Here is a 272,168-nt window from a genome sequence, read left to right as displayed (position 1 = left end):
ATTGTTTTCTCCATAATTTCACTTTCAGGACTCTAGGAAAGCTAAATGCATTGAAGTAATGAATTCCTGGGTAGTTATCTAAGTCAACAAAGTTTTTAAACTCCTACTTTGTGTCAGACACAATATGTCTAAAATACAACTTGTAGGACTTCTAGGAACTGATGGATTGTTTGGCTCTAAATGGCTATGTGCTACAAAGTAGATAAGATGGCTACTGACTTTGACCCTTATGCTTATTAATATTTAGTAGTCTACTCTCTTAGAGAATGAAGTTCATTTAAGAATCCCTACATATTGTTTACACAGAAATGACACCTGTCAACAAAAATTGATGTTTCAAAGTCATTCATGAATAGATAATTTTAAGGACCAAGATAGGGAAGTTGGGAAAGGGATAAAAGAAAAGGAAAGATCCTTTAACTCCTGCACTCCCATTTGACCTTGATAAGAATTCTATAACCATAACAGAAGCTTTGAGAATGACCAAAACTAGAATAAAAGAACCATTATTTGAGAGTCCTCTATTTATCTTTGATGTCATTGAATTAAAAACTGATCACAGTTTACTGCAAACTCCATCACCCTGTTTGACAGGTGTATAATTGAAAATCTATACCCTAAAAAAAAAAAAAGCCTGCATTTCCCAGGAGCCCACTGACTTCCTGTCATTATGTACTTCCTGTAGATAGAGGATAAATTCAGTAGGCTCGCCTGCTCTGGCCCTTTTTGGCTTCCTTGCAAGGATGGTGGTGGGGAGGAGGGTTTTGAACAGACTGATGCTAGTCATGGGCACGTGTTTTTTATTTTGTATCCCTTTTATTCCTAATGATCATTTAATAAATTTCTTAAAATATATTTCTGTTATTGCACATTAATTTTAATTTTTACGTTTGTTAATATTCTTCCATAGTTCCATCATGAATTTACCTGATATGCTGGAAAGCCCTTCTCTTGGGCCTGAGTTCTTAACTTCCAGTCTGTAAATTTTTTCAAAACTTTATTTTGATAGCAACTTCAATATAATTGGTTTCCTTTGTAATTGTATGCATTTTATGTATTTAAAAATATTATCCTGGAAAGGGGACCATAAACTTCACCAGATTGCTAGAGGGAGACCATGACAGACAAAAAGATTAAAAACCTTTGCTCTAGGTATTTTTACAAATTGTAATGTATTACTTGATCTGTTATCCCTTGCTACCTCCTTTTCTGATCAGCCCACCTCCTTTTCTGAGCTTACATTTCTGGAATAACATTTCTTATAGAGCAAAGAACCCTGGATTCATGTTCAAAGGACTTAGATTCAAAGTCCAGCTCTGTTACTTGCTATGTGACCTTTTGCAAGTTAATCTCTTTGAACTTAGTTTCTTCATCTCTAAAATGAGAGATCTGACTTCTACAGTCCTTTCTGGCTCTAAATTATAGTTTTGCATTCTATGATTTTATACATAAGGCACCATAAGTCAAAAAAGATGAGGATGGTATCATTAACATAGCAAAATGTTGACCCTTATGAAAGTATTTTATCTTCTCTCCAAAAGCAAAATTCCAAAAAATATACCAACATTGTAGTTTTGGTAAAAACATAACTGTTGCCAATTTTGAGCTTTTTATATGTAAGAAATCATTAAAAGGAATTAGTATCTCCATTGCACTAAATCTTAAACAGATTACCAATACTTTGAAGTTAGGGTTTTAGGGAATAAATAATATCAATAGCAGCAGTCATTATATTATATAGTTTTAAAGGTAGTTTTTTCATTAGAGCATGCGAGTTAGTTAGGTAGCATGTCATCATCACCATGTTGCTTCCCTGCTCCATAACTTACAGTACTTTCTATATCCATGATGGTGAGCCTATGGTACACATGCCAAAAAGGGCATGTAGAGGTCTCTCTGTGGGTATGCCTACAGTTGCCCACCAGAGTTTGTTGCTAGAAAGCCAAAGGGACTTGGGATGGAGCTATTCCCCTCCCCCTCTCCATGCACCTGAGGACATTTCTCACTTCACCTGCCCCTCTGCCCAGCAACTCAATGGGAGTGCTTCTTCCCTCCTCTGTCTGGGGTAAGGTACTGGAAGAGGGTGTGTCATATGCTACATGAGGGTACAGGGCAGACAGCAGCCTGTTGAGTCTGTGGTAAAGGTGATTCCCATGATGGGGTTGGAGAGGAGCTAGGTTTGAGAGGAGCATAGCTCACAGTATGGCACAGAGCTGACTGCTCTGTCCAGCAGCCCAATGGGAATGCTTCTTCCCTCACCTGCCTGGGGTAAGGGAAGAAGTAGGGAGGCGGGGGTAAGGGGGGAGTGGTGGCAAGGCATAGCACTACATATCTAAAAGGTTTGCCACCACTGCCCTATATTCCCTAGAATAAATGCAGACTCCTCAAGCTAGTTTTTAAAGGTCTTCAATCCAGTGTCAGCCTACATCTTGGGTTATAGTTCACATTATTTCCCTTCATGTACATTAAAATCTTAAGAAACAGAACTGCTAGCTGTTCCTTGAATTCAACTTTCTACTTTATGCTTTAATGCATTTGCCCAAGCTTTATCTCATACTTGGAATGAATTCCTCTTCACCACTGCTTCTCAGACTCTTCTATTTTTCTTCATAGCTTAGCTTGAGTGCTACTTAGTCTGTGAAGTCTTCTTCAAGTCTACCATTGTTAGTGGTTTCTCCCTCCTCAAACTACTCCTTGTTATTAACCGTGTATATTATATCTATGAAGTAGAATATAAACCATTTGAGGATGAGGCTTTCAATTTTACCTTTACACCTTCATCAACTCTCACAGTGCTCTTTGCAAATAGTAGACAGTCAATTACGTGTTGAATTGATTTTTCCAGTAGGGAAATTGAGACTTAAAGTGACTTACCTAAAACAAGTGGCAGAATTGTGACACACTTAGGTTTTCTGCATATTATGTCCATTGTACTCAGTTGCCTCCAATGTGACTAACAAATGTATTGGGTTGCAAGCAACAGTATATACTTAGCATGGTCTATTTTTAGAGGGTCAAACAATTAACATTAGTCCCAGTAGCATCTTTTACTCAGTCGGTACAAAATTGCCATATAGTTGTTGGATACATAGTTTACCCTGAAGATGAAAGAATTACTTTCCTCCAAAGGCTAAGTATTGATAAGTGTGTTAAAAAACAAAAGTATATCATGAAAATCAAAGCAAGAAACTAAATGTTTATATCATTGCTTTAGTTGATGTTATATTTTCTTTTTTTTTTAATAATATATTTTATTTGATCATTTCCAGTTGATGTTATATTTTCAAATGGAATTTGTATTTCTTATTTCAATAACTGCTGATTCACATTTTTTGAGCATTTTATCTAATGGGGAATAGATCTCATAAACTTGAGTCAATTCTTTACTGGTTTTAGAGGTCAGATTTCTATCAGAAATGTTTATTGCAAAGATTCCTTCAAACCAAATCTGTTTACTTACTTTTATTCTATAATTTTCATTGAATTCTAAATGCATAGTTTTTGTTTTCAGTGTTTCCCCCACCCACCCCACTATATCAGAGTTATTTATTTTATTAAGAACTTCATCTATTTTTGTTTCTTATAATTTCTTCTACTTGAAGTGGCTTAGATGCTTTTCTATCCATTGTGGCCAAAGCTTATGTTTAAAAAACTATACTGATATCCAATTTTCCAGCAGATTTTTGTTGAATAATGTTGAATAACTAATTTTCATGGATTTGTCAAACAGTAATCTAGTCTTTTGCCATACATTTAGAGGTACTTCCTTGTTAGCTATTCATTTTTATTGATAGTTTTGGTAATTACTACTTTATAATTTGAAATCTGGTAACAGAAGTCTCCCTTTCTGTTTTTTGCCCTCCATAATTTCTTTGGCAATTCTTGACTTTGTGTTCCACACTAATTATGTTATTTTCCCTTTTTCTATTAACTATTCTAAGGGTTTTTAAATGAGTATTATATTAAACTTATATTAAATTTGAATAATGCCATCACTATATTGTCTTAGACTAGCTATATACTTTGACTCTTTCCAATGAGTTGATTCTTCCTCCTTTTCTGTAAAAATGACTTTATAGGTTAATACCAAATATTTGATACATTTTATCATTGTTTTAAACAGAATTTCTCTATCAGTTATTTATGATTTTGTTAGTAATAAGTAGAAATTCTGATTTTTTTTTTGCTTCCTGAACACTTTTTTGAAGAAAAGAAAATGTCAGAAATCACTGATCTTAGAGAACACTGAACATTACTACACTGAAATTCCTGCTGTAATTCCAGCTACCATCACCTAAGGGGCAAATAGTCTTGGGAATAGAAAAGCTCACCAATATTGTCACTCTTTCTTGCCTTAGGGATCCCACAGTTATCATCCAGGGAAATAATCCCTATAGAAAAGAAATTTGCCACCCCAACAACACCAGATGTCCTAAATTCATCCCTCACCTCTTTTGTTAGTCATAGCTTTTGAAGAATCTGAAAACAAAATTTTCATGAAAGTCCTTAGTTCTGCCAAATGGAACAACAAATGGTTGTGCTTCTAACAGAAATGACACTAAAGAAAATGCATTAGCATGTGTTTTTTCACTATATCCTCAAAATCATTAGGCCTTTCCTTCTAACTTGCAGCTGAAAATTCCTATATATGTTGTCTCCTATTAGAATGGAAGTTTCTGAGAATAGAGACTGTCTTTTCTGCTTGAATCCTCAGCATTTAGCTCTCTATTTTGCACATAGAAAGCACTTAATTTTTTTTTCCTATTCATTTATTCATTCATGTAACCTAACTGACAGGAAACATGTTGTTGATGCTAGAATGGCTCCCATATCATGTAAAAATGGAGATTTGAACCCCAGACTTCTATCCCCAGAAGTCCTTGGTACATCCCAGAATTCCCTATAATCTCACCTGAGTCCCCACCTGGGTGAGAACACAATTTGTATTTAAACTGGCTGCAACACCTACTTTGGCTCTCTCTTCCTCTACTCAGAGATTACAACATGTTGTAAGTAGGCTGTGAATGGGCTAATAATGCCCTGGGCAGTGGCTTATTATTTTGTATTCTTGATTTCTAATAATCGTTAATAAACCTGCAACCATCTGTTTCGGACCTTCTTGACCAAGATAGCTCACCTGGTCCCGACCTTGCCCACCCCGGCTCTGACTCTGGCTCCTGGCCTCCAGCCATCTCGCTCACCTGGCCCAGCCCCGGCCCAGTCTCAGAAACTCTGACCTCTGACCCAGATTGATGCTGGTAGCTGCCTCAATTTCTTCAGGACTCACAAAACAATTGGTAAAAACAGGATGTGTTCTTTCTTTAGGCTACAATTAGCCTCCACATGGACTGGGAGCAGGGGATGGGGGGGGGGGGGGGAGAATGAAGAGAAGGAAGAGACTTTTCCAAACAGGAACTTACAAGCATGGCTTTAAAAGGATATATTTTGAGTTCACTGGTCCTTTTATTTATCTCCCCAGATGGTTCCTTATCTTTGGAAGTACCTGAGGAATCTTTAAATTTAGTCCATGTAATTCTCTCAGAGAGTCGGGAGAGAATTTCAACTCCCTGCAATTCTTTGGCCCGATTTAAGATTCCTAAAACCCACCCTCACTATGGGGGAGCAGCTCAGTGGCTCAGTGGCTCAGTGGCTCGAGAGCCAGGCCTGGAGATGGGAGGTCCTGGGTTCTAATCTGGCCTTGTACATTTCCTGGTTGTATGACCCTGGGCAAACCACTTGACCCCCATTGCCTATCCCTTACCAACCTTTTGCCTTCTGACATTAGGTATCTAAATGGATAAAAAACCAAGGAATTTTAAAGAGACTAGAGATTCTATTTTTAAGGCATTTCAGACTCCAATGTTTTATAAAAATCTCTGTATTCTGTTGCATTTTGCTGATTGTTTAAGATTTAATTTTGTTGGTTTTAAGTTCATATATCAATGTATTCAATACTATTCTGTTACACTGAATCATTTTAATGTACTGGGTTTTAACTACTGTTATATTCTGTTGCTTTTCCACTATATCTATAATGAACAAATATTATCAAGTAAGCCCATATGTAAAAACAGATTTTTTTCTATTTTTGAATTTGTAAATTGTCACATATACGACAGATAGACTTTATAAAGACTAGTTAAAATTGTATAACAACCTTTGGAAAATTTAATTAGCTAAATATCTCCAATTGATTTTAAAGGGTCTTTAGACGTGATTTTTAGAATTTTTTTTAACAATCTCTGGTCATTTTGCTTGCCCCTAATAGGAGGTAAGGTTCATTTTAGTAGCTGAAATACAAATATAATCCCCACCTCCCACATTTATAAAAATGGGAATAGATACGACATCACAGTCTTGTACCAAGGAGATGGGAAATTAATCCCAGGGCATATAGTACCCCTGGAGCACTTCAAAAGAGGAGCATCTCTCTTTTATAACTCTTCAGCTCTCTTTACCCAACATCAACAGTACAGAGGTTTGAGTTTTTTCTAGACTCCTCTGCCACCTTTTTGTAATGACATCTAGGTTTCTTGATGATGTTCTAGACCCAAAATACGTTTTACTTTGTTTAAAAATATGTTTGCCAAGGTTGAAACATTGCTACACCTGAAAAACTTGTGACAAATATCCATTTCTTTAAATGCCATAAAGCAACTCATGTGAAATATGATAGTGGGTTTGTTTGCTATTGTAATTAATTGGCCTGTTGAGAATTTTGGGGATATTGATACCTACATATTTGTACTACTGTTGTTTATTAAAAAAAAAAACTATTACTTTGTAAAATTCATTTGCTTGTACTCACAGTGGATCTCTTGGCCAGATATGAAGAGGAAATGGATCTCATTTTTGGTGAGAAAACCTTGTATTCTATATTTTCTTATATGACACAGTGTGTCAATGATTACAAGTTATATTTTTGAATTTAAAACTCTTTCATTATTATATTTTTCTTGCATGTGCAATATCCTATTTGTTTTTTAATGTTTCTAGTTTTTTATATTTGAAGCACGTGTCACTAGTATTAAGATTTTCTTTAACTTTTTTGATTTAGCAGTAATATATGTTTAAAATACATTTGCTATAATGTCAATGCATGCCCCAAAAGCTTGAGACTATAAAAATGATGCCACTAATTGTTTAAAAAAATTATGGAAGGAAAGTAATGAATGCTGAAGGAGATGTGGCAAAGTTGGATCATTAATTCATTGCAGGTGGAGTTATGAATTGATCCAACCATTCTGCATAGCAATTTGGAACTATGCCCAAAGGGCGATAAAAGACTGTCTGCCCTTTGATCCAGCCATAGCACTGCTGGGTTTGTACCCCAAAGAGATAATAAGGAAAAAGACTTGTACAAGAATATTCATAGTGATGCTCTTTGTGGTGGCCAAAAGTTTGAAAATGAGGGGATGCCCTTCAATTGGGGAATGGCTAAACAAATTGTGGTATATGTTGGTGATGGAATACTACTGTGCTCAAAGGAATAACAAAGTGGAGGAATTCCATGGAGACTGGAACAACGTCCAGGAAGTGATGCAGAGCGAAAGGAGCAGAACCAGGAGAACATTGTACACAGAGACTGATACACTGTGGTTCAATCAAACATAATGGATTCCTCCATTAGTGGCAATGCAATATCCCTGAACAATTTGCAGGGATCTAGGAGAAAAAACACTACCCACAAGCAGAGGACAAACAGTGGGAGTAAAAACAACAAGGAAAGGCAACTGCTTGACTACAGGGGTTGAGGGGATATGATTGAGGAGAGACTCTAAATGAACACCCTAATGCAAATACCAACAACATGGAAATGGGTTCAGATCAAGGACACATGTGATACCAAGAAGAATCATGTGCTGGCTAAGAGAGGGGGGGCAGGGGAGGGAAAAAATGATCTTTGTTTCCAATGAATAATGTTTGAAAGCGACCTAATAAAATAATATTTAAAAGGGGGGAAAATTTTGGGACTTTGCTTAATGATTCTGTCTGATTCCAAAACAAGATATACAAAAGAGCCATTGCACAGGGCCAAAGAAGCACAAAGCTGAACCTGAATAGTGCCAAAAAGAGTACACAGGAAATATTAATGTGGACTTGAGGTTGCGATGCTTGACAAATGTTAAGTCTTAGGCCTTCCTTGTATCCACACTCTTCTTAAAAATACTTACAGACAAGTATCTCAAATTTGGCTCCTACCTGGGTCCTATAATCTGGTCCCTATTCTGTCTTTCATAATGTTGCAACTTTCTGTAGTCCTGGCTACTGACTGGGTAAATGCTTAATTGCTTATATCATTTTAATTGGGACCTGTTATAGATTTATTTTTCCTTTACTTAGAATTTTTACACATAAGACTTGGATGGTCTATATTTTCATCCAGAAATTATCTTTTTTATTTGGATTTTTCTGATGTCTTTTTAATTTCTCTTGCCAATTGATTCACATACCTCGTAACTCAGCCATGCATCCCTAAATGATCCCTGTGTTTTTTCAATCACAACTTATACGAATTCTAGATATGCTTTTTGCATTTGTCACTTAGTCGGAATGCTATGGCTCCAGAGAGGATTTTTAACCTCAGCTGGAAAATCTATAGCTAATGCAAAAATTATTAATGAAGTTCTTTCTGCTCTCCAGTTGCCTGAAGCCCTAGCTGTAGTTCATTGCTCTGCTCATACAGGTGGCACTGACCCTGTCTCTAGGGGAAATGATCGAGCAGATGCCGCTGCAAAGCTAGCAGCTATAGAAGGGCCTGAATTAATTTTAACATTAACAACCACTGGTGATTTAAATTTATCACTTTCCTATAATGAGAAGGAAGTGGAAAAATGGAAACAAAAATTCAAAGCAAAACAGATTAATGGAGTATGGGTGTCATCTGAAGGAAAACCCCTGCTCCCTAGAAGTTTCTATCACCAAATTTGCCATTCTGTTCATAAAAATGGTCACTTTGGCACTGAAGGCATCATGGACTCTGTAAGAGAGTATGGATAGCCCCTGGTATAACTACTATAGCCTCTAAAGTGTATTCAGCCTGCTCTACCTGCCAAGCATATAACCAACATGCCATATCATCCCCAGAGTTCAGACCAAGTTGAGAGGATGAACAAAGAACTTAAAACGATGATTGGAAAGTTATGCACTGAGACACATTTAAAATGGCCTGAAATCCTCGCTCTGGCCCTATTTTATCTTAGAAGCAGGCCTAAAGGAGACCTACATATCTCACCATTTGAGATGCTTTTTGGACATCCACCTATACAGGCTAAACCTTTTTCCCCTGCATATACATCACTATTAGGGGGAGATACTACTATTGCATCCTATATACAGGAATTACAGCACAAACTACGTGAACTTCATGAATCCGGAGCTGCAGTACAAGCTGGACCACTAGACTTTTCTCTTCATGACCTGAACCCAGGAGACAAACGTATATTAAGAATTTCAAGCATACTGGAGCAACTCAGCCTTCTAGGGAAGGACCATTCCAAATATTGTTAACTACTCCAACATCTATAAAGGTTGGAGAGAAGGACTCTTGGATTCATTGCTCACATGTGAAGAAAGCATCTTCTGTTGAGACTGATTGACTGTATCCTATCACATGAATTGGAGATAATAATCCATAGATAAGTGGATGTTTTTTTGAGAACACATTGAATTAATGATTTTTTCCCCTTGTTTTTATTGCTTTTCTTTTATTTTGATTAGCATATTTGATTTTTTCCCTTTTTTCTCATTTCTTGTACTAAAGATACATACAATCAATATTATTTTTCTGCAGTAATATAAGTTAATATATATATATATATATATATATATATATTCTTGCTATAATATCAATGTATTCCCAATGCTTTAAACTATGGGAATCTGCCATTTATTGATAAAATGTTATGGGACTGTGATTAATGTTTGTGTCTGATTCTAGAAAATGGGATATTAACAAGGAGCACAGACTTAACCTGAATAGTGCCAAAAAGAGCACACAGGAAATACTAGTGTAGACTCAATTTTGTGACGCTTGACATATGTTAAGTCGTAGGACTTCCTTGTATCTATACTTTTTGTGAAGTACTCATACAAGTACCAAAGTTTGACTATCATGCTGGCTCCCTTGGTCCCTAAGAATTAAAAAAAAAATCAGACCAGGGAATGATGCTTCCCTATCAAAATAGAATTCTAGTTCTTTTCCTTTCGTATAGTATGGCAACTTCCTGTAGTCTTGGCTGCAAATGGGTAAGTGAAATATTACTTCATTCTGTCCTATAGACTTGTGGGATAGAAATTACTTTAAATTGGACCTATACAAAGGCCTATTTTGAATTTTTTTATTCCTTATGTTTTTGTTTGTTTTTTCTCTTCTTTTTGATAATTGACTCATACACCCCCATAACTCAACATTGCATCCTGAGCTGAACTGGATATTTTTTAACACCCACTTCAGGAGGGATTGTATTTTAATAAAAATCCAAGATTTTGAATTTTTTTGTTTGAGAAAGATCTTCATGGAAGAAGTTTGCTAACTCCTAAATCCAGAGAATGAACTGTTGCAGAAAGATGCCAGAAAATCCACACTACATCAAGATCAAGAATGAACTTTGGATATGGTTGATCGAACTGAAGTTTGATTGAACATGTATTGTAAATGTACACATTTATGCCAAAAGGGACTGCCCCTAATTTGGCTTTCTGTCAATACGCCTAGCAAAACATTGGTTTTGCTTCCTTTCTTTTCTATTCCTCCCTCATTACTGTAATTTCTTCTTAGGAAATTGAATGTTGTATACATCTGTAGTTAGAAGTGCTTTAGGACTAAAAGATGATTATGTTAAATGATCAATGGGGAGACTAGTCTCCCAATGATCATCAGGGGGGATTGTGAATCTTAAAACTGCTCAGACTCTACTTCAGAAGAGTTGATTAAGCTATTCCCCATTTTCTACAATGGAGGTACTTGGTCAGGAATGTATTGAGAACTTTAAAATTACTCCACCCTGCTCAGACAATGCCTAAGGGGAAGATAAAGTTGAAAATTCCTGATTGAACAATGAAAAGTCCCCAACTCATACTTATAGTGAAGCAAAAATCCTAAGCTAGGTGGTCTATTTTTAGATCTAATACAAAAGAGTGCTAAGTACCTATAAAGGTTAAATTAATCCCTAAAACGTTAAGCAACTTATAAAAGGCAAGCTTCACAATAGAGGTGTGAAGTTTTAGTCTACCCAGAGAAGGTGAGAACTAAAGGGTGGTGAGAAGTAAGAATGGGCAGTCCTGGGAAAAAGCGTCTACTGTGATTGGTAGATTTGAAAATTTAGGGGAGGTGACACAAGAGAAAATTTCTTTAAAAGGAGAATTCAGTTCATTTTGAAAGCTGAATTGGAGGAGTTCAGGAGTTAAGAGGAGGGTCTCTGAACTCAATTCAGGAGTTGAGGATTTCAGTGAAGGACTGGAGATTGCTTGAGACAATCTTGTGTTGAGTGATAAAGATTGCCTCTCTCTCCCTTAAGGCTCAGGCCTAGGTCATTTGGCCTAGGCCCTTTCTACTATTTTCTCTCTCTCTCTCTCCCCTTAATTACTTCATTTGTATTCATTAAAATCCCCATAAAACCCAGCTGACTTGGGTATTTTCATATTTGGTAATTTTCCCATGGCGACCACTTATTTTTAATATAAATCAAGACACTAAAAATTATCTTTACAGTTTGGCCATAACCTTTACAGTTTTGACAATTCACAGTCTTGGAAACTCATATTTTTGCGGTTATAGGGGGAATGTAAAAATATTATTATTTTAAATTGCAAAGTTTAAATTCCTTTTGAGAAGAATTTTAGGTTAAGAAACATGATACCTCTCCAAATCCAGAAAACTGAATTGTTTGGAGAAGACACCATGAAGATGCCTCCAGACCACAAGCTGCATGAGAAGATCAAGAATGAACTTTGGGTGTGGTTGATTGAACATTGATTTGTATGTATACTTTCATACAAAAGGGGACTTCCCCCAACTGATTTTTTGTCAATACATCTAGCAATTATTGGTTTTGTTCTTTTTTCCTCTTAACCTCAAATTATTGCAATCCTTAAGTTGATTATGTTTTCATGATCCTTTTGGGGAAACTGGTTTCCCAACAATAATCAAAGGGAGAAATGTAAAAATGGAGATTTGAACCCCAGACTTCAATCCCCAGAAGTCCTTGGTAATTCCCAGAATTCCCTTTAATCTCACCTGAGTCCCCACCTGGGCGAGAACACAATTTGTATTTAAACTGGCTGCAATGCCTACTTTGGCTCTCTCTTCCTCTACTCAGAGATTGACATGTTGTAAGTAGGCTGTAAATGGGCTAATAATGCCCTGGGCAGTGGCTTATTATTTTGTATCCTTGATTTCTAATAATCGTTAATAAACCTCATAAAATATAATACTTTTATCTGTATAGGCTAAATTTAACTTTTACAATCACCTATCTGTGTTGTGAAACCAACTGACTATTTTTTTAAAAAGTTAAACAACTGAAAATTAGAAGAAAGGATTGTGATGAATAAACAAAGCATACAACTACAACAGATCCAATCTGACAATTTAAACAAAAGTTTTTACTTTAAAAATAGGAAAAGGAGGGGGCAGCTGGGTAGCTCAGAGGATTGAGAGTCAGGCCTAGAGGTGGGAGGTCCTAGGTTCAAATCTGACCTCAAACATTTCCCAGCTCTGTGACCCTGGGCAAGTCACTTAACCCCCATTGCCTAGCCCTTACCACTCTTCTGCCTTGGAATCAATACACAATACTGATTCCAAGACAGAAGGTAAGGGTTAAAAAAATCGGAAAGGGACAATTAAAGACTGAATTTGATCACCATATCCTAGAGAAAACATTTAGCCAATGTAAAATAAGGACTATAGGAAGAAAGTCACAAGAAACCAGAAACTGCCTTAATTAACAAAAAAAAATTTTTGTCGAGCAGACACACATGGGAGTCAAGGACATTATGGGTTCAATAGCACAATTCATTTTCAAAAGTGAAAGATAACTGAAGGTTAAAAAGTGGTATTGACCTTACAAAATAGGGAAGTACTGAAGGAAAATAAACCAAGCTAAAGCATAAGCCCTATTAACATAAAATTACAAACTCCTGGTTCTTCGTTTCCATAGAGTTTGTTAATTTTTACTTGAAATAGAGAAAGTAGATAGAGGGAGATTAAAGCCTATTTCTAATCTAACCATGTGTCTGTCCACATGGCTATCTCTCTCAGCCATGGTCCTTCACTGCTGTTGTCCAAGGGAATAGAGAGATGGCATGTGACTGGACCTGCCAAAGTTAATCTGTATTGAAGGCAATGATTTTGAAGGGATCAGGAATCTATCTTTTAATAGGTCTCAGAGGGAAAGATGCATTTTTTCTAAAAAATGTATTCATATCTTCAGTAATTAAATAGACTGATGATAGGCAGTTAGGTAGTGTAACAGATAAAGACTTCAGGAATATCTAAATTCAAATTCTTCCCTAGACCCTAGCTGCATGACCCTGAGCAAGTGCCTTAATTTCTCAACCTCAGTTTTTTCATTTGTAAAATGAGGATGAATAGTACTTTCCTTATAGTGTCACGAGGATTCAGATAATATAAAATTCTCTGGAAACCTTTAAAAATGATATGCTAACCATTATTATTATCTCATTGATGTGAATTTTTTCATCCATCTGGTACAGCTCAAAACCTATCCATGTCTTCCTATCCCATGTAATTCTTGGCCATGTTCTTTTACAAATCCTTCATTGAAAATCCACTTAGCAAGGTAGAACTGTTTCCCTAGGCATTTTAGAATTTTGTAGGTATTAGTTCACCACTGAAGCTATCTCCTTGCTACCCTTTTCTCTTAATACATAACTAGCACACCTCTTTTTAATTGTACATTACTTCTATGATATCCCTTATACCACATCTTGAGAGTAGATTGTGGAGGCCAGTAGAAAAAGGAGCCTTGTGTTTTCCCTCTCTTGACATGAGTGACTTCATATTTAAACCACTTCCATTTAGTGTAACCATCTACTTTCCTTTGTTTATCCCAGGTTAAATACAAATTTCTATAAGGCTGACCACAGAGAGGAAGATTGCCTTGTTCCTTACCTCTGAGGCCACTCACTGTTCTCTCCTTGATATAAATAAGACTTTGTTGGCCCATTTCCAAAGCCAACTATAAACTATTTGCAATCGAGCATAATTTCTCTTTCTTCTTTCTTTTCACTTTATTCTGCATATACTGGAAGGGGAAATGCCTTGTAATCAGAGTTCATTTGGTGTACAAAGGAAACTGTGAGTCAGCTGACCTCTCCTTGCCAGAGCTTCCAATAATATGAATCAAACTTCTATCTGATTTGACCCTAAAGTTTGAGTTCCCTCATGACAATGTCATCATTGGAAATTTACTATAGCCATGAAAAAGCATTCTTTGAAAGACAAAAAAGAAAGAAAGAAAGAAAGAAAGAAAGAAAGAAAGAAAGAAAGAAAGAAAGAAAGAAAGAAAGAAAGAAACAAACAAACAAACAAACAAACAAAGAAACAAAGAAACAAAGAAAGAAACAAAGAAACAAAGAAAGAAACAAAGAAAGAAACAAAGAAAGAAACAAAGAAAGAAACAAAGAAATAAATGATAGATATAATTAATTATTATCTTTTTGGTTGCTTTTTTCCAGCAGAAACAAATAAAAAATGATATTACTACTCAAAAAAGGCAACCAAGAATACATTAAAACTCCTAACATGTTTTCCTCCTCATTTCAATAAAAATCTTCCTAAGAATGATATATTTAGGTAGGTTTTCTTTAAAAATATATGAGAAAGGAGCAGTTAGATGACTTATTTTAGCAGACCACATCTTTAGTCATAAAATTTAGTGAGATATATAATGTATCCCATTGTTTACTGATTACAAAAAGCATTTGTAAAAACAAATGTAGGTCTACTGGGTTTCCTCTAACAAGATTTCTCCTAAAAATGCATTAAGCTCATATAAGATCTTCTGATAGATGCAGCCACAAAAATAATCAGAGGATCACTGAATAAAATTACCAATAGTAAAATTAGGGAATAAGACATACTTACTAAAGAAGTTTATTACTTTCATGGAGGAGGTTCTGTACAAAATCCAAATAGAGGAAAGTTTTCCTACAGATGTTAACATCCCCTGTTTGAAGATTATGTGGATTTCATGAAGCCCATGAATACTACTGCACCTCCTAAATGGGATCCAGTCTAAATAGTCTACTCTATCTCTTTGGTTTTGTACATGCTATTTTCCATTTCTAGAATGAACATCATCTTTGTCTCTGAAAATCTTTGCCTTCAGTTAATGCTCCTTTCTTTGTGAATTTTCCTAGATCCCATCAATTGTTGGTGTAATCTTCCCTTGTCTTATATTTACTTAGGCATACATATTGTAAATCCTCTTTGTTTGTAAGCTTTGTAAAAGTTCTTTGAGGGCAGGCACTATTTCATTTTTGTCTTTATATAACCAGTGCCTTTCAGCATATTATATGCTTAATAAAAAGCTATTAAAGTGAATCTTTACATATAAAGAACAACACATTATTGTTTTTAGCAAATGTTTCTATTACTTCTGCTCCTTTTTAACAATTAAATTCCAAAGGTATTTACATTAAGAGAATCAGTGTTAAAATTGACTTTGGAGTTCATCAGATTAGTCCATCTTCCAAACCAATGATAGAACTTACTGATCTTAATTTTCTGTTCCCAAACTCCAAGACCAGTACAGAACCAAGCCTAGCCCTTTTCTTATGTAAAAAAAAATTGATATATTATCTTGAAATTTATTGAACACTTCCTTCTACTCTACCTTTCAAGAGAATTAAGCAAAACAATCTAACATTATTTCAACTAATATCACCTTAAAATTTATAGTTCACATATTAAAAGAAAAATCAGACATGTTTTGATTGTGTTAGTGTACCACCAATGTCCCTAGTACTTGATTTTGTTGCTGAATTTGTTGCTTTAACATTTATTGTATACTATTTTGATTTTCTTTTCCTTTTTCCATGCAATTACCTTACATATGTTTCTTCAAATGATTCATTATAAGTCTTTCCTTATGACTTAATAATATTCCATTTATGTATATATCAGGTATTGTTCTGTTCATCTAATTGTTGGTCACATTGTTTCTAGCTTTCTGATATTGTGAACTTTAGATTACTACACCCTACTTAGTCTAACAAAAATAGGAATGTCTACACCCATACTTAAGGATTAAGTACTTAGGAGGATGGCCTATGACAGACATGTGCTAGCAAATGACGAATCAGAAACAACTGACAGACCCCTGGGCTGTCCTAAGTCAAGCTTAAGCTACCATTGGTACATGTGAGATGCAGGAAAGTGATGTAAAAACCATCTATATATTTTGCGTCACTTCCTCTCTCCACTCTTTTTCTGCGGAGAGGTGGCTCTGGCTGGCAGCATGCTGAGCATTTTGGCATCTTGGCATGGCGGCAGCTATTGTCCAGTTTGACAGTGAGTTTTCCTTGATACTATACTGGGAGAAACTGAGAAGCCTACTGAGCTCTCTCAGAGTTTAGGCTGATTCCTTTCTCCTTTACCTTCTAAACATTTTCCTCTTAGAAAATCTCTAATCTTCAGAGACTTCATGGCAGAGGTCTTTGAACTTCCCCTGGCACAAGCCAGGCGGGAGAAATCCTATACCCTCCTTCTCTCTCTTCTCCTTAATTCCTTCCCTCTATGTTAATTTAAATCACCATAAATTTCCAACTGACTTGGGTATTTTATTTGGGATTTCCTCTGGTGATTAAAATTAATTTAGATTTGAGTCACAACCCTAAAATTACCTTTACAATATAAGAAAATGTTATGATTATTTTTGCTACATGTAGGGGTTATGGGATATATGTGTGAAAAATGTTTTGTTCATACAGGTTATATGTATTCATATGAGTTTGTCTAGATGTGTTTCAAAGAAAGGCAAGAATAAGTATCTCTAGAATCTCTTTCCCCAACCTTTCCTCAAGGAAGACTTTAATTCCTGCCAAGAGAAGAAGGAGAGTTTAGGGCCAGAGACTGGCCAGTCTGTCCTCAGAGAAGTGTTATTAGGATAGGATTATATCTATCTGTTGCTTTTGAAATTATTTGGCTAGGGCAAATAGTTTTTAGATTCAAGCTACATTCCTGATCTCTATCCCCTTATGGAGAAAATGTGTCCCAAGCTATATAACCAAGGCTTGACAACCTTACCACCAGATGCCATTTCTACAATGAACACACAGAGCTATTTGTCTAAACAAATAATAAACAGAAATCAGAGAAAGTATGTATAAGATAATATATACTATATCATACATAGTGAGGTAACTCAAATAAACCAAGAATATCCCAGATCTCACCCAACAGGAAAATTTCTGAAGTCTTTACTGTAGTAAGCTAGGAATAGAAATATAATCAAAGTGCTGCCTCCTCTGCTTGTCATCTTTTGCCAAGTCTTTCTTTCCCTTTAGGGATATAAAGGGAATTTAGAGCCATGTGACTTCTTTCTTAAAGCTAAAATCTAAAAAATAAGAATCTCTCCTTTAATTCTTCCCAATTTTGCTCTTCATACAGGCAAGGAACATTGAATAATCAATCTCTACCAATGAAGAGAGTCCAATACAAATGAGTTCTGAGGCCTGAGTTATATACATATGGGTTTTTTATTTTTATCATTAAACCCCTTAAGACATAAACCCAGTTGGGGAATCTCTATACCAAAAAGTATGAACAATTTAGGTGAACCTTTTCTTATATAATTCCAACTATACCCCTTTTCTATATGAAACTCCATTAAATATGTGAAGACCTAAGTCACCCTTTAATTTTCTTCTCTAGGCTAAACATTCCTATTTCCTTTAGTTGTTCCTTCTCCACACTAAATATTCCTACTTCTTTTAGCTGATTCTTCTGTTGAGTTGGTTTCCAAGCCCTTGCACTTTTGGTTGTCCTCTGGAAAACACTAATATTTTAACATTTCTCCTTACACAAACCAGAAAATATATCAGAGTCTATCTAGTAAAGAGTACAGCAGGCCTGTTACTTTTATTATCTAAATACTATCCTATTATTGCAATATAAGATCATTTTAGGATTTTTAAGCAGCCATACTGCATTGTTGGCCCAGTGTCTAGTACTTAACAAAAGTATAATTAGCTTATTAGAGAACTTATTCAAATTGTTTTATGTACAGAATACTTACACTTACTACCAGAAATTGGTTCCTTAAATCTGTGGTCTCTGAAGTCAGAACCATGGTATAACCCCAAAGATACCTCATCTACCAAATGGAGAGTATTAAAATGGGTTAGAACTCACTCTCATCATAATAGCTGATACTGGGGCTTCTTTCCAACATAACCACATAAACCCCTTCAGGCATTACCTCTGAATACTCTCATTCAGCCCTTCTTCCACAACTGTTCAAAGCTCTTAACATCTTCCCTTTTCCCTGGTATGGTCCCCATAAAGGCTATAATAACAAAACCTCCACCAGATTACCCATAGGAGTAGCTGCAAAGATGCCATTAGGAAAATTTCTACCCTGCTCCCCACGCACATACTTTCATTCTGCCCCCATGTGAACTGTTAATTTTGTTAAGTTCTGAGGTGGTTCTTCATATAAAAACAAAACAAAACAAAACAAAAACTCCCCTCTCTCAACATCTACATCCTTTTGGTTTTCAGTCAGTCAAGTTCATCACAAGATGAACAAGCATAGATGAGTAATAATCTGTATTATATGTATCATTGCATCAATTTTTCCTTCAAACCTACTCCTCTTCCAAACTTCCCTGTTATTATTAATTTGAGAAAAACCCTTATCTTCCATCTTGGAATCAATACTATGTATCAATTCTCAGGAAGAAGAGTGGTAAGAGCTAGGCAATGGGAATTAAGTGACTTGCCCAGGATCACATAATGGGAAGTGTCTGAGGCCAAATTTAAACCCTGGGCTTCCCATCTTTCAGGCTGGCTTTCTAGCCACCAATCCACCTACCTGTCCCCATTTCCTTATTTTTGAGGGAATTTTTTCATCCTTCTAGACACCCAACTTCAAAACCTCATTGTCACCCTTGACTCCTTGATCATCCCACATATCCATTTGGTTATCTCCCATACCATCTCCATCTTTTTCCTCTCTCTCCTCCAAGAACCATAACAGCAGTTCAGGATGTCATCACTCCTTCCCTTGACTACTGCAATGACTTAAAAAAATTTTTTTTTAATATTATTCCTGGGTTAAATGATTCATGATTTCCAATCCTCTTCCCTCACCCCTCCTGGAGCTGACAAGCAATTCCACTGGGTTATGCATGTATCATTATTCAAAACCTATTTCCATGTTATTCATATTTTACTGCAATGACTTTTTAATGATTTTCCCTTTCTAGTTTCTCCCCTTTCCTTCTCCATCCTTCATACAGTTGCCAATGATTTTCTTGAAGTCAAGGTCTGACCATGTAAGTCCCCTATTCAATAAATTCCAATGATTCCTTATTGCTTCTAGGACCAATTGTTATTTCATCTTTATCTTATCCTTTTTCGTTTCTATTTTTTGCATATTTTATTATATATATATATGATTATTGTTGGTAGGAGCATTCGATAAAAAATTTAGAAACCACTACTTTACAAAACGCTGACCAACAACTGTGGAGAATGTGCTCTCCTACATAAGACAGAAAATGTTGAGGGAAATAAAAAATGACTACTAAGTAGATCAGCTAGGTTCAGTCTTCCTTGGTTTTTATGTAATATTAATAAAATAATTTACAGAGATATGAGAGAACCTCAACATCTTCCTCTGTTCCTCCCCAAACCCTCCTTTTTTTACTCTGGATCTATAATTTTATTGGCATGGAGAACTTCTGATGAGTAACTCCCTTTACTAATGAAGTTAAGCAACTATTCTTCAAATTTCAATCTTAAAAGAATTCCTTAATTTAGGGAAAAATAAAGAAGGCATATTGTGTTTTTGTTTTTTAGGTTGTAGTAGTGGAAACTGGATAAAGGGATACACTTCAGCTGTCTGGCTAAAGATTCTCTCTTAAAAACTGGGTGAAAAAATAGACCTGTGAAAAGTTGGTACACTACCTATTAGGTAGGATAAAGAAATGCCTATGTGGTATAAACTGAGAGATGTCAGAGGTGTGCCGGTAAATGTTTAACAACTGTCTCCTCAGGAAAAAATCCAAGTACAGCACACTTTTAAGTTCAATCTTCATCATGTAAATCTAGACAATCAACACAACAGCAAATCAAGCATTTGCCAAACAATCCATCTTTTGGAGCCAGTCCCTGATGGTTTCAGAATACCACCTGAATGCACTCATTATGTATGTTTTCCTAGTGTCAGCTCAAGGAGCCATAGCCAGTGTATTCTACACAAACATCTACTAATTTGTAATTAATGAAACTATCATCCAAAAGAGATTGGTTGATAGAATTAATGAATATTTTTAAAAAGTGAAGGTAGTACCAGATCAACGTTAGGAGTTGAGAGACAGCAGATTTAATCAAAGAAGAGATAGAACAAGAAACAAGTGAGTTATCAGACTTCTCTACACTAGTCTCTGAATTGTTCAGAACAGATTCAAAGAGACAACTAGGATATAATTTAGACTAAACCCAAAGGAGCAAGGAACTAACAGAGAACCTGGCTTCTTTGGATTAATAAGAGAGTGGAAAGACGTCTGGCATGGTTAAGGTAGAACCAAAGAGAGAAGACTATCATTTCAGATAGAAATTAATTTTCGTATTGAACTAGATGAGTGGGAGGGTCATGCCCAATCCCTGCCCCCACCCCACCCCCATTTTAGACACCTTCATCTAAGTAAAACTTCTGTCTTAAGCTGTATTCAATAGCTTCTTGTTATACCTATACAATTATTAATATTTACCAAAGATCCAAGCAAAAACTAGTGAGCATATTTGTACTTAAGATATATAGGCTTTTAGAATTCACATTGTATATAAAACTAAGGGTGTATTGGAGTCACTTCATATTTTCAAGAATTTATATTTAAATATTTAATGCAAGCATTTACACCTCAGAAATTGGCAACTGCTACAGACCTCAGCTTGATTTATTACTTTGTTAATTGTCTTGACTTAAGAAAACGATATTAATATTGTAGATTCAACTTAACAAAGGGTCAATTGTTAAATATTTACTAGCACATTCCTGTATAAATCCTTTATATTCTATCCTTTCTCTTAAACTCTAGCCCAGGGTCCCCAAACTTTTTGCACAGGGAGCCAGTTCACTATCCTTCAGACTGTTGGAGGACTGGACTATTAAAAAAAAACTATGAATAAATCCCTATGTACACTGCATATATCTTATTTTAAAGTAAAAAAACCAAACAGGAACAAATACAATATTTAAAATAAAGAATAAGTAAATTTAAATCAACAAACTGACCACTATTTCAATGGGAGCTATGGTCATCCTGTGCTCCTCTCACTGACCACCAATGAAAGAGGTGCCCATTCCAGAAGTGCAGTGGGGGCCGGATAAATGGCTTCAGGGGACCGCATGTGGTGTGGGCCGTAGTTTGGGGACCCCTGCTCTAGCCTCATATTACCTACTGTCTGTTGGACATCTCAAACTCAACATTTCCAAAATAGAACTCATTATCTTTCTATACTCACAGAATCCTCTCATTTCAATTTCCCTTTTATAGTTAAAGGCACCATTATCATCCCAAGTCATCTAGGCTCAGAACTTGGGTGTAATCTTTATCTTTTGTGAATTTTAGATTTTCTCCACCCTGATTAGTCTTTAAAATCCTAGTAACCAGGAATGTATACACCCCTACTTAAGGATTAAGTGTTGAGGATGATGACCTATGACAGACATGTGCTAGCATGTGACAAATAAGAAACAACTGACAGACCCCCTGGGCTGTCCTAAGTCAAGCTTAAGTACATTAGTACATGTGAGGCACAGGAAGTGATGTAAAAAACGGTCTATATATTTTGCATCACTTCCTCTCTCTGGCCTCTCTCATGAAGACATGGCTTTCTCTCTGTTTTGTGTGGCTTGTGGCAGCGTGCTGGACATCTTGGTGGTTTGAGGTTTATGGCTTGCTGGTGAGGTGACTGCAGAAGTTCTGTAGCATGGGTTAGGTGAGGCATCTTCCCTGAGCGACCTGGGTGAGAGGTTAGGCTGATTCCTCCTTTCCTTTACCTCCTAAAGCACTATCCTCTTAGGAGACCCCTCATCTCAGAGTAGACCTCGTGGCTGGAAGCCGAGCTAGTTTTAATCTTTTTTTTTCTCTAAAAAGGAGCTTTATTCATTGCATTTCAATTTATGCAGTTTAAAGACCATGCAGCAGAGGAGATGAGCACAATTATTAATTTGCTTCTTGAGGGGAAAAAATAGGGGGTGGGCAGTGGGAGGGAGGGAAGGAAGGAAAAAGCAAGCCCCAGTTTCCTTGGGACAGAGGGGGTTCCAGAAGAAATGAGACACTGTGCCTGGAGGCAAGTTCATCTTTGAACATGAGGACTGTTTCTGCAGCTTCCAGAGGCAGATGCTTAGCTCTGAATAGGGGCAGGGAAGAACAGACCAGCCATCTGGTGACCTAGGGGAGTGGGTACATTGGCCAGAGGTGGCAAGTAAAGGTTAAGGCAGCCTGTTGGCTACTCCCATACCTGGAGAGCTACTCTTGGAAGGAAAGGGCATGAGGCTGGCAGACTTTGGCAGCCACATTCCTCAGGAAATGCTATAAATATGTTATCATGGAATATTTTCCCATTTCAATAGCATTGGACATATAGCTCAACATATTGAAATATTGATTCCTTTAAAAAACAAAAACAAAAAGGCAAAAAGGAAATGAAAAAATATTGCATCTTTCAGTTGGCGATTTGCTAGCCCTCAGTGCAGGCTATGTGCACCAGTGTCTTTAAGTGGTCAAATTTTGTAATCACCATGACAATGTCATTTCTCTGGAGCGCCCGTCGTTTGTTGTCTTCTGTGTGGATCCAGGCCCGTAATGTCAGCTCAGTGATGAATATCTGGGCAGCCTTGGAGAAAAGCACAGGGGCTTCAGCACTTATCATCTTTACATCTTCATCCAGTTTCATGATCTTATACGAGCTAGTGGAAGCTCCTGCACACGGAAATCTTTCACTGTCAAATTTTGGATTTCTTCCATGACACGAGGCCAGAAGGACTGTAGGCTCTGCTGAGCATCACTGCTGCTGGTACTGCCAAACCCTCCATCAGTGGACATTCTGGTAACCAAAGTTTTGGGCCCCCGCAGGCTGCTTTGTCTAGGCCTCTCCGATGTTCCCTCTTTCACCTTCAACTTCCCCATAAAGTCCTGTACTTCTGGTCGAAGGAGTTAGAATAGACCCCACAACTCCCAGGCTCTCTTGCTTGTCAAGTTAACATCACACTTGCCAGAATCCGCAACCGCCACACCTCTGGCTGCTCCGGAAGAGGGCTCAGACTGCTGCCAATTCCCGGCGCCTTGTTGGAGGAGTCCAGTTTGGGGTTGGGGGGGTTGTGTGTGAGTGACGAAGAACGGAGAGAGCGCAGAGAGGGGGCACAAACAAGATGGCGGCTGCACCATTTGTACCATCTTCCCCCCCTCTAGTTTTTTTTTTTTAATAATCCCTTACCTTCCGTCTTGGAGTCAATACTGTGGATTGGCTCCAAGGCAGAAGAGTGGTAAGGGCTAGGCAATGGGGGTCAAGTGACTTGCCCAGAGTCACACAACTGGGAAGTGTCTGAGGCCAGATTTGAACCTAGGACCTCCCGTCTCTAGGACTGGCTCTCAATCCACTGAGCTACCCAGCTGCCCCCCCCCCCCTAGTTTTAATCTTCTGAGGAGGTCTTGTGGCTGAGTTCTCTGAACTTCCCTTGGCTTAGGCTAGGCCAGAGAAATCTTACTTCTCTCTCTCTCTCTCTCTCTCTCTCTCTCTCTCTCTCTCTCTCTCTCTCTCTCTCTCTTCTTAATTTCTTCCTCTATTGTAATTAAACCACCATAAAAATCCCAAACTGACTTGAGTATTTTATTGGGATTGAATTAATCCCTGGTGACCACTAGTATAATATATTCAGTCAATAACCCCTAATTTTACCCCTTACCCTTTATGCTCCCCAGATATCCAATTTGTTGCCAGATCTTCCTATATATAACTCCTTCTCTCCTTATATAGCTGCCACCCTTGATACAAACCCTTATCACTTTGAGAGGAACAGCCATTCTCATGAGAATGGGCTCTCAGAGGTCAGTGTTACAGCCAAGAGCAAGTGTAAAACTCTAGCTTACAGTCCTTTCTTTTATCCTGGTCCCTGAAACAGGAATGGCCATCCTCTCATTCACCATTGACTGGCTAATTGATGAAAGCTAGCCAATAAAAATGCATAATTCCTGCACCCAGTTATCCTAATTATTCAAGTGAGTTGTCCAATCAAAATAGGGACTTTTTCAATCCTATCTATCCACATTCACCCTATAGCACTTTAACCAATCAGAGTAAGAACTGTCACAGTCCTAGTTCAGTCATATCTTTCTAAATATCCTGTAGCCCTTCAAGCAATCAGAGGATATAAAGATTCTATACTGCCTTAATAGGGAAACAAAAGCCTGGCTTGCTTATCTCTGTTATCCAGGTATATTATTACCCTGAAGGGAGTCTATGTTATCTTTATTCCTCACAAACTCAAGGTTCAATAGTCTGCTATTGTATCTCTTTTTCAAGACTCGTATATCTCCAATTTAACCTTTCTTTCCCTCCTAAAGTGATTTTCTTTTTTTTTTTTTAAATTCTATTTAATTAGTCAATTTAGAACATTTTCCCTTGGTTACAAGAATCATATTCTTTCTCTCCCCTCCCACCACCTCTTCTCATAGCCAACATGCAATTCCACTGGGTTTTATATGTGTCCTTGATCAAAACCTATTCCCATGTTGTTTATCTTTGCACTAGGGCAATCATTTAGACTCTAAATTTTAGAGTTTACATCCTCAATTATATCCCCATTGACCTATATAATCAAGCAATTGTTTTTCTTCCGTGTTTCTACTCTCACAGTTTTTCCTCTGAATGTGGGTAGTGTTCTTTCTCATAGATCCCTCAGAGTTGTTCAGGATCACTGCATTGCCACTAATGGAGAAGTCCATTACATTCTATTGTACCACAGTGTATCAGTCTCTGTGTACAATGTTCTCCTGGTTCTGCTCCTTTCACTCTGCATCACTTCCTGGAGGTTGTTCCAGTCTCCATGGAATTCCTCCACTTTATTATTCCTTTGAGCACAATAGTATTCCATCACCAACATATACCACAATTTGTTCAGCCATTCCCCAATTGAAGGGCATCCCCTCATTTTCAAACTTTTGGCCACCACAAAGAGCATCGCTATGAATATTCTTGTACAGGTCTTTTCCCTTATTATCTCTTTGGGGTATAAACCCAGCAGTGCTATGGCTGGATCAAAGGGCAGACAGTCTTTTAGTGCCCTTTGGGCATAGTTCCAAATTGCTATCCAGAATGGTTGGATCAATTCACAACTCCACCAGCAATGCATTAATGTCCCAACTTTGCCACATCCTTTCCAGAATTTATTACTTTCCATTGCTGTCAATGTTAGCCAATCTGCTAGGTGTGAGGTTACACCTCAGAGTTGTTTTGATTTGCATCTCTCTGATTATAATAGATTTAGAATACTTTTTTCATGTGCTTATTAATAGTTTTGATTTCTTTATCTGAAAATTGTCTATTTATGTCCCTTGCCCATTTATCAATTGATTTTTTTGTACATTTGATTTAGCTCCTTGTAAATTTGAGTAATTAGACCTTTGTCAGAGGTTTTTGTTATGAAGATCTTTTCCCAATTTGTTGCTTCCTGTCTAATTTTGGTTGCATTGGTTTGGTTTGTACAAAACCTTTTTAATTTAATGTAATCAAAATTTTTCATTTTACATTTTTTAATTTTTTCTGACACTTGCTTGTTCTTAAAATCTAAAGTGATTTTCTTAAAGCACAGATCTGAGCATGTTGCACTCCCCACCCCAACTCAAAAAAACTCCAAGGGCTCCCTAGTACCTCCAGCACCAAATATAAAATCCTCTGTTTGCCCTCTTTATAATTTGACCCCTTCCTGCCTTTCCATTTTTCTCAAACTTTAAAATCCCCCATATACACTACAATCTAGTACACTGGCCAGCTTGCTGTTTCTTATATAAAAATCCATCTCCATGCCTTTGCCCTATTTGTTCCCTTTGCCTAGAATTATCTCCCTCCTAATTTCTTTGACTGAACTCTAACTCTATCTTCTATGACCATAATTCAAATCCTACCTTTTGTCAAAGGCCTTTGCCAGTCTCCTTCCCTTGCTCCCAGTTACCTACAATTTATACTATCTGCTGTCCATTGTATGTACATAGTTATTTGCATATTATCACCCCCATTTTAATGTAAGCTCTTTGTGAGAGGGAGAATATTTTTTGCACTTTTTTTTTGTATCCCTAGTGCTTATCATAATTTCTGGCACATAGTAAGTGCTTAATACATGCTTGTTGACTCTGTTTTGGACCTCAGTTTCTCTATCTATAAAACTAAAAGGGTTGCACCAAATCTTTAATGCCCCTCTGTGATTTCTTCTCCTCTAGCAAATATAATTTTCAGCCTCACCTCTAAGATACCATGAATTCCCATTTTAAGCTCTATGCATTAGAGCAGTAATGCCAAATCTTTTAGAGACAGAATGCTGGGACCCACCCCTACCCCCCCAGAATGAGTGCCATGCCCCCCCCCCATATGCTGGCCCTTTCCAATGCTGGGTACATCCAGCTCCACCCTCCCTTTCCCCCCACAGAGGAGGGAGAAAACTTCCATTGGGCTCCTAGGTAGAGGAGTGGGTGATGTGAAAAAAAAATGTCATCAGGCACGGTGGAGAAGGGAAGGGGAGCAGCTCTGCCTGAGTCCCTCTGCTTTTCTAGTAAGGAACTCAGGGAGTTGGGGTGGGAAGGGCAAATGTGTGCTCACAGAGAGTACTCAGTATACAATCTTTGGCATCCATACTGCTTACCATCACTGTTATAGAAGTGTGTTACGTTCTTCTCACTTTTCCTGCAAAATACTTTTCTTAGGAAGATATCTAAAAGTGTTGATTGTAAGGGTTTCAGAGATGCCTGGTAATTGTTTCACTATCTCCTTCCAGTGTATGCTCCTTTTAAAAAATATATTTATATCTGTTTATGATTTACAAAGTACTCCACTTTTGTATTTTCTCATTTTATTTCTATTTAGCAGAATAGGTTCAGAAAGAAGTGGCTTTCCAGAAGCACAAGTACATGATATTTCTTATCCTTTCCCAGGCATGACTATGCCTTTTGAGGATTAAAACAACAACAACAACAAAAAAAAAACCACCATAAAATCCTGGCCTATGTCTTCTTTGTAGATTAACAAAAGTGTTGGTTTTTTATTCAGAACAGACTTTCAATTTTTTGTTCTCACATTTTTAACTTAACATTGTTCTTTTGTTAAAATATATGTATTTAAATTAAGGAAATCCCAGTAATAGTTCCACTGTGAATATTTTAGAGATTCTCGTTATTACAGTTTTATATTATTTGATTTGAGAACTTATTTTTTTTCATGTTTCCTGTTGAATTAGATAATTTACCATAAAAATTTTAGGGAAATTTAATTCTCTGTAAACTAATTTCCACGTGTTTTTCAAAATTGGCTTATTCATTTCTAGTTCAGTAATTTAAGAACATTCCCATTAAATTATTTCATTCTAATTCAGTTCAGCCCTAGATGTTTACTTCTAGCATTTTCATAACTGATGAAAAAATAGGAACAGTCATTTAGTATATCCATTGCATAATTTACACATCAGTGATATTTGTTGTTTCTGAACCTCCCGTAGTTGAAATAAGGGGCTATATTATTTACTGTCCCCTCATGTCACACCAGGAATCCTTGCAACCAGGTGAAACCTTCCTATATGATCAAATGTAGAGGAGTTTATGGGATCTGAGTCTTCCTAATGAACCCTGGAGGTCCTTCTTCTCTCTTCCCATCTCTACTCCCTTGTCCCTCACCAAGTGGCAAGAGGTCTGAGTAAAAAAAAATACTTCAAATTCTACCAATGAAGCAAACTATAAAAACTAGTTATAGAACAAGTTAAGATAGATGATTCTATATTATATAGGCACATAGGACTCTATACCAGAATATTCACAGATAGAGCTCATGGACTCTTAGTGCAATTAATAGTATTTAATAATTTAATTTCAACATCTCCAATGGCATCTCAAATGGCGTGAAACAAGGCTGTGTCCTCGCTCCGGTACTATTCAACCTATTTTTCACCCAGGTATTACGAAATGCTGTGATGGATCTAGACCTGGGCATCTACATCAAATACCGACTGGATGGCTCACTATTTGACCTTCACCACCTGACTGCAAAAACAAAGACAACAGAGAGACTCATCCTGGAAGCTCTCTTTGCAGATGACTGTGCTCTCATGGCCCACCAAGAAAATCATCTCCAAACCATTGTGGACAGGTTCTCCACCGCAACAAAACTGTTTGGCCTGACTATTAGCCTCAGCAAAACAGAGGTGCTGTTCCAACCTGCACCAGAGAGGCCAACTAACCAGCCGTGCATTACAATCGACAGCACGCAGCTTTCTAACGTCAACACTTTCAAGTACCTGGGCAGCACCATCGCCAACGACGGATCCCTAGACCACGAGATCAATGCCAGGATCCAAAAGGCCAGCCAGGCACTTGGGCGGCTGAGCTTCAAAGTCCTCCAACACAGCGGTGTAAGCACTGTGACGAAGCTCAAAGTGTACAACGCAGTGGTCCTCAGCTCGCTCCTGTATGGTTGCGAGACATGGACACTGTACTGGAAGCACATGAAACAGCTGGAGCAATTTCACCAATGCTCTCTCCTGTCAATCATGAGGATCTGATGGCAGGACCGAATCACCAACCAGGAAGTCCTCAACAGAGCCAACTCCACCAGCATCGAAGTCATGGTCCTCAAAACCCAGCTACAAGGGTCTGGACACGTCATCCGCATGGACCCACAGCGAATACCAAGACAGGTATTCTATGGCGAACTGTCAGCTGGACTCAGGAAACAAGGCCGACCAAAGAAAAGATTCAAGGATCAGCTAAAGTCCAACTTGAAGTGGGCTGGCATTACACCAAAGCAACTAGAACTCGCTGCCTCTGACAGAAGCAGCTGGCGAACCCACATTAACCATGCCGCCACCGCCTTTGAAGATGAGCGACGTCGACGTCTTGCCATTGCGCGTGAACGCTGACACCAGGCCACAACCGCACCTCCCATAACAACTGGAGTCCCATGCCCCATGTGCCACAAACTTTGCACCTCAGTCTTTGGACTTCAAAGCCACATGAGGGTACATCAATAGATGATAATGCACAAAGACAATCGTCATTCTCGGTCACCGAGAGACTACCACTAATAATTTAATTTAATAATCAACAAGAATATTTATGGTATGAATAAAGGTAATAGTAAAAGATAAGCATCATTCCAAATATCCCTTCCACCATGAAATAAAGGAAAAATCTAAGAATTAGTCTAATTTCTCTTTCTTACCTTTTTTGAAATGTATCAATAAAAATGAAAATAATTTATCAAAGTAAACCTACTAAATTAGATTAAAACTACACTAAGACTTTTGAGATACCCTGTACATTTCAATAGAATCATAACTTGCTATTGTTGATTAATTAATTTCTGACCTTGTGACTCCATTTGTTTGTTTGTTTGTTTGTTTGTTTGTTTGTTTTGGCAAAGATACTATAGTTCTCCAATGCTTTCTCCAGCTCATTTTACAGATGAGGAAACTGAGACAAACAGGGTTAAGTGACTTTCCCAGGGTCATATAGCTAATAAGTGTCTAGAGCCATGATGGTAACCTATGGTACATGTGCCCAAAAGAGCACACAGAGCCCTATCTGTGGTTATGCCTGCAGTCATCTACCAGAGTTACTAGAAGGCTAGAGGGACTCAGGGTGGAGCTGTTCCCCTCTTCCTCTCCATGCACCTGAGGACATTCCTCACTTCACTTGCCATCATCCACCCTTTTGCCCAGCAGCCCAATGGAAGTGCTTCCTCCTTCCCCTGTCTGGGGTAAGGGGGAGGGAGGATGAGATGGGGGTACTCTGGGGGTGGGTGGGGCACTTGATCTGGGAACTGGGTGGACATGGCACTCTGACTCTAAAAGGTTTGCCATCACTGGTCTATAGGCTAGAGCTGAACTCAGATCTTCATGACTCCAGGCCTAATGCTCTATCCTCTATATCAACTAGATACCCTATAGAACCATAACTACATTAGGCACTATTTAAAATTGTGAAGAGGCTTTATCTGTGTTATCCCAAGCTTGCTCTTTCTACATTTTACCCTGACATTTTGGGCTGCTTACTACACGCATATACAAGGCTGATACTGGCCATGATTCAAATTCTTTACATTTGGTACACAAACACTAAAAGAGCCCCACAGAACTGTCTTCTGGGTCTACTGTTTAATGTTTTCTTTAAAAAAATAGAAAATAGGGGTAGAAAAATATATGTGGTAAGTGGAAATAGCCTTGTATTTGGAGTAAGAAGACCCAGAATCAAACTTGGCTCTGTCATTTAGTGTCTCATGACCTTGAACAAATCACTATTCCTCTGGGATTGGTTACAATAAGGGATTTGAATTATATGACTTCAAAGGTCCCTTCTACCTCTAAAATTATGATCCTATGACTAGATGTGAGGATTTTATTGATATTTTTATAGGCACAATTAGAAGTCTTTAAGCAAAAAGGGGAATAATGCAGAGGGCATTGTTCGATAACTAATTTCTCTACTATATGGTCTTAGAGGATCTTCAAACTCAGAGCCTGTGATTCTGATTCAAAATAAAAATGATCTTGAATGTTTAGAAATGTGGTCTAGATAAAAGAGAGTTGAGATATGAAAAGGAAAAAAACAAGTATACCTTGGGGACAAAATTTAAAATATGCATATTAGTATGAAAAGAAGTGAAGATAGGCTGGTCTCATGGCATGGGATGACAGGTAGATAATAAAAGTACTCCACTGACATTCTTACAAGTGAAAAGTTGAGAAAGACCTCTAGCATGTTGGGTAGATCCCTTGTAGTGAACTTTTGGGAAGACCTGGATAAAAGTTAAATAGAATGAATGGAAATCTGTACCCTGAAGGGGCCACGTATAGCAATGAGTTTAAATGCTTATTTGATTGTCTTCATTGAATACCACAGTGTCAGAAACTACAAGTTTCTGTTTTGGGGGTTGGTTGATTGTTTGTAATATCACATTCACCCTGTCCAGAAAGAATTGACTATTTTTTTGAAGAAAAACTAAATTGGAATTCAGAAAAGGGCAAGATCAGCATAGACTATGGCCGTCAAAGGAGGAAATACATAAGCGAGACCTATAGAGTATATAGAGACTTCTGTCTCTGCTTTCTTTGGTTATGTCCCCCTCTTTTCATAGAGGTATCCCTTCTGCATTGCAACTTTCCCCATCACAGTTTCCATATATCATGGACTGGCATAAGAAATTAAATGAGAATTTTGGGAGAGTTTTGCAGAAGCTGCAGATGATTTACAAATGCCGGCAGATGACATAGGAAGAATTTAAAAACTCAGAAATGTATTATGTACAGTATTATATAATATCAACATATTTTATCTTTTAATACCTTAAATATACACAGTAAACACCCCATGAAAGAAAAAGAAGAAAGTTCAAACTTTTCTGGTACAAAGGGAGTAAAAAAATTTAAGTAGATTTTGCATATCGAGGGAACTCTATGCCCCTAACTTCCTAATACCTCCCCCCCAATATGGAAGGGGATACTTATACATCATTGCTGGTGATTACATTCTATGTCTACAACAACTAAGGGAGTGGGAGAGAGGGAGGAGTGTCACTTCTTACAGAAGATTAGTCTGATAGAATATGAACGGTGAAAAAACAGAATGTGAAAGATGAAATGGCAATGGAGGGGAGAAAAATGTTATGGCAGAAGGATAAAGAAACCATAGAAATTTTGGCTTAAGTGTATGTAGCAAACAATAACAGGGGCACAGAAAGCCAGGAGAGGTTTCTGGGTAGAAATGATAAGAAAAATCTATGGCCACAGAAAACAAAATATCAATTTTTGCAAAGCTGACCTAAAATTAGACTGTCAAAACCTTTTCTAATACTATTATTATTAGTAGGATCAAAACTATGATTTAATAAAGAATATAAGGAAGATCAGAAAGAAGCAGGGACAAGTATAATATTGAAAGTTACAAGTTGAAGTTAAATGTTTAAAAAGAAGAGTAAGCTCTTTATAATAGATTTTAAATAGAGTTCCTATGTACAATGATTCTTTGTTCCACTGGTTGCAATTATATGTAAATGCTGATTTTATTTGCTATATATTGATGGGCAAAATTTTCATTCACTAAGAAAGTGATAATACTATTCTATATTATCATATTCATATATGATAAAGATAATAGCTTAAATATAAAAATGCTGTGAAATTTTCTTCTTGGCAGATTTATTTTCAGCTTGTTAATTGATTGATTAGCTCCTGCAACATGTATTTATTTTATAGTTTAATCAATTTATACTTCAATTTGTATTAGTTCTAATATTAATATATGATCTGTATAACAAACTGTGCCTGAAATTTCTTTGCATATTTCTTGGAGCCTAGGACAGTGATTTGCTTACTCTAGGCTCTTAGTATGTACTTACTGATTTAGTTTGATCACAATTTACAATATTTCTGGGTAAATATGAAAAGTTCAGTAGAGTTTCCATTACCTAGAACATCAGAAGAAGAGGGAAGTGATAAAGTGCTCTTAGCTTTTCCAAAGAGCCCAAAGCTTGATTTTTTTTTTTTACCAGTTTCTACTGCTGGTGCTTGACACCCACAAAACCTACTATATATTTGCATTTTATGTGGATACCTTATCAAGAAAACCTTCATTGTGACTTAATATCTTCACTTTTAAATGCTGGAATATGGTAGGACAAATACAATGCGGCTGCCTCTTTCACTAGGAATAGTCTGCCTAATGCTGAGCTTTCTTTCTTATTCTAGCAGTTGGAATAGAATTTTTTTCCCTTCTATTTAAAATAGGCAACTCTTCTTACACAAGAAACTCTTACCCCCAAGTTCTAAGACTTTGAGCAACTGGAAAAAGAAATGTTTTTCATTGCAAAGACATAGAAAAACTTATACAGACAATATATATATATATATTTTTTTTCCTGTCAAAATTGAGGGAATTGAAGGAATTAGAACAGCAAGTGGTTAACTGTGGCAATTAAGTGAACTACATTGACTTATCTTGTCACTCAATTCTGGAGCTAGCTCAGTTCCCTTTCTATTCAATTATGGGTCTAGTCCAATTTCTGTCATGTGAGAAAACTATTCAATTGTGGAAATTGTTAGGCAATCTTATTATATTGTTTGGACCCAGCTCTGTATGCCTGGGAAATAGGACCACCTCTACCCTTAACTAAGAACTTAGGTCATATTGAATAGAAATTCAGTCAGATCCAAAGGCTGATGCAAGAAGTTCACAACTATGTCCTAAGCAAACCATAAGTCTCATTGGAAAACTGGCCCTATCATGATCAATCAGTTATTGTTCCCAATGTTTATTTGATTGTTTATAGTCAACTCGGGAATAGTATACCTCTTTTTCTGATTTCAGGGAATTGTACTTGTTTGTTCTTCCCTTTCCAAAGTCTCTAATCTTTCCTCCAATTAGAAATCAAATTACCTAATTTTGTATCTTAGCTGGTTATTTTGTTTTTTAATTAATTGGCTTAATTTAATTGTTTTAATGCATAAAAGTCCATCCCTCCCCCCCTCCATTTGGTGGCCAGCCCTAAACTGAGTAAAGGGACTGGTCTAGATTTATTAGTCAATTGGCATGCATTGCTTAAAAAATCAAAATGTCCAGAAACATGAATCTTTGCTTCCTCAGCCATTTCATCTTTTACCATCCACAAGGATCTAGACTGCAGAAGTTACCTGAAGGGAGATTGTCAGGAACAGAGTAAGCTTTCTTGCCATAAGAACAGACAGCTCTATTTTTATTTTTAATTTCCTTTTTTTTTACTTATATGATATCTATTTTAGAATCAAAAGTAGGTATAAAATACTGATGCAATCAAATGAATTTGATTTTGGAAGGATGAACTTTTTTGATTTCAGAGAAAGGAAAGGCAGATACCCATTACCTAAATTTTTACAGAGGAAGTTAAGTCAAATGAAATGAAAAAAATTAAAGAATATCTAATTACATTGAGAAATTAAATTCTGAGAACAAACAGAAATAATTTTGATGAGGTGGAAAGATTTTACCTGTTTAAATAGACTTGTATGGTTGTGTAAAAATTTGACCAGCTAAGATTAAGTGACATGTACAGTTGATAGAAGAAAGGAAAGCTAAGAATGAATTAAAAAGAATGGCATGGTCCAGTAGGGATAGTATAAGGAAAACTTTAAAGCTTACAATAGACCACAACTGGTGGTGAATGCTAAGGATAATGAAAAGGGCTTTTTAGTTCTGTTGGGGAGTAAGATAAAGTTCAAAGAAGGAAAATGTCTATATCTCAGAGTGGATGTGTCAATGACAGTGGTGAGCAAGAAGGACTATTCAGCTATTTTGCTTCTGTTTTCTCTAGAAAGGAAAAATATCTTCAGATTGAAGAGAATGGAACAAAAAATGGTTAATGGGGAATTGAAACTCAAGATAAGTGAGGAGATGGTAGGAGAGCACTTAACTGACTTCTGTGAGTTAAGGTCACTACATCCCAGGGTTCTGAAAGAACCAGGAGATATGATTGCTGGACCATTTTCTGTGATCTTTTGAAAAAATCTTGGACAGGAGGAGTGATGTTGTAACCTTGGATATGGGGAAATGTCCAACTTTTTTTTTTAAAGGAAGAATTTGTAGACCTCATACTATGGAGAGATCAAGAATCTTGATTTTAATTATTCTCAAAAATCATTAATATAATTTCAAAATATTTGGTTAACTTTTTTTGTTTTTACACATTGCCTTCATTTCCAAATATTTCCAACCCTAATCCAAAGAGCCATCCTTTAGAGAGAGAGAGAGAGACAGAGACAGAGAGGAAAGGGAGGGAGGGAGAGAGAGGGAAGGAAGGCGGACAAGCAGTTTAGCCAAACTAGCCAACACAATGGGATCTGACAAAAGATACAGCAATACATACTCATATTCAACCTCTGCAAAAAGGGGAAGATTATACATTCAAGAATATTTTATTAAAGAGATGATTTATAAACATTTAGAAAAAGAAATGGTGATCATTCCATTTTTTTTTGGTCAGATTTGCTAGATCAGAAAGACTACCAAAAATCTAGTTTAATCGAGATTTGAAAAAAGTATTTTACAAAGTCTCTTGTATTTTAGTGGATCAATGCAGGCTAAATTGGGATAGGATTCTAAGAGTAACCTAATAATGCTATTTATATTCACCTGAAGGAAGATCTGTAATAGAATAATCCAGGGATCTTATCCTTGAATTTGGACTTAATAGTTTTCATTAATGATTTAGATGAAAGCATAGATACTTATCAGATTTTAAAAAAATCAATTTGGATATAAAATCCCAAAGTCATTATACGTCGCATTTTCCTTGATCGAGCAAAATCACTATTAGGTTACTACCCCAAGCAGATTAAAGAAAAAAGAAAAAGACTCACAATAACAACAATTTTTTTTTTGTAGTGGCAAAGAGCCAGAAAATAAGTGTACTGATCAGTTGAGGAATAGATGAACAAATTATGAAATTATGATGTATGAATATGTAACACATTGGCTTTGGTCTGCTACCACCCTGATGAATTGATAGACTGTTAATTAGTAGTATACTTAAAACTAGAGTACATTCAAAAGGCACTAGTTAGGCAAGGTGAGTCACTTTGTTCAAGATCTTTTGGCCAGCTTGGCATTGGATATAAAAGACAAGATGCTGGCAGACTGGGGAGGGTCCTCCTTTACCTGGAGCTTGCATGAGGTTGGTGCTTCTGTATCTCTTGGGTCTATTCTTTTCTGCTTTTAAATAAAGAAGATTGGGCATAGCTATTACTTTTTGAATTAGGAAAGGTCAGGAGAGTGGAGTCATCAGAAATATAGGAGCTGGAATCCATTCTTGAATTTGCCAGAAGCCAGATATTGAGGCACTAAGTTCTGAGCTAAGCAGTTCATCAGTAGCAGAGATATGAACTCATTCATCCATTGGGTATGCTACATTTAGTTAAATGGAACTGGGATACTAATTACTGGTAGCTACAGTGGGGAAAATATACTGGAACTGGGGTTCAAACTTACAGCATTAGAGAAAGACACATCCTGACCCCTCAGGGGGTAACCCTAGGACCTTGAGGGAATGATATAACCAGGCTTGCTTGGGGAGAATAAATCTATATGCTACAAATGTAATAGAATAAAAATGTGCTATGAGAAATGATAAAATAAATGTTTTCAGAGAAACCTGGAAAGATTTATGTAACCTGACAAAGTAAAGTCAACAAAACTAAGAGAACAATTTATATAGTAACAGCAATGTTATAAAAAAAAAACTTTGAAAGACTTAAGGACTCTTATCAACTTGACAAACTATGATTCCAGAGGGCTGATTAAAAAAAAAGGGAGTAAGCTCTTCTATTGGGCTGCTGGGCAGAGGGGAGGGGAGCAGCTCCACCTGAGTCCCCCTGCCTTTCTAGTAACTAACTGTGGTGGGCAATGGAGACTGTTCCATCTCTAGCACTCATGCCATAGGTTCACCATAATGGGATTATAGCATATAATGTGATGAAAGTAACTGGGATAAATGTAAGAATCCTAGAGACTTAGATTAAACAAACCAACTGCACAAATACAAGATGAGGTTTGAGGGGGAAAAGAGTTCATTTGAAAAAGTCTTGGATTTTTACTGAGCTATAAGTTTCGTGAGTCAGTAGTGTGAAATGGCAAGTAGAGGAAAATAAATATTCACCATGGAAGGAACCTCAAAGGCCATCTAGTCCAATCTCATTTTACAGATGAAGAAATTTAGGTCCAGAGAAGTTGTGACTTCTTCCAGGTCACACAGATAATGAGAGATATCCCTCAGGGACCCTATCCTGGACCCTCTTCTTTCCCCCCTCTATACTATTGTATTTGGTGATCTTATCAGCTCCCATGCATTTAATTATCTATTCTTTGCTGATGATTCTCAAATCTACCTATCCTGACCCAAACTTTCTGCTGGCATTTATTCTTGAATTTCCAAGTGCCTTTCAGATATCTTAAACTGGATGTCTGGTAGACATGTTAAAAATGTCCAGAATGGAACTTAGTATCTTTCACCTTAAACCCTCCCCACTTCCTACCTTCCCTTTATCTTCCTTGTCCCTCAGGCTCAGAACCTAGGAGTCATCCTAGATCCTTCACTATCCCCACCCCCCCCCCAACTCCCTTTTAATCTATTGCTAAGGCTAAAGTTCACCTTTGCATCATCTCTCATATATTTTCCTTTCTCCCCTCTGACACTACAGCAATTCTAGTACAGGCCTTCATCACTTCATGCCTGGACAATTGCAATAGAATGCTGGTGGGTCTGTCTACCTCAAGTCTCTGCCTCCTCCAATCTATCTTCTATTAAGCTTCTAAAGTGATTTTCCAATGCACTGGTTCAATTCTGTCACATACACACCCATACCCCAAATGAATAAATTTGAATAGTTCTCTATTGGCTTCAGAATCAAATACAAAACTTTCTGTTGGGCATTCAAAGTCCTTTAAACCTAATTCCCTCCTACCTTTTTAGTCTTCTTACACCTTAGTACCAAAGGGAACTCTAATCCAACAACATATAACTATAATATTATTATTAATATCTTAACTATTCCAAGAACAAGATATTCCATCTCAGCCCCTGGCATTCTCTCTGGCTATCTTTTATGTCTGGAATGCTCTCCCTCTGCCACTCTGACCATTCACCTCTTTAGCTTCTTCTAAATCCAAACTAAAATCCTACCTTCTATAAGAATTCTTCCCCAACCCCTCTTAATTCTAATGCCTTCCCACTGGTAATTGTTTCTAATAACAGTGAATGTTTATTGATTAGTTGATTGATAGTAATTATCAGAGGCAGAATTTGAACCCTTAGTCTTCTGATTCCATATTATCTGCCCTGAGTTCTCTAAATAGAGGCACAGTATCAAGCACGAGGGTGGTGAATGTTCTATTGTCCCTGATCAGATTATATTTGGAACAGACTAGTTACTGACACCAGATAATTAAAATTTTAACAATATTACCAATATTGTTGAGCTAGAAGATTTCCAGAAGAGGATGACTAAAATGGTGAAAGCATTGAAGGTCATGACATATGAAAATTAGTTAAAGAAACAAGAGATTGTTAGTCTAGAGAATTATAATAAAATAATTAGTATTTATGTAGCACTTTGTAGTTTACAAAAATACATCATCTACTTGATCCTCACAACAACTCCATTAGCTATTAGGGATATTATTGTGTCCATTTTACAAATGAAAAAACTGAGAAAAAATTTGCCCATAATCCCATATGCAAAGGTCTGAGGCAGGAAAAGTGAAGCTGAAGGCAGGAAAAGAGGGAGGGCAGTCCCTTAATTCTATTGTCTTCATGTATTTGAAGAGTTGACATACCACGAGATTTGAGATACATTCTGCTTAGTCTCAGAATTCAGGATTAGTAGTAATGAGTAGAAGTTGTAAAGAGGCAGAGTTTAATTCAAGAAGAAAACTTCCTAACAGTTTGAGCTTTCCAAAAGTGGAATGATCATCTTCAGAAGACAGAGATTTCCTTATCCTGAGAGATTTTCTAATAGAGTTTGAATGATTGACTGCCTGTCAGGAATATTGTAGACAACATAGAAAGTACTCCTGTTTAGGTAGAAGTTGGACCAGATGGCCTGTGATCTTCCTTTCTACTTTGTAATTTTTTTATTTCATAAAGCTGCAGTAATCTTCAGGTAATTAAAGGCATGTTTACATATGGTTCCGGTATGGCAGGGTTGTGGGGGCGGGGGAGGAATAGAAATTTTCCAAGCTACAAAGAGCCAAAGAAAAATCTTAATTTAATAAAAATCGAGGAGCTGAAGATAAAAAGGAATACACATTTCTGTTTCCCAGGTTGTATGGGAAATGGAGTTTGAAGTTACTTCTACACACCGGGCGAAGTCCCGGAAAGTTGGGGTGGAGGGGGGATGTTGGTAATAGGACTTTATGATGGTAAAAGGTTCAAGAAAGAACTAGATTTTCAATGAGAAACCCTACCCAGTCAGAAAAACATTCAAATCTTTTTATCTTGCTAACAAATCCTTCCCAATGAAAATATTACTGAATCTTTATCACTATTATTTATCATTTTTATGTATTGTGTTATTACTGGCAATAATAATCATAGGTAGTGTTCTGCAATCTTTGGGAATCTGGCCCAGTGTGGGTACAAAACGACTCGGAGGTTGGAGCCCAAGCCTGGCCCGAGACAGTGTGCAAAACCACACCCACAAAGAGGCCCAAGGAGACCCGGAGCTTTCTCTTCGGTGGTGGCGGCTGCCTCTGGGCCCCTAAGCAGCAAATTCAGGCCAGCTAGTAGTACGCGACTCTCCGGCTTAGGTTTCTCCGCCCGAAGCGCTCCCAGCCTAGCCTACCGACCTGACACCAGGGCTGCAGCCCCCTGCCCAGCGGGGTCTTGGTCCTAGTCCTCCCAGGGCTCATTTGCATAGGGGCGCGCGCGCCTTGGGCCAGGGAGGCGGCGCGCGCGCTCCCTGACAGCTCTACTCGCTGACTCGTTCACTCGCTCGCTCCCGGCTTCCGAGCACAGCATGGCGGTCAAGGTGACTCCAACTATCTGCTGCTGCTTATGGCATAGGAAACGTTACCGGGGCTTTTTTTTTTTTAATTCCTTCTCTTTCGCATTTCCCTTTTTCCTTCTCTTGGATAAACGCATTTCGGGTCTTCAGCTCCTGGGTCGGGGGTGGGGAAGCTGTGCATGGGCAAGAAGATGCCTGCCTGGGGGAGGGGAGGAAGAGAGACAGGGAGTTTGAGGGTCTTGCCTGGACCACGAATCCGGTTCAGGCACCCTGCCAAAGGGGGTGTATTCGTGGGTATAAACCCGAGAGCCGGGGCTTGTATTGTGGCGGAAAGAGGGTGGGAGGAAGTTGCATGTCAGGCAAAGGTGGGGGGGGAGAAAGAGAGAGAGAGAGAGAAAGAAAGAGAGAGAAGAGAAAGAGAGAGAGAGAGAGAGAGAGAGAGAGAGAGAGAGAGAGAGAGAGAGAGAGAGACTTGTAGTGGGGGAGGGGAGGGGATATTTTGTGATTAGGGGATCAGTGCAATAATCAGGGACCAACGTTGGTATTAGCAATGCAGGTGGTAGTGACTGTAGAGAGCTTTTACGAATGTTGTTGCAACAATCTTAAATGGAAGTAGAAAGAAGACTTCATTTTTATTTCATTTCACCGGCATCATGTTTTGAGGAGGATTGTTTTCCACTGGGATGGGCTACTAGGCCATGAGTCTAACTTGGGCATTTATGACTTCCTTGTTGTTGACCCCTTACTGGCCTCTTGGTGTGGAGGTGGGCGTTTGCTACTGTGTTGCTGTCAGAATGGGGAGAAAATTAACTATTTAATCTTAGCGATCCTTCTCTGTTACAGAAGCACTGTATGTTCAATTTGCAGTTTCCTCCAGATTTTCACACTACTAGCTTTCTGCCCTTCAGGTCACAGCCATCCCATGTGACAGCTGTAATCAGCAGCTGGTGTCTTTATTTTGTTTTGAAACTAAATTAAATACACTTATTAAAGAGATAAGGGCATTGATTGTCAGGATGTGAATTCTTATCTGTTTAGATTGTAATAAATTTCTCTAGTGAAGCATTAACTAGCTTTTTTTTTTTTGGCCTTACAGGTGCAGACAACCAAGCGGGGTGATCCTCATGAGTTAAGAAACATATTCCTGCAGGTAATCTTGTTTATGCATCATAGTTTTAGTTGGGATTCACATGGAGCTATAGTTAGGCCTTAACTTTCAAAAATGGCCTGTTCTTTTTCAAAGCAGACCTGAACCCATGAAAGCATCCCATGAATCTGCTTCTCAGGAATTCTAGAGAAATTTCATTAAACATTTTCTACCAAATGTCTTTTTTCAGAAATGTATATATAGAGATATGGGAAGGTTAGTAAAAGAATTTCCAGTTTTCCTCAAAAACTACTACCTAAAGTAGTTATAGAATTATTTGTGTTCATTTTTTTGTATGTTCATTTTTAAAAAAAGCATAATTAATAGATTAAAGAACCTAAAATTCTTTCTTTGTTGGAAGTCTGTAGAATTTTCTTGATCCATAAGTAATCCTTGCTTTTGTGTATAAATAAAAGATGCAGCTTGTTACCAAGATGATAACTTGTAACCTTTTTTATTTACTATTCATAGGTATTTGAATATGCTTTTAAAAAACAATTTAATAGTTATCTTTGTATCAAAGTATCATTATAGAATTCTTTCAAGGATATCACACAATATGTAATAACTTGAAGTTGGCTCAGTCTTCAGGATTAATGACCTTGGCTCTGACCTTTTTTCCACTTAGGGTGTGTGTGTGTGTGTGTGTGTGTGTGTGTGTGTGTGTGTGTGTGTGTGTATGTTTGTTTTGAATTACTTTCTTATGTTCAGAAGTTCTTTGAACAGGAGGGTGTTCTTTAGAAATAGAATCGAAAGTAAGATAATCCATGTTTGTATTTTTTACTGTGAAATCTCATTTTCATTTTCATTTTTGTATCTAAAGCACTTAAAACAGTGCCTTCTGCTGGCACATAGTAGGCAATTGATTAAAGCTTATTGAATGAATGTTGTAAGAGTTTTCTTTGAACTCTTGTGATCTCTAGGTGTTGTGGTGGGAGTCAAGAAAACAGGGTTCTAGTTTCAACTTTGGCTAACTTGCTCTTAGGCATGTTACTTAAACTTTCTCTGTCTCAGTTTGTCGGGACAATGAAATGGTCCCTTTAAGCCCTATAGATGGCATGATTTGGTTAATAGGTTCATATATATCTTGTAGTTAAAGGAATGAATTTTTTTAAATTGGAGACATGATTGTACTTATGTTTAAGTATATTGTAAACTAATTTTAAAAATATATGTATTAAAATTGAGATTTTATAGATAGTTTGAGATTAAATAAACTAGACATATTTAGTGGAATTATGGAAACATCTGACAATAGATGTAATCTTCCAGCTATATGATAATAATGGATGCAACAGAAATGTTGCATTAGACTTTATTTCTGGTTTAAAATATTAGTTGATAATAAATTTTAAAACTAATGAACATTTTCTGGGCATTGACAATTAGCCACATTACTATATATATTTTTTGCCTGATGAAGTAAACACATATATTTTATGGATCTTCATATAGCTGAGAAATTAAATGAAGCCTTTCTGATTAGTGACTTTTTTCCCCTCCATGTAACTTTTATCAACATTAAATTGAATATTTTAGATGCAATATTTTGGCACCTTAACTTCTTTCAGGTTAAAATTTTATAGTAGACAAACTTCTGAAGACACTCTTCACTTCCTGCCTCACCAAAAAATATTAAGACGGGTAGAATTAATGAAATCCTTTTGAACATTTACTATTTACAGAACCAATACCTGAGGCATTCTTAGAGGCCAGGCTTTCTAACTACAAGGAAATTACAATATAGGAAATTTCAGAATGTTTACTCAGATGAACTTGAGGATACCTAAAAGTAACATGTCAATAAGTGAAAAATAAAAATACATGCTAAGTGTGTATTGTTCTATCCTTTTTGCATATAATGGTGAATCAGAGTGGGGTAGGACAGGGATGTGCTTTGAATACTATCAGAGTAACATAGATTTTTGAGCTGGATAGAATATTCAAGGTCATCTAGTCCAACTCTTTATTTTACAGCAGAGGAAATTGAGTCTCAGAGAGGTTAAATAATTTCCTCACTTCACAGGGAGTAAGTTTCAAAATTAGGAACTGAAACCAGATCCCCAAACTCTAAATCTAACATTTTCTGTGTGTAGGATGTGAGTTTATAACCACATCTTGAAGGACAATAGTTGTGTGCAAGTCAAGAGAAAGAGTGTTGCCAAGGACAAAGGCATAAAGTTGAATGTAAAGGACAACAAACAGATTGGTTTGGCTAGAGAACAATAGCCATGTTGTAGAATGCTGAGATGAAGTTGGGAATGTATGGGATGGAGGATTGTTGTCAAAATATAAAGATGATCCTTGTTACAAAGCTATTATAACATCTTGATATAAAAAATTAATATAAACAAGCAGTGTTCCACTGTATAATAACCTTGAATTCTAATCTAAGGACTTTGTATATGAAAAAGCAAAGATCAATTATAGGTTCTTAAATATGAGATAAATAAAATTGGGTTTATAGAAGACTTCATAATAATGTCAGCTGTGTATATGATGGATTAATGTGGGAAGAACTTGGAGAGGGAGAAGGATGACCACATACTAGACTCTCCATTACAATAATGTAGGTGTCTGGTAACAGATCATTTGAATTCTGAGGAACAGTTTCCTTATCTGTAAAAGGAAAAGAATGGACTAGACATATATATAATTATATTGCACATATATATGTAAAGTTTCAAATGTAGAGCTTTCAGAAAGATAAGAAGACAAGAGGAAGTCCTGAAGCAGATGTATTGTAGTAGAAAGAACATTGGCTCTAAACTTAGATCTGGCTTGAGTACCCAGTTGCTTATTCTCTTTGATCTCAGATAAATCACTTCTCTCTCTTCATTTGTAAGATGTATTGCTTGCTTCCCAGGATAGTCATTGGAAGAGGTATCACAGAAATGTGAAGTGTTATTGCCATTATTAATTCCTTTTTAATATTTTTAGTTTCAGTTGTCAAATGTGTCACTCAAGTCATGGAAACTTGAAACTAAGGGGGTGAGGTTAGAAGTATAGGTTTGTGTAGGTGAGAAATGAATTCATGAAGCTGAAGGGAAAGAGTACAGAATGAGAAGACTAGAAGATCAGGAACTGAGCTATAGGTGATTACTAGAGGTCAAGGGGTAAAATAATAAAGAAAAACAGGCATGATGGCATGAAAGCCAAGAGTGGAATTTTCAGGAAGAGGAGGAGAATAAAAAATGTTATATATGTAGATTATCCTATTATATCCTGGCTTGACTTCAGGAGGATTTTTGGTATTTGGGTAGGTTTAGAATCACATGTTTGACTTTATGCAGAATAAATGCTTCATTTTAAACAATTCTTATTTGTACTATTTTACCTAATTCTGGATCATACCTGCATGAATTCTTATCTGGATAAGATATAATGTTTTATTTGGGTAGATAATTATTAGTCTTTTAAGGCTATTGGTGCACATTGTTGGTGGAATTGTGTAAAATCACTTTCCTAAAAGGCAACTGAGGAAGAGTGGTAAGTTGTTGGAAAATCATGAGATTTGAGTTCCAGGCTTTTTCTGTCATTAAGTAGCAAGCTGTGTAATCTTGGATGAGTTACTTGACCTCCCTGAGCTTTGGTTTTCTCATCTGTGGGGCTCTGTGTCTGAGGTCCCTTTCATTCATTGTTGTATAAAATACTATTTCAATGTGAATTATTATGTAATAATACTAACTCATATTCATTTAGTGCATATCAGAAAAATACTGTGAGGTAGTATTATTTTCTCCATTTTTAGATTAGAAATGAAAATGAAGCTCCGAAAGGTAGATGATCTGTAGGACTTGGGAGCATGTCAATGGACAGCACTCAAATTTGAAACTGGGTTTCCTAATGCAAAGCCCAGTGTGCTTTCCACTATATCATTCTGCCGTGTATTTCATCAGTTTTTAGAATCTGAAGGGACCAAATTCTCTCTCTTTACACATATCATTAATGGTATCTGCTAGCATTTTTCCTTCCTGTCCCCAGTCTCTCTCTTACATATTTGGCTCAAGAGAGCAATAAATAAATTCATGTCTATCCATGTCACCTGTGCAATAATTTCTAAGTTAATTGTTAAGTTAAAGTGAACTGTTGTAACCCTTAGGTCATTTCTTGGTTTATTACCTCTTTCTTATCCATAACTCTCCCTGACTTGCTTTTGCTTTACTTATAATATATGATAGCAAAAGGAAGAGGGACTCAGAAGCAGAGAAGAAGGAGGTCAGCTAAGATTAGAGAACTTTTAGAACCCTCATAGATTATGTGTGGATTGTAGGTTGTAGAACTATGCTGTTCTTAATTGCAAAAGTTATGAGAAACTATTTTTGACCAAATAAATAAAAATTTTAGAAATTATAATTTTCTGTTTTATGTGATTGCACATATAAAATTTATATGAGATTGTGTACTATCTCAGCAAGGGGTGGAGGGAGGGAAGGAGAGAACTTGATACTCAAAATTCTTTTTAAAATGTTGGGAACTCTTTACATATGTAATTGGGAAAAAAGAAATTTAAATAAAATTTTAAAAAGAAATTATATTTTTCATCACTTTCTAACTGAAAGACTTCCTACTATCAAAAGAAACAAGAAGAAGCTAGATGGCTCAGTGAAGAGGTCAAGGCCTAGAGATGGGAAGTTTTGGGTTTAAGTCTGGCCTCAAATAATTCCTAGCTGTGAGACCACAAGGAAGTTACTTAATCCCAATTGCCTAGCCCTTATTGCTCATCTGTCTTGGAACCATTACTCACTGTCAATTCTAGGACAGAAGATAAAAGTTTAAAAAAAAGAAAAAGAAGTGAGCATTGTGTGGTAAGTGCCCGTTATTCCAAGCCTACCTATTTCTATATGCTATAACATAAAGAGAGTGAAAAATGATAATAGAGCTAAATAAATAGCCTGAATGTATTTTATTCTGATAGCTCAGTCCCTATTACCAGTGTAACATGTAAAGAAAATAATTTCAACATAACACTAAATAGAGGTAAAGTGGGCATTTCTAGGGAAGTATTCATTAGAAAATGCCTCATTTTTAAAGTTGGGATCTTTCCTGCCCTTTGGTATTTGAGCTAATTATTGGGCATTTATATTAGTGATTCTTCATGATTCTTGTTGAGTGCCTAATTTGAATCCGCCAGAATACTTCTGTTTCATTGGGTTTTCCTCACTGGACATTTTTGATCTGGTTCCAGATTAGCATCCTTAAGAATCTTCTACTGTTGAACTACCCACTGATTCTCTCTAAAACAAGGGAACTTTGTCCTCTCAATTGGATTAGTCTGTTATTTCCCTAATAAATATATGTGTATGTATATGACTGTGTATGTCAACATGCCTTTTATATATATGTGGTTATACTATAATGATTCATTGTAGAAGCAAGGTGTTGGTCTCCTAAAGGCTGGGTTCTTGGAGACTGTGCCAGCAGAGGGTGAATTTTGACTGATCTTAACAAGCTAAAAAGATATCAAGTATGAGTGTGGTAATGGATTGAGATCCATCTTCCTTTCCATTCTACAGAACTGCCTCCTTGCCCTTTTATCTGTGTCAGAGTCTCTATCAGCATTAGTTGATCATTCAAGGATGTAGCTACTGCTATCTGAGCTGGAGAACAATTCGATTTTAATATACTTCAAAGAACATCAACTCATGGGCCCTAAGGAAGACTCCTTGAGTTAGAGGAGTATTTTATTTATTTATTTATTTATTTGAAATTTTTATTTAATTAGTTAATTTAGAATATTTTCCCATGGTTACAAGATTCATGTTCCCTCCTCCCCTCTTCCCTCCCCCCTTCTGTAGCCGACATGCAATTCCACTAGATTTTACACGTGCCATTGATCAAGACCTATTTCTATATTATTGATATTTGTACTAGGGTGATCATTTAGAGTCTACATCCCCAGTCATATCCCCATTGACTCATGTGATCAAGCACTTGTTTTTCTTCTGTGTTTCTACTCCCATTCTTCCTCTGAATGTGGATAGCACTCTTTCTCATAAGTCCCTATGAATTGTTCTGGATCATTGCATTGCTGCCAGTAGAGAAGCTGGAGGAGTATTTTAAAAACTGAACTAAAATAAAATGGAAGTCTGCATACCGTCTTCCTTCCTACCAAGAAAAGACTTCAGAAATGTTGACTGCTATTTAGGCTGATCTCTTTCTTACCAAAGTAAGCTTCACAGGTCCCTATGAACTATACCTTGATTGTCAAGAGTCAGGAACTGGCCAGGCTTATAAATATATATTCTTCTTGTATGTTCCCATGGTTACCTAGGCTGAGAAATTGGATGTTTATTTTGGGAACAATGCAGATTAATTATTCAACTTAATCTGCCCTGGAAACTGTTCTATCCCTAGTTATTCTGCTTTCCATAGTCATCATTTTCTTTCCAAGGATTTTAACCATTTTATGAGAAAAAAATTTCTGTATATTATATATGCTAGCAGCTAATTTCATTGATTAACAGTGAAATTAACAACTTCTCTCCCACTTTTTTCATATGCAGAAATTTGTCAGCAAGCTTCCACAAAGAAATAATAAAAAAATGTATTTCAAAACAAAATGAATGAATGAAGCAAGTGGCAATTTATTAAGTGCCTTCTATGTTCTAGGCACTCAGATTGGTGCTGAGGATAGACATACAAACTTTAAAAAGTCCCTGTCCTTAAGGAACATTTATTCTATCAAGGGACACAGAAATACATATTTACATATTTTTTTTTACATATAAGTAAATACAAAATATATATTGAATTTGATATTAGGTGATTTTTTTGTGGGGGGAAGGAAGGGAGGAAATAGCTAGAGGGAAAGAGCCATATAGGAGTTAGCTTTTAAGGAGAGCTTTAAGGATAGCAAAGGATTCTAAGAGGCCAGTGTAGGGAAAGAGCACATTTTTGGCATAGACAAAGCCTGCTCAAACACAGAGATGGGAGATGGAATGAATTTGCAGAATAGTTAGTAGGTCAGCTTGTTTAGAGATATAAGTTTCTCTGTGGCGTTAATACAAAACAAGGTTGTGGTATAATAGTCTTAATTTTATGTGTATGCACATATGTGTACATATGTATGTGTTTATGTATGATAAAAGTATGAAAAGTACAACAAATCTATAGAAGTTTTATATATAAAACTACATTAGTATTAATACACATTTGTGAGGATCTTTGCATAATTTTTAAAATTCTGCTATCAAATATGACTTTTGATCAGTGTGGTTGAATAGGTTTGGCATTTGCTCCTTCTAATTTGAATTTTTTTTACATTGTAACTTGTGTTTTCATGTTATAAAGAAGAAACAAGAAAGTTGAAATAAGATGACTTATTTGTTTTAGCTGTAGAAAAGTTTTATAGGCATGCTTTGCTCACTACCGTTGTGCAAAGAGCATGCAATGCATTTAAAAGTCATACATTCCTGCCTAAATTTGGCTTCTGTTAGAAATAGGGCCCAGGGAAGGGAGAAAGACCATCAGGAGGGAATAGCTTTGTGGGTTCAGTTCTTGACTCAGTACATGCTGTATATATTTTTGGTGTCTGGTCATGTATATAGTGCTTCATCTGAAATGCACAGCAGTTATATTTTGTTACCACACCCTGTGACATTGTCATCTTTTCATTGTTGAAACTGGAATGATGTTAAGAAGCAGATGTTATGTAAGATCTCAGGTGAAACAAAGTCATACAACAGTTTGTGCTCATGTTACAGTTGCAGACTGGAAAAGCAAGGGAGTTTACTCTACCTAGGCCAGTCAGGACTGATCTCCCTGGTGAGCAGAGTGAAAGTAGATACCAAACCCAAAAACACTTTTTTTTGAAGTCAAAGAAAAATATTGGAACAGCTTTTCTTGGTTAGGTGAAAGCAAGTAAGCCCAATGAGAAAAGAAAGAGAGAGAGAGACAGATACAATAGAGAGTTATTGGGTGTCTTGCCTGTTTATGCACTTTAACCCTTATATTGGTTTGGCACTGTGGAGCTTCCAAATTGCCTTCATGTACATTATTTCATTTACTCCTGACAAATCTGTTGGGTAAGCAGAGAATGTTGTAGTGTCCCCAGTTTCAGATGAGGAAATAGGACAGAGAAATTAAGTAGCCTTTTTAGTCTTACAGCTAATTAGAAGTAGTCTTTTTTTTTTTAAACACTTACTTGCCTTAGAAATATCTCTGAAGACAGAAGGGCAAGGACTTGGCAAATGGGGTTAAATGACTTGCTTAGTATCATACAGCTAGGAAATATCTGAGGTGAGTTTTGACCCCAGGACTTCTTGACTCCAGGCCTGGCACTATTCATTGTGCCTCCCATCTTAGTTTTCTGACTTAATGTCCATTGATCCATACATTGGACAATGTTTCATTCTAATGAATGGGAGAAATCTTGTTTTCACAATATATATTTTATGTTTCCAGTGAGCAGGCCTTTCTTTTGGAAATTTTAATAAATATTAATCTCTGGGAGAATTTTTCAAGGTTTTCCCAGAAGTATTATTTTTGTATGCAAGAAGTAATTACTGTATGCATTTAAAATTTTTTTTAAATTTAAAATTAAAAATTTTTTTCTTTTTTTAAATTTAAGTGTTTTCCCATAGTTACATGATTCATATTCTTTCCTTTCCCTTTTCACCTCCCCATTCCCAGAGCCAACAAGCAATTCCACTGGGTTATACGTGTATTATCACTAAATACTTATTTCCATATTATTCATTTTTGTAATAGTTTTTTAAAAACCAAAACCCCACAACCAATACCCCCATAAAAAAGTGAAAAATCAAATGGTTTCCTTCTCCATTTCTATTTCTACAGTTCTTTCTTTCCATGTGGAAGAGCATTCCTTCTCATAAGACCCTTGGAATTATCCTGGATCATCGCATTGTTATCTGTAGCAAAGTTGATTACATATGATTGTCCCACAATGTTTCAGTTTCTGTGTACAATGTTCTCCCGGCTCTGCTCATTTAATTCTGCATCAGTTTGTGGAGGTTTTCCAGCTTGTATGGAAATCAAGAAATTTATCATTCCTTATTTGTATGCATATTTTTAAAGAAAGTTCTTTGGCTTGACATGTTAGGAAAAAATGATGAAATGAATCAGTCATATATATGTCCAGATTTGAATTCTACTCTTTAGGCATTTGCAATTACTTTTTTATTTTAAAAAATTTCCCCATAAATCTGAGGGAACGCCTGTAGTTTGTTTATACCACTTGGTATAAAGACAAAGATACTATGACTTGTATTTTGAATCCTAAATATTCATATTATTTGGACTTAATTTTCATTTTGTTTCTTATACAAACGTGATTTAAGTATAGATGGATTCAGTTAGGTTCAATCTTTAAGCTTAGCTTGTGATAATTGTTTTGTAAATCCCACAGTCACTTAAGACTAGATCAGTAACTGATAAAATTAGACAATTTGCCATATCAGTTTACTTGGATAATCAATGTCTTGAGGTTTTGGATTGTTGCCAACTATCATGACCTCACTGAAACAGGAAGTAACTCGATCTAATAATCACATATTCGCATTTGCTACTCGCCTTTTTATTTTTATTTTTACAAGAAATTGCTTTGATTTAATGTTTTTAAATTTAATGATTTAATTTAATTTAATATATGTTTTAAGGAAGTCAGTCTAATTTTCAAGCTTCAGAATATTAGATTTTTCTGTTACCTATAAAACTATATCTTATTTTTTAAAGTTTTAAAATGTTAATCAGAGTAAATACTCTTATGCTTGGAAAATAATTGAGTTGCATTTGAAAGTTTGACCAAGAAATAGCTTCTCTACTATTTTTATACCAGTGCTGCCTTTACACTGGGGTTGTCTTTCACATGTCCTTGACTTGGTGCCCATTTAGGATTCCTAGCTGTTAAGGAGGCATCTTTGAAATAGCAAGTGATTAACTTTGAAATTAAAGTACACTTAAGTTTAATTGTCTCTATAAGTCATTTGAGTTCATTATCACTGCACTCTTTAGAAGTTGGTTGGAATAGAACTGAATATTATTACTATGCTATCATTTGCATAATCATTAAAACTCTTTGTTGACATGAATCGGGTCCCCAAACACCATTTTTCACCCCTTTGTATCCCATTCCATTTGAAGTATTTAAATCATTTTGATTCACTTAAGGCAGTCAGTGAAAGATCCATATGTTTACCTAAAGTTAAACCATGTTCTATTTTCCTATAAAAAGTTGTTTTGACAAATATTCATATTGGAAATAGAGTCACATTAAGAGTATTTAAGTTTGATAGCTTATTCTCCTAATGTTTGATTACTTACATTACAGTAGAAAGTAAGCTCCGTGATGGCAAGAACTATTTGGATTTTTTTTATTTTTGTCTTTGTATGCCCAGTACTAGGAACATGATAGCTTAACAAATGTTTGTGGAATTAAAATGAATTTAATGATTAAATATCATCAATGATTTTCTTCAGTGTTTCATTTATTTTTCTAACCTAATGTTTCTCCAAAGTTACCAATGATTTCTTCTTCTTCTTTTTAAACTTTTACCTTTTAACTTAGAGTTAATATTATGCCCAGGGTCATATCACTAGAAAGTGTCTGATGGCAGATTTGAATCCAGTACCGTCCATCTCCAGGATTTGCTTTCTTCATGGAATCACTAGTTGTCCCTACCAATGATTTCTGAATTGCCAAAATCTAATGGATTTTTCTCAACTGTCAGTCTCTCCTAAGGATGTACTCTCTTTTAATTTTATGCCTATGTGATCATTCCTTAGTCTCCTTTGCTATATTTTCATCCACGTCAGATCTACGAACTGGATATTTGCCAGGTCCTTGTTTTGAATCCCTTCCCCACCCTTTTCCCCTCTGTACTATCTGGCTTGATGCTTTCATAAGTTCTCATGGATTCAATTATTTCATGCAGATGATTTCTAGCTCTATGTATCTATTTCTCATCCTTTTCCAGACCTCCAGTTCTCCATCACCAACTACATCATGGACCTTTCTCTAACTGAATTTGTCAAAAATTGAATTCATTATCTCCTGAATCTATGCCTCTTCTCAACATTCCTGTTAGTGTTGTGGGTACCATCTTGGTAATCTTAACTTCATCCTCAATTCCTCTTATACTCAATCAACATATCCAGTCTGTGACCAAATTTTGTCATTTCTACCATCACAATTTCTTTCATAATTCTTCTGTCTAATCATACAGCTACACTCTTGTGTAAGACCTTATCAGCTCTTGCCTGGATTATTGCAAGAGCCTTTTTATAGTCATCACATCCATTGCTCGTAAACTCCTCCTTTCTTTGGATTGAGGGCAGACATTGGAGAGCTCTTCCCAGATCTTTGGGAGGGCCTCAGGTCAGCCATATCATAATTTCCCACCTGACTGTGCTCCTCTGGACTTTATTGAGCTCTAGTGTCGGATACCCTTCTATAGTCCTTCCTTCTGTCCCCCATCTTTTTATGTATTGTCTTCCTTCATTAGATTGTGAGCTCCTTGAAGGCAGAGATTGTGTTTCACCTTTCTTGATATCTAAAGCACTTCATTCCATGTCTCCCACAAAGTAGTTTCTAAATAAAGGTTTATTTAAAAAAAAAAAACAAACCTTTATCTTCCATATTAGAATCAATGCTGTGTATTGGTTCCAAGGCAGAACAGTGGTAAGAGCTAGGCAATGGTGGTTAAGTGACTTGCCCAGGGTCACACAGCTAGGAAGTTGTCTAAGGCCAGATTTGAACCCAGGACCTTCTATCTCTAGGTCTGACTCTCAATCCACTGAGTGACCTTGCTGGCCCCCAAATAAAGGTTTATTGACTATTGACTTTTTTTTTAAAACCCATACCATCTGTCTTGGAATCAATACTGTGTATTGGTTCTAAGGCAGAAGAGTGGTAAGGGCTAGGCAATGGGTGTTAAGTGACTTGCCCAGTGTCACAGAGCTGGAAAGTGTTTGAGGTGAGATTTGAACCTAGGACCTCTCATCTCCAGGCCTAGCACTCAATCCACTGAGCTACTCAGCTGCCTCCAGGCTATTGACTTTTGAAATCCATAAGTCAACTAAAAGCTGTGAGCCTTAGTAAAATAAGGTTGAGGATGAATCTTTCGCTACTTGCTCATAGGCTTATTGTGGTATTAAAAATATGTAATGTTTGTAAATGTTAGTTGTGAGTATTGTTTAAGGACCATGCTAATGTCCAAGAACATGCATGGATTTTTCAGCTTTTTACTTACTAGTCTTAGACTGCCATTCTTCAGACAAAACACCCACTGAATTTGCCAAGTAATTGCTTTTAATTTAATGAGTTAATTAGTCAACTGCCTCCTGTAGAAGTCAAGCACTGTACTCCTTGTGAATGAGAAGACTTTTTCACCCCTCTGAGCTATATCTAGGACTGTCTACACTTTATCTTTCTGTTAAAATCAAATTAAAATAGATTGGGAGGGTAAGGGAAAAGCTCTTAAGGGAAAAAGGAAAAAAAAACTCAAGGAAAGTGATTCTCTCTAGCATCATTTGTAATTCCCTGGCTTTAGTAGGACTTAGCTTCAATGAGTAGCAACAAAGAAAGTGATTATTTTCTAGGTCATTAGCTGTGGCCTTGGTAGTTTATGGGAATGTAGCCTCACTTCTTGGCACACTGCAGGTCACTGATTCCCTGACTCCAGAAAACTATGAAATGCTGATCCTTCAACAAGTGCAAATATGTGTCCACCCTGTGTGTGTTTTGGTCACAATGTTAGCAGTCAAACTTAGAAATAAGAAGACAGATACCCTCTGGTGAATCAAATTGATTCTTAGACTCTGAATAGTAAACCAGTAGAGTTTTGACAACTGCTAAAAGTAGAAAAAACACACCCAACAGGAATCAAGATAATCACAGAGCCATATTCTTTCATCACCCTCATTTTGAGTGCTTTCTATGATCATGATATCTTTCTTTGAACTATAGTCTTAAATTGAACAAATATTAAGAGCCTATATGCAATAAAGATGAAAAATTCCTTGATTTCTGCTTTTAAGGAGCACACATAATCTATATAGACAAAAAATAGTACAAAACAGAATTTGTGAGAGAATTCCAGAAAATGCACTCTCAGAAAGTTTGAGGTTAGAGAATATTTTCAGCTGAGAAAATCGAGGAAGGTTTCATGGAGGAGATGGCACTCAAGCTGTCTCAGAAAAAAAGAAATTCAGTAGGCGTTGAGAAGGGTGAGTGCTTTCTAGCCTTGCATTTCAGTAAGACAAAATAAGGGGAAAATATGTTCAGTTTGACTGGAATGTAAGAATACATGATGGTGAGTAATAAGGTTGGAGAGATAGTTTGGAGGGCAAATTGTGGAGAGCCTTAAATGCTCATATTACAACACTTCCTTGGAATGGCTCTCACTATTCAAAATGCTAAATGTGTTATTTTGTCCTATGAGCAATAGGGAGTCAATGAAGGTTTTTGAGCCTGGAAGTGACACATAACTGCCTGTGAATTAGGAAGGTTATTTCAATAGTTATAAGAGTGTTGGACTGGAAAGGGAGAGAGTTTGGGAGACCAGTTTGGGAGGTTATTAAAAGTTCAAGAGACAGGTAACCAGATTTGAACTAGGATAGTAGATGTGTGAATAGAAATTTTACTGTTAGATTTGACATTTTACTTGCCCTTAAGTGATATTCATTTAAGTGCTTATCTTCTAGTAAAACTATTCTGAGGGGTTGGCTATTTGAGGTTATCAAGTTCAAAACCTGTCTCAGCTATTTTTTAGATATATGACCAGGAGCAAGTCCCTTAGTTTTCTAAGCATCATTTTTCTCATCTATAAAGCAGAAATAATAAAAGTTGTACCTGCTTCATAGGATTGTTTTGAGACATTCATGAGATCGTGTACATAAAGTATTTTGCCACTTTAAAAGTGTGATAAAAATATCTGTTGATATAATCAAAGGGCATTGTTTATGGAGGCTATGAGTAGGAACCATTTTAAATGGGGATCTTAGGTGATATCTTAGATTCTAGTCATTTGTTAAGTGCTTGTTATGTATGCCACAAAGTAGTCTATCATACCTGAGGGAAAACAGGAAATGTAAAACCAAGATAGAATTCCTGCCTCAAGTCTTTAAGAAAATAACTCTTAAGCTTCCAAAGCTGAATTTAAACCTTTTTCTAGTTTGACAGTTGGAACTGCTGAGGATTTTTTTGAGCAGGATAATGATACATTCAAAAGTACTCATTAAGATTGATTTACAAAGATTGGTTCAGGATTGGTAGTAATAGTTTACATAAGAGGAAATGGAGCCAAGAAAATGTAGACTTAAGAGGAGTGTACTGGTAAATGTTTAATAAACAGCTCTGGAAAAATTTAATCTGTGTTATTAACATTTTTCCATCACTTTCTTAGGTCTAGATAATCAACAAAATAATAAATTAAGCTCTGATTTGTAAAGTATGCTTATTTCTGGGGTATGAATGCTGACACTGGAAATTTAGCATCCAGACCCAGTTTTAACTGATTCTAGCATCACCCATGACTACACTGTGAAGGGGAATAAAGAAGATGGTATGGTTGCTTTATGTGGTAGTTATAAGGGAAGGATTTTTATTTGAGTTTCAGGATACAAGCATGTTTAAACATATTTGTAAGTAGAAGTGAAGTGGCCAGTGGAGGAGAGTGGAGGTGCTGAAGAGAAGCAGAGTGATTGATTAAACTCTTCTGGAAACTAGAAGGAATGTAATCAAGGTCTTTGGATATATTCATCTTGGCAAGAAGGATGATTTCTTTCTCTAAGACAGTTGGGAAAGAAGAAAGAGTATATAAATATAAAAGGATTTTGAGATAATGAGTAGGGTAGTTGAGAGTTAAGCTACTTCTGAAGGCTTTGTTTAGGTTGAACTATGAAAATAATGACATCCTTGAATATTTGTTACACTGTGGGATTATAAAGATTGAAACTGTTGGTTGAATGAGTATACTCTGCAGAATTATAAGTAATATATTAATTCTTACCTGGAAAAAGGGATTCAAATTTTAATGAGAAAGAAAAGTAAACTTTCTTATAAAAGTGCATAGAAAATGTTTTTTGCTATTAGTGTCTTTTTATGGCATTTTCAGGTAGATAACTTGACAAGTCATCTTAGAAACAAGAAATTACAGAAGTTGGGGCTCCTGTGATCAACATTTAGGTGCACTATACTTATTTATTTGTTGACATTGTTGGATTTAGCAAAAGGATTTCCAGAACATGTTTGTCTACTCAAGATTGATTTGAGTGATATCTGCAGATATTCATTTAATAAGATATTTCCCACAGAGTAGAGGTTTTGGTTGGTCACTTTGGTTATCCTTATTAATACCATCCTTGATATAATTTTCTTTCTTTTCTTTTCTTTTTAAAAACCTTTACCTTCCTTCTTAGAATCAATACTGTGTATTGGATCTAAGGCAGAAGAGCAGTAAGGGCTAGGCAATGGTGTTAAGTGACTTGTGCCCAGAGTCACACAGCTAGGAAGTGTTTTAGGCCAGATTTGAATCTAGAACCTCCCATCTCTAGGCCTGGCTCTCAATCCACTCAGCCACCTAGCTTTCCTCCACCCCCATCCCCAATATAATTTTCAAGGAGTTTCTTAGAAAAGCATCTCCTCTAATTTTTTGTTAAATGCTGGAAATCGGAACCAATAAGAAAAAATGGAGTTTCCTAAGCAATATTTTTCTATTATGGTTTGCATCTTGACCTCTTTTATGGGTAAGAAAGTTTCTAGAACCTTGAAGATTTTTTTAGCTTCTCATGTTCGGGCTCACTACCATCTTAGCTGCCCTTGCAACTTCCTTATACTCTGAAATCTTTTGTCTTTTTTAACATTTTAAAATCCATCAGTGGAATATTCCCTCTTCATTTTCTTTCTTACAAAAAGAAAAGATTGTTAATTTTCCTTCAATTTTTGCTGAATTTTAACTTATCATTTCATGGGTTGCTTGGTAGTTACAAAATAACATTCAATATATTCCTCTCCTTATAATGTTTGTTTTTTTTCCTTCTGCAGTATGCCAGTACTGAAGTTGATGGAGAACATTACATGACCCCAGAGGACTTTGTTCAGCGTTATCTTGGATTATATACTGATCCACGTTATAATCCATGGACTGTGCAGCTCTTGGCAGGAGTAGCTGATCAAACCAAGGATGGGTGAGAAATTGAAACCACTTTCTGGGGGAAAAATGCTATTTTGAACAATCTTTTAAAAAAGGGGGGCAGAAACTAATAGCCACCTAGAACGTTTAAATAAGGTATAACCAAATATTTATTGAAATGTTTTTGTTTACTCCAGGTAAGAATTCTAGCATGGGAATTATAAATTTTTTTAATATATTGATTTTTTTTAGGATTGTACATACAATTAAACATATGCATATGGAATGATAGAGGTTCTAGCATAGAGGGGTACTGAATTTTGTTTACTGCTATGTACATAAGGATGAGCCTGAAGTAAGTAAAACATCTGTGGTTGAATCATATGTATATCTTTCATGATTACAAGAGAGAATATCAATTATTAAAACGGAAGGCTGTGAGCAGCTTTTTGGTCTATAGAAATATACAGATGTTAGAGTGGAAATGTGTGACTATTTTTATATAAAATAAGGATGCTCTAGTGGAAATATGCAATATATAATTAGTGGGGCACTTTTATATCGAATTTATAGTATATGTGGTTTGAGAATGGTTATATAGTTGGTAGAGAATATGAACTATGTAGTAAAACAAATCTACCAGTCCAAAGATAGGCCTTTGAGAACTAATTAAATCCAAGACAGATTTCTACCTTTAAAAAAAATCCTTTTAAAGAGCTTATCATCCTGGTAGCTTCTGGAGCATTTACTCTTAATCGTTAATTTTAAAAACTGTTTTCCAAGTCTAGTCTACACAGTATCCACGTCTTTTCACATACTTCCTTTTGACTGCTTCTATTCCAATGAAGCTTTACTTGTTTGCTTTTCAAAGCTGCTTAAGCTCAGTTCTGGAGGAAAAATCCTTGATACAGTCAAGTAGAGCTAAAATTTAGTTACTAGAGTAGAGCAGGTCAAAAATATTATCAGAGGAGTGGGTATTGACTGAAGAAGAGGTGGTAAGAGTCTGTTAAAAATAGGGAATGTCCACCTTTTTAAAAGACAGATTTTATTCATTTCAAATTGAAAGACTTTTAATTCTCTAGTTTCTTTTGGTTGCAGATCTGACCCATAGGAATATTTCAATGTTACAAATTGTAACATGGTTTAGAAAGATATAAATAACTTCTAAACCGAGAGAGAAAGAATTTTCTTTTATCATTAATATGAGAGGATCTTTTTTAGTCATCTAAAGAGTATTTTTTTAAATGGAGGCTTCTTTTTTGCTTTGCTATAACTTGTGTGATACTTATGATCATTCAGACAACAGATTAGAGCAAAATATAACTTTCAGAATTTATTTGCACATTATATTACATAATCTCCTGTGCTACAGTATTCATGGTTAATGAAGAAATAATGATTATTTGATTTTTAGAGTATTATATTTTTAAAAATATTGACATTTAGCTCAATGTGTTTTGTGATCAAAAGACAACTGAAATCAGGACATGGATAACCCTTTGTTGCTTTTTCTGATTTCTGTCAGATAACTGCAACTATCCTTAAAAGATCCAAGAAACAAAATCTACATTAAAAAAGGACTTTAAAATGTTAGGGGTCAAATTTGATATAATAATTTGACCTCGTATTGGGTTAGGGATGGAAACAGTTCTTTTTTATATTATAAAATTTCAAATTGTATATGGTTTTTAAAATGACCAATAATGATTAAGATTTCCATGGTTTATTAGCATTATTTAATTACAATCACAAATTTTCCCTGAGACAGCTTGCATGTAATCTATTCATAGTGGAATTTTTAGTGTCTTGAGCATTAAATCATAATGGAACCATGTGTTTTGACAATGTGTTGTTTGATTAATCTCTATACTCAAAGGGGGGAAATGGCAATACCTCTTTTTATAGTAAAATATTCACACTGATATGATTATATGTCACTTGGATACTCTTTTCTGGATATTCCCCTTTCCTTCCATTTTCTTCCTTCACTTTACATATGAAGGAGTAGCTTTCCCTCTTTCATTTTTTACTCTTGGCAATTGATAGAGGAATTGCTAGTATAATTCACTGAATGTGTTTACCCAAATCCAAGGTGTTTCTTACTTTCATTTTAATTATTAGTGGAAAAATATCACAAGTAATTCTTCTACATAGCATTTCATAATTCTATTTGTACACACAAGGGTACATAAATGAAACAATACATTTAGCCTACAGGTCTCTTAAGTTTTTAGATGAGTAAGGGATAGGGTAGTTTAGATAAATTAGTCCAGGAGTTCCTTGTACCATTCACAGATCTTTATTGTACATATTTCCTTCTATTCTCAACATTGGCAAACCCTCAACTTTACCCCCTAAATGGGCCGAAAAGTAAAAGCAGCAGGAATAATATTGTATGGGTGTTTGCTATGTGTGGAATATTATAAAAGAGCAGTTTGGTGTGTTATAAATAGTTTGATTTGTTGTCTAAAAATGGAAGCCATTAGCCAAATTTGTCTCTTTTTTAGTGAGTTTTAACTAAAACCTTGAAGTCTTTCTTATAAGCAGAAAGTAAAATTATTTTATGCATCATATGCAGGTCTTTGGGAGACTATTATTGTATAATTCAGATTTGAATCTAAAATGTTTAGACAATTGCTGCAACATCCAGAATTGTAGGTTCTATATTTGTCGCTAATCAGTATTTCATGCGAAGGCTATGCTCTCTCTTGTAATACTGAGCAAGAATCTAAGCTTTCCCCATTTTCAGAAACTTATTTCTTCAGTCTTTAGGATGTAAATAGCAAAATGCCTTAAGTATATAAAAAATTGGACCCTCGCTTAACAACTATCGAATTTATATACCAGTTCTTTTTGGGGGGCAGTTTTTTTCTTCTTTCTTAAATTGAATCTGGGAGACCTGGGAAAAATAAAGTGATTCCCTTATTGAAATGTGAGCTTAGCCCTGTGATTTGTATACATTTGTAGAATTATAGATCTGTTAGATTCCTTCCAGTGATATCAGAAGAGAATTCATAACAAGTTAAAGGGGAAAAATTAAATAAAGAAAAAATTGTCCCAGGAAAGTGTTCCACTTTCATAAGCAGACTGCTTTTTTGCTTTCTTAAAAATGAATGATGGGGGCAGCTGGGTGACTCAGTGGATTGAGAGCCAGACCTAGAGATGGGAGGGCTTAGGTTCAAATCTGGCCTCAGAGACTTCCCAGCTGTGTGACTCTGGGCAAGTCACTTAACTCCCATTGCCTATCCCTTACCACTCTTCTGCCTTGGAGCCAATATACAGTATTGACTCCAAGACAGAAGGTAAGGGTTTAAAAAAAAATGAATGATATTGGTTATATTGTAACATTATAAAAGGTATATGGAATTAGAGGTACAAAAATATTTTAAAGTCACAAATGCTTCTCTATGTTATTTTTTGACTCACTTTGGATGTCTTTTGTTTCTCTATTACAGTCATTTCTAAATATTTTTATTTCCCTAATAATAATAGTTATCACGATAATAATAGCTTACATTTATATAAAGCTTACTATATGCCAGACACTGATTTAAACACTTTATGATTATCTCATTTGTTCCTCACTTCAACCTGGGAGGTAGGTGCTATTTTTATCCCCATTTTACCAATGAGGAAACTGAGGCAAACAGCGGTCAAGTGATTTACTCTGGGTTACACAACCAGTGTTTGAACAAGCCCTCCTATGTAATAAAGGAAAAACATTAAGTATAACCAACAGGAAGTGACTAGTGACCATGTCAGAGTATGTAGCATTCCACAGTCATAGGCTCCCCTGCTCCCTACTTCTCTATCCAAGGAAGAGATATGCTTTTCTTTCTTCTCTATGACTAAGATTAATCATAGTTAGTTAGAATTTAGTTTCATTTTATCCTTCTTTTGACCACATTTTGTAGTTATTGTGTATACTCTCCTTGTTCTGCTTACTTCACTTTTATATCTGTTCATACATTTCTTCCTTCTAAATTCCTTATATTTCTCACAACACAAAAAAATTCTATGAAATTCATGTGCTAAAATTTGTTAAGCTATATCTTAGTCAATGAATTTTTTTCTACCACACAAAAAGTTGCTCAGAATATTTTGCTATATTGAGCCCTTTCTTTCTGCCTTTGACTTTCTTAGGGTATATGACCTCTAATGAGATCTCTACATCAAAGGCATGAATGTTTTATTCAGTTTTATAGTATGATTCAGAATTATTTTCAAGAATGGCTAGACCCATTTTCAGTTTCCCCAACAATGTAATTAATGTGACTATCTTCCTTTAGCTGGCTCTAGCATTGAATATTTTAATCTTTAGTCATTTTTACCAATTCATTGTATTAACATGAAATTTCCATTTTCTCTTCGAGATTTGGAGCAAACTTGCATTTGATTGTGAATAACTGATAATTTTTAAAAAAACTTTCTCTGGTTATTTGTTTTTTAGGAGACTCCTTTACTTTTTAACTGGGCATCCTAAATAGCAAAGGTCATTTGAACATTGATATTTTCTGACATCTTTGATATAATCCTCCACCTTGCATGTTTGAGTCAATATATTTCTCCCTTCAGCAGGATATCTCTGGGATTTAGAATTCTTAGGGAAAAATAATAGTAATTATAATAAATAGTTATTTATGTAGTACTTTCAGATTAGCAAAATGCTTTACATGTTATCATATTTGATTATCACACCAACTCCATCTTAGGAATGAGGAAATTAAGGTTGATAGGGGGTAGATGGCTTATCTAATATAACACAACCAGTAAGTGTCAAGGGCACCAATTAAATTCAGATCCAGCATCACTGTACCACCTATGTTTTTGGACATTCAAATTAGGAAAATATAGACATCTCAAAGAGATTGATTGGTCACCTAATTTCTGATGAAAATAAACTTATCTTTGCTGTTCTTACTGCTAAATTTAGGCTATTAGATTGGTAGTTCTAAGTACTATGACTGGCAGAGTTATAGACTGGGTTATGCTTATTCATTTTGCCATATGAGGAGAGAAAAAGATTCTCCCAGATTCCCATTGATTAATTTGAGAGCACTTCAAGAAGGATATGTCAATGAATCTGGTCATATTTTCTGGCCACTTGGACAAGGCAGCAGTGGGTGACATATAGAGTCCAAGGACCTGTGTTCTAATTTCAGCTCTGCTATTTTGTTCCTGTGTTATTTTGAGCAAATCACATGACCTTTCTGGGCCTCTGTTTTATCATCTGTAAAATGTAGGGATTGGATTAGATAGTTTTTAAGGTCTTTTCTAGCTTTAAATCAATGAATTCTATGTGTTCAATAGCTGAGTATAATAGTTAACCACTGACAGGCCAAATTGATATAAAGGATATGAGAGACTGAAATATAAGAATTTAAAAATTCAACAATTGAATAAACTGCTTAGTATCTTTCCTGTTATTCATTAGTATTCTATTAGGAAAAAAAACTTGTGGAAACATCTTTTATTTTTCCAAATTTTCAAGGTCTTAGATACTTTTTAGTTGTGTGATCTCAGGTAAATAACTTTATCTTTGTTTGCTTTAGTTTCCTCAACTGTAAAATGGAGATAACAGCTCCTAATTCATAGGATTGTTGTGAGAATTGAATGAGATATTTGTTAAGTCCTTAGCACAGTGCCTGGAATGTAGTATTTAAAAAGAAAAGTATTCTGCACCTAATGCAGATTTGTAATTTCATGTACTTGTTTCTTTTTTCTGGTCTGTGGAAAAATGTTATCTGGTCTTAAGTTTAGAACCAACCCCTCCCCCCCAACCCCAAACAAAAACAAACAAATGACATACCAAACCCAATATCAAAAAGTGAAAGGCATACCAGTAGGCAGATACTGATATATCTTCACTCACTTTTATTTTTCTTCAGTAAAAACATCATCTTTGATCTTTTCATTCTTTTAAAATTATCTCTTTTTTGAAAGATCTTGAGAATCAGTTTAATAATTCATACATTTAAATTGTTTCCTAAGCAGGAAATGTGATGATGTAGTAGGTATAAAATCCTTTTGAATGCTATTTTATCTGTATCACAGAGTAGTTGTACCCATAACTGCCACTTTTAAAGGTTGTCATTTCTGAAGAAATGCGATTTTGGTATGTCAATAATCTTTTCGTCCTCTATTTGTTTTAAAATAACATGTTTATATATATATATATACAGATGTATATATATATATATAGATAGATAGATAGATAGATATAGATTGTATATACTATAACCTTGATTTTTATGTGCACATTAATTCATTCATTAAAACCTTGTCACTGGAGGGCAGCTAGGCTCAGTGGACAGAGAGCCAGGTTTAGAGATGGCAGGTCCTGGGCTCAAATATGGCCTCATCCACTTCCTTTGTGACCAGGACAAGTCACTTAACCCCCATTGTCATTGATGGAGTTCAGTGACTTGCTAGGAAGTATCTGAGGATAGAGATTCACTGTGCTACCTAGCTGCCCTTCTGATGGAATTTTTAATTGCTTATTTGACAGAGAGTTAGGTAGCATGGGGAAGTAGGCCCTGTATAGAAGAATTGGGTCATTTTCATTAATTTATAGTGCAACACTTTCATAGAGCTGTTTGCTGAGCAAGCACCAAAGAAGTGCTGTTTAGTACTTATGTTATATGATGGAACACTATTTTATGCACGCTATAGATTCAAGGAAGCCTTTATATTTTAGTTTATTCTGATAAATTTAGAACATTATTACTTTTTTAAACAAATAAAATGAATTTAATAGTCTCTTAAAATACTTTATGCCAGAAACAAATGGGAATGTTGCCAAGTTTTTAGGTCAGAAACCACATATATAGCAATTTTTATATAATAATACACATTATGTGTATACTTATTTTAAAAAATGCCTTATTTGGTGTCAATGTCACAAAATTTATTTTTAAAATTAAATTTATTTTATTTTAAAATCCTTTAATTAATTAATTTAGAATATTTTTCCATGTTTACATGATTCATGTTCTTCCTCTCCCCTCCTCCTTCCCTTCTCCCTTGGCCAACGAGCAATTACACTGTGTTTTACATGTATCATTGTTCAGAACTTATTTTCATATTATTAATATTTGCAATAGAGTGATCATTTAAAGTCAACATCCTCAATCATATCTTCATCGAACCATGTGATCAATCATGTTTTTCTTCTGTGTTTCTGCTCCCACAGTTCTTTTTTTGGATGTAGATAGCGTTCTTTCTCATAAATCTCTCAGGATTGTTCTGGATCATTGCATTGCTGCTAGTAGAAGTCCATCACATTCAATTGTGTCACAGTGTATACAATGTTCTCCTGGTTCTGCTCCTTTTGCTCTGCATTAATTCCTGGAGGTCATTCCAGTTCACATGGAATTACACCTGTTCATCATTCCTTTTAGCACAATAATATTCCATTACCATCATATATGACAACTTGTTCAGCCATTTCCCAATTGATGGACATCCCCTCATTTTCCAATTTTTTGCCACCACAGAGGTCGAGGCTATGAATATTTTTGTACATGTATTTTTCCCTATGATCTCTTTGGGGTACAAACCCAGCAGTCGTATGGGTGGATCAAAGGGCAGGCAGTCTTTTGAAGCCCTTTGGGCATAATTCCAAATGAATCTTATGACTTTTTAAAAAACCTAAATTGGGTTTGGAATGAATAAAAAATATAAAACCTTAAAGTAATTTTTTTACTAACATCTCATGGCACTTTTTCGCTTATATCCCTTTGACTTTCTCTCTCCTACCTTCCCTTCTAGTAATCCTTTGAATTATATATTTTATTTTATATTCCTGTCTAGGAATTGATTATAGCTAATTCAGTGTTCATATCATATGGGGGGATTTGTTATTTAATATTTTTACATTCCTAAAGGTACTATTTACAAAATTGCCTTTATTTTTCTTTTTCAGGAAACTTTTTTCCTTCATCCAGGCAGAGATTTTTCCTAAGCAGTTTAGCTTATATATTTATCAAAAAAGTATTGATGACTCATAGTCCATATCAAATTGTGGACATTGCTACCAACTTTTGAATAATACAGCTTCTAAGAGATGATAATTTGAAGAAGAAAAATCAGAAGCATATCAATAAAGGTGCAAACTCAATATGTGGGTATATGCACATTATGCCTTTTGCTACTATAATGCCACTTGTTAGGTATTTCAAATGAATGTGTATCCATTCAACCTCTGTAGCAAACAAGTTAGGGAGAATAATTATGCTTTTTGTGCTTTATCAGCTCCATGAGGGTAGTTTCAGAGCAGTTGTGTCCCAACCTTAAGCACTGATTCCCTTACTAAACTCCTAGAAATCTGACAGCTCTTTTATATTTTATTTTAGGTTGATCTCCTATCAAGAGTTTTTGGCATTTGAGTCTGTTTTGTGTGCCCCAGATGCTATGTTCGTAGTAGCCTTCCAATTGTTTGACAAGAGTGGAAGTGGAGAGGTGACATTTGGTAAGAATATTTAAAGACCAAAAAGAGAAAGAAAGAAGGAAGGAAGGAAAGAAAGAAGGAAAGAAACAGAACATGAAAAAAAAATGTCTCTTAAGAGCTAGGTAGTAAGGTTGGTCCAGTCTTTAATACTTAACAGTGGATATAGATTACTGTGTATTTAGGATCTCAAGTCATTAAATATAGTGCTAATTTCCTAAAAGGATTTATCCAGATAAAATAGAAAATCTGTTTTCTTTTCTTCAAAGCATTGCACTGTTGCAAAAGATTAAGGAATCTAGGAATGTAATTACTTCAGCTCATTGAATCACTGATACTTTCACATTCCTAAAATAAGTGCTCCAAAATTTTCTTATTCTGGGCCAGCCTGGGCAAAATTCTTTATGAAATAGAGCATGAACTGCATGGAATAATCCTTTCCATTCTTTAAGGGATTTCTGGGTAAGAAGTTCAGGACTTTTCTGAAGCATCACTCAAGAATTTTTACTTTGCCATTGGGAAAGAGAAGAATGGGGTATGAAGTGAGAGAGTGAGTTAAGGTCTAATTAGCTCTCTGTGAACCCTAAATTTAACTTTTTGTTTTAAAAGTAAGACCAACATAAAATAATTGTTATTCTGTGTTGGATATAGAAATTGACTTTATTTCCTCAGTAGGATTACATGGTTTCTCAGCATACAATCCAGGATAAAGACTTGTAGCAATGTTTCAGCATTTGAAAATTTTTAATATCTGTATAGTTACAAAGATTGGCATATGTATAGGATAAAGAGTTGTTTTTTTAAAAAAGAGATTTTTATTAATGATCTGTGAAGTATGGCACCTCAGTGGTTTCATTCAACAGAATGAAGCTATTCAATAAAGATTTATTTATTTTCTTGAATTTGTAGCACCTTATTTGTTGTGGCTTTGGCACTATTTAAAAAAAAAGAATAATGAGGCCATTCCTGAGCCACAAATGTAAAATATTCACTGTGGTGTTTTGTTAGTGAAAAAAATCAATCTCATCACAATACACACAAAGTTGAATTTGTCCCTGATTCTGGAGGTTTATCATCACCGTAAGAATGAAAAGCAATATGGTGGAGAGCCACTGAGCCTAGTTAGTGAGCCTATAATTAATTATACTTTTTGCCTTGTCCCTAGATGTTCTTTCCCTTAATCCAGGTGGATTTTGTATATGTCAAAGATCTTTCAAAAAAAGTAAATCTGAAGATACTAAGGTCAGTCCTTGAGGACTCTTCAAATTTGCGAAAATCCCTTGCCTCTTAGAGGCACATTTTTTCTTTTGCTTTGTAGCAGTCTCTGGCCTTTCTGTCTCATGAAAAATATTAACTTGCTTTAAGAACACCTTTCTCCTGGAGCTAGTAAAAAGCATAAACACAGTTTCTGTCCACTGTCCATTCAGTCCTAAACCTGCATGCATTAATAATGCTGCATTTTCTCTCTTCTCCTCTCTAGCTTTCACATACATTCGAGCAAGTCCAGAACAATAACGTCTCAAAAATAGTTGGAACAATATTTCAGAATTAGTCAGATGAGGCCTTGTAACCCTATTTATACCATTTGCCTCTTGTTTAGATATTATAGTTCCTGGAAACCTGTGCAGAGTCCTCTTCTTTCAGCCTTCCTATTCTGGCATTGTAATTCTCTGTTTCTTTTACCTCCCATCTCATTGTTTCTCTCAACCTTCCATTTGAAAAACAAAGCACTTGAGTCAGTAGATCCCAGCAGGCTCTTAACACAGGCCCAAGAAAATTGCCACAGCTCAAATGATTAGATTTATAACCAGTGGAGGAAACAGCTGAGCAGTTTCTTCATGCCAATCCAGTTTCACAAATATTTATTGAGTGGTTACTAGGTGTGAGACACTATTTTAGGGGCTTGTGATTTATAACTACAATTCTTGCATCTTCCCGCAAAGGGCCTCATTTTAAAATTTAATACATCCCCTCAAACTATAATACAGCACAGTATGCCTAGCTATTCTTTCCTGTGCTTCTAATTTTAACAGAGTAAGATTTAAAAGTAAGGATTAAAATTAAATTGAATCCAAATGTAGTATCTATAGCTCCTTGCAGAGAGAGAAAGTACTTGAACATTTTGGATTGCTCAGTGCATACTGTTGCCCTTATGGCATCTTGAAATTCTCTTTTCACTTTTAGAGCTCATACAATACAGAGTGAGGATAGTTGTATTTTTCTTTATTGTGACCCTGGTTCCAACACAATTGTCTGATCTTACTGATCAAAACTTTTGATATCTTTTGAGTAGTACAATTTCCTTGTCTCATTAGGTGTTTCCCTGCTTAATACTATGCAAAACAAAAAAAAAATTATTTTGATGGTCTTATGCACATGAAAATCTCAACTTAAAAGCTTTCTAAAATGAGGTATTGTAAGAGTGAGGGAATTTTAAATATGATATCTTAAAGCAGCTTTATTCTTATCACAAATTCAAAGTTCAATATTACAAATCATGACAAATCTACAAATATTTTCATTGAGATGGTAACAGGTTTTCTGAGAACTGATTATTTCTAATAATGGTCAATATTACCAAGTTCATAAACAACAGAATAATCTGGATCACTCATTCTCAAAGTGTGATCTGTGTACTCTTAGGAGTCTCAGAGACCTTTTCAGGGGGTCTGCAAGACCAAAACTATTTTCCTAATTCTAAGTCATTTTAATTTCTAATATGGTAGATATCACTAGACTTAACCTATGTAAAAGCTCTTTGGGAAGGGAGTGGATTCTTACTGATTTTTAAGTATAAAGGGATCCTAAGACCAAAAAAGTTTGAGATCTCCTGATTTAGATATTTGCTTGTATTTGGTTGTAATGAGATTTTTTTTTATCTGTTTCACATTTATTTTACTGAAGGAATAACAGTCAGACAGTCAGGAAACAGTTTTGAGCACCTATTATGTGCCAGGCATTGTGGTAAGTGCTGAGGAATACAATAAAGGTAAAAGATAGTATTGTGCTCATTCATCATGCACATATTTTATATCAAAGAAAATTTTAAACCCAACTAAATCATTGATGCTGCCAGTGCTATAGGTTGGCACTTGTTCATGCAGTTTATTTCCTTTCCCTCATTTTTTATTTGAGGGAGAATTAGAGAGTGTGGATCAGGGGTAGAGAGGGAGAGTGAATAGTGAAATGGAGAAATATGGTCCTTGGTACCTCACCTCAATAATGATTGCATTACATAAATGTACTTGAGTCCCTCGTTTTCATCTATTTGTATTTAAAAAAAGAGATCTGCCTTATACATGCATCTGATTATTGTACATGTAAGACATATGTACTTTTGTTGAGATACATATGAAGTCATGTGTGTATATATCTAAAGATGGCTAAGCTGTAATAGCTTTTTATAGCCTTTGTTCTCAGTTGATAAAGTATGATTTTGAGCCAAAATATTGTGTTATTATTTAAAAATGAAAAAAAATGCAACCCATACTTTTATCATTGCCCATTTAATGGGGTCTGGCTTTGTATAGTACTTGGTGGGGCGAGAGGTATACTTGCTTTGCTAGAGGTGCTCACCTTTGGGGGAGAGGCCTTTCAAAGAAGTCTTTGTAGTCTATTTCTGACTATTTTCTAGAGTAGCACAAGACTCCATGGACTTCTTAAGTGTGAATGTGATGTTTGAATGTGGTAATGATTTAATTGTTTCTCCTTGATATGTTCCTTCAGCAAAACTTCTAACATTGCAAGCTGTGGATAACTGCTTGATGGCTTTTATAACTTCTATCCTTCTAGTAGCCTGAGCGCTTGCCCACTGAGTTTGCTAGGCAATGCATGACAGTTTCTTGTAATATAACTCACATCAAAACTATCCAATTCTGCTCAATGGAATTGATTGACATTTCCTGGATTAGCCATTATGCTATATGGTGCAATAGTTATCAATAATGGATTTAGCCAGAATGTATATTGCCTCGACAGTGAAGCATTCATAACTGAAGGCCTACCTATTTACTAATAAGATGAATGTAAGACATTTTGAAAGTGCTAAGTTCTCTCTAAATTCTCATGCACAGAAATTCTTTTAATTCCAAAAAGCTGGGGGTTTTGCCCAGGAAATTTTGAGAATTTTAGTTATTTTAAAATATTCTTTTTTGAGACAAGTCTTCAAATGATTTTTTTTTTGATGAAAACATCCTCTCCCCTGAAAGTAGTGCTCTCTAAAAAGAGGAGTTCAATTTCGTTGATCATTTTATGGCTTAGGGTACTGTAGTAAAAATATAATTTGGGGTTTTCTTTTCCACTTTTGCTTAGGTAGACAACTTTTTCTCCAATGAGAACACCTGAGTAAGACAGATTAGACAGATAACTATTATATCTGTAGTTTTTTACAAAGGACCTGGTAGGAGGCAGCATATATCTTATAACCCAGAAGCTAAGCTCTAATGACTAGAACCAGAAAATCTAACCTGGAAGAATACATTGTTCTGACAGGAATTGAAAAACTGATTTAACATGATTAAAAGAAAAGAGTGTGATATGATGGAATATCGTTCTTTTGAAGTTCCAGCTGAGCATACCCTTGACACCATTCGAGGAGAGATTTAGAATTTCTTCATGATGGCCTTCAGCCATTTTTGAATGGGTTATATATAATCCTCAAATCTCAGTCCTATAGTATAGTAACTTGAAATATGAGGCAAAGAGAGATCTGGTATTATTTTCTTCTGATGGTGTTTTATGATAAAACATGTGTATTTGTTGAAGCACCTCATTTCTACAGTGACAGATGCTATTTAAATGAAGCATCATCTTATCGTAGAAGTAAAATTGCACATAGATTGGGTAGAATTTAGAATGTTTTACTGTTATTGATGAATCCACATCCTTTCCTCCTTAAGGTAGGTAATGGGCAATTTAAAAATGTCTCTTCTGCTTCCCTTACCCATGGAGATACAGAAGATTATTGTGATCTGTTGTAGTTGAACTAATGATGTCCTTGGGAATAGATCTCAGTTATGTGATCCCTCAGGCTAGTGCTATGTCTTTCTGCCTCTGTAAGTTTTAGTTGTTTTTTTTTCCCTTTAGCCTCTTTTTTGCCTCAACCATTCAGTTTCTGAAAATCTAGGTTCCACAAGCCTCATCATTTCTCCTTCCTAGTTGTATGTAAGGATATTCAATATATTCATAATATGTGGGAGTTCTCAAAAGGCCTTTTTAAGATGCTCAAGGTGGGACTCATATATATACATATACACGTGTGTGTATATATGTATGTATATATTTTTTTTCTGAAAATAAAAAAAAAAGTTTGGTCTCTAGCCTATAATTTGGAAGCCATGGCTCCTGGGCTGGAATCCTTGGAATAAGTATGACCTCGGACATCTCGTTCTTTGGGCTGATGGTAGGTGGGTTGTGTCACAGGGCTGATGGCTTGTATACCTACAGGAGGAGTTCTCTGGCCACAGCGTTGGTACAGCAGCTCCTTCCAGGCTCATTCATGGAGCAGGCATGGTGGCAGTCTTGGAGAAGAGTGCCAGCCCCGGTCAGAGGTAATTTTGTACTGCAGAAAGGTGAACAAGATTAGTAGGAAGCTCCTGTAAGGAAAAAGGGGTGGGATGAGGGTGGATGATATGGGGGATAGCAGCTTGGGCTGTTGGGGAAATTAGAAAGCGCCATTAAAACATATTTACATCATATATGCTATAATATACTTTATCATGTAATCAAATATTACATTAGTCATGTGACTAACACAGCTCAAATCACTAATGCTCTGCCTGTGGAAATTTCCTCCAAAACACAGTTTTTCCCAGTCTCTGCCCCTTTTCCCCTCCTGCCAATTCAATGTGCTGCCTCTCATACCATCAGAGAGAGCATTGTTCCATCTCTTGTTTGTGTTTGGCTTGATTGTCCAAATCAAAGGAAATGATAAATAGTATTTCTTAAGCCAAATTCTGCAGGAAGTGAGAGGTGGGTTTATTGAAAGTGATGTCAGAAAGTTTTAGCATTTCTCTTTCCTGCTTATTTATATTGATTCCTGGTCCTATTCACAGTGTCTGCCTATTGTTTTTAAAAAAAGAAAAGAAAACAAACAAAAAAACTCCTATGTCAACCCATAGTCTTCATGACTTCCTCGATCACTGTATCACTTTGCATTCAGTCCAGAACTATGGTCACTTAAAAGAGCACTACAGGTAGTGATCACTTAGATTCTTGTTTGCCCCTGGAAAGACGGGATTCTCTCTTGGAAAACCTTTGCTGTGCTCTTGTAGTCAGTTGCATTGGGTGTATTTGAGATTATTGGTGTTCCCTTTCATGTCACACAGGACCTAATAAAACTGGATAAGATAAGAAGAAAGCCAGCTGCTTGAGATAATGCATCACAGGAGTATAATCCAGTCAAGAAAAGAAAGGGGGGAGAGAGACACACACGAGAGCTGCCTCCTGTGAATTACTCCCCAATTCTGGAGCCTTTGTATGGTTTTTATAAGAGGATCCTGGTAATGGTTAAATGATGAATGAGTTGGACTTTTAAGCCACCAATCAGATAAATAATTCACAATACACTAATTCTATAGTGTACCTTTAATCAACCTTGTATTAAGCATGTATTATAAAATCTGCAGGAGGGAAATATAGGTTAGAAAAAAAAGAGAACTATCTAAACTGCCCAAGTAAGTAAAAAAAATTGTCATCCACTCCCCCTCATCCAGCAAGAATAATTGAATACCATTAGCAGGTTAAAGATGGCCATTTGAAAGATTTTGAAGATAGTTTATAGTCTACTCTAATGAGCATAGTCAAGCCTTATACTAAGTACCTAAAGCTATAAGCAGAGTTCAGAGAAAGTAGGAAGTAGCCAAACAGAATCTCTGATAAATTACATTCCTATATTTGGAAACACGTAACTATGAGCTCTCCAAAAGTGAGTGTTAACCTGGGTTTTTTTGTGGTATCAAAGCCATCACTTTATAATACATTTGGCATTTTCTATTTCAAAGACATTTTAAGAATTTGCTAGCAGTAATATATTTAGTATATTCTATTTTAAAGACATTTTAAGAATTTTCTAGCAATAGCTAGAGAGTTTGTAAAAAATAATCTCTAATTTTCTAGCACTTTCTAATTAGCTTTCTCTTGCCAACAATTTTTAAGTCTCCATTGAAATTGAAATTATAAATTATATCCTATAAATTATATCTTTGGGAGGGAATAAATAAAATTTGTTTTACTGGGTAATTTTAATTTCTTGAATTGAGAGCTTTTTGTATCCATAACTGGCAATTTACCTCTTTGATATCTAGTTTCTCTTTTGAGAGTCTGAAATGTTATAGTTACATAAAAAAGTCTGCTTTCTTCAACAGTTAAATAGAAATGAAGTATAAGTAGCAAATGTACACTTTTTTTTTATTATCCAGTAACTGATATTTCTGGGAATTGCTTCTTTAAATATTCTCCATTCAAATTCTTTGGCTATGTGATAATTCATCGTAATATTTTGTCGCTTAGTCATTTAGCAGCAATCTTTTTTTTTGTTCCCTATCAATTCCTTCATGTTCTTTACTCTAGAACATTTGTTTTCAGACATCAAAATGAATTAATAATGAGATGGAACTAGATCACTGAAAAGTTCCACAAGCCCTGATAGGCTTTCCTTCTGGTTTGCTAAGGTATTTCTCACCCTAATGGTTTGTAAGAGACCTTTTAATTTTATTTGATTTCACTAGTTGACTCTTGATGCACTTTGAAGTAGAAATTTAATAGATTTTTAGATATAAGGATAATCCTTTTATGTTAGAGGCCAGTCTTCCAAGTTACTCTTGGGTATAAACTTTGCTTTTGAAGGTGAGAATACTTTTCATGATTAAGGGAGATGAAAATCCATGGATTATGATGTTAGGAATCAGTCTTGCAAATTGGTGGGACAAGAAATAAATGTTGCTTTCCATTAGAAAAGGATAGAAAGAGAAAATCCCATCTCCCCAGTGACATCCAATGCTTTCCTCTAATCTTGGTAATTATTGTGACTTAGTTCAGGATTGGTTATATTAAGTCAGTTCTGAGAGGATTTCCAGTTCAGGATTCTTCTAGTAACTGTTCTGCTTCAATCAGGAAAGAGGAGGTGTACAAGGTAAACATTGAAGGCAGCCATTGACAAACCTGAAGATCATCTTAGTCAAGTCAGCAGAGGTTATTGGTGGGAATTAGAAACAGTATAAGTTGGCTAAGGAAATAAAATAAGTCTGTATTTGATGATTCTTCATTACAATAGGTAGTTATTGGTGGTACCAGCCTTTCATAATAAAATTGACTTAAATTTGGAAATAATTTTGGTTCTTATAAGAGATGTCAGTAAAACAGGCTTCCTGCTTTCTAAGCCTTGTTAATGATCGTTTTTTTGGGGGGGGCGCATTAGTTTCTAAATTAGGATACTCAATATATTCTCATTAAAGTATCAGTCAATTTTGAATTAACTTTTATTGAAAGTGTTGAACTGTGTAAGAAAGTTAATGACATTTTTTAGTACACGAAGACAGGCTATCAGAGTAGAACTTAAGGTTTTCCTTGTATAGTACACAGCTTGACTGGTTCCTGTCTAAGAGTAACTGTTCTGTGTTTAGTCCTTCTTTATTTAAAAGTGAATCACTAATTTCACTTATCTTAAAACATTTTAATAATTGAGACTAATAATCATGGCTTTTTATGGGAGTTTTGAAGCTTTGTGTCAAGGCCATATATTTTTTTTTTTGACAATATCAGAAGCTTTTAATAAGGTGCTTGCTGCTGAGCTAATGATATGCTTTTGGTGGCATTCCTTATACCTATCTTCAATAGACATATTCAGGCTAGTGTGAATGTAATAATCAAGCCTCAATCAAACCATACTTAGTATGACAAATATTGCATTATACTGTAATTTAGGTATTCATGCCTCTGATAAAGGGCTTAATTCGACTCCTTGAGGAACGGGGAAAACACTATTGATTTTATACCTGAATGCAAAGTAGCAACCATTTACTATGCAAGATATAAATCTCTTCCTAATTAAAATTAAATCAAGAGAAATTAAGAATCTTGTGGCCTTACATGTAATAGTACACAATCTTAAGTGTAAAATTATATTCTGTAGCAAATGTATTCCTGTGCATGTTTCTGAGAGGACCCCCCCCCGCCCCCAAATTTGCAGTTAATCTTAATAGAAGCGGATGATATTGACTTTTAAAACTTCTCTGATTTTCTTGTAGGAAAAATATGGTGTATTGAACTATTTATCCTCAATGTAATTGACTTTTTTTTTTCCCTCCCAAGAAAATGTCAAAGAAATTTTTGGACAGACAATTGTTCATCATCATATACCTTTTAACTGGGACTGTGAATTTATTCGTCTGCATTTTGGGCATAACAGGAAGAAACATCTTAACTACACAGAATTTACTCAGTTCCTCCAGGTGAGTTATTTCTTTTTATAACTAGAGTTAATCAAATATTTCATATGCTGAACCAAGATCATTGCAGGTCTCACTTTCATGATGCCATAAGAATAAATGCATATTGAAGCATAGATAGGCTTTAAATTTTGCTTTGGTTCTATTTTTTTTTTAAATAAATGAATGGTTTGTATATCCTTTCTTTTACTTGTTCTCACTCTCCTAATCAACATGTGTAAACTCAACTGTTGTTTTTTTTTTGTTTTCTTTCTCAAATTTGAGGGAAGCAACTTTTGGAATAGTGCTTTTTTTGTTGGAAAGATCAAATTGAAATAATGTATTTAAAGAGTTTTATAAGACTCAAAATGTTATCTCTATATGTCTGCTACTATTTAAAAAAATCAAATGAGTCTGGAAATTGAGGGGCTGCCTATCAACTTGGGAATAGCTGGACAAATTGTGCCATAAGAAATGATGAGCAGGCTAATTTAAAAAAAAATAGAAAGATCTGCTTGGAATTATGAAAAGCAAAATGAGTAGAATTAAGGGATCATTATGTATAGCAATAATGTTTGAAGGATAGCTTTTGAATGGATATTTCCAAAGAAAGAATAGATAATTAGAAATATACAAGACATCATTTTATATATACATTTTTTTGTTGTTTAAATGAACCCTTCTCACACAGAAGAAAAACAACTCCTTGATCACATGGGTAGATGGAGATATGATTGGGGATATAGACTCTAAATGATCAAGCTAGTGCAAATATCAATAATATGGAAATAGTTCTTGATCAATGACACATGTAAAACCTAGTGGAATTGTGCTTTGACTATGGGAAGGAGGTAAGGGGAGGGGAGGGAAAGAACAAGAATTTTGTAACCATGGAAAAATATTCTAAATTAATTAATTAAACACAGTTTTCCAAAAAATAAAAAAAATGAACAATAAGTAAATAGCTGAAAATAAATAAATAAATGATCCCTTCTCTAGTGTAGGAAGAAGGTGAGTGAGGGAAGGAGATACATGGTAATTTTAGTTTTTATTTTTAGATTTTTAAAAAATCAAATGAGGGCCACTGTAATATAGTGGCAAGAGTATAAGAATTGAAATAAGATCTGATTTACAGTCCTGACACAGGTACTTACTAGGTGTGTAACCATAGACAAGTTAATTGATCTCTCTGACCTTCAGTTTTCATATATGTAGAGAAAATCACATTTGTTCAACTTGTCTTATTTTGAGGAAAGCACATTGTAAATTTTAAAGTGTAAAATAATGACATTGTTAATAATATTAACATGAGTAACTACTAGTGAACACTTAAAAATGTGAAGACACTAAATAAAAATAAAGTGATGTTATTTACAGAGTGGGGTGGTGGATATTGTTCCATTCTGTTATTGATCATGTTTTCAACAAGGATAAAGTCTTCATTGTTTATTGTATTTATTGAAAAATTATATCTTGGGGTAGTGGGTGTTTTTGTTTTCTTTTCTGGCAATTAACTTAGCTTAAATGTTCTTGATCTCTTAGACCAGAAGTGTCAAACACAAAGCACCCAGTATTTTCTAGTTCATCCTGAACTAGATTAAAACAGAATTTTGAAATATTTAACAAATGTTCTTTTTTTTCTTTTTTTAATTTTTATTTGGTCATTTCCAAACATTATGCATTGGAAACAAAGATAATTTTCTTTTCTTCTCTCCCCACCCTCCCACCACCTCTCCCTTAGCCCAGGGGCGATTCCACTGGGTATCACAACAAATTTTCTAAGTCAATATGTGGCCCATAGGAATTAGTGTTTCTTAATTATAGTTTGAGTTTGATACCATGGTATTAGGTCACAAATATGGGTAATTAATACTTTAGGAATGACATGGGGCCAGCCAGGTGACACAATAGATAGAGTTTCAGGTCTGGAGTCAAGAAGACTCATTTTTCTAAGTTCAAATCTAGCTTCAGATACTTCCTCTATATGTGACCATGGGCTTTTCATTTAATCCTATTCACCTCAATCTCCTCATTTGTAAAGTGAGTTGGAGAAGGAAGTAACACCACTATAGTATCTTTGTCATGAAAATTCCAAATGGTGTCCCAAAGAGTCAGACAAAACTGAACAACAACAAAGGAATGATATAGCCATTGTTTTTTGTTTGTTTGTTTTTTAAATAAGTTTTAACACCTTGACTTTCTTTCTTCCTGAGCTTGTGGACTCCTTGAGAGCAGACAGCAGATAGCCTTTCATTTTGCCTCTGAGGTGGCAGTGAATCTCTATGGCTCTGATGCTATCTGTGAGGCTAAACCATTCCTAGAAGTCAAAGCTAAAGGAATACTGGTTACCAGACTGCCGTGACAAAATCTGTGTGACTACAGGCAATTCACTTAACCTCTCTGAGGATTCTCTGCTGCTTTTGCTAAAGCCTGAGTATTGGTAAAAGACTGGAGGAGGTGATGAAATTGAGTGGCTTATACTAGCCTCCCCTTTTGCCCCTCTAACATTGCCATTAGAAGATATCTCAGCTTCTAGACTAATATACATCAGATGCTCCTTATACTGCAGAACTGATTATTTTAACATCAGGGAGAATTAACTCAGGCAAGTGAAACCTTTGTAGCAAAGCAGCAGACTTGGAAGTCTGGTTACGTGTATAGTGTTACTGATGTAGTTGTTTTGCTCTTATGTTGTATTTATTCCTGAGAAGTCTTATATAGTAGGGATATTAATACAAAGAGAAAGGGGGTTGGGCTGTGATCTTTTAAAAATATTACTTTATTTATTACCAATTGAAGTCATAAATTTTCAAAAGTTATGTGATCCAAATTGTCTCCCTCCAACAGTGGAAATAGAAACACAGAAGAAAAACAACTCCTTGATCACATGAGTTGATGGGGATATGATTGGGGATGTAGATTCCAAGCGATCACCCTAGTGCATATAGCTATAATATGGAAATAGGTCTTGATCAATGACACATGTAAAACCCAGTGGAATTGTGCTTTGGCTATGGGAGGAAGGTGGGAGGAGGAGAGAGAAAGAATATGAATCATGTAACCATGGAAAAAATTTCTTAATTAATCAATTAAATAAAATTAAAAAAAATTTAAAAAGATTCTTAAAATTGTATTGATATATAATCTGGGTTTTAAAAAAATAATCATTTAATCTAGGATCTATATAGCAATTTAATAAGGGTATCTAATAAAAAAAATTGTTTCCCTCCTTCTTTCCCTCCTCCCTCATCAACTGACAAGGAATTCAGTCTGGGTTATACATGTATTATCATGCAAAACATATTTCCATATTGTTCATTTTTGTGAGTCAGCTGTGATCTTAGTAGTGTCTTTTCAGCTCTTTTCTATTCTCTTGGGTCTATCTGTGTAAGAAGTTATGTATGTTGGCAATAAAGGACCATGATGGGGCAACGAGGTGGTTCAGTGGATTGAGAGCCAGGCACAGAAATGGGAGGTCCTGGGATCAAATCTGGCCTCAAACACTTCCTAGCTGTGTGACTCTGGCCAAGTCATTTAACCCCCATCACCTAGCCCTTACCACTCTTCTGCTTCAGAACCAATATACAGTATTGATTTTAAGAAAGAAGATAAGGGTTTAAAAAAAAAGATCATGGATCTTGATATGCCATCAAGACTAAACATTATTCCAAGTGAGTATCCTCCTATCCTCTCCACCCCCATGACTACTAAAATTTACCTATAGCAGTAATCTTATTTTTTCCTATGCTTTTAATTTTCCTTCTTTCCCCTGTAGTAGCCATTACCTGAACTTCCAGTATTATTTTCAATGTTAGTAAGGTTCTCTGCCATTGATCTCTTTTCCAGTCCACTTCCTCAAAAAAGGAGGTGGGGGAACACCCCAGTCTATGATGTTCACTTTCTCCTTCCTGCAAGTTTGGATGGGGAACATTTTTGTCCTTTGTGAGGTTAGATTTTGGGGAATGATTGTAATATAGTCTAGAAGCTTCCTATTCTCTCACCTATATACTCTTCCCATTTCTCAGTATTCACCAAAGAAATGGATCCAAACAGTTTTGTTTTTAATGTGATCGATGTCTAATAAATTTATCTAACTCTGAAGTCTGACATACTTGCCACTGACTCTCTCTTGAAGTCCTAAAGCATAGGCAAGTGAGAAATTGGGGACAGCACACATGTAGAATTTTTTAAAAGGAGAGAAAAAAAGATAGGGTAGAAGGTATATGTGGCCAGGAATTGTCAAGTGCCACTCATACTCTCCCTATGGGATAGTTATAAATTTATCCCCTGCATTTTAAAGTGTTAGGTATGGGTTTTACCTTGATTTGGAACAAAGGAGATGAAATTTCTCCCACTGCCTATTCCTTCTCTTTGAGGTTTCCAAAATGTCCTCATAGCAAATATTTTATAAAATGTTATGTTGATGACTTTTTTATTGTTCAGTTTCCTAATATAACCACTCCAACAGATCTGGTTAAGCTAGATCAACTAACAAAGCATCCATGTTAAAAGGTGTATGTAATATTCTGAACCTGTAGTCTTCCACCTTTTCATGAGAGGAGAGATGTGGTTTTTATTTCTCTTTTCTGAAATCAAGATTGTTCATTTCAATTCATCTGAGTTCAGCTGCCTTTTAGTGTTATTTTCATTTACATAATTGTAGTCATTGTGTACATTGTTCTCTTGCTTCTAGCAAATGCTTTCTTTCAACCCTCCAGTAGAACCAAGTGCTGGCTAAGACTCCTTCATTTTCTAGAGGCTGTTGGGGGGAAATGATTGGAGTAGAGTGGGGGGAAGTAGACTGAAAATGCATGCAGGTGGTTTATTCTGTACTGTCATTTGCAATGAGTCCATATGGCTTATTGTTTGGGTTTTCAGTTTCCTGCACTAAATGCTGTTTTGCAGATGACAAGCAAATCCAAACATGCCTTAATGTTGAATTTTTTTCTCAGTTTTTACAAATAGATCAGATCATTTTTTAAAAGGGATGTCTGGGGACAAATATCAGTATTCTGAACTATTACTCCACTAATTTAATGGCTTGAGTAGCTAGGAGGATGGCAAATTCTTGGGAGTAGTAGAAAGAAAATAAGAAATAAATGAATAACAAGAGTAAGGTTTCTGTCGAGATCTACTCAAGTGCTTCCCTCTATCTAGGATAGGTGATGGTTGTTATTATGGTTTTTTTTTTTAACCCTTACCTTCTGTCTTAGTACCAATTCTAAGGCAGAAGAGCAACAAGGGCTAGGCAAAGCAGAGTTAAGTGACTTGCCTAGAGTCACACAGCTAGGAAATATCAGATTTGAAGCTAGGTCCTCTTGACTCCAGGCCTTGGTGCTCTATGCACTATGCAACCTAGTTATCCTGGTTGTTATTATCGTTAAGAATAATGATGATAACTTATATTCACCTGATATGGACTCTTCTGAAAGTAACCATTTGCTAGTCTTGTATTTATAGAGAACCTACTAATAAAAAATGCAGTGCTATATTCTTATATTTAATGCAATGCTTAAGTATTTAGATTTTGGTGACTATTTCCACATAATTGCACGAAAACAATACATAAGCATTATTATTGTATTGTCCCAACTAGTTGCCAGACTGACAAGGAAGGAACCATCTAAGTTAGTGTTTTCTATAATACCTAGGGCATTATTGATGACCATATCTTTATTTGTACTCCTACTGATTAATTATAAAGTTTGGGTATAGAAAAGTCCAGAAAAAGTACTGATTATAACACTATTTGTTATTGATTATGACTCAGGCAAAATAAGATTACAACTAAAAATAAGAGATGAAAATTTTTTAAACAGTTTTTAAGTCTGAAGTTCTAAAGATTAAAATAACTAGTTGTTGGCTTTTCTCATTGAGTTAATTTGAAAAAAAATGTTTGAGAAATTATCTCTAATTCATTTAGTGAGAGGGAGAGAAGATTTGATTGCAACATTTAGCATTGGAAAACCACAAATGAACTTAAACCATTATTTCAAGAAGTACTTATAGATGACAAGAATACTTCCAAGCAGGAGAGAATAAATTGCAACATAATTTTAAAGCTGAAATAAAGAGCTGAAAACATACTCAGTTTATTTTCAGTGAGGAATACTTTTCAAGTAAAATCTGAAGGTTCTTCTAATTTTTTTCCTCCTTTTTTTCTGTATTGCCTTACTCTAATTCATCATTTCTACTCTGGAATAATATGTAGTACATATGCAAGAAAGCATGCCTCTTAGGAAGAAAAAAATCAAAAGCTTTGTTGTAAATACAGTGCTATTCATTGTTCATTTCTGTTGTCGGCTTGTGTCTGGAAAGAAACTCCCTTTTCTTCTGCAACATATGCTAATGACGTGTACTTTAAGGCCAATTTAATGCTCTGTTTCTAATTATTTCTTATAGGAGCTGCAGCTGGAACATGCAAGGCAAGCCTTTGCCCTGAAAGATAAAAGCAAAAGTGGAGTGATCACTGGACTAGATTTCAGTGACATTATGGTTACTATTCGGTCCCACATGCTCACTCCTTTTGTGGAGGAAAACTTGGTTTCGGTAAGTAAAAAGCTAGGACTTTGATTTTCTCCGGATGGAAATGTAGTTCAAGGGAATGTTTCCTCATCTACAGCCTCAATTCTTTGCATCTATGCCAGGTATTCTGATGAATAATCTAGTCTGATTTCCAAATGTAGCCTAGATCTGCTAAGCCCCTTAGGTCCAGATTTCCTTACATGGGAGTTAAGACTTGTTTGTATAGAGTGATGGATAATCCATAAATAATGGATTATGTGTTAATTTCATGGATATAGTGGAAAGAATTGTTTTAGGGAAGCATGTGATTCCAATGTTGATAAACATACCCTTTAGTTGGGAATTAAAAGATGAGTTGCTAGAGTATCAGCCCTTTTGCTACTGGACTCTTCTTTCTTTACATTTGTAAGCTCCCTAAAGGCAGAGACTTCCTTCCTTCCTTCCTTCCTTCCTTCCTTCCTTCCTTCCTTCCTTCCTTCCTTCCTTCCTTCCTTCCTTCCTTCCTTCCTTCCTTCCTTCCTTCCTTCCTTCCTTCCTTCCTTCCTTCCTTCCTTCCTTCCTTCCTTCCTTCCTTCCTTCCTTCCTTCCTTCCTTCCTTCCTTCCTTCCTTCCTTCCTTCCTTCCTTCCTTCCTTCCTTCCTTCCTTCCTTCCTTCCTTCCTTCCTTCCTTCCTTCCTTCCTTCCTTCCTTCCTTCCTTCCTTCCTTCCTTCCTTCCTTCCTTCCTTCCTTCTCAGTGTTGAGCACAGTGCCTGGCACATAGTAGATATTTATTAATGTTTTATTGGGTTGGATTGGATGAAGTACTTTGAATATTCTTTCTTCCCAAATAAATTTATTTATAAGCATTAACTGACACTGATTAACACTTATTCCTGGTACAGCTAGATGACACAGTGGAGAGAGTACCAGGCCTAGAGTTAGGAAGACTCCTCTGAATCTGACTGAATCTGACCTCAGATTCTTACTAGTTGTTTGACCCTGGGCAAGTCACTTAATCCTATTTGCCTCAGTTTCCTCATCTGTAAAATGAGCTGAAGAAGGAAATGAATGGCAAGCTGCTCTGGTATCTTTGTCAAGAAAACTCCAAATGGGGCCATGAAGATATGGATACAACCAAAACAACCAAACAACAACTGGTTCTTTAAGTTTCTCATAAAGACCTTTGGGCCTTGCATTCTCCCTCAAGCCACCTAACTCCTATTCAGTTCTGCTTGCAAGGCATATCTTGCAACAAGAGTGCGCTTTCTTCATTGCCAGTAAAGTTATTTCAATTACAGGACTTTGTTTAAAGCTCTTAATTTGCTCTTACTCTTGTCTCTTTTTTTCTTTCATTCAATCAAAAATATCTATTAAGTGCTTATTGAGGGCAAGGTCCTGTTGTGTTTTTTATTTTTAATTACATATTTACAAAGGCAAATAAAATGTGGTCCCTTGTCCCTAGCGAGCTTATCCAGTAGGAGAGAGATAAGGTAGATAAACGAATAACAAAATAAAATATTTTTAAAAATCAAGAGGATAAGTGAATTCTCAGGATAGGGAAGAGTGGGGGAAAAGTGAGGTGATATTAGGCATTTGAGCCAAGCCTTAAATGGGGAGTAGAGTTGAGGCAATGATAGGAATAAAGACTTCAGAGTAGGAAAGTTTGGGGGATGCAAATAGTTCACTTTGGCCTTTGTGGTGTACAGAGGAGAAACACTGATGGTTTTTGAATAGTGAATGATTGAGCAAAGAAAAGCATCAAAATTTGTTCTGGCAATGCTGTGTAGAATGAATTAGAAGGGGAGAGATTGGTTAGTTAGGCTATTATAAGAATCTATGTAAGAAAAGACAGCAGTGGATTGGGAACCAGGCTTAGAGATGGGAATTCCTGGGTTCAAATCTAACCTCAGATACTTCCTAGCTGTGTGTTCCTGGGCAAGTCACTTAACTCCAATTGCCTAACCCTTACTGTTCTTCTGCCTTAGAACCAATATGTAATATTGATTCTAAGAGGGAAGGTAAAGGTTAAAAAAAAACAACACCTATGTAAGAGGTAATAAGATAATTTGAACTTCTAAAACATTATTTCCTCTTCCAGCTCTTGGATTAGGAGAAGCAAAAATGGCTGTAGATTAGGGAGTCAAATTATTATTCTCAGTGGACCATATTCCTTAATTCTGCCCTTACTTTGTCTGCCTCTACTTTACTAGAATTAATTGAGGCCCAAAAGTTGGAGCTCAGTTTCCAATGTTTGTTAGGGTGGGAATAGTTTTTCTCCTATTTACCTTCATATCAATCTCTGTAGTCACAGAAAAAGATATATTGTTAGGAAAGCCTACATTCATATAAGGCAGCAGCTTGAAATTGACCCATTCCTCTCACCCTTGCCCCTTCTCTGTATGTGACATTTGGCTATTTGATTTGCCAGAAATGGCACCTGATGCCCATCTATGGTCTAGACATTGCTCATTATTCTGTTAAATAAGCTACCAAGCTCTGAAAAATAACCAGTTGAATTATTCATGGATCAAGTTTTCCCCAAGTCTGGCTTTAAATGTGGGACTAGATTTAGACAATTTTCACATAAATTGCAAGTAGCTGAACATGTTAAATTTTCAGGCACTTCCTCCAGAGTGACCCTCCCTCATTTGTCTATTTTCTTGAGCATGCCCTATACATATGTGTACGTTTTTGATCACTGCTTGTTTTACAAGGAGAGAGGCCAGTGAGTTCTTTTGTTGTTTCAGCTGAAGGTCATTATCTTTGCTTTACACTGGGGTAGAAAGATCAACTTCTGTTCTTTTTCTCCAGTGAATTTGAACAGGATACATGTCACTTCTTACATATTCTACACCCACCCCTCTCCTGTCCCCCAAAACAAAGAAAAGAGGGGGAGGGAAGGACCCCCAAGGGAAGAGTTTGATTCTTTGGGGCAAAGAAACACTTTTCAGTAAGCAGTTCATTTAACTTCTAACTTGGTTGTAAATTAGAATTCTCAGAGAGTCAAAACTTGGAAACTGCTGGAACCTGTCATGCAGTCCCTCTTGGATCAAAGTCAACCTCAATTTAAGTTGGAGAGCTGGCCTCCAGTTTGAGTATAGATGCACTTAAGTTTTTTTTTTTTTAATTTTAATTTTTAAAAATGCTTATTTTCCATTTTATAATCAATATTATGTGTTATTTACAAGGCAAGAAAAGCATTAAAGGTGAGGCAGTGGGGGTTAAGTGACTTGCTCAGAGTCACACAGCTAGGAAGAGGCCAAATTTGAATCCAGGACCTCCGATTTCTAGACCTGGCTCTCAATCTACTGAGTCACATAGCTGCCCCTCCAGGTTTGCTTTTGGGTCAAGTGGAAATTAAATGTTGCTATTATCTGTGTTTTTTCTTTACACCTATAATTTCTGGGATCAAGGTAATCATCCTAATGTAGCAACTCTTTGAATTTTGAATATTTGTTCCTAAAACAGAGTCTGTTTTGACTTACATCCATTTCATAATTTAGTCTTTTATAAACCTCAAATGGGTTTATGTAAGTAGGCAGAGAGGTGAAGTCATCTCCTCCTCATCCGCAAGAACAGTGAAGGTCTTTTCTTTTCTGAGTCCAGAGGGCATATTATGATTCTTCTCTATAAAGTGAGGAAGAAAATTTGACTGTTTCCTCCCTTCCAATTAAATTTTTTTTGTAATTATAATTAGAACACTTATTAATGTACTTATCATGGTAGAAAGAACATTGAATTTGAAGACAAAGGATCTGAGTTTGAGAGTTGGAGAGAACATGAGGTTTGAATCAGGAAGACTCATCATGAATTCAAATCTGGTCTCAGATATTTAGTAGCTGTGAGGCTCTAGGCAAATCACGTAAACTTGTTTGCCTCAGTTTCTTCATTTATAAAATGAGCTGGAGAAGGGAATGGCAAATTACAACTCTAGTATCTGGGGCAGCTAGCCTGAAGTCAGGAAGACTCATCTTCCTGAATTCAAATCTGACCTCAGACACTTACTAGCTATATTACCCTGGGTAAGTCACTTTTTTGCCTCAATTTCTTCATGTGTAAAATGAGCTGGAGAAGGAGATGGCTAACCATTTCATTATCTTTGCCAAGAAAATCCCAAATGGGGTCTATAAAAAGTCAGGCATAACTGAGAAAGACTGAAATATGCTTATTACTTACCTGTGTGTGATCTGAGGCAAGTCATTTAATCTCTCTTTTGCTTATCCATAAAATTAGGAGGCTTACCCTAGAAGAGATACAAATAAACATAATACAAACAAGCTGTGATACATAAATTCTGAGGAGAGAGAAGGATGAGGAACAAGGCAAGTAATGTTGGGCTTTTGAGCTAAGCCTCGAACGTTGGTTAAAATGTCAGATAAAGAAACTATTTCCTCCACTTCAGAGTGGGAAAGTGTGCCATATGTTTGGGATTCTTCCAGATCTAAATCCTATGCTATATTTCAGTACCTAAGTGTAGAATTAAAATGCTAAGGTAAAATTGTTGTAATAGTCTAAAAAAGGTAGAATAAGATAATATTGTTAAAAAAATGTAAAACCTTGAAAAAATATTAATGTGAAGAAAAGCATTTTATAAGATGTTTCTTAGATTGTTCCCTGATAGTCAATAGTCTGGGGTGTAGCTGGATCAGAGAAGACAAGTAGTTCTGTAGCTGAGTGCTATCCAAGAAATGTTTTAACAAATGATTTTCCCATATTGGGAATTATATTTGCTAGTTCTGACCTTACAGGTGAACCATGAAGTCCAGCTGCCTAATGTTGCTTTTTTTCCTTAAAGCTTAAAATGCAAAAGCTCCCCCTTAGGGTAGAAAGAGCAGGCCCCTTCCCAGAACTCCCCTTAGTGTAGGAAGAACACCCCTCACCCCCAACCACTTTTTTTTAAAGCATGTCACATTCTTTGTACTTATGGATCAGTTTGTTGTTGTTTTTTTCCCGGTACAATGATGAGTACTTTGGATCAGTTTCAAGGAAAGTCTAAAATGCATTTTTTTCCCCCATGTCATTTTGTTTCTAGGCGGCTGGTGGAAGTATCGCCCACCAGGTTAGCTTCTCCTACTTCAATGCATTTAATTCCTTACTGAATAACATGGAACTTGTTCGTAAGATATATAGCACTCTAGCTGGAACAAGGAAAGATGTTGAAGTCACAAAGGGTAAGTTTTGTTTGCTTTTTTGTTGTTATTGTGAATGTCTTTATATTTTCCATCTAGTCTTCCATGGGAAATGGCTTAAGTTTACTAACCCTAATATTAGCTTTGGGAAAGTCTGCTATTCCAGGTGAACTAGCATGTCCCATCTAGCCCACATGTATCCCTAGAAATTCAGTGGGATTTAATAAGATGGTAAGAGTGAGAAATGGAGGAAAGGAGCTGACAGGGTTCCAGCAGGGAACTTGGGCTACATTGTGAAGCAGGGTGGTGATGCTATAAGAGCAAAATGTTTAGGCTGGGGTGTCAGATCTGTCGATGGAACTAAGAATTTGGTAGTTATGATAGCATGGTGGGTGACTGTGGCTATTGCCTTGTTTCACTGTTATTGTGTCTTAGGAAAGTAATTCCTTTTTAGTGAGTTCTGTCAGACAGACTTAGCTGAGTGGAAAAGAGCTGGTCATTTTCACCTGTGACTTGAAACCAAAGAGAGAATTTTAGCTTGATGCTGTTCACCTTTGATAATCCATCATAGTAACATTTTTGACTTTTGTGGTAATTTGGTAATGCACAAATAATTCTTTAATAGATGTTTGGGTCTTTCAGTACTGCAGATATTTATGGGTTAGCATTTGGGAAACAAAGATGAAAGGAAATAGTTCCAACCCTTATGGAACTTACATTCTCCTAGGGAGGAAATTGGGGATATGACAAATATAATTCAGTATGTATTTATTAAGTGTTCTTGAGGCTAGGCACAGAGGATATAAAGACAAAAATGAAAGTCTTTGCTCTTAGGAAGCTGTCATTCTCCTGGGGGAATACAATGTCTACATAGATAAGTGAATACAAGATTATTTCATGGTGGAGGGAGAGTATTGACAATGGTAGACTGAAGTGAGAAAAGCCTATTGAGTGTTACCTGAGCTGGGCCTTGAAGGAAGCTAGGGATTTGAAGAAGAATCCATCCACATATATGTATAATAAAAAGGTAAGAAGTCATGGAAATGCAAAGGAGGCATCCAAAATGCACTGGGAATATTTGAGGAAGGAAAGAATACATTTCTGTGTGTATGTGTAATGTGCTCAGTAAATGTTTAAATTCAGGAATAATGTTGGTGGTGGTATTTTTGCTATTACTGTCTAAAGCCCTGTATAACATTAGCTTCCAGACCGCATTAATTTAAAGTAGGACCTTGGTATCTATGTTCTGCAAATTAAAAAAAATACTTATATTGTTCCCCTCACAGAGGAATTTGCCCAAAATGCAATAAGATATGGACAAGTTACACCATTGGAAATTGACATCCTGTACCAGCTTGCAGACCTGTACAATGCTACTGGGTAAATAGTCTAATGATAGGAGATGAAGTTTATAAAGCAGTATTTAAGAAAATTCGGTAATATGACTTTATGTTGAAAGCAAAAAATTGTCTGTAGAACCTGGTCTGGGGTGAGTTCAGTTAAGGATTCAGTTAATCTGCTTCTCTTAAGTAATTAAGTTGTTGTTCAAGAGTCCATAAAGACAGAGAAGAGCGAGAGCTCTATTTTGATGGTTTGACTCTTCATTTCTAAGACTTTGTACATCCCTTAGGGGATGAGAACAAGAAGTGGAGTTGGGACTGAATCATCAGGGGTCTAGTCATGTATTGAAGAAAAGAAGAGAGTATTATTGATTTACTCTCAGGAGGTGTTATTAGAATAAGAAGGTATCTGGAAGTTGACCCTTATTCAAAGAAGAGTGAGTCTTCTGTGATAAGTGGTCATGTGACAGAAGCCAAACTACAGTAAGATTTTATGACTCAGTAAGGCACCAAGAGATTCAAAAGTAAAATGTTTTCAACCACCAGCTCTGTATTTGGGATAAAGGAATTATGTCCTATTAAAAGTTTCTAACTTTTCTAAGTGGACCTCTATCACTTATTCCTAGTAGCTCTTTTATAAAACAAATATAATTCTTGTAAGAAGAATCACTAGAAATAAGTCAGTGGGAAATCTTTTATTCAGTCAGAATTTCTGTACCCTAAAGATAATCTAATGGGTTTTATTTTTAGATATTCTGTATAACGAGTAGTTCCTAATGTTAGGATATATTACTGAATAACATGAATTCTCTCCTTCTAAGATTTGCATATACATGTAATTTGTTGCCTTAGAAGTACAAAATGGTCAGGCAGGAGATTGTTGTTTTTTTTTTTTATTTATTACCATGCAATGGAAAGAGCCCTGTCCTGGAAGTTAGGAGACTTGGGTTTTAAACCAAACTTTGTCATCATCTATTATTGTGACCCTGAGCAAATCACTTAAGGATTCTGAATCTAAAATTCTTATCTATAAAATGGGCTAGAATATTTTTAAAGTCTTTTCCAGTTCAGTAATTCTCAGTCTTCTTCATGACCTGCTCAAATGTAATCAGTCTTTCTGCTCTGCAGGTGGCATAGCCTCTGCAAACTTGTTTTTGTGGGTCTAATTTTTTTTTAAACTTTTACCTTCTGTCCTAGAATCAATGCTCAATACCAGTTCTAAGGCAGAAGGGTTGTAAGGGCTAGACAATTGGGATGAGGCGACTTACTCAGTAGTGTGGGTATAATGTTTTAAGATAACTTGAGGGGGCAGCTGGGTGACTCAGTGGATTGAGAGCCAGGCCCAGAGATGGGAGATCTTGGGTTCAAATTTGGCCTCAGACACTTCCTAGCTGTGTGACCCTGAACAAGTCACTTTGCCTAGCCCTTACCACTCTTCTGCCTTAGAATCAATACATTGATTCTAAGATGGATGGTAAGGGTTAAACAAACAAACAAACAAACACAAATTAGCATTACTTATATTGTATTTTTATTTCTTTTATTAAGCATTTCCACAATTAGATTTTAGACAAAACTCAAGAGTTTGGGACTACATGGGCTAAGAGCTATATGTTTGACACCTCTGCTTTAAGTGATTGGCAAAATAGGTTCTTGCAATAATAGTATATGTATAATGTCTCATGTTGGTTTCTACCATAAATTCAGCTTGATTTTAGCACCCTTCAATTACCTACTATATGCAAAACTTGGTAACTTATGATATACTTCATTAGGGTCTCTTCTAAAGTAAGCCCTATATGATATATAATATGTTTTTGTGCATTTCTTTTAACTGTGATAAGCCAAGATCCCCAGCACCCCCCAACCCCAGTGGTTTATATTTGTTGTTTAATCTAACAATTATTTCTCGCCTATGTTCTTACCCGAAGGCGTTTGACTTTGGCAGATATTGAGAGAATAGCACCGCTGGCCGAAGGTGCCTTACCTTACAACCTGGCAGAACTTCAGAGGCAGGTAGGAGGAATCCCATAAACTTAATGACTTTTTAAAATGCTAAAATAGCAAGTTAATGAGGGTATAAAGCTTCTGAATGTTTGTTGTGAAAATTTACATTCCGCTTCCCATAAAGAGACTTACTCAAAGTATCAGATTAAAAAAAAATCCCATTTTCTTCTTCTCCCCACAAATCCACACATCTAGAAAAAAATTCCAGTAAAGGGACCCAGCTTATGTTTTTGTTTTCCCCCCCTTAACTTATTAAAATAAGGAAAATAACAGCATAAACACATAGGATTGATTTCTCTGGGATTAGCAATCTTTTTTCTTTCAGCTGTCTAGTCATGTTTAAAGGTTAGTGTTATTAAGTTCACTTTGTATAATTAAGTTGACATTTATATGCTATTTTAAAAAAATACAACACAACCCCAAACATTACTGCATGAAATATGTTATTCAATGGGTGTGTTTTATAAGACTGCTTGTGAGCAGATATATGTGTGTATGCACTTACATACACAGAAACCAAATGATGTATATATTCATGAATTGTAGGTACAGTCTTGACTGTGATTAAAGAACATGAAACCCTTCTTCAATTTTTTTTCTATTTTAAAAAGGATTGATTTAATATTTTTTAATTCTCATAAATATAACCTAATTTCAGTTTATTTCACAAGTATTTAAAGTACTGACTTGAATTAATTAAAAAACTTCACCATTACATCATAATTCATTCTTATCTATATTTCTTCTTTTTGTAGCATCTGAGATTTTACTATAGAGGAATAAACTAAAATTTAAGATGTAAAAAGATACCCAGAAAGGGAAGACTTTGTTGGGAGATGGACAGTCTTTTTCTAATTGGTTTTCAAACTCAAGTAGAGACTCTCAGCAGTAGAGTCTTTCAGAATACTCTGGGAGTTAGTGCTGTTTCAAGTGGGCAGTTGAAATCATAGGAGTGAAGAGCAGACAGCAGAAATTATGACAAAATGGAACTTAATAGATGAAAATACTTGTCCCTTTTGAGAATAGAAAATGGGGATTTGCTCAGAATTTGTCTTCATTTGCCATAGGAAAACTACTAGTATATATTGTCAGTGAACATATTTGATAGTTTTTGAAAACAACATGAACCAGATTTTTTAAAAGTTCCTAATGCTGCTCTGCCCCCACTGCGTCTCTTACACATAGCACAGTGCAGAGTTTCCTTGGAGGTCTGAGAAATGTTGCAATTTCTGGCGCCTCTTGTCTAGATATGTCCTATCTCATTTGTATTGGAAGGGTGATGTAATTACTTTTCCTGGTGTGAACTGGCTTCTGAAGACAGGTTCAGAGATGAATTACTAGCATTTTCTGGCAACCCTGATGCCTTCTAAGCCGATGGGGATCTCCACAAAGAGTCTGGCCCATTTGGAGTAGAGCCCTGTTGGGATATCCAGTGAGAAGCCTAAGCGCTTTTCTATTCTCCTCATCATTCAACTAGTATCAATGACCCCATTTATCTATCTAAGATAAAGTTACCCCTTCCAGTACAGCATTTCCTTAGCATCAAAAACGCTGGCAAATTTATTTAGAAGAATAGCCAATAACATTTTGATTCATGATGTAGCTTAATTTTTTTTTGCAACAAGTTGCAAAAATAATTGGACTTATCTGTTCAAATTCAAATTCAAATTCCACATCTTCAAATGCCTGCTGTATTAATCTGCCTAGGAGTCTCATGGGCATCTCAAACTCAGATATCATAGGAGAAGATTTAGAGTGAATGCATTAGATACCATCTTGAAGCTGCTATCTTTCTCTCCTTCATTTCCGTATGGCATTTGTATTTACAAACTCTTTAAGAGCATAGATATTAATTTTTGTGTTTTTTTCCCCGGTGCCAGCAGCTAGGTGGCATGGTGGATAGCATGCTAGGCCTGAGGTCAGGAAGCCCAAGACACTTAGTAGCTGTGTGATTCTGGGAAAGTCATTTAACCCTCTTTGCCTCAGTTTCCTCAATGGCAATTCATGCCAGGATTTTTGCAAAGAAAACATTAAATGGAATCATGAAAAGTTGGACATAACTGAAACAACTGAGCATCCTTAGTGCCTCTAATGCTCCTTTGCATAGACTAGTTGCAGGTGAAAAAATATGCAGATAGTTGGAAATGATTTTACCAAACAAAAACCAATCTAGTGTTTACAACCAAGAATCTTCAGTTTGGATAGTTCACATTCATATAGCCTTCTTAATTGAATAAATATCAAATTTATGTTAAACAAATGTTAATTAAGCATCTACAGTATACATTGTACTATGGGCCAGACTCTTGGAATAACAAAGACAGAAAATGAAAGTTTTTACCCTCCAAGAAACTTACATTCTTCCTGGCTCCTACTGAAAGAAAAGCAAGAGAAAAGTTATAGATTTGAAGAGAATGCTGAAGAAATTGTATTTAATAGACAAACTGGGAAAATTGAATGGAAAATGTAGGGAATGACATCCTTGTCTCCCTCCTGCAAATATACATAAAATAGTCATACTTTTGACTCTGGGCCTCCTCCACTCTCTATAACCCTTTGTGATCTTATCAGCACTCATCTCATCATGGACTGTCATCTCTTTTAAAATGACTAACAAATCTACACATTTAGCCTTGTATCTCTTTTCTAAGTTCAAATTCCACATCTTCAAATGCCTGCTGTATTAATCTGCCTAGGAGTCTCATGGGCATCTCAAACTCAGCATATTAAAACAAAAAAGAACCTATTCTCTTTCTCTCTAAATCCATTTCCCTTCCTCCATTTTCCAACACCACCTTCCCTCCACATCCTCCCCACCACCATTAGAATATAAGATCCTTACTAGTGAGTGCCATTTTTGTTGAAGACAAACCCCAGAGACGTCTTGAGACTTATAAACCTGTCATTTAAAAAGGTAGAAAATATGAAATAGCATGGCATATTAGAAAGGAAAGGAAAGGGGCAGCTAGGTGACTCAGTCGATAGAGAGCCAGGCCTAGAAACAGGATGTCCTGGATTCAGATCTGGTCTCTGACACTTTTTAGCTTCATGACCCTGGGTAATTCACTTAAACCCAGTTGCCTAGCCCTTACCTCTCTTCTGCCTTGGAACCAATTAGTATCTTAGTTGTAGTATTAGTAATTTAGTATTGACTTCAAGACAGAAGACAAGGGTTTAAATAAAATTAAAGGATCTTGCTTAAATTCAAATTCTATAATTTTTTTAGCCTAGTGACAGCAGTCAAATAGTAAGAGGATCTGGCTAAATAATATCTGACTCACTTGAAACTCTAAATTCAGTGACATTTGTGGAGTTGCAGAAAGAGCATCAGATTTAGAGTCAGAGGACCTGGGTTCAAATCTTAACTTCAATATTTATTACATATATGACCTTCATCAAATCACTTAACCTTATTAAGCCTCAGTTTCCTTATTTGTAAAATGAAAGGAATGGACAGCCTTGAAGATAATTTTCCAAAACCATTTGTTTATTTGACTCACAAAAATTACAATGAACATGTGTCATTCTCCCTTTTTGGTAATCATTTTAATTTCCTTATAATTTCTCCTGTATTACCAGTCTAATAAAATATAATCCTTTACCACTAATTAATTGTGGTAGCTAGTTATTACCATTTTTACCTTTAAAGCAATAAGAATGAACATCCCAACAAATCCCTACTTGCTGTTTGATGGACTTGCTAGGAATGATGATTATTTATTTGACTTTTGTGGGGATAATTAATTAATTTGTTAAACATTATTGAATCTTGTGTGAAGGTTGGTCTGTAGTGGGAATACCAGTTAGGAGATTTCCTCTAGTAGTCTGAGAGGCAAATAAAGACTTCAAGTAGGCTGGTGGTAGATTGGACAGAAGGGGATGGATTCAACAGTTAAGTTTTTGGAATCAACAGGTCTTAGCAAGTGGATGTAGAGAGAGAGGAAGAGGGAAGAAGATTACAGATAACTCTGAGTTTTGATCCTGAGTGACTGCAAGGAAGGGCACATTTACGTGGAAGGTGAGGAGTTTTTTGAACATTATGGACATGGACAAACCACTTGATAGCCCTGTGAGGGATACTAAGAAAATCAGGATTTGGGCTTAGCTCTCTTAATGTTTATCAGCTAACAGTATAGTATATAATTTCTCAAAAATTGTTGTCCATGAAAACCAACCGTGGAATAATAGCGGGAGCCACAAGATATGTCTAAAATATAGATATGCACCATATGGAAATCATTAAATCTGGATTTTCTTTGGCTTAGATGAATCTAGGCAAAGAAATTCCCCTTCACTGACAGAGTAGCAACTCCCTTGTGATTTTGATTTTAGAGATTTTTGCCTATCTCCCTGGGGCACAGAAAGAATAAGGACCTGTACATAGTCACATAGGCAGGATGTGTTAGAGACTTTAATGGAGTCAGGTTATCTTAACTCCAAGACCAGCTCTCTGATCTCTAACAGTGACAGCTAACATTTGTATAGTGCTTGCAGGTTTTCAAAAAGCTTTACATGTTATCTCAATATGGTCCTAAAATATTGAGGGCTGTCATCTGATTTCATTGGGCTCACATTGATTTTATTGACTATTATGAGGCTATTGACCTAATAAAACTTTTTAAAAGCCACGTAGTTATCTGATAAATAAGGGATAGGTACTGTTATTATGGTATTCTTTAAGGGAAAGAGACTAGAGGGAAACATCTAAATATTTTAAGTTTATTGATGGGAATAGGAGAGAAAGGACGGTAACAAAGGAGAAGGAAAAGTTCTTAATCTTATCCCCAAACCTAAATTCCCTTAATACAATCCTAATGGCTAACTGAGCTAGGCTAAATAAGTTAAGTTCCCCCCAAACAGAACCTCACAAAACAGAGTCCAGTAAATGAGCCAGGATCCCAGAGACAAAGTCCAAAATAGGTCCAGCAGAGAAGGGATGGTTCTTCTTTGGTCACCTGTCTAGCTGTGTGCAACCAGTTCAAGCAGTATCCTCTCAAGCTGGTATCTCAAAAAGGGCCATAAAACTTGTAGAAAGATGGAATTCATAGCTATTCCAAAAGCTTCACCCAGAAGTCTGCTTTCAGATGGGACCTTAGAATCCAGGCTCTTATGTAATTCTGTGTCACATGCTCCCTGTCAATCATTTTGCCAGTCATTTTGCAGAATCATTTTGTAGCAAGGAGTCTTTGCTTACTACAGTACTAGGATGTGGCTGTGTTCTTCTTTGTCCTTGATGTCCTTTGAGTGTTTTCTATCATCCTGTCCTTCTCTTCAACCTTTTTTCCCCCCTCCAATTCTGCATACTTATAAGCTCTTCTGCCACTCCTTAGCCTTGAAATGCCACAGTCATTGTATCCATTCCCTGAACCCTGGCAAAAGGAACTGTCCCTTCATTTAGACTGTGACAGACATAGTAGTGTCCTAAAGAGATTTCTTTTCTAAAATACAAATACATATTTACACTGATAAGCCTCTTTTCTATATCCTATTATCTTGTATCCAAATTGTCATGAGGAAAAAAGATTTTAGAATATCTTTTTGGGGTTATGAAGAAGGGAAAGAGCTATCATGGGGTGGGGGAGGATTGTTTTGTGATTAGAATTTGGATCAACAGGTAAAAGTTATAGGAAAGTGCTTCTATTTTGTCCTAAAGGCTGCTAATGAGTGAAAGACCAGTGGTGCATCAGTTATAAATACATGAACCTGGAGCAGCAGACTGAACATTTCCATAGTGTTCTCAATAGGCTGTCATCAATCAGTGCTGAAGTCACTGACCATATAACTCAGGTTGAAGTCAATCCCTCTTTAGCCAAACTTTCAATTGAAGAAGTTTTCCATGTTCTTAGACACTTCTCGTGTGGCAAAGCACCTGCTCCTTATCCCCTTCCAGCAGAGATTTACAAGGCAGGAGGTCCCTTGCTATTATAAAAACTGACTGAAAACATCCAGGTTATATGACAAGAGGAGGTTATTCCCTAGGAGATTAAGGATGCAACCATTGTCCATCTCTATTAAAGGAAAAGAAAATAGTTGTCCTCTGATAATCACCAGAGTGGGGAGTGAGGACTTTCTTAGTCATTGCTGGCAAGGTTTCTGCTAGAGTCCTTTTTAATAGCTGATTCATTCACCTGGAAGATGGCCTTCTACTCAAGAGCCAGTGTGACTTCAGAATGAACTAAGGAGTAGTCCATAGGGTGTTTGCTACCTGACAATGCCAGAAGCAGAAGAGAAGTCTATATATAACATTCTTCTGTTTGACTAAGGTCTTTGATTTTGCCTTTTGTGAGGGCTTGTGGAAGATCATGGCAAAATTTGGTTTCTTGGAGAAGTTCATTAATATTGTATGTCAGTTGCTTGATAGCATGTGTATATAAGTTCTGGATAATGGATGATGCTCTCACACTTTCCTAATCACCAATGGAGTGAAGCAGGGCTATGTGCTTGCCATCATGCTTTTTAGCATATTTTCAGCAATGTTTTCTGACACCTTCTTTGAGGGAGGAAATGGCATTAAAATCAATTCCCACACAGTAAATCATTTAAATTGAAAAGGCTGTAAGCCAAGACTAAAGTGGAGGGAGATTTAGTATACAACTTTGTGTTCACAGATGATTGTGCACTCTGAGCCTGAAATACAACAGAGTATGAATCAATTCTCTGCCACTTGTGCTAATTCTGGCCTGACAATTAACACCAAAAAGATAGGGTCTACTCTAGCCAGGACCACACCATCTATCTGTGGAATCATTGGTAACAGCAAATGGAGAAATTTTGAAAGTTGTTGATAAGTTCATTTACCTTGGCAGTATACTTTCCAGGGATGTCCACATTAAGTAATGAGGTTGATGCATGCATTACCAGAAGTAGCTCAATGTTTGAGAGGCTCTGAAGGCAAGCGTAAGAAAGAAAAAGATATCAGACTGAAGGTCTACAGAGTTATTCATTGTGTTTTATTCATATGAAGCCTGGATAGTATACCAGTGCCATGCCAGGAAATTGAATCACTTCCATCTGAATATTCTTAGGAAGATTCTGGAGATCACTTGGTAAAATAAAGTACGGGTCATTAGGACCCTTTCTTGAACTGAACCTTCAAACATTCAAATTCTACTGCTACAGAAAGCTCAACTGTGATGGACTAGTTACATTTTTCAAATTCCAAAGCCAATATGACTGTTTTTACAGAGAACTCACACAAGGCAAGTGCTCACATGGAGACCAGAAGTGTTGCAAGGACATTCTAAAAGTCTCTCTGAAGGACTTTAATATTGATTATGAGACATAAAAGACACTTGCATAGGACTCTCCAGCATGACATGCTGGCTCCATGCTATATGAGCAAAGCAAAATTACAGTAGCTCAAAAGAAATGTGATTTGTACAAATTCAGAGACATCTCCATCCCAAATGTCCATGTGGACTATTTGTGTAGACCTGGGGTAGAGTCTTCTGTGTTTATATTGGTCTGATCAGCCACAGTTAGACACAAATTGACCCCAACATAATGATGTTATTTTGGTCCCCTTTGAATATGAATGACAACAACCAACTATACCACAGTTTGTTCAACCGTGCCCTAATTGATGAGCATTTTTCCCTATTTCCAATTCTTTGCCACCACAAGAAGAGCTACTATAAATATTTTTGTACAAAAAAGCTCCTTTCCTTTTTTTTTTATCTTTCCTTGAGCTATAGACCTAGTAGCAGTATTGCTGTGTCAAAGTGTATGCTTAATTTTATAGCTCTTTGGGCATAGTTCCAAATTATTCTCCAGAATGGTTAGACCAGTTCAAATTCCACCATTAGTCTCCCTATTTTTCTATGTCACCTCCACCTTTCATGATTTTCTTTTCTGTTATGTTAGCCAGTTTGACAGAGTGTATGTGGTGTGAGGGAAGCTCAGAGTTGCTCTAATTTGAATTTCTTTAATCAATAGTGATTCAGAGCATTTTTTTTAATGTGGCTGTTGGGATAGCTTTGATTTCTTCTGAAAATTGGGAAATGACTTTTATAAGTTTGACTCAGTTCCATCATATATTTGAATATATATTATTTATCAGCCTTTTTTGGAGAAACTTGTTCTAAAAGATTCCCCCACCATTGTTTTCTGCTTTCCTTTTTATTTTGGTTGCATTTTTTTTATTTGTGTAAAACCTTTTTAATTTTATGTAATTAAAATTATCCATTGTTTTTTCTATGATCCTCTCTGTCTTTTGTTTGGTCATAAATTCTTCCCTTATCCATAGATATCAAGGGTAAAAATTTCTATACTTTCCTAATTTGCTTATAATTTCGCCCTTTATGTATAAATGATGTACCCATTTTGACCTTACCTTGACATACATTGTGATATTTGAGTTTATGTCTAGTTTCTGCCAAAGTGATTTCTATTTTTCCCAGCAACTTTTGTCACACACCCCAAAATCTTGGATCTTTGGGCACAAGATTATTATGGTCATTTACTACTGTGTATAGTGTATCTACTCTATTTCACTGATCTACTGCTCTATTTTTTAGCCAGTGCCAGATTGTTTTGACAATTATCGCTTTGTAATATAGATTGAATTCTGATATTGGTAGGCCACCTTCCTTGATTTTTTTTTATTCCATTGCTATTCTCGACCTTTTATTTTCCCAGATGAATTTTTTTACTATTTTTTTTCTAGCTCTACAAAATAATTGGTAATTTGATTGATATAGCACTGAAAAGTAAATTAATTTATCTGGAATTGTCATTTTCATTATATTGTCCTTTTCTACCCAGGAGCAATTAATGCTTCTTCATTTGTTGAGATTTGTCTTTATTTGTATGAAAAGTGTTCTGTAATTATGTTCATGTAGTATCTGGGTTTGTCCTTGCTGATACATTCCATAGAATTTTACAGTGTCTGCAGTCATTTTAAATGGGATTTTTCCTTCTGTCTCTTCCTCCTGGCTTTTGTTTGTAATATATAAAAATACTTTTTTTCTTTTTTATTTAATTTGGTCAATTTCAAACATTATTACTTGGTTACAAAATTATATTCTATTCCTCCCTCCTCTCTCTCTGCCCTTCCTGTTGCCGACGCGCAATTCCACTGGGTATTACATGTGTCCTTGATCAGAACCTTTCCAAAAAAAAAAGAACTTATTTCCATGCTGTTGATGTTTGTACTAGGATGTTCATTTAGGGTCTATATCCCCAATCATATTCCCCTCGACCCATGTAATCAAGCAGTTGTTTTTCTTTGGTGTTTCTACTCCCACAGTTTTTCCTCTGAATGTGGATAGTGTTCTTTCTCATAGATCCCTCCGGGTTGTTCATGATCACTGCATTGCCACTAATGGAGAAGTCCATTACATTCGATTGTGCCACAGTGTATCACTCTCTGTGTCACTTCCTCGAGGTTGTTCCAGTCTCCATGGAATTCTTCCAGTTCATTATTCCTTTGAGCATAATAGTATTCCATCACCAACATGTACCACAACTTGTTCAGCCATTCCCCAATTGAAGGGCATCCCCTCATTTTCCAATTTTTTGCCACCACAAAGAGCACAGCTATGAATATTATTGTACATGTATTTTTCCTTATTCTCTCTTTGGGGTACAAACCCAGCAGTGCTATGTTGCATCAAAGTGCAGACAGTCTTTTAGCACCCTTTGGGAATAGTATAGAAATACTTTTGATTTGTGTGGATTTATTTTTACATCCTGCAACTTTACTAACATTGTTAATTATTTCTAGTTTTTTAGTTGATTCTCTAGGATTCTGTAATTATGACATCATGTCATCTTCAAGGAATGATAGTTTTGTTTCCTTGTTGCCTATTTTTATTCCTCTAATTTCCTTTTTTTTGTCTTATTGCACTAGCTAGCACTTCTAATACAATATTGAATAATAGTGGTGAAAATAGACATCCTTGTTTCATCTTGTTCTTATAGAGAATGCTTATAGCTTAATCTTGTTTCAGATAATGCTTGCTGTTGGTTTTAGGTAGCTATTAGGTATCATTTTAAGAAATATTTCATTGCTTCTTTTGCTTTCTAGTGTTTTTTAGTAGGATTAGTTATATTTTGTCAAAAGCTTTTTCTAACTCTTAAGATAATCATGTGATTTTTGTTGGTTTTGTTATTGATATGATCAATTATGCTTATGGTTTTCCCAATATTGAGCCAGCCCTGCATTTCTGATTTAAATTTCACCTGGTCATAACATTATCTTTGTGATATATTGCTATAATTTCCTTGCTAGAATTTTATTTAAAAATCTTTTATATCACATTCACTAGGCAAATTTGCTGATAGTTTTCTTTCTCTGGTTTTGTTCTCCTTGGCTTAGGTGTCAAAACCATATTTGTGTCATAAAAGGAATTTGGTAGGAATCCTTTACCTACTTTTTAAAATAGTTTATATAGTATTGGGATTAAATAGTCCACAAATGTTTAATAGAATTCACTTGTAAATCTATCTGGTTCTGGGAATATTTTCTGAAGGAACTCATTTATGGTTTGTTCAATTTTTCCCCCTGATCTAGGGTTATTTGAATATCTTAATTCTTGTTCTGTTAATGTGAACAGTTCATGTTTTTGTAAATATTCATCTATTTTGCTTAGATTGACAGTTTTGCTGGCATATAGTTGGACAAAATAACTCCTGATTTTATCTTTGTGGATGGTACATTCCCCTTTTCATTTCTGATATTGGTAATTTGGTTTTATTTTTTAAAAATCAAATTAAGCAGTGGCTTATCTATTTTATTGTTTTCCCCCATAATACTAGCTCTTGGTTTTGTTTATTAGTTCAGTTTTTTTACTTTCAATTTTTTTCATCTCTCCTTTGATTTTTAGTATTTTTGTATCAGCATTTAATTAGAGAGTTTTTATTTGTCCGTTTTCTGTTGTTTTTTGTTTGTTTGTTTTTAGCTGCATGTTCAATTTATTGATTGTTCCTTCTCTCTTTTATTGTTTTTATGCATTTAAAGATATAAATTTTCCCCCAAGTAATGCTTTGGCTGCATCTCACAAGTTTTGGTATGCTATCTCATTGTTGTCATTCCCTTTAATAAAATTATTGATTGTTTCTATGGTTTAGGATTAGATTATTTAGTTTCTAATTAATTTTTAATCTATGCTTCTTTGGCCTGTTATTGAATGTAACTTTTATATTCAATTCAATTATATACAATTACACTACTTAATGTAACTTTTATTCCATTATGATCTGAAAGTGATGCATTTAACATTTTTTATGTAAGGTTTTTATGCCCTAATACATTGTCAGTTTCTGTGAATGTACCATATACAGGTGAGAAAAAGGTAGATTCCTTGCCTCCCATTTAGTTTTCTTCAGAAATCTATCATATCTAACTTTTCTAGAATTCTATTCATCTCCATAACTTGACTTCTTGTTTACTTTATAGTTAGACTTATCTAGCTCTGAGAGGGGAAAATTAAGGTCCCTTACTATTATTTCTTCCTGTAACTTATTTAACTTTTCCCTTAAGAATTTGGATATTATGCCATTTAGTGCATATATATTTACTGTTCAGTGCTTTACATATATTCCTCCTCTTAAAGATAATATATAAAGAATTGGATGTTGGGGAGGGAGAACAATGAGAACTATGGACTTTTGCAGTGTTATGGTATGAATATGGCCAAGAAATGTTGTGGGGGACCTATGAGACAAGCTAAGGTGAAGGCTCCCTTATCAGAGTCCTACATCCCAAGTGTGCCGAGTCCAAAGTTTTCTTGGGGGAAAGTGGAAGATAATTTACAGAGTATGGACAACATTGTGTGGAGATGGTGGGGAAGTAATATGAGACCTGGATCTAGACAACAGAATGTGAAGATTTTGCAATCAGAGCCTGATCTCCCAGGGGTAGAATACAAAGTTCAGGTAAGGTCAAGATAAGCTTGATGACTCATATGTTTTCTCTTCTTTCTCTGGCCATCATTTTTGATTGCATAGATTTCTGTACTTTTTTGAGCTAGGCAAATGGTTCATCTTTTTTCTTCAGCCTTGGTTTCTGCTATCCTGTACTCAGTGAAAAAATAGTTGTTTCTGTTTATTTTTAAATTTTATTGATATCTTTTATTTTTTGGACTAATGTTTATTTCTCTCCCTAGTCCCCTAAAAAACTCCTTTTAGTAACAAAGAAAAAAGTTAAGCAAAGATGAAAAATTGCATTTTAGGAAGATTCTTTTTGGAGAAGAGCCACATGTTTTTAACCAACTGTTTCTATGACCAAGATTGCCCATTACTTTGTGTTTGGCCACCCTTTCATGTCATTTTAATTTATTCTCCATCCCCCATTTGAGGAAACAAGGAAATAATTAAAATGAGGAAGTCACAAGAATTAAGTAGTTTTGAAAGGTTTCTTGTAAAAGATGAGATTTTAGCTGAATCTTAAAGGAAGCCAGGGACATCAGTAGGTAGAGTTGAGAAGGGATCATTCTAGGCATGGAGGACAGCCTGAGAAAAAGTCTGGAGTTAAGAGATGGGAGTATTTGGTTTGTGGAACTGCCAAGGGGCCAATGCTACTGAATGGAAGTGTATATGGTTGTGTAAAAAGGAATTCTTTATTCCTTTTTTAATTTAACGGGGGACCTGGAGGTCCTCTTACCATAGAGATATGTAGGGATTAACCAGCCCACAGTAAAAGGAAGGAGAAACCTTAGAGTCAGGGAGGAGAAACCATAGAGACAGGAAGGAGGAACCATAGAGACAGGAAGTGAGGTAGGAAAAGGTTATAAAAGGAGTCAGTTACTAACAGTTGGGGGTCAATTGCTGACAGTTGGGGCTGGCAGTTGTGGGGAAGTTGGCTGCTGGGAATGTGTTGGTTTGGTGGTTGGCATTTAATTGTTGGAATATAAAGAAGGGCCTGAGTTTACTGAGAGGGCTTTTGGCTTTAGCCTTTAGAGAGTTTTTTGGCTTTTGAGTTTGGGGCTTTTGGTTTGGGCTGTTAGGTTTTTTTCCTTTCTTGAACTTTTTAGAAGGTGGCTAGCCTTCACTGACAGACCTAATTAGGGTTGGATTAAACACTGATTGGGTTGGTTTTGATTTGACTGGATTAGGTTTGGAACTTTGTGGGTTGGTTGTTATTAGCAGTAGTTATAGGCAGTTATAGGTAGATATAGGCTGTTTTAGGTAGTAATTATAGGTAGTTATAGGATAACTAGTATAGACATTAGGAAATTTTCTTTCTCTACCTCTTTCCTATATTTCTCTCCTTTATTATTTTCATTTTACTATATTCTTTTACTATCTCTATTTTTAATTAAACTAAATTATTAATTATTAAAAGCTGCTAGAAGTTTTTTTCCTTTGGCTTAAAAGGATAATATTAATTTACAACTCTACTATATTCTCATTAAAACTTAAATTATTAAAAACTACTCTCTTATTTTTTCAAAACTCCTAATTTAACCCTTATGATGGAGAGCAAAGTTTCCAAAGATGGGAAAGGTAAGAGAGGGCTAAGTTATGAAGGGCTTGGAATGCTGGAGTATTTTGTACTTGATCTTTGAGATGACAGGGAGCCAATTGAGTTTATTGAATAGAGGAGTGACATGGTGGGATTTATGCTTTTAGGAAAATTCCTTCATGGGCCAAATGAAGGGTGGATTGGAATGGGTAGAGATTTGAAGCAGGCTGACTCGCCAGCAAGCTATTGCATTAATTTAGGTGTGCGGTGATAAGAGGGCTATTGGAGGAAGGGAGGAGGGATAGTGAGGAATCAGGGATGACTCCTCAATTGCAAGCCTGAAGGACTGGGAAGGATAGCATTGCCATCTTCAGTAATAGGCAAGATAAGAAGATAAAGAAGCAGGTGGAAAGATAATGAGTTCTGTTTTTGGTGTGTTGAGTTTAAGATGTCTACTAAATAATCAATTTGAGATGTATGAAAGGCAGTTTGGAAATATGATATTGGAGGTTGATAGAGAAGTTGGAGTAGAGTCATCTCTATTTGAGAATCCTCAATATAGAGAGACAGTAATTAAATCCATGAACACTGATAAGATCAACAAAAGAAATAGTATGTGGGAGAAGAGGCCCTAAGACAGGATCCTGAAGCACACCTATAGTTAGAGGGTATGACAGAGCAGTCAGACAGAGAGGTGAAGAGCCAGGGGAGAGTGGTATCTCAAAAACCCAGAGAGAAGAAAGTATTGAGGATAGGGTGATCATCATTGTGAAAGGCTGCATGGAAGTCAAGGAGAAGCTTGAGAAAAGGCAATTAAGAAATCACTAGTAAATTTGGGCAGAGCAGTATTAGTGGAATGATGAGGATATAAGCCAGATTCTAAGGAGTTAAGAAGAGAGTGAGAAGAGAGATAGTGGAGGCATCTATTGTAGATAATCCTTTCAAGGAGTTTAGCCACAAAAGGCAAAATTGATATAGAATCATAGTTTTCAGGAATGGAAGAATTAAGAGTTTTTTTGTTTGTTTATTTGTTTTTTTAGGATGAGGTAGTCTTAGACATATTTGTAGGTAGTAAGGAAGGAGCCTGTAGATAGGAAGGAATTGAAAATAAATTATACCAAGCAAGACTTGGAAAGAGTCACAAAATGCAAAATAAATAATCTGGAATACATCAAATTAAAAAAATTTTGTACAAACAAAACCAATGTACCTAAAAATCAGAAGGGAAGCAACAAATTGGGAAACAATCTTCATATAAACCTCTGACAAAAGTTTAATTACTCAAATTTATAAAGAGCTAAATCAATTGTACAAAAAATCAAGCCATTCTCCAATTGATAAATGGGCAAGGGACATGAACAGGCAGTTCTCAGCCAAAGAAATCAAAACTATTAATAAGCACATGAAAAAGTGCTCTACATCTCTTATAATCGGAGAGATGCAAATCAAAACAACTCTGAGGTATCACCTCACACCTAGCAGACTGGCTAACATGTCAGCAAAGGAAAGTAATGAATGCTGGAGGGGATGTGGCAAAGTTGGGACATTAATTCATTGCTGGTGGAGTTGTGAACTGATCCAACCATTCTGGAGGGCAATTTGGAACTATGCCCAAAGGGTGATAAAAGACTGTCTGCCCTTTGATCCAGCTATAGTACTGCTGGGTTTGTACCCCAAAGAGATAATAAGGAAAAAGACTTGTAGAAGAATATTCATAGCTGCACTCTTTGTGGTGGCCAAAAATTGGAAAACGAGGGGATGCCCATCAATTGGGGAATGGCTGAGCAAATTGTGGTATATGTTGGTGATGGAATATTATTGTGCAAAAAGGAATAATAAAGCAGAGGAATTCCATGGAGACTGGAACAACCTCCAAGAAGTGATACAGAGCGAAAGGAGCAGAACCAGGAAATCATTATACACAGAGACTGATACACTGTGGTACAATCAAATGTAATGGACTTCTCCATTAGTGGCAATGCAGTGTCCCTGAACAATCTGCAGGGATCTAAAAAACACTATCCCCAAGCAGAGGATAAACTGTGGGAGTAAAAACACCAAGGAAAAGCAACTGCTTGACTACAGGGGTGGAGGTGATATGACTGAGGAGAGACTCTAAATGAACACTCTAATACAAATACCAACAACATGGAAATGGGTTCGAAATAAGTATACATGTGATACCCAGTGGAATCGTGTGTCGGCTATGGGGGGGGGGGAAGAAAATGATCTTTGTTTCCAGTGAATAATGTTTGGAAATGACCAAATAAAATATTGTTTAAAGCGGGAAAAAAAAGAAAAGAAATTATAGAGTCAGGGTTATTTGTGACAGAGAGTTGGAAGAGGCAGAGTGGAATGGATTTTCTTCAGAAGGTAGAAGGGTTAGCCTTGGTAGGAAGGAAGGTCACCTCATCTAGTGAGACTAGGGTAGAGATAATGGCAGAGGGCATCTCAGTGACAGGAATTAAAAAAAGAGGGGAGAAGAGGTGAACCAGTTATTTTTTTTTCTGTAAACTGAGACAAAGGTCTCAGTTGGGGGAGGGGGGCGAGTAGTGGTGAAACTATGGAAGGTTTGAGGAGGGATGAAAACATTTGGAAGAGCCACTTTGGAGAGAAGGATAATGAGTTGATAAAGCTGGTATAGAAGGATTACCTAGTAGTAGTGAAGACTCAGTTGAGGTTGTGTAACACAAATTTTTAGGGGACATAGTCACAATGTATGATTTTCTCTACCTTTGTTCAGCAGCACAGGTAAAGGAATAAAGGCAGCAAATGGAGTGATCCAAGGCTAAGGCTTGGTAGGGTATGATTTTTTTTTTGTAGGGAGATCTCTTGTTTATTTTTCTTTAGAAGGCAAGAAATAAGGTACAGGAGAGAATTTCATACAATCAAAAAATCCAATAATGGCCTTGTTTTATTAAAGAAACCAAGTTCCAGAAAGGTTAATAGAATGTCTATGTGTTTTTCACAGAAACCCAGGAAAGTCTTCAAAATGATATTATTGTGATTCTAGAAGATTAAACTCCTCAAATGTTAAAAACAATAGACACACTTATATGACTAGTTAAAATTTATAAATCTTTTACAAAAATAACTTTATTATACAGATCAAAGAGAATAAAAAGGCAAAATACTTTGTGTTATGGAGAAAGATTTGCTTCCTGAAAATGTAAAGGATATAAATGTAAACAAGAAAAGCACCACAGATTCAGAAAAAGGGCAAATCCCTTGCTAGTTAAGGCTGCCCTTTGACCACCAGCTACAGGGAAAGTGATTCATCCTCAGGGTTGGTGGTAAGCCACAGAGTCAAATTTATGTCAACCAAGAGACTGTCTTTTTTTTTTTATATATTTTATTTGATCATTTCCAAGCATTATTCATTAAAGACATAGATCATTTTCTTTTCCTCCCCCCCACCCCCCATAGCCGACGCATAAATCCACTGGGCATTACATGTTTTTTTGATTTGAACCCATTACTATGTTGATAATATTTGCATTAGAGTGTTCATTTAGAGTCTCTCCTCTGTCATGTCGGTAGGGTATGATTTTTGAAATGATGAAGAATTAGTAATTTAAGAGAAGAGGACAGTATAGAGTTGAGTTAGTTCACCAGTATGTCAGGATGGGAAAAAGAAGAGAAAGTGACTAGTGAAGGGCAGATGGCCTGGGAAAAAATTGAAGTGTCAATGAATTGGAGGTCATAGAAATTTGTTAGGGAAGACCAAGGGATAAGTCAAACAACAATAGATTATGGTCAGATAAGGGAATTTCAGAATTCTTGAATATGAATGTACTACATTTATAGGCCATGGTGAGATCAAAGATATGGCCATTTTGATGTGTGGCTGTGGTAGGGTGAAGAAGTAGCTTATAGAGAGTGTGTAGGTTGAGAAACAAAGTAATTACGGTTTTTGAGAGAGAGTCAGTATGTATGTTGAAAATCCCTAGGGTTGAGGGCAAGAGTTGGGGAAGAGAGAAATATTGTGAAAAATGAACTGGAGGTCTGTAGAGGACAGTTACCAGGTGGTAGATATGGTTAGCATGAACCAGAAAAGAGAAATTCCTGAGGAATGGAGTAAGGGGGAAAACCTGGATGTAACAATGGGAATCAATTTCAACTCTCCTGCCTCAACTAGTGTGCTAAGGAGAAATGAGTAAAAGCACAGCTTGTACTACAATATTTTATCATTAGTCCTCTAGAATCCTGTTTGGTCATTATGCTAAGAGTGCAGCACAATAGTATTCCATCACATCTCCATACCAAATTTATTCATCTATTCTCCCAATTTATGGGTACCCCCTGAGATTACTATTCTTTACCACATCAAAAAGAGCTGTAAATAGTTTTGTACACTCAGGGTTTGTTCTGCCTAAGGCTAAACCCTGTCTTAATTTACTTTTCAATTCCCTCTCTCCTTTTCCACCCTTTCCCTCCTATTTTATTGTTGAGTGAAATGTATTTCTGGCCACCACTGTGTATATATGCATATATTCTTTCTTCTTTTGATGACTTCAGATAAGAGTTAGGTTCAAATGTTGGCTATTCCCCTCTACCCCATCCTCCTGCTTTGTATAGATGTCTACTTGTATACCCTGATTATATGAGATAATTTTCCCTGGCCTTTTCTTTTTTCACCTCCTCCTTAATATTCTTCTTCTCTTCTCATTCTTTTTAAAATATCATCAAGACATAATAAAACCACTCCCAGGACTTGTTCAATTGGACTCCTACCACTCTCAATGATGATAGAATTCCAAGGCAACACATATACCATCTTCCCAAATTTGAATAGATTCAATTTATTCTTGTTTAGTCCTTTAACGTCATTTATAGTTTTATCTTCTTATGTTTCTTTTCATACCCATGATTGAACTTCAGAGTTTCTCCACAGCTCTGGTCTTTTCACTGGGAATGCATAAAGATCATTTTTTTCCCCCTCTGTAATATAGCAATTAAAATTATTTTGAGAGAATGATTTTTCTTAATTTAAAAACGGACAGCAACTTCTGACCTACCTACCTATATTCATTTTGGGGAGTTCATTCACCCCCTGTCTTGAACATCCCAAGACATCTCTAATTGGTGATAGCTAATTAAGAGCTGACCCATCAGACCCTCAGCCCTTCCCCAAACTGACAGGTGAAGTTTTGCATGTAAGCCAGAAAAATGTTTCTTTCCTTTATTTATTAACCAAATACTGTTAAAAAGGAAGGCATTTCTTGAGATTCCCAAGGATAAAGAAAATGCAAAAAGCAGTAGCCTGTATGGTATCTCTGACCCAGAACACAGACACAAGAACAGATAGTAATTCTCTCTACTATATAGGAATTAATATAGTATATGAAAAATAAATTCTAATGGTTGCATTATATCCAGGCTTTTTTTAAACCCTTATTTCCTGTCTTAGTAATAACTCTTAAGAGAGGAAGGGAAGGGTTAGGCAAATGATGTTGAGTGATTTGCCAAGGGTCACACAGTTAGTAAGTATCTGAGACCAAATCTGAAGCCAGGTCCTCCTTTTTCCAAGCCTGGCCATTATCTTCATTATTACTGGGCATGTCATTCTTGGCTATAAGCCCATATCCTTTGTGTTCTGTAATATTACACTTCAAGTTCTCTGTTCCTTTATAGTGGTGGTTGCTAAATCGTGTGTTTTCTTGATTATGGCTCTTTGGGACTTAATTCTTGTTTTCTGACTGCTTGCAGTATTTTTTTTTTCTTTGACATAGAAGCTCTGGTTATGATACTACTGGGAGTTTTCAATTCGTGGTTTCTTTCAGGAGCTTACTGATAGATAAATTCTTTCTATTTCCACTTTGACCTCTGATTCTAAAAGATTTTTTTTTTAATATGATGTCTAGGCTCTTTTTTTTTTATCATGGCATTCAGATAGTCCAGTAATTTATAATTTTTTCTCTCTTCAATCTGTTTTCCAGGTCAGTTGCTTTTGATATGATATCTTATATTTTTTTCTATTTTTTTAGCTTCTTAATTTTTAAAAAATATCTCTCATTGCCTTGTGAAGTTATTGGCTTCTTTTTAGTCTATTCTAATTTTCAGGGATTTTATTGCTTGGATAAGGTTTTGTACCTCATGTGCCAAACTTTTAATTCCCTTTCCTATAATTAATTCTTCTTTTCTATAACTCTCATTTTTCCCCAAATTTTTCCTCAAGCACTCCTATTCCTTTTACAAAAAACATTTTTAACCTTCTAAAAAAAGAACCCAAAAAACTTGCTTCATCTCTTCCAGGAATTCTAGTTGAATTATAGCCCATGTTCAGCTTATAGATGTTTTGGAGCCATTCTTTTCTGCATTTGTGTCTTGAGCATCCCTGACACCACAATAATTTATTATGATAGGTTTTTTTTTTTTTTAAATAAACCCTTACCTTCCGTCTTGGAGTCAATACTGTGTATTGGCTCCAAGACAGAAGAGTGGTAAGGGCTAGGCAATGGGGGTCAAGTGACTTGCCCAGGGTCACACAGCCAGGAAGTGTCTGAGGCCAGATTTGAACCTAGGACCTCCCATCTCTAGGACTGGCTCTCAATCCACTGAGCTACCCCACTGCCCCCATTAGGGTTCTTTTTTATTGTCTATTTTTTTCTTGACTTCAGACTTGATGTTAGGGCTAGACTCTGCTACACTTATGAAGGGAATTTTTGGTCTGGTTTTTACTGCTTTCTTGGAATATTGTGTGTTATGTTATTCAGGGATCTTAGGGACAAGTTTTTTCCCCTCAACTGAGTATATATCTCTTTGTTTTTTATTTGGTAACCAGAGCAACATACAATTGCTTATTCTTTACTAGAACATGTTCTTAAAATGTGTTTTTTTCCTGATAAGAAGAATATTCTTTTACATGAATCTTTAGTTTTTATTTTTGCAACTGAAGAGGAAATACAATGTCACTTGAATGGATAAACCAGTATCAATGGAGCAAAATGTTGACCCTTAGGATAAATTTTTATTATTTTCTTCCATCATGATACACATCACAATGTGTATTTTCTCTTCCAAATACAAACATCTATCTCTATAATTTCAGTTAAATAAAGCTATATTCATTTTTAATATCATGAACTGAAAGCTTTTAGTGTTCTCAGAGTGGTGTGATCCAGGGCAGAGTCTAAATATTGGTCTCCTGGTCTGAGCTCTGCAAGTTTCTGACTTGGGTTTGGGTCTGGGCAACAGTGGATTGTGTCTGAACTTTGTTTATCAGATAGCTAGAAAGCTGGGTTGGCTCAGAGTGGCAGAATTGTAGTCTTCTTTAATCTGGGATTCTTGCTTCAGTTGTTTCTTTAAAGGCTGGGCTAGATGCTGGAAGTGAGATCATGATCTAAATTGGGGGATCCAAACGACATCACTGCTGCAAGTTTATGAGCCTGGGGCCACCCTATCTGGAAATAGAATTCGCCACCATGGGCCTTTTTCTCAACCGGCCCTCGTTCTCTAACTTGTAACAGGATAGTAGGCAAGCTAAGCTGCTAGTTCACACTTTTTCTTCTCACACTGACTTAATATGTTTCTGATCCTGCCCTTTATGTATCTAGGACTTCCTTTTGCCCTGGTGCACAGTCCCACCTTGGCCTCTGGAGTTCTCTGTAAGCATAAATATTCTCAGTGCACACTGACTTCCCTCTCTGTCTCTTTATGTCATACTGGGTTTGACAAATGACTCAGAGTGACTTTTTCTGGATTTTCCCATTAAGAATCAGCCAGGTACATTTTCTTTATCTGTTTAGATGGGTTGCTGGAGAGAAGCTCACTGCATTACTTCCCATCACTCCACCATTTTAGTTCTTCTTTCTATAAATATTGTTTTCCAGGTTCTATGCTGTCTTTAAATATTACCTTCATTTATACTTTTATTAAATCTATTGTTTTGTTTATTTTTCCAGACTAAGGTGCTGAGTTAATTCAGCATCATTGTTGCCCCGAAAGTCCTTAGAAACATTAAATTCCTTCTTTATTTTCATCTTCAATTTTGTTTCTGTGCTTCTGTTGATGACATTTGAAAATATTTTTCTTCTGGAATTTTTTTCCTCTTTCAATCTATGATATTGTTTATTGCCTTGTGACATTTTAATTCATTTCCTTGAGTACTGGGTGTGTTTTCCCACCATAAAACTAATTTCCTCTTGAGAATTCTTTGTATTTTTGTTTCTTTTTTGGCTATTTCTATTGTGTTTTTTGAGGAGGATATTGAAGAACTAGACTCTTGTGATCTCTCATTCTTCTATATTTCTTGAAAATTTTCATATTCTCTCTCTTATAATATTTAGTGGGCTTTTAAACTTTTATTTTTGAATAATCTCCTATTGCTATGACTATGTCTATGGGTCTTTTCTTGCTGCTATATACTTGTAGTGGGATCTCCAGCTTTAAGGGCTCAAATGATTTAGTAACTTTTGAAAGAAGAGTTTAAAATTGTTTTCCAAAATTATTGAATCAATTTCTAGCTCTCACAAATATAAATTAGCCTTTCACTCCACAAAATTTTACCTGCTTTTGTTAATTTAATGGGTGTGAGATGTGCTTCAGCATTTTATTTTTGCATTTCTTTGATTAGTACTAATTTTGGACATAAAATTTTTTTATTAATAAATTTTGTCTCAACACATCATAAAAAACTTCAGTACACTTCCAAAAAAAAAAAAACCACTACAATATCTGGCCCCCAAAACAGTTATATAAAAGAAAATGTGCCCCTTTAAAGTACCTTATGATTTCTTAGTAGCTTCCTGTTTGTTCCTATAGGAAAAGACAGGTATATATATATATTTTTTAATAAATCTCTACCAGTATTGTCTAGTGATTTTTATCTGAATGTTATTGATATTTAAAAGTTCTATTATTTGGATAATTATCAAAATTGGGTACACTCTTGTTTTAGTTTTTGCTTTGTTCATTCTGTATTACTTCAAGTTTTTCAATTTCTTTAAAATTTTCATGTTTGTCTTTCATTGGATGATAGATATAGAGCTGAATGAGACCTCAGACGCTATCTAGTAGAGCTTTCATTTTATTGATTCCTTATGTTCTAGTAATATGCTATTACATTCATATACTACAGTTTGTTTGGACATTCCTCAATTATTTAATACGCAAGTGTTTCTCATTTTTTTTACTATAACAAATAGCGTTGACATAAATGACAATAGATTGTGATTAAACAAAGCAGTTTTAGAGTTCATGAACATGGAAATAGAATATCTGTGGATGTGGCAAGATCAAGGGTAAAACTATCTCTTAATGCATCTGAGGTGCCTATTGGGTACTAGCATAAGGTTATTTAGAATCACTGGGTAGTGAGAGTATGAGAGAGAGGAGCAAAGTTTGCTGACCAATGACCAGTGAATCCAGCAGAGTGTCAGTGCATGGAGAGAGGTCCACTGAGGAAGACAGATACTTATAGTGTGCAAGACTAACCTCATGGTAGGTGGTGTTATGTTCTGGGGCCTGAACCACATATGTCCTCTATTACTCAGGTTAGTAATATTGATTTTGTAGTTCAGCTACCTTATGGGTAAAATAAAGAGGTTTTTGTGGGCTATTCTATGAGCCTAATTGTGAGAGTTCTCCCTTCCCTATTCCCTTTTCCTTTAGAGTGGGTTGTTCTTCCTGCCTGGAAATCTACTACAACAATGTAGCTCCATTTCGTTTCTCATCTCAGGACTTCCCTTATCTTTTTTTATTCTTCCAAACCCAAAGCCAAAGAAGTCATTGTTTTTGGTTATGAGGTACATGGAACAGAACTAACAATATAACATGTTGATTAAGTTATTCTGTAAATCCTATACTATTTTAAGGAAATAAAAATGCATAGAAATTTCATTCATCATTCTGACAAAACATTTTCTCTTAAGAAAGAAATGAACTTATATGACTTGAATGTCCTTCCTCTCAAATTTTGTTTTTCAATGAAATGATGGAAGTAATCTTGTTAACAAAAAACAACCTCCTTGAGAATAATGTAGCTTTACGAAAAGATGGATTTTTCCTTTGGCTCATTTGCTGATGGTTGGTTTTCTTCTTAGTTTCAAGTATTTTCTTTAAGCCTAAGTGCAAAAAAATCCAGCACACAGTAGTTAATGGGGATGACAGCTACAGTATCATTCTGTTTATGAATATTCATGAAATGAAATCTATAGCATTAATTATATTAATTTACATACTTGAATACAAGTGAACCATAAGCTATAGTGATAACTAGGCTTTTTAAAAAACACATCTTAGTAACGATATATTGTACATTATCTTATAAATGCTATTTAATAGCATGGAGGTGACATTTCTCTCAAAAGGCATTTAAGTATTTATAGCTAAAGACATTTTAAGCTAAGAACTAAAGTACAATGTAGTCCTACAGTTTTTGTGGGGTTTTATAAAACTTATGAAGAAGAGAAATGCTTCAAAAGAGGGAAAGAATGAATGTGACTGAGAATGGGCAAATCTGTATAGGAATTGGTAAATATGTGGTCAAATTAGAGTTCTATTTAAATTTTTTTACACTTTTTCCATTTTTATTTAAAATTTTTTGTATTGTAAGAAAAAATACAGAGTAAGACGAATGATATAGGTTCAAGTTCCAATTTTGTTATTTCAACACTTCTGTGATTTTGGAAAAATATGTATTTGGAAAATCATTGAAGAACTTATATGTTTAAAGGATAGCATATCAGCTATATAATTAAATAGCATTGTAAATTTAAGCTTTTTCTGACTAGTGCTATCTGTATCTGGTTTTGCAGATTTTGTTAAGCCAAAGTGAACACTGGAATGATTTTTTAAAGTGCCTAAACATTTAGTTTGTTTGGCCATTCACATCTGGATTTTTTGACTCTCTAAAGTAAACATGTAAAATCTTGGGTTTGTGCGTATGGATGTTGTCATCCCTCACATGCCTCAGTGGTGTTAATAGCCTATATTCACCTCATTCACAGAATGTTTTTCTAACTTACTGTAATTTCTTTTCCTCCTGTGACTTTTCAGTTTTGTTCAGATGCACAGCTAAATATAATTAGTTGACTATGGAGTTAGGGCCTCAGATTACAAACTATCTAGATGTGACCCAAATGATTTCCAAAAAAAAGAGCTGAATTCTGAGAAATAGAAAAAAAGAAATCATCAGAAATAGAAAAAAGAAATCATCAGACAACAAAAAAATTTGTTAATTTGCAAAGCAGAAAAGATGGAAACACCAGCCTCCCTCCCATATTTCTGTCTCATACTTATGGTTCATTTCTGGAATGGGACATTGTATGGGGGCATCTGATCAGCATAGTTATTTATGTATTTTTTAAAGATAAAAAAATCAGTCATGGATTTTAAACCAAAAGATTATTTTGAATAGATTAAATTCTTAAATATATTACAAGGATTTTTGTGGCAATGGTCTATTGATTCAATTACATTTGTAATTTCATTATACTTCCCCTTTCCACCCACCTTCCACCCTGTAGAACTGTTAGTCACCCAAAGCTGTTGTTTCTTTCCCCCACTTCTCGTCATGATTGCCAGTTATATTATTTTCTAACACCAACTCTTACTTCTGATCTCATTCCTTGTCCTCAAACTCCTTCTCATGTGTTATTCTTTGATAGTAGAGACCCCCTACCCAGGCTGAGCTAGAGCAAGTTTAGGTATTTAAATCCAGAGCTTTTAAAACATGTATCCTCATGTAACTTGTATTCCAGTTCCAATTCAAAAAGCATTTATTAAGTGTTATCTCTGTGCAAGGTTACTGTACTAGGCCCTAGGGGAGATTTAAAAAAAAGATAAATTATCCCTTCCCTCAATTGTAGTAGTAATTACATACATAGCCATTATACAAAATTGAACATGAATAACACATGAAAGAGTTGCAGAGAAAGCATTATACAAGGTTTTAAGGAAGGAGAGAACATCTTTGATGGGGACAATCAAGGAAAGCTTCATGGAGGAAGTGGGCCTTAAAAAGATAGATAGGATTAAAATGTAGATTTACATTATTTTTTGAAGTATAGATAGGATTTTATTTGGTAGAGATGTAAGGCAAGGGCATATCATTTGTAGGCAATAGAATGAGCCAAGGTGTGGAGGCAGAGTATAATAGTTATTATCTCTTTTAATTCTTACAATAGGGTAGCTAGGTGGCATAGTAGATAGGGTGCTGGACCTTGAGTCAGGAAGACCCGATTTCAAGTCTAATCTTAGACACTTACTGGCTATGTGACCCTGGGCAAGTCACTTTCATTATTTGCTCAGTTTCTTCATCTATAAAATGAATTGGAGAAGGAAATGACAAACCACTCCAATATCTTTGCAAGAAAACCCCATGTGGTGTCACAAAGAGTTGGAGACAACTGAATTGACTGAGCAATAATTCTCATAATACCTCTTTGAGAGGTAGGTGCTATTATTATCCCAATTTTACAGATCAGAAAATTGAGACTGATAGAGGTAAAATGACTCGCCCAAGGTCACACAGCTTGTAGGTATCTGAGGCTACATATTTTCAGCTCTTCTTGTTCCAAGGTCTCCAGCATTCTAACTACTGGGCTACCTAGAAGCATAGCACATATGCAGAAGGCAGTTGGAAATCTAGATTGGCTGGTACATCAAGTATAAGTGTGAGATGAGGCTAGTACAGTAGATCAGATAGTGGAGGACTTGATTCATAGGTACAGCCCTTCCTTTGCTATTGCTTTATGGTTTCAACTAATCTTAGGTTCTGCATCAACTTTATAAATAAATTTTATTTTGGGGATTGCTGCAAAGGAAAATCCAAATTTCAGTATGCCACCATTAGGAGATCTCAGGGATACCCAATAGATTTACAGTTTTCACATTTCAGAAGAATTAGGATTCTGTCCTATGTTTCTAAACTGCATTTGTATTAGCATAGCATGCTTTCTGCCACCATCTTTGGTGCAGATAGAGATGAATTTGGTGAAATCAGATTTTCTCCACAGAAGTCTTTTGATCAGCTAGCTTTAGCATACCTATAGGTCCACTCACCTCTTACTACCCGACATTATCAAAAAATCAGACTAGTCCTTAAAAAAAAGAAATTCATAGGTGTCTTTGTGGAGCCAGTCAATTTCTTTTATATATAGAATGGTTTGATGACTAGAGTTCTAAAAGAGAAACCAAAACCCCTTTTCTCAGATTATAGGTATTATTCTTTAATAGGGACCCCTCACTGTGGTGTAAGGATCTTATCTAAGGGAAGTGGTATAGTAGATAGAACATTGTGCCTGGAGTCAAGAAGACTCGAGTTCAAATCCAGCCTTAAACAATTACTACCTGTATGACCTTGGGCAAGGTACTGAAACCCTCTTTGCCTTGGTTTCCTTAACTGTAAATTGGTCTAATAAATGTACCTACCTCTGAGGGTGGTTTTGAGGATCAAATGAGATAATAATTATAAAGCACTTAACATAGTGCTTGGCACATAGTAAGTGCTATAAGATGTTAGCTATTATTATTATCATCCAAGGGAACTTGCTTAATATTCTTTGAAGAGGCTCCATGGTTTTTCACCTTTTTTTTTTGGCTTTGTATACTTTGCCTAGAACTGCCAAAGCCCGGCTCAGGTGTCATCTTCTCTCTGAATCCTTCCCTGATTTCTTCCTTCGACTCTCTAAGCCACTCTAACCCTTTCTACTTCCCAATATAGGTTCACATTCTACCTTGTATTGTGGTGCCTTATCTTCCTTATTAGTAGACATAGCTCCTGGAGGGTGGGGACTGTGGCACTCCTTTTTGTGTGTCCATAGTACCTATCTTAGTGTATTACTCAAAGCAAGACAGCAAGGCTCAAGGAATTGGAAATTTGTAGTTTTAATATCTCAGAGAACCTAAATCACTAGACAGGTATATTATGATATGTGCTGTTGTTGAGTCACTGTCCAACCCTTCATGACCACGTCTGGGGTTTTCTTGGCAAAGATAATGGAGTGGTTTGCCATTTCCTTCTCCATTTCATTTTACAGATGAGGAAACTGAGGCAAACATGTTGATGGGACTCACCCAGAGTGACACAACTAGTGTCTGAGGCCAGGTTTGAACTTGGGAAGATGAGTCTTCCTGACTCCAAGCCTTGTACTCTATCCATTATGCCACCTACCTGTCCCAACCATTGTAGCATGCAGACTGCCAGTCTGATGTTTCTTTCTCCCAGCATGACTGGATTTTATCCTTTTCTGGTTTCTCTGATGGCCTTTTTTTTTTAAACCTTCACCTTCCCTCTTGGAATCAATACTGTGTATTGGCTCCAAGGCAGAAGAGTGGTAAGGGCTAGGCAATGGGGGTCAAGGGACTTGCCCAGGGTCCCACAGCAAGTGTCTGAGGTTAGATTTGAACCCAGGACCTCCCATCTCTAGGCCCGACTCTCAATCCACTGAGCTACCCAGCTGCCCCCGCTGATGGCCTTTTTTATGTAACTTCTCCAGTGCTATTCTTTGCGAATAACATTCTGCAGCCTGATGATGCCTACTCTGCCCTACTCTGTAGCCTACAATTTTAATTCTTCTAAGACTAATATTTCATAACTTGCATAGTATTAGTATAAAAATAATGATAATAGGGGGAAGCTGGGTGGCTCAGTGGATTAAGAGCCAGGCCTAGAGATGGGGGGGGTTCCTGGGTTCAAATCTAGCCTCAGACACTTCCTAACTGTGTGACCCTGGGCAAGTCACTTGACCCCCATTGCCTAGCCTTTACCACTCTTCTGCCTTGGAATCAATACATAGTATTGATTCCAAGGCAGAAGATAAGGATTAAAAAATATATTGATAATAAAAGATGAACCTTTACTTCAAGGAGAAAACAGATGTAATCTGTTGCTCTATAGCAATGTTGCTGAATCCATGGCATGTGTGCCAGAGGGGGCTGCTCCCTTCCCCCTCTCCATGTGCTCCTGAGGACACTTCTCACATAACTCACTCCTCTGCCCATCAGCCCAATGGGAGCACTTCCTCTCTCCCCTGTCTTGGGTAAGGGGGTGGCTTACATGAAGCAGGAATGTTGCACTTTGGACACTCCATCTCTAAAAGATTCACCATCATTGTTCTATAGCCTCTGAGAACCATGTCACCTTCAAGCCATTATGAAGCATCAGAGTAGGATTTTTCTTAATGATTACTCTGTTTGAATCTGGTTATTTTATTTTATCTCAATGGGGTTATATTTGAAATTTTAACTTTGTATATATTTTCATCATATTTAAAATAAAAAGTGATAATGATTCCTAACAGTGGTCTCAATTGACTTTCCTTTTTTTTTTGTAAAATCAGCATTTAAAAAATCATCTTCAGCATTCATTAATAAAGTTCATTGAATAATAAGACTACAATGAACACAATATGGAATTTATTTTAACTTAATTTTTTAAATTATTAAAATACCTTTTCTCCCTCCTGTTCCTCTCCCATAGTGGAAAAAGGAAAACAAAACCCTTATAACAAATATGAATAATCCAGCAAACCTAATTGCCACATCATTGATATTCAGAAGAGTGTTGGTCTTAGTCTCTATCCTGAGTCCATCTCTTCGTCTTCTTTTTTTTTTTTAAACCCTTTTTTTTAAACCCTTACCTTCTGCCTTGGAACCAATATTGGTTCCAAGGCAGAAGAGTAGTAAGGGCTAGGCAATGGGGTTAAGTGACTTGCCCAGGGTCACACAGCTAGGAAGTGTCTGAGGCCAGATTTGAAACCAGGACCTCCTATCTCTGGGCCTGGCTCTCAATCCACTGAGCCACCCAGGTGCTCCCCCATCGCTTCTTTGTCAGCAAGTGGTTAGCATGTTTCCTACCAAGTACTTTGGAACTTTTATTGTTCTTTGCTCTAAGCAGATTTAAGTCTTTCAAAGTGTTTTGTCTTATTATTATAATATAATTATTGTTATATAAATTGTTGCTTTTTTTTTTTACTTCACTTTGCATCTGTTTACCTGAGTCTTTTTTATGTTTCTCTGATGTGTTCCCCTTCATTGTTTCTTACAGCATCATAAGTATCCTGTCACTCCTATAATAGGGAATTTGTTTTGATCTTTGCATAGAGCTACAATTGGATATTCTTCTTTGCAAGACTCATGTTTTCCTTATCCAATATAGAATGCAAACTATGCATAATAATGTTGTGAGTTCTGGACCAAAGCATGCATTACCTAAAGTTGTGAGCCTCTCAGAGCTTGCTTAGACAGTCTCCAGGCCTTTACCAGAAACCTCTCCACCTTGACAGGACCTGCCAGAGCCTGTATTTTACTGGTATAAGTCTTTGAGTACTCAGGGTCACCATTTCTTCTGATCTAACAGTTCTTTTCCTGCTGCCTGTAAATATGCCAAAATTACTCTAACCTTAAAAAGCACTCACTTGATCCCACCAACCCTTTACTATTTATACCTATCCTTCCTATTCACAGCCAAATTTTTAGAAAAAGCTGTGTACATTCATTGTCTCCACTGCCTCTTCTCTCATTTCTGAACCCCTTGCAATCTAACTTTTAGCCTCATCACTTAACTGAAATTGCTTTCTCGAAAGTTACCATTGATCTTTTGATTGCTAAATTCTATGGCTTTTTCTCAGTCCTTTTTCTCAGACCTATTCTTCTCGATCTCTCTGCAGCATTACATTAAGGACCACCCCTTCCTTTTAGGCAAACTCTCAACTATTTCTCATTTGTCCCCTCTCCTCTCACATTGCCACCATGAAGTATTTCAATAGTCTTGTCTTCATTCTTTCCACTCTGCAGTCAAACCTCTACATAACTCCTGATGTGATATTTCTAAAGCATGGATCTGACCATGTAACTCCCTTTCTCAAGAAGCTACTCTTACTCCCTCTTAATTCTAACATAAAATGCAAACTTCTCAGCTTTCCATTCAAAGCTTTTCACAAGATGGCTCTATCTCCTTTCAAAAAACCTCTCTCTTCACCCATAGATAAATATATTAGTGGAACCCACTCTCTCCACCAAAACAAGGCCTTCTTCCTTTTTATCTCCTTTTCAATCCATACTCTCATCCTCATCACTCCCTTCCTCATAGGCTTTTCTCTTACTTCTCTTAACCTGGGCAAATCATACATTCTCCTGTATTTCTCCTATCTTTTATGTACCCTCTCACATCATAATGTATTTATGCAAGAATACATTGATTCAGGAGCAGCTAGGTAGCACAGCAGGTAGAGCACCAAAGTGGAATCAGGAGGACCTGGCTTTCAAATCTGATCTCAGTTACTTTCTAGTTGTATGAAAAAAAAGTCCTTTAACCTGATTACCTGGCCCATGCCACTCTTGTGTCTTAGAATTGATATTAAGGCAGGAGGTAAGGATTAAAAATATGAATTAATTGATTCACCTATAGACAGGGTGTTGTCAAGTTCTGACAGTAATACCTCTACACTGTCAGACCTGTCACCTTGAATATATTTAGAAAGAAGTTACTTTGTGGTCTTTCTGCTTTCATTCTGTTATCTATGATTGTCCTTGGTTGCTTTATTTACTTACCCCTCCTGCATTTCTGTTGTCTGAGATGATCAAGAAGTAAATCTTTTCAGTTTTGGTTTTCTTTATTAAGGATGTTCCAAATGCTTCTTTGTTAAATGACCATCTTTTTTTCATTCATGGTTAAGCTTACATTTGCTGGGAAGATCATACTAGGTTGCATTCAGATCTCCATTCTCTTTGGAATATCCTTTTCCATTCCTTTTTTCATTTTCTATTGGTTGCAGAATAGTCTTGCATTATTTGCATTTATTTTCCTTTGTATTTGAAGGTCTTTCTCCTGATCATTTTTAAGAACTTCTTATTTCTGAATTGAATTGTTAAATTTAACTTGAATTTTGTGGTCTTTTTTATTGATATTTCATATTCTGTGTTCAGATGTTCTGGGCAGCTTTTTTGTTTTATTTCTTGTGCTATTCCTGTTTTTTGTCTTGTTTTCTTCTGGGAGACTTATGGTGTCTCTACACAGCCTGTCTTCAAGATCAATATGTTTTGTCTGCACAGTAAGCATATTTCCTTTTATTGTTACTGACTTTTTGCTTCTTTTCTTCTCCATTGCCCTTTACTTCTTTGTAGTTGCATTCCCAATCAATCCTTTTCCCAATCAATTCTTTTGTTTCCTTGTTGAGACTTGCCATCACAGATTCCAGTTTTTCTCATCTACCCATTATTTTTGCTGTTCAGATCATGAATTTTGCTTGAACAATTCTCATTTCTCTTTTGACCAACTCAGGAATAGTATATTGTACTTATATGTTCTCACATTCCATATTTTATTGGATTGTTTTCCTTCATTTTGCAGAATTTATTCATAGATGCCCAAGTTTACTAGATGTGGAGGCCCTAATTCCATTTTTTGTTAATGTTTCCCCCTGTTGTTTTATCTACTTGTATTTATGGTCTTTGAGTTTTCTTATTCCTGAGATCTTTAATAATCTCTATCTTTTCTTACCCCCTAATGCTCACTTTTTGACTCCTAGTTTCCTTGGGGGATGAATTGCAAAGCATCTCAGCCTTTTCCTACATGGGGCAATTCATAGTTTAGCAGCCTAGGTTTCTGTACCAAGCAACTTTTTTGTATGGACAGAACTGGCCCCAGCTGGTTACTGAGCCCTTTCTCTCAGGCTTAATAGAGGTCACACAGTCTCCCCTCCCCCTTTAACACACACACACACACACACACACACACACACACACACACACACACACACATACTGACCTTACATAGCTCCTCTCAAGCAAACATACAGTGACCTGTTCTGGAATTCTTTCCCACTCCCTCTATTCCTCAGTTCTTTACCCCTTCATTGGCAGTTTAGTGTGTTGCAGCACTGGTGCTATGGGGTTGATTTCTGTATTTTGGAAAGCTCTAGAAAGAGATGGAGAGTGTGGTGTGGCATCGAGTTCTATTTTGAGGTCCGACATGTGTCATACCCTGGAGGAAAGAATAGGTGAGAAGTTGTTCTCTATCCGTATAGGTCAACAACTAATCTTAGAGAGTTGACTGGAGACTTCAGTCAGTCATTTCCCCCTCTGTTCCTCTGTTCCCCTGTAGAGATCTTTGGCAGGACAGACTACTGCCTGCTATGATGCTGGCTATCTATTGTAAAGCTGTGTATCTCCAGCAAGCTTCTGCCCCTGGATCATCACTGCAGAACTATCTTTTTGCCTCAGTCCAAGCTCTGCAGCTTGTAGCTGGTTTCTTGAGGATCCTGGAAAGTGGAAGATGGGATTGGAATGTGGGGTTGAGTTTTGTTGAAAGCGCTTTTCTCAGGTCCTTGGGAAAGATAGTGGAGCCTTGTTAATAATGTAGGAAGTAAGAGAGCAGAGCCCAGTGAGTTCAAGTTAGGTATCATTTCATGGTTTTGTTTTTATCCTTCTTTTGGATTCCAAGGATCCTTGCTTTTGAAGACAGTTAACATTGCTTTATCTTTGGCACTTAATTTCTGTTTTGAAGATGTTTTGGAGGTCATGGGGTTTGGAGAAAATGTTGAGTCTTTCATCTTGTTCTCTTCTATCTGCATATTCCCAAGTTTATTTCATGAATAAACCTTTTGTACATATTTTAGACAAATTGCCTACCTGTATTTGACATTCTATCTCTGTACCTTTGTTTGGGGTTTTTGCTTTCTATAATATCTATAGGGCTTCTTATATGACTCAGCTCAAGAACTTCCTCCTTTAAAAGATTTTCCTGATCCTTTCAGTTGCTAGTGCTCCCTCCCACCAAAATTACTCTGTTTTGAAGGTAGAGAGTTGGCTTCAGGAAGATCTGAGTTCAAGTTTTGTCTCTGATGCATACCGGTTGTGTGACTCTAGTCAAATTACTTAACTTCTCAATATGGTACAATGGTTAGAGTGCCAGGCCTGTAGTCAGGATGTAGTCCAGTCATGCTGTGAGAGAGGGACATCAGATTGACAATCCTTTTGAACCAATGGTTGGAGCAGCTAGGTGGTGCAGTAGATAGAATGTCAGGCTTGGAATCAATATGACTCATCTTTGTGAATTCAGATTTGGTCTCATTCACTAGCTCTGTGACCTTGGACAAGTAACTTAACTCTGTTGGCCTCAGTTTTCTTGTCTATAAAATGAACTAGAGAAGGAAATGACAAACCACTCCAGTATCTTTGCCAAGAAAACCTTGAAAGGGGTCATGAAGAGTCAGACTGACTGAAAAGTTACTGATTGAAGTCTCCAATCAACTCTTAAGATTAGTTATTGATTCATATTGGTAGAGAGCAATTTTTCAACTTTGTTTTGTCCAGGGAAGGGAAGGAAAAGAGAATAAGCATTTATTAAGCATCAACTATGTGCTAGGCACTTTGCTAAACATTTTACAAATATTTTCTCATCTCATCCTTATAACCCTGTGAGGTAGGGGCTGTTACTTACATTTTACAGTTGAGGAAACTGAGTCTATAGAGGGTAAGTAATTTGTCCAGCATCACAGTGAGTGTGACTGAAGCCAGATTTGACCTCAAGTCTTCCTTACTACAAGTTCAGCACACTACCCACTGCCTTAGCTAGCTATAGTAATGAAATCTCAGGTTTAAATAATAATAACAAAAAAGAAACTCAACTCAGTACTGGTACATAGTAAGTTCTTGAAGTCAATTATTGAATGCATTTTAAATGAATAAATGAAAAAGTATTTGAGTAGGACTTGAGTGAAAAAAATCACATGATAATTAAACTCCAGATAATTGCTGGCAAAGTGTTACTACTATCAGAAATAAAAATCCGTACAATAAAAAGGTGGAGATAAGATCCTTATGTGCACTGTTGACCTCATTTATATCACTTATAAACAATTTTTTTAAAGTAAATGTCTAGATCTTGAAGTTATAAGTTGGCCAATGCAGGTCTGGAAATATTGTGATTGAATCAGGAACCCAAAACAATAATAGCCAACCAAATGCTTAGTCCCTAAGTGTCTCTCATCTTGCTTTCACTTATCTTTTTCCTTTTAAATTTAGCATATCATCTTTCGTGTAGATGATGTGATAAACATGAATAAAATTTTATAAGCAATTTGGCGGGGGTTTTTTTGTATTTTTGAAGATAATTGAAAGTTTATAGTCCTATAAAGGCTTTAATATCCTCTTAGCCATCCAGATTTATAAACTTAGTGTCATTCTGTAATCATCCCTCGCTTTTATTACTCATGTGGCCAAGTTTCTGTTGTTTTTAACATTCCCATCTGTTACCTCTTCATTCATATGACCACTGCTCTAGTGATGTAGTTTGCTAATTGATCTCCCTGCCTTTAATCTCTTCCCTCTCAAATAATTTTTCTGCACAGCAGGCAAAAGAACTGTCCTAAATAGAATTGTCCTAAAAGAGCAGGTCTGGCTATATAAGTCCCCTGTTTAAAAAAAAAAATCTTCAGTAGTATTCCATTGCCTCTAGGCTGAAATACTCTCGAGTCTTAAATTTGAGATCCTCTACAATCTGGTTCCAACCTACCTTTCAAGATATACAGCAACCATTTATTTCCTATTATTTACCTCCAAGCATTCTATGTTCCAGCCAAACTGGAATGAATGCTAGTTGTTTCTCGACTATCAGCATTCCACCTTTGGCCTCTGTGTTCTTGCCCAGGCTGACCTAGAATACATTCCCTTTTTGATTTCATCTCCTAGAATTCTTATCTCCCTTCAAGGCTTCGTTCTGGTATCATTGCCTCTAGGATGCCTTCTCTGATCTCACCACTCTTTGTTGCTGTCTCCCTCTTCACATCATATTTTTGTATTGTTACTTTGTATTCCCCAAGAATGCTAGAGAGAGGGACTGTTTTTTAGACTGTAACTATTGCACTTAAGGACTTATCACAGACCCTCACAGAAAATAGATGCTTAGTCAATGCTTTGGAATTTGATTTATATATTTGATAGCTTCTTTAAGATATGGCAGATCAGAGCAGCTAGCTATTGCAGTGGATAGAGCACCAGGCTTAGAGTTGGGAGAATCTAGGTTCAAATGTAGCCTCAGGTACTTCCTAACTATGTGACCCTGGGCAAGTCATTTAACCCCTATTGCCTCACCCTTGCCACTCTTCTGTTTTAGAATTGCTACTAGGACAGATGATAAGGGTAAAGCAAAACAAAGAAAAATAGTATGACTTACTGGATAGATTGCTGACCTCCATTGATTTGCAATGACAATTAATAATGATGATACCAATAATAATGTCACGTTTATATTGCACTTACTCTGTGCCATGCATTGTATTAAGCACTTCATAAATATGTCATTTGGTCTTCATAATAACCTTGGGAGGTAGATGCTATTGTCAGGATCGAATGAAAAAAAATCAATGAAGACAGAATTAGAAACAATGGGGTGAAAAAAAGTATTTACATCAAATATCACCAATTTTGTCTCATATCCCAGATATACAGGAAATTGGCAATTTAAAATACTGGCACCTCTCCTCTATAGATAACTGGTCAGAGGTTGTGATTAAGCAGTTTTTAGGAAAGAGAACTGAAAACTATAAATAAAAGCATGCTCCAGATCACTTATGGTAAGGAAAATGTACATTAAACCTCCTCTGAGGTTTCCCCTCACACCATGTAAATTGGCAAAAATGAAAAAAGATGGAAAAATTCCTTGTTGGTGTGCTGTGGGAAGATGGGAATGTTAATGCACTGTTGGTGTGGTTCTCAGGTGGTTTAGCTATTGTGTATCTCAGTTTGGAGTTACAAAAGAAAATAGCTAAATCGTTCACACACGCACCTCAAGAAAGCTGACTAAACTAAGGACTAATATATATTAAAATATTCATAGTAACAATTTATGGCAGCAAGACTAAAAACAAAATAGTACCCATTGATTGAAGAATAGCCAAAAGAAAACCAAAAGCCCCAAATCTGATGTTTCAATTGATCAAATAGAATTGTACAAGCAAGATATGATAAATATGTGGAATTGAAAAAAATGTGGGAAGGCTCTGTGAACCAAGATATGAAGTAAGCAGGGTCTAGAGAACAACATACATACTTAATGATGATGAAAATGAAATAGACTGATTACTAAAAGGAAATTGAATGCTTATTAATGGAAAAATCAATCAAGGTCTTTGAGCTCTCATGAAACATATCTCCTGCTTCATGGTAGGAGACGGAAGGGAAACTATATATATACATATGTGTGTGTATATATATATATATGTATATATATATATATATATATATATATATATATATATATATATATATATATATATAGAGAGAGAGAGAGAGAGAGAGAGAGAGAGAGAGAGAGAAGGGAGGGAGAGATAAGATATGGACTTCTTTTCTAAATCCCAGAATTTCATTAAAACAAAATGGTTTTAGGACAAAAAGAAATTTTGCTTCATACTAGAGTTCATAAACTTGTAAAACTTTTAGTTCAAGAGGTGGCATGAGTTAAAAATGTAAATTAGGTTTAAGAAAAAATTTCATGACTTCACTGCATATAAATTCATAGTGGGTATTTTTTTCTTTTTGAAAAATTTATTTAGTTTTTAATTTTTAAGTTTACAAGCATTTATTGCAATTGAAAAAAAAAAAAAGAAAACCATTGTAACAAGTATATATAGTAAAGCAAAATAAATTCCCTCACTGGCTGTGTCTAAAAATAATTCATAGCAGATCATTAAAGGAATTTATAGATGTTGGAAAAATCTAGCCTTTTAAGAATCTCATAAAATGTCCCTTGAGGCCTCAAATCATATGCCACATTATAATACTTAGCACTATATAAGATAACCTTAGCTGGCCAGTTTCGTACATTTTATACTTTTTCAACATTTTTTCATTTCTATTGTCTTCCAGGCCATGTGGCTGATCTGACATGAAATTATTTATATTCTTATACTTATTCTAACTGGGATTCCAATAGATTTGCAAATAAAGCAGTAAACACAGATCCCAGCCAGCTATAGGATATAATGTCATCCCCATACAGTTATTAGTTAAAATGATGTCCAGTGGAAATTTCTTTTTTTGTAATTTGTTCAAGAAACTGGGAAAGGAGTAGTTTTGTTTTTTTAAGAAAGGCTTCTATCTAAAATTGTCTTAAAATATTTACATCTTTTTCCCTTAACATTTTAAGCTTTAGTTATTGGGAAACTTCATACATGTGGATTTCACCCCTTTTATAATATTAAGATAAATGAAGCATTACTATATTCTTAATATAATGAAAATATGAAGAGTCAGAAACTTAAGTTTAAAAAATATAAAAATTACTTGTTTTTTAACACAAGCAAAAACTGAAGTACTATAAAAGAACCTGAAAGATAGACATATTTAAAATGCACAATGTTATAGTAACATAAAAAATGGGAGAGGTATTTGTTTCAGAAGTGAAGGGATAAGCCTTATCAAATACCTTGTTCACATGCCTTTTTTTCCCCTTCTAATGTTATAAAAACTGGCTCACAGCTGCTTTTATTTCCCACATGCTTTTCTAAATTTTTTACATTTTTTTTCTCTCCTCCTTTTCCCAACAGCAATCTCCTGGGTTAGGCAGGTCTGTCTGGCTCCAGATCGCTGAGTCTGCTTATAGATTCACTTTGGGCTCAATTGCTGGAGGTGAGTGACATGTCTATGTGCTGTTTCAAGCCTGGGTTAATGTAACATTATCTCCTCAGTGCAGGGCAGATCACCAAAGGTGCAGTTCATTGTTCCGGTGGGCAAAGATGGAAGGCTTTCTGAAATGCCCTTTATTTTTACCGATGATCAGAGGAATTGACCTAGCACTGCTCTGGCATTTCTGGCTCCAAAAAGTCTTCAGGCCAAAACCTTGATAACGACTTGGAGCTCCCAGATACAGTGCCCGGTTCACATTAATGATACAAGGTGGGGCCCAAACCAAGAGTGGGAACTCAGAACTAAGAAAGAAATGTCAAAGATTCAAAGACATGTCCTAGAAGCTACAGGAAATACAACATCTTTCTGAAACAATTTTTCTATCATTCTCCACCTTGGTTTGAGAGATTGTGGTTTAACAAAATAAAAAACACCTCTGCTGAAATATCTGAGTTTTTTTAATTAAATACTCATCGTATAGGAGGTAAAATAATCTAAGGAAGCTTAGTTAAGAAAGAAAGGAGCCAGGTATAATTCAAATATTTGTGTGTGCATGTTTTTTTTTCCTTGAAACAAGCCTACAATAATGACTGATTTTCCTGTTCCTGTTTTCAAAAAGATGATTCCAACTATGGTTGTTCCCCCCCCCCCCCCATCTAAAGTATATTATTGTAAGTTAAAGTAAGAAATTTATGTTAGACATTAGAGGTTATTTCTAATTTTTCAACATTTGATGAGTTCTTATGACTCAAATATGTCCTTGTTCTCATATAAGACCATTGCATATGCAGAGAAGAAGGTTTTAACCTCTTTCTTCTCTCCCTTTTCTTTGATGTTGTTTTCTTGATATGAAATTCCACTAGCTGGCACTTCTTCCTGTGACTGCAACTTAATGTAGTCTGTGCTAAAATCCTTCAGTAAACTAAATTTAAGAATCATAGTGGTATATACATATAATAATTTTTAAAAAGCAAAACCAACATGGTATTTTAAGTGCCTTGTGAAGAATTGTTGTAAATAATAGTCTTATTGTTACAGGAAACTTAGTGTTGATTATCTGATGTTGATTGATAATCCGTTTCTTAAATTAAATGCCTAAAATATCAAAGAGCATTCTTGGCAATTATCCCCTGAAGCAGCTCATAAAGAGCTTGTATTTATGGATCCCAAAGGTAGCCTGTCATCCTTTAGCTGTGTATAGGAGGAGAAAAGTAACATGTGTTCTTCTCTGCAAGAACAAATATTGCAGAGTTTTCTGGTCCTTTTGCGATTGGATTTATTTTCATCTTGTTTTCTCCATTTAGTTGTGCTGTTCTTTAAGTCTAAAAATTGTTCTATTTGTAGCTGTGGGAGCCACTGCAGTATATCCTATAGACCTGGTAAAGACACGCATGCAAAATCAGCGTGGCACTGGCTCTGTCGTTGGGGAGCTGATGTATAAAAACAGCTTTGACTGTTTTAAGAAAGTCTTACGTTATGAGGGCTTCTTTGGACTCTATAGAGGTAAGTAAATGAATTTTAGCTGCTCAAGTCAAATGATTGTAAAATCACTAGCAGCAGCATCTCACAGCCTGGAAATAAATGAATGCCTAGTTCAATCTAAGCAGACTATTCCCGTTTCCTTTTTTCCTTCAATCTCTTTCTCTCTGTGTGTATGTGAGTCTTAATAGTTAAAAATAATAATAGCTAGCATTCATATAGTGCCTACTATGTGCCAGGCATTGTGTTAAATGCTTTACAAATATTATCTCATTTGATCCTCACAACAACCCTGGGAGGTAGGTGCTGTTATGATCTCCATTTTGCAGTTGCTTTTTTCTTGTTGTTCCCCATCATTCTTTCTACCTACCGCTAGCAACATTAGTCAGGAAATGAAAGCTTCATTTTTTTCTTCATGCTACTTATTTCTCTTGAACTCCTAATCATACATTTCTAATAACATAGGTCTGGAGGACACCATGAATCTTAAAAAGACCCAGGTCTACAGGTGGGAGACAAAGATAAGCATCTTTTTTATAAAAGGGTTCTTTTCATGAAGAATTAGAGAAAGGAAAAATGTATTACATTTTTACATCAGGAAAGCTAAATTCCTTGAAACTAAGTTTTTATTTTAGTCACTTATTTTCATCCAGCAAAGATTTATTTTTGTTTTTGGTTAGGTATTTTTCTCCTTTGTCCTGAGGGAGATGTTTATATGTATTTTCTTCAGTCTTTTCATCTAACAGCCCCATGGCTCCAAGTATCATGTCCTTTTTTTCCCCTCCTGGGACTGACTCCATTTTGATTTGATTTGATTTTCTGTTGCTTTCTGAGGTTGGGAAAGTTGCAGCATGAGTTCCTGTCGGTGGGGAGGCATCAGAGCAAACCACAGGTGAACAGAATCAGAGCCGGGAGATTTTCTTTTCTAGGGGAAACTTTCAGGTCCAGACTGTAGTCCTGCCTGAGTTCAGCATTCTCAGCATCAGAAGCAGCAGTCCAGCCTGCATTCATTTTCCCTGTCTCTGCAGGAACTTGTTTCTCTTTTGGAGTGAGAATGACTTTCATGTAAATGTTTTCACATTAGAATTTTGTGTTTCCTTCTGGAGGGAGATTAATTTTATAATCCCCTTGGGCGCCACTTGGGATTCTTTGAAAACATTCTCTGCCTGCTCAGGTCTTGGGTATTTAGATGGTTTACAGTACTTGTTTGTTTGCAGAAACATTCTAGGCAATCCCGAACTCATTATTTGAGTGCCTTGTTGAACTGCTTCCCTCCAAACCTTCTCACAAAAAGATGCTCTGGACCTTATTTGTGGTTTAGGCTTAAACATGTGAGGAAAAAATGTTCTTGTTGAAGTTTGGTATGGTGAAGGGAGTCTTGGATTTTCAAGTCCAAGGACTTGAAGTCTACATAAAAGATTGAGCTCTAACAGATTTGTGTTGGAAGGAGAGAATGGTAATTGTTAGCTATGGTTACAAGTTAAGAGAAAAGCATATCTTTCTGAAATAAAATGTTATGTCGTGCATTCCTAATTCTGAAGAGTCAAGCTGATTCTCCTTGCTATATGGTCCAGAACCTAGATTTTCTTAAAGTTTATCTTTTTGGAAAAGTGAGTCATCAGTATTTATTCATCAAGAAAATAGTGGTAGTATACGTGTGTGCATTTGTGTGTGCATGTGTGTATGCATGTATGTGTGTGTGATATTTTCCTTCATTATTTTCCTAATAATAGGCTTCTTTCCTTTCGCATTACCTTCTTTACCCTTTCCCTTTTTATTATGTGTCTTCCTTTGTAAACTTTTAAATTATAGATAGGAATAAAGGACTCTGCTGAAGATTCTCAAATCTATCTATCTATCCCTGATCCCTCACCTGCACTCTAGCCCCATATAACCAGCTCCCTCTTTAACATATTCTCTTGGATGTCCCATAATTATCTTAAACTCAACATATCTAATTTAAAATTCGATTCTCTTTCCCCTTAAACATGCCCCTCCTCCAATCTTCCCTTTTTCTATTGAGGTCACCCCTATCCTTGGAGTCATCCAGGTGGGTAACTTCACCATTATCCTCAACTCTTCATTCTCCCACACCTTCTATAGCCAATCGGTTAACACATCTCATTTTAAATCTACATCCATATCATCTCTTGAATCTCTCCTCTTCCTTTCACTTTTACAACTACCACCCTCTAATGCTGACTTTTATCACCTTTTAACAGAACTATTCAATAACCTCCTACCTGGTCACTGTTATTCAAGTTTCTCCCCTGTCCAGTCCATTCTCTATAAGTGCCAAAATAATCTTAAAGTATAGATCTGTGTTATATTCCTGCCATAGTAGAATATATAGTATAGTGTCGTTAGAGACTCCTTACTGTCTTTAGGATAAAATGAAAACTTTTATTTAAGAATTTTACAACTTGATCTCATTCTCCAGACTCTCTTCACATTAAACCTCTTTTTACACTCTTTGTTGCAACTAGCCTTGTCTATTTGTCATTTTTTAGACTCAGCCTTCCATCTTCCACGTCCATGTCTTTGTATAGGCTGATTCCAACATTTGGAATACTTCTCATCTGCAACTCTTAGAATCATTAGCTTTCTTCAAGGTTCAGCTCAGGTGGTACCTCCAATAATTGAACCCATCTTCCTGATTGCAAATTCTGCATTCTGTCTACTGTGCCATATTTGCCTCTCTGCCTTATATATAATAGATGCTTGATAATTGTGGAATTGAACCAAAGAAATCTAGGTACTCAATATATTAATCACTTTTCTAGGGGGGATGTTTAGTGGTGGTTCCTTTGAGGGAAGATGTCAGTGCTCATAAAAATGATCTTGATCTGGGAAAGGGGTGGACCTTTGGTCTTACTCAGGATGTAAGCTGATAAAATCAGTTCTTTTAGATGAGAGACTGTAGTATTAGGAAAAAAAGACAGTGTAAATTGTGTACACATATACACTGATTGTTGAGATTGTCATATATTACATAGAACTGGCCCATTATTCTGTCAGATAATTGACAAAATTGTTGACAGATTAGCTCAAGATTCTTTACAAGCAACAATGAGATAAGAGAATGACACAAATCAGTACTTTATTAAAATTCTATGAGCCTTTATTTAGGGAAGTTGGACAACAAAGTCACATGCTGACATAGCTGTAAGGGAGAGTTAGATTAAAAGTAATAGGTGCTGATAATCATGAATGTTAGGAAGTTAAGACTGCCATCTACTGATTTAGTCTTTTAAATCAGTCTGCTCCATTAAAGGTATGTGAAGATTATGCATTTGTCACTGATAATTCAGTTTGACTGACAGTAGCCTGTGTGCACGATTACTTGCTGGCTCCCAGCTCACGGAAAATCACTCAGCAGTGTCTTCAAAGTAGGCTTAAGATCAGCAGTGAATGTGCAAATACACACAGTTCTCCCGTTCTTCTTTCCCTCACCTCAAAGGTGTTTTAAAGAGTAGAGAGGAGTTACTGGTGGCATCTCTAAAAATCCATGCCAACAATTTGGATAAGCCACAGTTTTTAGAGAGCTGAGCCCTTTGAATATCTGCAGATGTTAAATTGTGGATTTTCATATTCTAATCTCTTACCAGTACACGGAAATTCAACCTTCCCAAGAATAGAGCATTCCTTGTAATTTTATTAAAGACTTAATTTTGATGTGTCTTAGTGAATAAGTGTCCTTATACATAGGAGAGATTCAAGGAATGTTACTCAAAACTACATTTTCTCCCTTTGATGTTTGGCTTCCTTTTAAATGAATCCTATGATTTGATTTTATATCTCTTTTAATTTATTTATTATTAAAAGTGAACCTTGTGAGTTAGAGATGTAACCATTCCCTTCTATCCTACAAAAAAGGAAATTCCCAAAGCAGCAAGGATCTACTTAACAAGTAACTTTTAGCTATTTTTCAAAACCTATGACTTTAGATTAAAAAGGAATTTTTCTTGATTTGTTTAGTTATATAAATTGATTGATATTATTTTACTTTTTATTAATGTTGGCCCATCTTTTTCATTCTTTTCTTATGTATTTTTGGAGAGGTGCTAGATAAGAAAAATTGTTGATAAGTTCATAAAAATAGAAAATTTATTTTTGGCACAAGCAGTTACTTTACATTCACATATGAACATTTCTGAAATGATCTATTCTTGTTATCAGTTTTAAGGGTAAAACTAAAGGATTTGCTGGATAAATGATATTAGTGATAATGATGATAACAGTAATAATGATAATAGAATTTACATAGCATTTAAAGTTCCATTGTGATTTTACATATTTTATTTCATGTGATCCTCACAACCTTGCAGGTAAGTACTATTATTATCCTAATTTTAAATATGAGAAAACTGGGGATGAGAGACTCCTACAGAGAATCATAAATAATTGAGTCTTAGGTAGAATTCACAATCTGGTCTTCCTGACTTCAAGTTCATTATTTTATCTACTGGGCCATCTAGGTGCCTTCTTGTTTTGAAAAGTAGATTCTTATTGGTGTAATCTACACAAGTCTTTTGCCCCTGATACTTTTCTTTGCTTACCTAGGTCTGGTGCCACAGCTCATAGGGGTTGCTCCAGAAAAGGCCATTAAACTGACCGTGAGTAATGTTCTTTCTTTTATATTTGGAGTAATTCACTTTGCTTTGTGTCATTCGTTCAAATATTCATTAAGAAAAAAAGTGGGATTTGGGTTATTGACAGCAGTATAGTCCTGAAAGAGCTTTGAACAATGTAAAGTTATAAATAGCTATGTACTAGTTTTGGATTATGACATATATAATGCACTCTTGATTGGAGAAGGAAAACCGTCATGTGTCTGTAGAAGGGAAAGGATATGGGAGCTGTTGGGAAGAGTTTTTCTTACTATTTTTATCTTTATTAATCAGGTTAATGACTTTGTTCGAGACAAATTCACCCGAAGAGATGGCTCCATTCCAATATTAGCAGAAATCCTTGCTGGAGGTTGTGTAAGTGTTAATAAGTATGGACTATTTACTCATATGAAAAGAAACAAACTCTCTTTAGTCTTTCTTGCCAGGAAAGAAATGTCCAGTTGCTATTTTATGTGCTCCCAGGTGAGTCTAAGCAATTTCTTCTTATCCTGGGCTGCCCTCCTGTGCAATGGCCCTTGGATGGTTTGAGCAGCCTTAACTGGCTTTGAATGGGGAAAGATGTTAATGGGGAATTGTTATCAGCCCTTTTTCTTAGAATCTTCTGAAAAAGCCTCATAGGACTTCCCCACCCCCTCTTCTTTTAAAGTTCCTGTTCTAAATCCCCATAAATATTGCAGAATGGAGAGAAGAGAAACTTAGTTGGTCTGCGGTAGTATTTACCCTGACTAGAACTTAAAATCAATGCGAGGTGACTGATTAATTGGGCCATTATTACCTTTTAGGTAATGGGTCTGAGAACCCCTTGTGGTGTAATTTTCATTCCTTTTAGGGGAATAAATTCCTTTTTGGTTCTAGTTGCACTGAGGCTATTGACACCAATCTCAAAGCCAGTGATACAGTTCTGGCATTTACTTAAATTAGAGCAAGCAGGGCAAGGACCAGAATCTCTGTCTTCATCGGTTTTTGTGAGCACACTCTGGGGTTTATACATAATCACAAAGGTAGATTTTCAGCTCAGCTAATTTTGCTTGTGGGATTGGCCTCACATTTGGTAACATTATGGTGTATTTAAGGCTAGTTTAGCCCATTTTGTCTCTGAGAACTCTAATAACTTCCAGTTGAGTTGGCTGACAGGCCAGAATAAACCCTCCTCAGCTGGTTGTGGAACCTGAGGTGACGAGGTTGATGACCTCTGCAGTTTTTAATTCAGGGAAGATGCCCTGGAGGGCCAGAGAGAGAGGCTGCTTCTGGTTCTCCCTGATTAGATTTGGCAGCATGGCACATACCTGAGTCCTCACCTGTCAGCAATATATGTTCTTATGGAAAAAGCAGCTGTGTGTGTGTTGTGAGAAAGGAAAACCACCTTTCACTGCCAAAAGCAGCTTCTTTTTTCTGGAGGACAAGTGGTATGCACAGAATGCAACATATGCCCAAGTAGTCCTCAATTCTGGTTCCTTAGGTCCTCCAACCCTACCCACATTAGAAATTATTGTGTTTTCTCTGCACCATTTTTAACTATTCACCACCCCTTTCTCCATATTCTTTCTCTCCTTCATGATACTTCTTTTCATCTAACCATTCCATAGTCCTCTTTGTTGGCATCATTAATGTGTTGCAATGGTTAGAGGTTGAAGCTAGGAAGATCCAAAATTGGCCAGAGACACTTAATCCATGTGTGAGCCTGGAAAAGTCACTTAAGCACTACATGCCTCCATTTTTGCATCTTCAAAATGAGGGGAACTGGACTCAGTGACTTCTTAAGTCTCAATCAGCTCTAAATCTGTGGTCCTATGTCCACTATTTTGCCCCCTATGGATGGCCAAAATATGTTTATATTTTGTTCCATTTGCCTGGGTGTCCCTTAGGCTTTGTCCCAAGTCGTCTACTTTTTCTGCACTCAGAATCACAGTTCCAGAGCTTGAATGGATCATAGAGGCCACTGAACCTCTCGGTGGGCAACTGCCCTCCCAAACTGATATAGTCAGCCTTAATACCTCTCCTAAGCTCCAGGCCCTGTCCTGGGGGGCGGTATTCCCTAGATATTCAAACAAAATCTCAAATTCATCTTAATGTAAAATGGAAATCATTACCATTCAACCACTAAATCGGAGGGTTTTAACATTTTTTGTATCATGGACCCAGACTTCTGTTGGTCTTCTTAACCCTATTTCATACTGTTCTTTTTGAAGAATTGTATTTTCCAAAGGAACTTGACCATTAGCTGCTTCTCAAACTTGACACAGCACATCATCTCAATTGCCTTTTTGCATTTATACAAGATATCCCTATTACCTAAAATGTACTCTCTCCTCTCTGTGCCTTTAAGAATCTTGGGGCTTCCTGAAAAGGCTCAATTTGTGGTCTGCCATTTCTGTGAATCCTTCCCACAACCTCTCATAGCTGATAGTGATCTAACTTTCCTCAACTTGTATTTTAGTTATTTATGTCCTGCATCTCTCTCCTGGAGAATGGAAGTTTGTTGAAGCGAAGGGCAGTGTGCTTTTTCTCTTGGTGCCCTTAGAACCTTGCATGTTTGTTGAGTTTATGAGAGAATATTTTCATAACTTTAGAATATTGGTTTTGCTTTTGCTTCTCAAGTTTTCCTTCTGAGATCAGCAAAATAAATAAATGTATAGTTAGATGGATAATACATAGAATTTGCCTGAAGGTCTGTAGGACAGATGAGGAGGAGGAAAGAACGCTGAATTGCCTTCAGGAAAACAGCAAAGTTCTTTTAATGATCTCCATACACCTACTAGAAACTAAGGTCTTTTTTTTTTAGTGCCAGTCATTGTATATTGGCTGTGGGTCTTGGAATGATACATTACCCATCTCTGCAGAATTAAAAATGAATGAGGCACAGAGGGCAATGGAGATTGGTGGTTGTGAGCAGGTAGCATCTTATGATGAATTAGGGACTTCAAAGAAGAGGTGGAGTAAAGAACGTTATCAGGTCCATGAATAAGTGAAAAAGAATATAGATTAATCAATTGGCTAGACTGAGGAATAACTGGTGAGATAGCCCCAGTTCTTCACTGGTATATTCTCAGTGATAAGAGAACAATGAAAACCTCCAACACATTGGGTGGCCCCTTGTGGCAAGTTTTGGGATGACAGACAAGACTTTCACAGGATAGACAGGCTTGGACAGGTTAAGACCACAGCTACATTTGAGTTTAAATATTTGGAAAAAAAATAAAAAGAAAGTGTGAGAAATATTTGGGTTGGGGGTTTTAGTAGTTACTTCTATTGCTGCCATCTTAGTTTTCATCTCTTTAGAAATCTCACTTGCTCATTTCACAGCAAGTGATTTTCTTTCTCTGCTATGAAAGAAAGAAAGGAACAATGAATAAATGAATGAATTTTCTGTTTTGTGTTGCCAATTACCATTCTGTTTACGTTTGTGGAATTTCTAAAGGTTCGAGTCCAGGTGACTAAGCCATTCATATGAGATGAGAAACTGAGCCACAGGAATGAGGTGGTTAAAACCTAACCAGCTTATTTTCTCATTAGTTGCCTTGTTCTTCATAGGATACATCTTTTCTTTAGAGAGCTTATTTAGAGATTGGGGCTTTAGCTAGGCTGGGCTGATAATCCCCTCTGAAGCTTGGAAAGTGTTGAGGGTTATTTTGATACTCTAAATCTCTTCTTTAACTATGATTCATTTCTAGAAGACCTAGTATCCTTAATAGACTTGGATTGACTGTAACTAAAAAATGGATAGCTCAAGGAGAAGGGTCAGAGTGGACCTTAGATAACTATAAAGTTGGGTACAGTGATCTTCCCATCCTTCCTACTCTCTGTCCTTTCTCTTTTCAATCTCCTCTCTTATTGCCCTCCTCAGAGACCCAATAATCTCATCACGCTCTGCCTTTACTGCTCTCTCCCAGATCAGGCTCATTGACACCAAGTTATCAAAAGATGAATGGGGCTTAATATGTGACCTCTTGCACAGGATTTGTATTTTAACTAGAAGAAAACCTTTTGCCAAAGGGAGTCCTTTTCAATTGTGGATTTTTCAGGCATCATTTGGATGGTGAGGAAAGTACTTTTTCTATGAGGATACTTCCCCCCCCCCCCCCTTTGAAATCATCCCCCTGAGAATTCTTTATCTTGAGATTTTGCTGGTAAAGGTATAGTTTTACAAGTCCCTGGAGCTGTAGGGCTGGCTGTTGTTGGCACAGCCAGCACCCTGCCTCCAAGGATCAAGGGCACAGCATCTTCACAGTTAGAGAAAAATGCTGCCATTCTTCCTTAAATAACCTAATTACAGTTTTTAAAATGTTGCTAATGCAAGTTAATCAGGAAGAGACGACCTAAGCTTTGGCATGGTGGAGACTGGCTCCTCCTGGAGTTGGTCTTTTGCAGCAAGGCACTGTTCCTAGATCTGGGACTTGGGGGTTTTGTGTGTGGGAGAGAAAATCCAGGGCCCCAACTCTGATCTCAGGGGAGGTAATTTTTTTTTTCCATGTCTGTAAGAGTTGGGATAAGACTTTCTTCCCTTAGTACCTTTCAGTGGATGGTTGTCAGGTCTATAGCTTTTGCTTTGCTCTGTTCTAATCTCAGCCAATAATAATGAACATTTTAGAAATCTTTCTCTTTATATACTGAAAAAAAGAAATAAGAAGAGACTTGTACTAAAGTTAGGCACAACTCATTTCAAATATCTATGATTTCATAGGTGTGGCTCTTCTCCCCACTGCTATAGTTTGTAAGGTCTCTGTCCCTTAGTCCTTTAAAAAAAAAATAAATCCTTACCTTCTCTCTTAGACTGAATACCATATATTGGTTCTAAGACAGAAGAATGGTGAGGGCTAGGCAGCGGGGATTAAGTAACTTGCCCAGGGTCACACAGCTAGGAAGTGCCTGAGGCTGTGCCACCTAGCTGCCCCCCTCACCTTAGTCTTAATGTGTTTCTGAGAACCCAAGACACCCTTTTGCAGACAACTCTTTAGCAAAGAGCCTTTTTGAATTAACCTAAGTTAGTCTTAGGAGAACAGACACAGTTTCCTGGGCTTGTTCTCTGAGCTTTTTTAGCTTGGTAAAACCTATATAGTTTTGGTTTTGATTTGAAAAACTTAAATTAATTAATTAATTAATTGAGAATATTTTTTCATGGTTACATGATTCATGTTCTTTCCCTCCCACCTCCCTCCCATAGCCAATGTGCAATTCCACTGGGTTTTATATGTGTCCTTGATCAGAACCCATTTCCTTGCTGTTGATGTTTGCACTGGGATGTTCATTTAGAGTCTACATCCCCAGTCATATCCCCCTCGACCCATGTGATCAAGCAGTTGAAACCTATATAGTTTTTAAGAACTACGTATCAGGATGGATGATTTGGGCAGTCAGGCAACAAGCATTTAAGTACTTACTTTACATGTACTAGAAATTTTGCTAAGCAATAGGAATAAAAAAAGCAAATAAAAAACATCATCCCTATCCTCAAGGAACTCACATTCTAATGTGGCAGACAACATGTAAATCAATAACTGTACATTCAGGATAAAAACACACACACAGAGTTAGGACTAGGTGGCTCAGTGATTTAGGAGCCATACCTGGAGACAAGAAGTCCTGGATTTGAATGTGGCCTCAGGCACTTCCTAGCTGTGTGACCCTGGGCACATCACTTAACCCCCATTGCCTATTCCTTACCACTCTTCTACCTTGGAACCAATACTCAGTATTGATTCTAAGACAGAAGGTAAGAGTTTAAAAAAATTATACATATACATACACACACACACACACACACACACACACACACACACATAGAGTAGAGGATTTTTAGTGATGGTCACAATTAGTTTAAAAGCTAGAATTGCAATTTTTCAGCATCTGCCACAATTCTAAACACAAGAGGTGCTGAATAGGTGCCTAACACGTTAATGACTTGTTCCATTGGAACCAGCCCTCTTACTCATTTTTCCATTCATCTTGCCTCTTGTCTTAGACACAGACAGGCTCAGAGCTTGTAGTTAAGGGCAGTTTGCCAGGCTGAGATTAGAACAGCTTGACCTTCTTGACCTCCTCTCCCCAAGTAGAGGGTCTTTGTTCCATGAGTCCCGTCAGAGATGGGAAAAAAGAGGGGAGGTTCCCTCTAGGAAGAGAACCCTGAATGATGGCGATGGTTATCTCAGCCTTGGAATATCCCGCGTCTGCTTACAAAGAGAGCAACTAGTAACTCAGTAGTTTTCACTCATTTCATTATGTGGATTTGAGACAAGGCAGCCCAGAGCACTCACATTTACCCATAGCCGGAGAGATGTGTGGGCTTAACATGCATGCACCCACACATGCCAGGGTAAATGTTTGGTTTTGGAAAAGCTCCTGTTCTCGAGGTTATTGTTTGCTTGATTAAGGCTCTTTGTGTGGTCAGGGGTATTTCCATATGACAATCCTTAATGAACCCCAGTTTCCTGGTGTTAAATACAAGCTACTTTGAAAGTACCTTTAAGCAAGGCATGTTGGTTTTTTTTTTTAAAGGAAATTAACTTTTGGAATAGATTATAAGCAGAATTGAATAAAATAATGGAATGTGATAGAATCATGGAATAGAATATAAACAAAATCATATTTTTTTAACTTTTGGATGATTAACCTAATTTGTAAACATAAAACATTAGTCTTTAGCCACTGACATATATGACATGTACAGTAAAACCTTCTGACTTGGAACTTCAACAATTTTGATTTTAACTCAAACAAGTTTGGCCACAATTCACCTTAATACTACCCATAAACAAATTAGTTCTTTCCTGTTGTCAGTTTTAGAAAATACAACTTTAGCATATATATGTAAATATAGCAATATCGAGGTGGCCCAGTGGATGGATGGGTGCTGGACCTAGAATCAGGAAGCCCTGAGCACAAATATAGCCTAGCTGTGTGACCTGGGCAAGTCATTCAACTTCTTTCTGCCTCAGTTTCCTCATCTGTAAAATGGGACACCTACTTCCCAGGGCTGTTCTGAGGGTAAAAAAATTTGAGAGAATATTTGTAAGGAGCACTTATACAAAAATTAAAGTGCTATATAAAAGCTACTTTTTATATCATATGGCCTATACCCACAACAGATATATAATAATGATAACGAAACCTAATATTCATATTGCAATTATTTTGTGCTTGATACTGTGCTATTCACTTTGTAATTATTATCTCATTTTGATCCTCCATAACCATCCTGGGAGGTAAGTGTTATTATTATCTTCATTTTACAGTTAAAGAAACTGAGGCAAACACATATTAGTTGACTTGCCCAGGGTTACACAGCTAGTAAATGTCTGATTTGAATTCAGGTCTTCTAATTTACAGATTCATCTTTGTCCACTGGACCAACAAACTGCAGTAGATATTATTGCAAAAAATTCTGGGTGAACCAGAAACTAGAACACCATTAGATATGCCAAAAGCAAATCTAAATGTGTTTTCTTATTTTAGAATACATGTAGAAAAATAAGTGAAAGCAAATTACATAGATTTTCTTTGGAAAATCCAGGCATTTTAGCAGAAACTACTACAACTACTGCTACTACTCTTTCTTTCTTTCTTTCTTTCTTTCTTTCTTTCTTTCTTTCTTTCTTTCTTTCTTTCTTTCTTTCTTTCTTTCTTTCTTTCTTTCTTTCTTTCTTTCTTCCTTCCTTCCTTCCTTCCTTCCTTCCTTCCTTCCTTCCTTCCTTCCTTCCTTCCTTCCTTCCTTCCTTCCTTCCTTCCTTCCTTCCTTCCTTCCTTCCTTCCTTCCTTCCTTCCTTCCTTCCTTCCTTCCTTTCTTTCTTCCTTTCTCTTCATCTTCTTCTTCCTCCTCCTCCTCTTCCTCTTCCTTCTCTTCCTCCTCCTCCTCTTCTTTTTTTACTTTCAAACTCCTGAAAGCAAAGTTCAGAGCTGTCTATGCAATATAAAGCAAATTCTTTATTTAAGAAAAAAATATCATTTGACTTTTGTTACAGGCAAATTGATTCTTGTCTCCTAGAAATCCTCTTTTGAAATTTGTTTACATTTAATTTCTATTTGAAATATTCTCAGCTCAGACATACCTTGTTTTATTGTGCTTCACTTTATTGCATTTTGCAGATATTGCATTTTTTTAATAAATTGAAAGTTTGTGGCAACCCTGGGTCAAACAAGTCCATCAGAGCCATTTTTCCCAACAGCATGTGTTCACTATTGTGTCCCTGTGTCACATTTTGGTAATTCTCTCAATATTTCAAATTTTTTCATTATTATCACATCTGTTATGGTGGTCTGTGATCAGTTATCTTTTTTTTTTTAAACCTTGACTTTCTGTCCTTGTAACAACTGGAATAAGGAAATGCAAGGAGTAGGCAAACAGGATTTTGGAAATTTCCCATGGTCACACAGATAGAAAGTTTCTGAGGTCACATTTGAATTCAGATCCTCCCTACTTCAGGCCTGGCTCTTTGTCCACTGTGCCACCTTGTTGCCCCTTGTGATCAGTGACCTTTGGTGTCACTATTGTAATTATTTTGTGTCACCTCCGTGCTGTGCCCATATAAGATGGCGAACTAAATTGATTAATGTTGTATGTGCTCTGACTGCTCCATTGACTGGAAGTTCCCATATCTCTCCATCTTACCTATTCCCTGAGACACAACAATATTGAAATTTAGCCATTTAATAAGCCTAAGTATTTACGTGGAGGGAAGAGTCAATGCTGCAAACTTCCTTGTCTTATTTTAAGAAATTGTCACAGTCACCCCAGCCTGATCAGTCAGCAGCCATCAACACTGAGGCAGGACCCTCCACCAGGAAAAAAGTTTGAGTCCTTGAAGACTCAGATGAGGGTTAACGTTTTTTAGAAATAAAGTATTTTTAAATTAAGATATATACTTTTTTCATACACAATACTATTGCATGCTTAAGAAACTGCAGTGGAGTATAAACATAATTTTCACATGTACTGGGAAACCAAAAACTTCATGTGACACAATTTATTAAGATAATTCACTTTATTGCAGTGTTCTAGGATATTTCCAAGGTATATCTGTATTTGATTATAGCCAATTTGGACATTCTCAGATAGGTGGAGATTTAGAACCCCAAACCTTTTAAGAACTGGTAGATGGGCAACTAACTGGGTGCCTTAGTGGATTGGGAGCCAAGCCTGGAGACAGAAGGTCCTGGGTTCAAATTGGGATTCAGACACTAGTTGTATGACCCTGGGCAAGTCACTTAACCCCAGTAGCCTAGTTCTTACTGCTATTCTGCCTTGGAACCAATACTTAGTCTTAATTCTAAGACCGAAGATAAGGGTTAAGAAAGAAACAAACAAACAACTAAGGAGGCAACAAGATGGTCCAGTGGATAGAAAGCCAGGCCAAGAGATGGGAGAGATGGGAGGTCCCAGGTTCAAATTTGACCTCCAACACTTCACTTCTTAGCTGTGTGACCTGGGCAAGTCACTTAACCCTAATTGTGTAACCCTTACCACTCTTCTGCCTTGAAATGGATACTTTGTATGGATTCTAAGATAGAAGGTAAGGGTTTTGGATTAAAAAGGGGGGGGGGGGGATTGAACTCTGAGCTTCAGTATAATAGAAGTAATTGCTTTGGTGGACTTGATGTGAATCCTGACTGAGATTATATTCGCCTGGTGTGTAAAATGAGGCCGTTGGATTTGATGACTTTTAAAGTTCCTTCCAATCCTAATTTATGGGATCGCATAGTGAATGCTGAGTCTCAAGTCAGGAAAAAGGTGGCTTCAAATTCAACCTCAGATAGTAGCTAGGAGACCTTGAGCAAGTCACGTAATCTGTTTGCCTCAGTTTCCTCATGTGTAAACTAGGGTTAATGACAGCGCTTACTTTGAAGGGTTGTTACAAGAACCCCATGAAAAATATACTTGTAAGCTGTTTAGCACATAATAGATGCTATATAAATACTAGGTATTGTTATTATTATTGGTCCTTGGATAGTTGTTTGTGTTTATGGGAAAGACGGACATCCCCTCTACTTTTTTTCCCATTATACTCCTCCTTCCCTCCAATAGTAGGAGTAGACCGAGTCTGTCTCAGCTGCTAATTCTGTGGTTTTTGTTGGTCTGAGTTACCACCTTAAATGTATGTATTTTGTGGTCAGCGCTGTCCTGGGAGATATTGAGTAAATTGTGGTTACTCCACTAAGGAACTCTGAAACAGCATATTTTCCAGCAGGAGAGCAGGGGCTTTGTTATGGAGGACTTTGCCTTTCCATCTTGTTCTTTAAAAAAACCCGACAGGATTGAGCATTTGTAGTCACATTTTTGTGGCTAGTGGGAAATAGCTGCAGTCCTGGAGGCAGCAGTTCAAAGTAGGAAGTAAACAGGGGACTGAGACGGGCAGGATCTGGCCACTCCTTTGTAGACTCTGCCTCTGGGGTGGAATCAAAAGGGCAAAGGGCAAATGTTGTGGGGTCCTTTGTGTAGCCCCTCCAGCCTCAGGCAGGTCAGGAGGGGTTTGGGCCTGGATCTCAATCTGCTGTCTTTTCTTCCATAACCTTTGCTGTCAGATTTGCTTGGTTTATTTTCTCATGGGGTTGGGGGGTGAAGGGGAGAAGTGGTGAAGGGGGGAAATGGTAGTGGAGAGTTAGGAAGAGACAGATTTTAAATAAAGTGAGGTTAAATGGAAGCATTGAGGGATTCCTTAAATTTCTCTTGTATAGAAATAACCTCGCTTCAAAATGAAACTTGTCAACATTTGACATCTCTTGTAATTGATTTAAAAGAAAGAAATGACAACTTTATGTAGAAAATAAAAGGATAGAAGTTAGATCAAGTATGAGTATTTGACTCAGTTTTAGAAAGGAATCTCCCCTGTGCCAGTGGGTGCTTAATAATGACCTCATTTGATGATGATGATGATGATGATGATGATTATGAAATAAAACAATTTGAAGCTCTTGGACCATTTTTTTTTTTGGTCAGGGAGGAAGCCAAAAAAAAAACCCTTAACATGTAACCGTAGGTGGCTTGTCATCTAATTTCTCCATCAGTGTAAGAAAAAAATATTTAAAATGTCAGGCTTGAAAATCTCCATTTGATATTGTAGAATTGTCTCTTATCATGGTTTCTTTTGGCTTAAAGTCTGACACTTCATGTTCCATGGTTCATGGACTGATAGAATTAGAACTAGAAGGGACCCCTGAGGTCAAGAGTCTAACTTCCTCCTCTTCCAGATAAGGAAACTGAATGAACCTCTGAGAAGTGACATGACCTGTCTGAAGTCACACGCTAAGGAACAAAATTAATTTTCGAGTGACTCCGATGTCAGTGGCTCTTCTCTGTAGTCCCATGCTGCCTTGCCCTTGCACAAAAGAGGCTTAGGAATGTAATAAAAAAATAAAAAGATAAGTCTAAAGAATTTTTTTTTAAAGAAGGAAGACTATGTAAGGTGATACAGAATAAAGGACTGGTCAGAGATGGTTAACATTTTTCTTTAAACCAAGTTGAGGGAAACCAACAGGCTCCAAACTCATTGGTGATTTAAGGGGGTGTCTACCCCAGCATGTGAAGACTTCCCCGGTGGACTGGGCAGATGAGAACAATTTATTCTAGCGGCCAAGAAGGCAGCTGAAGCAGACCTTGTGGAGTGCTAAGAGCTTGGTCAGACGTTGAAGATGCCAAGGTCACCCACTGCATCCTGGGCCGTCATCAGTCACCCTAATTTTTGTCCTGCCACTGGACTTTGATGATTAGATGAGAGAGTGAGGAGAATTTGGACAACTCTGTCTCACTTAAATACAATTCATGAACAAGTAGCAATATCACCGGGTGATGTCATCTATTCTCTTCCAAAATGAAGGACAAACAACCACACATCTACCTATGTTTGAATTTTTAGGTTCATATTATGGGTCTATATCATACTAAAAGATAGCACTTCTTCCATAAATGCTTTGCTTTTAAAAATTATTACTATTATTGCTATTAATTAGTGACTAATGATAATTGACATTATATAATGCTCTGTAGTTTTGAACCATTTTTCATGCAGCATCTCTCACTTTACATCTATTATTCCACAGCATTACTATGAGGCAGGTTCTACTTATATTATCCCCATTTTACAGATGAGAACACAATCTCAAAGCCTCCAGCTACTAAATTCCCCACAGATAGTTTCAGAGATAAGATAGGAACCCAGGTCTTCCTGACTTCAAAATCAGCATTCAGGCAGCCTTGCCATTTGAGGCCATTTCCCCCTAAGGCACAGGTGTCAAATCAGCAGGCCACCTACTGCTCCCTAGTGCCCCCAGACCAGATTAAAATATAATTGGGAAATGTTTGAAAAAAGAAATAAAAGGACAATACTACACATAATGTCCATCTGTCATTTTCCACGTCAGTAGGACTCAGGCAGGGATGTCCTATTTGAGTTTGATGCCCTTACTCAAAGGGCTATAAGATTTCTGTGCTTTTAGGTAAATTGTTAGGGACCTTCTTTTCTTCCCCCCAGAATTGCCTGATAACCTGAACAGTATCCACCTGCAATGGTGAAGCTCAACAGAAGTTGATATTTCTTTTCATTTTAAAAAGCCTACACGGGTAATGCAATTGCGGTATGCTACTCTGCATCCAGGAAAGCAGAACCCATAGTGGTGACGCATGTTAACAACTGTGTGAGAGCCTGGAACAGAGCAGCACAGCCTACGTGACTTGGGATGGGCATGTATGTGCCTCTACATCTGAGCGCTCACTGGTCAGATCTCGTTTTGTAAAACACCTGAGACATAATTGTACACACCATTACTTCCTAAGTGATTGTAATGAAGAGAACCAACAATTAGTGCTGTAAAAGAAAAGGAAAAAAAGCAACCCCTTTGTCCACCTAATTGTCCTACTTGAGCTGTGAGCCTTTTTCATTTTCAAAAGAAAGCCCCAGGCTGGTGTGGTGGGTAGAGCTCTGGGGCCAGAGTCAGGAACACCTGGGTTTAAATCCTATCTCAGACACTTATTAGCTGGGGTGATCCTGGATGAGTCACTTAATCCTCCCTGAGACTTAGTTTCCTGATCTGTAAAAATGGAGATAATAACAGTACTTGCCTTACTGAGCTATAGAATACCTTTACACACATAAATGAGATTATGTATGTCAAGGGCTTTGTAAACCTTAAAGGACCAGAGAATTGTTAGCCATGCTGCTGCTGCTGCAGAATGATGATGCATAGATCTGATTGTCCCCAAAACTCTCCAGCTGCTTTTTTGTTGCTTATTGAGTCCATGCTCCTCTGCCTGGTATTCAAGACCATTAATATCTTCTATGAATATCCTTAATATACATACTTCAGATAATCTGGACTATTTGCTGTTCCCTGAACACTTTCTGTCCTCTGTGCTTTTTTCCTTCTTTGCATATGGTATTCCTTATTTGTGTTTATGTCTCCTTTCTCCAATAGATTTCTCACAAGGAGATGGCTCAGGATTCAATCCCATGATAGATGTCTATATATAGTTGTCTATATATAGTTCTCTCTCTCTCTCTCTCTCTCTCTCTCTCTCTCTCTCTCTCTCTCTCTCTCTCTCTCTCTCTCTCTCTCTCTCTCTCTCTCTATGTCCCAACCTCCCCTCCCCAGCACCATTGTACAAATTTCATGAGGGCAAGGACCATATTTTAGCTAAATCTGATTTTCTCTTTCCATGGTGCTCTGTATGTAACAGTTGCTTGAAAAAATGTTTGTTGAATTGTATGCCTCAAAGAGTAATTTGGTGAATTTCTTAAAGGAGTGGAAATAGCAATTTGAATAAGGGAATTGAGAGAACTATTTTGAAACTGGTCCCCTTGTAGGGATGAGAGTGTATGGGTTCACTGAGGGAGGTTATTTGTTTGCCTGGCAAGATGCTATTATTTATAATTGATTAAAAACATAAACTAAGTTCCCATTTATTTAAACATAATGTCCCCACTTAATGAACATTAGCCAGGGGCTGACATTGTCTGGTAGTCACAAATTTTCTGTATTATGGTCAAAATGTGTGGTTTTGTCAGCTGTGGTTTTGATCTACTTTAGAAAATAGAGAACATTTGGACCAAGATTGTCTTTGTTACCATTATTTTAAAGCATGACTTCAAGGAAGTTCATATACTTTTCCAATTGGTTTGGTCTTTAACACTCCATCAAGAGGAATTACTTGGATTATCATTTTAACATAATTTGTCACCCTGCAATCTGTTAAAAAAATATTGTTTGCTGAGACTGAAACATCGAAATGTTTCCTCCTGCTGGGCAACAGATTAAAAGAGGGAGAGACACACAGAGGAAAATCAAGATGCAAAACTGGGTCAAATCATTGTGTTGGGCCATTGTGCCAATGGCATTATGGGGGTGTGGAGCTGGGCTGTTGCATATGGCTCCAGTCTCAGGAGATGATGAGACTGAGCAGCAAAAACTTGTTGCCTCTCCCTGCTCTATAGACAAAGAAGGGATTACTGTCCTGGGTCATAATGAGCAATAGGTTTCCCACGAGGGGGAGAGGGCTCAGGATCCAACCCCAACATAATCATTTCCAAATAATTGGGAGAGTCAATTTATCCAAGAACCTGGAGGAAAAAGTTATAGTTTTTAGCCAGAGGAAAGCAAGAATAAGCCACCTGAAGATAGGCACCATTCCTGCCTGTGTTTTGTATATACTTTATTGTTTTAGGAAAAAATAAAAGAACTTTAAACTCAAAGTAAAAAAAAAAAGCCAAATTGTATGCACCTTCTGCTCAATAGAGAAAGCACAGGACTGCATGTCCCCTATTGAGGATGTTGCTTATATATGAAATGTTCCTTGGTGAAAGGCCTCTTGCATCGAGCGGGTCTTTGTAAGTAGTTTACCATTATGGGATGGAGATGTGTAAGAGGAATTTTCTTCCTCTGTTAGGACAGAGGCAATTGAAACTTCTGAGAGGGGGTGGGTGGGTGGGAGAAAGGAGGGATTGAGGGGGAGACGAGGGGAAAAGAAGGGTGGAAAGGGATAATAGAGTGGGGGAAAGGAGGAGATTGAAGGGGGAAAGAAGAGAGGAGGGGGAAAGGGGGGATAGAGAGGGGAAATGAAGAGGTGGGAGAAAGGGGGAGATAGAGGGGGAAAGGAAGGCAAGTGGGAGAAGGGGGAGATAGAGGGGAGAAGGAAAGAGAGTGAGGGAAAGGGGAGAGAGAGAAGGAGGGGAGAGAGAGAAAGAGGGAGGGAGGGAAGAAGGGAGGGACAGAAAAAACATATTGTAGAAACCAAAGGAAGAGATGGTATCACTCATGTTAAACTTGTTGGTGCCTTTCCTTCTCTTCTGTGGTACTTCATAAATTTCAGATGCAAAACACTCATTTTTCCAATTGAGGTTTCTGTCAGTCAGACTAGTAGAGCATGCTATTTTCAAGGGGGAGGAGTGGAGTGAGTACATACTACCGGAGGCTTCGCATCCCATTTCTGAGCTATGCTTTAGGAAGCCTAAGCCCCTCTTAAGTTCTCTCTCTTAAAGGGGCGCACTGTGTCACCGCTGTGTTCATGGCGTTAGATTTGAAACTTGAACAAGAGTGGCTCATTCCCTGAGCCCTGAGGATGCACAAGTTAGACTGATTGCTCTCTCCAATGCTCAGAAATAAGAGCCGAGAAGGATTTTCAGACTGTTACATTGGTGCTTATAGGAGGCAAGTGACTGAACAATTAATTTGAAAAGCATTCAATGCCTCGTGTGTGCTAGACTCAGAGGATACAAAGGCAGGAGAAGCACGGGTGGCAGCGCCCTCCGTCTAGCCCCCAGCAGCACCTAGATAATAGCCTCTGAGCTAGAATGTAACTGCTCCCTCGTTTTTATGGAAGAGGAAACCAAGGCCAGAGGGTAGGTCACCGTGTGGGGAGAGACTCTTGTTTTTGTCTCTGTCTGGCAAGCATCTAGCACTGCGCCTTACACCTGGTAAGTGCTCTATATGAGTGAATGAATGGAAATGCCGGCTTAAAGCATACAGCTATGTAAATACAACTTTTTATTACATGTGAAGGGTTGTGATAGACACTGTCGTGGGATCATGAGACCCAGGTTCAACCTATGCCATTTTGAGCAAGTCATTTCACAACTTCTCTGGATCCAAGCCTCGGTCCTGTGCCTCCTACATAGCAGTAGGCTTTTCATAGCCTGATTTTGGGCAGATTTAGGCTAGTAGATGAACAAAACCCTTATTCTTTCATCTATCCCACTCCCTTGGGTAGGGATCCTTAATTTTCTTCATTATTACAAAAGGATGGTCAGGAACAGCCTGGATTGAAAAAACAACAACAGCAACCAACCAAACGATTTTCCCATTTCCAGCCTGGGGAATGAAAAGAGCCAATACAGTGACGCTCGGGGTAGGGCCGCCACCAGTGGGGATTAGCTCCTTTGGCCCTGCCGGAGAGGGCAGCTGCAATGTGGCCCACGCATGGAGGCACCTAATAAATGCTAGTGGACTGGCCACTGCCTCATGCCCTCATTAGCGAAATTCCCTGTTTGTTTCCTTCCTTTTCTTGCAGGCTGGAGGCTCTCAAGTCATCTTTACTAACCCTCTGGAGATTGTGAAGATTCGGTTGCAGGTAGCGGGAGAGATCACCACGGGCCCCAGGGTCAGTGCCCTGAATGTTCTTCGGGACCTGGGGATCTTCGGGCTGTACAAGGTAAGGCAGCCTCTGGAGAGTCTGGGATTGACCACACGTTAGGCGGGAATGACTATGGAAACCAAACTTTGTCAGACAAGACCGTTTCACATTAAAAACGGAACCCAATCCCCAACCAATGTTTCCCTGCCAGGTGGCCTCTGGAGAAGAAAAAGACAAAAGGAGAAACACCTGAAGCTGTGTTTGGAGCGGTGGCATACACAAACATTGTTGGGGGGGGGCCCCACTCCAGTCCCTGGGCCTTTATGCCTCTCCCCAGGGAGGCTGCTGTTGTAGACCCGCTGGCTTCAGCCAACCATCTTTTCCCTGGGTGGGGGTTTGGGAAAAGTTTCCCAGCTTTTCCTTTGTGCTTGTTTTGGAGTTCAAATTGTCTTACATTTATTTTGAATCTGTTATCTCTATTGTTATCTTCCCAGTGGGAGCCTCCCTTTGTCTTAATAATTTGACGACTGGGAAACAGTAGTAGAGTCTGGTGGCATTCAGATGTTTTTAAGAAGTTAAGTGGTGGGATTTGTCAATAATGAATTCCATTTAAAAAAAAAAACACCCCAACCACCCCACACCATACTGTACTTTAGCAAAATGCCAGTCAACAGATTCCTTCCCTGCAGGTATACTTACTCCCATCATTACAGATCAGATGAAATGGAGCAGAAGCTATTAGTTTTCTTAAACAAGGAAGTCTTTCTTCCCATCCCCTTCCCTGGTACAAGGGGGTAAATTCTGCACCAGAAGCAGCTGCACAGCCCTTCCAAAGCATCCTCCTGGAAGCAGATTTATTTATAGAGCTAACACTTTAGAAACGTGTAAATTTGCCTGTGTCGCGGCAGCTTTTGGTAGGAATCCTGTACATTAGAGTCACACAGCTCTGGTATAGTCTAGTGAGAACCACCTGGCGGGAAGGGAGCTGACCTCTTGGGAGCTGGTTCCGGGTTTGGCTGTCCCACTTCCTCATTCGTTCCTTCCCTCATCACTGACCCTCCCCAAGCTGGATTTCTTGATACTTTAAATTGTTTCTCTTCATACAGTGCCTTTAGGAGACCTTGAAGTTTTTCTGTGACTGACATTTGTCTTTTCAAAAACAGAGCCATTAGGGGAAAAAAGTAATGGAGAGTGAGTTGTCATCTGCTCTGGTAAAGGCCAGGCAGGTGGTAACTCCTGGATGATGTAGCTTGGAAAGATACTCCCTGAGATTGGGTGGGGCAGCTTGTCTCTGGGTCATTTTTTTTCTTTTCTTTTTTTTTAAAATATATTTTATTTGATCATTTCCAAGCATTATTCGTTAAAGACATAGATCATTTTCTTTTCCTCCCCCCCACCCCCCATAGCCGACGCGTAAGTCCACTGGGCATTAGATGTTTTCTTGATTTGAACCCATTGCTTTGTTGATAGTATTTGCATTAGAGTGTTCATTTAGAGTCTATCCTCTGTCATGTCCCCTCAACCTCTGTATTCAGGCAGTTGCTTTTTCTCGGTGTTTCCACTCCCATAGTTTATCCTTTGCTTATGAATGGTGTTTTTTTCTCCTGGATCCCTGCAAGTTGTTCAGGGACATTACACCGCCACTAATGGAGAAGTCCATTACGTTCGATTATACCACAGTGTATTAGTCTCTGTGTACAATGTTCTCCTGGTTCTGCTCCTCTCGCTCTGCATCACTTCCTGGAGGTTGTTCCAGTCTCCATGGAACTTCTCCACTTTATTATTCCTTTTAGCACAATAGTATTCCATCACCAACATATACCACAGTTTGTTCAGCCATTCCCCAATTGATGGGCATCCCCTCGTTTTCCAGTTTTGGGCCACCACAAAGAGCGCAGCTATGAATATTTTTGTACAAGTCTTTGTGTCCATTATCTCTTTGGGGTACAGACTCTGGGTCATTTTTAACTGGCAGCCAGAGCTGAAAAATCTTTTTGCTCCATAATCCCATCTTTAGCTCCATCCCGCTACCCCTGCCCCTAAATGAGGAGAACAGGTGAGGGTCACCATTTCTGGTCTCTACATGCCAGCTCTGGTGCCTCTCTTCAGAGGGGAGCCAGAAAGAGTACCCTCTGGCCCTTGGTGCTTGGTTACCGTGTTTTACCATGAACCGACCTGGCACTTTGTTGGCCCTCTTGGGTTTCTCTCATTAGCAAAGGGAGACTTTGCTGGTGATTTGGAACTAAATCAGGACCCTAGGATTTCGTCCTTTCCCCAATATTCCTCCTTCCCCAGAGGTAGTTACCCATTAAGTCACTTGACCTCTGAAAAACTACTGCAGTTGCCACTGGCTTTTCACCTGGAGACCTTTTTTCCCAGTTGGGTAACTTGCTTGCTTAATTCTCCCTGTTTATACAACTGGTGTGCACTGTTTTCTCTGGATATGACAGGGTGCCAAAGCGTGTTTCCTGCGAGACATTCCCTTCTCTGCCATCTATTTTCCTGTTTATGCTCACTGCAAACTCCTCCTCGCTGATGAAAACGGACGGGTTGGAGGCTTAAATCTCTTGGCAGCTGGAGCTATGGCAGGTAACTGTAATTTTTTTTCTTAATCAAAAGAACCTTTTATTTCTTCTTTTCACTAGGATATATAGAATCTACAGGTACCTGTTCCTTTTTTGGAGCAGGATTATTGTTTGTAGATGACTTAGTTTAAATATGATCACCAGTCTCCTTTGTGGGATATACTTTAATTCTGATGAGAGCTAATTACATTTGCATAATGTGGATAAACAGCTTAATGCCGCTTAGCAACTTGTAGCCAAATTAGATCTGCCCATCTAAATTGGGCTTTCATCATTTACATGTTGCAGAAGCTTCTACCCTACTGTAAATCTTGGGTGAAGCAAACCAATAACTTCGAAGGTGATTAGGGGTTGGGGCAGGGAGGCAAGAGGGAGAAGAGGCTTATTTAGTCATAAATTAGGTACCAGATGAGGTTTCAGTCTGAAAGGTGTATTCCATAAGAGTGAGAATGGGTTTTCTTCTATCTCATGCTTTTCTTCTATATTTAAAAAAAAAGTTTCATTTTTTATTTTAAGAACAAATTTCCACATAAGTTTTCTGAAGTCATATGATCCAAACTCTCTCCCTCCCTTCTTCCCTCTCCACCCCTGGAACTGGCAAGCAATTGAATCTGGATTATACAAGTATTATCACACGAAACATATTCCCATATTATTCATTTTTTAAGTGTATAATCTTATGAAACCAAACCTCAAAACATATACCAAATAAAACAAGTAATAAATTGTATGTTTTCATCTGCTTTCTACTCTAACAGTTCTTTCTCTGGAGGCGGGTAGCATTCTTTTTCCCAAGCCCCTTAGATCTGGCCTTGATCACCATATTGCTGTTAGTAGCTAAGTCTGCCACATTTGATCATTCCCCAGTATTTGCTCTTTCTATGTGGCATTCCACATCACTTCATGTATAAATGTAGTCCTTATAGAAGAGAGTTTGAGTAAAAGAAGATAACATTTTTCCCCTTTCCTTAATATTTACCTTTTCAGGTATTCCTTGCTCTTTGATTTTCGGTATCAAACTTTCCACAGAGCTCTGGTCTTTTCTTTGCAAAAAGTTGGAAGTCTTCTATTTTGTTGAATGCCCATACTTTCCCTTGGAAGTATATAGTCAGTTTTGCTGGGTAGCTGATTCTTGGTTGGAGACCCAGCTCTCTTGCCTTTCTGAAGATCATGTTCCATGCCTTACGATCATTCAGCGTAGAACTTGCAAGGTCTTGTGTGACCCTGATTGGCATTCCTTTATATCTAAATTGTCTTTTTCTGGCTTCCTGTAGGATTTTTTCTTTTGTTTGATAGCTTTGGAATTTGGCAATTACATTCCTGGGAGTTGTCTTTTGGGGGTTTAGTGTAGAAGGTGTTCTGTGAGCTCTGTCAGTGGATGTATTGCCCCCTTGTTCTAGAATCTCTGGGCAATTTTCTTTGATTATATCTTGTATCACCATGTCCAGTTTGGTGTTTATTTCTGGCTTTTCTGGGAGTCCAATTATTCTTAAATTTTCTCTTCTCCCCCTGTTTTCCAGATCTATCACCTTGTCGGTGAGATATTTTATGTTCTCTTCTAATTTCTTGGTGTTTTGGCTTTGCTTTATTAGTTCTTGCTTTAAAGCCTGGTTTTCTTTTACAGTTTGGTCAAACTGGTTTTGTAGATGCGTGAATTTCTTTTGCATCATTTCCCACTTTTCCTCCCAGAGGGCTTCCATCTTTTTGGTCCTTTCTGATTCAAATTCTTCATGGGTTTGTGGAGAGTTTCTATTTCCTTTGGAAGATTTTGGAGCATTTTCTTGTATATCTTCTTCTATCTGCTCTGTATTTTGTATTTTGGCTCCATAGAATGTGTCCAGAGTCGCCCCTTTCTTCTTATTTTTCTTGGTATTTTGGGGCTTCTGTGCTTCTGTGGAGTTTGTCATCTCTGAACGTGGAGGATTGGCTTTTCTTGTCTTTGTCTGGTGATCAGAGGCTTTAGTCCTGGGCAGATGTTGGTTCTATGAGCGTTCCCTGGGTTAAACTGAATATGCCTCACTGGAACTGGAATGGAAGGGTCGGACCACGAGGCCACACTCTCCCCCTGGCTCGATTTCCGGAAGTTGCCTTCAGAATCCCTGGCCGTGAGGCTGTTTCGTGGGCCTGTGGGGGGATGGGCTGCCGCTTCCCCAAGCTCCGAGAGCACAGACTTTCACTGAGACTTGGATAGCAGGATCCAGCCCGTGAGGCTGTCTTGCCCGCCCTGAGGGTTGCTGTTGTTTTGACCAGCTCTCTGCAGCGGAGGCCCCAGGCAGTAACTTTCACCCGGACCAAAGGCTCTCTGCAGCGGAAGCCCCAGGCAGTAACTTTCACCCGGACTGGGACTTGGGTAGAAGACCCTGAGGGTTGTTGTTCCTCAGACCCTGCTCTCTGAGCCCGGCGCGGCTGCCGCTTCCGGGAGCCTTGGACTCTGCGCTCCTACCCCTGAGGTCCGAGGGATCTCGGGTTCTGGCTTTTAAGGGGAGCCGTACCTTTTGAACCGGGTCCAGGTCCAGGAGGAGGGTTCCCAGGGTCTGTGCTGTTGATCGTTTTGAATTTCGGCGCCTTAGGAGCTTCTAGTTTGAGATCGGTCGGGAAGGGTTTTCCGGAGATCTGAACTTCAGCTTTCTCTAAGCCGCCATCTTAACCGGAAGTCCTCCACATCACTTCATGTAGGTCTTTCCAGCTCTTCCTGAAATCATCCTACTCATCATTCCTTATAGTACAATAGTATTCCATCACCATCACATACCACAACTCGTTCAGCCATTTCCCAATTGAGGGACATCCCTTTAGTTTCCAGTTCTTTGCCACCATAAAGAGAACATCATATTTTTCTTCTGGATGTGTGACTTGTTGGCAGTCAGTCAAACAAAGATCTCCTCTTGAGCTCTCAGTATTCAATAGAGACCCGGGAGAGGGTCACACAGTCCCAAGTCACTTAGCATTTACTTGTGTGTCAGTAAATGTTCAGATGCAGCATGATATAGGGGATGGAGAGGCAGCCTCAAAGCCAGGAGGACAGGGCTTCAACTCCCACCTCTGACACATACTAGCTATAACTTTTCTAAGCTGTAGGCACTTCTCTAAAACTGTCATTTGCAGAGAAGGAGCAGACCCAAATTAGTAGGAAGTTCCTCAACTGGGAGAGAAGGCGAGAAGAGTATGACCTTGGATAATTGTGTCTCCAAACGCAAAAAAAATGACCTGCCAGCCCTGAGTCCAGACACTGCTTTGATAGAAAATATTCTGTGGCTGGGTGACTCTGCTGGGTTTAGCAGGACGTTCATTCCGCTCATCCCCCTCTTCCCAAATACCGGTACCAGAAACTTCCCCAGATCCTCCCAGGCAGGAGAGGACCACACCAGTGTCTATAGGACGGATGCCCATGGCTTTTCAACTTGTGATTGAAAAACTGCTTCCAAGGTTGGTTACCACCAGAGCTGCAGGAAAGAATTACCATGTTTCAGCAAATCATTTGCTTTATTCTTCCTCTTATCTTTATTAAATTGGACAGTTGAAAGCCAGAGAGTTTATTTGCTCTGTCCTTAGTATGGTGTACTGGCCTAGCTCCTCTCTGAAGCTCACTCATTCTGACTGAAGTCTCTCCATTTTCAATTGGGGTCAGCACTCCCATGCCAAGCTTTCTTCATGTCATTTCCAAGTCAACAACAAAAAGCATCGAGGGATGAACCGTCCAAGCCCAGTCAGGCATTTTGCCTGGGATCGAGCTGTGGTTGGTTTCTTTTTCAGTTGGGAGAGCCAAGTAAATAAACTGACCCGAGCTTATGTGGTTCTCGAAAATGGCATTTCCATGAAAAGCTGTCAATCCCAACTTCTCACCCACAGCCATTTGATAGGAGCTCTCAAAATTAGAAGTGAATATTTCTAATTTCTACCCATAAATGGTTGAAGCCACTGAAAATCATACTGATTGCTGTGCTAAGGAAAATTATTTACCCCTCGTTGTGGTTAAACGTGGTACAGGAAGGTACGGAGAGGGGTGGTATTAGATTTTCCTTGTAACACGCCTGCCCCTCTGTTAGCCCTTCTAACTTGGGGCGCTCTACAGTGATCCTTCTGGTCAAATTGATTTTTTAAAAAAATAGGATTTTTTGCGTTATTCCTTTGTTCCCTCTTTTAGCTTTTATAAGTGAACTGTGGGTTTGTGAAATCCATTTTCAGAATCCTGCTGATCAGTCTCAATGTGACCCTGGGAATCTCAGACGCAGTAAATGATATGCCCTTTAAACAGCTCGCTGTCCTGTGTCTCTTAAACTGGTGGTTTGTCCTCCTCCTTGGCCTACTTTAATGGGCCTCCCTTCAGAAACTGGTACCAAAGGGGGCCACCTTCCTCTTTGATATTGGCCCATACTGCAGGCGGGCTGTTCTAATTATTAATATTCACAGAGCGACAGGAGGTCGACGTGAGTCAGCTCAGAACACCACAAGTTGGTGTCAGATGAATTTAGCAGCGCACTAAATAGGGGCTTACCCTTCTTTATGGCCCACAAAAAATATAAAATATTCACATCTTATTTGAGAAGAAAAGGGGAGATATTTAAAGTGATTGATAATGCAACTTGACACGTAATCTTGGAAGGAATCGTTCTGTTCATAGCGCTGCATACTTTTTGTCCAGTTCTTTTGATTCCTATACAATGTAGACTTCAAATTCTTGTCCCTAAATATGTATGACATTCCTCATTTAGGAGAAGCACAGAAAGGTTTTGTTCTGACCGTGGAAGCAGCTAACAGTCTTCCTATGCTTTTTTCCCATTAGCACCCAAGTGCCTGTTTAAGAAAGTTTAAGCTTCTCATAAGGGTTAAAGTTGGTAGTTATATTGTTAGAGGTTAGAAGTATTTCTCTCTTACAGGGTACTTTGGGTGAATTAAATGTGGTTTTCTCCTGAAAGGTGTGCCTGCTGCTTCTTTGGTAACCCCTGCTGATGTCATCAAGACAAGGCTGCAAGTGGCAGCCCGCGCCGGTCAGACAACATACAGCGGCGTTATTGACTGTTTCAGAAAGATACTGAGAGAAGAAGGGCCATCCGCCTTTTGGAAAGGGACGGCAGGTAGGGGCTGAGGGAAAGTCGAACGCTTCCTTAATGGCTCCGCAAGCAAGATCCATCCTTGGTGGAGCAATTCACTGAATCGCTTCCTTCCCTTTCCGCAGCCCGAGTGTTCCGATCCTCTCCCCAGTTTGGGGTTACCCTGGTCACCTACGAGCTTCTGCAGAGATGGTTCTACGTCGATTTTGGAGGCCTGTAAGTGCTGGGGTTGATTTTTCTCTTACAAAGAGAGAGCAGAGCCCAACTTTGTTTAGTGGGATAAGTTTTTAAGGCTCCTAGAGAGCCGATAGAAAAAAAGACTTTCTGGGATGCTTCCGTGTAAAGGAATGGTATTAAAAAGACCGAGGAGAGAACGAGGCAGCGTATCTTGAGGGCTCTTCCATCACTGTCTGGGGAAGAATAGGAGTAGATAGCAAAGTACTGGCTGGAAATACCTACCTGGATTTTAACAAAATGTTATTTTTTTCATCCTTCATAACTCCATTAATTATGAATCCCTTTGTATTTAATACTTTTCCATTTCTAAGCTGATACAGATCATTACTAAGTCAGTGTAGAATACATTTAATCCTTCTTTTTTTTCTGGCATTGATATAGTAAAAATTTGAGAATTTCCCATTGTAAACTACTTGATTCAGTTTAAATAATGGTAGAGAGGGTGGTCAGTGTGGGGAGGATTCAGGGATTTTTTGTGGCAAAACAGGCAAAATCAGACCTGGAGTGAGGAAGAACGGAGTTCTCATGTGGCCTTAGACACTTACTGGCTTGTGTGACCCTAGGCAAAGGCACTGAAACACTGTTTGCCTCAGTTTCCTCATCTGTAAGATGAGGATAATAGTGCCTATCTCATAGAGTTGTAACGGTCAAATGAGATTGTTGTACAAGCACAGTACCTAACACATAGTCAATGTTATATAATGTTAGCTATTATTGCTATTATCATTAGAAGGAGAGCTTCAGTAATCATGAGAAAGAACCTTAGAGGTCATCTAACTAAGCCTACCCCCCTTATTTTACAGATGAGGAAAGTGAGGCTTAGGGAGACTAACTTGTTCGAGTTCTTATAGGTAGTGTTAACGGGGTCCAGGTATTGGCACTCAGTTTTACAGACCAAGAGAAAATATGATTTGTCAGTTCGGCTAGAAAGGGGTTGAAGGAAAAGAGCAAGACCATGAAAAGAATACTTGCTTTGGACCCAGAGGACCTGTTCAAATCTCACTTCTGCTACTTATCATCTGTGAAATAGTGGGCATATTCCTACATTCTCTGGGCTTTAGTTTCCTTTTCTGTAAAATAAGAAACTTGGTCTTGATGGCCTCCAAGGTCCATTCTAGATCTAGATCAACGATAATTTGTGGGATGAAGGTGAGTTTAGTTCCCATTAACCAGTTCCACAAAAGTTTGTTAGTTTATGGTAGCAGTTATATGTGGTTGAAAATTGGTTCCAGTTGTCTGTTAAGAGTTACCTTCCAGGTAAGTCTGTGTAGGAGGTCAAATTACAAAATCAGTTGGTTGCTGGGAGAATAGAGAATCAGAGTAAACAGAGAGGGATATTCTTTTTTTTTTTAATTAAAAATTTTTTTAAAGAATATTTTTCCTTAGTTATATGATTCATGTTCTCTCCCTCCCCACTCCCAGAGCTGACAAGCAATTCCACTGGATTATACATGTCTTATTACTCAAAATCTATTTACATATTATATATATATATTTATAATAGAGTAATCTTTTAAAAACCACAACCCCAAATTGTATTCCCACATAACCAAATGATAAGTCATATTCTTTTTGCGTTTCTACTCCCATAATTCTTTCTCCAGATGTGGATAGCATTCTTTTTTCACTAGTTCCACAAGATTGTTCTTGATCATTGCATTGCTATTAGTAGCAGAGTCTATCATATTTGATTATTCCACAACATTTCACTTGCTGTGTACAATGTTCTCCTGGTTCTGTTCATTGCACTCTGCATCAGTTCATGGAGGTCCTCCCAGTTCTTACAGAAATCAAGCAGTTTTTCGTTCATTACAGCACAATAATATTCCATCACCGTCAGATACCACAATTTGTTCAGCCATTCCCCAACCAAGGGACACCCCCTCAGTTTCCAATTTTTTTCCACATCAAAAAGAGCAGCTATAAATGTTTTTGTTCAAATGTTTTTTTTTTCTCTTTGGGGTACGAACCCAATAGTAGTATAGCTGGATCACTATTAAAGCCCAGAGAGGGATAGTCCTGAGGGAGATTTCCCTTAAACTAAGGCTGTTCTGAGTGTTGCTTTTCTGCACTTGGAGAGCTCCTTCTGTTTAAGGATCCATAGACAGTTCTCTGGAATTAAGACATTGTCTCTCTCCCCTCCCAGACCATGTAGGAGAAGACAAATTCTTGGAATTCAGTTCTCCCTTTTTCAGTTTCTTATTCATCAGAAACCCAGATTGTGACACCCCTCTGTCCTGACACGTACTCTAATTTCTGAGATGACAAATTTAATTTTCTGTTATTTACACTCCAAATGGATGTCTTCCTCTTTGGGAAGCCCCCTTAGCCCCTTGCTGAGATTCAGAAAACACTCTGACTTGGCAGCGTCTTGTTTGCAAACCACGTCTTGGGATAGGTGACTTAGGGCTCTCCTCTCTGGCTTTGCCCACTCATTCTTGCGATGGACCCTCCCTGGACCCTACCCTGAGCTCTGTGCTTAGTACTACTCTGCCTCTCCAGGGCTGTTTTGTTAACCAAGTTTGTTTTCTCTCTGCCAATAGCAAGCCCTCAGGCTCAGAGCCTACACCCAAATCCCGCATCGCTGACCTTCCGCCCGCCAACCCTGATCACATCGGTGGATACAGACTGGCCACGGCCACTTTCGCTGGCATCGAAAACAAGTTTGGCCTCTATCTCCCCAAATTTAAAGCTCCGGTCGCTGCTGTAGTCCAGCCCAAGGTGGCCGTGGCATCTCAGTGAGGAGGCAGCTGTTCCGCCTGGCCAGAGTCGTGATGGAGAAGGGCCCAGGAGAGCAGCGCTGTCATGGATCCAGTCAGCTGCATGGTTCTAGCTGAACTGAGAATTTAAACCAGTTCTTTCTATATGATATATACATATATTTGTTTATAAAGTAATCATTTGCACAGGAAAACAACCACAAGAGTTTCAGACTTAAGTCTTATGTGTTGAAATGTTTTGATTTTTTTCCCCCTAACCCTGGCATGAATTAGCGCCCTAGCCTCCGCTCGACACAGCTTGCATTTAGTGACTGTACATATTGTACATCTTTGTACAGAGACATCTTGGCACCTCCACCCAACAAGTGGCATTTATAGAAGGGAAAAGCAGTTCTGAGTGGCTGGAAATGTACAGAATGTTTTGAAAGTGTTTTATGAAGAATCATGACAATAAAAACATATGAAATGAAATTCATTCTCTTACTGGCGATTTATGGCAATAAAGCATCCACCTAAGATGGATTTAATCCATGGTAATGTGTTTTCCATTCTGGAATAGAAAAAGTATTTTGCTGATAAAGGTAGAGTGAGATCTGTCCGGGACATGCCTGAATAGCACTTTTCTTTGAAAAAAGATGCATGCTAGCGGATGCCGGAGGACTAGCCCGACTACTTATGTTTGTGTGGGTTTGGGGGTTTTGGTTTCGTTTCTGTTGAACATGTTCCCCTTTCTATCATGGCTTACGGTAGAACCCTCTGTCTTTCCTGGACAGCCTTTCTTTTGCCACGGTCTTTCTGGGGTGTCCCTGCCTTATACGGCGGGGCAAGGCTCCACCTTTTAGAATTGTGAAGGCTACCTTGGCAACAGGCTGGGAGCTTCAAAGCTGTACTTTAATTTGCTTCTGAATGGACTTGATGCCAATCAAAAATAAACTGCGCACCAAAATGTGTCTGTTTTCGGATCTTCCTTAGTAGACAAACTTTAATTAATTGAGTGCTTTCTGCTCTCGTTCAACACTGACCCCCCAAGCTGGCTTGTGGGTTTGTCCTCAGTTTGCCATTATGAGAACATACATACTTGATTTCCCCGTGTTTAAAACAAAGCCCCTAGCAGGCAAACGGGTGTCGTGGATGGCTTGGTCCGCTGTTTTTAGGGTTCTCGTTAAGGTACTTTCCCTTTAGGGCTCTTATTATCTAGGAACTCCCTGTCAAGGATTCAATGACCAGTTGATGCGTCAATGTGCGTTTATCCGCCACATTCCCCATTTGGAAGAGGACGGCAGGTGGCGGTTCTGGGGAAATTCTTTTGCTGCCGCTGATAAGTTAAACGGTGATTGGCAGACGGGGCTGGGGGCCGCTTGCTGCCCGCTGCACAAAACCATCCTGTAGCCTACGTGGGGAAGGGGTGTGCTAGCTTGACAGAAATGCGGCTGGCAGCTTTTCCACTCATTCCAGTACTTCAGGGCACGAAGCCCAGTAGCACTCGCTCTATCAGCAGCAAGTTACTTCCAAATGGCTTCTTGATTAGGTTGGACCAAACATGTTTAATGGCTGAAACCACTTTGAAGAAAAATTATGGGGGTGGAGAGAGGCAGAGAAGAGCGAATTTCCTTTCTTAAAAGGTTAAAATTTCTTTGAGGACAGAGTTGCCAGGGTGCCCTGCTTATAATGAAAAATGCCATCATGGCCGACATTCGTAAGGAACGCGGGGAACTTGGTTGCCAAGCATGCCACTGAAACATCAATTCCTCCTCTCCTCTTTGCTACCAGATCTTGCCAACGGTTGGGACGGTGCTGATTTGGGGTTAGGACCATCAGAATTCCAATGAGTCACACAAGACCCGTCAACTTTGATTGGGAAAATCAACTTTTCAAGTGATTGGTGACTGGGTAGAAAATCTATATACAAACTCAATCTGAGGGGCTGCTGGGTGGCTCAGTGGAAAAAGAGCCAGGAGGACCTGGGTTCAAATGTGACCTCAGAAACTTTCTAGCAGTGGAACCCCTGAGCAAGTCACTGGACCCCTCCATTGCGTAGTCCTTACCATTACCGAGTGTAGATTTTAAGACAAAAGGGAAGGGTTTAAAAAAAAAATCAACTTGATCTGTCAGCCCTATGGTGGTGACTCCTAAAGAGCGGGTCAGTGAAGCCCTGTTCGCTAGGGTTTGGGGAGCTCCGTCATCTCCAGGGGTGACGGGGGGGGGCGATGGAATAGGCTAGGAGCTGTCTTTGTGGTCACCGTAACCCCTAATGCCAGCCAGAGTTCGCTCTGAGGAGCCCCCGCGGTGAATTCCTGAATGTAGGATCCAGGGCTGAAGCACCATTAGGAAACAAACACTTCACTCTGCAAGACGTGTCTCAAAAGGCTTCTAGGAGCCGGAGAGTGGCAGATTGAAAGGTTAATGAATAATCCTAGTTTTACTGAGTCACCTTATTAATGTCTGCGCGCTGCTGTGAGCACTCTCCTCACAATGCCATCCAACGAGGCAGGGCAGGTGTCTGTACTTTTGGAGAAGGGGAAGATCCCAGGAAGGCTCATTGGTCTGCCTGTGGTCACAGAGGCTTGTGGGCCGGCGAACTGCTCTTTAGGTCTTAACACTCTAAAATGCCACCTTCCATAAAACCAAAGTTCCTGGTTTCAGGGGTTGAAGTTTGAAAATGGGCTCCCCATCTAGGAATTCTACCTTTCACTAATTTTATTTTATTTATTAAATTAAATTAAAATTTGTTTTTCTTTCACTAATTTTTCTTTTTAAATTTGGTCAATTTCAAACATTATTCCTTGATTATTTTCTATTCCTCCCTCCTCTCCCTCCACCCCTCCCACAGCAGACGCACAATTTCACTGGGTATTACATGTGTCCTTGATCAGAACCCATTTCCGTGTTGTTGTTTGCACTAGGATGTTCATTTAGAGTCTACATCCTCAACCACATCCCTTCGACCCATGTATTCAAGCAGTTGTTTTTCTTCTGTGTTTCTCCTCCCAGTTTTTCCTCCGAATGTGGATTGTGTTGTAGATTCTTTCACTAATTTTAAAGAGTTGAAGGAATCTGAACAGAGACCTGTAGGACAATCTAGACTAGTCACCTCTCTGCCCCAGGAGCTGCCTGCTCCGACTCGGTTAGACGGACTTACTTGTTGGAGATGCTTCTTGTTGAGAGTTAACTACTCTCAGGCTTTAGCTCATTTAAGAAAAGGACAAAAGGCCTCCCTGACTAAATATTGGTCAGGAAAACTAGTGCATTTCAGGGGACTGGAGAGACCATTTGGGATGGGAAGAGAAGAGGGTCTTTTCTGAATTTCTCAGATCAAAAAAAGGTGGCTGGCACCTACTCACTGCGATGACCTCGGAAACACTGCCCGAATTGTTGTTTCAAGGGTCTGAAATGAATGGGTCCCGAGTTAGCCCTTGGACATTTGAAGTTTATATTGTTGTAAACAATAGGCATGACAACAGGTTTGGGCCAGAAAGCTCTGTCCCCGGAGGTCCAAGAAAGGCAAAGATAAGATGGAGCTTGCCTTTCAAGTCAAGCAAATTCAGGGGTCCATTAAGTACAGAATGGCTTTCTCTTCTATCTCCAATTCAATCCCTCAAATATTTATTAAGCAATGTGCAAGGAAGGCATGAGAAATTCTTCTTTCCTTCAGAGGCCTTACCATGTACTGGGAAAGACACATGTCAACAGGTAAGTGAAAAGAAAGCTAATTTTTTTTTCTTTTTCAAAATGAGAAAAAAATCCATGTAAACATCCCTAGATAAAACAAACGAACAAAATAAAAATAGAATTTTATTTGAAACTGGGATTTTTAATTTTATAGTTATTTTATTTTTTAAAAACCCTTACCTTCCCCTAGGCAATGGGGTTCAAGTGACTTGCCCAGGTCACAGCTGGGAAGGGTCTGAGGCCAGATTTTAACTCAGGACCTCCCTAGATCTGGTTCTCTATCCACTGAGCTACCCAGAGGCCACCTTTATAGTTTATTTTAAAAGAAGTCATATGGGGCTGCTGGGTGGCTCAGTGGATAGAGAACCAGATCTAGAGGCAGGAGGTCCTAAGTTCAAATGTGGTTCCAAACACCTACTTGCTGTGTGACCTTGGGCAAGTCACCCAACTCCAATGGCCTAGCCCTTACCACTCTTCTGTCTTGGAACCAATACTTGATTTTAATACTTTCCTTTTTTTTTTCCAAAAAATTTTTGATTTCAAAACTTCCATATTGATTCTAAGGCAGAAGATAAGAGTTTAAAATGAGGAACTCAAAGAAGTCCTACAGGGTAATGTGAGGAAAGAACCCACTAGAACTAGCGGCTAAGGGGACCTGGAAAGCCTTCCAGAGGACACAGCCCAGGAGCTGAGCTTTGAGAGAGGCTGGGAGGCATTTTCAGGCAGGGAGACGATTTCTGCCAAGGCCCAGGTGGGACACAGATGTGCCAAGGGGGAGGGGGGAGAGGCCTGCCTGACTGGAGCTCAGAGTGAAGAGGCGTCATGTGCTATTAACTGTGAAAGGGAAGGAGGAGCCAGAGTATGATGGGGCTTGACTGCCAAGCTGAATAGTTTGGGCTTTATCCCAGAGGCAACAGGGAGCTATTGAAGATTCTTGTTCAGGCAGTCAGTTGTGTCCAGCGGCGCCATAGATTTCTGGGATCCAGTCTGTACACGGTCAGTAAGAAGCGGTGTACCCACCCCCTGCCTCCCTGGCCTGGAGGCGAGTCCCCAACAAGGGAGGGAAGGAGAGCGCCGCGCCCAGCTCATCCCTCCCCTGCAGCGGCCACGCTGGGAATGCTGGGAAGGCCATTCTTCGGAAAGCCCAGTCTGAGGACAGCTGGTCTATGCTTAGAGGTAGGAAGAGTGAAGTCAACGCGAGAGTTTAGTTATGAAACGAGAAGCAATACCAGGACTTTGAAAAAGTTTGCAAAAGAAAAAAAAAGATCCGTGATGGGCTGTTCTGAATGCAAAACAATCTAATGAAAACCGCTTCAAAGCCACAAGACCCGGCGTGGCTTAGGGCGGGCCCTCTCTGCGCCGCGGGCCCGGTGCTGCCTGCCGCCCAAGTTGCTGTTAAAGAGGACTTTGGATGACCGTTAAGCCTTCTTTGGGCTCTGGTCAAAACCTGGGAAGCTTTTCTAACATGTCCGTCTTGTTCACAGTTTCTTGTATTGAAAAAGGTAACTACGCAGAGATTATTTGGGGGCAGTGCCCTGGCCGAAGGGGCTTCAAGGGTTGTTGGCATTATTTTTATGGTATCTGTATGGCAATGCAGTGTGTATACATTGATATTTCATTATATATTCATAAATATGCATTTATGGTCTATACTGTGGCAATGTGCTTTGTTTAATTATACATTCACATATATTGTTATAGCATATAAGGTATATATACTACCATAATGCCCCTTTTAAAAGGGGGACGATGGGCATGTGTCCTGGATTGCCTTTATTTTTGTAAAGCCCACCCTTTACCGACACTCAAAGCCTCCAGATGTGTAAAATTGTAAGAACTAGCACCAAAAAGAATTAAGTATTTACTTCTGGTCAGCTAACCTGGAAGGAACACTGGATTTGGAATGAGTGGATCTGGGTTCAAATCTTGACTGCCCCTTAAGTCGTTTCACCTCTGTGGGCCTCAGTTTATTCATCTGTAAAATGAGAGATGGAGGTGACCTCAAAATTCCCTTCCAGGTCTAAGGACTACGAAGTAAAAGGCTCCATGAAGAAGTTTTCCTCTACAAACTTACCCATAATCATTAGGGAAGCCTTGGCCAGCCCCTCCCCCCACCCCCTTTAGTTTTTCTTTGAGCAAGATAGAATGAAGGGAAAAGACACCTTAATGGGAACCTCATGATGACCTCAGGAGGGGGTTTCTCAGCACAACTGTGCCTCAGCTCTGCCTGAGACGCAGGCCTAAACACTGGAACTTGGGGGGGGGGGGGCGGGGTAAGGCCTGTTGACAAGGACTCTCAGCACTTCTATAGCTTTGTATATTTAGAAAATGTCCCAATACCAGTGGATTGGAAATACAAAAGTTCCACAGTGAAAGTCAAGAAGAGGGGGGGAAAAAAGGCATGGCATGGCTCAAAAGAAGGGGAAAGAGAAAGCCAAGATTAGACTCTTTATCCTAGATTTCCATTCAGGTTCTTTCTTTGAATTGTTGAGAGTGGGGAGGGGGTGGAATTGCAGCCTATCGGTATTAGAACAAAATAGAGAATAAATGAGCCAAGTTAGTTTCACAACAAGGCAAGAATGGGATCATCCTGAGCCTGGTTTTTCCTCAGTCTCTCTCTACGTTTTTAAATCCTTTTCTTCAACACTTCCACATGAAAGGATTGTCGGAACGTCATAAAGGACTAAAATGTGCTCTGTGGAATGGATCGGTGAATAGCTTCTATGAGTGACTTTTGGGACTTTAGAAAAGACAACCTTTTCCTCTAAATGTACCTTGATCACAAAAGGAGTAAAAATCCTGGTGACCCTGAAAAAAAATCCCATTTATTAAAGTGATCACAGTTCTTCACAATCCTTTTCTAAATGGAAAGTCAGAGCGCCTCACTCTTGTCCCAGAGAATGTAAAGTTGGTCTTTGTCGCTTTAAAAATCTTGACATTGATTGCAGGCAGCCAGGTGGTGCTGTGAAGAGTGCTGGGCCTCAAGTCATCTTCCTGAATTCAAATTTGGACCCTCATATTTACTAGCTGTGTGAACCTGGGTAGGTCCCTTAAATCCTGTTTGCCTCCGTTTCCTCATCTTCAAAATGAGCTGGAGAAGGAGATGGCAAACCACTCCAGTGTCTTTGCCAAGAAAACCCCAAACGGGATCACGGAGAGATGGACCCAAACCACCAAACAATTCATGTCTAACTTCATAATAGTTAACATTTCTGTAGTGTCTTAGGATTTACAAAGTACTGCATTTCTTCATCTGATCCTGGCAACAACCCTGAGATAGTATTTATCCTCCTCATTTTATAGCTATAAAAAGTGGGGCAGAGGGGTTCAACAGCTTGCCTAGTAGCTAACTCTCGTGCCAGGAGTGGGATTTGGACCTTGGTCTTGCCTCAGGCTGTCCACCCTGCTCCTCTTCCCAATTTTTAAAGTGCCACATGGCTGATTTAGTTTTTAGATGAGAGAACTCTAGGTAACGTTATGTTGAGAATTTCATCACATCATTTAGAGATAACTGGAAGGTCCATTATGTTGTCACAAAATCAGCTCCAGGAATTGCCTTTTCTCCATCCCACTCTTTCAAGGGAGAACATCACTGCTCACACCATTCATACATTATAGGGTCCTTTAAGATTTAGAAGGAATTTTCCTGACATCTTTGCGAGTCAGGTTTTGCAAGTATTATTTTACAAATGAGGAAACTGAGGCTTAAATATCATAGTTTGTGAGCATCAGAGCCAGGATTTAAGTCTCCTGACTTAAGTCCAATTATTCTTTTCCATTTCAACATATTTATAAGATATATATTATTTATGCATATGTGGGCTATATGTATGAGTGCATGAACACAAACAAGTACATAAAGGTTTACAAAATCCTTTCCTCACAATTACCTTGGGGAGAGTGGGGCAGGGAATGAGAAGCACAGGATTAGACTTTCCATTTCTACTTTACAAATAATGACAAGTAAACAGAAATTAGGTAAATTGCCTGTTTCAGAACCAGTAGGTGGGAGAACCAGGACTTGAACTCTGGGTCCTTTGAGTTACTTTTCACACTACCAGAATGAAATTCCACCTTGAGGTTCTCTGTTCTTGAAAATGGGTATACCTTATTTGAAAAAACCCTGAGTAGATAAAAGAAGGGGATGATGTATATCAAGAAGATGAGAAAATCCAAGAACTAGAAGGTTTAGAAAGCATAACAGAGTATTTGGGTGAAAGTGAAAGGTGGGAGAAAGAGAAGTGATTTTGTCATTGCGGTATACTACAGACCACCCAGACAGAAAGAGGAAGGGTTAAGTAATTTGGGAAGCCAATCATAAGCCAGGCACAGGCATAATAGCAATGATAAGGAACTTCAATTATCCAAACAACTGATGGAGCTCTCTCTCTGCCAAAAGCATCACAGCTAACAACTCTCTGACCTGCCTTAGTGATAACTTTATCCTTCTAAGGATGGAGAATCCAACAAGGATTTAATTTATTAGTCCAATAATGGATAATTCTATTCTCAACTTCACTAATAGGTAAGAGCTAGGATGGAAATGATGGGAATCTAAAAGGAACAACCACTCCATCATTGAGTGTAAACTAAAGGGGTATAAAATCCAAGGATAGCCTTACAGACTCTAGATTTTGGTAAAGCGGGTTTCAAAGGGTTTAGGAGAAAGACAGATGAGACCCATGGACTAAATACTCCAGGGGAAGTCAGCCTAAGAAACTTGGGAGAAGAAAGATTTGTTTTGAGATCAATGGAAGATGCAAAGAATTCTCTAATCAACTTAGGTTTTCAAAATGAAGTGTTCCAAAGATGGAAACAAAGCCACGTAACAGAGTGTTAGTATGGCATGGTCTTACAAAAATGTCAGATATTCTAACACTAAGGATGACCTGAGGCTGAAAGAGGGAAGCTAAGGATAATAAGCTAAGAACCATATCCTCAGGCCCTGAAAGGACCAGAAGATACAACTGCTGAGCCACTTGTAAATGACATTTGAAAGACTATAAATATAAATTATTTAAGAATTAAGAATTTTCTATTTGATAAGAACTACAGGGAAAACTGAAAGAGTCTGGCAAAAATTAGGTTTAAACTCCTATCTTATGCCATATTCCACAATAAATGCAGATACATATCTATTTACCAAAAAGAGAATGCCACATCAATTAGAAGAGAAGCAGATCAAGCACATTTCACAGCTCTGGGTAGGAGATGTATTTTTAACCAAATAATGGAGAATTACAAAAGATTAAGTAGATAACTTTGGTTACATGACATTGAAAAGCTTCTGCACAAACAAAATTAATGCATCAAGGATAAGGGAAGTAGTTGAATGGGAAAAAAATCTTGGTATCATTTTCTCTGAGGAGTTTGCCATAGTAGATTCATAGTCAGCTAACAGAATTGCATCAGACCAAAAACTACTTTCCAGTAACTAAATGGGCCAAAAACGACTTCCCAATAGCTAAACAGACAAAGGATATGAACAATTCTTGAAAGAATTGTAAATTACTAATAATCATGTCAAATCACTAAGAGCAAATCACAAAAATACTGAAGCTTCACTTGTATCCAGCCAATTGTGGAAGACAGAAAAAGATGGGAATAGTTAATGTTCAATGAGTTGTGGAAATACACATTGTTATTAATGTGGGAGCTATGAAATGCAAAAACCATTTTCGAAAGCAATTTGTAATCATGCAAATAAAGTAACTAAAATGTCTGTACCTTTTGACTCAAGAGAGTATACTACTAGGCATATGTCCTAAGGAGTATATAGTAGCACTTTTTGCAATAGCAAAGAATTGGAAGCAAATGAGTGAGCATGACTAGATAATGTTACATGAATATAAAGGTACAGTACGGAGCTCTAAGGAATGATGAATATAAAGAATACAGCAAAGCACAGAAAGACATGTACTGATGCAAACTGAGGTGAGTAGAGGCAAGAAAGAAAATACAAAGTGACTATAATAATGTCAATGGAAAGAACCACCACCACCACAAAACAATAAAACCTGAAAGTTGCAACATTTCAAAGCCAAAAAAGTAGGTGCAATCCTGGGTTGCATGAAGAGAGGCACAGCTTCCAGGAATAAGGAGGTGATGGTTCGACTATAAGGAGATGATTGTTCCACTGTTCTCTGCTCTCATCAGATCTCCTTTGGAGTACTGTCTGGGCACCATAATTTAAGGACACTGATAAACTGAAAATTGTCTAGAGGACAACAACCATGATGATGAAAGGCTCTGATAAGTTGAAGGAAGTGGGGAGATTTAGCCAAGAGAAGAGAAGGTGAAATAGTGGGAATATAGTTACCTTCAAATATTTGGAAGGCTATCAAGCGAAGGAGGGATGGTGAGCACTAAAGAGCCAAACCAGAAGTGGTGGGTAGAAGTTGCAAAAAAGCAAATTTAGATTTGATGTTAGAATGAAGAATAGCTTCTTTAGCAATCAGAACTGTACAAAAATTGAATGAGTTACCTTGAGAGGGAGTAGCTATCCTTTATTTGGAGGTTTTTAAGCAGAGGTTAAGATATGTTACAATAAGGATTCTTTTTGTGTTTGGGGTTGGCCTGGATGGCCAATGAGGCCCTTTCCAACTCTCAAATTCAGTGGTTCTGTGAAAAGCTTTTCTTTAAAACATTACTATGGTAACTCAGAACAGCAAAATGAATTCAGCCACAAAATCGCCAAAAGGCACATAGCCTTTATATCAAGTACTAAAGAGTGAACCCATTACCTAATAGTTTTTAAAAGCACCTTTTGAAAACTGAAGTGAAAAGGAAAAAAAAAGATTTATTTGTATTATATAGAGTCTTCTCTAAGAAAGATGTACCCTTTATTCTCTTATCTTTTATATCTGAGCAAAAGTTGGTACCAGGAATACACACAAGTTAATAAGAAAATTTTGCAAAGAAAAATTGTTCCCATGCCAATAAAAATGTGATCTTTCATAGTAAAGACAGCAGGGCTAAGTAGTATCCTATTTTAGAACTCAACATTTGGTATCTTCTAAGATGAAAAAAAGAAAAGACCAAAGAACTTTCAACCCACAGAGCACAGGGAAAAGAATGACTTGCTAATTCTTTGAGCAAAAATGTTCAGGAAATTCCACATAAATAGGATAGTAATTATTTCAAAATGGTATTGCAAAATGGGCAAGCCTTCAAATAATAGTCAGATTTTTTCTTAAAGAAAAACCACTGAAAAGAATACATTTTGGTTCTCCACTCAAAATGCATCTATAAAAAGAACTAAAGGGATAAATCAAGGAAATAGAGTTTTATATTTCTAGATCTAAAAGGAATGCTCATTGCTGGTAGACACCAAATGAATTAAAGTATCTGTAGATGGATGGGTTGATACTCAGTTCTCAAAACATTCTAAACTTATCCATCTCTAAAAATGCCAGTGACTTTAAACAATGTTTTTTTCTTGAAACTCTCATTTTGCATATTTTGTTATTTTCAAAACCTCTTGTGGTTATATTGATATTGAGACTAAAAAATTCAAGCTAAAGTTTTTCAAAAATCTCATAATTTAATTACCTTAATTAGATGTAATAATTGGGATTATAGAGAAAGGTCTTCAGACTAAGGAAATGTCTTTTGTCTATCTTCAACTTAAAGCTCTATATTTTACAGATGATGAAAATTAAATGTTAATATAAAGTAATATGCTCTAGGTCATAGAGCTTTATCAGCATGGAGCTGCAACCAGTCCTTGACTCTCAGCTTCTTATACTTCAGCATATTAGATGTGAAAACAGACAAAATCTCCAAAACCAACATGATATTTTTCTTCAAGATTACAAGAATCTGATTTCATCAGCAGAGTTCTTTCTAACAGATCTGTCCAACCCTGTATGCCCCAGGAGACAACCTTTTCTTGTAACTGTGCCTGCTGTATATCCCCACCCCCAACACTTTCTGAAACATATACGTCATCTAGGGGCCCGTCTTCCAAAGTGAGTCTCTCTGAATGAACATTTTCTTGGATGACAGATATGGCCCTTGGCTAGGTCTACACTTGAAAAGTGTACTGGATCTGCCCAACTTCCACTGGTTTGGTCTTAAAAGTCCTAAGTATCAAAGTAGGATTTTAATAATTTCATGTCTCCCAAATTTTTTATGACAATTTTTAAGAAGAAAAAAAATGCATAGATTTTCAAATTTCATTTCCTCTTGATTCACTGTTCATTTTTTGAGGGAGGATTGGAAGGCTATCAGTAGTGAACAAGTCAACACACTGGCAACAGTATGAATGAGGAAGAAAAGGGAATAATACCCAGAACTATACTCAAAAGTGATTCCTCTACAATTCCAAATACAGATTGTTGCTTAAAGCTTTAGAACTTGTCACCCATAAACAAAACCCTAGGATAGAAACATGACATAGTTAATTTTTTATTAAACCCTTACCTTTCATCTTGGAATCAATACTGTGTATTGGTTCCAAGGCAGAAGAGTGGTAAGGACTAGGCAATGGGGGTTAAGTGACTTGCTCAGGGTTACACAGCTGGGAAGTGCTGAGTCCAGATTTGAATCCAGGACCTCTTGTATCTGGGTCTGACTCTCAATCCACTGAGCTCCCTAGATGCCCCCTTAATTTTCAATAGTGAGGGGCTGACTTTTTAACTTGTTGTCTCTTCCATGGTTTCTACTGAAATTATGAAATTGGGAGGCAGCTGGGTAGCTCAGTGGATTGAGAACCAGGCCTAGAGACGGGAGATCCTAGGTTAAAATCTGGCCTCAGACATTTCCTAGCTGTGTGACCCTGGGCAAGTCACTTAACTCCCATTGCCTAGCCCTTACCACTCTTCTGCCTTTAAACAGAAGGTAAGGGTTTAAAAAAAATTATGAAATTGATTCAAGTCAAAGGAATTCTTAGTTTTAGAAACTATAAATATAGCTAGACTTCTATCTATCTATACTTAGCTATGTAGAGATCTACCTAAAAATTAGTAGATACAGTAGATAATTTGATAAATAACTATCTATATCTAGGTATAGATCCAGATATCTATAACACAAACAAGTGGAAAAATGAGCAAGATTTGTCTGCCCTTTGAAATATGACCTAGTTGGAAGAAAAAAGTTAAAAAAAAAAGTGAACCTAGAAAAAAATTCCCCACTTTCATGTTCTAAACATCAATACCTGATGTCTGTTATATACTGATAAATACTACTGGAACCAGTATAGAAACCATGAGGGGGTGTAATAGTTATTAATAAATTAAAATTTCATACAATGATTCAAAATGAAAGTCTGGATTTGACATAGACTGATTCTTTTATTTGTGGCCATAGCTATCACTACTTTAAAGAAGCTCAGCTATGGAAAAGGACAAAAAAGATGAAACTTGAGTGGGTACATGCATTTTAATGGTTAACAGTAAACAATATTCTTACATATTAATGGTCATAGATTAACCTGTCTTGAGAATGCTTACCCATAGAAGTGATTATTGAAAAATATGTGGAATTTATGCAATTTACCTTTCAGAATTAGCTGTATACTGTTACAGGTTGAAAAAAGTTCAAGATACTAACTAATAGCAAATATATGCCTGTGTAAGTATTCAGAAAAATTGCATATTGCAAAAGTCATTTGTATTAAAAATTACACAAACCCAATAACAATATGAATATAAAAAGTGACACTGCAAGAATTTTTTGCATTAAAGAGCTTTACATGTTTAAGTCCATAGTTTAATCCACAAAATCGCCCTTCAATTCCCTTTTAGATAGAAGCATGCTATGAGTTTTAATTTCTACTTAGAATTACTCCCCAATCCACTACTATCATAGAGCTCATTTAAGCAGGTATTCGGGTGGCAGCTTCCTCCTCTGCGTCAGCTCGGTTTGCGTTAATTTCTGCTAGTGTTCGCCCAAATCGAGCCCATTCATCATTGCGGGGAACAGCGATTTGCTATTAAAAGAAAGAAAATGTTTTGTGTATGCTGAAAGAAATTAACAGATCATTTTACCCACTATCATTTCTGTTTGTTTTCAAATAGTTTTTCCACTAAAAAATAATCATTGGCCTGAATGGCCTTTCTATAATCATAGGGACTATAACAATGACTTACAACATTTACAGGAAAAAAAAGAATGGTGTTTGTGAAATGTGTTGTGACAGCACCAGAAACGACTTCTCTATTATCACCATCAGCACAAGATACAATAATAATGATGCTTTGTACATATAATGCCTACATAGTACTTTATGGATTTTCTTTTAAAAAATCTACTTTATTCTCACAACATCCTGTTAGTACAGTGGTTTTTGAAGGGTGAGTCTAGCACCACTGGGTTGTCTTTTACACTATTAATGTTTACAATAAAACATCATTTCTGTTTGAGGCATCATCATCACTGATGTCATCTTATTAAAAGAAGAATCATACAAAAATGAACAACATGGAAATATGTCTTACATGATAAAACATATATAACCCAGACTGAATTGCTGGGAAGGGAAGGGAAGGGAAGGGAAGGGAAGGGAAGGGGAGGGGAGGGGAGGGGAGGGGAGGGGAGGGAAGGGAAATATTTGAAAGCTGTGATGTCATAAGGAGTAGGGTTCTGATCATTATTTGTTGCTACTGCACAAATGGCCTAACTGTTTCTAAAACAGCCTAATGTCTAAATGAGCTTTTAGACTGGCGCCTTTAGTCCAAAGCAGTCTTCAAACATAAAAGGATCTTAGAATCAGCCTGAAATGCACCAAAAAAAAAAAAAATCTCTGGATGGAAGTTTTGAGCAGTACAGAACAATCCTAGAATACAAGGGCCAACCCAAAATGTGAGATGGCAAAAATGACAGAGAAGGTACAATGCCAATTTTTCAACAGCAAAACACAAGTCTCCTTATTGTCAGACTCTCCATACTTGTGGTTTTGAATATCTGCATTACCAACTTATATTCTCTACCTTAGGATGACTTAACTTAGTTGAGTACAGAGCAAACAGCAAAGGCAGAGTATGTACAAGTTCCATGCTATTAAAGAATGCTGATTCTAGGTGTATTACTCCTTTAAAGTTTGGTAGTTGGATATTTAGAATTTAAATGCTCGGCAGGAAGGCTGTCTATTGATTATTTATATGGAATGAATTGCTTTAATGAGATAAGTCTTAGATGAAGTCAATGTCAGTAAAAGGAGTCTTATTATAGTGAGTAAGATTATAGGGAGGTAAGAGAAAGCAGAAGAAAGAAGAAGAGGATGTCCAGCACAAACTGACAAAGGTCAGATTGCTGCTATCTCCCTCTCTGCTCCCCTATTCCTCTTCCTCCTCCATTTTTATTGTGGATACTTGGAGATTTTTCCTATTACTCTGTTCTCCACCACAGTCTTCTAGATGGGAAACTGATGTCTCTGATAATGATCAAAATAAACTGTGTTTGGTTTGGGGTAGAATGGACACTGTGGAGAGAAGGAATAGAAGGAACCTGGCTTTATCTGTGCCTCAAATTAGTAAGAAAGCCAAGAATGAAATCTAGAATTCTTGATAACATTGAATATTAGTTTAAATTTGTTTTATTAAATGACACTATTTTCTGAACATAGGAAATCTGACACTAATGTAAATCTCTTTTTCTTTCCCTTCCAAAGTTGTTAAATTCAAACGTAATGATTATGAACCTGAAAAGGGAGATACAATAACTCATTCACTAAATTTTGCCAGCAACATTCTAACTTTCAAAATTATAGGGCCAACTATGATTTGTATTGATTTTTCTTTTTTCCTTTTTGAAAATGTATTTAATGAATTTAGAATATTTTTCCATGGTTATATGATTGATGTTCTTTCCCTCCCCTCTTCACTCCCCTCTCCTGGAGCCTATGAGCAATTTTACTGGGTTTTACATGTATCTTTGTTCAAAACCTATTTCCTTATTATTAATATTTGCACAACTATGATGATTTTAAAACCAGTTCTTAATTCAGTTCACACAATCACCAAGTAATGGTTACCAATGAGATAATCCAACAGAAGAAACTTTTGGTTAGACCGTTGCCTGGTCTGACTGAATCCAGTAACATCAAAAAAAATTTCTGTATGCTATTATCCGTGCAGAGACAACAGAAAAAATGGTTCCTATTCTTTATAAATATTTCTGATACCGCCAGTATATTTAGTTATTAGAAATGAAATACATGATCAAATAATCCTTTCAAATCTTCCTCTGTCAGGGAGATGTTACAGATGTTACAGAATTTTATGTTATAAAAAACAGTATGCAAAAATACTATTCTTATAATTTATGCTAACATGAAATTAACTCTGGCTATGGGTTATGATTGTAGAGGAAGATTAAGATTATAAAATCACATGAGCTATTTTTAAAAAGAAAATGCAACTAACTACAGAATATGCCAACTGTGGGGAAGCTTCACTGGATAATCTATTCAAAACCACATATAGGTTTTGTTAAAACACAAATCACCAATATGATGCCTGAGCCAAATGCATAGACTTTTTGCTGTAATGCCTGAAAGCCAAGTACTCGTGTTAAAATTATGAAGAATGAACCACATACCTCTCCCACGTCATATATAACTATCTGTCCTTCAGAATCACCTACAGCAATCTCTCTCCCAGAATGTGTCCATCTCACACGATTAAGAGCAGGATTACCCTCTACAGAAATGCTTGCAGTTGGCACCTGAATTCATTGAAAATACAGTGCATTGTTAAAAGTTTCATCAGGATTTCTATAAACATGTAAAACAGCATAACTCTTCTTTCCTCCAGTCTGGCTACATTTTGGGAAAACAAGCATTAAAATAGATATAGAATTTTTCTAGCATTTGTTTCTGTCAAGACATCCTAGTTTATGAAAGAAATTATAACCAATCTTTGAGAGTAGTTTGAAAAAATAATTTAAATCTTTATATAGAAAATTCTTCTATAACCTAAAACCTGATTTTAAAGGAAATTTCTTCATGATCAAAGAATTTTTTTTCTTTTCAAACTTCTTAAAAGAAATAAGGCAATTTAAAAATACACAATCAAAATTCCTTTTAGGAAGACCATGGACTAATTCTAAACTACAAGGGTTCCTTTTGTGATTTGTATCTCCTTTACCCAGAACCCATAATTCCTATAAACCATCATCCCAGGCTTCCAGTGGTATCCTGGCTTATTTCACAGAGGGGGCCATTGAATTAACTAAAGCAGCACTGTGGGCTGCTATCATGACACATGATACCAAAACAGTGACAATCAATTGGAATAACAAAATTTCTTCCCTTCTAACCAATCTGGATGAAGCAAGTCATAACTACTGACTCTTATCCTATCTATACATGATAAAGAGAGATTTCTTCCCCAACAATGAAAAATACTTAATTTCCTCAAAAAAATAAAAATAGTACTTAAAACAGCAATCTAATGCCAAACAAGTTCCAAGTATGTGTAGCTTTGAGTTTGGTTATCCTGTATAAATCAAACAACTTATATTTCAAGATGGTTCCCAAAATCTGTATCTGAGGCTAATTGGTTAAAGATACAAAGGACATATGAGGTTGAGATTATTTATAAGAAATTTGAAAGTAAACAATCCAAAATGCCAGTCAAGTTGCTTTATTTCTTTGGGCCTTAGCGTCCTCTTAAAAAAAAATTAAAAAGAAAAATTTGGACTTTTTAGATCACTTCCAAGGCTTCCTTCAGGCCTGAATCCATGATGCTATAATACAATTATGAGCAGTGGTTTACTTTCCTCTGTAAATGAAAAATGTTACTTCTGGCTTTATAATAATGCACAAAGTGACATGTAAGCCATAGTGTTCAATAAATGGATTATTATTATTCTCAACATGAACAATTCCCAATAATGTTAAAGATTATTAGAATCCTCAAATTATTCTCCCATTATATATATACATATATATATATAAAATAGAATAACACTTTAGCTCTGGAGAAGCAAAACCAATTAAAAAGTAAAGATCTATAAGTTAAATCATTGCTCATAGAGAGGGTCCTCAGAGAATAGATGAGAACATGCAGGAGACTGGGACAGATAGTACAAAAAGTTCTGTTCTTGGTGGTAATGTTAATGTTGGGCGCCAATGCTAACCATTTCATTGCTGTAAGTAATAAGGAATCTTAAAAAAATGAAAAGCTTCTCTTAAGCTGGTAAATTTCATTTGGCTATAATCTGAGAGAAAAAAGGAAAATTCATATTTGTGGTTAAATTTCATGGTACGTTCTAGCATATCAGTGAGGAGTTTTTCTATTCATTTCAGGATAACAATAATACTGGTTTCAATTAATTATGAAAAAGACACTAAAACACTTTCCCTATAATCAAATACAAGTAAGGCCTGACTAGGAGTCTATGAACAACATGCAATTCTAACAGAAAGGCTAAAAGCAACTTTAGAAACTCAGAATTAAGGTTAACATACAACCAACAACTGGCAACTATCAAACTTCTATCCTCCTAGTGTAAAGTACCTCAGTTGCCTTGTGAATGGAAACTTTGCCAGGGCATTAGAGACATGATAGTCCTTTTGAGAAATAAAAGGAAATTCCCCATTGTTCTTAGCCAACATTATTCCTCCTCTCAGTTCTTCACAGCAGGCTCTTTTTTATTTAGTGTACAAAGCTTATTTGGTTTCTTTGTGATGAAACTGCAACCACATAACCCCTTTTACATTCCTTGGGATAAAGGGAATTTCACAAATTATTCAATAAATCTCCAATTTTCTGTTTTCCAGTGCAATTTTTATCATTTTGCTACTCACCTCTGTGTCATTGTTGAGATTCCACAGATCCAGTCGCCCCATGCCATCCACACAGGCAAAGAGGGCTGGGTGGGTAGGTGACCACATAACATCATAAACATAATCTGAATTGTCTTCAAATGAGTATAAAGGTTTGTTATTCTGAAAGGGAAAAGTTGATTTTAGCACATGCAAAAATGTTATAGTACTTTGTATTATAAAAAATAATAGGCAAAAATATTCCTACAGTTTTTGTTACCATGATATTAATTCTGGCTATGGATCATGGTTATGGAGTAAGATTTATATTATAAAGGTATGGATTACTTTTCACAATTTCCTATTTATTCCACTAAAGTCTTCAAAGAAGTGACCGTGAGTTCCTCATCAGGGTATGCCAATAAAGCAGAAGCTCTCGCAGGTCTCCACGCTGGAGAGAATTTGAGTTTGGACCATGTCTCTTGTTGAAGAACTAGAGTAGCTAAACTCACAGAAATTCATCATCAGGAGATATAGGGTAGTGGATTTTTAGATATATAGCCTTCTGAACTTCCTTTTGCTTTCTTCTATATATTTTTAATAGTTCACTAATGATTTTCTAAAACCAATCTCATTATCCACCAATTTTTCCTTCCTTGCAACCAAAGTATATTCAAGCAAAACAAATCAGTACATAGGCTATATCTAGAAATGTATGTTCCTAATCATCATTAGATGCCAAAAGGTAGGAAGCAAGTTTAACACCACTGGCTTCTCTAGAACCCTGACTGGTTGTTATATTGATTAGAGCTTTAAAGTTTCTCAAAGTTGTATTATGAAATAGGTTTCTCCAAGTCTGTCATAGTTATAACTGTTTTTTTTTTAAACCCTTACCTTTCATCTTGGCATCAATACTGTGTATTGGTTCCAGGGCAGAAGAGTGGTAAGGGCTAGGCAATGGGGGTTAAGTGACTTGCCCAGGGTCCCACAGATAACTGTTTTTTACTACATAAAAATATTTATCTCATGATTATTCCACTGTATCATATGCCACTCTGGAGGGAATAAATGAAGAGTTGATGAATAACTTACAGATTGCTTTCATAAAATAAGAGTGACTTAAGATATAGCACAGCTAGAGTGGAAAGAACAATGGCCAGGAGTCAGGACACCTGGGTTTGAGTTTTATGATTGCCATTTATTAGCTTTCTAACCGTGGGCAGGTGGCTTAATCCTCTGGGGATCAGTTTCCACATTTATAAAATGAGGGGAATCAAACTAAGTAATCTCCAAGGTCCTTCTCAATCCTATAAAATTCATTTCAACAAATATGTTTAGGATTAGCTGGAGTATTTACTAAATACCTTCCATATGTTTGGCACTACAGTAAATAAAACAGAGGATCTAGAAATATGAGACATTGTCTCTGTCTTCAGGTAACATAATTTAAATGACTGATAAGACTAACATGTGCAACAACAGTGACCAACACAATGCTGTAGATTATTAAATGTAAAATGGAGTGAGGGAGCATGACTATAAGCATTATCATTTTAGAGGAGTTACAAAGAGCTAGGAATCAGAACAGTGTATGTAAGGGAACCAAGAGAGTTTTTAAAAAGTCAACTGTCCAATTATAGGAAAAGGAAGAAGTAGCTAGATGAAAGTCCATATGAAAAAAAATATGGTGTGGTTAGAGAGCTCAAATGAGTCAACAGTATGACATGGAAGCCAGATGGTTTAATATGGGCATAATTCCAAAACAATGGAGGTGATAGGATTACAGACAGATGCTATCTAGAGGACTGTGTTCAATTCTGGGTGTCACATTTTAGTAAGGAAATGAACAAATCCAACCAGGACTGTAAGAACTACAGACACATCAAGAATCACTTGGAGGAATTAAGAGTTGCTTAACCTGTGGGCAGCTAGGTGGCTGAGTGGATTTGAAAGCCAGGCCCAGGGAAGAAAGATTCTAAGTTCAAATCTGGCCTCAGACACTTCCTAGCAAGTCACTTAACTCCCAGTGCCTTGTCCTTACTGCTCTTCTGCCTTGGAAGCAGTACTTAATATTAATTCCAAATCACAAAGCAGAGGCTTTAAAAAAAAGAAAGAATTGTTTAACCTGGAGAGGACACGACTTAAAGGGAGACACGATAACCAACTTTATGTATTTGAAGGATTATACCACAAAAGAGAGAAGAGATGTGATATGCTTATGGCAGAAGATGTCCCTTATGTCCCTGCCCTGCCCTGCCTATATGACCTTGGACAAATAATTTAACCTTGCTGGCCATCAAATGTAAAATGAAGAGATCACAGTCATACCTCTGCTAGGTTTATACCCTAAAGAGATAATAAGGAAAAATACTTGTACAAAAATATTTATAGCCAAAAATTGGAAAATATGGGGATGCCTTTAGATTGGGGAATGGCTGAACAGATTGAAGTATATGTTGGTGATGGAATACTATTGTACTCAAAGGAATAATAAAATGGAGGAATTTCATGGAGACTGGAACAACCTCCAGGAAGTGATGCAGAGCGAAAGGAGCAGAACCAGGAGAACATTGTGCACAGAGACTGGTACACTGTGGCACAGTCGAATATAATAGATTTCTCTCCTAGCAACAATGCAATGATCCACGACAATCTAGAGGAACTTGTGAGAAAGAACACTATCCAAGCCAAAGAAAGAACTGTAGGAGCACAAACACAGAAGAAAAACATATGATTGATCATGTGGTTTGATGGGGATATGCCTGGGGTTTTGGTGTTAAAAGATCACTCTATTGCAAATATGAATAACATGGAAATAGGTTTTGAACAATGATACATGTATAACCTAGTGGAATTGTCAGCTCTAGGAGGAGGGAAGGAAGAAAAGGAGGGAAAGAACATGAATCATGTAACCATGGGAAAATATCTTAAATAAATAAATTAATTCATTTAAACAATATTCTAAATTAATTTAAAAACATAAATAAAAATAAAATGAAGGGATCAGACTAAATGATTGCTAAGGCAAAACATTCTTGCACATAGGAGGTACTTAAATTTCAGGGAAGCATAAAAGAACGCTAGGTTAGAAATAAGAAGTTTGGTTTGAATCCTTTGGTTCAATGATGCTTACTTCTTTTTGCCTCTATTTCTTCCTCTATAAACATATGGTTATTAATTTCTGTTACCTCCCTCACAAAGTTCTTTTGTGGAACAAATGAGATAATACACATAAAGTGTTCCATAAAACAGAAAGTACTTTATGAATATTGGTTATAATTAATTGAATGAATATGATTTTCTGAGTTTTCAGAGAAGATTTCATTGCTGATAGTCCTTAAAGAGAGAAATATAGGGCTAAAAAAAATTGAGCAATTATAGTTATATTTTTAAGTAGTATATATATTCACAGTGTAAGTAAGGTGGTAGTCATAAAAGGAATGCAAAGACAAAATACCACAGTGAGTTCAATGATCTCTATGTAGCTGACTCCCATATACAGTCCCTCCTAAACTCAAGTCCCACATGACCAAAGGTTTGTTGGCCACAGGTCCCTCCAGAAGCATCTCAAACTCAACATGGTCAAAATGAAGATCGAATCTCCCAAAATTCATTCCTCATCCAAACATCCTTATTTCTTTCAAGTGCTACACCATCCTTCCAGCCACTAAAGCTGTAATTACAGAGTCATCTTCAATTCTTCCCTCTCACTCATCCCCCATGGTCCTCTTACATCCATACCTTCTCTCTATTCTCCTGGCAACTGCTTTAGATTGGGTCCTTATTAATTATTTTAAAAACCTTACAACTTCTGCCTTGAACTGATATTAAGCATCATTCCAAGGAAGAAGAGTGGTAAGGACTAGGCAATGGGGGAGGGGGGGTGTAAATGATTTACCCAGGGCATAGAGCCAGAAATCAACTCAGTATCTCCTGTCTCCAAGCCTGGATTTCTATCCACTGAGCCACCTAGCTGCCCTGGGCCCTCTTTAACTCTTGCCTAGACTATTATGACAATCTCTTAATTGGACCAGTCTCTCCTCACTTTAATTTATCCTCCTCATAACTTGTATTCCTAAAGCATAAGATTCAGCAGGATCTCCTCTGTTCCAGATGCTCCTATGGCTCTGTCACCTTTATGATCAAATCTTAACTTCTTCTGTTTGACATGAAAAAGCTTTCAGAATCTGGCTTCAACCTTGCTTTCTAGAATTACTTCACAAGAATTGCCCCCTACTCCTCAAACACACACTTTATATTCTGGCTGAACTGGATTGGCTGCTGCTTCCTACCATTGCACATGTGCCCTTGTACATACTATTGTGCAGGCATGGTATGCTCTCCCCTTCTCACCTCTGCCCCCTAGGGCCTCTGTCTTCCTTTATGGCACATCTTTTCCACTCTACATTCTCACTGGCCTGACTGTTCCAGCTCACCATGTAGGGGAAGTCCTAGCCACCATGTCTCACTTCACTCAACACTCTTCCATTCTCTCTTCTTCCACTTTTCTAGAAAGACATTTCTAGAATGCCTTTCTCTACATATCAGAAAAAACTTCATGGTCTTCAAATTTTAATTTGAGAACCACTTTTTGCCTAACAAAACTCAATTTTTGCTACTTACTTATTTGCATTATTGAAAACACCTAAGAAAAACTATTATTATTGAAAACTAGACTAGGACAAAGAAGCAATGAAAACAGTTAGATGATCCAGGTCTCTATGCAACTGCCTTATAAATTTCCTGACTAGGCAGAGATTAAAGGCTGGCTACACAAGCAGATCTACTTTAGACCAAATTAGAGACAGAGCCAAATTGAGATTTCCAGGGATTATAGATGACTTGGAGAAAGAAGAAGCAGAAAAAGAAAAAAGGATGTGTGGGAAGAGTGAGGGAGTGCAGGAAATCTTGTTTTGATGTTGGGGCCATGCCAGACTTTTGGGGGCACAAAGTTTCAACAGAACAGGATGTCTAGTCCTCCCAGTTTCTCCAAGTCTGAATCTGAATAATGAAAACTGTCTTAAGTGATCAAAGCTCTTTAAAGAAGAAGTGTTGAATGAAATTATGTCCTCGCTACTAGAGGACATATAAAGTATTCAATGTCGGTTAAATGCAAGAACTTGAAAATGCCATTATGAAAGTCTGGCATGAAATTGGCATGATGCTCTGTCTTTAAAAAGCAGACTATTAGCAAATTATTCATCTCTGACAAGGAGGGTGGAAATAGATATTACTAGGTTAAATAATGAAAAAGCATAATTAATTATAAGATCAAAATAATAAATTTGGAATTAAGTTGGGGATCAGAATCATATTTACTTGCAAAGTTGTTTTTTAAAAGAGAGAAGGTTGTTATTCACACATATCTAATAGCCTCAATCCTCTTGTGCAAAGCAGAATCGGTGCATTATGTGTAACTGTGTATGCAGAAAAGATGGACCCTTAATGTTTTTAAAGTCAGGTCTTATAAGAGGGCTTTGGAGCAGGGTAGTATGTGTTCAGGGCAATCCGTAAGAACAGAATGTGGTTATTAAGACACATGAGTTAATCAGGTCTCAGATACATACTAGCTATGTGACTCAGAGCAGGTCACTTAATCCCAATTGCCTAGCCCTTACCACTCTTTTGCCTTGGAACTAATACTTAGTATTGATGCTGAGAGAAGGTATGGGTTCAAAAAGAAAATCCATAAGTTATTCAGAATATTAATCTGGCCTTATGAACCAGCAGCAGATTTCATACTCTAATATATCATGAGTGGCTCTTTCCAAATCAGAAAATAAACTAGAACAGTTTGTTTGTGTACCTTTATGAAAGAAACCACGTCATTGTCAAATAAATAAAAATCCCTACGTAGAGCATGATGTGTAGAGATTGTCTTTGTGATAATAGTAAAAGGAAAAAAAGATATGAAGAAATATCTAAAAAAGGCATAGACATTAATGTCTGTCTTTTAGTGTTGGCAGTTCTCTGTAAGACACAGACCTGGAAACCTATAGGAGCAAAATGAATTTCAGAGTTAGAAGTTCCATCAGATACCCTCTAGTGAAATCTGTTCTTAAAGATGAATTGTCTTTATAATATTCCTCAAAAGTTTTTGCTAATAAGAGAATCCCTCTTTGGCCTTGCCAGCCAGAAGAGAAGTATAGTTTTGTTACTTTGTCTATAGAGAAGACAGTTTCATAATGGATAAAGAGTTACATATTTGCGCAGTGATCTTGGGCAGCTGGGGCCTTACAGGTCAGAAACAGAAAGAGAGCTGATCAGTTCTCAAAAGTAAGATCACTTTCTGCTTAGTGACGAGCCAATTAGACATTTCCAACCTTAGCTGTGATGCTGCTGAAGATGGGGTGGAGTGGAGGGCTCAAATTAATGACCACTCAATAGACAGTGAAGTCATAGGAAACCAGTGGAAGTTAACCAATATATCCAAGATGCCAAACTGAAAGGAGGAGAAAAGGTCTTGGAAAACACATTAATTTTTATGGTAGTTAAGACCAAACCCAGAAGAACTGTGGTAACTCAAGATTTCTAAATTAATTTCCAAATAACAATGAAAGAGTTGTAAAGGACAATAGTGTTTTAAGGAGTATTTCACCCCTTGTGTTTGTTTGTGAGGAAGAGAAGAATAAGTAGCACAGTGGCTAGAGTGCTGGGTCTCAAGTCAGAAAGACCCGAGTTCAAATCCAGCCTGAGACATTTATTCATTGTGTGACCCTGCCTGCCTCAGATTTTTCAATGGTAAAATGAGGATGATAGCATCTACCTCCCAGGGTGGTTGTGAGGATCAGAAGAGGTTATTTTTATAGTGCTTAGCACAGTGCCTTAGTAGGAACAGAGTGATTCTTTCTTTCCTTTCCTACCTATCCCCTTTCTTCTTTCTTTGCTTCCTCTTTCAACCTTCCATAAAAGGGCAGTACCCTTGGAAAGATCTAAGTTCATATCCCAGCTCTAATGTTTACTAGGTATGTGACCTGGTTAAATTACTTATCTGCATGTTACCTCAGTTCCCTCATCTGTAGATTAGTACTTGGTACCTTATCTCAAAGAATTGTTTTTAAAAAAATGGTTTTAAAATGTCAAACTATTAGGATTTTGAAGAAAGGAAAACCTTAGTGAAACTAGAATTAATTTTTGCCTTTTCTAGCCATTTAAGATGGAAAACTCTCTAAAATATCTATAATTCTCTGCCCTTTTGAACCAAAGATACTGTACACAATCTAATCTTTTCCTGACAATCCATGACTCATTATAAATAACCATTACTCTTCTAGGCTTTAAATTACGACATAGTTGTGTGCACTGTAGGGATTTTTCTATCATGTCCTTCACTTGCAGTTGGCACTTGTTATTTTATTTTAACTGTCCCAACAGTTCATGTTCTTTCTTATTTGAGGATTCTAATCTGGTATTGGTTCTGAAATTAGATAAAGAAGCTTGTTAAGAATTTTGTGCTAAACAAAAGCAAAGTAGTTCTGACAAAGCGCAAAAGCCTTGTATAGCAAAGCATAGGGCTTGAATGCAAGGCTTTAAGGCCTCTCTTTAGGGTGCTAACAGTATTTTCTCACAGCAGTATTCTCAAGTGTGAAGGTCACTAAAAACTGAACGTCTGCTTAAATGTAGTATTACTGGATTTTCTCAGTATATTATTAAGAAACAAACTCAAACTACAACATATAACAGTTCAGTGTGTTTTGTTTTACCTTAATCTAATATGATTTAATAAATATTCCCAAATAATCTCAGTTTAACTTTCCTATGTAGCTTATATTAGAGCACCACCTTGTGTCAAAACTTTGAGAAAATGACCAGAAAACACTTTAAATACCTTGGTTGTCCAAAGTTTCACTGTCCAGTCAAATGAGGAAGTTACAAAAAGATGAGAGAAGTCTACGGCTCCAACTGCTGCATGGCAATGGATTCCAGTTATTGGTCCTTGGTGTCCTTCAAACATCTCACTGATTCCAGCTTTGCTGTTTTACAAAACAAAAGCCATCATCAGGCTTGTCTCTCTGCAGCTAAATTCTCTATAAACAGACACTATACACATATATAAATATCAAGTTTTGACAAAATTTTTCTGAAGGTACCATGGATGTGACACACTGAAATAATTCTAGGAAAAGGACAACATTGCTTATATCAGATGTTATCCTGTCCAGATTTAACAACTCTTCTAAGGCTGTAAGAAAAATTTGGAATCACAAACGTTAAAGTACTGACAATATACCCCCTCAGTCCAATACTTGAATTGATGGAATAGTGAAAGGCAAAGATATGCTACACAGAAGATATAATTTTGGCTACTTTTAAACCTAAGAGCTTTGAAGTGAGGGTGATCTGTGTTTGAGATGAAACCTGGATACTCAATTTTATTTAAGGAAGAAATTGATAAGGTAGAGCCAGACAATTTCAAAACAGATGGAACAGCAGGAGAAATACTAGTCAATTTAAGATGTGTGCGTGATGTTACTGTTCAATTATCAAGGACTAGGATAAAGTTCAAATTCAAATGAACATTGACTGAAATGTAGCTGGTAATTTTTACCTTTCTGTGTACATTTAAAGGGTCAGTACAAGGAATGACAGCTATAGCATTTATATTTAGGAAATGTTGAACAGCAAAATAAAACCCTTAATCCATATCAACATAGAAGAGAAAACAATCCATCATTTTCCTTTTGGTGTGAAAGTTTCCATTTTATAAGTTTGAAAATAATGTGATTTTCTACACACAGTAAATAGTTTCATGCAAATTTCTATCAGAAAAGGGGTATAGTCAGTTTAAATACAGTTATAAGGAAGAATCTTTGTCAGCATTACAACTTTAAAAATAAACAATAATTCAAAAGTTTCTAATCACCTGCCATGGCGACATGCTGTGTATACAGAGCCTTCTTCACTTCCAACAACAAAGTTGTTGACATCTCCAACAGGGAAGGACATAGAAGTGACAGCTACAGCTTTGGACTGCTTATGAACCAACTCCATACTATCCTGGAGAGAAAAATATGTGGAACCATTTGGATAACCGATGACTGTTACTTAAAAAAAAAATTGTTCTGATCCTCACTGCTTTTTCAAAACCATTCTGTTCTGATTTGAATCTTACTCTTGCTAAAGTACTTTTACAGATTTTAGGTCACTGAAATTGAATATCATGCATGTGTTGGTATGAAAAATTCAAGGTATGCAGATTTTAAAAAATTGTAGCTTTTCATATAGCTATAAAAAACTAGTCACATAGTTTTTGGCTTGCACAAGTGAACTCTACCTGTGGATGGGAAAGCATGTCCAAACTCCATGAGCAAATTTTTCCATCAGTGGAGATGCTAATCAAATTGTGAGCATTCTGAGTTCCAACTACATTCACACAATACACAGGATGCTAAAAGGGACAGAGAGCAAAAAGAGTTTAAAAGGGTTATTCTGCAAACAAAATCGCAAACTTTCTATTTAAGGTTCAATTACAGGCATTCTCTTTTATATCAAACTTTCCTAACATTTTTAAAGCATCTTTAGATAGGATAAGTAGCTAGACTTTAAAAATCGCTACACTTAAAGAAAGAATGCTGTTTAGGAAAAGAAAAGGACTTCTAGTAAAAACATATTCTGTATTACAAAACAAAATATCTTTATATTTGTGGTTGCTGAATGCTGATGAATCTTTACAAGAAAGAATGTTTATTTTCAAATACCCTGATGAATACTATTAAGCACCCAACAACTAAGAACTGAAGAATCTTGTAGATATTTTATTTTCCTACCGTATGTGCTGCAGCTGAAAGTGGGGTTCTCTGGACCGGGGTTCTCTTATTGCTTCGATTATCCCATAATACAATTTGGCCCGAATATGTACCACCAACAACCAGATTTGGGTGAAATTTTGCAAATGTAGCTGACATTACAGCTGACTGTGGATAAAAATGTGAGAATTTTATATTTAAGGCTTAAAGGGAGAAAACTAACAATTTGTAGAAATAAACTAATCCTTTCCACTACAATTGAATATTTTGTTTTATTTTTGTTAAAATGTTTATAATTAAGTCCTTTATATGGCTCATTTAATTATATTTCACAATTTTTTTTTGTATGGAAAAGCTGTTGCTTTTCTCTTCAGAATATTCTTTGCCAAGAGAATGCTGTAGAGAAAAAGGAATTAAATATAACATTTTACATAAATATAATGAAGTAATTTCTGAAGTAAAAAAAAAATTTCACATCATTATAGTATCAAATTGTAACATAATTAGCCTCACACTTTGTCCTGACAGTAATCTGACAGGATCAGATTATATGCTAGTTTTGATTCAGTTAAATGATTTTTCAGAATTATGACATTATAAAAAGACTTTGTCATTGCAAACAGAAAAGATTTGTAAATTTTACCTTTCTACTAAATTCATTTTTAAAATCTGCATCTGTTTTCTACTTTGAACATATGTTTCTACTTAAAACTATCTAGTTCCAACTCCTCAGGCCATGTACAAGTAACTCAGTGGGCCAATAGTCTTAATTGTATATTCAGTAAAACAGTTCATGAGAAACTTCCCATGGTAAAGGCATTTTATAAAAGCTGTCCTTTCATATAATCAATTAGAATAAAGGAAAAAACAACATCAAAAGACAGTGTAGGTGTGATTAAACAATATGAAAAATGTCACAAATGTTACAAAGGGAAGACTATTTTGAATTAATTATTTTCAGTCAACATCTGTTTGCAAATACATGTGGTTTAGTAAATGCCAACCCAATGAAATCATCATGTTGACAAGCAGAAAGAAAAAGGGCATTTGTCTAAATTCGTCAATAGAGGTTCAACATGGGGGATGACAATTTCTCACGTCCTACCTGGCAGTGAAACACATACTCTGGGGTAGTTTTTTTGTATTTCATATTCCACACAAGGGCAACCCCATCGGGCTCATGAGGAGCATCTTCATTATTGTTATAAGAGGCCACGAGTAATTCTGGGTACTGGTTACAAGAAATCAAATAGAAAAGAAATTTTGCTTCAGTGAAAATGGTTTTATATTTTGACTACTAAATTTTCACTACACAATTAATTTTGAACTATAAATGTCTGTTCCCTCTCCTCAGAAAGTACTAAACTTTTGTTTAAATGTAATATCCCACAATATTTATGCTTATAATGAGTTTAAATTCTGTCCTAATGTTAAAAACTATATTTTATTCAAACACATATTATGTATTGCAGTTTTATGTTTTATTAAAATCACTATAAATGGGATTCAGGTAACTTTTACCCTAGATTATCCCCACAAAGGATGAATGTTTCCAGTCTGTCCAAAGGCCAGAAAATGAAATGAACATTTACTCTAGAAATTTGCCTGAGGATTATTTTTATAAATGTATATTAATAAATCAGCGATGGTGCCTACTGCCTTCCAGAGACAATGGCCTACTTTGTTCAAAATGAAACTATTTAATTATTAAATATTATTTTTGTTCTATTTTACCTGAGATGACCAATCCAGACAACTAACAACACGATGCTTTGACCAACGTTCATCAAAAAACTGTCTATTTAAGGAGAGTTTAGCACCTGCTTGAATTTCTCTGGAAAAATAAAAACAGAAATGCCACCAAAGACATAAAAGATATAAGACCTTATATCAGACCTTTTCATTAAAAATAATTCAACACTCATCATGTCACAGATCTTAAGAGACTAAATATTACCCTTCTTTATCTTCCAAATCTCTTCCACTGTAGTCAAAGAAGATGTTAATCTGCTCAGAAAGAGCTCTTTCTACAATTCTTGTGGAATGATCAAAGAAACTTAGAAACTCTTCAGAGTGCAAGATCTGTTGTTTTTCCTCTTCAGTGAGCTCATGAGGGGGGACTGGAAAATAAATATTTCTTTCTTGCAGATTCACTTATATCTGGTAAATCATTTATAAATCAACTTTCTCATCACATACCCACATAACACCTTTTGTCATACAATAATATTGTTCTCTTTTATAACACACGAGCAAAAGTAAAATCTCAATGGGGGAAAAGTAAAATCCCATTGAAAAACTAAAATTAAGAATACTTTAAAAATCATTTGTACCTTCTTCTTCATCATCATCTTTCTTTAAAGTTTTCTCTTCTTCAGGTTCTAAGGGTGGTTTGGGGATTACAACATCATCATCTTCCTCCTCATCTGAAAAAATAAAACCATTACAAATAATATTTCTACCAGAATAACAACCAAAAAACTGTGCAAGGAAATATTTCACAAATTGTCATGTTAATACAAAAATAAATTATTTTAAAGGTAAAACAAGGTACAAACAAAATGGGCCTATTTCTAAAAATTTATCTTTAAAACCAATATGTTTTTGTTCCCAATTTCATTTCTAAAAATAAGGAGTGTTAATTAGACTATTTGGATAAAGTTTCATGTATGTCTGAGTAGTATTGCTGATAATCCTGCTAAATTCTATAGCCATGTAAACAGAAATAAGATACATAAGCAATTTTCAAGGATTCCCAATGGGAATCTCTGAAATCTTGAAGAGGCATTCATCATTCAAGACAAGACAAAGTGTGACTACTGTACAGTTTTATGCAACATGCTGTTACCATAATATGCAGAATATAGAAAATCAAATATCTCAAATGACCTACAGAGCTGCTTGCTTACTTGTGACCTAAAACTCCTCAACAACTAATAAGTCTTCCTATGGGCAAGCAGTGGTCTAAATTTGCTTTCAGGCTGCTATTCTGAAAGGCAGGTTTTGTAAAAAGCTCATAGCAGTGTGGCCACATTCTATTTTCTATTATCATCAATGAATTTCTGACACAATCATCATCTTATCAGGCAATAAGAGTTTTAAAACAAATGTTTTCACTTAATTTCAGTAAATAATATGTTAACAAAGATGTAGCCTAATGATAGGCAAGGTTTATATGTCTTTTATATTCTTCTATGTCCTCTTAAATCCTGAAAGCAAGAAAATGACATCAGATTACTTATTGAAAATGTTATGGAATATGTAGTGCTTATTTTGTCTTCCTCTGCATCCCAGAATGGATCTGTAGGAAGAACACCTTCATTTTTATTGGTTAAACAGATTTCTCATCTGTCTTTAAGGGAATGGCAGCAGGAGCCTGCAGGATGCTTCATCTTAAGTAATGAGACTATTCAACAAGGGGACTCTACTTGTTAGTCATAGTCATCTCTCTGACCCATGTTCAAAGTTATCTAACACACATATACACACAACACACACAAAGAGTGGTCAAGGGATGGGAACCAGCTGCCAAGCCATAGTCCCAGCAGCCAGGCCAGCTGACTAGATAGCAGCAACCAGATGGTACTGCTGGGATTGTGTCTTTCTGCTATGAGGTGGCAATGGGATGGCATAACATTTTTCTGCCTGACTGCTTCCAATCATGTCTTTCCCCAATGGCAAGCCTGTGCAATTACCAACACTCCAGGAGGTCTACAGACAAGCCTTTACCCTGCAAACAAAATACAGCTTGTAGGCCATACCAGCTGCCAAACCACACACATAGTGTTAGGTTTAGAGAGCTCTGAAAATCTTTCTAACTCTATAGTATAGGCAATAAAAATATAACAGTATCTGTAGGAAAGAAAGCTTTAAATGACACTGCATAATGCACACAATGATACAACCTCCAACTTAATCAAAATGATAATGACGTATGCCAATCCTACATTACTTGAAATTGAGCGATTTTTACGTTCTGACAAGTTTACAGAACTAGGATAAATGGCATGAATGATTTCAATATATGCTCATACTTTTGAACCAAATGGTGAAGGTTAAAATTTTTCCTTTCAAGGGCCTCAATCAGCCACAAAGGAAAACAGTAATCACTGTCTTTTCAGCCAGCCCAACCGCATTTGTCAGCCCTTTCTCCGTCAATGCAGCCAGAGCAATCAACCTGCCAAACATTCAGAATGGAAAAACAATCTGAAAATACAGGGTATAATGCACCTGCCAGTGAAAATGGCCATTTCAAGAAAAGCTAGTGATCTCAGTGACCCTGCTGAGGAGGCGGTGGTGCAAAGGGGAAAGAACGCGTAAAAGAATTCTTAGTGATCTCCACTCTCTTGCACATTGACACTTCCTTACAAAGCACGCCAATTACAGCTTTTGTGCTACTTAAAAAATGAAAGCTTTTTTGGGCAAAATAATCACACAGAGAAACAGAAAGACACGACTCCTTTTTAGATGAATTCTCATGTACAACGGACTATTAATCTGAAAACAGTATAACCGGTAGCAGTTCTATCCTGGACTGTTCAAATATAAAGTTGAATTCCTGACATCTAGTCTTTACAGGTGGAAGGAATAAAATTATTAATCCCACTTAATGTAAAAGATAATATTAGAATAGCAAAGCACATATTTTTAAATGAAAAATCCAGCATGTGGAAATATGGATTTTTAACTGTTTCACACTATTCATTCAATTCTACATTTAACCTGAACTCAAAATTAAGTTCTAAATTCAAAAGGTAAAAGGTTTTGCCACCCTGAAGAGGTCATTTCTTAACATTATGAATTAGATGCTGTAGCCTCCCATCCTCATCCCTTTCTCCTCCCTCAATTTTATTGCATTACACTGCTTCTAAGTACCATTTTCAATGACAGATGTCAAATTCCTGTCATAATGCATGTGGTCAGCACTTTAGTGCTAAGTGACCTCATAATCTACATATTTTAGAGAAAAGATCTTGTAGAAGATCTTCTCTCCTCTTTTAATATTTAAAATGCAAATGACATCTATTATGCAGTGATCTGTATTCCTTCACATGACACTCTCAATACCAAATGCCCATATGTATTATTTTGTTTGCATCTGATGATAGTATAGCAGCTATTTAAATATATGTCCTACATATTTTAGTTTTTGAATGACTGAATGTTTTAGAATTAAGTCTCAGAATGTCTTCCAGGTTAAAAATTTGCTGATTTAAAGCTACTATCAGTATCACTAAAATTTAAGTCTCAGAAATAGTAATCTACAGAAATGAAGAAAAACGGGGAAAAGTTATTTTATTTGCCATGAGCAAAACAAAAATCATGGACTCAATAGTTATAAAGACTGATTAAGTAATACTGGCATCCATGTAAAGATCAAATACACCAAAGTATCCCATCTCACTAGTCTGATATAATTCTTTAAAAAGAAGAATCTCATTATAAAGCATATTGAAAACAATATGCTTCCTTCACATCATAATAATCTGAACATTAAGTGTTTATTACTTTCTCAATTAATCTATAAGAGCATTATGTTATTAAGACATTCTATGCAAGTCCTTGCTGTATAAGAACATATTTAAAACTTGAAAAAACTACAGGAGTAGGAAGACTGAAAAATGGGACTGCCATGTCACATCAATTTATTGATGAATATTCATTACAATATGCTAAGTGGTTAACTCCATGCTTTTTCTGACAGGGGATCTAAGGTTATAAACTGAGCAGTAAAGAGTGCACAAAAGTAGCAGTTACTTTTAAAATGACAAATCTCTTGTCAATGAATGCTAAAACCAGGTTTAATGAACCACTGAATTTTTACTTTGAGTTAACATCAAAATTGTGATGTATTTTGGTGAGATGGAAAGAAAAGCTATGCTGTAAATTAAGCTGTATCTAGCAATAACACTATAGAGTGAAGTTCCAGTTGTCTGAGTAATCTGTTGCTATAGAGTAGGTTAATCAAAGTTAAATCATCTGTGAAATGGGTGGCCTTTGTTAAGCTGAAGGTGTCTTCAGATCAAGTTTTCCCATCTGTTTTTCACTGTACATTCAGAACATTTTCTAATAATATCCTAAAGCTATATATACCTATCTGCCATAAAATTATTTCACATTTCCACAATGCACATTAAATATTAAGAATAAAATATTCCATCAAATGGAAAGTTCTCTTTAAAAAATTCACAAAACATCTTGAACTAATTATAAATATTCAAACCCATTCAAATATTAAATTGATTCATTCATTAAACATTTCTGATTCTATAATTTATCAAATATGTTCTACATGATAATACTGCTTATCTTCAGGTATGAAGAATGAATAATTGTACATAAGAGTACTGTGTCTATATGAATGCATCACATTCTATAGCTTTGTTGGGCATATGTACCCTACTGTTAGCTAATGCAATAAGGTATGTGAAACAACCTAATAACATAAAAGAAATTAAGTGCAATATTTATATTACAAAAAGGATTCACTACAGTTTCCTTAAAGAGTATATTTCTATAATACCTTTAAAATATGATTCAACTTAGAAAATTTGAATTTATGTAATTTCTGGGAAGACATCTAGTTCATAAAACAAGACACATAAGCACTGGGGAAGGAGCAAATAGTCCCTTACCTCTTACCATAAAGATATTTTTTCAGTTCTTAAATTGTTCTACTTTATAACTTTGAAAATAAAAAATCAAGTTTTAAATAAAAATAATTAATTTCCCATTAATACTTGTGAAGATAGCATTTCTGTTCTGTACCATTTTCATTTTGAGGAATGTGATTTTCCAATTGCCAGTAATTTTCTTTTTCCGTATCGTATTCTGTCAAAGCAAAAATGAATATAACAATATCCCTTTACTTTATAACAATGAAATTAAGGTAATATAACTTTAGACATACACACAAGAAAATCAGTTTCATTTGTTATCAATGATCTATTGACATACACAACTCTCTAAGGTCACATGGTCTTTTAAAATGATTTTGTTCCTCAACAGAAAAAAATAAAACAAAAAACAATCAACGGCTGACTTTTTCATTAAGAAATAGCCTGTTATTTATGTTCTGACAGCAGATCTACCTTTCTAAGAATACTATAATGATGCTTTTAATGATTATATATTTTTTACTTGGTTACAAAAGCTTATGAATTTGATTCCTCTCCTTCTCCTCATAAAAATTCTACTTTGGTAGCTAACCATTTATAGCCAACAAGTGATATAGAGAATCTTTACATCTTCACAAATACTTAATTTTCTCATAACAAAATCTTCTATCTATTCAGATTAATGCTTTAAACAAGCATAATGTTCAATGCCTTTTTTCATTATATTCTTTGTAAATTCTTTAAGAAATGAAATGCTCTGATTTACTATTATTAATATGCACTTGAATGACAATAAAAGAGTTTATAGACATGCTATATTATGTACAAGAGAACCAGGAAAGGCAGATCGTCTGGCAGGCAAAGCTTATGATGTAACGGAAAGCAAAACACTTTGCTTTGGATCTGGAATAAGAAGCCTCATATTTGAATTTCAAAACTTCCACTTGGGCACTTGGTGACCAGGGGCAAATCATTGGACTTGAGTCTTAATTTCAAGTAAAAATGAAGAACAATACCTGCTATACTTACCTAAGGTTGTTATGAGCACCAAATGAGAATGTATTACTAAGTGCTTTGTAAACATAAACATATAAGCGTGAGTTATAAGTTATAATTCCTATTATCATAGTCTTGTCCTCACAGAGCCAAAAAAGGAGGGAGATGAGCTGTGTACTTTAATTCCCAAAGTTTAAAATGTATTTGAGAAAAAATTCAAACTTCCAGACCAATTAAAACCAATAACAATATCTAATCTCAAAACCCAAACCCAAATCAGTTTTGTGACAAATGCCGTCAAATTGGTAGAGAAAGAAACAGTTTTAAAAAGTAATTTTCAAAATTGTCACAAGAACTTTTTTAAAAGTAAAAGAAAGCGCATGAGTAACCTAACTTTTGCAGTAGTGTATCCACTGGCAACCACTGCTAGAAGGTGGAGAGTACACAGCTCTATGTTCCTACAATGAAGCTCTTTACCTGCAGTGAGTGAAATTGGCTGAGATCACATGATCCCAGCCAATTTCACTCACAGCAGGTGTTTTAAGTGAAGCACCTCAGTGCAGAAACAGCACTACCAACTTACAGAGTAAACTTGGATGAAAGAAAGATGATGGCCAAAGGAGAGAATAATGAAAAGGGGCAGACAAAAGAAAATTACCTTTTTTAAACAAGGGGAGAATGAATCTACATAAAAAAATTTTGAAAGTAAGAAGACAATGGGTTAAGGCTAACAACATTTTTGTGGTGATACTATTTTTGCACTGATTATCAAGGCTCCCCAAGTTTAGGCCAATGACTTTAATTCACCATCTCTTACACTCAAATGGAGATTTGGGCAATTTTGTTTCATGGTGAGCCTTGAAAATTTGTTATAGCTCTTAAATGGGAACCAACCAGGATAAGTTTGAGAACCACTGTATTAAAGCAATGGCTAAGCACCGTTATAGTTAAGTCTAAAGTGTTTCCATTATAAAAACCCTAATTTCAGGGTTTCTCTCTTCCCCTCTTCCCCCAAGCCCTATAAATTATGACATGAAACTTAATGTAAGAGTCCTGAACATGGAAGTAATTTTCTTTCTACATCATTTGATAACACTCTCTTTATTTCCATAGTTTAAGAATAGCCCAAGGATCATTCTATGCCAATTATGTCCCTCAATCCTGTTATAGAGGAAGGACCACCTCTGTTGAAAAGAGGGTAATTTAGTGCCTACACATAGTAGGCCCTTTTAAGTACTTGTTGAGTGTTTGTGGCCCCTATGAAATTTGCAACATGAAGTAATAAACTGAGCACTGGATTTGGAGTCAGAAAACCTGGTTTCAAATCCCAGCTTTCTTGTCTGCAAAATGAAGGGTTTGGAATAGATAATCTCTATGTTCCTTTCCAATTCTAAAATCCCATGAACATATAAGCTTGCTAATAAATATACCCATCCCATGAAGAAAAGTCTTTTCTCCTTTTAATAAGAACTATTGTTTAGCCATTTCCTCCTATCCTATAGTAAAATAATTGATTTTTTAAAAACCTAAATATGGGGCTCACTATGTCTCCTTATTCAACTTCTGGTAGTTGAATTTGGCCTATCATTCTAGGTTGTTGAGATTTCTTCTGAGCCTGATTCTACCATCCAACATGTTAGCTTATCCCTCCCAGTTTCATGTTATCTAAAAATATCAAATTATCTGTTAGAGCATGCTCCAACATTTACAAGATTTGTATCTGTGTTTTTTTCATGTGATCTGACAAAATTTTAAGATATTCTAAGTAATTTAATCATAGGATGAAAATGAAAACAATTAGTATATATATAATAGTCTCATTTTAATAAAAGTATGACATTATACTTCTTACAAGGTCTGTATAATTATTTGAGGTTACTGGCATTAACTCCTGAAAACAGGTGAAATTTAATTTCCCTTTCAACTATTCTCTAAGTAAGATCCTAATAATTTTTAGAGACATAGTATAATATAATAAAAAGATCATTGAATCAATAGTCATAGGCTAGTACAAGTTATGTCACTAGCTAATTGCATAAAATGGGGGTAAGTTAGTCACTTTCTGGGATTCCAGTTTCCTCATTTGTAAAATGAAAGAATTTCACTTCTTTATTAAACAAATATTTACTAAGCTGTCACTTAAGGAAGGCCTGGTTCTAGGGTCTGGAAATATATAGGACATAATTCCTATTCTCAAGGTTCTTCCAGTGTAAAAAGAGGAAAATTATATAGAAATAATGGATATGTGGCATAAATGGAAAGGAAAAGATACCAAAGTGCTATAAGAAATCTTAGATCACTTTTATACTCAAGGGTTGGGCTAGATGACCATTAATGCTATTTTTAGATCTAAGATTACAGAATTATCAAAACAAAACTCCTTATATACAGCCTTCTAAACAGCTGATAGCAATTCAAAGACATATAAATGACCCTTATAAAAAACTAAATAGAATTATTTATATTTTACCAGCAAAGAGATTGATATATGCAGAGGCTAACTGGTTTTCCCAAATTACTGAATGAAAAAGAACACAAATCTCAGTACAATAATTTATTCACTAGACCATGATGCTACTTGGGTAATTATTTAAATCATTTTAATAGAATGGAAAAAATGCTGGGTAGTCTGTGTAGTTGTCTTATAATAGCAATTTATTCACATCTGCTAATCAAATAACATAAAACACTAATATTTTCATCTCTGCATGTCAAAAATAAGATTTTAAAATGTAACTTCATAAAGTTGAATCTGGTTAATATCATTATATCATGAAGGTTTATAAAAATAGCTTTAAGGTACTTTTCACTTTGAAAACAGCTAGTGTTTACCAAATTGATATCGATGTATAAACATATACATCGATATCAATCATTAATATAGATCAAACATCACTAAGTTTTAAGTTAAATATACTTGCAAAGAAGCCTTGTTCTACTTGCATTCCATTTTCTAAGTTATACATCTAATAATGTAGCAGTAAAAATGTATACAACTAATGTAGTTTATCTTGTACCCATATTTAGAGCATTGGTATTTTTATGAACACTACAAGCATTTCCTGGAAAAATGTAGAGAACATTAAGTGCTGCAGGACTTAATTTTTAAATTAAATGGGCCATAGTTTTAATTAGTATCTGTGATTTAAACTATTTCCTTTCCCTAACCACTAAAAGAATTTATTATGAAATTAAGTTCTTTAAGACTTATAAATTAAGCCTATACTATGTGACCTGACATGTGACTCTATTTCTCGAGGCATAATTTTTATGCCTTTCCAGTTAACTGAAAAAGACAATTTTTGCAGATGTGAAAACCTGAGCATCCCAAAAAAGAAGGTCATTCCCTTGAGACTCTGCAACAGGATAAAAACCAGATAAAAACAACTATGAAGGAGAGTACTAACATTCTCTTTCTAATAAGTGAGTTATTTGCCAAATGGAAACTGAGATTCTTACTCTCCATCCGTTTGATTGGACATGACTAAATCCCCTAGGAGGGATTTGATCAGGATCATTTCTATGTGTGACCTCTATAGACTTCAAAGGGCAGAGAAATGATATTTCAATACTTTTAAATTTAACTCATTGCTTCTAGTCAAGGTTTTTGTAATGGAAAAAGAAAATTTCTATGACTAATGAATAAAAATGCTTATGTACAAGTCAAATCTATGTTAATCAGAGATGGTTATAAAAGCAACAAAATAGAGCACCTACCTCTTAAAATAGCTAACGTAATGGGAAGTAGGGGAGAAGGAAGAGTTGGACTAGGTATTCTTTCAAGTCCTTTCCAGTTCTACCCTATGAATGGGTATCATTCACCTTCATAGATAACCAATTATAAAGAATATGACAATATAATTGAAATATGGATGCTATGCTGTCATAGAAAGTAATTATTTCATATTTTGAAAAATTGTACTCAAATAAGAAAACAACACTTCTATTAATTTATTGTTCTTGTTCATATTAAATGTGACAAAGTAGAATGCAAAAATATTAATGTATCACATGAAATATGTAAAAATTTCAAAGTAGGCCAGCTTAAACTTCTATCAATTTTTCAGTTTAAAAAGTATATTTCATAAACTTTCAAAATAAACCAATATAAAATTGAGAATCTATGGAAAACACAAAAATTGATATTTACCTTCTTTTGGTTGTGCCATAACTGGTGTCTGAGTCTCCTTTGTGTATGTGACAATTTCTCGAGGAGGAAAGTCAACTTGTGTAATTTTAGCCATCCCAAGTTTAATAGGTCCTCGTCTAAATAAAGTGAATACAAATGTTATTTTAATACAACAAATGACACACATTTACAAAATCACTCTACTTTAGTTCTGCAAAATAATAACTTAAAATGTAATTTTACCCCATTTTTACATGTATTTATAATTTAAAATAAAATTACTATTGTGATAAATTTTAGATGAATTTAAACTAGTCTCGTTTTTAGCAAAAGAAAAAATCCATAAAAATCAAAAGATTTTCCTGGTTATAGAACTACTGATTTTAAAATATTCAAAATAAAAGAATAAGATAAAATTAAAAGACATTTCTTTAAGAAATTAATTTCCAGATGGGGGCATTGAATTAGGCTTATTGTTTGGAGTAGTTTTCAAAAGAGCAATATCAATTGAAACATTAGTTAGATTTTCAAAGTGAGGTGAAGGGAAAAATTGAGATTTACTCAATACCAGGTTCAGTCCCTGTAGATTGAGAATGAAGCAAGTAACCTTAAAATGAGGAAAGTAGAAGGGGATTCTCTTAAAAAAAAAAAGTTTTCCCATCTTTCATTTTGCTGAAAACTAGCAGTTATGGTTATTTTTAGTTTGGATTTTAAAGTTAAATTTTCTGGAAAAATTCTCATTATCCTTCTGAATAATCAGTATTACTCTCAACTTTACAGGGGACCAAATTGAGGTATAGGCATATAAACTAAATAAGTTATCTAGATTCCCTAATAAAAACACTTTTATTATTTAAGGCAGAGGAAGATAAAAAAATAAACATTCATTTTCTTGTTGGGGGGATGGGTAGGGAAAGAGGAGATAAAGAAAAAGGAAAACAAATAATCTGATTCAGGGATTTGAATGAACAACTTCTCTGGAGGTTGTGTTAGGCCTTAAAACTGAGAATTGCAAGCATGACTCCAAACTTGTGTTTTCTAATCTGGGATTTATTCAACAAAGTCATGAATAGGTTCTAAACAATAAATAATGTCTTAAGTAGGGGCACCTAGGTGGCACAGTGGATAGAGCACCAGGCCTGGAGTCGGGAAGACTTAAATTCAAATCTGACCTCAGATATTTCCTAGCTTTGTAACTGTAGGAAAGTCACTTAACCCTATTTGTCTCACCCTTACCATTCTGTTTTAGGATTGAAATTAAAAAGGTAAGGTTTAAAAACAACAACAACAATAATAATAATGTATTAACTAAATCTTTCCTCACATAAATTATATTCAATATGTATAGTCTCTAATCTATATGCCAGAATGGCAGGATGGTATAGTAGATAGACCAGCTGAGGAATCAGAAGGAACCGAATTCAAGTCCTGCCTCTCATACATAGTGGCTGTATGACCCTGGGACTTTCCCTGCTCTAACCAACTATCTTGAACTGTCAGCTGTGGAGAAGGTGCCAACTTGCATTGGCAGAGGGAGTTTCCTCTACCAATAAAATCACAGGTTCAGTCCCTATGCCTGTATATGCTGTCATTACCAGAATATTATGGTAGTATCACTATAATATTTAGACAAATGTCCTGTTAACAGAGAGTTTTAAGATGTAAAAAAATGGAGCATTTCCCATTATTCTGAACTGAACAAAAATCCTTATGTGATTTGATTTATAGAAATAATTAACCAATTTAAAAAACTCTTCCCTACAAAAATTTTAAGCACAGGAGTTCAATATTCAATGTAGGACTTAAGAAAATTTGAATGGAGTACTCTAGCCTTACATAAAGAAAGGAACAGAATGGTAAATGTGACAATATTAAATGGGAAAATTAAGGAGAACTTTAAGAAAATTGGAATTTGAATGGCCACATTTTTAAAAGTTTTATTGACTTTAAAGTGCAAACCATACAAGAAAATTAACTATTTAAATTTCTGAAGGGTGAAAAAAAATCAAAAGATAATTCTAAATCAATTACATTAGGGCCAAATTACTAACCTAAATGCATTTGGTCCTTATAGTAACACAATTATAGTATATTAAAAATGCACCCCCCCAATACAGTAAAACCTCATTTATCTGGCAATCTTAATCTAGAACAAATAGTGAAAATTAAAAGTAAATCATTAAGGTTTCTGAATATAATAAAACTGGTATCACAAAACTTAGGTCCCAAGGCTTAGGTTCTTAAAATCTATTTCCTTTTGTTGACAACTGAGTTTCTTATAGAATTCTTAATCTGATTTCTTATACTATAAACAGATTAGAAACAGCTCTGTGGAACTGAGGAAGGGCTTCTAGAAGCAGGCACACTGATGGCATCAAGAAATGACAACTGAATGAGAGATAGAAAAACTAAAAAATCAGAGAAAAGTACTAAAAAAGAATTTTGAGACTTTGGGAGAGGGACAAAAGCCTCTACACCTCAACAGTCACTAGGAACATCACTCAGCTACCTAACAGTATAACAATTCATGTTCAGGATGATCCTGAATTATTTGGAAAAGGTTAAATCATAGTCAGCATAAATTCTGTGCCTGACACTTGCTAGCTTTGGGGCCTTGCGCAAAACATTTAGAGGCTCACTGCCTCCTGCAACTTCCTCAAACTTGATTCATCTTTTAAGCCATGTATTAGAGCACATTTTATTTAGGAAGGCAGGGAAAAATTTAAAAATGCTTACATCCAAAAGGATCAGAATAAAAAACTTTTGGTCCCTTAATTACATTAAAAAATTCAGCTATGTGCCAGATAAATGAGCTATCAACTGTAAAACACAAATTCTTTGAACTATACTGCTTTATATTTTATACATGAGAAAATATTAAATTCACATAAAAAAGGAAGATAAATCTATTCAATACCCCAAATCAGAATCAGAATGAAGCTGGAGAACTGATGGATCAGTATCCCAATGCAGCGTCCTGATTGGTTGTAGGCCAACCATGAAGCATTAGTAAAAAAGGTCATAAGTTAGTGAAGCAAATAGTTTCTATGAATGGGTAAAAAGCATTGTTTATTCATTGTTTAAGATTTAAACTAACATTCTGGTCAGTAGAAACAAAAACAATTAATACTCAAAGCTTTAGTTCATACAGTAAGGAAAATGTGGTTAAAAATCCAAACATATAATTCAAAGCAGTTAAAAGATATACCCAGCATTTTTGGAAAATACAAAATGCACAGCAACAGATAAGAATAGCACAAAGCAAATAAAAATGGCCCAAATCGTACATTGTTTATAAAACACAGCAAGGTAGAAACTACTGAATTCTTATCACACAAAATTAGTTTTTAAAAATCTTGGCATAATAACCTTCTTGCCCAAAGCATTAAATGTGTGCAGGAAATTGTCATATTGGTTAAGGAAATGAGTCAACACATAAGCCTTTTGGTAAGGAAACCAAAAAAGACTATTCCACTGGGATACTGAATGACTAGAGTTTCCAAAATGTGACCCTGCTGTAATTTATAGGTTAAGCACTGCCTTGGGCTTCTTCTATATGTCATCTGTTTTTGAAAAGAACTAAACTTAATTTAGTCTTTAAAAAATTATATTAGAATATTTAAAAATAGAATTATATATACATTGGGTCTTACATTACTGTTCTTTAAAAAGGCAAATTTATCCTATACCACTCTTGATTTGTTTTTGCTTTGCTGGAGGATAAACAAAAACAACTGGCTGAATTAGCTCAACCTAGTCTAGCCAGCTATTTCCAATTCTCCTAGAGAACAAAAAGACATTTCTTCATAGCAGCATTCTTATGATTATGAATGAAAGCTTAGTTATACAAGCAATGTGAAGACCATATTCCTTATATATACATTAAACATAAGCATGTGCAATCCATTAATACTATAATTTTAGTAAAATATATTTTCTCACATTTAAAGAAAACACAGGAAGTTGCATAGGCATCAATAAAGACACTATGCTATTTTGTTTATTAACCAATTTAACTGGTTTATAAAAGAACATAAAGACTTAAATAATTGTAAATTCAGTGAAACCGTTATATTTAAAATGCATTTAGCAGGCTTTAGAAAGTTTATATGAGATAAAACTAAAGACAAACCACAAAAGTCTTCTCTCTAGAAGATTTTGCATACTTTTCAGAGAGACAGGAGACGACAGGGAAGATCGGCTTTGTGCTAAGCAATGAATGCAACAAACTTGGGCTTTGTTAGACTAAGAGGGGATTTCAAGAGATGTTCTACAAGGAATGGTCTGTCTTCAGATTCTACATTATAAAATGCCTGCTGTAGTGCTTTCAACGACATAAAACTTCATATGGAGGGAGAGGTGATTTTGGTCTGAAACCAAATATGGTTTTAATGGATCAAGGAGCTGACTTCAAAATGTACCCAGAAGTGAAAAGACATTGCAAAGCAGAGATGTAATGTGTTTTCTACAACTAGCCTTCTGATTATAGGGGCTTACAGAAAGATAAAATGAAGAAATGAAATTCACAGATAATCTAAAAGTCTGATCTTTGTCAACTCTTTCAACATTTTCTCCCAATGAACCTTTTGACCACTAATAATTAGCAAAGCTGACTGCTTCTCATCTGACTTCTCTCCATCTCTCCTTACCTTTTGTGGGGGAAAAGATGGCCACTGAGGATTAAAAATAAAAAAGTCAAAAAGATGAAATGGAGAAAAGAGGAATGTGATGAAATGAAAAATCAGCATTTGAATAAAAAAAAGTTGATTGACGAGAGGTTTAGATTCAAGAAAAGAACTACTTATAGACTTATAAGATACAATGCTAGTTTATATAGAGTTGCAAATTTTGGTTCTCATAATCATTTACATTTTTCTACTAGAAATGTTCTCGGCCCTAAGAAATATCGATTAAGGCATTTTTATATTTTCATTTTTGATAAGACCATACTCCCTACCTATTTCTGAATAGCCATGGGATTCTATAATATATTTCAAACATTTCTCTTCTTCCCCTTCCCCCCCATTCCTCCATCTCCTTAGCAAAGTTTTTTTGTCATGCAATTACAGAATCCTGGCAAACTTGCCAGATCCTTTCACTAGTTGAATTTTGGGGGCTCATAATTTTCCTTTTCAAGATTTCTTCTTAATCTCTCTATTATTTTACTCTATTTTCCCCAATCCATTTTCTGGTTTTTCCGTGTTCTTCACTCTGTCCTTTAGTATCAAAGATTGCCTCATATCAGCATTTGGAAATAACATCCACCTACCACCAACTCTCTTCCCTCAATGCTAAATTCTTTTGCTTATCTTATCCCTGAAGTATTTCTGAAAGTTAAGTAGCTATCTTTCCTTTCATTCTTTGGGAAATTTATGTCTCTAAATCAGACTATAATTTTGAAAACAAAACACTATCAAATGAAAGAACCAGAATTGACATTAGACTACCTTAGTCCAATGATATATTTACATGTTCCAACTATTATATTATTGGTGTTTTATATATATATATACACACACACACACACACATATATATATATATATCATGTCAAATGTTTATTGGAATGAAAGAGAAAAGTTAATGTTCTATGAAATAATCACATTTCTAAGCAAATATTAGTTTGTTTTACCCTAAATGTTTAAGAATATTTCTGTGAAAAATGATCACTAAACCCTCTCAAACTAATGTCTATTGTGGTTTATGGAATTCAGGTTAACTAATATCTACAAAATTAAATGAAGTATTTTATAGAACTTATTTATGATTATGCTAATAGAAAAATGTACATCAAAATTCAGCTTCCCCAAAATTCTCATTATTACAAAAATAATTTTTAAGACGAATAACAGTAAAGTTATTAAGACAATCCATGGGAGAACATGGATAAGACTCTTAGGAATGAATAATAACTTGTATCAATGGAGGGAATACCCATGTTGATAAGATCACAGATCTATTAAAGTGTGTGAGTTAGTGAATAACATGAAGCTACCATGAAGAAGCAATGTCAAAACCTGGTCTAAGAGCACTGTCTATTATTGTGGTTTTCACATTTTCTTTTAAACATTTAAGGAAAAAACTTGGGTTTCTCCTCCTCCTCCTCCTTATACAACTACAAAATAAATCTGGGAAAACTTGGTATTGCTTCTTTCTCTTTTCTATAGACAACAATAATACTTTTTTAAAAGTTGCATTATTCAAAATATCTGATCTTTATAAATGACATTTCACAAAAAATGTAATGTATGCACTATTCTTAAAAGAATTTGTTATGCCTACATGTTAAAAATTATAGGATGAGCAATGAGCCTACAGATAATACAATTATTTTCCCTAAAAACACTAACAATAATCAAACATGTAATTTATATAGAGTGCTTTAACTTTTGCAAAGTGCTTTAGACATAGCATCTCATTTGATTCTTACAATCACCTTATAAAACAGGTATGACAAAATATAACTATTAATCCCATCTTACAGATGAAGTAATTGAGGCTCGCAGTTTAAGTGATTTGTCCATACTTATTAGATGCTAATAAGTATTAGAATTTGATAAAAGTCGCCCCGAGTAAATCTTATAATCTGTCTTCAAAAAGATTTACCTCAAGTTATTTTTACAATTAAGGCAATCTCCAATTATGTTTATTAGATATTACAAACTTCTCAAAACATTTTCAAAAAATGGTGAATTCAGAATTAATTTAAAAAAATTATGAAACTTAAGGAGGTGGAGAAGGTCCTAATGTGGAGTGAACTATTATAATAGGATGATAAAATTCCTATCCCCAAATCAGAAATTGAAAACCAATTTTAAGTTTAATATTTATATAATAAATATGCATAATATATCAAATGCATGAATTTATAAAATAAATAAAAATTTCCACTATTTTGGAAGGATATTTATTATGATGATGATAAGGTAAAAAAAGAAAAATTTTATTGTTTGAAAATCTATTTGGCAATAAAGGAATCACCATATATAATATAAAATGCTGACTACTGGGATATTATTTGCAAGGATGTTACTATTAAATATATTTAATTTTCATTATTGATAGCTTTTGAATGCACTTTGATCAAAAACAGCTGAGCTATTTTATTAAATTATAATATTGTTGATTTTTGGAACTATTAAACAGAACTGAAAGAATTTAAGAATTGTTTGATAATCCCTTGCCTCTTTTAGGAAGGTAAAATGGTTGGTTTACAGTCATCCAATAAATGTAAGCAATCTCTGTAGTAGTAAGTTATTTTTAGTTGCTTAATTATCCTACTAATTGCCTCATCTTTCCATTCTGCTCTACCCAAATGGGCATGGCCAATAAGCAGGGTTCAAGTGAAATAAATCAAATCTCAGGAGGCACATTTTTAAAAAGCAATTTACACACACACACATGCACTCACACACACATGTGTGTGTTCTGTGTCTAGCCAGTTATAATATTGCTTGGGAGAGTAACACTTTGAACTTTGATTAAGAATATGGAACAGTCCAGGGAAGCAACTTTGTATCACTTCATTAATTAGTCTGTTAAAGGGAACTCTAGCTACTTAGAAAATAATTATAGCATTCAGGTACTTTTACTTCTTTTCTTTCTCATCTTCCCCACTTCTGGACATTTACTACTTGTTTCAGCTTCAATCTGGAAGGCCAAGAAAGGCAAAAACTTAAATTTAAATTTCCTCAATTGTCAGATGAGCTAAAGAATTTTTTGGGGGGCTGGGGGGGGGGGAGAGGAGTGGGTGGAGAAGACTAACACATGGCAAAAAAAAGAGAACTTTTGATTGGCTCTGGATTTTTATCATACACTTAGCTTTAACTGCCAGGGACAGTTGAAAGTTGGCTACATTTTAAATGTTTTCTGCAGTTAATTAAGAATACCAAAATACAGAATTCAAATGCTATTAGAGTTCACAAAGAAAAGGTTAGGCCCAAAGTATAAAGATTTGGAGGGCTAATGCACAAATCCTAACAGGTCCTTCAGTAGCATTTAAATTACACTGAACTTCTTTGCTAGGAAGTTATATGTATGCAGGACCCTAAAACAAATCTAGAAAGCATTTTTCATAAGGGTAAGGTAAGTTCACAAAATATTAACAATGAAGAAGATTGACTATGCTCTTACTTCTTTATTCTTAATGCTCTGTGCAAATTTTTCTTAATTAGCATACTGTATTAATTACTGGTTTTGCTAACACTTAAGAGAGAATAATTCTTATATATTGTATGAAGTGTTTATCACAGAAGAGAATTTCTATACTATTTTTTATGGATTCCAAAAACAGATCACACAATCAATAAGTTTCCTCAGGCATTAAAGAAAAACATTTTAAAGAATACTATTCAAAATGTATTTTTATCATAACACATGGCATGAAATAATTTAATCTGCTGCTGAATTAACTAAGTGTAATATAATTCAAATATTTTAAAATAAATTTTCTTAGCTTAATACAATCAACATCTATGTATCCATATTTTGAAATATCAATTCTAATTCAACACTATTATTTAGAATTCTTCTAAAGTATCAACAGTATCTGGGTGACTAAAGCATTCCATCATTAAAACATTAAAAGAAAATTACCATACCTAGGTCCCACGGCGCCATCTCCAGAGTCTTGGCTTCCAGCCTCACTTGGAGTACTCACAGATTTGGAGGATGGAGACATAGGAGGAGGGACTAAATAGTGAAATAGACAGGTATCCGCTGTTACTACTCGAAGAGGTTGTACAGCTTATGATGTTTCAAAATTAATTTAACATGAAGTAATTAACACAAAGAAAAATGGCAAAACAAAACAAAACAAAAACAAAAGAAATAAGTGAAAACGAACAGTAGAAAAAAAGGGAAAAAAGACAAAGTTAACAATGCATGCTGGATATTCATGCAGTTCCTTTGACATAATGCACTTGGGCTTGATATAAAAAACAAACAAAACAAAAAAACCTACTATGGAAATGTATTTGGATTTCAGCCATCACTAAACATTAGCACTAACTTTCAAAGGAGACCATTCCTTCTATGCTAACATTTCACTTTTGAAATCATAAATCAGTTAATATTAACATTAACTTCCCACATTTCAGGTCTGAAGTAAAACTAAACTATAAAGATCCATCTAAGTTTTGTAAGAATTATAAGTCAAAAGCAATTATCCCCAATATAATAATTTAAAATACCAAGACTCATGTTTAAATCAACTTCAGTCCTTTTTCCTTTAAAAGTACAAATGTAGAGAAAAGTCATTCCATGAATAAAATAAGAAAAAGGAATGAGTCTCCTTTAAAATATTCATTAAATTTTCAGCAATTTGAGTAAAAAATGCAAATAAGCTATAAAGCAACATGCCTTTTAAAAGTGATGCACAACAAAAAAATGACAACATGCAACTTAAGGCAAGACTGAATTTAACTTCCTTACCCCAATATTCAGAAATAACTGAAGTGTACAAAGATATAGATACCCAAAGTATTCTTAATCCATTTTATAGAGAAATATATTTTTTCACAATAGATAAAGCAAAAAGAATAAAACTCATCCCATAAGATGGAAGTTTTGAATGTCATATTATAAAATACCAGTTGGATGTACATATTCCAAGCAACTGAATTTAGTCAAACTTCACAATTATTACTGCAGGTAGAACAGGAGGATCATCACTGCCATCTTCTGGTTACATTATATTACAACGATCCCAGATCTCAAGTATCTTTCAGATACTATTTCAATATGCAATAACATTTTAAATTGACTTTATATTAAATGACTACTTAATTGTAATATTACCCTAAAATAAAAGTACTGTTTTTAGCTATAAATGAACTAACCAGAGAAATAGTTTGAACATTTCTTCCAAAGTTATAGTATCTGAGAATGGTAAAGTTATTTAAATTGCTAAATGTTTCTATATATTTTCTTTAAATACCTGCTATGTCAAGAGTTTGAGTATCTAAAATATATAGTCTACTGTCATCTTGGGTATAAAGCACAAAACGGTTACCTGAATGTCTATAATTATAGTCTAGTAAACCAACTACTGGATTAGAGGACTTCAAATATCATTAGAGTTGTCTGCATGAACATAATAGCACTGGGTAAAGTGTTGGGTATAAATAACCTTAGACTAGGCTCTGAAGAAGGAATCAGTGTTGTATGAAATGGGAGAAAGGATCACATCAGTCTCTCCCTATGTTCACTTAGACTGAGCTCCTAATCTTTTCTTCCCATACTGAAGCTTATGAGTTCTTCCATGACCTGTTCTAGTTGAAGCAATAAACAGGTACAATTTTAAAAATATATATTTAGATTTCTAAGGGAAGATCACCTCTAAAGCTGTTTCTAAATTTACGAGAAGCGTTTTTAAAGACAAGATAAGGATATCTTTCACTTGTCGAATTCTTTGAAATGACTAAAACATTCCTTTTCAATTTAATAAATGTATGGTGATTTCATTATTCAATCACTACAAAATATTAGGTTCAAAAGATCTTTACTAATTTAGGCTTCTAGAAGGAAATATCAAATCTACAAGATAGCCCCCAATCCTCCTTTCTATCAACTTCCTGAGTCATAAATTAGGAAGATCTTACTATTTAGTCATCAAATATATCATCTACAATGAATTTAATTAAAGGAAAGGAATACCACTCTTAGCTCCTGTAGTGGTCTCAGGACTTAAAAGTCTACTTCCACTATTGAAATAACGAATATTCAGTAGTACAGCCATGAAAACAAAAACAAAAACAAAAACAAAACCTATATAAAAAGAGGACTTTTACAGTGGGAGTTGCTTTGCTACCCAGAAAAAAAAAATCAAAGATTCAAAAACAGCTATCATTCTTGTGTATCTAAATTTCAATAAGCCTTTATTGAAAATATATGGAAGCTCTAATTTTCAGAAATGTGGAAAATTTTAAACTTCAAGAAACTAAGCAGGCTACTTAGATCAAAGTTAGAAATCTATTTTCAATAATGATCTAGTAGTTGGTCCAGTCTTACTGGTTCAGTGGATACCATTAACATGTAGCTTTTGAGGTAAGAACTATAAGGAATAGAAACAAGAACAGACATTATTACATGATTCCTTCAGTTAAAGAATTCCTTAATCAGATATTTTCAAACAGTATTAATTCATTTCCACTTGAGATGTATGTTATAAGATGAATTAATCCAAAATGGCTCAAAATAAAATACATAACAAAAGGTAACATTAACCTTAACTTTATGCATGTGAATAAACCTAAACTTCTTGCCAATTAAAAAAAAATTTAAGCAAAGACATTTGCTTGTCATAGACACATCATAATGCCCTAAAATTATAATTGAGTCAAAAGTAATTCCTTACATATCATCATGAGGATTCAGTCTTTAAAACTAGGTTCCTTATTGTTCTCTATAACCAGAACTCAGCCAGCCAAGTGGGGGGTCTTTTCACATACATTTTCTCTCTCCTCATCTTTGCTTCCTGGCCTCTTCCTTTATGTCACAACTAAAATCCTGCCTTCTAGAAGAAGCCCTTTCCAATCCCTCTTAATGCTAGTATCTTTGCTCTACTGATTATCTTCAATTTATCCTGTGTAGATCTTGTCTGCATTAGCTGTTTGCATGTAGTCTCTCTTGTTAGACCATGAGCTCCTTGAGAGCAAGGCTTGCTTTTGTCTTTCTTTGTATCTCCAGCATTTAGAATACAGTGCCTGGTACATAGCAGGTGATTAACAAATGCTTGTTCCTTTGACCTGACCTGGAAATTAATCCATCTTTAGTCCTAAACCTTTCAGGGACAAGAATAGAAGTGGGATAGATAAGACTTTCTTGTCTCTAACCTATCCCTTATCAACTATTCTCATGAAACATCCCATGTTTTTCTTCTTTTTCACAAGTCATTGAAACATTACCTCTTTGGTGAAGTCTCTCCAGAATAGGTTTATCAAAATATCAGTAACCTTATCAAAATTTCATCATATGGAAAAATTAAAATTCTGTAATAGGAACTTTCAATTGTGTGAAGAGGATGTCTTGGTATTTACAAAGTGACTGTAAAAGATGGCACCTTTATGTTCACTTGGCATTGCCATTTCCATTTTAATTCATAGTAATTTTTTGTCATCATGGACGAACTCAATGAACACGTATGACTTGTATAACTAGTTGTTTAATGGAGGCCTTGAAATATTTTTTGTTGAGAAAGGGTCTGCATGCTGGAAAAATATAAACATTGTTCTATAACAAAGATTCTGAGGATAAGAAAAATTTGGCTTTCTCTAAAGTCCATTGCCTTTGTCAAGCTTTCCAAAATGTAAATCTCAAATATTTGGCTTCTGCTATGCTGAAGAACAGCAGGGGAAATACAGTTTAAAATGTGCTGTAAAAAATAAAGAAAAGTGACTTTCCATTGCCATATTTCTTTCTAACTATACAGTGTTCTAACATTCCTTATATCTCTCTCAACAACTAAGGCTAGTTTTATGTAAGTTTATATGTTACTGTTAATTGTATTTTATATGCACATCTTTATTTCCCCCCCTAGTCTCTTCATTTAAATTTCAAGCCCCTTGTACAGGGACACAATCTTGCAATCTATTACGTCCTTTGTAACCATTTATAGTGTCTAGCATATATAACTGTGGTAAAGAACATTTACAGAAGAAATACTTAAGCCTGTTGGTTTATGTACTGAGAAGGGTTAATTTTACTTGTTAAAGAAACCAAACATTTCTTTGTTAGCTAAAACTTGTTACATCTTTCTGAATGTCATCACATAAATTAAGATTTTCTTACATTCATGAGGGGGAGGTGTTTCAGAATCTGCTTGTTTAATCACAGCTGAAAAAATTTAAAGATAAAATAACATTCCATGACTTATTCAGAGGTACTTTGTGAAAGAATAACTTGCTCTGATGAAAAATGGATAATTGCTAAGTAGCTACCTCACAAAATGTTAGGTAATATGAGCAAAAAGTAAAAACCAGTCTTTGTCATTTGGAGAAATAGCAGTAAGTAGTAGCCCTCTGAAAAATTTCCCAAAGGCATTAGTAGGGAAAAAATGTGCTCTTATTGATTCATAAATAATTTATAAATGACATAACAAAAAATTCAATAAAAATTGAATAGCAAAAAAAATTAGCACCTAGCTCCCAAAATTTCACTGACTTACAATCATCTACTTAAATAATTAAACATCACAAAATAGGCCAGCATTTCTCTTCCATTTATTGAGGACCTTAAACTGGTATACTGACTTAATGAAGATTTGAGTTCAAATCCATCCTTCCCCTTTTACAACAACATCCACAAAAGAAATCTAAATAACTAAATATAGAAAAAGATAATAAAGATATAATTCATGTGCAAGTTTCCATATATATATATGTATATATATATAAATATTAGGGTAATAATAATAATGTAGTTATTTTCCAAGGAAGTTTTTTTTTCTAATTCCACATTAAAATAAAATTAATTCTCCCAAATGTTTCAAGCAATATGAAAGCTAAAAGTCCACAGCCCATCTTAATTATATACAATTTAAATGATATAAAGCATTGTCTTTGTCTAACAGAACTTCTTACCAAAGTAAAGAAAGGGTGGTAATTCTTTAACCTCCATATCTCTACAGCAAGGAGGCACCCAGAGAGAACTTTTCCCAGCTACTTAAAAAATCATCAATAAAGGCCAAGAAAAAAAGATGAAATTGTGACCTGAATCTCTTATATCATGAATATATGGTTGTGGTATGTTAATTTGTAGTATAATCCTAGAGAGCACAGGGAACTCAATTATTTATTGAGTATATTTTGTGCAAGCACTTTAGGCACTGGAAAATAAGGATAAAACTCTCCTCTGATCATACATACCTAAAATAACTGAAGAAGTGGGTATCACCAGCAATTTCTCTCCCCTCTCTAGAAATACTGTGCAACAAAGGTTATAAACACCCAGGTATACACTTTAAGAAGACATAAAGAGGAGGCAGCTTGTGGCTCCATGGAATGAGATTCAGGCCCAAAGACGAGAGGTTCTGGCTTTAAACTGATTTGACCAGACCCCAGACACTTCCTAGCTGTGTGACCTTGGGCAATTCACTTAGCTCTCAATGCCTAGTCCTTACTGCTTTTCTGCCCTGAAACCAATACACAACATAGATAGATAGATAGATAGATAGATAGATAGATAGATAGATAGATAGATAGAGATAGATAAGGAAGGAAGAGATGGAGGGAGGAAGAAAGGAAGGAAAGGAGGGAGTAGAAGTGGGACGTAAGAAAGGAAAAGAAAAGAAGAAGGAACCAGTAATTACTCTATAGTTCATACATGTATGGAACCTTCCAAACGGTGCTTTGATGGTATAGTCTGAAGACATGCATTTCCAAAAACATACTCTTCATAATGCTCCTTTTAACAGTCAGATAATCTGCCTGGGAATGAATTCTACATTCTATTCTAAGACTTGATTTTACCTTCAGAATAAAGCATGCTTTTTGTTTCTTACCAAAAATTTCAAAAGAACAAACATTAATATGTATTCTCTACAGTATATTTAAGCTGTCTCCACATCCTTGATTTTAATCAATCAGGTAAGCATTTTCTAAGTACTTAATAAGTGCCAGGTAGTACGTTAGGCACCAGGGTATAAAGACAAAAATGAAACAGCTTCTAAAGCATCAATCCTATAAAGACAACCTGTATAATATGCATATATTTTGAGAGAAAAGTGCTAAGTAGAAAATTATATTTGAAGTGCCTTCCAAAGATTATGAAAGTCTATCTAACCCAGAATAGAGTAGAAGTATGCTATTTTACTTATCTTAATATTTGTTATTATTTTTTAAAATTGAGGGCAACAGAAAGAGAAATAAGAGCTATGATTTCATTGGAGTAGGGAACTTCCAGTAAAGAAAACTCTATTACAGGAGTTAGGCAATTTCTGAAATGTATTGCCTTAAAGAGTTGTTTGGGACCCTAAGTAGTTAAATGACTTGTTTAAAATTCACAATTCAGAGGTCTTCCTGACTGAGACCATTTTAAAAGATGATAAATAAGAAATATGACATCAACTGAAAAATAAAGCAAAGAGAAAGATATACTGAGCAAAATCTATACATGTATACACATATATAAAAGACAGAGAGATTTTCACATGGTAATACCCAATCCTAAGGCGTTTTAGGATATCACCTCAATATTTTTTTTTAGTCTCATTGCATTTTGCAACTATAGACATACACAAATTTCTTAGTTCTAGCTATCTATTTTACTGGTCAGATGAAATAAAGCTAAGGTATAAGCCAGATCTAACCCAGAGGCCAGAAGTTCCTCACCTATTTTACCTGGCCAAAGCACTTTATAATTCTTGCCTATAATCCATAATTAATATTTTTAGTCTTGGAATAGATATTTTTCCTAGCACAAAGGGGAATTCATATAACATAAATCCATCTCAGGGAATTTAGTTACTTTAAGTAAATGTATCTGTTCTTGGCTGTAGTTAGGTTCCATAGAACACCATAAGGACTTCTTCATAATACAAATTTGGCAATAGTATCTGTCTATATCGTGGAGCCTAGAGACTACATTATACCAAGGGTTCAGTCTCTGAAACTCACTTTTCCTATTAATAGTTTTAAAGATTTGTCAGTTCTAATCAGGCATATAAATGACCAAACACTGACATTATTTTGAAAGCCTCTTTTAGGCAATAGGGGAATTAAGGGCAACTAGCCAAACAGATGAAAATTTTAAAGATTACTAGCCCTGCTGAAAATGTCAGCATTGGGGTTACTCCAAATCCAACACAATATTGTAAGCCTCTAGAGAGTTGGAGTCACATATGTCTAAATTATTCTGTAGCATAACCAATTAGCTAATATACTTCTATACCAGCACAATTCAATAGCAGATACTTAAAAATAATTTTTTTCACAGAAAAAACATTTTCTTTTTACAGTGAAAAAGAGACCAAGTTTTCTTTAGGTATGCTCATTACCATTTCAAAATTTTTATTGGTTAGATCTACTACAGCTTTGAATAACCCAGAAAAAGAATAAATAGACCAGTGAAATCAATGTCCCAAGAGATACAACCTCTGTATAATCTCTCCTTATCAGCTGGGACAGTGGAATGAAGCTTTAAACATCTCTCTACTTCTACTCTCTTGAGATCAGCACTGTCAAAAAATCAACCCATTATACCCCTGCCTTTAGGCAGGCAAAATCTCTGGCATTTGGATGCAACAGTCACTTAGCCTAATTTAACTAGAAAAGTCAGCATAATAAAGTAGTGAGTCAGTATATTATGATAAATATAATTAAGTCTGTAATACTTTGAACATTTGCCCAGCTGTGCATGTGTTGGATACATTTTAATACACGAAGACAACTCCAAATAAATGGTGCATAAGATTAATGTTTCTAAGGGACAGACATATGGAAAATATAGCCCATAACTCAAACCTATTCATTCTCTTGCCAGTTGCACTTTTAAACTAAATTAAATACACTATGCAGAATGTAAGGATATTTCCACTCTCACCCAGAGGAGATTCCGGTGTCAAGCCCATGCTTTGCAACAATGCTTCTGCTTCTCTCCGCTTTTTTTCAAGGTCAGATTCTTCCTGTACAGGAGCAACTGCTTCTTTCTTCTGATCAGTCTAAAGGAATTTTTTTTAAAAGGAAAAAAAAATTAGAATGACAACAAAGGAAACTAAGAAGACAATGACAAAGAAGGCAACAACTACTCTAATTGAACAAGGCACTTCTGCATACTCAACCAAGCTAAAGAGAAGATTATGTCTCCTATCTGAGGAATAACCAGAACATCAAAAGTCTCATTACCAGAAGAGTGACTAATAAATCCTTAGGATCTAGTGACAAATGAAATAAAAATACAAACTAGTTCTCAATTCTGTGCATACAGATTTGGTGTATGAAATGATGGTGGCAAAGCGGCAGAAATGGATGCTGAGAATCACATTTAAACTTCCAACAACCTATAACTGTGAAGGTAAACCTATGGCAAACATGCCAAAGATGACACAAAAGGCAGAGGGACTCGGGCAGAGCTGTTCCTTTTACCCTCTCCACTGTGCCTCCCTGCCCCCCTGACAAGCAGCCCATTGGAAGCACATATTCCCTTCCTTGAGCAGAGTGCCTGGGCCACTCCCTCCCTTTTCTCTTACCCCTATCTGGGGTAAGGCAGTGGGGGGCTGGCAGGTGGTCTCATGAGGCAGGGGAGGAGATGGCATACAGTGTCTAAAAAGTTCCCCATCACTGATCTATAATACTGATAAAGGATCTAAAAATTGTGTAATTTTTAAGCTACTTGTTGAGGGAAACTAAATTCCCATTAAATGAACTCTTTATTATAAAAGAGAACAAACACAAATCAGTTGCAGCTTTGTAGGGTAAAAATAAAATTTGATGGGGCTGGTTTCATCATAAAGGCAATAAGAAATATCTTTTCATAGGACAAGTGGTCATCTCACCTAAAAGTACTCATGAAGGGCAAAAGCAAAAAAGATCACTGCAAAAATGAAAGTAACAGTAACTTAATTTATTTTAAAACTCACAAAGTGCTTTCCTCACCACAACCCTATTAGATTCATCTATGATCACTTCATATGGATATTTCTTCCAAAGGTGCAGAAAAGAATCCATTTGCCATAGGCCTCTTATCTTATGTGACTCCTATCCATACCCTTCTATAATTGTGCCTAAGGATTCTCCTCTCTATGTGAGCACAGGTCAGTAATATGCCTTACCATACACTGTTGATAGCACTACTATACTTGGACTCTCAACACTTCAATACATGATCTGTTCTATGAGCAAGTAAAAATGGCACTTAAGAAAATGAAGTCAATATGAACGACTGGATCCAGCCAAATACAGAAGAAATCACTGTCAGAAATGATATATTAGGCATTCAGGGATCAATTTTCAGGATAATTCAAAAAGGGAAATATTCTAAAAGAATGGAAATGATCACTAGCTGTCTTATTACTCATAAAGTGGTATGTCTACTTTTCACATCTCTATAAAACCTATATAAGGATAGTAAATGTACATCTTGACGCTATACTTTTGCAGATTTTCTGCAGCAGGTCATATCTTCATTGTCACATAACATAGAAAGGAATATTATCTACAAGATCCCACTGTTGATTGTTTTGTTGTTTTTTTTTAAGCATGTGATTGGTAGCGTAAAATGTAGCATTCTCTAACAAGGTATCTCCTATTCATACAAAGATATACTTATAAGAGCAACCACAGAAAACTATGATCAACTGTTCAATAATTATCAATATTAAACAGGCTTATATCAGGGGCATGTTCTTCAAAGATTATCAGAGGATATCTTAAAAGCCCAAATAGAAAACATATTCCTTATAAATGGAATTCCCTAGATGATTCTGTTTCTTGGAGACACTATAGTGATTACATGTAATCGAAGAAGACAACAGAGATACCTCATTAGATCAAGAACCACTCAAAAGAGACTAGTTTAGCAATCCACTCAGAAATCCAAATGGATGAAGACTACATACTGCCCAAATTATGACATGAAGTTGCACAGGGAGCCACTTGTGCTTAATGTATTAGTACATAGATCCTGGTCAAAAGATAATATTGAATTAGGATCAGTTAATTAATATTTGAGAAACTGCCCAAAATTTTTGATGATCTCAAACAGATTCCTGACACAAAGGACCATCTTTTTAACATTAAGTCTTCCAGTGATTATTATATTATTATGAATCACAGAACAACCTGTCAGTGGAACAAAAATTGTAGGTGAACCAAAGAGCAATGGAAAGTCATATGATGAGCCTAATTAGATTGCAACATATTAGAAATAATGATTTCTTTATGCGGAAGCATAAAAATATTAGATGTATGACTAGAAAAAGATGGGAGCTGTTCATGTAAGATAAATAAGAGATAATATGAAGGATAGCTTGACAATAAAAACAAAATTAAAATCCCTAGAAATCTTCTCTTACACTGAGTTGATCATCTATGGAAGATATATAAAAGAATACAAGAATCAAAATCACACAAGGTAAGAAAACATGAATGAGGCTTCAATTCACACTGCCAAAAATAAGTTATTATTGTATTTTTAGACTATGAATCAAGTTTGACATAAAAGATAGATCTTTTCTACAGTACTTAAATGAATGCAATACTTCCCAAAATACATTTCTAGTCAGTTGCAAAGTAATGAACCAAAATTTAAAAGGTCCATATTAAGTTTTCCAAATATGTCAGAGGTTTTTATGAAGATTTTCATAAAAGCAGACCCAGACATGATTCAATTTCTAAAGAAATGCACTGTAGGAAATCTGTACATGGGTTAGGAATTGTGGTTATAAATAATTCCAATGAGAAGCGTAGAAGGAGTATTGGACGTCAGAAAGAGGGCTGAATATGGAGTCAAAGGATCTAGGTTAAAATTTCACTAGCTATGTGATAGCATGCAAAAGATTTCATCTCTTTGGCCATCAGTTTCCTCATCTGTAAAATGAAAAGACTGGACCCAGTTAGCCCCTGAAGTTGCTTCTACCTCTAAATCTGTGATCCATGATGCAATGACTAACCACCAACTCCAGAAAAAGATGTGAAAATGTGCTACCCATCTCCTGATAGAGAGGAAATGGACCCAAGATATAGAATCAGATATAATTTTGGACATGGCTAATACAGAAATTTATTTTGCTTGACTATGCATTTGTTGTATAAGGCCTTTCCTTTCTTTCTTCCCTCTCTTCCTCCCTCTCTATTATAGCTATCATCTCTATATTGATGATGATTCTCATATGTTACCTCTCTCTAGACCCCCATTCTTGCATATCCAACTGCTTATTAAGACATTTCAAGCTGTATGCCCTCTAGATTCAACATGACCCCAAATGACCTCATTAACTTTTCCGTAAAACTCTTCCCTTTTCCTAACTTTCTTATTATTGTCAAAAGTATCACCATACTTTCAGTCTCTCAGGCTCACAATCTAGGTATCATTCTCAACTCCTCACTCTCACTCCCCCTACCCAATCTGTTATCAAGTTACATCAATTTTACCTTTGCAACATCTTTCCAATATGGCCTTTTCTCTCATCTGATGCTGCAACCACCCTAGCATGCCATTATCACCTTTTACCAGGTGAAAAAGGAGAGATAAAGAATAGAAGAGAATCTAAAACAAAATTTTTGGAACACTCACAATATGGGCCTGATATAGTCAATAAATCACAAAAAGAGATAGAGGGAGTGATCTGATAGAGAAAAACCAAGAGAAAATATAATGAAAACTCAGAGAAGATAGTAGTCACCAGAGTAAGAATAAAGCCTGAGAAAAGACTATCAGATTTGGCAATTAAGAGATTACTGGTACCTTTGGAAAGAGCAATTTCAGCTGAATGATGAAAAGGGTTGAGAAGTAAGTGAAAGGAGAGGAAATGGAGGTAGTGGATATAATTAGCTTTTTCTGGAAATTTGGTTGTGAAACCAGAGGACAGATATTAAATTGATTGTGGAGAGGATATTAAACCTAGAGAGCAGTTTTTTTTTTTTTCAGGATGTAGAGTCTTATGTATGTTTATAGGTAAAAAGGAAGAAGCCAACAAATAGGAAGGGAATGAAAAACAGATTTATAGGATATTTTCCTCCAGTGAAAATAAATAAACAGGTTAATCAAATTTAAATCTGATGTTTCATTTCATATATATAAAGTCATTTTGAGAGTGTTTAACAAATGCAGGGATAAAAAAGGTATCCTGAAGAGAAGTGTCCCTCAAGCCCTGATGTGCAAACACCCATGAAAGATACAAAGAGAGAGAACAGGGAGCAGGGCAGTGTAAGCAAAGGCACTGAAGGATAGGATAGGGTTATTTAGCATGTATATAGGAGACAATGAGCCTTCCAGTTTGGGCAGAGAACAATATACATGGAGGGGAACAGTTTCAGATAAGAATGGAAAAGGTTGTTCAAATTCACTCAAACCCATCTGATCTAAATTTAAGGAAACCAGGGGGGGGGGAGGGGAACCTATCAAGATAGGCGAACCATTTTAGCTTATTTTATCAACGAAATTATTAGCTTAGTCTTTGATTCTGTCCCCCTCACATGAATATGTATGTCACCAGCAATTCATGGTTTAATCCCATTAAATTAATTCTATGAACATGTTTCACAAACTCTCAATTGGATGCCAATCATATTACAGACAGTCCTAGAAAATTAGATGCCAATCATAACATGATCATCCTTGAAAACTGGAAAGCAATAATTGGCCATCTGTCATCTTTGGATAGATTAATCCTATAGATGATATTCTGGGATAGCTCTTCCAAGTGTGAATCATGATTCTGGCAGTTGCTTATTATTTAATCAAGTAACTGGCTTAAAACTCCAACCAGCTTATAACACAGCACAGAAAGTTATACTGGATGCAATAATAACTTCAACATACATTGTAAACAGAGCAGCTGTTAATGGTCAACTTAAGCAATTCCCAACATTTACTTATGTTATTAATTTTTTCACTGACAAAGAAAAAAGGAAGTAATGGCTATTGTATGAAGGACTTAAGGGGAAAAAAGGACAATCCCTATGGATGAAAAACCAGAAGGACATTTGTGAAATGAGTGCCCAAGTCAACGAAACAATAAATTCACAAAAGTATCTTATAAACTAATTTTAATATACTCAGATATAATATGCTAATATGTCATTTTGAATATACCACTTATATATTTATATATTTAAAACTTTTCTATAAAATAAACATGGTCCAAAAAAAGTATATTTGACTGCAATACATATAAAACAGTATTGTTAGGGATCAGAGGGGAGAACCAGGTTTCCTAAATATCCAGTACCTTCTTCATCAGTAAGAAATATGTATTCTCCATCAAATAATCACTATACCATTCAGGATATAGCCACTATACCACTAATTAGGCCCATACTTTCAGATTATTAGCAGCTTAGATGACTAAAATAATAAAATGAGATACATTATTTTCAAACATAAATGGTTTGCTATTTATTTACACTTTGTGTCTTGAATATGCTGATATATAGTACACAGGTTCATTGCTTTGTGGAAAACTATCTGGGAATCTAACTTTTATAATTCAAGCAATATTTTAAACTAATTAAAACCATGCCAATGAAAAGAAGTCTGTACTGAGTCCTTTCCTTGGAAAAATGAGTAATTATTCCCTACTTTAGTTTTGTAAATCCATATTTTTTTAAATTAGGTTATTGTTCCAAGTTTTATGCTACTATATCACCATAGCATGGAGGTGACCCTGGGTTCTTGAAAACTGTGCAGGTAGAATACAGCCTCTGACAGGTTCTACCATGTTGGAAAACCTTTAATTACAGTCCCAGCAATAGTCTGTCTTTGTATACTCTCCAAGAATCAGTGAAACTAAGAATGAAGAGGCTCATCACCAGTAGCCTAGATTTAAGGTAATGAATTATTTAATCACAGCAATTCATGAAACAAATTACAATACAAATGGATCCTTAGTCCCAGGTGGCTTCTTTATGTTTTTGAAGTGAAGGTGAAAAGGAGGTAAAATGATGCTAAGAACCACATAACTTTTTGATCATCTACAAATATTAATTTAACTGTTACCTCTTTAAAGGTGATACTCTTATCAAATGACCAACAATTTGTACATTAGTGAAAGATCTGAATCAAGTCAAATGAACATTTTCACCATAAATGAAAATAAAAGACAGAAGGAGTTGCAGCTAACTGGAAGTGTGGCACCTAAATTCTTCCCTTGAAGGAATAAACTAAAAGATGAAAGAGTTAAGTTTTTATTCCTTCCCCAAATCTCCACAATGTATGAAGTTTCTAGAGCAAAGGAAAAGTTTCATTTTTATCTCTGTTATCTTCAGCATCAGAATAGTATTGTATATTTTAGATAACAAACACTTAAATATTTGTTGAATTTAATTTGTGGAACTCTGTGCCCCAAAGTAACAAGAATCATAATTTTATGTCACACTTGGTTATCTTGCCTTTGGATCCTCATTCAAAAATGCTATGAGGTTTATTCAGCAAAATCTATTGTTGAGAGATTCTGTTAAGAATAGGATTGAGATCCTTTAAATCAAATCAGCACAAACATACATGTTGATGTCCTGTGATTTCAATGTGAAAGTGCATAGGAGAAGAGGTAAAAAATGTTGGAAAATGTGCTTAGGATTAAGAAGCAAAGGCTTCTAAGATTATGAAAAAACATGTATATCATATATTCTTTCTTCCATAAGAGTTAGAAGGTGCTAGATATGGTGAATATTATTTTTTAAAAAGTGATTCTATTTTAGCAGACAGGATATAACCATTTGCTGATGTGGAAGACATTTTTGAATCAACTGTGTATATAGACTATCCATTTGCTAGAGAAAATGTAAAAATTGACACCAAACTAAAAGAATAAAGATGAAAAGATGACAACTAAAAGGCCAATCTGACCTACTGAAATAACTTACTGGAAAAAGGATAAAGGAAAAGATATTGACCTGGGCTATTATCATTTTCATGTAAGTTTAAATATATAAAGCAATTGTCAAAACAAGTATGTCAAAAGAGTTCAGAAGTAGCTTCAGTGAGAAAACATTTTATCACCTTGACGTAGAAAGACATAGAAACAGAAGGCAATACCACTTTTGAATGTAAACTCATTTCCAAAATATTATATCAGGAGGTAATGGATAATTTGAGCACTTGCATATCATAAGATAGCATAGATCAATAGACTTTTGTATTGACACAACTCTGCCACATCACTGATCAATCAATTAACAAGCATTTATTAATTGACTGCTATGTGCCATATACTGTGTTAGGTCCTAGGAATAAAAATGCAAAAATGAATCAATCCTTATACACAAGGCATTTATATTCTAATTAGGAAAGAAAAAAAGGACATATATAAGTAAAAAGGACATATATAAGAATCAAATTAGTTTGAGAAAGAGGGCAATACGGTTGAGGGGATCAGGAAAGACTTCATGTAGAAACTGAGCTGCATCTTGAAGGAAGAAAGCAATTCTAGGAGACAAAGCTGAGGAGAGAATATATTCTAGGAATTGGCAACAGACAGTGCAAAGATATAGATAAAGGAGGAAGAGTGTTATTTGTGAGAAACAGACAGGAATAAAGCAGATCTGGCTATAAACCACAGAGTGGGAGGAGAATAACTTCCATTGAGGATAAAAAGGTAGTTTAGGGTCAGGTCATACAAGGCTTTAAAAGCTAAAAAGAGGACTTTATATTTTATCTTTAAAGGAATGGTGGACCACTGGAATTGACCAAATAGGTAAGTAATATAGTCAGATCTGTGTCTTTGACAGCAGTGTGGAGGAAGACTATGAGAAAAGGTAGGAGAAAAGTAGGGAAAGACTTGAGGCAAAGAGAACAATGAGTAGAGTTTTATAATAATCTAATCCAGAGGTGATAAAAGGTGTGATAAAATTGAGAGGTGATAAAAGAGGTGATTAAAAAACGAAAGTCTTGGCTGTGTGTATAAAGAGAAGGGTTACATGTGAGATGTTGAGGAGGTAGAAATGATAAGACTAGAAACCAATCAGATATGTGGGGAGAGGAAATATGGATAACATCAAAGTTACAAACCTGGGAAACTGGAAGAACAGTGGTGCCTTCAATAGAAATAGAAGCTTGGAAGATAGTTGGTTATGAAAAGAAAATAACTTCAGTCTGGTACATGCTTAGTTTGAGATATCTCAGGAACATTTAGTTTGAAATGTCCAATTAGGCAAATAGTAACATAAAACTGAAGGTTAGAGGAGAGACTGGAGCTGGATTTCTAGATCTATGAGTCATCTCCATAATGATGATAATCCAATCTAAGGAAACTGAAGTCATGAAGAGTATGGAGAGAGTCGAGCTGAGGCCCTAAGACAAAGCATTTATAGGTGAAACTGGGAATAACAAACGTGAAAAATGAGACAAATTTGCCTATATTTCTATAATGATTAATTTTCATTATCCAGGCCAGTAGAGCCACCCCATCTGTACTCTTAATATGTCAGTACCCAATGTATGTTTGGGGGAGTGGAATGAAGCAGAAAAGAGTAGCTGAATTATACCAACTAGACATACATGCACACTGTATTAATGTATGCCTCTGACTACATTTCTCACAATCCCCTTTTCCCTTTTGTGTACATGTGTCATTATGTTTTTTGTTTTTTTTTTTGTACTTAGTTTCAGTTCTGGGCAGGGTTGCCCTCTCTGGATCCCCGTGGAAGCAGGGAGCAGCTTGCTCTTTAGCTTTCACTTTCCCTTTGCTTCAAGTTGAATTTAATAAATAGTATTAAAAATAATACTTGGAGTATTGGATATTAGTTTTAATCTTTATAACATACAGAGATTCATGCCTAAGGAAGCAATCTTTAAAACATTCAAAGATCAACTTTTAAAATATCTTTAAAAGAAGACATCAAATGATTGATGAAAAGTCACACATTGATTAAATTTCTGATTATTCAAAAAATATAGAAAATCAAATGAATGAAGAATGTCTCTTGTTCAGACTACTATTCATGAGTCCAGTAAGTCAATTAGTACATTAACTATGGACAGGAACAACAGATGAACTATGAGATGGGCCCAGAATTAAAGAAAAGGAATAGAGAAGCCCAGTAGAATGTAAATTCTTGAATGCAAGAACTATTTCATTCTTGGCTTTGTTTCCAAGTACTACACACATAAAATGTTTGTTGAATTGAACTGACTTGCTCTTGGGAAAGTGAGTAATATTTCCAACAATCCCATAGAAAAACCCTGGCACAAAACTCATCTTTTTTAACAGCATTAATCTAATGACTGTGACCATGGCTATGAATTATGGAATACTCTAACCTCCAAAGAATAAAAATTGTAGGTAACCTAAAGTCCAATAGAAATGTATAGAGGGTAGGCTGCAGCAAATAATCAATGATGATTTATATATAACATAATGGACTACTTCTTCCAAGGAATATGAGACAGGAAAAGAAAGTGGGCCAGTCAGGCTGTGAGACTGAACAGTAAAAAGTAGAAAGACTAAAAGATATATATATTTCACAGACAGTGTTTTAAGAGACTTAAAGAGCAGATCCTTCTGGAAAAGAGAGAAAGAATTCGAAAAGCATGGAGGAGTTGTGATCTTTAGTAAGGGACAGAGTCCCCACAATGATGAAATGACAAATCCACTGAAGAAGTCAAGGCTTATTTAAAGTGAAAAAGACATTAAACTAGAGTTGCATTCACAAAACTAAAGCTCTCTTGGTTTAACATACTATGTAATCATGAAGTAAATAAATAGGCAAGTTACTCAAAACAGAATAATATAGTTAAAACACACAATCAAGCTTACTTCCTTTTTCTTTCTTTCTTCTTCCTTTCTCTTCTTTTCCTCTCTGATTTGAGCTAACCGTTGCTTCTTTCTCTCCAATTCAGCCTTCAATTCACTTTTGTCCGACATGGCTGTGACCTTAATGAAAATACAATTATTTAAAATAGTCAGAATATTGGCAATAGCTTAATTTTGTTAAATTTAGATTTACAAAAGAAAGACACTTTATACAAATGCCATCAGTAAAGCAAAATCTCCTAATCTATTAAAGTTGGAAGCTGGAAAAATCCCAAAGGTAAACAAGAAACAAAATGATTTCTATTTGAACATAAGCATATTTAATATTTTTTAAAGCAAGAAAAACCTCAACTTTTTAGGCTGGCTTTTCACATTCGACTTTCAGCTACCTTTTTAAACTTGTTTCACATTATCCATCTGTGGGTAGAGATGTAGGACAGCTGAGTAGATAGTTAGTCTCAAAGTCTGGAAGACCTGGGTTCAAGTCCCGATCTTAATATATACTTGGCTATGTGAATTTGGTCATGTCATTCTTTCTCTGAGTTCTCTAGGAAGGCCTCTTAAGGACTACAAACTGCAAAGAAGTATGGAACTGTGCTGATAAGGGGCGAGGAGGGATGGTTTCCTGGGGCAGGGTGAAGGGAGGAGAAAGAGGGAGAGGATCTTCATAACAATTAAATCTCAAGTCTAACCCCAACCTTTAGGCATGTTGCAGCCAAAGTGACCTAAAGATATTTCCCCCTCCTAACTCAGCATTTCATCTCTTATCTCCAGCCTTTTTTTAAAGTTTATTTTTTACTAATGTTTATGATCTCTCTCATACTGTCTTCCTCAATATAATTAAAAACAAAAACAAATATCTTCACAATAACTATGCATAGTCTAACAAAACAAATTCTTACTTTAGCCATGTCTAGATATATATGTTTCATCTTATTCTGGATTTTCAGCTTATCACTTTTCTGGCAGAAAGTAAATGATGTAATTCATTTTTAGACCTCTGAATTCATAGTTTATCAACTGCATTCATCAGATTTCTAAAGTCTTTCAAAGTTGTTTATACCACTGTCACTGGATAAACTGTGCTTCTAGTTCTGCTCACTTCACTGTGCATCTGATCATAGGTCTTTCCCAGTTTCCATCACTGCTAATAGCACAATCATATTCCATTATGTTTACATCTGACAATTTTGTGTAGTCATTCCCCAATAGGTCATCTCCTCAGTTTTCAACAAAAAAGAGCAGCTATAAATATTTATATGCATATGGGCTCTTTTTCTCCTTCTCTGATCTTTTTTTGGATTATAGTCATAGTTATGGTATGTAGTTTAACAACTTATATTAAATAAGGTTTAATAACTTTGGGGGTATGGTTCTAAACAGCTTTTCATAATGGCCAGGCCACAGCTCCATCAACAATGTATTAGTGTGCCTGTCTTCCTGAATTCCTACATGTGCATTTTCCTTTTTGCCAATCTGATGTGTGTGAAGTGCAACCTCCAAGTTGTTTTATTTTTCATTTTCCTAATTATCAATGATTTGGAGTGTTTTTTTTTATGTTTATGGATAGTTTAGATTTCTTTCTTTGAAAATTATTTGTGTCTTTTGACCATTTATTAGCAAATGGTTCTTAATTTTATAAATTTGAATGAATTCTTTTTATTTTAGATATGGAAATTTTATTAGGGAAACTTATTACAAAGATGTTTTGCCAATTACCCATTTCCCTATAAATTTTAAACCGCATTAGATTTGCTTGTGCAAAACTTTTTTGATATAATCAAAATGTTTTTGCTCAAATCATCACCCATTTCTGGACTGTATACCTTCCTCACTACTGTCTCTTGGAATTCCTAGCTTCTTTCAAAGCTTAACTTAGGTACCACCTATTGGATAATTCTTCCACGACTTTAGCTGGTAGTGTTCTCTTCCTCCTAAAATTTTCTGCTATTTATCTCTGTACATTTTTGCCTCTCGTTTTCCATCTTCTGTACCTCAAAACCTCTCTATGATTTCACCTGACCCTCCCTACTTCATGCTGGTCTCAGATGGAAAGGTGATCCTCCTTGTTAATACCAAATTCTGCCTTTGATCTTATTCTCTCTTTTTATTTCTGAGAGCGTGATCACTTGATCTCTCCTTCTATGTTGCCAACCCTTCAAGCTATAATGTTATAGATATTTTTACCTTTAAAAATGAACTTCTGAAAAAGGGAAATTTGTATTTGTTCCCTTCACTGATTCATTATACTCTTCTCATAATTCTTCATTATTCTAATGAAACTGCTCTTTCCATAGTTATCAATTACCTTCTAGTTATTAAAAATAACTAGGCTGGGTGTTTCTTAGTCTTCATCCTTCTTGATCCTTCTACAGCAAATGACCCAGTGGACAGTGGCAAATGACAGCAAACAGAACCTCCCTCTGAATACTCACTATTTTCTCTCTTGGTTTCCAAGATTTCAATGCCCTCTTCTGGTTCTCCTCCTGTTTAACTACTCTTTCACCTTTGCTATTTCATGATCTTCCTGCACCCTACAAGGAGTATTCTGCCTAGTACTTTCACTTTTTGGGTGATCTCATCCATGCCCATGGCTTCATTTACCCCTTAATAAAGCAGATAACTCTGAAATCTACATATCCAGGTCCAACTTCTTCTCATGCTCTTCAGTTCCACTTCACTTACCTGCCTGACATCTTTACCTCTATGTCCTATGGACACTCTGAGTTTAACATGACTAAAACCAAACTTTGGGCTCCACTCTATACAAGATAATCTATTCCTTTACCTTACATCTTATATTCTATCTCATGTAATTCTAGGCTGCATTAAAAGCTCAACAAGGTCCTCCAAGATTACCCTGACCTTGCCACTTATTATTGCCCTTCCTGTTGCAAATTACTTTGTATTTTAAGTTTTGCTGTTACAAATATAAAATCTATTTGTTCATGTTGTTTTTCCTGATTGAATGGGAAGGTCCTTGAAGCCAGAAATAGTTTAATTTTTTATTTTACCTCTCCAATATCTAGCAGAGCACCTGGCATTTAATAAGCGCTTAAAAAGTACTTCTTGAATTGAACTGAACTGGTACTAATCTTTCTTTCATACAGCTTCCAAAGTAACTTTCCTAATGCACTGGTCTGACCAGGTCATTTCTGTGCTCCCAATTGCATAAAAAGAATAAAGCATTAACTAGCATTTAAGTCTCTTCACAATTTGATTCCAACCTCTCTTTGTAACTTTACTTTATCCTACTTCTCCTTCCATACCCTATGTTCCAATGAACTGGATAATTCACTTTCTCTTGATTCTCTCTTCCCATCTCTTTCTTGATGCATTTGTGCAGATTGTCCCTTTTCCTCTTTCTTTGTATTTCCCAATGCCTAGAAAATACTGTTTTCGTTCATTTCCATGGCACAATATCCTTTTTGAAAAAACACAACTCAGAAGGTACTTAATCCATGAAGCTTTCTTTGATTATAGGATGCTAGTCTTAGAATTTGACTCCTCACTGTGAGTATTCCCCAAGGTTCTGCCTCAGGCCCATTTCTCTTCTTTCTCTACAATTTTTTTCTTGGTAATTCCATCAGCTCCCCTGGGCATAACTATCTATACAAATAACTCATCAGTCTGGATATCCAGCCTCAGTCCCTTATGAGTTTCAATTCCACATCACCAAATGACTTTAGATATTTCAGACTGGGTGTCCTTGAGACATATGAAATGTAATATGTTAAAAAAATTTTTACTTTCCTCCCTCTTTTCAACTTCACTATTTTTGTGCAAAGTACCAGCATTATGCCAGTCAGTCATGTTTACAAACTCAGCATATTCACAATCCCTCATTCTCCCTCTCAACTTATTCAATGAGTTGTCAACTCTTGTTCTTTTTACCTGCAAAACATCTCACCTGACTTCTCTTTAATCACTCAGTTAAGACCCCAATTAGTTCCAATCCTGATCACTTTTTGCCTAGATTAGTGCAATAGCCTCCTGATCAGTCTCCACATCTCCTGTTTTTCACCACTGTTATTCATTTTACACATTCTTGTCAGAGTGATTTTCCTTAAGCACAGATATGATCATGGTCCTTCCCTACTCCACTCCAGTGGTTCCTCTATTGCCTCTAAGATAAAATGTAAACTCCTTGTTTTTTAGCCATTAAAGCTCTAAATGACCCAATCCTAAACTACTCTTCCATCCTCAATGGCATTACTCCTCCTCCTTTACTCTGTGATCTAGCCAAACTGACCTCAGTTTCCTACATACAACACCCTTCCTCCTGACTTTTGCACTGGCAGTCCCCAATGTCAAAAACATATTCCCTTTTCACCTCTGCCTCTAAGAATCCCTGCCTTCCTTAAAGATGCAGCTCATGTACCACCTTCTATACTGAAGTCTTTCCTGACCTCTTCAATTGCTATTGCCTTCCCTCTTAAATTATCTTGAATTGAGAGGAATACAGAATATAAGACTGCTGGGTTTACTCTTTGTTGGTAAGGAGAAAAAAAAGAGTTTGCTTAGCAAGAACCCTAAAGGGTCACTTCCAACAAGCCATTTCCTATGCATGTTAGGATCATACAAGATTCTTTGGTAGTTGCCAATCACAAGGATAATTATATTCAATCATCTTCTGATTATCAATATCAAGTAAGGCATAAATAAGACACACTGAGGAGAATATTATGAGCATAGTCCAAAAACAAGAAGGATTCCCTACAGATGGTGAGGTCTTTTATGTCTGGCAAAAACATTCTGTAATTTTATTTATAAATAACAAAAATGAGCACGTAAAATTAACTCACTAAATATGTATCTTAGTAAGGTAATATTTACATGTTTCTTTTTTGTAAAGTTAGTCTTTAAATCTTAATTTTTATTACTAGAATCAATATTTCTTTTATATCAGTACTTCTTGAATTTTGTTGGTAGTATTTAAGAATGAAGATGATTTGAGGACTAAATTAGTTAAATTGTATTTTGCTACTCTGAGAAACTTCATTTATTACCTGAAGTTATTTTTTGTCAAGTTCCTTGGATTTTCCATGCACATAAGATTTATTTATTATGTAGACTTTTTTCATGTCTTATTAACATAGGGCAAATTTCTAAAACTATTTTTAAAAGTAGTGAAATCAGACAATCTTCTTTTGTAACTATTTACAGTGGGAATGCTTCTACTATTTTCCATTGTATATTAGTCAGCTCAGTAGATTGTTTCTGCAATGCTAAGAATATGTACCCATTCTGTCACTAGGGACTTAACACTTTTAAGCTGACCTGAATATCTGAAACTCAGTGTATGGTGGAAAGAGAGAGAGAATAAGCATTTTCTAGGACTATTCACCCTTTTTGGTTTTTCTTCTAATTATTCAACAGCTTACAGGGAAGACAACTGAACTCCACACTGTCTATCCAGTAAGCTGCTAAATCATTAAGGGGAGAGGGAAGGCCTTAAACCAGTGAGAGGTGGTTGGTCAGAGAAGAAAAACTGGAAAAGGGTAATAGTCATAGAAAATGAAATAATTCTTGCCTTAACCTAAAGAAGAATCTATTGAAATGGTACCAGGTAAGGCTACCCAGGATGGAATAAAATGGATGAGGAGGAGAGGGAAAGTATCCTTTGTATAATGGCAAAATGCTTGCTTTTGAGTAGTATTTGAGGCACCCAGAAACTGTGGGGAAGCAAAGGATAAAAAAGGAATCACTGGTCTGGTAATTGGCTTTAAGTTCTGACACTAAGCAGAACACTCTAAGCAGTTATCCCTTATCTGTATTTTCAGATAAGGTGAAATGGGAATATAGAGTCTGAGGCAAAAGCCAGGAGAAACTTGGACCAGAAAAATATTGCTTGGGTTGTCTCTGTTCATTAGACTGAACTTGAATGCAGGACTAATTCTGTTCATTCATTCATTTATTTTTGCTTTTCTTTACATCCCTATCCCTTAGCACAGTGCCTAGAAGCAACCTGTCCAAGATCATACACATATTAAATGACACAGCTCTCAATTAAAATGAGTTCTTTCAACCCCAGACTCATTTTTATTACTACTATGCATTGCCTGCATTTTTAAATGGTTACTTCCTCCTCAAACTTTTCACTTCATCACATTCAACCTTGTATCATACTTGGACCATAACTTCTCCTTTTGATGGTAAGCTACCTATCAGATGGGCTTCACTTTATAAATATTTGTTTGATGTAAGAGATATTTTCAGTCACTTCTTCTCCATGATACTCTCTTCTCTCTAGGCTTCCATGACATTATTCTATCCTGATTGTCCTCCTTCCTAACTGACCTTTCCTTCTCAAGTTTCCTTTGTTGGAACTTCATGTCCCCCCTTACTAACCAAAGGAGCTTTCCAGAGCTCTGTCCTAAGCTCTCTTCTGTTCTCCCTCTCTACTCTTTCACTTGGTGATCTCATCATCTCCCATGGAATGATCATTCCTCGATGGTCACCATTATCTCTATGCTGATGATCCCTGAACCCTAACCTCTTTCCAGACCACCAGTCTTGCATCTCTAATTGCCTAAATAGATGTTTCAAACTGGATGCCCAGTAGACATTTAACTCAACATGTTTAAAACTGAACTCATTATCACTTAATCCTAACTTTCCTCTTGCTATCAAAATAATCAATACTCCCAATCACCCAGGCTCACACTCAACTTCTCACTCTCTCTTACCCTCCATGTACAAATCTGTTACCAAATCCCATAAATTTTACCTTTGCAACACCTCTTTTATAGGCTTCTGTCTCTCCTCTGACACCCTAATACATGAATGTTCTCATCTCCTGCCTGAACTATTGCAATAGCCTTCTAGTCTCCCTTCCTCAAGTCTCTCCCTACTCCAATATATCCTCCACTCATCTGTCAAATTCCTAAAATCTAGGTCTTACCATGTCACAACTACCTTCCTCCCATTTGATGAACTCCACTGGCTTTCTATCATCTCAAGGATCAAATCTAAAATTCTGTTTGCTGTTCAGAGTTCATCATCACTTACCAAACACATTTCTGGGTTTCTTACACCTTATTCACTACCTTTTTACTCTGGGATCCAGTGAAACTGGCCTCCCTTTTGTTCCTTTCACAAAACATTCTATCACTGCTATTTCACTGGCTGTCCCCAAAGTGTGGAATTCTTCCCCTCCTCATCATTCTTCCTATAGGTCCCAGTAAAAATCATACCTTCAACAAGAGGACTTTCCTGATTTCTCTTAATACAAATATCTTCCCCTATTGATTATCTCTAATTCATCTGATTTACCTTGTTTGTATGTTGTTTCCCTATTAGACTGTAAGTTCCCAGTATCCCCCAGGGCTTAAGCACTGTACCTGGTTCACAGGAGGGGCTTAATAAATACTTATTGACTGGTTGCTCATTTAATTGTTGAATTGAATGGCAACAAAAAATTCCTCAAACTCCAAAAATAACTGTTAAGTACCACTTTTCTAAGAATGACAATCAAAACTAAATTGCTTTATTAAACAACAACTGAGACAGGCAAGAAGGCATCTATCTCAAAGGTAACATACAAAGCTGAACTTAAATCCCTTCTAAAATCAATCTTTCTCTAAACTTCCCTATTTTTATTGGGGGTACCATCTGCCTTATTTCCATCTCTGTCCTTCACCCCTCATAGTGAATCAATTGCTAAATCCTGGTAATTCTACTTTCATAGCACTTCTCACATCCATCCCTTTCTTTTCTCTCATATGGCTACTACTCTTCTTCAGAACTTTATTATCTTTCCCCTGGATTATGACAAGAGCCTTTGAATTGGGAACTTTCATTCTCTCCACTTTCTAGCTTCCACAGAGTTGCCAAATAATCTTCCTAAAGCACAATTCTAAACCTGTTACTCCCTTGCTCAAGAGATTTCAGTGGCCCCTATTTAAGAAATTTCAGTGGGGAGGCACCATCTGACACCTAACAGATCGGCTAATATGACAGTAAAGGAAGGTAATAAATATTGGAGGGGATATGCCAAAATTGGGACACTAATGCCTTGTTGGTGGAGTTGTGAACTGATCCAACCATTCTGGAGGCCTATTTGGAACTATGCCCAAAGAACTATAAAACCACAAACCCTTTGATCCTATTATTATAGTGGCATAGGTTTATAACACTACTGGGTTTGTATACCAAAGAGATCACAAAAAAGGGGAAAGGACCTACTTAAAAAAAAATATTTACAGCAGCTCTATTTCAGGAGACAAAGAATTAGAAATCAGGGAAATATACATCAATTGGGGAATGGTTGAACAAATTGTGTTATATGTTGGTGATGGAATCTATTGTGCTATAAGAAATGAGAAGCAGGATAATTCAGAAAAAATTGGAAAGATCTATATGAATGTATCAAAAGAGTAAAATAAGCAGAACTGGGAGAACACTGAACACAGTAAGTCATACCATATGATGATCAACTGTGAAAGACTTAGCTACTTACTCTCAACAATGCAATGATTCAGGATAATACTGAAGGACTTATCCATTTCCAGAGAAAGAATTGCTGGGAGTTAGATGCAGATCAAAGTATAATATCCTTCACATTAGTTTATTTACAATTTTATTCTGAATTTTTGGCTTTATGTGCAAGTATTCTCTTACAACAATGACCAATATGGAAGCATGTTTTGCATGATAATACATATATAAACCAAATCAAATTGCTTACCATCTCTGAGAGTGGGGAGGGAATAGAGAAAGGATGACAACTTGGATCTCATATTTTCAGAAAATATATGTTGAAAATTGTTATTACACATAATTGGGAAAATAAAATCTTTGAATAAAATTATAAAAAAAAAAGAAATTTCACTGGCTCCCTACTGCCTGTAGGAAAAACACAAACTCTTTAGCTTGGCAAAGTCCTTCACAGTCTGGCTCCTTAGTTCCAGGTTTATTGCACATTATTCCTCTTAATCCATTTACCATTCCAACCAAATGGGCTTACTTGCTTGTTCCCTGTATTTGACATCCCCTTTCTCTACTTCATGCCTTTGCCAGGTATCTTCCATGCCTAAAAGGCAATTCCTCCTCACTTGTACTTCTAAGAAACCCTAGCTTCCTTTAAGCTAAGTTCATATGACAACTACTTCCTACTTGCCTTTCCTCATCCTCTTAGCTGTTCTCTCTGCTTCAACTCAAATTATTAGGTACCTATGTTTTTGTTTTTTATGTTGATTTGTTCAGTAGAATGTAAGTTTAGTGGAGGACAAAGGGAGAGGAAAGATTGTATTAAGACATGATTGTATGCATCAGGGCCTTGAGGAATAATTAAACGGTTATAATTCATCATCCTTGGTTTCAGAAAGAGCTGAATATTAATTTAGTGAAAATTTAGGGGTCTCTACAGAAATAATGTTAGGAGACAACAAACTATATTATGCTCCAATTTACTAATTTATAACAGTCAATCCCTCTGTGCTCTGCAAAACTTTTAATGCTTTTGAGAACTGTGGTTTTAAAAGTGTTTGGAACTACTGGGTAGAAAATTTCTCAAAAAAACCAAACCCAAACACATAAAATTATCATTATTGTTATATTACCATAATGGCAAGTTAGGAGACAATTAAACTAATTATCAAGCACAAAGGAAATTTCAGGAGGCAATACTAACCCCTTTACAAGTAAGGGAGGCTCTGAACTTGTAAATGACAACCATTTACTCCCCTAAACAAAAGAAAAGTATTTCCCTAGTATATTCTTTTAAAACCCCCTCAAAAGTTTAAACATTCACACACACCTGAAAATAGAAACCACATGAGAAATATTTATCTTGTTTCCATCCTTACTCTCTCTAGCCTGTACTACACGGATGTAGTCTAAAGGTTCTTGGATCTCCATAGCAGTATGACAATATGGAATCCTTCTCAGAATGTTCTTAAAAGTATAAAATAGAATACAAAGAAAACCAATTATATTTAATACTTATATTTTTAAAAGTTCATAGAGTCAAAGTTATGAACTCCTAATATACTTTTCTATCGATAACCAATGGATATTGACAAGGAACTAATATTGTCTATATTCATCCAACAAACTAAAATGCAGCAGGGAAACCATCAAGTGACCTAACCCATGGATCTTGGCCTTAGGAAGTTCTCCATCTAACTGTATGTTTCTGTAGAAGCCGTTTTTATTTTAGTGGCAAACATGCAGCTAAAATTTCATTGTCACGCACTACTTGAACCCCACGATCTCTCAGGGAGACTCAGGTAGGGGCTCCGTGATTCACACCCATGAAAAATCTCAGGAGTTTTCGGCTCGGGGGCCTGAGCTCGAGCATACAAGTAGAGACGGGACTGGGGCGTTTTTATGGGAAAGGAGGCGGGGTCGGGCCCGGAGGGGGAAGTAGAGGCTCGAGTGTCCCCGGGAAAAAGCTGCAGGAGCCAAGTGGTCCAAGTGCCTCGTTCCCGCACGGAGGTCCCGGGCCAAGCACGGGCGACTCCTGGGGGCGACACCCTCCTTCCCCTCAATTCAGTCCGCGGCCAAGGCCGGGGAAGGCCCCACTGACAGCGGGGACCCGGGCAGGCAAGCGGGCGGCTCTCTTCCGGCCTACCCCGAGGGCTCGGGGTGGAGGTGGGAGGATGTGCGGGACAGAAAGGCCAACCCACCTGACTAGGTGCGGGATGGAGAGAGCCCGCCTGACTGACTGCGACTGGCCGGGAACTCGGTCTTCTGCTTCCGACGCTCCCCCAACGTTCTCGCCGGTGCCTCGGCTTTCCCGATCACACAAAGAGGGATGGGTGGCGGCTACGGCCAGCACCAAGGGACAAGTAGCTTCGCTGGGACGCGGTTGCTCGTGGGATGGAAGGGCGGAGCCTTTTGAATCTCCTCAAATTAGCCTCAAGTAAGCTACCTTCCTGCACCAAGGAGGAACTCGCCGCACTCGAGCCCCATCAAATTTACAGTCTTCCGGAAGTCACAGGAATATTCCCGAATTTACAGGAGCTAGAAAGGCAACAGCGGCCCTGAGAGCAAGCGACTGCCTAATGAACTACAATTCCCAGGATGACACTGAGGCTAAGTGCGATACGCGAGGGATTCTGGGAGTTGTGGTTTTTGTTCATGCTGAATACTGGGACTTGTAGTATATAAATCACGAGTCATCATGGAGTCGACACTCTTACCCTTCGCTTTTCCTATTGCTCTTAAAGAGAAATTTATAAAAGCTTCCAGCACCTCTCTTGGATGTACCCTCGCCCTCCCCACCCCTGTTTATCTCAGGGAAAGTCATTATCCTCGTATTGTTCTAGGTAACCCTTTTAGTCAGGGGTTATCAGAGACTTTTTGGTCTTATAGACCCCCTTTGGCAGTCTAGTGAAGCCTATGAACCCTGTTTCTGAATAATATTTTTTTCTAAATTACATTTAGAGGTTATTAAAAATAAAGAAGTAATTTTTTCCCCTTTCCAAGGTCATGGGCCTCCCTAGTTAGAAGTCTAACTATAGATCAGGTTAATTGCTACTTGCTAATGAGATTTGAAAAATGGTTACAAATTCATTTCTCTATATAAAACAAAAGTCACTGAAATTAGCAACAACAGCAATTTTTATAATAAGGTTGAGACATATTGGATAGAGCCTTAGGGTCAGGAAGATCTAGGTTCAGGTCTTGCTTCTCCCATACAAAGGCCAACTGATTTCGTGCAAGTATCATAAATGTCCATCATCCAGAACTATTCTCTAGGTCTATGAACTGTAGAGAAAGAACCAACCAGCAAGAATAGAGAGAAGTTTGTAATCTGAGAATTCCTTGTGTAGGGAAATCACAAGTTCAGTATCTCTCTTTAATAAGGTTGATATTCAGCAAATATACAAATTTATGATGTACTACTGATATCTTTTATAAGAATTTTGACTAAAAATAAGAAATTTTTTCAAGGGAGACTGATGCTAGACTAGTCTTATCATCCTTTTTTGAGAGGATAACTGAACTAGCACATTTGGAGATATAGATATATAATAAGTATGTCTATTTATAGATCTATATTTATACAGATGTATATATTTTAGATTTATTTATATATTTCATATAATATATTATTTTATAGTATTTTCTATAAATATATTTATACATAAATATAAAATATATAGGATTTAAATTTAAGTAAATAAATATAAAATTAATTTATATTATATGTCTATACATATATAAAAATCAATCTATAAAATAATATATACATAGTTGATAATAATTAGCTGGTATCAATCAATCAATCAATATTAAGCACCTACCATGTTCTAGGCACTGAGTAAGGGCTGGGGTTACCCCCCCCCAAAAAAAAGAGATAGTCTCTACCCTCAAGGAGTTCACAATCTAATAGGAGAAATAACTTGCAAACATATATACAAAGAAGCTATAGATAGGATAAAAAGGAAATAACTCACAGAGGGAAGGCACTAGAATAAAGAGGAATTAGAGAAGGCTTCTTGTAAAAGGTGGGATTTCAGTTGGGACTTACAGGAATCAGGGGAGTCCCCAGACCGAGTTGAAGAGTGGGAACATTCAAGGCTTGGAGGGACAGTAGAGAGAATGACAGGAGCTGAGGGTTTTGTCTGAGGACCAGCAAAGAGGCCAGTGTCACTGGACCCAAGAGTAACTGGAGAGGGAGAGATATAAGAAGACTAGGAAAATAGGAGGAAGTTAGGTCATGAAGGGCTTTGAATTCCAAGCAGAGGATTTTGTATTTGAGGCATTTGTGGAGGGAATAGGGAGCCCGTAGGGTTTATTGAGTAAGGGGCTCACAGGGTCCTATCTGCACTTTAGGAAAAACACTTTAGTGACTGAATGGGGTGGATTGCTGTGAGGAGAGACTTCAGGCAGTCAGACCCACCAGCGGCCTATTGCAGTGATCAAGGTATGATTCTATATGCTTCTTCTGTCCAACATGAGGCCTATTGGACAGCTACAATTAGGCAACAAGCATTTACTAACCACTTAATGTGTTCTAGGCACTAATAGGAAAAATCAAAAGAAAGAAAAAATATGATCCCTGCCAGTTCACCTGATAGAGGTATAGATTCTTCAACATTTCAAACAAAAATATGTTTTCCGGATTAGCTAGCACATATGAAAGAGTAGGCCATAGGGTCTAACTCACCTGCTGACTCACTGCCGCTATGATCTAGCTAGCAGGCTTGGATCAATTAGAAATTGTAATTGAAAATGACTAATTAATTACTTAATTAAATGAACATAATCCCCACATAAGGTTTTTATTTTTTTTAAAAAACATTATTTTATTTGGTCATTTCCAAACATTATTCATTGGAAACAAAGATCATTTTCTTTTCCTCCCTTCCCCTGCCCCCACCTCTCCCATAGCCAACCACTGGGTATCACGTGTCCTTGATTCAAACCCATTTCCCTGTTGTTGGTATTTGCATTAGAGTGTTCATTTAGAGTCTCTCCTCAGTCATATCCCCTCCACCCCTGTAGTCAAATAGTTGCTTTTCGTCGGTGTTTTTACTCCCAGTTTATCCTCTGCTTGTGGATAGTGTTCTTTAGATCCCTGCAGATTGTTCAGGGACATTGCATTGAGACTAATGGAGAAGTCCATCACCTTCGATTGTACCACAGTGTATTAGTCTCTGTGTACAATGTTCTCCTGGTTCTGCTCCTCTCGCTCTGCATCACTTCCTGGAGGTTGTTCCAGTCTCCATGGAATTCCTCCACTTTATTATTCCTTTGAGCACAATAGTATTCCATCACCAACATATACCACAGTTTGTTCAGCCATTCCCCAATTGATGGGCATCCCCTTGTTTTCCAGTTTTTGGCCACCACAAAGAGCGCAGCTATGAATATTTTTGTACAAGTCTTTTTCCTTATTATCTCTTTGGGGTACAGACCCAGCAGTGCTATGGCTGGATCAAAGGGTAGACATTCTTTTATCACCCTTTGGGCATAGTTCCAAATTGCCCTCCAGAATGGTTGGATCAGTTCACAACTCCACCAGCAATGAATTAATGTCCCAACTTTGCCGCATCCCCTCCAGCATTCATTACTTTCCATAGCTGTCATGTTAGCCAATCTGCTAGGTGTGAGGTGATACCTCAGAGTTGTTTTGATTTGCATCTCTCTGATTATAAGAGATTTAGAACACTTCTTCATGTGCTTATTAATAGTTTTGATTTCTTTATCTGAGAACTGCCTATCCATGTCCCTTGCCCATTTATCAATTGGAGAATGGCTTGATTTTTTTGTACAATTGATTTAGCTCCTTATCAATTTGAGTAATTAAACTTTTGTCAGAGGTTTTTACGAAGATTGTTTCCCAATTTGTTGCTTCCCTTCTGATTTTAGTTACATTGGTTTTGTTTGTACAAAAGCTTTTTAATTTGATGTAGTCGAAATTATTTATTTTACATTTTGTGACTCTTTCTATGTCTTGTTTGATTTTATCTTTCCCTTCCCAAAGGTCTGACATGTATACTATTCTGTGTTTGCCTGATTTACTTATGGTTTCCTTCTTTATGTTCAAGTCATTCACCCATTCTGAATTTATCTTGGTGTAGGGAGTGAGATATTGATCCAAACCTAATCTCTCCCACACTGTCTTCCAATTTTCCCAGCAGTTTTTATCAAATAATGGATTTTTGTCCCAAAAGCTGGGATCTTTGGGTTTGTCATAAACTGTCTTGCTGAGGTCATTTACCCCAAGTCTATTCCACTGATCCTCCTTTCTGTCTCTTAGCCAGTACCAAATTGTTTTGATGACCACTGCATTATAGTATACTTTGAGATCTGGGACTGCAAGGCCCCCTTCCTTTGTATTTTTTTTTCATGATTTCCCTGGATATCCTTGATCTTTTGTTCTTCCAAATGAACTTAGTTATGTTTTTTTCTAATTCAGTAAAGAAGTTTTTTGGTAGTTCAATGGGTATGGCACTAAATAAGTAAATTAATTTGGGTAGGATGGTCATTTTTATTATGTTAGCTCAACCCACCCATGACCAATCAATGTTTTTCCAATTGTTTAGATGTAGTTTTAACTGTGTGGAAAGTGTTTTGTAGTTGTGTTCATCTAGTTCCTGTGTTTGTCTTGGCAGATAGATTCCTAAGTATTTTATATTGTCTCGGGTGACTTTAAATGGAATTTCTCTTTCTAATTCTTGCTGCTGAAATGGGTTAGAGGTATATAGGAATGCTGATGACTTATGTGGGTTTATTTTGTATCCTGCAACTTTGCTAAAGTTGTTGATTATTTCTAGTAACTTTCTGGTTGATTCTCTAGGATTCCTTAAGTAAACCATCATGTCATCCGCAAAGAGTGATAGCTTAGTCTCCTCATTGCCAATTTTAATACCTTCAATTTCTTTTTCTTCTCTAATTGCTGCTCCACATAAGGTTTTCTGATGATGCCACCTCTTGCTAAAATAAACTTAGGAATAAAATGTAATGGACTTCTCCATTAGTGGCAATGCAGTGATCCTGAACAACTTGGAGGGATCTATGAGAAAAACCACTATCCACATTCAGAGGAAACACTGTGGGAGTGAAAACACAGAAGGAAAACAACTGCTTGAATACATGGCTTGAAGGGATATGGCTGGGGATGTAGACTAAATGAACATCTAATGCAAACACCAACAAGATTGAAATAGGTTCTGATCAAGGACACGTGTGATACCCAGTGGAATTGCACATAGGTTGCGGGAAGGGTGGGTGGAGGGGAAGGAGGGAAATAATGTGATTATTGTAACCAAGGAATAATGTTCTAAATTGACTAAATTAATTCAAATGGAAAAATAAAAGAAAATAAACTTAGGCACCTCTGTTATAAATACAATTATAGGGTCAATTATCAAACTAAAATTTTGTAGGACAAATGATAAGGATTATGTAATGTCAAAAAAGGGATAGAATTTTTTAAAAGAAATGTTTCCTAGACCTTATCACCAATGCCTCTGCATACAGCTGCATTGGGGAAAGAACATACACATCTATAACCCTAGCAGTTACCATTCCAGCCACCAGGATCATCTTTTCTTCTTAAAATTTCCAAAACCTGATAAGGTACCCTTGAAATTTTAGGTTCTCAAAATGGTTCCTTACCCCTTCCTGCTGAGATACCCCAAGATAGTCCTGGAAAGGGGGAGCAGGGAACTGTGGAGATGTCTGTGACTGAAGTTGCTACATTAATTAATTTCAGTTTATTTAACTATAGTTCATATTTTGCTGATTCATTGTGCAAGAATATGGGGAAAAAATATAGATTCCTATTCTGAGGCAAGAGTTTTGGCTCTTCTAAGGAAAAAATACCCTGTACCAGAGTCTGAGTCATGAAGCCATCTGGTGATTATCCTCTCTCTCAGCCTTCCTCTTCAGTGGCTGCTTATAAATCCATAGACTTTATTTAGAGAGAAATGGAATCAGAGATCTCTTGCCAAACGCTTTCATTTTATAGATGAAAAAACTGAGGCCAAGAGAAGGGAAAAGACATCCTTAATACATCCTTGAATTCTTAATAAGTAGTCAGGGACAGCTAGGTGGCTCAGTAGATTGAGAAGTCAGGCCCAGAGATGGGAGGTCCTGGGTTCAAATATGGCCTCAGGCACTTCCTAGCTGTATGACCCTAGGTAAGTCACTTAACCCCCATTGCCTAGCCCTTACCACTCTTCTGCCTTGGAACCAATACACAGTATTGATCCTAAGATGGAAGGTAAGGGTTAAAAAAAAAAGTAGAAGAGATGGAATTTGAACCCAAGCCTTCTGATTCACAATTGAGTGTTCTTTTCTCTGTTTCATATTGAATATCTTGTTACTAAAATAATATATAGAGGCAGCTGGGTGGCAATGTATATAGAACCCCAGGCCTGGAATCAGGGGGACCTAGATTCAAATTTAGCCTCAGACACTTCCTAGTTATGTGATCCAGGGCAAGTCACTTAAATCTAATTGCCTAGCCCTTGTTCTTCTATCTTTAGAGTTGTTACCAAGATAGAAAGTAATAATTTTAAAGAGAAAAAATTATTTATATATACATACATATATAAATAAGTTCCATGTTCCCCCAACCCTCTTGCCAACTAAGACTCTGGATCTCACAAAAATAATTCCTGGATTAGATTTTTTTCTTTCATTTCATTTTTTCCAAATTATACATCAAAGCAATTTTAAACATTCATTTTTTCATGTTTCAAGTTCCAAATTCTTTCCTTTCTCCCTCCCTCAGATTGCAAGCAATTTGATATAGATTATATATGTGCTATCATGAAATATATATTTATATATTTGTAATGTTGTAGAAGACATCACTGAAAAAAAAAACAAAGTAAAACAAACAAACAAAAAAAAACCTTGAAGAAAATAGAGTGAAAAAATGATGTGCTTCCATCTGCACTGAGATTTGATCAGTTCTTCCTCTGGTGATGGAAAGCATTTTTTTTAACCCTTACCTTCTGCCTTAGAATCAATACTCTGGAGCCAAGCCCAGAGACAGGTTTCAAAACTGGCCTCAGACACTTCTCAGCTGTATGAACCTGGGCAAGTCACTTAACCCCCATTGCCTAGCCCTTATTGCTCTTCTGCCTTGGAACTAATATTTTGTATCATTTCTAAGATAGAAGGTAACGGCTTACAAAAAAAAAAGATTTATAGAAGGATATGAAAAAAATTCACATTGGATAAAAAATTATAAGTGGGTTTCAATTTGCTTGAAGAAGTCATGACTCCATTAAAGTATCAAATAAGAACTCCTTGTAAATCATAGCTGTTTTGCGTTTTAATCCTTTTGCGTTATAATCCAACTTATATTAGTCTTCAGAAAAAGAAATATACCTAGTCCTTTCTATTTGTGAAAACCAACCAGCTGTCTGAGAAAAACAATGGATTCATGACACACTTTTAAGTTTAATCTGCAGTAATAATATTTTCTTCCATCACTTTCTTAAGTCTAGGCAATAAAAAAATAATAAATCAAGCCAATTTGTAGCATTTACTGATTTCCAAGGTATTGATGCTCATGTGGAAAATTTAACAATCAACTCACAAAAACAGATTGGAACTGGCTCCAGCACAACCCTGCGTATGTATAGTTTTTACCAACTTTAAGAACTATTTTAACTTTCTCATCCCAACTCGTGGAAACTCGTCAAAGTACACTATGCACTCGGTGAAGTACATGTGAACCAACTAGCAAATCTCCTCTCATAATCTAGCAGTATTATTTTTCTCTTATCCTTATCATTGCTCCAGTCTGTATTTTTCCCCTTTGGAGTGTTTACTATCCTGTTAACTTAATATAGGTTTTTTTTTTCTTCATTATTTCCTCTACTTGTCTTGATGCACATATTTTCTCCCTTAGTGTCAAAATAAGGTGATGGTGAATTATGAGCCCCTTCTGAGCTCAGCATACTTTTGTAATCTTGTAACCTTTGGCATGAAGCACATATACTAGTGAATGATGGAGCACTTAAGAGTGATTCACCACTGAGCATTACAGAAAATAGGCTGACGAGTTCAAAAATTCAAGGCAAGTTCCTTGTACTCAGCATGGTGTATATACTGTGCTATCACTTTTTTTTTTCTATTATGTGGTTAAGAAGAGAGGAGATAATGATGGTTTCTTAAAGTTACCTATAATGCACTCAAAACTCTGTTAGGTGTAATGGTTTTAAAAGGTAGAATGAAAACACAGCGAGATCAACACAAAAAGAATCATTTTCAGATAGAGCTAGTGGGGTATGTTCTCTCCTGGATACATACATGGAGTTCCCATTAACTATAATGGGAATTATATGTGTGCATCAAGGGAGCAAGTCCATTCCCCTTCCTCCCCCCAACCCCTAAGGTGTGATAGCAAAATACTGTTTCTTTCCCAGATCTTCTTCTATTGATTTTATTCACCTGTTGGGCTCTACTAGGGGAGAAAGACCATGGAAAGATAATGTGCCATTTAAAAAAGTTATTCTTTTGTGTTTCTCCATTTTATCTTTCTGATGATGAAGATGAAGCAATTACAAATTGGTGAGTGAGTAAAATATAGGACAGAGTGGCACGCATTCCAAGTAGGACCCAAAGTGATCCATTTTCAGTTTGGAGGCATCAAATCCATAATGTTTCTCTTGGGCAACTATCCCATTAGTTGAGATTTCAAAATTAATATAAAAATGAATTGGGAGAGACATAGAAAAAGAAGTGGTATTGCTATACACAGTGTGAAGAGTTGGATATTCAGGAGTTTTGCTAGCCACACATTTAACAACAATATATAATTAAAATATAACAACAATATATAATTAATATTATAAGTATATTCTAACATAATTTGAACCTATAGATATTGATTATTTGCTGGTGATCAATTTTTGAAATGAAGGATGCTAACATAACAATATATCTGTACAAGAATATGTGTATTAGTAAGAGGTGAGGGATAAAATAACCCAGGCCAATTTGTTTTGGGAAGAGAAGGGAGAAGAGGAATAAGCATTTTATTAAGCACTTTCTATATGCCAGGCACTGTGCAAAATGCTTTCCAAATATCTCATTTGATTTTTTTTAAGCCCTTACCTTCTATCTTGGAGTCAATACTGTATATTGGCTCCAAGGCAGAAGAGTGGTAAGGGCTAGGCAATAGGGGTCAAGTGACTTGCCCAGGGTCACACAGCTAGGAAGTGGCTGAGGCCAGATTTGAACCTAGGACCTTCCATCTCTAGGCCTGGCTCTCAATCCACTGAGCTACCCAGTTGCCCCCTCATTTGATTCTCACAACAACTGGTGTGGTATGAGGTAAGTACTATTATTATCCCCATTTTTATCTGATGAGGAAACTAAGGCTAACAGATTAAATGACTTGGTAGGGTCACACAGCTAGTGTCTGAAGCTGCATTTGAATTCCAATCCTCTCAGTTCCAGGACCAGCACTGTATTCACTTTGCTACTTCAAGCCTAGGTAGTTAAAGGCAGGAAGTGAGGATGTGAGCAAACTGTATTTTACATGTGAAATTAGGTGAAAACTTGTATTCTGTTGGGAAGAACCAAAAATAGGTCAATGACATCATCTTGATGTGGGGAAATGTTTAAATCTTTACCTGAGAATCTAATTACATTATTACATTAACCCTATATTTACACTTACCTCCTTTAATACTAAGGGGAACTAGGGCAGGGACACAATAGGCCATGGTTTCAGAATGAAAAAGCAAGCAGAGCAAAGGACAATGGTCTACACTATTGGGCTTTGTGGGCTGATGGTACAGAAAGAAAGGCCATTGTTATCAAGGGCTGACAGCCAGAAAAGTTCTCTCTAGTAGAATTCACTTCAGGCAAACTTGCAGATGCTGAATGGAAGGGATGAGTGGGATGACTGAAGTTTCAGGACTCTGGAGAGAGAGCATTAAGCCCAGATAGGGAAGAACTTTTCTGAAATCAAAGTGGGTATATAGGACAAGTCTTTCCAGGTCCTTAAGCTATCTAAGGAGTCCACTAGAAGGGTAAGTTTTGGGGAAACATGGGACCTGAATTCAAATTTGGACTTTAATATATATTACCTATGTGTGATCTTGTGTAGGTTGAAATTCAGCAATTAGATCAGTCAAAATTGTAAAGGAACTAATCCAGAGCTCCTCTGAAGGCTACAACCAGGCCTCAAAAGCTTAAGACAAAGGGGGAGGGAGCTAGGAGAATAAATACACAGACAGACAGATAGATAGCTAGAGAGACAGACAGATAGGTAGATAGACAGATATAGACAGAAAGATTGATAGATATAAATGTAGATAGATATAGATATCTATAGATGTCTATATACATCTGTAGATGTATATAGATATACAGTGATCCCTCACCTATCGTAGGAATTATGTTCCAGAGACCCCTGCCATAAGTGAAAATCTGCAAAGCAGCAGAAAGGCAAACAGACCAATGCTACAGTCACTGAGCCAATCAGCGCCCAGGATACAGAACACAGCACAGTGATTGGTCGCCTTTCATTCCATCAGTCAACAATGAGTCGTGTACAATCTCATGTTGGCAAACTTGCACAAGTGGTAGTGGCATACTGCATTTCCTTTGTGTACAGTATGGTATTCATCTGCAAAATTCTGTGATATAGAGAAAATTCTGTGATACAGAATTAGATGAAAAAAAAATCCACGATACAGTGAAGACATGATAATTGAACCTTATAAGAGGGACGATCGTATAGCTATAAATACATACAGATAGATATGGAGAGAAGGGCATGTACATACATAGATTATATGATGTGAAAATAATTATAGCTAGGATTTACATTGAACTTTAAGATTTATTGAGTACTTTATGTGTATTATTTGATCCTAAAAAAGAAAAAAAGGAGGTAAATGCACAGGTGTTATCATAATTTTACAGATGGGAAAACTAAGACTTATATGACTTGCCCAATTGTTCATGCAACTTATAAATATCCAAAGCAAGATTAGAACCAAATGTCTCCTGATTGCACGTCCTGGGCCCCTTTCATTCTGTCATGAGGTTCTTTGGCTCTAAGTAGTTGTGCGAATTTGGGTGAGTTCTCTAACCTCTTTGGACTTCAGTATCCTAATTTGTAAAATGAGACGGTATCATGGCATCATGTTGGTCTAGATAGAAACCTTGCTTCCCACCCCACCTCCTCCTCCATCTGTTTTATATAAATCCTGAGGACAGCCTATAATAGTTGTTATTTTTCAGTGTATGACAATATGATAAAGACCATTAATCTATATTAAAGCACTGCTTTTTGCAAAGTATTTACCTTCAAATCACAAATCTGTTAGTAATAAATTTTTTTCATTTGTTTGAGCACTTTTAAAAAAGTAGAAAGACTGGAAGACTCTTTCTGCCAAATCTAGATCCCTTCCTGAGAAGATTCAGAAAATCCCCTGTGATTTTTTAACATTCAAAAATGAAATTTCTCAGGAAAGTAAAAAAAAAGGCATTGGATTTACAAATCTTGATTTAGCTACTTATTTTGGGTGTGACCCTAACCAAAATACTTGATATCTCTGGGCCTTAGTTTCTTCTTCCATAAAAGGAGAAATTTGGACCAAATTATTTCTAAGCCCTCTTCACACTCTAAATCTATGCTTTTGTGATCATACAAACATTTATATGTCACTTTTCTTTTAACAGTTCCAATTACATGTATTAGCTAATTTAATGGGTTTTAATTATTCATTTTTCTGAGAACTTAATTTCTTAAAAAACACACACACACACTGTAATCAGACCTAGTTTTAATGTATTCTGAATTCTCTGGTTGAATTTCAATGTTTAGGTCTCTGCCTGAAACTCTTATTGATGGAGAGGAGTTATTGACAGTTGATATTGACATATTCACTTAAGAACCCTGTATGCAGTCTGAAGAACACCATACAGCTTCCTTCCTTTCTCTCTATAAATATAGTTTCTATTGACTTCATTGGGAGATTCTTGGTAATAAGAACAAGAGAAAAAAATGAATAGAATAATATTTAGATTCAAAAGAAATTACAACCAGTTTTTTTTCATTTACAAAACTTGTCATAGCAACTCTTTAGATGGTGTAAGTATTATCCCCATTTCACAGATAAAGTAACTAAGTCCCAAAGAGGTAACATGAGTACCCCTCTTGGAATTTGAACACATCTCCTGTCTGAAAATACTCCTGAAATTAATAATTCTATTTTCTATGAGCTACTTACTCTAATCAGATGCACTGGACACACAATTAGCCTGTTTGTAGGAAAGAGTCAATTGGGAGCTTTTAGTGAGTCAAGCATCTTGCTCACTCCCAGATGCCTTCACAGTGTTTATTGACTGACCTTACTGAGTGGTCCATCGATCTATCTGAAGTAGTGTAAGCCAGACTGAACCAGTATTGTGGTTGGCCATTGCTGTCGAACATCCCAAAACATCCAGCTTCTGTGTTCTACCTGTTCCTAAAAGAGACTGTTCATTCTCCATCATTAACCAATCCTTTATAGTGTACAATTGAAATTGTCCTTGCCCCACTTAGGCTATGGGCTCGACTGCATTTGGAATGTGCATGTGCCTGACATGCATGTTATGTTTTTTCCTTTTTAATAAATCTTTGTTGTTACTTCAACCAAAATTCCTCTGTGTTTTGAAGGGCAGTTTACTCAGTTGACATTAAAAGTACTCTTTTATCTACTACTTGGCCTCCCCAAGAAATTGATCTTCCAGATGTCATTTTATGAGAAGAATTTATTTTGAGAGATTGTTTGTGGATAAAACCCTGGATCAGAAATCAGAATACCTAGGTTCTTGTCTTCGTTTTGCCATTTTTAAACCATGTGATCTTGGACAAGTTATTTGATATCTAAGCCTCAGTCTCCTCTTCCATAAAATAATAGGGATAATAATAAGTGTCCTGCCTATCTCACAAGGATCAAATGAGATAATACTCATGGAAATGCCTTATGAACTGTAAAGTATTACTTATTTATGTTAGTTATTAGGCGATTACATAGACTTGATATAGGAGGGTAAAATTATACTATGAACCCAATATAATATTGGGGTTGAGGATAGTCTTCCAAGCTGTTGACCTTTGGTTGATACTGTCATCAATGACAGGAGGCAAAATAATCATGGAATGGACAATTGCTGAATTGGGCAGAAACTATAGAGGAAGAGTCAGGATGAACTGAGCTCAATACAGCTAATTTGAAAGTCTACTTGAATTCAAGTGCCAACCCCTCTGAAAATGCAAGAAAAGACGTTTCATTGACAATGGCATTAAAAGCATGGCAGGGAGGCAGATGGAGTGGCTAATTCTTTTTTTTTTTAACTTTTAAACCCTTACCTCCTGTCTTAGAATAGATACTAAGTATAGGTTCCAATGTAGTCACACAGGAAGTATCTGAGGCCAGATTTGAACCCAGGACCTCCTGTCTCTGGGTCTAGCTCTTTATACATTGAACCATTAGCTACCTTGAATGGTCAACTCTTGATGAAAATCACAAAATACCTCAGATGAACAAGAAGGAAAAGTCAACTGTAAGTCGAAAGCGTTAAGTAAAACTTATAGTCAATAAAAGTTAAAATTAGAATATGAATACATAGATTTAGGTATTGTACCAGTCACCTTTTTGAATACTATTATAGGTCAGATTACTGTAAAAGGTTAAAGAGTTGGGAGAATGAGAGGAGAGGTAGCAGCTTTGCCTTTCCTAGGATAGATACTAAATATTTGACTCAAGGCAATAAACATTACACTTTTTTGTCATTGTTGCAAGCTATACATTTCCTGATGTTTCCTCACCTATAAAATGATAGGATTAGACTAGATTATCTCTATGGTCTTCAAATAGGATCCTGTGTCATTCTGGCCAGCTGATGGGGAAGGACCTTGCAGGCACAGAATTAGTCTGACATCATGTGTATTATATATACTATAGGCAGTCTCCAGATTAATTTTCCTAAGGTGCTATTCTAAATTTCAACCCGTTGCTGGAAAACCTTTAATGACCCCAATTACCTAGCAAATAAAATTGAAACTCCTCCTCTGGCAAAGACCTCCACAATTTAGCTCCTAACAGTCTTTCTAACCTTATATCAGCTTAATCATCCTATACATATCATACTTATACCAATTACATGATATTCCCTGAACATAATCTGTGAGGAGTTGGGAGTGTGGGAGAGATGGCATGCCAGGCAGAAGGAACAATCAGAACAAAAGCACAGAGGACATGCTGAGCTTGAAATGCTCAAGGGTGGAGACAACTAGCAGGCAGGTGGCAGCTGGGAGCTTTAATTCTGGAGAGACATTAGAGCTGCATACCTAGGTTTGGAAATCATCAGTGAAAAGGTAATAATTTAACAGATAATGTCATCAAGGAAGAGAGTATTGAGAGTAGAGGAAGAATGAGGACAGAGAATTATGATAGAAGAAGTACACATGGCAAGATTTGCTTTCAAAGCAAAAACACCCAGAGAGATTAAAATGAAAAAGTTGAACAAAAATCTAATCTGCAAGTACTAATACAAGGATGATCAATAATTCATATATTCCAGATGAGATGGTAACAAAGTACATCAAAGAAATGTCAACTTAAAAAAAAAGATGAGATAGACAAATGTAACCATAGTGTGAGATTTTAATACCCTATTATCAGAATATGAGAGATCAAGATTAACAAGGAAAGGGGCAGCTAGGTAACAGAGTGGATAGAGTATCAGGTCTGGAGTCAGAAGGATCTGGGTTTAAATCTGACCTCAGACTTTCTAACTGTATGACTGGGCAAGTCATTTAACCCCAGTTATGTAGCCCTTACAGCTCTTCTGCCTTGGAACCTATACTTAGTATTGATTTTAAGAAGATAAGGGTTTTAAAAAAAAGAACTTGAAAATATAAGTAGCAAAATAGGAAAAATGGATGGAAAACCTCTACAAAGAAGTAGAAGCTATAAGAGAGAAAATAACAGATTTGTAGTACAAAAGTGCTGACTGTGAAAAATAAACACTAACCCATACCTTTTCTTTGGTACCCTAAGATTAACGTTGGATTTTAAAAAGGGAGAGCTTTGGTATTAAATTTGAAATGCCCCATTTTCTGACTGAATTAAGTTGCTACGTGCCCTACCCTCTGACTGAGTCAAGATAATGAATAGAGAAAAAGATAGTGGGGGAACAGAGGAGCAAACATGTAAACTCTGAAACCACGTTAAAGACGTCATGACTCCGATCTTAAGACTTCTGGAGTCTTGTCTCTTGCCCCTCTGGACTCCCTGGTGTCTGAAAGACCTGCCTCTTGCTCAGAGAAAGGTTGGGGTCTTTGCAGCAGGAGGGGCTTTAGAAAGGGACATCACTAAGAACGTAAACTTGAGTCCGGAGAGGAAGAGAAGACTCTGGGCTGGGAACTGAGAGTGAGAATGTGTACATAGGTCTGGCTCACAGACTCTTGGAGGAGGCTTGCTAAGTGAACTGCCAGCCACATGTGGCTAGAGGCCTTTTCTTTCTCTGGCCTGCTTTTAATTATTTAATAAATAAGTATAAATTAAGATAAATATCTAGAGGATTTGCATCTTAACATAACAGAGGAAAACTTAATAGAGAAACAGAAGATAGTAATGGCAAAAGAATGCATAAATAGAGTACAAGCAAAAATGAGTGATCTAGAAGACAAGATAAATTGAAATAATTTAAGTGTTACAGGTCTCCCAGAATAACATGACAAATTAAATAACTGGAATACTATGCCGCAGGAAGTACTACAAGAACACTGCCCAGAATTTCTGAATACAGACAACAAAGCTCTGATCTATCAAATCTATTGATCATCACTTTCCTGTTCTCCCTGGGAAAAAAAATCATGCCTCAAATTCCAAGGTATATAGTAGTTCAGTTTTAAAATTTAAATAACAAATAACAGATTTTATAAGCAATCAGAAGTAGGCTCTTCGAAAATGAAAGAAAGAGAATTTGAATAACAAAATTGGAGATGAGAATGAAATAATATATTCTGAAATAGTGATGTGCTTAAGGTGTAATCTGAAATTGCATATCTTTAAAACCTGAACCTAATCAATGAGAAAAAAAGATGACTGTTCAACAAAAGAAAGGCCTTTGACCAATTCTTGCAGTAAAAAGTAGATTATTTGATTTACAAACTCACCAAATGACAAAAACAAGAAATGTAAAAACTACAATTATCAATTAAAAAAAAACGAATTAAATAAATATCCTTATGTTTATAGATTTCCCATTTTTTTTTGTGGAAGAGAATAACAAAGGAAAATTGAAAAATGAAGAAACAGGAAGAAGTCAGAGAGAGAAGGGAGCAGTTCATGAATCCTCTATCAAATCCACAGGAAAACTATAAGGAGATAATAATTCCTTTTGTTTCTCATCAAAAGAGGGTTGGATTGTGGGAAATTAGGGGGAAGCAATGGAGGGGATGGGCTGGAACCTCAGGAATATGAGATTCTGGAAGGGAAGCTTTCACTCCAGAAGGAGAAAGGAAAGGATGCCATTAAAAAATATTCTAATGGGAGAGATGTATGTCCACAGTATGAGATGGGGGTCTTATCATTGGTTTTGGCAGGGGAGTTTTTCTGAGAGAGAATTGTATCACTTTGGACAGCATCCCAGGATGCTCAGGAGAAGAGATAAATTAATCTCCAAAAGCAACCAGATCCCTGAGTCGTAACGGAGACACAGAACCAGAGATAGGGTATGTCTGCCCTTAGGAATGATAGAGGTAAGGGCAAGGAGTAGGACCAGGCCTCATGACTTAGAACACAATACCACATAGCAATATTTTCACCTAACATAGTTTCTTTCATAAATTCATATTCTCAGAGAAAAGCAAGTAGTAAGTAGGGAGTATAGGGTAAGATCTATAAAGGCAATAAGTTCAAATCTGATACTTCAGAAATTTTATCCTCATGAGAGATACATAATAAGGAAGAATCAAGCAAAGATGTAGTCGATGGATAAGAAAAAAAATTTAGAATAGAGTAGAAGAGAAAATAAAGAAGAGGACAAAGTAAAAGGAAACTTCTTGGGAAAGGGTATAGAAAGGAGAGTTATATAAAAGAGGTAAGAAGAGAGGCAGAGAGGGAAGAAATTTACCGATTCACTTGACTAATGGAAGTGAAGTATCAAGATTGGGGAAGAAATAGTCAGACATAAATAAGTAAGAAAGAAGGAAAGAAACATACATTTATTAAGCTTTTGATTCATACCAGGCACTGTGCCATGCACTTTACAAATATTATTTCATTTTATCTTCACAACTCTGGGGTCAAGTGCTATTATTATTCTTATTTTATAGTTGAAGAAAAAGGAAACTGGGACAGACAGAGGTTTAATGATCTGCCAGGGTCACATAGCTTATAAGTGATTGATCCTTCATTTCAACTTAGTTTTCTTGATCTTGGCCCAGAATTCCATTCACATCCCCACTTACCTGCCTCTGAGAAGAGAAATGAATATAAGTAAATTTAAAGAACTTGGCCAACTGTATCAGACAATAGTTGTAACTGATCTCAAACACTTCTAGCAGTGTGATCCTGGGCAAGTCATTATCTAGCCTTTACTACTCTTGTGTCTAAGAACCAATACATAATATTCTAATAAAGAAGGTCAGGATTTTTCAAAAAGGAGAGAACAGGGGCAGCTGGGTAGCTCAGTGGATTGAGAGCCAGGCCTAGAGATGGGAGGTCCTGTGTTCAAATCTAACCTCAGACACTTCCCAGCTTTGTGACCCTGGGCAAGTCACCTAACCCCCATTGCCTAGCCCTTACCACTCTTCTGCCTTGGAACCTATATACAGTATTGATTCCAAGATGAAAAGTTAGGGTTTAAAAAAATAAAAAGGAGAGAACAGTGGAGGGGAGAAGAGCCTGCAGGAATAGGAAAACATAAAAGTAGTATAAGCAAGGCAAAGTATTAATTGAAAAGAGGAAGAGGAGGACAAAAACTAACACAAAAGAAATGAAGGAAGAAAAATGCAAAGATTGGCTGATACTATGTTAATAGAAGTATAACATTCATATAACAATGCATCAAAACTGAGATATGGTCCATTTCCTAGCCTGTCCTATTCCTAGGTAAGGAAATCATATTGTGGTCCTTGAGCCAGAACAAATGCTAAGGGACTCATGCAACACAGTGGGGCTAAATCTAGATTCACTGCTGAGATTTGATGGTTCATAGGTGACTTTACTAAGTCCACAGAAGATCTGAGTTTTCAGAAATGTTGGTTGTTGTTATGGTTTCTCAGTATTTTCAGTCATGTCTGGCTTTTTGTGACCCCACTTGGGGTTTTCTTGGCAAAGATTCTGGAGTGGTTTGCAGTTTTCTTCTCCAGCTTGTTTTATTGAATGAGGAAACTGAAGCTAACAGGATTAAGTGACCCAGCTAGGAAGTAGGCTGGCTTTAAACTCAGGTCTTCCTTACTCTAGGCTCAGTACTTTCTCCATTGTGTTACCTAGCAGCTCCAAGAAATACAGCTCCACTAGTGCCTCTGGCTCCTGGAGGCTGAGATACTGAGAGGAAAAGAAAAAAAAAGTATATTTCAGGTGTCATGTCTTTGTTCTACCTACTCTATAGTATAAGCAGGGAAGGAGAAAGAAGAGAGAGCTATGGTTTGCTGAAAACCATGGAAAGTTTAGCACTAACCAAACACCCCCTCTAAAGTAGAATTGAGTATATAACTACCAAAATGACATGAGACTTCCCAGGGCCCAGTCCTTTTGATGAACAAGATCAGTTAAGTGGCTAGTAGCACCATCTGTTGGTTAAATATGTAGAAGATAGAATCTTAACTGTGGATGATTATCTTTTTTTTTTCTCCCAGCATTGATATCAATGAATGGTTTGATAAAAGTCCCTGAATCTGTCATCTTAACTGTGAATTTGTGATACAGAGGGGAAAATGAAGGTGGATGGAGGCAAAAGTTATAAAAATAGCATTGAAGTCTAAAATCCACTTGGGATAGGACATAGGGTTAAGTAGCTTTATGGATTTCTTTTAATTTTAAAATAAATTTCTATTGATGTATTTTTTTAAATCCCACATTTCCCCCAGGATCCATTTTTCTCTCTCGCTCAGAGAACCATATAAACATAGAACATAGAGTTTAAGACAAAAAAAAACAAAGAAAGAGAAACTGGTTCATTATAATTTTTCAACATTCACTTTAGATTTATTTTGTGATTGTTCTTTAATATTGTTCTGTTCAGGAAAATTGTTCTGACAGCAGAATAATGTATGGATTGGAAATGGAGAAGATTCCAATGGGAGATCAATTAGGAACAATTAAAATTAAAGCAATTTAAGTATACGAGTGATGAATGTTTGAACCAGGGTTGTGACTATTAGTGGAGATAAAGGGATAAATGGTAGAGATGGTATGACTATTGAAAAAGATAGCTCAATTAAGTCACTTCAATCAGTATATATTCCCTGTGCCCTTTATAGATTTATATCCTCTGCATGTAATTCCATTAGATATTCAGCATTTTAATGATAAGTTGTAACTATCAATTTAATAGTAAATGATAGTTCCAGTTATCAGCTGATAGAATAAATGTGTATGAGAATCCATAATCAATAATCATAGTGGGAATAAAATAATAAAGTTTCTTTGAAGTGTTTTGCAAGATATCCTTATCGAGGAGAGTTTATGTATGTCTTCAGTGTCCTGGAATGTGTCCAGATGTTTCAAAGGTTGTGGGTCCATGATATCTCATTTAACTTAAAAAAAAAAACTACAGAGTAACCTTAGTCATCTTTATATGGTATAAGTGGCTTTATCTCCCTTACAGAAAGAACAGGATGCCCTACCTCCAGAGAAAAGAAGATCCAGCTTGGTCAATCCCTCTTCTGGGGTGAATTTTTATAATTTGGTTCTTTTGAATAAAATATTAATCTCTATCAGCTGAAAAGCACAGAGTTACTTAGCCTTTTCTGGATGTGTCTGTAGACTGACTTATGAGAGTTGTGCATTCACAAAAAAGCTAGATCATTTTCAGTATTTTTCTTTTATAATGTAGAATGGACAAGACTTGGCAACAGATAAAATATGGCAGGAAGTGGGGTTATAGAAAGGAAAGAATCAATGACAACTTTGAGGTTATGAACTTGGGGGGGGGACTATAGTAGTAGTGTGATCCAAAATTGCAAAATTTAGAGGAAGGGCAGGTTTTGGAGGAGGCAGAGTTCTCTTTTTGGAAATGTTGGGTTTGAGATGACTTTGGGACAACTAGGGAGAAATTTCTAATAAAATTCCCTGGTACAGAGCTAAAGTTCAAGAGAAAGATTAGGGCTATATTAATATGAAAATCATCTGTGTAAAGATAATTGAATTCAAGACAATAGATTTGATCACCAAGGAGAGAATATATTGAAAAAAAAAGATACAATGCAGAACCTTAGGGAACACCCTTGATTAGAGGGCAAGAGATGGATGATGATTAGACTAAGAAAAAGCAATGAAAATGGTGAGCGTATGGGGAGGAAACAGAATTATAAAATCCAAATCCATTTTTTTTTTTCAGAAGTGTTGGCAGGGTAAGAACCTGGAGGTCACAGAGATGACTAGAAAAGGCCATTGGATTTTTCAATTAAGGAATAATTGGTAAGTTTCCTTGATCCTTTAACTCAAGGCATAAGGGGTTTTTAGAAGCTAGAGGACTTGTGCCAAAAGGGACTCAGATCCATAATATCAGATCCTAATCTCTACCAGCCAGAACTACTAGAATACCTGAATTTTCGAGTCTCAGAATCTCTAAATACTGAGCTAAGAGTTTTAGGATATCTTCTCCCTGTAACTCATTTCCTGCTAGCTTAGAATTCTTTGTCTGAGACTAGCAGCCATCCAAAGCATAATGTTTGACTTTGTTTTTAAAAATATTTTATTTTCCCAGTTGCATGTAATAATGTTTTTCAACATAACATTTTCTAAAATTATGAGATCTAAATTGTTGCCTCCCTTCTCTCTCCCCTCTCAAAGATGGTAAAAAATTTGATTTAGGTTATACATGTATTATCATGCAAAACTTTCTTCCATATTGGCTATTGTTGTAAGATAATACTCATATAAACAAAAATTCCCAAATAAAAACATAAAAAAGCTAATGTGAAAAATAGTATACCTTGCTCTGTGTTCTGACTCCAATATTCTTTCTCTGGAGGTGGATAGCATTTTTGTCATTAAGTCCTTCAGAGTTGCCCTGAATCATTGCATTGCTGAAAGTAGCAAAGTCTTTCACATTTGACCATTATACAATATTGCTGTTACTGTGTACAATGTGCTTCTGGTTCTAGTCATTTTACCCTGCATCAGTTCATGTAGGTCTTTCCAGCTTTTTCTAAAATCATTCTGCTCATTATTTGTTATAGCTCAATAGTATTCCATCACCATCATATACCACAATTTGCTCAGACATTCCCCAAGTGATGGACATCCCTTCAATTTCCAATTCTCTGCCACCACAAAAAAAGTAGGTTCTTTCCCTTTTGCCTCACAGAATGGTTGAAACCACTCACAACTTTACCAACAATGCATTAGTGGCCCAATTTTGGTACATTCACTCTAACATTTATCACTTTCCTTTATTGATATCTTTGATTTTTTTCATCTGAAAGCTGCTTGTTCATATCCTTTGACCATTTGTCACCTAGGGAATGGCTTGGGTACTCTTATAAATTTGACTTAGTTCTCTACATATTTGAGAAATGAGGCCCTTTTTGCTATAAAATTTTGTCCCAGTTTTTGTTTCCCTTCTGATCTTGGTTACATTGGTTCTGTTTGTACAAAATTTTTTTAATCGAATATGATAAAAATTATTCATCTTACAACTTGTAATGTTCTCTATTTCTTTTTTGGTCATAAATTCTTCCCTTCTTCATAGATCTGATAGGTGAACTATTCTATGTTCCCCTAATTTACTTATGGCATCACTCTTTATTTCTAAATTATCCATCCATTTTGGCCTTATCTTGATATATGATGTGAGATATTAGTCTATACCTAGTTTCTGACATGCTGTTTTCTAGTTTTCTCAGCAATTTTTGTAAAATAGTGAGTTCTTATCTCCAAAGCTGGGATCTTTGGGTTTATCAAACACTAGATTACTAAGGTAATTTAGTCTTGTATATTGCATATCTAATCTATTCAGTTGATCTTCAATTCTATTTCTTAGCCAGTACTAGTCTATTTGGATGATTAATTCTTTATAGTATAGTTTAATATCTGGTACTACTAGGTCACTTTCTTTCACATTTTTTTCATTAATTCCTTTGATATTTTTTTATTTTATTTTTTCAGATGAATTTTGTTATTATTTTTTATTGTTCTATAAAATAACTTAATTTTGGGGGGTATGGCATTGAATAAGTAAAATTAAAAAGTAAAATAAAAAAAGAATTGTCATTTTTAGTATATTAGATTAGCTTACCCATGAGCAATTAATATTTTCCCAATTTTTTAGATCTGATTTTATTTGTGTGAAAAGTGTTTTGTAATTGTGTTCATGTAATTCCTGTGTTGGTCTTGGCAAGTAGATACTCGAGTATTTCATATTGTCTAGAGTCATTTTAAATAGAATTTCTCTTTCGCTCTCTTGCTTATGGATTTTGTTGGGAATATCTAGAAATGCTGATGATTTGTGTGGATTTACTTTGTATCCTGAAACTTTGCTAAAGTTATTATTTCAAGTAGTTTTTTAATTGATTCTCTAGAATCTCTTAGGAATACCATCATATCATCTGTAAAGAGTGATAGTTTAGTGGTTCCCATTGCCTACTTTAATTCCCTCACTTTCTTTTTCTTCTCTTATTGCTAAAACTAGCATTTCTATTTTGTCTTCTTGTACAAGAATATTAGGACAGTTTTCATTGATAATACGTTAAGGCTTTTTTTTTTATTATGGCTTTCAGATAATTCAATAATTCTTTTTTTTTAAATTCCTCTGCTTCTGTCTTAGAATCAATACTGTGTATTGGTTCCAAAGCAGAAGAATGATAAGAGGTGGCAATGAGGGCAAAGTGACTTGCCCAGGGTTACACAGCTAGGAAATGTCTGAGGCCAGATTTGAACCCAGGACCTCCTGTCTCTAGATCTGGCTCTCAATCCACTGAGCTATCCAGTGTTAAGATTAAAATTTGGGAAACTGAGACAGGTAGAAATTAGTTTCTCTCTGCAAGGAGTATTATTTTTATGAGGTTTATTAAAGGTCAAGGGTTAAAGAAAATACAAGCAAGAGAAGCATGTTCTAGGTGGGCCATGAGGCCCACCCAAATTTCACTCACCTCATGAGACGCGTTTGTTTGCCAGCAGAGCCAGGAAGAGAAGAGACCCTGCCGTGGGCGGAGACCCTTTAAATAATAATTTTGCTCTTGGCCCAGGTGAGAATTCAGTGAGATTACAAAGCATTTTGGGTAAGTGGAGCAAGGACTTCTGGGGATTGAAGTCCTGGATTCGAGTCCATTTTTACACCGGCTGCCCCCTAATTCAATAATTCTTAAATTGTCTCTCCTGTATCTATTTTCCAGGTAAGTGATTTTTTTCATTGAGATATTTTGTGTTTTCTTTTATGTTTTTCAGTCCTTTGATTTTGTCTTATTGTTTCTTAATGTCTCATGTAGTCATTAGCTTCTACTAGCTCACTTCTAATTTTTAAGAAATTGTTTTCTTTGGTGAGCTTTTGAACCTCCCTTTCCATTTGGTCAGTTCTACTTTATAAGGAATTCTTTTATTTGTTGGATTTTTGTACCTTTTTTCCATTTGGCCAGTTTTGTTTTGCATTGTTTTCATTTCTCTTCCTTGTTTTCCCCTCTGCCTCTTTTAATTGATTTTTAAAATCCTTTCTGAGCTCTTATAGCACCTGAGACCAATTTTGCTCACTTTGCATCAGTTCATGTAAGTCTTTCCAGGTTTTTCTGCAATCATCTTGTTCATCATTTCTTATGACACAATAGTATTTCATTACAATCACATAGCATAAGTTCTTCAGCCATTCCAAGATATAATTTTGATCACTGCATTAATCAAAGCTCTGAAGTCTTTTGATGTATTTTCCCTTTAAATTAATGTCATTCTAGAAATGGTTCTTCTAGTCTTATTTGTTTTATTCTACAACTGTTAGTACAAGTCTTGAAAAGTTTTTCCTAGTTTTTTACATTTACCATTACAACACAATAATATTCACTAAAAGTCCAATACATTAGGAAGCTAGATGGTGCAGTTGATAGAGTGCCAGTCCTGGAGTTAGGAAGACTCATCTTTCTGAATTCAAATCTGGCCTCAGACACTTATTAGCTGGGTAATCCTGGGCAAATCACTTGAACTCATTTGCTTCAGTTTTGTCATATATAAAATGAGCTGGACAAGGAAATAGCAAATCTCTTCAGTAACTTTGCCAAGAAAATCCCAAATGGGTGATGAAGAGTGGGACACAACTGGAAACAACTGAACAGCAAATAATTTATTCATCCATTCTCTGATCTTTGTGTACCTACCTTTTTCCCATTGCTTTAATACTATATTGATATAAATATTTGTGAATCCATAGAACATTTCTCTCTTTCCTTGACATCCTTGGAGCATATGGATAGGAGTGACATTACTGGATCTAAAGTTAAATATAAAGATGAATGATTCTTCTGGTATTATTTAAAATTAAAATACATTTAGGTGGCATAGTGGATAAAGCAGTATTCCTGGAGTTCAAATCAAGCCTAAACACTAGCTATATCAATCTAGGCAAATTACTTATACCTCTATTTGCCTCAGTTTCCTCATCTGTAAAATGGGGATGATAATAGGAATTAACTCCCAGGTTGTTGTCGGGATTAAATGAGATAATAATAATAAGTACTATATAAATGTTAGTTGTTGTTACTATTGTTATTCATCCAAGTGATCACTGTGTGTAGAGTGTTATATTGGATATAACTGTAGATAGTTACAATGAAAGAAGTTATACTTCTCTTCCCTGCTTCCTACAACCATATGAATGTAAAATTGAGATTTGAACTCTGGACTCCATTCCCCAGGAGTCCTTGCTAGCTCCCAGAATGCCCTCTAATCTCACTGAATTCTCACCTGGGTCAAGAGCAAAATTTTATTTAAAGGGTCTTCCCCGTAGGTGGGGTCTCTTTACTTCCTGTCTCCACTGGCAAACAGACACGCCTCATGATGTGAGTGAAATTTTGGGTGGGCCTTATGGCCCACCTGGCACGTGCCTTTTCTTACTTGTATATTCTTAAATTCTCAACCTTTAATAAACCTCATAAAATAGAATACTCTTTGCAGAGAGAAACTAATTTCTACCTGCCTCAGTCTCCCTAAATTTTAATCTTTACATAATCTAAATGGAGAGATAGAATTAAGACATACAAAACAGCATTTTAATATATGTATCAGAGAACTTTCCTAAACCAGTCAGGCTGATCTGTCATTTGCTAGATTTGGGAAAGTCCCTCCCTCATTCTTTTCTGGAAGTGTACCTTTCTTAGTCTACTCCTCCCTTAGAGGATTCCAGGCCACTCTCACACACACACAAAAATGGTGCCTTAGCAGTGGTTTAAAAATGAAATTAAAATTAGGCTTATATTTAATTATCTAAGCTCATTTGTAGCCTTGAAGCTTCTTATTAAATCGTATCTCAGGAGGAATCTGGCCCCCAATAGTATTCTCTTTCTCCCTCTAATAAAGTATAATCTTAGTTATATGTGCTTTACTTAGTTATACTCCCTCTCTCCCCAGCTAGTTTGTATGGAGAAATCCAAATTAGATTTATCAAACTTCCTGTATTTTAAATCTGTTTCCCTTTTGGATTTGTGCATCCTCCATTCTCAGTCTCACCTTTTGCATTCAAGTAAGCAGAATCTGTACAGTTTAGAATGGCCATTCAGATTTTAATAAGACTGTCACACAGAAAATGCTTAAAGCAAAATAGTTTGCATAATTAGAAGTTTCAAAAGAGGTTTGCGGCTACAAGAGGAGGAAGGGAAGGCAGGAGTAGCATAGTTGGCTTCTCTTCCATCCATCTCTATGTTACTGAATGGGTAAATAAAATGGGAGTAATGTATCTTAATTCAGGAAAATGTTAGAGAGTTCTCTAAGATAGTCTCACTAGAAACTCTTCCAGCAACTGGGATGGTCCCTGGCATGTCTCTGCTTAACTCCCTGAGGTTTATGCTTACCAGGAGGTGAGTCAGATGCCTCCTTAGCTCAACCCACTCTGGCAAAGTCCAGCATATCAACTTCAGCTTTCCTATTCTTCATTTATCTGCCAAGGTTAAAGTCTCTGGTTCTCCCTGCTTACTTCTCTGTTTCTCACTCGCTTATCTTGTCTTGTCCTCCAAACCTCTTATCTAAAAGCTGCCTCCTGCAGTTAAGGTCAGGGGCACTCTGGGTAGTTTGCATTTAGGCCAAGTCTGAGATCCCCTTGAAGCATTGGGAATATCAATAAGGAAACTAAGTTGCACACAGTCTTCCTCTCTCCCTTTGTTCCCTGTCCAAGCTTACAATTGAATTGGGGATACAACATGAAAACATATATGAAGTAAGCAATTTGAAGCAGGTGGACCCACCAGGAAACTATTGCAGTGGTCTGGGCATGAGATGTGAGAGCCTGCACCTCTAGAGTGGTAGCAGCCTCAAATGGTTGTAGCTATAAAGTCATGAGATTCGTTTTTTGTGTGACTTGTGGAAATCCATCTCATCTCAATTTATAGTCACTCCTCTTAGATAATTAAACAGCTATACTCCCCATACTCTAAGAATCTAAGTCACAAATCTACTGTTCCAAAATGTCTCTTAGCAGGACATGTTCAAAGCTATAATGAAGAGAATTTTCATTAGGGGAAGACTGAGTTGTAAGAAGAGACCTTACAGGTAGCTTAGTAGAGAGAAATTGTATCTTTAGATGTGTCATCTCTTCTACCCTACTTCTGTTTTTGTTAGTTAATACTAACAGGGATGATCTTGGACTAGCAGAAATAGCTTTGATTTGGAAGATTATAGCAATGTATAGTTAGGAAAAATTGACTAGAACAGCTTAATTTATATACCTCTTCTAGAAATTTTTGCTTTTAAAAAGATGACTGCTCAGACGATCTTCTTTCAAGCTCTCTGTCATTCTTCAAAATGAGCATCTTTCCAAGGTGTGGTGTGTTTAGTCTATTTCCATTCACAAATATTTTTTTCCCCTTCAATGTGGTAATGGAAGTGCTCATAAATTACCTCCCTAAGAAAGAAAGAAAGAATAGAATAGTTTTATTGATCTCTGGATTTGTTCAGTTATTTTAAATGTCATCCAGGTGGTTATTAAAATCAACAAGGGTTGCAGAGGACCTGCAGTTCAAGAGGGATGCCAAGTCCCTCTGAGTGTCCCACCAGCCTTCATAATAATCATAGTGTATATCTCAGCACCTCCAATTGGTTTCTTGATACTCTCATACACATGAATGGTGGATCCTATGCATTCTCTCTGAAATATAGTGTTACTTATCATGAAGAATACAGTGTCATTGAAGCTTTCTGCAGTTCTGAAAGCTACCTTTTCAGCAACCTGATTTGAACTGAAATTTTTTACACGTTCGTTAGTTTTAGGATCAATAACAATCATAGAGCTATTATCTTTGCACCATGAATCAATCATGGTAAAGGCTAATTCTAGCATGGTACTTTTTAAGAGGGAAATACAGTCCACAAAGGGAGCAAGAAGATTTAGCTTGTTGGCTTCCAGATTCATATTTAAAATTTTTTTGAAATTTAACAACAATCTACTTTTTCTCCCTCCCAATTCCCTTCTTACACATCCATTGCAAAAGGAAGAAAAATAAAATCCTTGTAACAAATATGGAAAATCAAATGAAACAAATTTCAGTGTTGTCCATGTTTTAAAAATATATGTTTCACATTGTACACAGAGACTGATACACTGTGGTACAATCGAATGTAATGGACTTCTCCATTAGTGGCAATGCAGTGATCCTGAACAACTTGGAGGGATCTACGAGAAAAAACACTATCCACATTCAGAGGGAAAACTGTGAGAGTGGAAGCACAGAAGAAAAACAACTGCTTGATTGCATGGGTTGAGGGGATATGGCTGGGGAGGTAGACTCTAAATGGCCATCCTGGTGCAAACATTAACAACATGGAAATAGATTCTGATCAAGGACACAAGTCATACCCAATGAAATTGTGTATTGGCTGTGGGAAGGTGGGAAGAGGGGAGGGAGGGAAATAATGTGATTATTGTAACCAAGGAATAATGTTCTAAATTGACTAAATAAATTGACAACAACAAAAAAAGATGAGTCTTCATCCTAAAAAAAAAAAAAAAAAAATATATATATATATATATATATATACACATATATGTTTCAGTCTATATCCCGAGTCCATCACCTCTCTTTCAGGAGCTAGATTGCTTCCTTCATCATGAGTACTCTGGAATCATAGTTATTTAATGTATTGATCAGAATTGTGAAGCCTTTCAAAGTTGTCTTTATGAAGTTGTCACTGTATAAACTGTTCTCTTGGTTCTGCTTATTTTGTTCTATATCAGTTCATATAAGTCTTCACAGGTGTTTCTGAAGCCATCCCTTTCATCATTTCTTAAAACATATTCTATCACATGCATATACCATAATTTGTTTAGCCTAATTGATGAATACTCCTTAATTTCCAAATCTTAGAATATTTTTAATATAGTTCTTTCTTCTTTCTTTAATCTCTACCTAGTCAGAGGTATTGCAGGATCAAAACTTATGTATACAAAACTTAAAAGCTTTTTGGACTTTAGTTCTAAATTGTTTTCCAGAATGGCTGAACAAGTTCACAACTCCACTGACAGTGAATTAATGTAATTGCTTTACCACAGCCCTTCTAGCATTTGTCATCTTCCTTTATCAACCTGTGTCAACTTTATGAGATGAATTCTGAGTAGTTTTAAGGTGCATTTCTCTAATTATTAATGTAGCGAGGTTATCTCTCAAATATAGTATAGGGCACCCATGTATGGCTCACAGGGAGGCCCACAGACATCTCTATTACAATATAACCTATAACTAACACTGAGATCCTCAAAGATTCTAAAGCATTCAAGCCTCCTAGGGTCCAATCTTCTGTACTGAAGAGTTCTAGGTTATGGCTCTTAGCAGCAAGGCTGAGCCATGGATTTCCCATTATATAGTGTGACCATGTTTTGTAGGTAATGGGGGACTTTATTGAACACCATTTCTCAAAGAATGTCCTTTTTAAAACGGATCCTTAACACTGCACTGTATTTAGCAGAAGCCATTAGGATCTAAGCTAGAACTCTGATGTAGTAATTTACAAATGGCATCTTACTGCAGCATTTCTTCAGTGTTGGGGCCTAAATTGTGGCTCATACTTATTTAGCGATTTCAGATGAACAAAGCCCTTTATTCATAATAATCCAGGGGTAGGTACTGCAATTTTTTTTTTGCCCCATTTTGTAGTATTAGAAAAAGAGTCAAAGAAGCTAAATGACTTCTCCAGGGTCAGAGTTTGTAAATGATTAACCTTAAACTGAAGACCAAATCTTGTTATTATTTATGTATTTATTTTAAACCCTTTCCTTCCATCTTAGAATCAGTGCTGTGTATTGGTGCAAAGCAAAGAAAGTTAAGTGATTTGCCTAGTGTCATGCAGCTAGGAATCTCTGAAGTCAGATTTAAACCCAATACCTCCTGTCTCTAGGCCTGGCTCCTGACTTACTTAGCCACATTGCTGCTCCCTATTTATCTATTTTTTTAACACTCTTTTCTTTTTAAATTTTGAGTTCCAGGGGCAGCTGGGTAGCTCAGTGGATTGAGAGCCAGGCCTAGAGATGGGAGGTCCTCGGTTCAAATCTGGCCTCAGACACTTCCTAGCTGTATGACCTTGGGCAAGTCACTTGACCCCCATTGCCTAGCCCTTACCACTCATCTGCCTTGGAACCAATACGCAGTATTGATTCTATGATGGAAGGTAAGGGTTTAAAAACATAATAATAAAATAAAGCAGTGATCTGCAACCATTTCAGGATTTGGACTATTTTGACAAGGAAAGTGTATCACAAAAGTTTAACATACCCTTATCATAAAAAAAGTGTAATTTCCAAAATTGTCCAATTGTGCCGGGAGAAATTTACACACCAAGTGTAAATAGCTCATTGTATATTAGCCTGGGTCAGTATGACGGTGCAAGTCTTGAGCTTGAAACATGCAGATCAATTTATGAACAAGTTTGAAACACTGTACAGTAGCATTTTAGTTGTTGCTGTGCTTTCTTTCCATTTCATGTCTGCAGTTAAACAACAAGGAAAGGATAATCATTAGAGCCCACCTAAGTTAGCCTGTTTATTGAAAAGCCGTTTTATTCCCTCTAATCAACTGGAGTTTGATCTTGGAGATGGAAATCAATTTCGTATTTGACTTCCTCTCAGGCATAAAACCTCTAACAAAAAAAAGCAGCTTTTAAATGGATTCCTCTCTATTTTCTGAGACTAACATTTCATAAAAGGAATAAAGGCTGCTCAAAACCAACTTTGGATAAATCCAACTAAAAAGAATCCACTTAAGTCCAGTATGAAAAGGATGCCCCCAGTGCTCATCTAGATGCCCTATTTTCATGTTACAAATATATATCCTGCAGCATTTTTGCCTTTGTCCATAATAAGCATATCTAGGTGTGGCTACAGCAGTCTCTGCAGGCATGTCATCCTTTCTCTAAACCACAGTACATGAAGATAGCTCTGAATTTAAGCAATTGGTGTGCCTAGATAAACATCCCAAGGAAAGACTACGAGGATCTGATTATCCTTTAAGAATCTTCTCCAGGAGTTATTTGTCTGTGTTCAGAGGCTGGAGTCTTCCCTTCTCTCTGTGGAAAGAAGTTGTCACAATGAATTCAGGAGCTGCCCTAATGGTTACTAAACTAGCTTTCTCAGCCTGGCGGATTGCTCCATGTTGGGCTTTCGTGGTGTGGCCACAGAGAAAAGAATACAGGGGAGGCAACAAAAAAAGAGTTATGTGTTCTCGGGAAATGCTATTAACTAAAGCTCGTATGTAGATGAAGTCATCTCACACACACCTCAAAGCACACTTGCCCTGATGGCAACCCTGGAAGAAAGAGATGGATTCTGGCCTTCCCACCTCCCTTGTCAGGTACTGTCTGACAGAAGACTGAATGAGCCATGGACAGTGGGCTCTTTTTTTTTTTCTCTCACCACCGTCAGACACAAAAGGATTGGCGGCACTGAGATCCATGTAAACAGAGCAAAAAGACCTTAAGAGGAAGGAGACCAGGCAAGGATGCTGAAGACTGAGGTGTGAGTGAGAGAGGGGCTTGAAGAAAAGGAGAGAATAAACACTGATCCATCAGATTAGGTCAAGTCTCTTGTGCTCCTCCATAAGTATGGAATTTGGGAAGCTCTGGGGGTTGGCTAGGCTTGGCTTTACTCATTAAAAAGAAATTATTGTTGAGGATCTGCTATGTTTCTGTTAATGTACAGAATAGGAAGAAGATTGTGTGCAATTTTTAAAAAGTGGGGGGTCTAGGGAATTTAATTTAAAAGGTGATTGAGTCTAGGGAATTAAGTTGAAGGGAACACTTAATTATTAGTCATAGAAAATTCTAGGTGAATAATTTCCTCCATAAATAAATTGTTTTTTGAGAAGGTTGATCCATAAAAAGTTTTATCCGTTGGCCTAGGGATGAGAAGACTTGATTTGTAGTCTGGAAGACTTGGCTTCAAATCCCAACTCTGACACCAGCTAGTCATTTTTATCAATTCATAAATATTTATTGAGCATGTACTATGTTCCAACCACTCTGCTAGGAGGTAGATATAGAAACATAAAAATAAAATAGTTCCTGTCCTCAAGAAGCTTATATTTGGAGGTCAGCTAGGTGGTTCAGTGGGTAGAGGACCAAGCTTGGAAATAGGAAGTCATGAGTTCAAATCGGGTTTCAGATGCTTCTTAGCTAAGTGACCCTGAGCAAGTCACATAACCCTCTTGTCTATCCCTTAACTCTCTTCTGCCTTGGAACCAATATACAATGTTGATTTCAAGATAGAAGGTAAGATTTTTGTTTAAAGACACAGCAGCTTACATTCTACTGGAGCGAAAGAAGATGTGCACAGATAAAAATATATAGAATAAATTTAATTTTGGGTATGTGGGCAGGGTAGCTGTGGGGACCAGGACCTAACTATGTGACCATGGACAAATTACCCAACTCCTGTAGTTTCCTCTTCATTGGAATGATTAATCAATAATTATTTATTATATTCCTACTATATGCCAGGCATTTTGCTAGATTCTGGATTTACAGTTGCAACGAATAAAACAATCCTTTCTGGCAAAGAAAGATCTTACAGATAAGAAGAGGCTTTGTTTTATAGATAAAGAAACTGAGGCCTAAGGAAGCTAATAACTTATATAAGGATAATAATGCCTATAGTACCAACTTCCCATGGCTGAGGTAAGCCTCAAATGAGATAATGTGTGTAAAACACCTTAAAGCATTACATAAATGTCCATATTATGATTATTATTACTTCAGTTAAAGGGGTATTGCTGATGCTTCTATTTTTAAATGTAACATTTAACAACTTGTATATATGCTCCTTTGGTTGTGGGTTCCTTTTCTCAACGACATCCTTGTCTTTGTCATTAGAAAACAAATATGAAACCTAAAAATATTTTCAGAAAGAATTTTAAGTCAATTTGGTAGAGGGGAGAGCCAGAAAAAGGGGTGACTGACTCTCTTCCCAAAATCACTATTAGTCTCACACTATATAAAGTTCAAACAATGATGCATGCTAAGGAGCTTATATACACACAGTTTCTAAAAAGGGTGGTTTCTGAAACATTGTGGAATGATCAAATGTAATAATGGACTTCTCTACTAGCAGCAATGCAATGATCCAGGACAATTCAGAGGGACTTATGAGAAAGAGCACTATCCACATCCAGAGGAAGGAAGAATTGTATAAATAGAAATGTGGAAGAAAAACATATGACCTATAGCTTGTTTATGTGGGTATATGATTTGGGGTTTGGGTTTTATTTTTTTTTAATTAAAAAAAATTTTTTTTGGTTACGATACTCACTTTATTTCCCTCCCTCCCCTCTACCCAACCTTCCCACAGCCAACACATAATTTCATTGGGTATTACTTGTGTCCTTCATCAAAACCTATTTCAATGATGTTTTTTGCACTAGGATATTCATTTAGAGTCTACCTCCCCAACCATATCCCTTTGATCCATGTATTCAAGCAGTTGTTTTTCTTCGGTGTTTTTACTCCCACAGTGTTTTCTCTGGATGTGGATAGTGGTTTTTCTTGTAGATTCCTCCAGGTTGTTCTGGATCACTGCATTGCCACTAGTGGAGAAGTCCATTACATTCAATTGTACCACAGTGTATCAGTCCTTGTGTATAATGTTTTCCTGGTTCTGCTCCTCTCACTCTGCATCAATTCCTGGAGGTCATTCCAGTCTCTGTGGAATTCCTCCACTTTATTATTCCTTTGAGCACAATAGTATTTCATCACCAACATATACCACAATTTGTTCAGCCATTCCCCAATTGAAGGGCATCCCCTCATTTTCCAATTTTTTGCCACTACAAAGAGAGCAGCTTTGAATATTCTTATACAAGTCTTTTCCCTCTAAACTATTATCTCTTTGGAATACAAACCCAGCAGTGCTATGGCTAGATCCAAGGGCAGACAGTTTTTTCGTGCCCTTTGGGCATAGTTCCAAATTGCCCTCCAGAATGGTTGCATCAATTCACAACTCCACCAGCAATGCATTAAAGTCCCAACTTTGCCACACCCCCTCCAGCATTCATTACTTTCCATAGCTGTCATGTTAGCCAATCTGCTAGGTGTGAGGTGATACCTCAGAGTTGTTTTAATTTGGAATTTTCTGATTATTAGAGAGATTTAGAACATTTTTTCATTTGCTTATTAATAGTTTTGATTTCTTTATTTTTTTTGGACATTCCATAGTTTATTTTTAAAATTTCCTTTTGGAAAAAAAAAATCAGAGCCTCCTACATATTTTCCCACTTCTGTTGCATTCATTTGTAAGAGTCCATTATATTGAGCAATC

The 272,168-nt window shown here is 36.4% G+C and overlaps 2 protein-coding genes across 7 annotated transcripts; one reads left to right on the top strand and one right to left on the bottom strand.

Moving 5' to 3' along the window:
- The first annotated feature begins 39,664 nt into the window (after window positions 1-39,664).
- Window positions 39,665-162,249, top strand: SLC25A12 (solute carrier family 25 member 12). 3 transcript variants are annotated; one of them, XM_001376047.5, is made up of 18 exons: window positions 39,665-40,007; window positions 41,080-41,133; window positions 57,137-57,279; window positions 65,579-65,694; window positions 74,980-75,119; window positions 81,498-81,644; window positions 86,633-86,771; window positions 88,016-88,109; window positions 90,001-90,085; window positions 127,973-128,054; window positions 129,396-129,554; window positions 134,094-134,146; window positions 134,435-134,515; window positions 150,648-150,788; window positions 153,161-153,299; window positions 158,212-158,370; window positions 158,472-158,562; window positions 161,127-162,249. In XM_001376047.5, exons 1-18 carry the CDS (start codon window positions 39,996-39,998, stop codon window positions 161,323-161,325), a joined length of 2,034 nt encoding a protein of 677 aa, XP_001376084.2. In that variant the 5' UTR covers window positions 39,665-39,995; the 3' UTR covers window positions 161,326-162,249. The 3 variants fall into 3 exon arrangements, with proteins under 3 accessions (XP_001376084.2, XP_007494428.1, XP_007494429.1); XM_007494366.2 differs by lacking the exon at window positions 39,665-40,007 and adding an exon at window positions 40,416-40,747; XM_007494367.2 differs by lacking the exons at window positions 39,665-40,007; window positions 41,080-41,133; window positions 57,137-57,279 and adding an exon at window positions 71,116-71,219 and having other exon boundaries at window positions 65,583-65,694.
- An 11,999-nt stretch (window positions 162,250-174,248) lies between these two features.
- On the bottom strand, window positions 174,249-238,348 carry DYNC1I2 (dynein cytoplasmic 1 intermediate chain 2). 4 transcript variants are annotated; one of them, XM_007494362.3, is made up of 18 exons: window positions 238,211-238,348; window positions 227,583-227,699; window positions 217,712-217,829; window positions 209,773-209,863; window positions 204,091-204,150; window positions 201,195-201,310; window positions 196,200-196,262; window positions 191,765-191,857; window positions 191,389-191,551; window positions 191,166-191,265; window positions 190,537-190,662; window positions 189,453-189,599; window positions 188,960-189,073; window positions 188,549-188,682; window positions 187,514-187,658; window positions 179,728-179,868; window positions 177,516-177,641; window positions 174,249-174,906 (listed from the first exon to the last, which is right to left on the bottom strand). In XM_007494362.3, exons 2-18 carry the CDS (start codon window positions 227,688-227,690, stop codon window positions 174,793-174,795), a joined length of 1,959 nt encoding a protein of 652 aa, XP_007494424.1. In that variant the 5' UTR covers window positions 227,691-227,699; window positions 238,211-238,348; the 3' UTR covers window positions 174,249-174,792. The 4 variants fall into 4 exon arrangements, with proteins under 4 accessions (XP_007494424.1, XP_001367944.1, XP_016289188.1 ...); XM_001367907.4 differs by lacking the exon at window positions 196,200-196,262; XM_016433702.2 differs by lacking the exon at window positions 204,091-204,150.
- Between the last annotated feature and the right edge of the window lie 33,820 nt (window positions 238,349-272,168).

Source organism: Monodelphis domestica, chromosome 4 (assembly GCF_027887165.1).
Source record: "Monodelphis domestica isolate mMonDom1 chromosome 4, mMonDom1.pri, whole genome shotgun sequence".
Classification (NCBI taxonomy): domain Eukaryota; kingdom Metazoa; phylum Chordata; class Mammalia; order Didelphimorphia; family Didelphidae; genus Monodelphis; species Monodelphis domestica.
This window is presented reverse-complemented; position numbering and strand designations above follow the sequence as displayed.

What these genes read in the sequence shown, in the direction of transcription:
- SLC25A12 (XM_007494366.2), top strand. Translation starts at nt 40,682, where the DNA reads ATGAGTCTAACTTGGGCATTTATGACTTCCTTGTTGTTGACCCCTTAC. An exon ending in AAGTGGAGAGGTGACATTTG is followed by an intron (nt 65,695 to 74,979) that starts GTAAGAATATTT and finishes TTCCCTCCCAAG; the next exon opens with AAAATGTCAAAGAAATTTTT. An exon ending in TGGCAGAACTTCAGAGGCAG is followed by an intron (nt 90,086 to 127,972) that starts GTAGGAGGAATC and finishes TTTTCCCAACAG; the next exon opens with CAATCTCCTGGGTTAGGCAG.
- DYNC1I2 (XM_007494362.3), bottom strand. Translation starts at nt 227,690, where the DNA reads ATGTCGGACAAAAGTGAATTGAAGGCTGAATTGGAGAGAAAGAAGCAA. An exon ending in GATGGCGCCGTGGGACCTAG is followed by an intron (nt 204,151 to 209,772) that starts GTATGGTAATTT and finishes ACAACCAATCAG; the next exon opens with GACGCTGCATTGGGATACTG. An exon ending in ACATGCTTTCCCATCCACAG is followed by an intron (nt 188,683 to 188,959) that starts GTAGAGTTCACT and finishes TTTTCTCTCCAG; the next exon opens with GATAGTATGGAGTTGGTTCA.